The sequence below is a fragment of the Elgaria multicarinata genome, chromosome 11 (genome assembly GCF_023053635.1).
Source record: "Elgaria multicarinata webbii isolate HBS135686 ecotype San Diego chromosome 11, rElgMul1.1.pri, whole genome shotgun sequence".
Taxonomy (NCBI): Eukaryota; Metazoa; Chordata; class Lepidosauria; order Squamata; family Anguidae; genus Elgaria; species Elgaria multicarinata.
In genome coordinates this window covers 28,117,198-28,363,835 of record NC_086181.1, presented here as the reverse complement: position 1 = coordinate 28,363,835, position 246,638 = coordinate 28,117,198, and the positions used below count along the sequence as shown (strand labels likewise).

At 47.1% G+C, this 246,638-nt stretch overlaps 11 protein-coding genes and 1 gene segment (V, D, J or C); 9 read left to right on the top strand and 3 right to left on the bottom strand.

The window, feature by feature from the left end:
* The first annotated feature begins 16,587 nt into the window (after positions 1 to 16,587).
* CD19 (CD19 molecule) lies at positions 16,588 to 47,954 on the top strand. Its single transcript, XM_063136878.1, has 17 exons — positions 16,588 to 16,593; positions 17,392 to 17,731; positions 21,025 to 21,102; positions 22,982 to 23,278; positions 24,857 to 24,964; positions 26,477 to 26,525; positions 28,807 to 28,880; positions 30,305 to 30,421; positions 34,205 to 34,255; positions 35,830 to 35,889; positions 38,033 to 38,095; positions 38,192 to 38,260; positions 39,369 to 39,437; positions 40,054 to 40,122; positions 44,707 to 44,796; positions 45,918 to 45,998; positions 47,231 to 47,954. Exons 1-17 carry the CDS (start codon positions 16,588 to 16,590, stop codon positions 47,311 to 47,313), a joined length of 1,704 nt encoding a protein of 567 aa, XP_062992948.1. The 3' UTR covers positions 47,314 to 47,954.
* Positions 47,955 to 52,732: 4,778 nt separating this feature from the next.
* On the top strand, positions 52,733 to 66,392 carry LOC134406353 (natural cytotoxicity triggering receptor 3 ligand 1-like). The segment is given in 6 exon segments: positions 52,733 to 52,847; positions 57,061 to 57,384; positions 59,837 to 60,136; positions 63,129 to 63,233; positions 63,407 to 63,514; positions 64,063 to 66,392. Coding segments are annotated over 6 exon segments (1,179 nt in total).
* A 3,053-nt stretch (positions 66,393 to 69,445) lies between these two features.
* On the top strand, positions 69,446 to 79,801 carry NFATC2IP (nuclear factor of activated T cells 2 interacting protein). Of its 2 annotated transcripts, none has more exons than XM_063137310.1 (8): positions 69,446 to 69,533; positions 69,619 to 69,738; positions 71,079 to 71,218; positions 71,315 to 71,380; positions 73,726 to 73,906; positions 77,070 to 77,214; positions 79,159 to 79,265; positions 79,352 to 79,801. In XM_063137310.1, exons 1-8 carry the CDS (start codon positions 69,522 to 69,524, stop codon positions 79,508 to 79,510), a joined length of 930 nt encoding a protein of 309 aa, XP_062993380.1. In that variant the 5' UTR covers positions 69,446 to 69,521; the 3' UTR covers positions 79,511 to 79,801. The 2 variants fall into 2 exon arrangements, with proteins under 2 accessions (XP_062993380.1, XP_062993379.1); XM_063137309.1 differs by having other exon boundaries at positions 71,312 to 71,380.
* Positions 79,802 to 85,490: 5,689 nt separating this feature from the next.
* SPNS1 (SPNS lysolipid transporter 1, lysophospholipid) lies at positions 85,491 to 97,388 on the top strand. The gene is made up of 13 exons (XM_063137408.1): positions 85,491 to 85,545; positions 86,009 to 86,321; positions 86,527 to 86,592; positions 86,695 to 86,831; positions 87,421 to 87,572; positions 87,817 to 87,883; positions 88,081 to 88,223; positions 89,823 to 89,981; positions 90,650 to 90,839; positions 91,062 to 91,127; positions 92,902 to 93,000; positions 95,491 to 95,662; positions 97,076 to 97,388. Exons 2-13 carry the CDS (start codon positions 86,105 to 86,107, stop codon positions 97,168 to 97,170), a joined length of 1,563 nt encoding a protein of 520 aa, XP_062993478.1. The 5' UTR covers positions 85,491 to 85,545; positions 86,009 to 86,104; the 3' UTR covers positions 97,171 to 97,388.
* A 5,082-nt stretch (positions 97,389 to 102,470) lies between these two features.
* Positions 102,471 to 123,504, top strand: LOC134406185 (uncharacterized). Of its 2 annotated transcripts, XM_063137479.1 has the most exons (13): positions 102,471 to 102,584; positions 111,140 to 111,354; positions 112,250 to 112,277; positions 114,881 to 114,933; positions 116,737 to 116,779; positions 117,227 to 117,288; positions 117,642 to 117,668; positions 117,931 to 117,979; positions 119,469 to 119,527; positions 121,468 to 121,521; positions 122,328 to 122,381; positions 122,948 to 123,016; positions 123,191 to 123,504. In XM_063137479.1, the coding sequence occupies exons 2-12, from the start codon at positions 111,246 to 111,248 to the stop codon at positions 123,013 to 123,015; spliced, it is 606 nt and encodes a 201-aa protein (XP_062993549.1). In that variant the 5' UTR covers positions 102,471 to 102,584; positions 111,140 to 111,245; the 3' UTR covers position 123,016; positions 123,191 to 123,504. The 2 variants fall into 2 exon arrangements, 1 of the variants encoding a protein (XP_062993549.1); XR_010025967.1 differs by lacking the exons at positions 122,328 to 122,381; positions 123,191 to 123,504 and adding an exon at positions 122,189 to 122,327.
* Positions 123,505 to 127,207: 3,703 nt separating this feature from the next.
* On the top strand, positions 127,208 to 133,122 carry LOC134406500 (V-set domain-containing T-cell activation inhibitor 1-like). Of its 2 annotated transcripts, none has more exons than XM_063137953.1 (3): positions 127,208 to 127,335; positions 129,515 to 129,847; positions 131,193 to 132,614. In XM_063137953.1, the coding sequence occupies exons 1-3, from the start codon at positions 127,281 to 127,283 to the stop codon at positions 131,381 to 131,383; spliced, it is 579 nt and encodes a 192-aa protein (XP_062994023.1). In that variant the 5' UTR covers positions 127,208 to 127,280; the 3' UTR covers positions 131,384 to 132,614. The 2 variants fall into 2 exon arrangements, with proteins under 2 accessions (XP_062994023.1, XP_062994022.1); XM_063137952.1 differs by lacking the exon at positions 131,193 to 132,614 and adding an exon at positions 132,621 to 133,122 and having other exon boundaries at positions 127,214 to 127,335.
* Positions 133,123 to 133,980: 858 nt separating this feature from the next.
* Positions 133,981 to 141,685, top strand: LOC134406237 (ADP-ribosylhydrolase ARH1-like). Its single transcript, XM_063137561.1, has 8 exons — positions 133,981 to 134,153; positions 135,352 to 135,581; positions 137,375 to 137,473; positions 138,599 to 138,704; positions 138,825 to 138,904; positions 139,145 to 139,328; positions 140,975 to 141,189; positions 141,297 to 141,685. Exons 1-8 carry the CDS (start codon positions 134,143 to 134,145, stop codon positions 141,458 to 141,460), a joined length of 1,089 nt encoding a protein of 362 aa, XP_062993631.1. The 5' UTR covers positions 133,981 to 134,142; the 3' UTR covers positions 141,461 to 141,685.
* A 527-nt stretch (positions 141,686 to 142,212) lies between these two features.
* On the top strand, positions 142,213 to 153,881 carry LOC134406238 (ADP-ribosylhydrolase ARH1-like). Its single transcript, XM_063137563.1, has 8 exons — positions 142,213 to 142,330; positions 145,023 to 145,252; positions 146,659 to 146,757; positions 148,604 to 148,709; positions 148,822 to 148,901; positions 152,027 to 152,210; positions 153,318 to 153,532; positions 153,639 to 153,881. Exons 1-8 carry the CDS (start codon positions 142,320 to 142,322, stop codon positions 153,794 to 153,796), a joined length of 1,083 nt encoding a protein of 360 aa, XP_062993633.1. The 5' UTR covers positions 142,213 to 142,319; the 3' UTR covers positions 153,797 to 153,881.
* Positions 153,882 to 172,972: 19,091 nt separating this feature from the next.
* CABP5 (calcium binding protein 5) lies at positions 172,973 to 186,814 on the top strand. Its single transcript, XM_063137631.1, has 6 exons — positions 172,973 to 173,121; positions 174,443 to 174,473; positions 174,964 to 175,107; positions 176,876 to 176,985; positions 181,168 to 181,315; positions 186,665 to 186,814. Exons 1-6 carry the CDS (start codon positions 173,059 to 173,061, stop codon positions 186,688 to 186,690), a joined length of 522 nt encoding a protein of 173 aa, XP_062993701.1. The 5' UTR covers positions 172,973 to 173,058; the 3' UTR covers positions 186,691 to 186,814.
* Positions 186,815 to 189,750: 2,936 nt separating this feature from the next.
* Positions 189,751 to 199,317, bottom strand: PRODH2 (proline dehydrogenase 2). Its single transcript, XM_063137799.1, has 10 exons — positions 199,066 to 199,317; positions 197,192 to 197,385; positions 194,917 to 195,037; positions 194,126 to 194,209; positions 193,690 to 193,770; positions 192,339 to 192,485; positions 192,004 to 192,170; positions 191,239 to 191,349; positions 190,507 to 190,595; positions 189,751 to 189,988 (listed from the first exon to the last, which is right to left on the bottom strand). The coding sequence occupies exons 1-10, from the start codon at positions 199,315 to 199,317 to the stop codon at positions 189,819 to 189,821; spliced, it is 1,416 nt and encodes a 471-aa protein (XP_062993869.1). The 3' UTR covers positions 189,751 to 189,818.
* Positions 199,318 to 202,434: 3,117 nt separating this feature from the next.
* LOC134406916 (eukaryotic translation initiation factor 3 subunit C) lies at positions 202,435 to 226,699 on the bottom strand. The gene is made up of 21 exons (XM_063138575.1): positions 226,612 to 226,699; positions 225,217 to 225,361; positions 224,097 to 224,162; positions 223,650 to 223,839; positions 222,662 to 222,787; positions 222,111 to 222,165; positions 221,864 to 221,973; positions 221,520 to 221,647; positions 220,625 to 220,781; positions 220,326 to 220,429; positions 217,494 to 217,635; positions 217,211 to 217,336; positions 216,899 to 216,992; positions 215,219 to 215,406; positions 214,633 to 214,857; positions 206,928 to 207,291; positions 204,992 to 205,151; positions 204,353 to 204,418; positions 203,812 to 203,899; positions 203,348 to 203,510; positions 202,435 to 202,614 (listed from the first exon to the last, which is right to left on the bottom strand). The coding sequence occupies exons 2-21, from the start codon at positions 225,315 to 225,317 to the stop codon at positions 202,529 to 202,531; spliced, it is 2,739 nt and encodes a 912-aa protein (XP_062994645.1). The 5' UTR covers positions 225,318 to 225,361; positions 226,612 to 226,699; the 3' UTR covers positions 202,435 to 202,528.
* Positions 226,700 to 230,534: 3,835 nt separating this feature from the next.
* On the bottom strand, positions 230,535 to 245,690 carry CLN3 (CLN3 lysosomal/endosomal transmembrane protein, battenin). 2 transcript variants are annotated; one of them, XM_063137681.1, is made up of 16 exons: positions 245,610 to 245,690; positions 245,381 to 245,472; positions 245,208 to 245,292; positions 243,955 to 244,057; positions 241,302 to 241,355; positions 241,128 to 241,207; positions 238,233 to 238,318; positions 237,950 to 238,022; positions 236,985 to 237,128; positions 236,209 to 236,339; positions 235,862 to 235,911; positions 234,466 to 234,534; positions 234,274 to 234,329; positions 234,050 to 234,143; positions 232,828 to 232,968; positions 230,535 to 231,230 (listed from the first exon to the last, which is right to left on the bottom strand). In XM_063137681.1, the coding sequence occupies exons 2-16, from the start codon at positions 245,427 to 245,429 to the stop codon at positions 231,111 to 231,113; spliced, it is 1,335 nt and encodes a 444-aa protein (XP_062993751.1). In that variant the 5' UTR covers positions 245,430 to 245,472; positions 245,610 to 245,690; the 3' UTR covers positions 230,535 to 231,110. The 2 variants fall into 2 exon arrangements, with proteins under 2 accessions (XP_062993751.1, XP_062993752.1); XM_063137682.1 differs by lacking the exons at positions 245,381 to 245,472; positions 245,610 to 245,690 and adding an exon at positions 244,167 to 244,255 and having other exon boundaries at positions 245,208 to 245,288.
* Between the last annotated feature and the right edge of the window lie 948 nt (positions 245,691 to 246,638).

The window sequence follows — 246,638 nt, the reverse complement described above, 5'->3', positions numbered from 1 at the left end:
GTTTGGCGAGTTCCTCCGTTGTCCAGGCAGGAGGCAGGCAGGTGCTCGAATCCATTTGGTCTGTGGATGTAAAGAGGGAGAAGTCAGGGCAGATGGCAGGAGGAATGAGTGAGTCCTTCCCTCTTCCAAAGGCAGGCTGCTCCCTCCCTCTCAGGCCTTTGGACTCCAGACCTGCTTCCTCCTTCCACCAGCCCTTCCCCTGAGCTGTGGGTGTCACCTCACCTGAACCCGCTGATGCGGCCTTCTGGTCCTCCGCCAGGGCCTCCAGCCTCCGGAGCAGGGAGCTCGGGTCCAGGGCCTTCCTCTGCTTCAGAGGTTTCAGCCCCAGCGGATGGACTCTGGACTTCCAGCAGCAGGGCCACCAGAAGGGCCTTGGGGGTGCTGCAGGTGATGCACACCCCCTGGCGGACCTGCTCCCCTCTGCCTTGGCTGGCTGGACCTTGGCGGTCCCGAAGGCAGTGCGCAGCTTCCGCAGCCTAAAAGAGAGAAGGGGGAAAGTGAGAAATGGGGCATGCAGTTCCTTCTCACTCCATACAATGCAGTCAGCTGAGGCCACCGAAAATCTCCATGACTGACGTGTATTTGGTGGCACAAGCATCTTGGGGGAGAGAGTTTTTGATCATTTAGAATGATGGCCGTTTTGCATCTAGGGCTCTCTCTCTCCAAGGGGAAGTTCTTCCTCCCACTCAGCTTGACTCACAAAACACTAAACCAGAGCAGGATCTACACTACAGCTTTAAAACAGTTTATAATGGTTTTGACAACTGTTCAGGCCCAGGACACACTACATATACTGTCTTCAAAACATTATCAAATTGTTATGTCCTGCTTGGTGTAGGTTTCTAGTCCCATAACTAAACATTTATTCTTCCCAGCTCTTGTCCTGCAATTAATGCTGCTCATTCTGTTTCATGTGTTGTGTCTTTTGTTCATCTTTTGTCCTGTTTCCAGGCTGTTGATTCTTAGAAGTATGCCAGTATTTTTGCCCTTAGCAAGGCCCAGGGAGCAGTGGCCAATAGAGTTCTTGAGAGAAGCCATTCCTCGACGCGGGAACAGTGCAGGAGAAAACATTTCCACGTGTGGCCGGCAAATGGGCCTCTGTGGTTAATGCCAGCCTCCGAAAGGGCCTCTCCTGCAGACCGTATTCCCCATGCAGCTTCATTGTAAGACAAGTGGCCCAGACAGAGGGCAGAAGTCCAGGTATTTTGAACTTCAACTCCCAGAAGCCCCTGCCAGCACAGCTAATGGTCAAGAATGCTTTGAGTTGAAGTCCCAAATATCTGCAGTTCTTTTTTCCTACCCCTGCCTCAAATCCCTAATCCAAATCCTATGCGAGCTCATGTTCCTCAGAGGAATTGTGGGACATTGAAAGGGTGGATAGACTCAGCCGCCCACTGCTACCACCACAGCCAAGTTAGCCCACCAAGGCCCATGAATACAGGAGGGGAGCCATCAAAGGAACCCCCTCCTCAAGGCTGCACACGCCCTGTTCAAGCGGAATTGGTTTGAAAAGAACTGTTGGCTCAACTCTGTGCTCAACATGGAATCGATGCTTCCGAATGAAAATCCTGAGAGTAAAAGGTCTGTCCAAGATTCCATTCATCAGATGCTAATCCTATATCAGTATGAATGGGGTAACAATCAGGCCTCTTTCATTGGCCTAGAAGCAGATGCCACTTGCATGCAGGGTGGGTGGGGAGTATCTTTCTGATACTTGCCCCCTTTTGTGCCTCTGTTCCTGCCAGTGGGGAAGTTCCTTTACCATTTTTATTCATAAATGCATTCATAGATGCAGATCTTTGTTTTAAACAATGACACCCCCCCCCCACTCGGGGGGGGGGGGGCATATAAGAATGTAAGAAGAGCTGTGCGGGGCCAGAGAGACCAGATATTTGTGGGCAGAGAAACTGGGACAATTTCACCTAATTTCTCCAGGGGGAGGCGAAATTCTCCAACAATTTCTCACCGTTAAGCATTACCAAGAGTTGTAGAACAGCTTCATTCTTTTTTCCCTATTTTTGTTTTGTTTTGCTTTTTCTGCACTACTACTGCAAGTGGCAACAGCGTCAGTTGTGTTGGCTGCCTGGCCCCCATCATGCATCCTCCTCAAGACTCCACACACCTAACATTATTCTTACAGTGGCTTCCAGTTTTCTGCCTCATTCTCAGGACATTTTATAATTCATTTTGAATGTGTGTTGGTGTTGTCTTACTGCCTGTATTTTTCTTTCTTTTGCACATCTCAGCATTGCTCTGCAGTTCCCCAGGCTGCCTGCACTTCCTGATCTGAAAATGCCTTGTGGGAGAAATCAATTCATGATGCCTTCCCCAGGGCAGGAAGTGTGGGAAGCCAAGGAGGCTACAGGCTGTCAGAGAGGTGACTGTGAAATGAAAAACATGACATTCCCAAACACACACTCCTCGGCCATCTCATAAGTAAGGGAAGCACAAGAACTCTTAACCAAATCCATACGAATCGCACTGAAATGTCTTCTTGAATTTCCCCCCAAAAGCAATTTCCTTTCTATCAAATTGAACGGGAAGGGTTGAAACCTTCATGGGAGAAATGGTCTGCGCAGCACTAGGACCAGACCAGAGGCAAGCAGTCTATTCCTACAGTGGTCATGGGTCCCACAGCCCCCTCCCACTGCTCCTTCCCAGCTCCTGATATTGGGAGAAAGGAAAATACGGGCAGTGCCCTCAGCCACCTCAGAGTCAAAGACAACACCGACACACATTCAAAATGAATGATAACATGCCTTGAGAATGAGGCAGAAAAAAGGAAGCCCCTGTCAGAATGACGCTAGGTGGGCGGGGCATTGTGGAGGACGCAAAATGGGGCCAACTCAGGTGATGCTGTTGCCCCTTGCAGTAGCAGGGCGGAAACACAAAACAAACAAAAACACCGGGGGGGGGGGGGAAGGGAGAGAAAGAAGCTGTTCTACAATCCTTGCCAGTGGTGACACCTACTCAGAAATTGTTGGAGAATTCCCCACTGTCAGGAACAGAGACACAACAGGAAGACAGTATCAGAAAGATACCCACGCCCCCTGTTCCCCATGGCTTCTGCTTCTAGGTCCACGAAAGGGGCTTGCATTGTTTATGGTTGTATTTTTTGTGCTGTTCTGAAAATACCCCACCCCCAAAACACACACTTCCATGAAACTTTTTGCCTCCTGTGAAAGAGGCAGCTCTGTTTTTCCCCATTTTCGTGTGTGTGTGTGTGTGTGTGTGTGTGTGTGTAGGGGGGAGAATTTCGTTCCACGTTCATAGTGGGGGGGATTGTGCTTACATAAAAAATTGTGTGTGGCAGGGAGGTTTATTGTTTACTTGATGAGGATCTGTTGAAGAATGGGCAAAGTGTCTGCGTGTTCTTCTCTGAGCATGTGAAGAGTGTGCTTTTTATTTAAACAAAGAAAGCTTGCTAATCTTTCCCCTCATGCCGCATTTGTATAACTACTTCAGAAAGAATTTTCCATTATATTTTCTCTCTTTCATGAGGTTTCTAAGACTTTTTTTAAAAAAGTTTTATTTGAGGTTCATTATTCGCTGGAGCCAGACCCTGTCATACTTAGTGTATAACCATTGAAATCAATTTGACTAGTTATGACAAATCAGTGTGATGTAATGGTTAGAGTGTTGGACTGGGTCTCCGGAGATCTGGGTTCGAGTCTCCACTCAGCCAAGAAATGCACTGGGTGACTTTGGGCTTAAATTGACTGCAAGCTTAAACAGCGGGCAAGTAGTGTGCAAAAACCTGAGCAAACAGCTCTGTATGTGTTTGGGGAAGGAGGTTTCTGACATCTGGCCACCATCTTACTTAAAAACCTTTTCAAATAGCTTTTTGGTTTCAGTCTACAGTATGGAGGGGGCAGAGGTCCCTTGAGGGCATGCCCCCTGAGCCTTGCAGCTAGTTTCTGCCTCTTCCAAGCTCCTTGCCTGGGCTTTTTAGGGGGGTTAGGAGCACTCTTCGAATACCTGAAAGATTATCACACAGAAGAGGGCTAGGATCTCTTCTTAATCATCCCAGAGTGCAGGACACAGACTAATGGGCTCAATGTACAGGAAGCCAGATTCCAGCTGGTCATCAGGAAAAACGTCCTGACTGTTAGAGCAGTATGACAATGGAACCAGTTACCTAGGGAGGTCGTGGCCTCTCCCACCCTAGAGGCTTTCAAGAGGCAGCTGGACAGCTATCTCTCAGGGATGCTTTAGGGAGGATTCTTGCACTGAGCAGGGGGTTGGACTCGACAGCCTTATAGGCCCCTTCCAACTCTACTATTCTATGATTCTATGACCATGTAAGAAGCAATATCTATTGCTGCCTGGAAATAAAGATTTCTTTAACATGATTGGTTTTGAGTCAGTGACTGTCCAAAGTCACCCAGTGTGTTTCATATCTGAGTGGGGACTCGAACCCAGTCCAACACTCCAATCATTCCATCCTACTGGTTATTCATAAATAGAATCCCAGCACCATCCTGCATCAGCTGCAGGAGTTCTGAAACAGAGCCAAGGGAAGCCCCTTTACCTCAAACACAATCATCTATCTATCTATCTATCTATCTATCTATCTATCTATCTCTATAATCTTAATCTGGCCATGAAAGAAAAGTGAGAGACCCCCTAGGTTTCTGAACCATCACATTTAGTGTGAGAAGCAGAATATAAAACATATAAAAAATGTTACTCACATCTTTAAGCATTCAATGTTTCTTTAGACGCTGTCACTGTCCCTCCCACTAACTAACTCTAATAATATAAATAAATAAATAATAAATAAATATGAATGAATAAATAAATATGAATAAATATAATATTAAATATAATAATATAAATAAATAAATATAAGTAAATAAATATAAATAAATAAATATAAATAAACTAACTCTAACTAACTCTAATAATATAAATAAAATAAATAATAAATATATAAGTAATATAAATATAATAATATAAATAAAGAAATATGAATAAATATAATTTAAATAAATAAAAATAAATAAATAATGAAAATAACAACAAAACTCTCCACTGATCGATAACTTTCTCCAACTCTCTCTAACTCGCTAACTCTCTCTCTCTCTCTCTCTCTCCTCACAACCCACAAAGACTGTTTCCCCCAGAGGCCTCCTAAAGGCCTCCCAGCTGGGAGACGTGTCACAATGGAAGACATGCCATGGTTCCTTAGCAACCTTGCTCAGCCATGGGCCTTGGTCCTCTCAGTACTGGGTTTTTTTGAGTATGGCCTATGATTTCACAAGGGTGCCCCATATTTGGTCAGCCTCCTAAGCCAGGTCTGTTTTGTGGCCACCCAAGTCCTGTCCCTCTCTTCCAAGAAGATGGGTTGCCCTGCAGACTGCTGAATGCATGGGCTCTGAGGGAGCTTCACCAAGTGAAACCGTCCAACCAGCCAAGGAGCAGCCTAGCCTGGGTGCCTTCCTTGCACGGGAGATGGCCATGTGGCTGATGGCACTAACCTGACTATTATGGGATTAAATGTATAACTGCTTCCTTAGAGGTTTTACATTTAGGACCTCTTAATATTATTAGCTGCAACAAGACTCTGTCTTTGTACTCCTGCCTCCTAGTTTCTTTCAGTCCTTCCAAACTATCATCAAGCACTTTTGAAAAGCCGAAAATAAATATCACTATTCCGTTCCGTACGTAATCTTTCTTTAGTGAATTAACTTGCTTCATAGTTCATGTTGTCTCTAGGGCTGGTGCCCATGTCATGCTTATGAGATTACTTAAAACACTGCCTACATTCTTATCAACCTGCTCACATGTTATGATCAGCAAGAGAGGCCTTCTCCTTTGCCCACCTGGAAGAGGACTTAGTTGGGTGACCACATGTGAGAGGGCCATCTCTGCAGTGGCCCCACATCTCTGGAATGAGTTGCCATCTGCAGTGCTCCATGTTCCATCATCACAGGCTTTTAAGAAGTCTTTGGAAACTGATGCTTTTGCTCTAGCCTTTTGATTGTGGCTGCTGTATTATTATTATTATTATTATTATTATTATTATTATTATTATTATTATTATTACTGTTTCTTTTGTTGGTTCTTTTTGCTCTTTTTGTTGCCTTATTGTGGAATTTGGAGGATGTCAGTGAGCACGAGGCTGGCTTCAACGTACATTTCGAATCCTAACTCAGTAAATAACAGCTTCATAAATTCTCAAAGCCAACAAAGTGACATCTCACCGTGGTTCTCTGAGCTCCGTATCATGTGTTATAGTCCATGGTCCACAGGTAGCATCCAGAGATCAAAGTCCAAGAGCACAGGGCACAGAGTGGCTTTTTCTCTCTTCCTTGTTTTTCCTCTTCTGGTTGGAAAATGTGAGGACTGGGCCCTGGAGCCAATTTTATTGCTGTTCAAAGTCCTTTTCAACAACCAGAAGGGGAGCAACACCTCCTGAGTCAGCTCTCAGGCTCTCAGCAGGCAGCAGTGCCAAGGGGGAGGCCAACATGGCCCATCCGTCGGCCAGAGAAGGAGCACTTGAAACGGGCTCATTTCTCCTCCCTCCTTCCCGCTCTCTCTCCCAGCCAGAAAGGACACTGGCTGCAGCTGAGAGTTTCCCCCTGGGATGAAAGAAGGGAGGGGAGAGGATGCCCTGGACCCCTCCGTCGGCCCCGGCAACCTCAAGAGCACCATAAGGGAAATCGGCTGGGCTGAAACACTACTTCTGGGCCCACGTAGAGCTCCTCCCCTTGTTCTGGCCTTGAAGGAACTGATCTCCCTCCTCTTCCTTTTCCCTCCAGTCCCCTTCCCTTGTGGGTCGTTTTAGCTGGTAACCCTGAGGGCAGGGCCCGTCTCGCTTTTGCGGGGTGGTGGTGGCAGGAATCAAGCACCCAGGAGTTCACAATCCCCACCGCTCCCTCTCCCCCCAAGCAGTGTAGGCGCCAGCCGAACCTCTCTGGGGAGCTCATTCCACAGCCGGGGTGCCACAGCAGAGAAAGACCTCCTCCTAGTAGCCTCCTGCCTCACTTCCTGTGGCAGGGGATCACAGAGAAGGGCCCCTGTGGATGATCTTAAGGTCTGGGCAGGTACATATGGGAGGAGGCGTTCCTTCAAATAGCCTGGCCCCAAACCGTTTAGGGCTTTGAATGTTAGTACCAGCACTTTGAATCGGGCCCGGACCTGGACTGGCAGCCAATGAAGTTGTAAAAGGACTGGTGTAATGTGGTCTCACTGGCTAGTCCCTGTTAGAAGGCAGGCTGCCCTGTTTTGTACCAGCTGAAGTTTCCGGACCATTTTCAAAGGCAGCTCCACGTATAACACATTGCAGTAATCCAAACGAGAGGTTATCAGAGCATGGATAACTGTAGCTAGGCTATCTCTGTCCAGATAAGGGCGTAGTTGGTATATCAGCCTAAGCTGATAAAAGGTGCTCTTTGCCACTGAGTTCACCTGTGCCTCAAGTGACAGTTCTGGATCCAAGAGGAACCCCAAACTATGGACCCGATCCTTTACGGAGAGTGCAACCCTGTCCAGGACAGGGTAAACATCACCTCGCCGGATAGATGAACCACCCACCAGCAGTACCTCCGTCTGGCTGGATTGAGTCTCAGTTTGTTAGCCCTCATCCAGTCCATTACCGTGCCCAGGCACTGGTTTAGAACAGCCACTGCCTCACCTGGGTTTGATGAAAAGAAAAGGTAGAGCTGGGTATCATCCGCATATTAATGACACCTCAGTCCACATCTCCGGATAACTTCCCCCAGCGGCTTCATGTATATGTTAAACAGCATAGGGGATAAAATAGAGCCCTGTGGAACCCCATGGCTTAGGAGCCACGGCACCGAGCAATAATCCCCCAGCACCACCTTCTGGAATCGGCCATCCAAGTAGGAGTGGAACCACTGCAACGCAGTATCTCCAACTCCCAGCTCAGACAACCTATCCAGAAGGATACCATTGTTGACGGTATCGAAAGCCGCTGAGAGGTCCAGGAGAACCAACAGGGTCACACTCCCCCTGTCTCTCACCCGGCAGAGGTCATCCCACAGGGTGACCAAGGCAGTTTCCGTTCCAAAACCCGGCCTGAAACCCGATTGAAATGGATCTAGATCATCCCTTTTATTCAAGAGTGCCTGGAGTTGTCCTGCAACCACCCGCTCAAGCACCTTGCCCAGGAAGGGGATGTTCGCCACCAGCCTATAATTTTTAGCATCTTCCCGGTCCAGGTTTGCCTTTTTTAATCATCACTAGCATCATGGGGAAAGGAAGGCCAATTGTGCATATGTGTGTGTGTGTGTGTCTGTGTGCACGCGCACATGTATGCGTAAGTATGCTTTGCAATTTTCGGTCATGGATTCATATTCTGGCTATGAGTAGGTCGCTTAACTGTCCACTCCAATTCTCTGTGACAGTGGAAGGCCTGCAGAAGTTCCACCAACCCACCTTGCCAATCCAGCTCATGCCCACCCTAGCCTGGAGGCTACTGGTCGGTTGTGGAGGAGGTGTGGGAGATAAAAAGTGGATTCCACTGTGGAGGTGCTGCACACAGCTCAGCAGGCCCCTTTCTCCATGCAGAGTGCCATGGAGCTCTAGGTCCTTCTCTGCATGGAGAAAAGAAAAGTGGGCAGCTGGGGCCAGATGGTATCATGAGGGGAGGGGCTTCAGGGAGAGAGTGAATCTCGATTTTGGGTTGCCAAAGCATCTTGGCACCAGTACACATGCATGGCAATGGGTGCACATGTACACTAAGGCACCATTGAAGGATCTGGAATGACTGAGCATACATTGGAGATGCTTTTATTTTGTAAATTAATCTGTATCTTCAGCCAACAGAACCAACTCCGTCTAAGGCATGAAGGGCCAAACCATATGTGATGCTGTTAGTGTAAAACCGTGTGAATGATTTTTAAAAGTAAATTGCAGGGACCTAATCCAACTCAGGATACCAGCATGGGGGTGGGCTCCCCTGAACCATTTGTCTCCCCCCGAAGTCCCGATCTCCTCCTGCACCTGTTGTTTGCATTGGATGGGTGGGAGCTCTGCCATAGCCATTGGCTTCTTTGGGGAAATCCCACCATTCCTTGCAGTAATTGTTTAGCTTCAACTCATGCGGTGATTCATATCTGGGGCTGCCCCTCCTTTCCCCTCCATGTTACAAGCATTTCTCTCTCTTCACCCGTGACATCGTGGCGGCTACACGTCAATAACCAGTAGCATCTCCATGACTGCGTTTGGGTTTTGGACCCTCGCACTCGAAATGGTATTATTTCAAAAGGATGCAGCTAGAAATAGCTCACTCCTTTTAAATGAGTAAATACAGCATAAGATGTTCTCCAATTCCCCCACGCCTACAGATATGCTCCCTCCCCCAATTCCGCTTCCATTTTTCTGGCCCTTCACATTGCCCGACTCTTTAGTTTAGTTAGACGCCCTTTTTGGTTTAGCAGTCAGTAGCTTTCCCACAGTGATCTACGCCCCAAACGGCTTGCAATAAACATGAAGGTGTTGGGGTTCAGCCCCAGTGTAACAGCAGGCTGTATAGTTTACAGTCAGAATGGGATCCGAAGGGGTCCGGAAGGGTTTGGAGCCTAGTTCAGAAGGGCAACAGAGGACAGAGAGGGCAGAAGAGAAATGGCCTGTTTGGGGTAGGTTGCATGGATGGGATACGATTCCCTCTACATTCGATAGTTAGGTGAGGTTGCATCCCCATCCTGGCTCTGAAGGCAATGCCCAGGGTGGGAGCCTTTGCAGGGAACATTGTCATTAACGCCCACCTTTCATTGCCCACCACACACTGCCTGTAACTCTTCATGTTCAAGATTTCGGTTCCTCTGAGAAACACCTCCCGCATGGGCTTGGTTTGTTCACCAGGGGCTCTTCCACACGTTGTTCCCAGGGTGCTTCTATCCACCCCCAGTGCACCCCGAGAACGAGCATGTGACTTGCCTGGAGAATCCAGTGAAGGATGGATTCTTCTGGAATCCAGTGAAGGATTTGCAGTCAGAAAAGATATTTGAGGGAAGGGAAGACTGTATCACACATAGGGCTCATCTACACCAAGCAGGATGTTCCACTTTGAAAGTGGTATAGAAAAGCCAGGAGCCCCACTACTGCTTTATAACAGTATTGAAGTGTACTGACAACTGTTGGGGCCCATGACACATACCATATACCACTTTTATAGTGTTCCATCCTGCTTGGTGTAGATGTGTCATGGGCCCCAACAGTTGTCAGTGAACTTCAGTACCATTATAAAGCAGTAGTGTAGCTCCTGCAGTGCAGTTGAATACCTCTATAAAGTAATAGTGTGGCTCCTGCCTTTTATATACCGCTTTCATAGTGGAATACCCTGCTTGGTGTAGGTGAGCACACAGTATAGCAAAAGCTTCAACGTACAGCAAAAGCTACAGAAGTAGGAATGAGTGAAGTTAATTTCAGATACATTGAATGTCTCACTTATACTTTATTCCAGTGATTTTAACATTAAGATATTATGTCCCGCTTCACGTCCCGCTTCACGCCCTTGTCGTGACCTGCATTCTATCAACTACGAGGCTTTTTCTCAGTCTTTAGCCTCCTCTCTCCCTTCTGTCTACACAGCCGTCTCCTTGGACTCAGCCGTCTCCTCCTTTAACTCCTCCTTATCTTCAACTCTTGATAATCTTGCTCCATCTACAACTCGGATAGTTCGCCCCTCTCAACCCCAACCGTGGCTCACCTCTTTCCTCCGCTACCTTCGCTCTTGTTCCCGGGCAGCCGAACGCCTGTGGCGTAAGACCAAGGACTGGGCGGACTTTGTCCACTACAAATTTGTTCTCTCCTCCTTCTCTTCTGCCATTTCACTGGCCAAACAGCAGCATTACTCAACGTTGATCCAGTCAAATGCTAAGCACCCTCAGCGGCTCTTCGCGTCCTTCAATTCTCTTCTGAAGCCTAATCCGCCATCTCTCCCCGCCTCTCTGTCTGCCAACGACTTTGCCTCTTTCTTCAATGCTAAAATCCAAACTATACGCTCCCATTCTTATTCTCCTTGATCTAACCGCAGCCTTTGACACGGTTGATCACGATCTTCTCTTAGATTCCCTCCATGACCTTGGACTCTGTGGCTCTGTCTATAACTGGTTCGCCTCCTATCTAGAGGGTCGCTCTTTCACCGTGTCGGCTAACGGCAGCTCGTCCTCCTCTTTTCCCCTTTCAGTTGGGGTTCCGCAAGGCTCGGTGCTTGGCCCGTTGTTGTTCTCTCTATACATGCTGCCCTTGGGCAAGCTTATTCAATCTCACGGCCTCCAATATCACCTGTATGCCGATGATACACAATTATATCTTTCATCTCCGGAACTTTCTCCAGATGTTCACGATCGTATCTCAGCATGTCTTTCAGATATCTCAGCCTGGCTGCTTCATCGTCGTTTGAAACTTAACATGGCAAAGACTGAATTGCTTGTTTTTCCTCCTAAACCTTCTCCTCACCTCTCATTCTCTCTTACTGTCAACGATGTCACGCTTACTCCGGTCAAGGAAGCTCGTAGTCTTGGCTTCATATTTGACTCCTCGCTCTCCTTTACTCCTCACATCGAGGCTGTAGCTAAATCCTGTCGTTTCTTCCTATATAATATTGCCAGGATTCGACCATTTTTGTCTGTCTCTTCTGCCAAGACTCTCGTTCACGCACTGGTTATCTCTCGGCTGGACTACTGCAACCTTCTTCTCTCTGGCCTTCCTTCGTCTCACATCAGTCCGCTGGTCTCTGTCCACCACTCTGCCGCTAAGATCATCTTCCTGGCCCGCCGCTCTGACCATGTCACTCCACTTCTGAAATCTCTTCATTGGCTTCCAATTCACTCCAGAATCCAATATAAACTTCTCCTGCTGACCTTCAAGGCTCTTCACGGTCTAGCTCCTCCCTATCTCTCCTCTCTCATCTCACACTATCGCCCCGCTCGGGCTCTCCGCTCCTCTGATGCCATGCTTCTCGCCTGCCCAAGGACCTCCACTTCCCTTACTCGGCTTCGTCCTTTTTCTTCTGCTGCCCCTTACGCCTGGAACGCTCTTCCAGAACACTTGAGAACTACAAACTCAATCACTGCTTTTAAAACTCAGCTAAAAACTTTTCTTTTCCCTATAGCCTTCAAATATTGAGTTTGTTCTGACTCTATACTGTTAGCTTTACCCTACCCGGTGCCTGTTTACACTTCCCTGTGCCTGTTTGCATTCTCCTTCCCTCTTTATTGTTAACTACAACTTATTAGATTGTAAGCCTATGCGGCAGGGTCTTGCTATGTACTGTGTTATCTGTACAGCACCATGTACATTGATGGTGCTATATAAATAAATAAATAATAATAATAATAATAATAATAATAATAATAATAATAATTATGTAGAACAGGTTTGTCTTAATTGTGTGCTGTGAAATCAGACCTGTGACCAAGGGCATGTTTGGGTGGGCACGCCCCTTTTGGGGGGCTGGACAAGTTGGTGGGCACGCCCCCTTGGGGGCTGGACAAGTTGATGGGCACACCCCCATGGGGCAGCCATGTTCTCCTCGTTTTTGGTTTCCAAAATATGGTTACCCTACCTCAGAGTGGCTCATAAACCGGATTTGAAAACAATATTATATAGTTTAGAACAGTTATCAAAAAGTACAAACTTCAGGACTTGAACCAGAGAAATCAAGAGGGTGGGTGGAGAGGGAAATTTAATGTTCACGATGGCCTCATGAGAGAGGAAGTATGCTTTGCTCCCTAAACACACTTAAAAAAAAACCCTCAACAAAACAATAGCTAAAAGGAGGGAGGGAGATTCAAAGAGCCAAACATACCGGATAGAAGAGTTCAGCTTCTTTCTCCTCCCTGACCAGCTGTGCTTAACCCCACCTCCCACATGTGATTTGCCACAATCCGGTTTGAGTTGTGCCAGGTCATATGTTTGTTTGAGCCTCAGTTCCTGGCTCTTAGAGCTGTGCCCACGCAGCCATCCACGGCAACGGCAAAGCATTGTTTGCAAGAGCCACAAGCCCCCCCCCCCCCCCGGGACTTGGGGTGGTTCGTTTACAAAACAAGCAGGCCTGTAAAAACGAAACAGCCCTGCTGGGTCATAAACAGTGCTCTACCCAGTGCCGGTTCCCGGTTTTGGAGGCCCCTTGGGCAAGACATAATGGGGCCTGCCTTCTCACCACCATTGTCACCAGCTGTTGTTGTTCCACACCCTCTTTCTCACCATTGCTAGCACTTGGTTGATTGACAGGCAGGGAGTCAAGGAGCAGTAGGCCGCAGCTCCTCCACTCCTCCTTCTCATCACCACTGTTATCTGGGCCAGAGCGAGAGGTGGGGAAACAACCCAGTTGCAACGGTGGTGAGGAGCAATCCCAGGGGGCTCTGGTCAGTGGGACCCTGCTGGGGTGAGGGCCCTTGGCAAGGGCCCAACCCTTGATGCTGGCCCTCGCTCTAGCTGACCTTAGGGAATGGGGGAGAAATTTGTTCAGTTCACATTTTAATGTGGCGTTACTTAATTTTGCACTTTCGAACCACTGTGCAAACCGAAATTTCGTTATACTCCTTCAGAGTATACTCCTTCAGAATTTGGAATGGAATTCTCCTTTAAAAATAAAATAAAATATAGGTTAGGGTAAATAATGGTCCAAGTTGGATTACATTCAGAAGATTGCTCACAAAAAAATGTATATATTAGGGGGAAATGCATACAGAAATGCACATGGATTTTCACATGAACTTTGTTATTGAAAAAATCATAATCTCAAAGTTAGGGATGAATTGAACTTAACACTGGAAAAATGAGAAGTTGGGAGAAACCAAAACTGAGAGATTTGGCTAGCCCTATGCTAATTCCTGTTTTCTCAAATGGCTGAGGCAGGGCTGGCCTGGCAGGTGAGGCGGTTCCTCAGATTACCCTTTTGACTCTTTCCTCTGAGGTCCTAGGTTGTTCCCTTCTTCCTGAGCCAGGGACCCAGCAACAGCAGTGTTTGCATTGTGCTGGCCTAGTTGGCTACAGGGGCGTTACAAGACCCTGGCCCCAAATTTCTTTCTCAGGGCTCTTTATCTGAATGTCGATTGGTGCCAGTGCAAGGTAAATTTCTCAGCCTAACTGCAACGCAGGAGGCAACTTTCAAGTGGGATTACAGCTGGGAAGGGAAGGGTTAACTCTCCCCTTCCCATGTGTGCAACACCGCCCCCCCTCCACGCACCCAGTCCAAAAAATCTTCCTCTTTGGTAATTAAGCTAAGAAAAAAAAATCTTTTTCCATTGGTTTAGGATGATCTGCATCAGGGTGCAAATTAATTGAAGAAATTATTTTATTTGAGATTAGTTGGGTGAGAAATTAATTGTCTGGCTTTGCTGTCTGCGAAATTTAAATAAATCCTAGTAATTATTTCTAAATTACTAGGAAGAAGAGGGCCTTTTCAGTTGTGGCCCCCCAATTTTGGAACGATCTCGCTGACGAGGCTCACCTGGCGCCAACATTGTTATCTTTTCGGCGCCAGGTTAAGACCTTTCTCTTCTCCCAGGCATTTTTTAACATCATTTAACAACATATGCAGAGTTTGTTTTTAGCGGACTGCTGAATAGCTGTTTTTCTAAGGATACTGTGGTTTTTATGCTGTTTATGTTTTTAAACTTTGTATTTTTGTTTTTAACGTTTACTGTTTTTAACTTTTGTAAACTGCCCAGAGAGCTTCGGCTATGGGGCGGTATATAAATGAAATAAATAAATATAAATCAACACATGCAGATTTGTTTCCTATGGGCCTTTAAGTGCCTACCAATGCCCCTTGTTGGCTGGCTGGTTGGTTTATTTGCCTTCTCCCAGCATGTCACAGACAGCCACTGGAAAAGGCTTCTGTCCTGACCAATCAAATGGACAAAGAGGCAGTAGGCTAGACCAGGCCAGGCCAGGCCACATATCCCAGCATGCACTGCACATGTATGTCTTGCTCTACTTGCGTGACACATGCTGGTCCTGTTGCATTGCGTTCATTTGTGCAGCAGGCAGCACGTGGGAAGCAAGTAGTGGCCAAGTATTGGAGGAGAGAGCTGTGGGCTCCACGCGGCCTGCCTCAAACCCCCTAAGGTCCCCTGCGGCCCTCAGGTGCAGTAGAGAATACTTCCTTGCTGCCCAAGTGTTAAAGTTAGAGTCAACTGCCACCAGTCTGGTTGATGCTTGTATGTGAAGTGTGTGCGTATGCATGTGTGTGTGCGCGCCTTCTTACCCTTTCTGTCAGGCACTAAAATGTCTTGGGCCTGCCAAGTTAATATACAAGGCTGAATTAATATATAAATTGCAATGTTATCTGTTTTGCGTTATCTAGTTTCACCCTCTGGCATTAGGGCGGAGAACTTGCTATCCTTCCTGACTGCTGTTTATGGCTTCTTGCCACATCCTTCACAAACGTATTGTTGTTGGTTTTTCTGAAGAAAAGTTTTACACATATCTGTCAACAGATGAATAAAGAGAGATATTTGTAACACACCAATTTGCATACCAAAGATTGCTGTCCAAGGCAGCCCACACATCACACATTGCAGAAGTCTTTGGGGTAAGCGACCCGGTGCCCTCCAGAGTTTTAGGACAACAAATCCCATAAGCACCAACCAGCATGGCCAATGGATAGTGATATGGGTTTGAAGTCCAACACATCTGGAGTGTACCAGGTGCTGAATATTCATATATTACTCCACAATAGCTTGCCTTGCACTGTTTAAAATTCAGAAGTGGGCAGACTTCAGGCTTCTAGGGTCTACTTTGGAATGGCCCCAGAATCTTTTGCAACTGAGATGAGATTCAATGGCAGGCAAAACCAGTATGGAAAGAATTCTCTGAGGAGGAAATTACAAAAGAGCAAATGATAAATTCTGTTGTTCATCTGTGAATGGTGTTAATAAACATTTCTGAGGTAAGATGAATCTATTGTCTGTTCCTGAAGAGACCATCAACTGCCTGAGGGGCTATTTAAAGACCTCTGTGCCCTGAGGGGAAAACAGAAGAGGAAAGCCCAGGCAATGGAGCTCACACCAACAGCTCTGAGGAGGCCACCAACAGCCTGAGAGAACTTTGCTCTTCTATTTTTATTTTATTTTATTTTCGTCTTTTGTAACTTTTAGTTTTGTTCGGTTTGGTTTTAGTATTTTAAATTGTAAACCACCTTAAACAAATGCCTTGACAATAAGGTGTATATAAATGTAGTAAAGATATTAAGTTGAGAAATAAACCTCTGATGGCAAAAGTTCTGTTCTCGATTACTTTGTGCTCACACCATTTCCCCGCCCTCCCCTCTCTCCCTTGGGGCAGCTGCTCAGCCCTCAAGGGAGCATGATGGGAAATTAACGCTCCAGAGCTCCCTTTTCTGCTAAAACAGTGAGTGGTTTAATGTCTCTGTTTGGGGCTGCCCGGGCCTCGCTCTGCCCAGCTACCCAGGGGGTGAGCCACAGTGGGGCTGGCTGGAGGGAAGCAATGGTACCTGTGCATTATGTGCTTCTGCTGTGGCTGGGTTGGTGGACAGCAGCCACTGGTGCACAAGAGAAACCGCTGCAAGTTGTCAACGCCACAGGTGGGTGCTACAGGTGGGGGAGGGCGGCAGAAGGCAGGGGATGGAGATGGATTTCAGACATGCAGGTGAGGGGGGAGGCCTGGGTAGCCAGCAAGGGATAACAGTAAAGTGGCAACAAAGAGTGCTTCTGGGACCAGCGAGCAAGTGAGCGTACGGAGGGCATCATTCGTAACTGGAACGTTTCGGTGCTTGAATTTCCTTGTTTTCCTCTTCCCTCCCTGTACTTTGGTATCATGTCTTTTAGAATGTAAATCTGTGTGCTTTTTTAAATCTCTGGAATCAGCTAGAACGTTTTAGGTGATCCTCATCATTGTCAACATGATTCAGGCAGGCTGGAGATCAGATCTTCTACTGTTGAAGCCAAGATCAGTTGCAAGAGGCTGCGGTATTCTTTACAACCTTTATATACTGCTCCATATCGAAACAGATTCTGGAGCAGTGAATACCAAGAGTTAAACGACTACAAAGATAATAAGAATAAAGCACTATATTAAAAATAGTGGTGTTTTTTTTTTTAAAAAAAGGGAAAGTAGAAAAGGGAAACACAGGCAGATGGAGGAGGGTGTGAACTTACAGTTATAATTGATTTGGGCAGTGATGCTCTTGCTTTATGGCATGGGACACATGAACATGAAGAACCACTTATTCCTATTTGAATATTACCCACCAGGTCATCTTCAGAGTTCCTTCTCTGGGTGTCCCTGTCTTTAAATGTTCAGTGGGCAGCATCCACAGAGAAGGCCTTATTGATAGTGACACCCTCCTTCTGAAATGCCCTCCCCAGAGTCCTCCTGGTGCCTTTGTTGCTGTGTTTTAGATGCTAGGTTAAGAACCATCGACACGCCCGGACTTTTAATGAACAGTTGAATGTTGAGACAGATTGTTTTATCTCCTCACCTAGGCCAAAAGGGAAGGGGAATGAAATAAAATACTTGACATCTTTCTTTCAAATCCCAGAATCCCATGCAGTTTTCCTGCCCTGCACTTTCGATGCAGCACTAGTTTCAGATTATCTGGACCTGATTTGGCTCAGTCCATCTGGTGAGGAACTGCTGTCCATGTATGTGATGTATGGCAACTCAGAGGTACGTCTGGAGGCCATGTGGCGACTTATCTACAAACACTTCAGTCCAGTTGATACTTGGTTTTCCTGTAGCTGGAATGGCATCCCTGGAAGGAACCAGAAATTCAAGAACAGAATTGGTGGGTATTGTTATTCTTAAAAGTGCGAGGAAAAGCTGTAAAAAACCCCCAACCCTCTAGGGCAGCCTTCTCCTACACAGGGCCCATGATCCAAATGTTTTGAACTACAACTCCCATAAAGCTTGGCCATAGCAGTTGCAGCTGATGGAAGTTATAGCCTGAAGTATCTGGAGGGGCCTTGGTAGTGAAGGCTACTTTAGATATATTGGAGGAGAAATTCAGATGTATGTTGTCTTAAAGTTTAGAATTATAGATGCTGTCATATTGAAAGATTGTGTAAAAACAGTATGTAAAGTATTCAGTTTTGACAAATTAATAGTTAACAATGCTGCCTTCAAACGCTATCAAGATTTATGGCTTTTTATTTAAACCCTCTCAAAAATTTAAAACAGAATTTGACCGTTTAGTTTCGAACTTTTAGAATGTGAAGGATGAAGGGCTTATGGGGTTTATGGGGAACATTTATGGGGAGGGTCTCTAGCTCAGTGGTAGAGCAAATAGTTTGCATGCAGACGGTCCAGGGTTCAACCCTAGTTTGAAGGATGGGAAGCAGATGAGACCCTGGAGAGAGAAGCTGCCGATCAGAACAGAGGGACCAACTTCCTATATTCCTCTGTAAGGCTGACAAGGTAAAGGTACTGGGGGTGGGAACAGGGGCAGGGCAGGGATGGGAAGCCAACTCAGGGCTGGAGCATGCTGGGAGTTGTGAGCCATTTTTCTGTCTAAACAGGCATAGAATTGTGCCTTAAAAGAAATCATATGCAAAGGAAGAGGCTCATGGGGACAGGGTTGGGTTGGAATGACAATAAAGGCCAGGCTTTTCCATCAAGTGAATGCTGTCAGAAATTATATAGGCATCACTCCAGCATTGATGAGGTAAAACTCTTTCTCAACTATACTTCTATAGGCCAAAGGTTCCCACAGTTAACATTCCTCCATACCGAAACATTCTCTCTACATGAAAAAACTGACTATCAGGGAAAAGGCTATCCAGGTAGCTTTCCACCAAACATGATAGCCTACTATGAGCTAGGATGACTTTTGTTTTTAAATGGAGGAGCTGTCTATCATGTGAACCCCCACCCACCCACCTTCAGTGGTACAACCCAGAAAAAAAATGATACAGGTTGATCACCTCATCTCTGCCAGTTGTGATCTCTCTCTCTCTCTCTCTCTTTCCTTGCCACCAAATGAAGACCATAAAGAGCCTAAGCACCCTGCCAATGAGACAGAAGGTAAATGTGGGTAGGGATACAGCGTATAGCATAATATTGAGGGGAATCTTTATGTTACGCCCCTGCACCCCAATCCTCCAAGTGGTGAGAACTCCTGGGGTACAAGTGTAAGCTATGTTCAGCATGGCAGCTATTTTACAAATGCTCACACCCCCATCATAGCTGCCATTTTGTGAGAATAGGTTTTTGACTTCTTTTGAATGAGGTACTGGGGGCATATGGCATTTTTGTGATATCTGGTTTATTTCAGGTGTTCCCAACACTTTTGGGCCAGTGGGCAGATTTGGAATTTTGAGCGAGTGTCATGGGTGCTCTCAAAATGGCTGCCATAGTGGGGGGTTTGGGCATTCATAAAATGGCTGCCATGGTGAACATAGCCAGTCAAAAAAACCCCATCCATTTCCCAGAAGACAAACGGGTGAGGCTGAAAGAATCTTGTCCAAAAGCCTAAGTACAAGGCATAGGTGGGGCCTGAACTGCGTAACAACAAAACTACTATTTTAAACCCAAATAAAGATGGTGTTGGAGAGCAGTACTTCACTTTGCAACATGCCAGCCTCTCTTTAAAAGAAAAATTAAAACAAGTCTTAAAATAAATAAAACAGGATGGGCAGGGAGCTTGACTGGCTCCAAGGGAGATATTCACAGAAATATTGGTGCCTATGGGCACCATGTTGGAAACACCAGGTTTGTTTATAGACATATACAGGTTGAACAGGAAGCTCACAGCATCAGCACTCCAACAAATACTGCTCCCCCACCTGTTTTCCTGGGGAATCACTTGTGCCACAGATTCTTGAAGAGAGCAACTCAAGTGTCTATGTCTTTTCCAGACTCACTCCAAAACTGCAGCCTTGTCCTTGGGTTTCCTGTTTACACACAGACCTGGCTTGTTCCTCTATCCCTGGCTACTATTGGGAGGTGGAGAGGAGAAGGATGAATCATCTCCACCTACCATTTAAGTAAGGCTGGTGTCAGATGTGTCGGGTACAATTGCCATCATCCCCAGCCAGTGCGGCCAATGGGAGTTGTAGTCCAACACATCTGGAAAGCACCAGAGGTTAGAGAAAGCTGATCTATGTCTTCTTGGGCCTTCTCAGCTCCCATTAGACACATCACCTGAATATTAAAAGACTATCAGCTATCTTTCATCAGGTCTTAAGGGGCATTAACTCAAGATAATACACAGTTATAGCTCTACTCGCACAAATATAGAGTCAAGAGTTGGAAGGGACACCTGGAAACCTGCACAGTATTGACTCATACCCTCCTATAACCTCTATGCATCCCAGAATCCCTTGCTCCATTACAAGAGGTTGCATTCCAGAATCCTTTACTTCACTGCAGGAGGTTACAGATTGTACATCTGAGTTTGCTTTGGGCACCAGAGCTCAGACCACTGTGGCTGATGACCTGTGCAAAAGTCAGTACCTGGTACTCTCATCACCCATTGGCGCTGTACAGAACCCCCAAATGGTGTACGTAGGGTGACCCTATGTAAAGGAGCACAGGGCTCCTGTATCTTTAACAGTTGCATAGAAAAGGGAATTTCAGCAGGTGTCATTTGTATATATGGAGAACCTCCATATATATTCCCTCTTCATCATAACAGTTAAAGATGCAGGAGCTATACTAGTGCGACCAGATTTAAAAGAGGGCAGGGCACCCGCAGCTTTAACTGTTGTGATGAAGAGGGAATTTCCCCAGGTTCTCCATATATACAAATGATACCTGCTGAAATTCCATTTTCTATGCAACTGTTAAAGATACAGGAGCCCTGTCCTCCTTTTCATATGGTCACCCTAGTGTACGAGACTGGGAGAAGCAGTAGAACTGGAGGCTATGACACTTACTTACAAAGAAGGAAAGGAGCCACGTTGCCCCTTCAGGCAAGGTGGATTTTGAGCATTCTGTGACCAGAAGCAAAGTGGGTTGGTTTAGTGGCAGAAAGTACAGCATAAAAAAGAGGGTGTGGAGGAGAGAAATGGAGGGCAGGAGAGATTGCCTAGGCTGAAGAAAGAATGGGCCAGGCTTATCATCTCTGTCTGTTTACTTCAGGTAATGATGACCCTGAGGACATCGAAGACTACATGGAAAGTTCAAGTGGTAACAACAACTCCTCTTCTTCCTCGCCCTGTAAGTCCATGGCAGGGTTCGCTTCCCATGATTCACTGGGAAATGGGGGCGCTTAATCCTTCCACCACCTCAATAAGGGCTTGTTGCTCTTGGGGAGCGCTGAAAGTGAACTAGCTTTTCAGGGGAGAAACTTCTGAAGTTGTTAGATTTTTTTTTAAAGCTACTGGTAGTTTTATTGAGGATTGGAGGCGTTAAATGTGAGGGGGGGGCTTTGAATGGTATAGGAGTGTGGATTGGTAGAATAAAAACCAAGGGCCTGGATTAGTTTAGGACGTGGGAGAGAGTTCCTTTGGATGAGAGGGCAGGGAGGGCTGGCTGGGGATTGGTTATTGATTCATTACAGTCCCACCCAGTGGCACAGCTAGGGCTGCACCATGAAACCAAAGTCCAGGACCCTGCAGCTCAGCCCCCCTTCCCTCAAATGACCACCGGAGACTGGCAGGTGATGAGAGCATGAGGGCAGCAGAAACAAACTATTTTATTCTTGTGTTTTGATTTAAGTGAGTTTAAAATTCAAAGAGGCACACGCTCAGGATATTAGCTGCTGTTTTTTTTTTTAAAATCAAAACTGGCAAACAGTTTTGTTCTGGTTCTCACCTATCAGGAATATAGACGGTGGAGGCTGGTGGCTCCAATGTTAGTGGGGCTGTAAATCCGCTCCGGGATTCAGTCAGAACAAGCCACAACTCTTAGGAGATATCCAAGCACCTTGGATAGCTCCTTTAGAGTTGTGACTGGTTCTGACTGAAACCTGGAGTGGATTCCCCGTCCCACTGACACTGGAGCCGTCAGTCACCACTGAAAGCTTCATCCCACGTACCTGTTTCCCTCGGATTATCCCCTACAGCGCTAAGCTGTCGGCGTTGTTGTTGCTAAATCACACCCCGGGCGGCAGCTCTCCTAAGATCCTTTGCATGAAATGGGTTTAAGGGGGGAAATGTAAAAAATCAATGGATGACCCAATCAAATTCGAATTTGGTATGCTTAAAGCTCTCCTTAATATCTGTTACTGTGCCAATTTTGAAGTCTTTATCTTTAAAGCTTACACAGATGTAAGCATTTGTTTAATTCATATCAAATCCTGCTCCTGCGCCCCAGTGGCCGCTCGGAAAACACGCTTGGAAACTAGTAGCAAAATAGGGCAGGTCTTTTCCCTTTATAGCACAATTAAAGCAGGATGCGTGGGAGTACTTCACAGTCAAAACAGATTATAAGGTGGAAAACTTTAGAGTCCTTTGCATGCAATTCGCAGTGATTGTACAGTATAACGCTGGTGTGATAAAGCTCTGAATGTAGAAGCAGTTGCAAAGCATGAAATGACGCTGAGGCAGAGGCAAAATAAAATGTTAGCTATATGTTTCAGAACTGAAGTAATTCACATGGCCATCTCAAGCCTCCCCTGTTCCCCAGATAATTCCAGTCCAGGGTCTACAATTACCTAGCTGCACCACCAATCCCAATGTGAGAGAAGGGAGGCAGGAGGGAATGATTGATTGGATAAATAGTAATAGTAACCCCTTTTATATAAGTCAAGGTGTGTAAAGCAGACTGGAATGGATGTACGTATTTGGGGGTGTTGTTGTTGCGTAGCTATTGGCCAAAGTTTCACAAGCCATTCTGGGGGAGGGGTGTGGAATTATAGAAACTTTTTGACTGAGGTGTTGTTTTTTTTAAAAAAAAAACCAAGATGGAAAATAACTAGGTTGACACATACAATCTCAACATTGCTTCTTTGAAAACTTATCAGTAAGATTTTTGGCTTGTTGAAGTGTCTGTTAAAATCAGAATTTAAACCAGAATTTAACATTTTGCTTTCAGATTTCAAAATTTCAATCAATGTGTTTGTTCAGGCAAAACTGTGTTTTAGCTGTTACTGCAGGGTACCAAGAAAACGACTCTTACCTGGCTTGGAGTCAGGAATATTTAGATTGTGATGCTCCAATACCCAGCAACTGGACACGCGGGTCCCTGCTCTGGACTCAGGATGAGCCACAGCCCCAAAAGACAGTGCTGATGAATGTGACCATACGGCGCACCTTTCCGTACTGGCAGTACATGAGGCCCAATGTCACCTATTTGATCCTTCCATCAGTAACCTTCAAAGATGCTGGGAACTACACCTGTCGGTGGAAGAATCAGACGCAACTTGTTCAGCTGAAGGTGACATCAAAGCCAGGTATGGCGCAGTGTAAGGCAAGGGCAGTCAGAAGGTAGATCAGGGATCTACTGGTAGATCTTTTGGTGATTTGCAATAGACCAGTAAGCGTTTCCTACTCCCCATAGTTTAACAAAGCAAAATTGAAAGTAAAACAAAATTTGCCTTGGTTGACTGACTTACCTTTCGGTCCCCGTGTTTCTCACCAGTTAAAACAGGGATGGATAACTTCTAGCCCCCAGGGTCTACACACACACACACACACACACACACACACACACACACACTACTGCAATTGCTGTTGCCAAATTGCCGCCACATCTCAGTGGCATTTTGGCAGCGAGAAAAAAAGGTGCATTTTGTTTTTCTGGTTTACCTCCGAGTTTTTTAACCTCCATTTCATAAGTGCGTCAAGGGCTCCATCACACACGGTCCCTTTCATGTGGGTTTTCGCTTGTTTGCTCTTCCACTCCACCCCACCCCTTCTCCTTCCTCCTCCAGTTCATTGGTTGTGGTACTCTGGTGAGTGTGGGTTCTTTCCCCCCCTTGCTTTGGCTTTGTTATCTAGTGATTACTGATTTAAGGTTTCATCTGAACTCCATTTCTGCGAGCAATGAAGGGGGGATTGGAGGGTGTGTGTGTTGGTGCACTAAAAAGTTCATTCAACTGCCTAACAAGTCCCTACAACAATGTGCTGGAGAACCACCCCACCCTCCCCTTTTGTCAGCAAGACTTCATTAGCACACGCCCCCTCAACAAAGGAAAAAGCGAGAGGGAAAATAATCCAGACTTTCCCCACAGCAAAATAAAACGCAACAAGGGGGGGAAGGGGTGAAATGAGTGCAGATCAGGGACGACGTCATGTGAGTACCACACTGCAAATTCACATACCAGGCATGGTGAGTGTGCAATAAATCACTAGTGTGATGGAGCTCCATGGGAGCACTATTTTGCATTAAACAAGGTGTATGCCCCCTGGGCGCATTTTAGAATGAAAGTGCACCCTTTTTTTCTTCACCATCCACTGCTGAAATTCAGCATCAATTCAGCATCAATGTGGAGGCAGCAGGAGATGCAGAAAAGAACAGGGGGCCTCCTACAGCCTGTAGGCCATGTGTTGCCCTCCCCTGTGTTAAAAACTTTGACCAGGTTTTTGTGCAGCTCTCCTGGCCACTTCGAGAGTTTTGGGTTAGAACCCTCCTATTCTATAGTAGCTCTATAGTTACTCAGTGGTGTCTACCCCCATTTTTTTCCCATTGAGACCCACATGTTGCCAACATTGTCATCTTTCCAGTGCCAGTTTAAGATCTTGCTCTGGTCTCAGGCATTAGACATCGTACGAAAAGGTTTTTAAGATTTGGAATCTTAAAAACCTGGGATTTGTTGATTGTTAAGTGTGTGTGTGTGTGTGTGTGTGTGTGTGTGTGTGTGAGTGTGTGTATTTATGTTGTATGTAAATGTTTTCTAATATTACACTATAGTATTATGTCTGTAAGGTTTTTAAGCCTTGGCTATTGGGCAGTATAAAAATGTAACAAATAAAAATGCATTGATATATCTACCGTTAACACTTTCCCCCTCCTCTTCCCCACTTAAAAGCTTTTTGGCTACAATTTCAACACCGACATTGGATAATCTGGACTGTATCCCTGGGATATGTGATTACCTGCCTCAGCTTCCTTTTTTGTTTCCTGCGGCTCCAGCGTAGTGAGTATGGGAACGTAGACAAGTTGAATCACAGAAATTAATGATCACATTCTTCCTGTAACTCGTTCTCCTGGCCCATGTAGCCCAAACTGAATATTTCCAACATAAACTGTTACAATATAGTCTGCCCTTTAGGCAAAACGATGCCCTAATATTCACTTTATAGTGCCATATATCCTCTGCAGTTACTTATTGTAATCAACTTCTCAGCTGTTCTTTTTAATTAAATAATTTACAGTGCAATTCTATGCACGTCTATTTCAAAAGCGAGTCCTATTCCGTTCAGTGGCATTTACTCCCAGGCAAGTGTGTATAAGATTGTGGCCTTAGACTAGAGACTACAAGCTAAAGATTTCGCTGATTATTGTTTCAAATAGATGTGTGAAATCCAGCTCATCCCATTGCTTCTTTGGTCTTCCTGCCCCACTGTCCTGCAGTCCCCCAGCCTGTCCAAAACGTTGCTCATCTGTGTACTCTTTCCTTATCTATAACGTCTGTCTCTAGGTCAGGGGTCCAGAACCTCAGGCCTGAGGGCTAAATCCAGCCCTCTGGGGGTCCCCATAAGGTCAAAGCCTTTCCCCTGACCAACAGTAGTTTTGTCATTTCCCGGCTATTCAGCAATTTTTTCTCCATTGTAAAAGGTTGAAATGCCTCTCCTAAGGCTTGGTTACTGGCAGTGAGAGCTTTAAGCTGTTTTGGTTTTTTGTCCTTGCCCTCCTTTTACCTTTGACCCCACTGACCCCTAGAATGCACCCTCCAAGAGCTTCTCCGAAATGGAACCTGGCCTTCAGGCTGAACGAGGCCCTATATGATTCCCCCACCCCCTACTAGTCATATAACAGTCATATTGCACTGTTTTTCAACAGTCTCATATGAATAGCTTCCCATGAGCAGATAGAATGTTTATGATTATCCCATGACCACAGCAGATCAACCAATCGAGATAGGGTAGGAGAGAAGCTCTTATGTGACAACCCAAATGTTTAGCCCATTTTACATGATCCATGGGGAGTCTTTTTTTTAGCAATGCATATTGCAGGCACAGTGTGTGTGAGAGAGTGATCCATATCAGGTCATAATGGGTAAAGGGTTAAAAACCCTCTATACACACAGCAATGCCAGTGCCCCGATCCAAATTGGGGGCCAAGCACCTGCAATTTTTATTGCCAAAACCAGATCTGCTGAAATGAATGAGTCCTTTTTTGGCATTGAAAACTGCAGCTGTAGTTTTTGCCCAGTGCAAATTGCAGTGGGTTGTATGAGAATGGATGGACAGGGTGTACTTGTGACTGGATTGGGCTGGTGTATATTTGTGCGAATGTGGGGTGACCGTGCCCACTTTTGGCTCCAGCCACACCTACTACTAGCATGTGTCCCCCAACATTACCCACAAGGGATCGTGGCCCACTGGGTGTGTCTGTGTGCGAAAGGTTACCCACCCCTGATATAGACTAATGTGCATGGGAGAGGATGATTTATAATGAGCCTTCCCCATCTGCTTGTTTTGTTCAGCCATTCGCACTCGTAGGCAGCAGATGAAGCTGAAGGGCCCGGCCAAGAGGCAAGTATTTGCATGAGACAGCAGTAAGGCTTGTGGGCAGAACATGAGTAACTATCTCTAGAGGGGGAATCTGGGAAGTCAATTGCTGTCCCTACAACAGAGACATAGAGCATCTCTACAAGAGCAATTTATTGTCCGTTCATGATTGGCCACTCACGGAAGTTTGTGGGTCCTTTACACGATGCCTTCAACCTCCAGGACGTCTCCCATGCCTTCCTCCAGTAATCTCACTTTTTAAAAGATAAGAGGTATTGCACTATTTAAAATTATCATGGAATATCCCTGGGCTGTAAAGTCAGCATTGCGCTATAATATAGCCACTAAACGGAGCTGTTTTATTGAACTTTATGGAGCTTTTTCCTCAATCTAAAAGGTAGATAAATTTCTCCAAGAGCTTAGTTACTGGCAACAAGACCTTAAGCTAAAATATGTGGGTATTTCATCCCCAACCCTTTTCTTCTTGGTCCTGCCACTGGAATGTAATCTCTAAGAACTTCTCCAAAATGGAATTTGGGCTTTGGGCTGAAAGTGTTTCTGCCCCCCTGCCCTACAAGACAGGGCTGGAGAACAGGGAAGCTCTGGATAATCCCAGTTGAACAAGATGTTGAGTGTGAGAAGTACAAGGATCTCAAGGAACTGGAGGTAGGGAGTTTCTATCTGAGAGTATTGCACACTTGAGTCCCTATTGATATATCTTCTGGGCTTTGTACCCACCAGCAGACAAAGATCCCTCAGTTTTCCAAGTCCAAGTACCGCAGTTAAGTAATTTTAGACCCTAGACATAATAGTCTTATGCGCGCCCTCTTTAGATGGTAAAATGCATTATTTTATTCACTTCAACATGTGATAAGCCAGACCTCCTGGATTTGAGGGCCATCCTGCTGAGTGAGGCCATAGATATTTGCCCCAAAGTCTTACCCTGATGGCACCGTTGCCAAATCCAGCAGTCAGTGGCCTCAGCTAGACCTAGCGGTCTAGCTAGCACGACAGAGGGGTGAAGATCCCGTGATATTTTTATTGCGAGATCTCCCCCTCTGTTCACACATGCTGCGCGATGACCTCAGAGGGAGAGGCATCATGACTGCCATTTTTTTGAAGAGATAGGAGCACACGAGCACTCCTGCGCAAAAGGTAAGTCCTTTTTTAAATATATATATATATATATTTCCCCCTCCCCCACCCCCGATGGGTGCAGAGCTCCTGAGGAGGTCCTGGCTCCTTATGAGGAACCGTGAGGAGCCGGGACAAACTGCGACGCCCGGCCAGATTCCACGGTCTTAGACCGCGGAAAAACTGGGCCTAAAGTGTAGGCTGAGATCCCGGGGCAAAGGAGGGATCATCCCTCCCTGATCCCAGGATCCCCTGTGTGTCATGTGGACGCACAGAGACAATCCCGGGGCTCGCCCCAGGCTAAAGCCCTGTCTAGCTAAGGCCTTTGACACCAGTTAATTCACTGGGCTCTTCATGGGATGGGCAGACTTCCTGCCTTCCATGGGGTTCTCAACCGTTCCTAACTCATAGGCCCCCCAACAATCCTGCAACTAGAGTCCAGATGTCATGTCTAACCCTACTGCTCCTGTTTTGGGAGAAGGTGTTTCAGGTATTCAGAATCGGAAATAGAGGAGGTGGCGCCAGACACCAGCCAGCCTGTACCAGTGGGGGAGGAAGCTCTCACGGGTGATACCCCAGCAGGGAGTCAGCCCTCTCCAGAGCTTATCTCCTCAAGGCCAAATCCTATACACTCAGTGGGAAGTGAGCTTTCTTTCGGAGGAGAGCACCCCTACAAGCTAGCTGATGCTAGGGTCCACCGGAAGCTAAAATGCATGGAGCGGAAGGAAGGCGTGAGAAAGTCAGTCTGACTAGGATTGCGCCAGAACCTGCCTCCGCACCAGGCTCTCTGAAGTTACAAGCGTTTAGGAAAAGGCTTCCTGTTCTCCTTGGTTGGACAATTGTCTTGCTTAGTTTGCATAGTTTTGCCTAGGGAGAAATTTCCAAGAGATTCGACTCTCTTTAGGTAGAAGAGATGTTTGTTGCTTAATAAAAGCTTTGTGGATTACCTAGTAGGCCTCGTCATTTGCCTCCCATTGAAAGCAGGAGTTCTCTGAGAAACACGACACCAGAGTATCAGGAATCAGGTGTACAACCTGCGATGTTCACTTATTATTTGTTAGTCTATTTTAAATTTATGCTGTGCGTTTTAGCATCACAAGGGGTCTCAAGGCAGCTCGTATCAAATTCATGCCTTGGCATCTTTAACACCTTGTGGTTCTTGGATTTCCAGAAGGTACTTTCATGCTAAGCGGAACAAGGCACCGGTCTCCAATGGGATTCGCTTACTCCCAGCAAATGATGATGGTAAGTGAACGGTCAGGTTTTCCCCTTCTATTCCCCCACAACCCCAGCTTTGCCTAACATCTAGCCTGATAAAGAGTCCTGCAGAACTCAAAAGCTTGCTTACAATTCTGTGCATTTTGGTTGGTCCTAATAAAAGTATTCCCTGATCAGGGCTTTTGGATTTTTTCTTATAGACCAACACAGCTTGTTGTTTTTTGTCTTCATGTGAGAATAGGGATGGACAAATCTGCAAATGTTGGTTTCTCTTACCTTTTCCAATCTTAAGTTTGGTTCTCCTTAACTTTAAGAATACTGTCAGTTCTAAATTTGGTTCCTCCCAAACACTGAGAAGTTTTAAAACTTTAGAACTTTATTTTTGTGTACAATTCTCCTAATGGTTGTAGCATCTTTATCCACCATTTGGTCACAATCCTTTGTAAGCAATTTTCCTAATATAATGCCTTTTAATGTTATTTTCACTAATATACACATGCTTTATGTACTTTCCCCTAATATATGCATTTTTGTATACATTATTTTAATTGACTGGAGAACTCTATTGCAAAATTTGGAGAAGTGCAAATTAAAACAGATAACTATGTTTCGATTCATGAAAGTGCGAGGCAGCTGCAAAATAATAACTTCCTTATTATTTATTATTATTATTTATATAGCACCATCAATGTACATGGTGCTGTACAGAGTAAAACAGTAAATAGCAAGACCCTGCCGCATAGGCTTACAATCTAATAAAATCATAGTAAAACAATAAGGAGGGGAAGAGAATGCAAACAGGCACAGGGTAGGGTTTGATTCTTTGTGGTGCTGAAGATAAAATCTGATTAACATGGGGGCAGGGTGGGTGGGGGAACAAAAAGCCTTATGGCACCATTAAGAATAAATTTTTTCTTATAGCACAAACTTTTGTGCACTAGAGTCTCCATCTATGGTGCCTGTATGAAAAAGTTGGACAGGGCTCCTGTATCTTTAACAGTTGTATAGAAAAGGGAATTTCAGCAAGTGTCCTTTGTATGCATGCAGCACCTGATAAAATTCCCTCTTCATCACAACAGTTAAAGCTCCATTAGCCCTGCCTAGTATGACCAGATAAAAAAGCGGGCAAGGCTCCTACAGCTCTAACTGTTGTGATGAAGAGGGAATTTCACCAGGTGCTGCATGCATACAAAGGACACTTGCTGAAATTCCCTTTTCTATACAACTGTTAAAGATACAGGAGCTCTGTCCTCCTTTTTCATATATTTACCTTAATTCATCAGATGCTTCTGCAGCTTATAAACCTGTTGGTCTTAAAAGTACCACAGTACGCTATATTGTTTTCGTTGCAATTGGATTGACTAACACACAGCAACCCTTGTGGACGTTGTTACCAGGGGTGAGGGGAGAATGATATTTGATGGAGCTTCCATTTCTCCCCACCCCACAAGGCATGGAGCAAGTGGATGTCTTGTCCTACGAGAATGTGCTGCCAGACATGAGGCCCAGGAGTGGCGGGCAGTTACTTCAGAAAGAAAAGATCCTGCCCAATACCACCGATATGGAAGGTATGTTTGGATAGGAAGTGGGGAATGGGGAGAGTAGTTTGTATGCGGACTGTAACAGGGAAAGCAGCTGTGGCAGTGGAAGTTGTCCTGTTGCTTGAGGCGGGAGGATATGGGCCGTTGCTCCCCTCATTGCTCCCCCTGCACACCCACCCCGTCTCTCACTCTCAAGACTCCCTCAGAGCAAGACATCAGGCGGATGGGCTCTCCAGAGCATCATCCAGGCCCCCAAATGCCTCACTCTGAGGAGGCATTGTGGACGAAGTGGTCTCCGCCTGCACAAGTGGTCTCCAAGACCACCTCAGCCACAATGCCTCACTCTGAGGAAAGTCCACTCCTCAGAGTGGGGCATATGGGGCTCAGCTAGTTGTCTAGATTAGGGTGGCCCTATGAAAAGGAGGACAGGGCTCCGCTATCTTTAACAGTTGCATAGAAAAGGAAATTTCAGCAGGTGTCATTTGTATGCATGCAGCACCTGCTGAAATTCCCTCTTCATCACAACAGTTAAAGCTGCAGGAGCTATACTAGAGTGACCAGATTTAAAAGATGGCAGGGCACCTGCACCTTTAACTGTTGTGATGAAGAAGAAATTTCACCAGATTCTCCATATATACAAATGACACCTGCATTAATTCCCTTTTCAATACAACTGTTAAAGATACAGGAGCCCTGTCCTCCTTTTCATAGGGTCACCCTAGCCTAGATAGCCATGCCCATCACACAAAATAGCCAAGGCATTGTCTCCTTTGTGTAGGACGACTCTATGAAAAGGAGAACAGGGCTCCTGTATCTTTAACAGTTGTACTGAAAAGGGAATTTCACCAGGTGCTGCATGCATACAAATGGCACCTGCTTAAATTCCCTTTTCAGTACAGCTGTTAAAGATACAGGAGCCCTGTCCTCCTTTTCATATTCTCACTCTACCTTTGTGTGACAGACAAGTCTTGCCTGATTTCTTGCCCAGAGTGAGAGATTGGTTTGCGGCTGCCCACTTGAGAGCTGTTCACTCTCACTCTGAAGACCCCCTTAGAGCAAGGGATCAGGCAGGCGGCTGTCACAGGAAACACTGCTGGCTGCTCTCTCATTGCAGAAAAACCAGTGAGAGGGAAAGGCACCAATTGTGTCTTTTGTAAACCGCCCAGAGAGAATTTTGTAAACCGCCCAGAGAACTTCAGCTATTGGGCGGTATAGAAATGCAATAAATAAATAAATAAATAAATAAATAAATAAATAGTATCCAAAAACAGAAGAGAAAAATGTTCCCAAGTGCCAGGAAAAACTTTAATAAGCCCGATGCGTTTTGGAAATATATTTCCTTGCTCGGGGGCTACTTGTCTTTTTCCGTGTGGATCTTGCAAAATCTCGCTGATGCTTCCTCTGTTTCAAACTGCTTGCGAACAGAACGGAAAATGTGATGGCACTTTCAGACGTGAGGGCTTAAAGAGCATTGCCTCTAGCATGAGATCTGTTGACCTTGGGATGCCATTAAGTGGGTCGGAGTGGGAGACCCATCAGATGTGGTCCAATGGGACTCGATCCCCTGGGATGTTCTGACAAATGCTACTGAATTGAGCAGGGGCCCATGCAGTCCATTTGTAAGACATGTTCTAATGCTTTTGCAAACCTTGACTTATGAATTTCCTGTCACTGCAAGGGAAACGTTCAGACATAGTTACTGCAAATGCTGGTGGGGAAAAACGGTTGACGAAACAGTTACACCTGTGGTCGAGCTGCAAAATGAGCGTCTCTGAGATTAGGGCAGGATGCAGAACGTTTAGCACAGGAAATGTGTAAAGCTGTTTGGAGAGGAAGGTTAAAAAAAAAACAGCCACCACCTCATGTAAGGTGAAGCTTCCCAGGTTGAGAATCCTGTCTCTGCCATTGGTGCACCGAGGGCAGGGCCCGGAGGGTTTGCACTTGCTCAAGCACCCCTGGGGCCTTGTCACAATGTCAGCTCACGGCAAGTTGGAGCCGAGCCCCTGGGATCAGCGCACGGCCAGCCCCACATGCTGCACTACAGTTGTGCAAAAGTTCCAGGCCTTCATAACTTGCCACATCACAGCAGCTGTTTGTGGTTCTGCCACGCTTCACCCCCCACAACTGCGGTGCTGGATTGCCAATGCTCACATTTAGAGCACAGTTTTGCAGAAACAACCATGGCTTATGGGTGTTGCGGGGCGGAGGAGTTAAGGAACTTTGGTTGACTACACAACAAGCAGCAGATGATACCTGTTCCTGGACTGTTCCACTTCAGACTATGGCTGGAGGAAATCTCATGGTTGAATGCTTCCCCTTGGGGCGGATGGGCATAAATTCCTGCATGCGTAAAATGGAGGGGAGGGAGGTGACGTGGGAAGTCTTCTCCCTGTCCAAGTAGTTTTCTGGGTACAGGGAAGGTATTATTTTTCTTTTAATATGAAAGAGGATTTCATAATGCAATCCCTCCCACTTGCAATGTGCAGTGGTACAATTCTTTAATAATAATAATAATAATAATAATAATTAAAAAAAAAAAACCTGCCTCTCCCTCTGGATCGATAACAACAAAAATACCATAAAAATGCATTAAATGGATTAAAAATATATAAAACTGATAACAACAGACTTCTTAAAATTCATCTGGGTAGGCCTGCTGCCGGAAGAGCGTTGTACCCTCTCATCTGCCATTTAGGTAGGCCATATGTGGCCCTCAGTCAGATACCCTGTGCCTTGTCTCCAGCTGTCCAGTTGAGAGGTGCTGGAAACAACTGCTCCCAACACCAGGTGCTGTCTTCTAAGCCCTGTGGCAGCTGTGAATTGGTGCAGTGTCAATTATACAACGCAGCCGCTGATTTGCAGCCACTGTGGAGCTCTTCCTCGAAGCTGCACATTGGAAAAGTCAGGGACTTACCCTAAGTTTTCCTGAAGTGAGGTCACCATAGTCCTTCTGCCATGTGGTCTCACTCCGGCGTTGAGCCGGGGCGTTCCGGGGCTGACGGTGATCACTGATTGGTCTCCAGAAACCAGGCTGGGGACAGGTCCAACGCACTGAATGGCAATCAGGATTACATGCCACCACTCCACAGCAGTGAAACTGCAGGGATTAAAGGCAAAATGATGGCAACGCAGCACTGTGAAAGTAGCCCCCCCCATCAACTGGGCAGCAGAAGAGGAAGGAAGAGGCGAGATGGAATCTCAAAACAGAAGTTGCGGAGATTTAAACTTCCCCATCCCTGTACATTGAAACGGGGAGGAGATGAGTGCATGTGAGTGGGGGGGGGAGGGAAAGCTCTGTGCATAAGAAACAGTGTGTATGTGTGTGGGGGGGGAAGGTGGTGGGGGGGTAGAAGAGGAGAGGGAGGCCAGGCCCTTCCCACTGCTGTCATGCAGTCCCCAACCTGCCCCCCCCCCCATTGCAGTGCTTGGCCCTCAGGGGCAAAAAGATTGCCCACCCTTGGCGAAGGCCTATGTCGTAAATATTTATGGAGCCAACCAGAGAGGAAGGGTAAGGTGAGGGCCCGTCGCCTTGTTTGTTTGTTTATTTGTTTGTTTATTTGTTTGTTTTGTTTTCTCCCCCTACTGACTTATAATTTGGTTGTGTATTTTAAACTCTTTTTTTTTTTTACATTTCTTTTCCTATGTTTTAAAATGTATGTTTTAAACTTTGTAATACCGCCTTGAGGCCCAGTATTGGGCAAAAGGCGGGGTACAATTAAATATATTAATAATATAATAATAAATACTCTCAGGCCTTACGCACAATGGTCTCGCTCTCTTTTGTTTTCCCTTTCTCTCTCTGTCTACCAGATGAAGAAGAGTATGAATGCCCAGACAGTGAAACAGAGCTCAAGTCAGATGGTATATGGGGTGAGGCGGGGTGGGGGTGGGGAGGCAAGAAGTAAATTGTTGGGTGAACTTTTGGGCCCCAAGCCATACGTGTAGTATGACAGCCATCTACTGGGTGCCAACTGGGTGCTTGGTAAACCCTTTGCTGATTAAACCTCTTGAACTGGATCAATGTGGCAGGCGGTGGGGTGTGTGTGTGTGTGATATACTATGTCCCTGATGGGGTGGGGGGGCACACCATGTTGCAGTTACACTGCTTTAGAGGGACGGGGGAAAGGGCAAATGGATGGAAACCTCGGCCAAATGGAAGTGGACGGAGACCCACACCCTTCTGTGGGTTTGCGCACCCTGCAGCCCAGAATCCTTTGCTTCATTGCATGGAAATGGAGGTTCTACATCTACAGCTGCGTTGAGAGCCAAAAACAGAGCAAGAGTTCAGACCCATGTGGCTGATTGCCAGTATGTATATCACTACTTGATGCTGGCATCTATTTGCCTATAACACCCCCCACCCACCCAATGCTGCAGTGTATTGGGGAAATTGATTAGAGTAGGGTGACCATATTTGGGAAACCAAAAAAGAGGACACCTAGCGTGTGTGTCGGGAAACAGCTTTCTGAGTCCTGCAGAAAGTACGTTATTCCCGCGCCACCTTAAAGAACCCGATTGGAGTGGAGGAGGGGAAAGGATTTCATTCTGCACCACCACCATCCACTCCAATTGGGGCCTTTTCTATAATGTCCACGAATGACCCACTTTCCTCTTTAAGACCTCAATTGGAGCTCGGGGTGGGGGAATGATGTGCCTCAAGAAAGCATGTCATTCCCTCCTGCCATGCTAATGGCAGCCTTAAAGGGGAAGGTGTGTCATTCCAGGACATTATTGAAAATTATAGAAAATCCCCCCTGACACTATGGAAAGAACAAAAACCAGGACAAATCCGGGGAAATCCTGACAGTTGGTCACCCTAGATTAGAGCAGCAGTACTGAACCTCTTTCAGCCAGAGGGCCGGACTCAATTCCAGAGAAGCTCTTGGGGGGCCACATTCCAGGGGTGGGCGAGGCTGAAGGCTAAAGGGGTGGGACCAAAAGACCCCAAATACCAGCTTATTCTAGCTTAAAGCTCTTATTGCCAATAACAAAGCCTTAGGGAGACACGTTTCAACCTTTTAGGATTGGGGAAACTGCATGAAAGCCAGAAAGCCACCCAGTGATCAGTAGTCAGGGGGCGCGGGGGTGGAGCCGGTAGAAAAGGGTGGAGCTAAAAGTAGGGCATGGCTGTCATTTGACCCCCTGAGGTTCTTTACCGCTGGATTAGAAGGTATGAATGAAACTCACGTTCCAAAGAAAGAGAAGAGCCGCAGCCCTTTGGGCAAGGTGAATGCAGGGGACTGTAGTTGGGTTATTTCGGATGAGGGGTGGGTCGCAGGAAGCCCCCCACTGACAACCCTGCTGCTGATGCGCCACCGCCAAATGTCAGCATATTAGTGGGGGGTGGAGGAGACAAATGGGAGGGGGGGCTCAATGGGGAACAGGGCATATGGGGCTGCGGGAAGTTTAGTCACTCTGTTCTTGCTTTACTTTAGATGACGACAACTACGAGAACACTCAGGAAGAAGTGAAACAGGGAGATGTGGTTTTGAATGGTACAAACCTCTCTCTCTCGTACTGCCAGCTCATGAGATTGCTTCACCATTGGCTTCCTGCATTTTATTAGGAAATGGGGAATAGCCCACTCTAGCTGTCTCCTGGGCAACTGCAAAAAAGCATGCTACTCTCTCTGGGTGGGAAACCCTAATTTTTAGAAGGTTTTAAAAAAAGGGATTGTAGGGTTGTGTGTTTTGGGGTTGTTTTTTCTTTCTTTTTCTTTTTAAATGCTCAATGAATGGGAGACTGAATGAATAAATGAATCCTTGGTTCCAAAGGGTGGGAAAGTGGACTGATGAGCGTTCAGTCTTAGGAGTTGGATTAGGTTGAGACCTGGGGGAGCATTCAAGGCAAGTGTGGTGTAGTGGCTAAGGTGTTGGACTGGGAGTCGGGAGATCTGGGTTCTAGTCCCCACTCGGCCATGGAAACCCACTGGGTGATTTTGGGCTGGTCACAGACTCTCAGCCCAACCTACCTCACAGGGTTGTTGTTGTGAGGATAACATGGAGAAGAGGATTATGTATGCTGCCTTGGGTTCCTTGCAGGAAAAAAGGTGGGATATAAATGTAATAAATAAATAAATAAATAATAAGGCAGGCCCTACCATTAGACAGAGTGAGGCAACTGCTTCAAGCAGCAGATACTCGGAGGCAGTGGGGAGCAGCATTCCAGCAATTCCTCAGGAATACTCTGTCCGATTCGCTTTGTTGGAGGACAGAGCAATGTCCGCCAGACAGCCTCTCTGGCCCTCCTCCCACCCTCTAAACTTATCTGCTGCCTCAGATGTGGTGGAGGATGCTATCCAGTCACCAGTGTTGAAGATTCCATCTTCAGTCCAACCAGCTTCTGTATAAGGCCGTTGAGATGCCATCTTGTCCTTCACCTCAGGCAGCAAACTATCTTGGAATGACCTGTTGGGAGTAGGGAGATGTAGGGATGAGCTTGTTAGGCTTTAGCCCCATTGTGAAAGACAGGTGGAGAGAGAGGAGCCAAGGGAGTGATTGTGTGGGATATTTATAAAAGTTCCCGTTGTATCATGACGTAGAAGAGGCTCCAACGGGTAGGTTATTGTCCAGTTTTGGAAAGGCATTGCCAATAGCTGGCTGGCAGGCCATACATTAGAGCAGCCTTGCTGCTGGGAATGATGGGAGTTGTAGTCCAACACCTTTAAAAGGTACCAGGTTGGGAGAAGGCTGGTCTAAAGGCAACCTGCGTAGCCCATAATATTATAAGTAACTCGAATGATTTCCCCTTGGTAGTTCTCTCCCCTCAAAATACCACAGTTCCAAAAGTGTTATTCTCCCTTTAAAGATAGAAAACAAATATTGAGCATTAGTACGAGGCCCATAGCTGCAAAATGACAAAAGTTTGAACCCTGTCTTCTACCCATTAGACCTCATTTGTCAGAGCTTTCCCCAATCTGGTTCCCCACCAGATATGTTTGGACTTCAGTTCCATCATTTTCTGCTAGCAAGGCCAGTGGCTATCTTCTAGACTAATTTCCTCCAGCCTGGTACCCTCCAGGGGGGAATCCACACGTCGTACCGAGATCGCTTCTAAGCGATCCCAGTGCGGCGTGAAAGCGATCATGTAACTTGCCTTTGGAAGAGCCAACGAAGAGACGTCCTTCCTGCTGCCGCTGCCGCTGCTGCCACCCACAGACCTCCTCGCCGACCAGCGAGGAGAGCTCGGGGGAAGAAGGCGGGGTGGAGAGCTTCTTCCGCTCTCCACCCCGCCTTCTTCAGCCGAGCTCTCCTCGCCGGTCGGCGAGGAGGTCTGTGGGTGGTGGCGGCGGGAAGGATGTCTCTTCGTTGGCTCTTCCAAAGGCAAGTTACATGATGGCTTTCACGCCGCACTGGTCGCTTAGAAGCGATCTCGGTACGATGTGCGGATTCCCCCCAGGTCTGTAGGGCTACAAATGCCCCAGCCAGTGTAGCCTTCCAAGTGTGGTGGACCTCCATTCCCAAAATGTCCCTGGGGTCTTGGGAAGAAGCCCAGTTCCTCCTCAGACCTGCTGCCTGTTTAAGTGGAGATGCCAGCAATTGAATCTGGGACTTCCTGTGTGCAAACCCTTCTCCCCCTCATCCCCTCTCTTTCTTGCTGGACTTCATGAACTGACAGCCGCTGTTCTTCCTTCCACAGAAGCATCCCCTTATGAAAACAGCAAGGCGAAGACGAAGTCCGGCTCCCACAATTGGGACTCAGGTAATGGGAAGTGGAGGGGGCGCTATCCGTGAGGTGGGGCTGGCAGGTGTTATGAGAGCCTAACTTTCTTACCAACTGCTTTCTTGTGACCTACAGCGGACTCATTGTATGCTAACAATTCCCAGAAGGCCCTTAAGAATCAGGCCCAAGATCCACTTGACGAAGGTAGAATATCTGCGAGGTGTTGAGGCTGGTGCAGCCCATTGAAACAATAGATATCAAACGTCTGTTTATTTGTGTGCGCGCACGTGTGTGTTTGAAAAATATAGAAAATGTAGAAAATATAGTATTCTTTATTTCAAGTTACACTCTTTCACAAGCAAGAATGTTTTTGCAGTTCTCAATTTAATAGATACATTTACTTCCCCCCCCCACTTAATTTGAGAATTGGGAGACCTCTTCCTTTGAGAAAGAGTGTCATCTCACAACATGTCAGGATTAAAGGACACTGGAGCAATACCTTTGTCTTCTATCACTGATCACAGAGGAGGCCGTTTGCCTGTTCCCTGCAATTTTGCCTATGTTAAGGCATTTAAAAAGCCTCCATTGGGTTCCAATGGGGCCTTTTTCAAACCTAATTGCAGTGAAAGGGGGGCATTTGGGGGGCTGCTGGGGAGGGAAGGGCTGATCCTACTCTCCCCCTTCAAAAAATCATCCCCCCTTACTGCAATCATGCTTTAAAAAAACTGACTGTAGTGAGGGAGGCGCAATGTATAAGGGGCAAAGTATTAGTGTGTGGGTGGTGTGTGGGTGTGTGATTGGGGGGTCAGCAGTGGGATAGCCCCACCCACTTTGGCTCCACCCACTGTGGGTTCATGGCCTCCGACATGATTGTCCAGAACCAATTCAGCCCTTGGGCCAAAAAAAGTTTCTCCCTCCCCGGTGTAATGGGTGAGAGGAGACGCTTGGTGCTAATTTGTTGAATTTGGCCCAGAAACAGAGGAGGAAACATTGTTGCCATGGTAACATCTCTCCCAGCGACTCTGCACTGCTGCTGGCTGCAGATTAAAATCCTTGGTGGCCCTCACGCCAGCCCCGCCAGTCCCTGCTAGCAACTTTGCCTGTGGTAACCACGGTCCTGGTAATCGCAGCGAGTTGCCATGGGGATGCCATCCACTTCCCCCCTTCCATCCTGGTATGGCTGTTGCCCTGAGAAAATGCTCTCATCGGGGTTAGACGGGGTTGCCCATGACAACAACTCAAAGTACAGACACCACTCAAAGCCATTCAGTCCTTTCAGTGGGGGTCACGTCTCTCTGTCTCTCCTGAACAGATGGTGAGAACTATGAAAACGTAGAAGAGGAGCCGTGTTTGAGTCCTGGCGCAGCACGACTTATAGCAGGTACTGAACATGGGCTTTTCCAGAGAACCTTCTCTGTGCCCTGCAAATCCAGTGTATGATATTGCTCCACAGGAACTATGGGCGGTTAGGTGCTTATCAGTGCCAACAAGAGGTGCCTCTACACTTCAGACTTGAATTGGTTTAACAGTCATTTCCTCTCCTCTGCGGGGCTCTGGGGACTCGATCTCCGAAGGGAAGTAGAGCACTCAAAGCGAGAATTCTTAGCACCTTCAGCAAATGACGTCCTAAGAGTCTTTGCTATAAAACAGATTGTACTGTTGGTATGTCCACTGGAAGGTGGGAGAGAGCAGTTTCAGCAAAGATCAGGAGAGAGGTGTTGGTATGGTGGTGTTGACTGGAGGACTAATACTGCATACTTTGGCCTAGTTTGCATGCAACAACAGCCCATGGGTTGTTTGAACCATGGGTTGTTGGAGTCACGATCAAGGGAATGAGTGTGCTGACTCCCGCATGTTCGCCGCTTCCGTTTTGAACCAGTTTTAATCACCAACCTGGCTTAAACTGAAATACATGGAATACAACTATTGGGAGATGATACTTCTTTTGATGCAACTTAAAATGCCACTGGCCTTTGGTTTCTGTCTCTGCACCCCAGGTTTGCGCCTCCAGCTGTCTCTGGACCCACCTGTGGACAAGCAGGATGGGGGCAGTGAGGCCTCTACAGGTAAGCATTAAAAAAAGTTGCTTCTGTGAATTGCAGGAATCTCAAAGGTGATCCTGGTAGATCTTCCAGACTTGATTGATGTGTAGAGTTGCTATCTTTTTACTTTTGAAATTATCCCTCCTCACATCCTGCCCCTTCCCTTTTTCCTACCATCTATGTTTCCACCCACATCCCTTCTCCACCCAATCATTCTTCAGCAGGAGCAAACAGTTAAGTACAGTTGTTGAAGGGTGAAGATAGACGTATATCACTTCAGTGGCACGTCTGCTGCGGAAAGAGTCGGTGCATGTCCAATACCCATGCACCTTTCTTCAAAGGATAGGACTTGGGAGGTAGAGGACCTTGCTCTTCTAGCACTGGGGTGAGCAACCTGTGGCCTTCCGGACATTTCAGCCCACAACACTCATCCGCTTTAACCAGCAGAGGAGGGATGGGAATTGTAGGCCAAAGCATCTGGAGGACCGCACATTGCCCACCCCTGTTCCAGAGACCAGATTCGCACAGCACCAATTAGCTGGCCCTTGTGGCAGTCCTTTTGCCACTTCCCCTCCCATCTCTGAGCCGATTTTAGTGTGACCAGATGCAAATAAGGACATGCAAGCTACCCCCGATGGAATTCCCCCTTCTGTGCAACTATTAAAGGTGCAGGAGCCCTGTCCTCTTTTACACATAGCCCAGAAAAAGAGGAAACACATCACCCCAAAAGAAGACCCACATATACTCAAATTTTACATGTGCTAATTTGTATGTATAGATGCAAAATTAGAATTATTACTACAATTAACATAGAAATAAAATACATCTCTCCATTATGGGGATGGCTGTGTCCTGGGCTTTGTCTATAAGATTCCGCTTCACCTCCTGATCTCTCCACAAACTCCACAGCATCACCACTGTGAACCGGAATCAAAAGAGTAAAATGGCAGGAGTGAGCACAGGCTATCCTGCCTGGGAAAAATTGGAGCACTGTTGTCAGGTGGTGGGAATGGGGAGAAAATGGGGCTTACTTTGGAGTAGACCTGGATGGGAGTTTGCACTACTGGCTATGTAAGTAGGGGCATGCCGGCCACTCACCAATCTCTTATTTATTTATTTATTGCATTTTTATACCACCCAATAGCCGAAGCTCCCTGGGCAGTTCACAAAAATTAAAACCATTCAAAGTATAAAACAAACAGTATAAAAACATGATATAAAATACAATATAAAAGCACAACCAGGATAAAATCAGCAGCAGTGCAGAAATACAAATTAAAAACAGCAAAGTTAAAATTGAATTTAAAATGCTGAGAGAATAGAAAGGGTCTTCAACTGGCATTTGAAAGAATATAGCATAGCTGCCAGGCGAACCTCCTTAGGGAGCTCATTCCACAGCCTGGGTGCCACAGCAGAGAAGGCCCTCTTCCTGATAGCCAACTGCTTTACTTCCAGCTCTCCTGCCTTTGGCTGCCTTTCTGGCTGCCAGTCCGCTGTTCTAATGATCCGGATGCAACAGTGGCTCCACTTCCAGCGACATGAGTTGCTCCGCTCTGCTCTAGCCTGCATTTTTTTTTTTTTTTTTGGAAATCCACAGCTTTGCACACTCGCTGCTGTGCTTCTTAAACCCACGGCCCCGCATCTGCGCTGGGATCCACCCCTGATCCACCTACTTTTTGTAAACCGCGAACTGAAGCCACCACTGATGCACGGAAACAACAGTAGTGACATTGGAGCAATGGGAAAAGTCGCAGTAAATTGACACTTAGAAAAAGCGCAGTTTCACGGTGAAAGGCCTGATGTGGTTGCAAGTTGGCGGCTGCGTCGTATAGGACAACTGCGCAGCAATGATGGGGCATTTAGCATGTATAGGTAGGCCCCCGGTGACTTGTATGCCTCCTCAGTCTGCTGTCCAGGTTCTAATTGTTGATGGGCAATTTGAAAGCACCTACTTTCCCTATTTATGGGTTCTTTATCTTTAAACAAGACTTGGACTGGACAGTCCTTCCAGCAGAGGACACCTTTGTATTGAGGACGGTCCTCTATAAAGTAGGACACATGGCCACTCTGATCTGATGTAATGTTCAAACAAACAATGAGAAAGAAGGCTGTGGTGTTGTTTTTCAAAGAAAGTAAATGAAGCACTAAACAAACATTAGAATAGATGAATGTGTTGGGAATTTGGAAAAACAAATAAACAAAACATGCCGTCATCCTGAAGCACGTGGGAGGAATTTTTTGACCTGTTCCCTATACATTTATTTTATTTATTAAAGTTTTATCCCACCATTCCACTACAAATAATCCTCAAGCCAGCTAACAACAATAAAATCCAAGAAGAACAAAATTATAATTAAAACATAAAGCCAAATCAGATTTTAAAAATCCATAGGAAAGATACAAGCAGCACCCACCAGTTAAAACCTATTACAGCAACAAGCAGCATAAAAGCCAAACACCTGTCTGAATAAAAACATCTGTCTACACTGGAAGTCAGTGTGGTGTAGTGGCTAAAGTGTTGGACCGGGAGCCAGGAGATCTGGGTTCTAGTCCCCACTCGGCCATGGAAACCCACTGGGTGACTTTGGGCCAGTCACAGACTCTCTGGGCCAGTCACAGTCACAGGGTTATTGTTGTGAGGATAAAATGGAGAGGAAGAGGAGGATTATGAATGCTGCCTTGGGTTCCTTGGGAGAAAAAAGGGGGGATATAAATGTATTTTTTTTAAAAAAAGGGAGGGGAAGCAGAGCTCACATTGGTTCCTTTTTGAAGATGTAGCTATCTCCAGCCAAAGCACCCATAAACAAGGCCCAGTCTAATAAACAGCTCATGTGGTGAAACTGTTTCTGGATTATACCAGAAGGGGTTTGCAGGATTAAATACTGGCCATTAAAAAAAAACCTCACTGGCCATTTAAAAGCACAATCCTTGTCTGCCAAAGAGAAGGCTGGAAACTTACTCCTTGACATCAAGGAGTGTCTATACATCTTTAAAGCCCCGCGGTGGCTGCAAATCAGTGCTGCATCAGTTATATGATGCTGCCACCAATTCGCAGCCATCGCAGGACTTTTCCCTGAAGCTGTTCGTTAGAAAAGTCGGGCACTTAACCTTCTGCCATGTAACCTTGCTCTGGCATCGAGCCAGGGGAATTCCAGGGCAGATGGTGACCAGTGATGGGTCACCGGAAACTAGGCAGAGGGCAGGGCCGGCGAGCCAAATGGCAACCAGAAAGCGCAAGCTGCCTCCTGCAATTAAACTTACCTGCTGCCGTCCTGCAGCAGCGAAACTGTGGGGTTTAGTGGCAACGTGGTGGCAATGGAGCGCTGTGAAGGCAGGGCCAAAGTTTTCTATATGTCCTTATTTATATAGGTGAGCATTCAATCATGCAATCTCCCACCTGCAGTCAGAGGTGGAAAACACCAGTTTTCTGTTGTGTATGTAGGGCAGACTTAAGTCTTGCTCACAATAGATCAGAATGCTGATGATGCTCACTCTTATAAACAGTGCTGATGTTCCCTTGGGGTGGGGAGACTTGCTGCAGCTGTCCTCTGCTATCTCCTACAAGATCCAACTTCAATCTACTACAGTGAGGCATACTTTCTCAGCCTCCATCACTATTCTCCCCAGAGAAATGCATCCACAAAGCATGCAGCCTCCAGCTGGTCAGCAAACAATATTGTCCATTTTGTCTCCAGCCTGGAAATTGGGCACTGTTCTTCTGCCTTGAAATGAATCATAGAATCATAGAATAGCAGAGTTGGAAGGGGCCTACAAGGCCATCGAGTCCAACCCCCTTCTCAATGCAGGAATCCACCCTAAAGCATCCCTGACAGATGGTTGTCCAGCTGCCTCTTGAATGCCTCTAGTGTGGAAGAGCCCACAACCTCCCTAGGTAAATGATTCCATTGTCGTACTGCTCTAACAGTCAGGAAGTTTTTCCTGATGTCCAGCTGGAATCTGGCTCCGTTTAACTTGAGCCCGTTATTCCGTGTCCTGCACTCTGGGAGGATCGAGAAGAGATCCTGGCCCTCCTCTGTGTGACAACCTTTTAAGTATTTGAAGAGTGCTATCATGTCTCCCCTAAGTCTTCTCTTCTCCAGGCTAAACATGCCCAGTTCTTTCAGTCTCTCTTCATAGGGCTTTGTTTCCAGACCCCTGATCGTCCTGGTTGCCCTCCTCTGAACACGCTCCAGCTTGTCTTGAATTGTGGAGCCCAGAACTGGATGCAGTACTCTAGATGACGCCTAACCAGGGCTGAATAGAGAGGAACCAGTACCTCACGTGTTTTGGAAGCTATACTTCTATTAATGCAGCCCAAAATAGCATTTGCCTTTCTTGCAGCCATATCACACTGTTGGCTCATATTCAGCTTGTGATCTATAACAGTTCCAAGATCCTTCTTGTTTGTAGTATTGCTGAGCCAAGTATCAGAAAAAAGACAAACACATTCTGGGCTTCGGGAATTTTCAAAAAGCTGAAAGCAATCTGGGTATGTCATATATTGGAAAGTTGCAGATCGTTAAATCATAGACAGGACCTCCATGTAACTGGGACCCTACGCCATAGTGTACTTAGCATAAATGACTCCATGCCTGCTTTTCCCACCAGGCTCCCAGTCCTATGAAGAGATGAATGGGGCCTTGTGCCCCACAGCAAGTAAGTCTCTCCACCTGCAGCCCAACACAAGCAACGAAGAGGGTGAGTGTCAAAACACCTGGCTTCCCCCAGGAGGGAAATGGGATCTAGTGGTTTGAGAAAATAAATTCTGAGGCTCTCCAGACACGGCGCATTAGAATTGGGGGAGGATGTGCTGAAACTCTAGCTGGTTCAAAGAGCTGCAGCCAGATTGTTGACAGGGGCTGGTTACAGGGAGTATACAACTCCCGTTAAAACAGCTCCAGTCTGTTTCCAGGCACAATTCAAAGTGCTGGTTATGACTTATAAAGCCCTATATGGCTCGGGTCCAGGTTATCTGAAAGACTGTATTCTCCCTTATGAGCCTGCCCGTGCTTTGAGATCTTCTGAAGAAACCCTTCTTTCAGTCCCACCAACTTCACAGGCGCGCTTGGTGGGAACATGGGAGAAGGCCTTCACTGCTCCAGTGCTTTGGAACTCTCTTCCCAGGGAAGCTAGACTGGCTCCCTCCTTGATGGGCTTTCGGAAGCAGGCAAAAACTTGTTTGTTCCAGCAGGCCTTTGGAGAATAATCTGGTCCTCCATCTATGTTAAGGACTTGTAAAGTTTATGTTTTAATATTGTAAAAAAAATTGTACATTTCTTTTCCTAGGTTTAAAATATATAGGTTTTAAATTTTGTAAGGCCGCCTTGAAGCCCAGTATTGGGCAAAAGGCGGGATACTACTACTACTACTACTAATAATAATAATAATGATGATGATGATGATGATGTTTGCTGACAGACAAGTTTCCCAACCATGTTCTTTCAGAGATTCAAATAATTAATGCTTTTACCTGAGAATTACTGTTCCAAACATACGTGGCGAGCAGCAAAAAGGAAGGCGTTGTTTTCTAATGTCTAGTTTACCAGTTGGTTAAGGTGGCCACCATTTTTCTTGGCAGGGCTCCTTTGCCTTTAAAAGAGGCATGACAAGCAGAAATCCAGCAGATGAAGCATTTCCCACCACTACCCTTATATAAATAGCAGAGAAAGCTGCACCTGCTGAATTTCTTATTGTCGGGGTGGGGGGAGTTGTACAACTCTACAATTTTTTTCAGTTGCCAACTATCCCCAGTCCTGTAGGTCCTTTTCAAGGAATTGGGTTGGGATTTCAGTTCATCTCTGATCAGGTCTCCCTTGCAGATGCTGATTCTTATGAAAATATGGAAAGCCCCAACAGCTTCAGTTCACGGAAGGAATGCAGCTTGGATCCACATGGAAATGGTAAGGGGATGGGAGTGGAGAGTTGAAAGTATTGTGTACGTGGGAATTTTCTGGAGCCATTTGGGCCCATGCACTTTCAAGCCTGTAAGCCAGCCTTTCTCAACCTGGGGCGCTCCAGATGTGTTGGACTGCATCTCCCAGATGCAGTCCAACACATCTGGAGCACCCCAGGTTGAGAAAGGCTGCTGTAAGCTCCATCACACTGGGGGTTAACATGCTTCTACCGTCGCTTCTCTGCCCGTGCTTTCATTTCTCAGTTACTTCCTCTTCCAAAAAGAGGAAGTACCCAAGAAGCATGAGACCCATTGAGTCTGCTGTTCTAATGGCGCTGCTTCGGCAGGAGAGAGCAGCAATTCCGAGTTTAAAAAAAATCGGACTAAATGAGGGTTCTTTTTGTCGTGCGAGGAAGGCCAGAAGGGGTGGAAGGTGCGTATGCGGCAGATGACGTCATGTGAGGGACCTGAGCAAAGTCCGTGTGTGCCCAGTAACAAGCGTGCAATAAAACGCTCATCAGATGGAGCTCTAATAGTTCTTACTCTTACACACTCTCTGGAAGAAATCCAAAATCCATAGTCGGGCAATAGCTTTACAGGAAAGGCACCAATCTGGGAGGAAGGAAGCGGGCCACAAATTGACTGATTCAGATGGAACTTTGAGTTTGCTAATCATCTGGCACCAAGATAGGCATGGCCAGGCTACTGCAAAGGGCCCCCACCCCAGCAGAGGCCCATGGAGAAGCCCCCCCCCCAGAGTTCCTCCTCCTCTTCACCATTGCTTGTTCACCTGCCTCTTACTCTGGCACAGGCAATGGTGGTGGTGAGAAGGAGTAGTAGTAGACTTCACTGCATTCTTGTTCACTGGTTTGCTGCTTGTCAAGGAAGCCAGTGATAGCAACGATGAGAAATAGGTAGAGGAGCCATAGCGGCTGGTGACAATGGAGGTGAGAAAGTAAACTTGCTGAAGGAGTGGGGCCATAGAGGCAAGACGTCCCAAGGGCCCTCACAAACCTAGAGCCGATGCTCACCTACAGATCTAGAAACTTGGATTATTATCACTGAACTAAAGGCTGAAACTCTCAAGTTGCTGAATTCTGTGCCTAATACCAACTTCCACGTCTGCACAGAATCGCAATCTACGAGGGGTCTTGGTCATAATTAAGCGATGACCCTGGATTTTCCTAATGGCTCCTATTGTTACCTGCGTCCTCTTCTTTGTTTTCCCACCCCCCACAGGTCCTGCCTTTGGTTCCACACGGCAACATCTCTCCAGTCCTTTCGGAGCTGATCTTAGAGGGGGCCTGCTGTGTTCAGATTAGAACTAGCCAATGGATGGGGGCAGGAGCAGGAGCGTCACCCTTTGCAACTCCTTTCCTCTCTCAAGCCAAGGTGTTTCTACCCAGACTTTGGGACCAAGCACCTTGCTGCACAGAGGTTTTCAGCATCCTCGATCCCTAGGAGCGGATGGGGGGGGGGACGGGACTTCTAGAATGCTAGAAGAGGGGCCTGCAAGATCACACTCCTAGGTTGGGTTTCCAGCAGTAGGAACAGTAAGGAGTCCCATGCGCCTGAAGAGGAAGCAGAAAGGACACGGCTGGAGACAAGCAAATAGTTTTTTGAGAGTTGAAAATGGATTGAGAGATCATTTCCGGTGGTATAAATATCCATTTATTTTGTCCCGCAATCACCTCTGACCAAACACATTTTTGAAAAAGTACAAAATCCTGTTTACGTGTGCCTCTCTAGACAGACCATAATTAGAGCGCTGAGCCTGCTGTTCTCATTCATCCCTTTTGGCCAGATGTACAACCTTCCTTAGAGAATCAAGCTTATTTCCAGAAGTCAGCTCTGCGGAATGCCAATTAGCTGGCCCTTGTGACGGTTCGGAAGCGACCTTCCTGCACCACCAACTGGCTGTGCTGAGTTCCTGATTGGTTGCTTCCCCCCCCCCATCCGGTCCCTGCCCCCTCATCCTCACAAAAACATACTCCCCTCCTTGTCGCCTGGAGGCTGTTTATATGCTCTGGAAGCCCCAGGGTGGCTCCAAATCCATGCTGCGAAGGTTATATGACACAGCTGCCGATTCCGAGCCACCCGGGGGGAAAGAACTGAAGACCTGCAGCAGAAAGTCAGGGTCTTACCCTGACTTTTCCTGCCTGGACGAAGTCAGCACGACTCTTCCCTGTCTGTCCTTGCTTGGGCACTGTACAGGGGGGCGTTCCTGGGTGGAAGGCGGTCTCTCATTGGTCGCTGGAAGCCACAGAAGGGGGCCAGCCCAGCGAACCTAATGTCCGCCAGAAACCCCGCGCTGCCTGCCTTCGTGTAAATAAGTTGCCGCCATCCCATACCAGCGATACCGTGGGGTTTGGCAGCAGAGTGGCACCAGCCCTGCATCCTGGAAACAACCCCCTGGAGAGGTGTTCCAAGTGAAAACAAAACAAAACATTGGCTTTAAAAAGCTGTTGAATAAACATTTAGCCAAAATGGCTTGAAAAAGATGTGTTGTGGTATGTGTCTGGGGGTGGGGGTAAGGCCAAAGGCATGGCGGAATAATGGTGCAGAGAGAGAAGAAATGGGCAGGTGTGGGGAAGAAGAGTTTGCCCCATAGCAGGAAAAATTGCACCAGCTCCCGAGGGTAGGCACGTCTGTAAACATCCTACCAGAGACAAAAATAAACGAGTGTGTAGTGAGCAAACTCTTTCAAACCACCTTCAACTCTCTGTGTGGGGAACGGATTGTTTTGTCACGGTTTTCATTGTGCGGTGTGGTGTCTCTTTTTATATTTTTGTATGGAGAAGAGCTGCCAAGGGGGTGGTTTCCCCCCGCCCTCATTTTGTTCTTTCTCTTCCTGCAGTCTGCTGTCTCCCATATCCTGTAAAATAAACTATATTCAACATTGAACTCCAGTACCTTGGCCCTATCTGACTTCTGAGTTGATGTTTCCTGCTCTAAATAAGTTCCCAGTTTTCATGTGCACGTGGGTGAGAGGGTGAATCCTTCTAGTTCCATTTTGCCCTTAGACATGCATAAAAGCGGATTTTAATAAAATACATTTATTTATAGATGTATGAGTGAAACAGGGCCCCCAAAGCAAATTACAGTTAACATTTTAAAACAAAACAAACGCTTAAAAACAACTATTTCAGAACTTTAACACATCGCAAACTGCAAAACAAAGAGCAGAAGAAAATCTTAGAAACGGCACAGAGCTCATACAGTTAATATACGGGAAAGTTACAAACATTTTTTGCAGCTCTTACCACTGGGTGATTGCAGCCAGCCTCAAAACCACTGAGATTAAGGGAAAGGCCGCTGCTTCAAAGGCGTTTCAGTGTCTCTGTGCTGGCCAGCAAAACGAAGCCCCACACAGACCAGTTGTGGGCCTCAGGTTCACTGTTGAATTCATGCAAGCTCTCTGGGTCCCACCGAGTGCCACCATTTCAATTTCCTACAACCCTGTGGTGTGAGGCTATGTCGGGACATCCTGGTAAATTGAAAGTTGCTGCCACTACCACCAGTTTAGCACTCAGGCGGCTTCACTGCTGTAGGAGAGAGCTCACTAGAAGGCAATCTCCCAGGGGACCCTCAAACTTGAAGCCAGTAGTGGGCTTTTTTCTTTTTTAAATACGGTCCAGACCACTGCCCTCATTCTTCTATGGAATAGCGTTAGCATAAGGAAAGGATGTTCACATACACACAGAGAGAGGGGTGGTAGCTGGCCCAAGACATTTTACTGCCTGAGTTGAAGAACAAGATAGCCATTGGCCATGCTGGCTGGGGGTAATGGGAGTTGTAGTGTTAGGCACGAGACTAAAGGAGGCTGCTTTAGGAGAAACCCTACTGTACACATGTGTTTAGAGCCTTTTTTTCTATTTCTACAGCACTATCAATGTACACGGCACTTCATAAACTTGTTGTTGTTGTTGTTGTCATTTCTATATCACCCCATAGCCGAAGAATCTGGGCAGTTTACAAAAGATAAACAACAAAGGAAGAAGGGGAAATGAAGAGATAAATAAGCAAGGGAAGAATGCGCGTTTATTTCAATTATATGTGCTTCGGTTTTGTTACAATAAGTCACAGGACAGCAGCGGCCTCAATCACCATGGCTAATGACCAAGGATAATAGGAACTGTAGTCCAGCAACATGTGAACGACCACAGGTTCTCCACCCTTCCCCAGGTTCTGGAGGATTCTCCAGAAATAATACACCTGTTACCTGTGGCGCCCAAATGAGTCATCAAGCTTTTTCCTTTTTTTAAAACGGTTTTTCATGCTTTATGTGTGTATGTTCTGTGTATACACAGAAGTAGAATTTAGAATTTTAAATTTTGTATACTCGTTTTTATCTTAGTTTTAGAATTTCTGTAAACCGCCCAGAGAGCCCTGGCTATGGAGGCGGTGGTATATAAGTGTAATAAATAAATAAATAAATAAATAACCAAAGAACAAAGCCCAGATTCAAAGCCATTGTGTTTTTAGACTGTTGCTTGTTTTATTATGCTTTTCATGGTTTTAATTTCTGTGAACCGCCCAGAGAGCTTCGGTTATTGGGCGGTATAAAAATGTAATAAATAAATAAAAAATAAATAAATTGATATGCCACCCAGGAAACCCTCTTACAAATTAATGCACCTCATCTAGACTATGAGCTTTTCTACATGAAGCTCTTAACCCTCCACTTTACCAAGGCTTCTTCCGGATTCTGTATGAAATTAAGATCATTTCCTTTACATGTTCCCCCCCCCCCCAGGGATTTTCTCTGCCTTTATATCTGTCCCATTACACTACCGCTAGGTGACACTGTTGCATAGCAGAATTGCACAAATATATGCAAATACATGCCGTCATTAACAAAAAATACCTGACTTTCCTGGGGGGGGGGGGGGGGAGAAACAAGCACACAATAAATCCTCATGTAGAAATGCGCTGCTTGTCACAAATGGAGAACAGTAATTCATCCTACGCCTGCCTACAGAACTTTTTTTGGAGGGGTGTGTGCGCTTATCCATACATCCACCCCATCCAGGGTCCCATCTCCACTTTGAAAGAGAGGGTGAGAGGGAAGGTACAGGCACAAAAAGAGGATATGCTTCTTAGGATGAGGTGGTGCCTGCTGTGACATTTCAGCCTTCCCTCTACACTACTATTTTTAAAGCGCTTTAAAGCACTTTGAAAACGTTTCGCAAACTGTATATGCAGTGTGTCCTGGGCCCCAACAGTTGTCAAAACTGTTATAAAGCGCTTTAAAGCAGTAGTGTAGATCCTCCCCAACCCGGCATTGTCTGGAAATATTGGGCTACAATGTATGGCCTATAACTCCTATCATGCTCAGCATGGCCAGGCCACACTGGCTGAGGATGATAGGAGTTACATCCAACACACCTGGATGGCACCAAGTTGGAGAGGGCTGGCTTATATCTATAGCACTCTCAGTAGACATGATATTTTACAAAGAGCCCGTTCAGAGGACACCTTAAACCATGGCTTTAGCCACGGTGAATAAAGTCTTTTGTTTTATTCACCATGATTAAAGCCATGGTTTAAGGTGTTTTCTGAACGGAGCCCGGCTTTCTATCTTAACAGCGTGGTTAAAGCTATGGTTTAAGGTGTCTTCTGAACGGGGCCAATGTCTGAGAAGGTAGGGTCCCTGCCCCGAGAAGCTTACAATCTAAAATTTGACACAGCAGAGGAAAGCAGTGTGGGGGGGGGGGGGATTGGAAGCAGTAAGAGACAGGGAATCCATGCAGGTGGTTTTGTTCAGATTGCCACAGTTGCTTATGCATGGTTAACAGACTTGGGTATAGTGGGCACAGGAAACAGGGTTGTACCAAAGGTTTGGAGGAGGGATTGCAAGGAAGTAAAAGAAGCATATAAGGCAGCCAGTGAAGGAGGAAGGTGTAGACTATTATTATTATTATTTATTTATTTATTTATTTATATATTTATATAGCACCATCAATGTACACGGTGCTGTAGGGAGTAAAACAATAAAATAGCAAAACCCTGCCGCATAGGGCTTACATTACTACCCCATAGGCAGCCTAAAAATTCTGGAGGACTGCCAAAAAAACTGGGAGGGGTGATTCATTTGGTTTGCAGGCCTTTTAAAGCCAAAATTTTAAACTGGTGGTGTTTTTTTTAAATTATTTGTTTGTAAAAAAGCAAAAGCAAAAAACAATTAGAGCTTGGGTGTAGAGCATTTTGAGACAGCAGGAGACCTTCTGAAGTGGAACTAAAGGAGAGAAGGGCATGGGCAGGACATGTGGGGATATAAGAGCAGAGTGCAGCTTCCCCCAACCTGGTGAGCTCCAGATGTTTTAGAGTACAGCTCCCAGGATTCCAGACCATCGGCTGCTCAGGCAGGGGCTGATGGGAGTTATAGGTCCAAACATCTGACAGGCACCAATTTGGGGGAGGCTGGAACAGAGAGATATTGGAGGAGGGGAGGAAAGCGGCTATGGTAGATAAGCACATGGGAAGAGCTGAAGATAAGGACAAGGCTGTGGGTGACACACACACACACATACACACACACGTGTGTGTGGTTATGGTAAAATAACTGTGTGTGTGTTACATAACAAAACCAAAGAAAGCCTATTTCCCACCCCACCCCCAACAATTATTTTCTTAGGAGAGCAAAAATATAACGTTTTGTCAATGACTCACAAGCAAATTAAACGTTATAAAGATCCAACTTTGGGGGAGTCGTAGTTTCTTCAGCCCCACCCTTTTCTCCAGCAGCACGTGGGCAAGTGTGACGGGAAATGAAAACAAAACTGAAAAAGCTGCGCCAAAATGCCGAGCTATCTGGGTCGTCTCCCGTGTTTGCTACTCTCCGTGCAGGGTACATGTAAGTGGGCAACCCCCCACCCCTTTCCCCGGCCCGCAAATACCGTCGCCTCCCTGGTAACGGAGTGGATCGAGGGCGGCAGTAGATCCCGGGAGGAGAAGGAGCGGTCGTCTATAAAGAGTGGCCGTCGGCTGAGCAAGTCGAGGGGTGGGGAGGCAGGAAACCGCGCTGCAACGGTTAATGCCAAGGGAGTGCAGTTGTGCCATTTCGCTTTGAAGCCCGTGCGTGTCGGCCACGGACAGAGAAACGCATTGTAGACGGGGAAAGAAGCTTCTTCCAATACGGGGGAGGAGCAAGAGAAGGATTCCATGTTAGCTATAATAATTAGGAGAAGAATCGAAAGTAAAACAAGAAGGGATTGCGAGGATTCTTGCATTGAGCAGGGGGTTGGACTGGATGGCCTTTGAGGCCCCTTCCAACTCTGCTATTCTATGATTCCCCAGGAGGGTCTCCCAAACGGAGGATGGCCCTCAAAATGGCAAATGCGGTTCTGGGCTCCATCACACCTGCTTTTCTTATTTCATCCGCGGTTTCCCACTCCGTTTCCTTATTTATTACATTCATATACCGCCCCATAGCCGAAGCTCTCTGGGCGATTTACAAAAGTTGAAAACAATAAACATTAAAAACAGATATACAAAATTTTAAACCACCAAAAATATTTTTTAAAAAACAATAATCTCCATTTAAAACAACTATTCTCGGGTCAGTTAAAAACTCAGCATATGCGGTTAAATGCCTGGGAGAAGAGAAAAGTCTTGATCTGGTGCTGAAAAGGTAACAATGTTGGCACCAGGTGAGCCTTGTCGGGGAGATCATTCCATAATAAGTGAGTTCAGCAATGGGCACTTTCATGTCAGTGTGTTGTTGAGCTCTTTCAGCTCATGTATCTTTTCACCTGGAGCGCTTCTATGCCGGTGAAATCTCCTGGGAAAGGTTTACAGGCCTGGAGGAGCGAAGGTTTGTTTTGCTGGTTTCAAAGTGTGGGCAGATGAACAATAATTTTAACTCATTTCTTTCGTAAAGGTGGTCAGGTCCCCTCTTTTGCTCCAAGGTAACCAAAATGCTTACATCTGAGTAAGTTTGAAAGATAAAGAGATTAAAATTGGAACAATTTCAACTGCATTTACATCCAAGTCATACTAAAATCCCATGCATGCTTACCTTTGAGTAAACCCCATTGAACGGAGACAGATTTACTAAAATGGGGTTTACTCAAAGGTAAGCATGCATGGGATTTTAGTATGAATTGGATGTAAATGCAGTTGAAATCACTGGGATTTACTCTTGAGTAAAGGAACAGCAGATCTCTATTTCATAAACTTGGAAATGCACAGCTTCACATGATCAAAGTAAAGGAAAAGTAATCCTTTCCTTTGATCATGTGAATAATAACTACATAGCAGGATATTCTGCTATGAAAGCAGTATATAAAAGGCAGGAGCCACACTACTGCTTTACAGCGGTATTGAAGTGCACTGACAACTGTTGGGGCCCATAACACAACACTTTCATAGTGTTATATCCTGCTTGGTGTAGATGTGTCATGGGCCCCAACAGCTGTCAGTGCACTTCAGTACCACTATAAAGCAGTAGTGTGTCTCCTGCCTTTTATATACTGCTTTCATAGTGGAATATCCTGGTTTGTAGATATGAGCCCAGAGTCTAAAATACAAGCGCTGGGGGGGGGGGGGGGGAGAAGAGGAAAGATTTAGCATTGATGTCTGTTTCCGTTTAACAGTAGCGCAAAGGGGGAGACCAAGCACCATGAACACCAAGGGGGTGGGAGGAAATCATATTGATTCCCTCCCCACCCCAAAACTAGTAGCCCAGGAAAAGAAGCTTCTTTCAATGCCAAACCGTGGAGTGGAGTGAGCGAGTTTGAAACAAAAATAGTTTACTTGGGTGCTCTGCGGTCCCAGTCCAGCAATAATCGTTGATCCATCTTGCAAACCAATTAAGATATTTGATTGAGGGAGATAAGAGGATCTGAAGATTTAGAATGGTTAGAGTGGAAGACGCAAGAAAGGAAGTACAAATTGGGAATTTTTTTTAACAACTTTGGAAAAAATATATGGGGGAAATTGAGAATCCTTTAATGACGAATATTATAGAAATTTGGGCCAAATATAAAGGAAAATTAATGCCAAAGATCTCCCCCCCTAACTCCAGTAGTAATGGTGCAGAATTTCCCAGAGAACTTAAAGAAAGAGTTGGAAAAAGATTTAAGGGAAAGAGAAGTAAATCAATTAAATGACTGGATGGAAAAGATGGATAACAAAGAGAAAATAAAGGAGTTAGTAAGGGAGAGAGAAAAATCCTGGATGGAGGCATTACAGCTAGAACAACGGACAAAAAAATGGAAAAAGAAGAATTTAAAGTGCAGGGAGTGTATGGAGATTGAAAAGCTGATCATACAAAGGGAAGAGAAAGGTGGAAGGATAGTTAGTAAGGGTATAATGAATGCTTTATACAAGATATTGTTGGGAATGGGAAAGCAACATGAACATTATAAAATGACATGGGATCAAGATTTGGAAAGACAGTTGAGTAGTCAAGAGTGGGAAAAGATATGGAACCAATGTTTATTAAAGACTATGTCGGTAAGAATAAAAGAAAATTATTATAAATTGATATGGAGGTGGTATCTAACACCAGTAAGACTACATCAAATGGATAAAAAGTATTCTGTATATTGTTGGAGAGGATGTCAGGAAAAAGGCACATATTTCCATATGTGGTGGACTTGTGAAGCTATTCAGAGGTTTTGGCAAATAGTATTTAAAGAGATAAATGATTTAATGGGATGGAAGGTAAAGATTGTAAGCCTATGCGGCAGGGTCTTGCTATTTACTGTTTTACTCTGTACAGCACCATGTACACTGATGGTGCTATATAAATAAATAATAATAATAGATAGGGCCAAGGATAGCACTGTTATCAATATATGAAGGGGTTAAATGTAAACAAAATAGTAAAGAATTAATAAACAAGTTAACTGCAGCTAGATTAATAATTGCCAGGAATTGGAAGGAACAAAGGGATGATCAAATAGAAGAATGGTAGAAAGAAGTCTGGGATATAGCTATTAATGACAGACTCACGAATAGAATTAAAGTTAAGAGAGGGCTGCTGAAGCTAAATGACTTTGATGAGGTTTGGAGACCATTTGTTAAATTTGTATTAGGAAAAGGGAAAGGGAGTAAACCGTCGCAGGATACATTACAATTTTGGAAAGGAGAATAAGGGTCCCGGGTATGTATGTGTGTGCATGAGATAGTATTATATTATTTCAATAAGTTCTTTTTTAATTTCATTATTGTAGTATATTAAGTTGATGTAGTGTGATTATTGTATGTGTTATAAAATCCAAATAAAAAAATATTATTTAAAAAAATGCATTCATGCATGTAATGTCACATCTGTTTGGCCCTCCGTGCAAAGGAACACAGAATATTTGGTGATTGTTGTCTTTGCTTGGGCTAAAGTGGGGAACGAAGAAAGAGTACTCGAATTCTTTACTGAAGCAGCAGTACAGAGAGTACAAAAGTGAAGTACTGCTGAAGGGTAATGTGGAAATAAACAACTATTCCTTTTGTGTGCGTGTGCAAAAGCAGAGGCTTAACAGCACATCTGAATCACATTAAAAGAAGTTTTCAGACTCTCAGAATGTAGCTTGGTTTGACCAAGAAACTTTGAAAATCGCAGCTTGGTCTGGGTGTTACGCCTTCTTCATAGAACTACAGTTCCTAATAGAATTGATTTAAAACGGGTTTACGTCTGTAGATTTAGGGCTCATCTACACCAAGCAGAATATTCCACTATGAAAGTGGCATGAAAGCAGTATATAAAAGGCAGGAGCTACACTACTGCTTTATAGCAATATTGAAGTGCACTGCAGGATCTATACTACTGCTTTATAGTGGTACTGAAGTGCACTGTCAACTGTTGGGCCCACGACGCATCTACACCAAGCAGGATATAACACTATGAAAGTGGCATGAAAGCGGTATATGGTATGTGTCATGGGCCCCAACAATTGTCAGTGCACTTCAGTACCGCTATAAAGCAGTAGTGTGGCTCCTGCCTTTTATATACTGCTTTCATACCGCTTTCATGGTAGAATATCCTACTTGGTGTAGGTGAGCCCTTAATTAGATTCCCACCTTGTCTTTCCAGCTGTAACTCTCCTTGCTGTTTTTATTCTCTTCAGGGGCAGTTCTGAGGCTCACAGTGCCTTCATCCCCAATCCAGGCCAGGCCGGGCTCTGATGTGCAATTGCCTTGTTACATCGCTGGGCCCATAGTCATTGACGACCTGGCTGTGATATGGAAGGTGGGCGAACGAACCGTTGCTAAATACGAATATAGCTTTGAGGCCCAAAGGCCAGGGGCATTGATGACAGTTGGGCAGCTGCAAGCGGGCAACGCCACCCTCTTCCTCCCGAACGTACAGGACACAGATGCTGGTGTTTACACTTGTTTCGTTATCCTTATGCCTGACAACGCAGACAAGACAGTGGAACTTAAAGTGGAAGGTAAGGGAAGCAGAGGACACATTGGTGAGGCTTGTACTCTGCTATCTATAAGGCATTTGACCAAACACCGTTTTAAACTACATCATTCCAAGCGTGGGGAACTGTGGAACTACAGTTCCCATCACTTCTAACTGTTGGCCAGGGCTAATTGGATGAGTCCAGCAACATCTGACCACTGTTCCACCGCCCTGGTTTAAAGCACTTCGTGTTACCTCAACACCAAACAGACATTACAGGGCCTAGTTTTATTGACATATCTTCTGGATTAAAGACGTGTTTGTGTGTTTCTGTCTGTCTGTGTCTACGTCTGTCTGTACTCAGTGTGTGGGTAAAGAGGGCTAAACTTTATTCTGGCTTCTGCTTTACTTCACTAACCTTACTCCATTCCAGCCCAGCTGCGAAGCCAGAGGTGAGCAACTTACAGCCCCACCAGATGTTTCAGCCTACAGTCCCCATGGTGCCTCATCATTGTTTGTGCTGGCTAGGGCTCATGGGATCTGGAGGCCAAAATATCTGGAGGCTCAGAAGTTTCACATCCCTGGCCCAGAGCAACAGAAATGTGTGGAGGAGAGGGAGCGTTTGGGTTCCTCACTTGCATACTCCTTTCTGTGTCAGATACACTCACCACCACCACTTCATACCAGAACAGGGCAGACATATAAATAAAATAAGTCTGCTCCTGTCACCCATATCAATATGCCCATCCACCTGGGGCTTTTTTGTGGGTGTGCCTGCCATTTAAAAGCATTCCATTGGTTGGCCAATGGAAGGAGATGGTTTCCAGTGGTGTCCCTCTGCGTTTTGAATGCCCCCCCCCCACACACAGAGGCCTTCCTAGCAGCCACACTGACATCTTTTAGGCACAAGGCAAAAACTTCCTTGCATTTTTATTTTTAAAATGGTTCATTGTTGAAATCTTAAGCAGCTTTGCTGCTGTAGTCTTGTGGCTTTCATTTTGTCTGCTTTATTTTTTTAAAAAATTAAGCTTTAATTTTTTTATTTAATTAAGTAATTAATGAAATAATACATTTATTTCCTGCCTTTTACAAAGAAACCAAGGAGGCTTACATGGTCCTCCTCTCCATTTTTTCCTCACAACAGCCCTATGAGGTAGGTTAGTCTGAGAGTCAGTGACTGGCCCAAAGTCACACAGTGACCATCATGGCTGAGTGAGGACTAGAACCCAGATCTCCCAAGTGCCAGTCCAACACTAATCACTACACCATGCTGGCTCCAAAGTTGTTAGCTGCACTGGTTACACAAAGGCCCAGCTCACATCACAGCAATTCCTGGGTTGGGGAATGGGGCGGTAATGGCAGCAATTGCCTGCACTTATCATTTCCACTTTCAAACAATGGTAATCAACAACCCAGGAATACCCCATTTCCAGATTGTTACTGTGACAGCTGAACCTGGAACTCTGGGTTGTTTAGGGGTTACACAACGTGGAGTTTAACCCAATAATGGCTATGCTATGTTCAGAAGCCACCTTAAACCATGGCTTTAACCATGGCGGTTAAGCCAGAAAGCCAGGCCATGTTCAGAAGGCACCTTAAACCATGGCAAAAAGCCTTATTCATAATAAAAGCCTTATTATGTTCAGTCAGTCAGGAAATGGCGCCTTGTTTTTCCTGTGGTGAGAAATAGCTCCTCAGGAGTAGCTTTGCTTTCATGTTTCACTGTTAAATGTTATAGCAAAAATGTACCTCCAGTAGCAGAGGCAGTAAGCCTATGTATACCGGGGAACATGGGTGGGAGGGTGCTGTTGCACTCATGTCCTACTTGTGGGTTCCTGGTCCACAGCTGGTTGGCCACTGTGTGAACAGAATCCGGGCTCCTCTTATGCTCATACAGCCCTGAGTGGTGCCTGAGGGGAGATTCTAGAGCTGAAGCTTCTTTTTAATCTACTGCGATTCTTGGCATTATGTACGACTTTGAATTGAACACTTCTTTCTTTGGTTGTGCTATATTTTTATACACCGTACATTGTCTTGAGCACTCAAGGTAATACTGGTTGACCTTCTCCAAACCTAACAATTGGGTTAAATAGGTGGGTGTGCTAACCCTGACATTGAGTTAAATGGGGAGCGGGGTTGCCAAAGGCCAAGCTTATGGCTGAGGTGAGGTTTGCTCTGACAAATACCCAGCACATGCTTTTAACCATGACTCTGCTTTTGTGATGGTGGGCTGAGAGTGTACCTGAATTGCGGAAGATGACAAAGGAAGTGACTCCTTCTCCTTTCATAGGCTTTGAGGAAGAGGCGTGGAGTATCTGGCAGGGATTTGGGGAGACAACGGAAAGAGCCCCCCTCTTCCAAGCAGAATTGTAGGTGCTCTGTTGACTTGGGCACATTGGGAGGCCTTTGATACTGGAAGATGGTTTTAGTTGCCTCAGCAGAGGATAAGAGAGGATCTTCTCCTAATTCTTCTCTCTCTCTCTCTTTGCATCCAGCTCCTCCAAGCTTAACACTCAGTCCTACAAAACTCCTGTTAGCCAAGCCGGGTGCTGTGACATGTAAAGTATCAGATTTTTACCCTGGCAACATCACAGTGACATGGTTTCGAGATGGCAAGATGGTGAAAGGCCCCGAATCTCCCCATGCCCTCTTCAGCCCTGGCAGCCTGTTCAGTGCAGAGAGTGTTCTGGAACTTACACCACAAATCACTGATGACGGTGCCAACATCTCCTGCCGTGTCAGTCACAAAGCGATCGAAGGCCTGCTTGAAGACAGCTTTGAGCTGCAGGTGCAAGGTGAGTGAGACCCAGGGGTCCTGGTGCTCTCCCCACCCCCATCTCCTCCATCACAGCCTCCTATCTTATTTGACCACAACCCCTTCTCTTCCCCCAAAACTCAGTAGTTCTGCCCCGATACTCCTTGGCTCTCACCTGCTGTTCTCCAATGTAGCCTTCGCCAACCTGGTTCCTCCAGATATGTGGCCATGCAGGCTGAGGAATTATTTATTTATTTTATTTTATTTTATTTGTTATATTTATATACCGCCCCATAGCCGAAGCTCTCTGGGCAGTTTACAAACGTTAAAAACAGTAAACCTTAAAAGTATACAAAATTTAAAACATAAGAACAACAGTATAAAAACACTTCCCTTCGTCGAAGTGGTCACTGAAAGAGCTGCCAAATAAAATGGCTCCAGGACTGTTACCTCCTCTCCCAAACTTGGGAATATTGCAGCACTATACCACCACAGAAAACACGATGGCAGTTCTTGCCTCTTCTCCTCCTCTCACCGATCCCCAGAGAACAACTGCTGAAATTGCTGCTGCCGTTGCTTTTATTGTGTGCCCCCCCCCCCAACACTATCGTGCATAATTAGCCACAGTGGGTTGTTGTGTCTGCCACGACACAGGCTCTGAACACCAGACCTGGCCGAGGCTACTCCCTGCTCAAGCCAAGCACCACCGCTTGATACGCCTGAGGCAAGTGAATAAAACCCACCTTCCTCCGAACTATGTGGAGAAAGGGGTTTAAATGGAGAAGGATTTTAATATATAAAATAAAACACTCTTGAGTTATATGTGCTGAGGTGAATGATTGTCAGAGTGGGTGTTAAATGAGTAAACTTCAGATGATAAATGCCAAACAGACACGTGGGATTTTTGTGGTAGTTTAAAAACAAAACAATCAAAATTTATTTTCAAAAGTACACAAGCTTTGTTTCAAATAAACCATTTAAAAACCTTTTTGAAAGCTTTCATACAATCCTTTCACTCATTCACATACGCGCTTTCCTTTTTCTCACACAATCATGCTTGAACTTTCTTTATTATCAGTATTGATTAATATACATCAACTACGTGCACACCACACTCCAAAGACACCACTCTCTACACTGACCCTCAAATTTCCCAGAACTTAAGTACCCTCAACACAGAGAGCACTGAAGACTCTAAGAGTACCTAACAAGTCCCCCACAATCCCCTCAGTCCTTCCCTTATATATCACTCCTCCCCCCTCCCAAGACATTCTAACTCCGCCCACTCAGCCCAACATTCTACAAACCACAGACTTACAAACTGCAGACATACATTTGGGAACTGACTTGTGGGGTGTAACGCCACAGGGTCATCCAAGTCCAGATTGCTTCCCTTAGTGTGGCTTATTTGGGGGCAACAAGCCACCGTGACAACCCAAGGCAAGGTGATCCTCTAGGTTTTAAGTGTTGCTGGTGTCCCGCTTCCATTCCATTCAAGACTATACATATGGACAGCCATAAGTGCGCATTTGCACACCTCCAAAAATGCACAGAGTGGGGAGGGGGAGGCATGATGGGTTCTCCCGTGAAAGACACTGGAACACCGGCTGGAAGTCCGAGGGGCAAGAGCGGGAAGAACAAACCACAGTGAGCCCATTCGTCTGTAAGGTACACCATGGGTTGTTCCGCAAGTTGGGTTGCCATGTCATGTGAACTCACCTAGGGTCTTTTCCCTATGAGATAGGCTCTGGTCTGCACTGTCACAGGGCTCTGGGGTGCAGGGTGAGTCTTGCTCCTAAGCACTGTGGCCAGTTGGTCTCAGAAGGTGGTGTGGGAGACTTCTGCTCTGTCTTGTGGCTTTTGCCCCATCATTGCTATTTTATTATTGATTGTGTTTGTATAGCTGAAGCTCTCTAGGCGGTTCACATGATGGGGCTTTGTGTATTTATTCATTTGTTATACCCTGCCTTTCTACCAAAAAATGGAATGGCATTTATGTTAAATGCTATAACACATTTAATGTACTGTGTAGTTTTGTCCTCAGACCAGGATTCTCCAGACATTGGAGCGCTGCTTATCTCGTGCCCAATTCCTTTCGCATTTTCAATTGCAGCTCGCTTTGCACGAACAGGAAAATTGCGCAAATCAAGCAGCGATCAAACGTGATATTTGCGCAACTTCCCCCCTGTTCGATTTGTGAAAATTTCCTAAGTTTCTTCAAATTTCCTACCTAAGACTAATGCAGGGCTGATTCATTCTAGAGGGGAATTTTGCACAAATTTAGGAAATTTGCACAAATCAAATGCGAGCACATGTTCGAAAATATACAAACGTTTTCGACGATCACGTGCTCGCGTTCAAAGTTGCAAACAGGGCATCCTCGCAGGTTTTGCCAGCTAAAACGAAATTCTCATTTTTTCCCTACTTTAGGTAGGTTGCTTTCCTGCTCTCTGTATAACATCTCCCCCTAGTGGCTGTCACCAAATTTGCAGGGAGCCTGCCTGAGCTTTGCACATCCCACTGCAATGCAGTATTCAGGACCTCATATTTCCTTCCTCTCCTCGCAGCTCGCCCGACCCTTCAGGTGCTCACTGCGCACCCAGAGAAGACATTTGGGGTAGCCAAGTGCCTAGTGTGGGGGTTTAACCCCAAAGACATTCACGTTCAGTGGCTGCGAAATGGGGTGCCACTGCTGAAGGTAGAGTCTCGCCCGCAGCGCATGCCTAACGGGACCTTCTCCACCGAGAGTGTGGTCTTTGCAGAGGAGAGTGATGCTGAAGTCAGCTATGTCTGCCGGGTCCAACACGAAGCATTGGACGCCCCGTTGGAACAGACACTCCTCTGGCAGCCCAAAGGTGAGGGTGATGGGATTAGCTGCCCCACACCCTGGAACTCCCAGAGTGCAGGGAAGGAACCAACCACGCAGTCACCTCGGCCCACAGCTGCATCCCTGAACCCCCAGAGGGCAGGGGGGGAAACAAGCACCCATTCACCTCGGTCCACGTCTCCAACTGACTTGTGTTCTGCTCCAGGGCGCTCGGAGTTACTCCCCACTTGGGATCGGGCTTGGCTGGGAGTTATTGGATTCTTTTTGGGCCTTTTCATAGGAGCTGCTGTAGTAAAAATCTACTACACAGGTGAGTCTACCTTTTGGAAGGGCTGTGGACTAGTGGTGGTGGTAGTGGTGTGGGCAGGAGAACAGAAGTGCCAGTGAGAAAGCAAGGGTGAAGTCATGGAGGAGGAGGCTACGGATAGCAGGGGTGGGAGCGGGGGCACCGGACTCATTTTCTCTCTCTCTCCCCCTCTGCAGTCAAGCATAAAAGGCCTCCAGGAACAAAATGTGAGGAACATCCCCTTAACGAGGATGGTGAGGAGAAGGCACAGAACATGTCAAAGCCCAAGACGAAACAGACCGATGGTAAAGCAAGACATTACCTGGGGGGGTGGGGGGGTTGCTGTCTAAATGCTCGGAAACCCTGGGGGTGGGTGCACAGTGGAACAGCGTCGATTACACGACGCAGCTGCAATCATGCATCCAGACCGGGGCTTTCCGCCAAGGCTGCGGAGAAAAAAAGTCAGGGACCTCCCCCCAGCTTTTTTCTCTGAAGCAAAGTGAGGACGCGCAAGATGACGTCAAGGTGGCCCCTAAGCCTCGCTCCAGAGTCACAGCGGAGGTGTGGCCAGGCGGTGTCTGGTGGAAGGCGACCTGTGATTGGTCATCTTCCACCAGGAAGGGCCCCCCCGGCTCCAGTCCCTGGATGGCCACAAGAAACCATGACGCCCCCTCTAGAAAGGGAAACCACAGGGTTTCCGGGGGACGTGCTGCCAACCCAGCCCCGTGAAGTCACCCCCCAAGTTTGCTGTGAATATACTGATGATGAGAGGGCTGGAAGGATAAGGCAAAGTACAAACAAACAACTAATTATTCTCTTTCTCCCTTTGTAATCAAGCCTTATCTGCTTCCAGGAACAGCAAGTGAGGAATTTCCCCTTAATGAGGGTAATGAGGAGAAGGCACAAGACACGTCAAAGCCCAAGACGGAAGGGACAGAGGATAGAGCAAGACATTACCAAGACCGCTGTGAGGTTACTAATGAAGAATGGGGGCAGGATAAGTCAAAGGACAAGCCAAACAAATCTAACGACTCTTATTCTCCAGGAACGAAAAGGGAGCAAGTCTCCGCTAAAAAGCAGTATGAGGACCTGGCTAGGTCAAAGGCCGAGACAGATCATCCTTCTGTTTCAAAGCTATAGTAGTTAGCTTTCATATTGCATCAAAGCTCCGGAGAGCTTTGGCTGCCTCTCTTCCGCCTTGGAGGTAGAAATCTGAGGCATCCTAGGTTCCTCAGATGCTCTGAATGGGTTAGGGTTAGGGCTTATCCTTTTTACCTTTTTATAATTTTAACTCTTGTTGTTCACCACTCTAGGATCTGTTTAAATGTGGAGTGGTATGTAAATGTTATAAATAAATTAAAAACTATCAACGTTTTTATTACTTTAAATTTTCAAACATTACATCAAATAACAAGTCCTAATTATCAAATAACTTTGATACAGGACATTATTACAAATGACTATCTTATACAAGTTTCTTTTCTGTTCATTTCGGTACATTAAAATAAATAAATCACGCTGCTTTGCCGTGGCTATCTGCATTCGCTTTCTTTCATGGATGTCATTGACGGCATTTACACGGCCGGCTGCCTGGTTTGAAATTGAGCACATGGAGCAGGAAGACTTCAATTGACTTTACTGAGACGCTGGGAGACGGTGCAATTTCCCAGATATTCCCGTATTGTCTCTGGGTTTTTTAAATCTGCAAAAACCCCGGATATTTTGTATACTTCTTAATGTATTACTTCTTAATTTTGTATTACTTCTTAATTTCCCAGATATTCCCATATTGTCTCTGGGCTTTTTAAACCTGCAAACCCCCCGGATATTTTGTATACTTCTTAATGTATTACTTCTTAATTTTGTATTACTTCTTAATTTCCCAGATATTCCCATATTGTCTCTGGGTTTTTTAAACCTGCAAACCCCCCGGATATTTTGTATACTTCTTAATGTTTACTATTTTTAATTGTTGTAAACCACCCAGAGAGCTTCAGCTATGGGGCGGTATATAAATGTAATAAATAAATAAATTATTCCAGTGGGGATCCTGGGGTCCCCATCCGGGGTCCTGGATGCTGACAACGTTGTGAAATGAACCCACAAACTTCTGCTAGTGGCCAATTGTGAGTGTAGTATAAATTGCTCGTTTAAGCTCTTCAACTGTTTCTCATCATCTCTCCATGCAGTTCAGGGATCTGTCCACAAACTTGCAAATGACCCTGGTGGTCTTTTTCCATCGCTACCATTCGTATGAGGAATGAAGGCTTGCCGAGTAATGAAGAGTATTATTGATTTTTATTGCTGAGAACTTTTGTACAGGCTGTTCTATTTCTATTTGCTGTTTTATTTAGTGTTTTATTTGTGTATGCTGGAAGGTGCTTACATTTTTTTCTGTATTCCTACCATTTGGCTCTGTTTTATATTTGATGCTGTATATTAAATATTAGCACACCATTCTGAAAATTTTGCATAACTTTTAAGAGGGGATATACAGTAAACGGAGTTAGAGTGAGCCTTGGTCACATACTTCTCCTGTAAATGCAGTTCATTTAGCTGTGGATCAAGCAGTAATCCGCTTCCTAAGTGGGGCACCCATATTTCCTAGTGGGCCTTCAAAGAAAAAGCTAAAAAACAACCATTTCCTTACAACCAACAAAAATGTCTAGAACTCTCTCACCGATCTGCAGATTTTGCTAGATGAACTTTCCCTTTGTGTGTTAAGGGAAAGATGGGTCAAAAGCACAATTACAGTGATCTCATGAGAACATCAGGTGTCTTACCTATGTAGCCTGCTACTGTATCTGGAGGCTCTTAACGAGCTGACATTCCAGTCTCGCCATCCAATTAGTAAGTGCACCTGGGTGAAGGGGATGCCAAAGAAATGCCAAGTAAGGCCTTGTTTATCACAACAATGTAGACTAATGCTATAGATTCTTATGATGAGAAGATCTGCTTTGTTGTTCAGCTTATGCAATTAATCACTTGCTTAACTTGGCAGCAATGCCAAGTTCAGTTATGCTATAATTGTTCTTGTGCCCAAGGGGTGGGGGTGGGGGTGGGGGGTCCAGATTTTGCCAAAGGGTCTTTTGTACAGGAAGCTTTTGCAGTCTAGTCCACTTTTTTTGGAATATGCCTAAAGGTGCTGAAATATGCCAATAAATTAGCCTCCTTGTAAGCAAACCTGAGAGTCTGACTACTTTGTCTCCTTGGCGACCCTGAAAGAACCTGAAGCTCACGGCCGGAGCTGGAAGGACGGATACACTGCCTCAGCTGCAAAGGGGAGTGGGGCAGATCTCTGACTGCCCCTTTGGGGGTCAGAGTTCTGCCTCCAGCCTTGGAGGGGGGATCTAAACAATCCTGTTCTCCCAAGGACCATAGGATTCCCCTCTCCGTTGCAGAAAAACCATAGAAATTTATGAATTGCGCAAAGGCCTTGGAGGGCGGAGGAGTTGGAAAGGAAGTAAAGGAGCTGACAAGGCAGTCAGCAAGGGAGAAAGGCTAAGGGTTTTTTTTTGAGGGAGCAAGAGACCTTGGGCAGCAAAGAACAGAAGCACGTGGACAAAATCATCCCTTCCTTTTATGGCAGGTTATCTCCCACATTGTGTTTGCATCCAAACAGGAAAAGAAAGTAAAATTGAGCAAGAAAACGCAGCAAAATGCCGAGCTCTTTTAGACGTATCTTGCGTTTGCTGCTCTTCTTGCAGTCTACGTGTAAGTCATCCCCGCAAGCTCCCTCTGCCCTGAGCTTCCCCGTAATGGTGTATCAGCCCATCGGGCTCCACTCACTAGCTGGATGAAGGTGGGCTGTGGTTGCTGTTGGGGCAGGGTGGGGTGTCTAGGAAAGATGTCTTGTGAGTCAGGTGACTGGGGAAAATGCACTGCTGGAACAGGGGGCAATCTTGCAGCGGTGTGGCGTGTCATTAGCTGTTAGCTCTCATCGCTTCAAGGCTGCAAACAATGCATATATATTGGGGTGGGGGAAACCGTCCAGTGGTCAATTTCTAAAAGAGACATACCATTAGAGGTGTGCATGAACTCTCCGCTCTTATTTGTGGGCAGAGAAATTGTAAGGAGAGGGCACAATTTCTCCAGGGTGAGGAGAAATTCTCAACAGTTTCTCAAAGGCAGAGCTTACCCTTGGCAGGGGTTGTAGCACAGCTTCTTCCTTTTTTCCCCTAAGAGTTTTTGGCAGGGATGGTGGTGGTTATGCCGCCATTACATATGACAACAGCATCAATTGTGTTGCATGCGGGTCCCGATTTTGTATGCTCCTGAGGGCTTTCTAAATGCACGGAAAGCCCTGGGGTGGGTGCGTGCTGCTGCTGCTGCATTGATTATACGACGTAGCAGTCACTGCGCACCTGCCTCGGGGCTTTCTGGCAAAGATGAGGAGGAAAAAAAGTCGGGGACTTAGCCCCACTTTCGCCCCCCCCCCCCCCCGAGCGAGTATCCACCATCTAGCCTCACTCCAGAGTCGTAGCAGAGACACGACCAGGTGGATGGTGAACCCGGGCAGGGGTCAGGCTGGTGAGACTAATGGCTGCCGGAACCTCCCTACATCTTAACTACTTGCCACCACCCCACTCCAGCAATACCGGAGGGTCTGGCACCAGCACCATGAAGGCAGCTGCCAGGATGCAGGTGTGAGGGGAACACTTTTGTGTCTAACCCCTGGGAAGTGTTGGAGCTGGTGGTGTACCAAAATCTGTCCTCCAATGTCCGGTTAGCAGGATGGGGAGGCAAGGTCAGACAGGCAGGGTCTGTCGGGACCTGGACCAATCACCATGGCAGGTATGGGCAGGAACACAATAAAGAAGAACTGCCTACTTATTTAAAGGCATTGTCTGATTCTGCAGCCGTGGGTCTCTATGGTGTGTGGAGGCCACTTCACCAGAGGGGTTCCCTTTGAGTCTGAGGTGTCTGGTAAAGCTAAAGCTTCTGGTTTGGAAGGTCCCAATGTATGGCTCACAGGATGAAGCCCCTACCCGTCTGAGTCCTCCCTTGAGCCAGAGCGGGAGGGGGGAGGGATTGAGGCTGGAAAAGGCCCATCTGCATTCAAATTAAAACTAGTTTTCAGACTCTCTGAACCAGCTTGGTTTGACCGAGGAACCTTGGGAACTGTAGCTTGGTCACTGCGCTAAGCCCTAGTTGGAGGGGTCCTAATAGATTAACTACTTTGAAATGGAATTAAGTCTGTGGTGTAGACCTGCCCTAATTAGATTCCCACCTCATCTTTCTAGCTGTAACTCTCCTTGCTATTTTTATCCTCTTCAGGGGCAATTCTGAGGCTCACAGGGCCTTCATCCCCAATCCAGGCCAGGCCGGGCTCTGATGTGCAATTGCCTTGTTACATCGCTGGGCCCATAGTCATTGACGACCTGGCTGTGATATGGAAGGTGGGCGAACGAACCGTTACTAAATACGAATATAGCTTTGAGGCCCAGTTATTCCAGATCAATAACTGGTGTGCTGGACTAGATGAACTCTTGGTCTGATCCAGCATGGCTCTTATATTCTTAAATCAATTGGCATATCTTCCAGTGAGAACTGGGATTCTATCCTGTATCTATTTACCTAGAAGTAAGCCCCATTGAACTCAATAGTTATTCATGTCTACTCAAAACTTACTTTTGAACAGACCCGGACAGGATTGCACTGCCTAGTTCCTGCCCCCTTTTAAAAACACGCCACTATGGAAGATGTATTAAGAAATACTTGGTAGAGAAGAGATGGATCCTTTTTAATATATAAAATATTGCACTTGTTGCCGCATTTTCATTAAAACTGAAATTTCGCGGTCAAGGATAGAAGTTCTTAATAAAAGTATTATTTCCCTTTACCTCTGAATATTTTTGACGTTTTTATGTGTATATATATATAGAGAGAGAGAGAGAGAGAGAGAGAATAATGTTATCTAATATTTATCTGAAGTTGGAATGTTTATGGTATCCCCCCCCCAAGTGAAAGTTATATAAAATGCTCTGGGGGAGAAAGAGTGAAATGAACAAACAATCCCGCCCCAGACAAACAAGCTCAGCGTCCTCTCCCCGGATTTCCCTTCCCACCTTAAAAACAAACAGCGTCAAAAACTGATGAGCGTCTCACGGGGAGAAAACTACAACTCCCAGGATTCCTAGCGCGTAGCAAGGGGCGAGGCGGCATAATCGTTCCCAGGTCTCTGAACTTTTCTTTAGCAGGGGGAGAGACCGAGAGGAAGGAGGAAAGAGGCGCTGAGGATGGCGTCCAATCGGATCTCAGGGGGCGGAGCAAGCTGAACATCGAAACCAATGAGAAGAGCCTCTTGCTACCATGGCGGAGACGGTAAATAAGCGAGCGAGCGGGCGGGCGAGAAACCTGGTCTTGGGCGGGAGGCTGACGGCGCTCCTCTGCTTCTTTCCCCACTCAGGTGGATTCCTGCCCCAGCAGCGACTCGGAGCCGGAGGGGACCTCCAAGAAGCCCCTCCGGAAGCGGCGCCGCCTCTTCACGGACACCGCCGTCCCCGCCGTCCCGGTGTACTCGGCGAAGGTGCGCGCTGGGCAGGGATCGCGCCCTCCACGGGGTGCCCCATGGGAGCCCCCCCAAATATCCCCCGCTCCTTCGTTTTACCAGTCGCGTTATGCTTGTTTTTTTGTTCTGCTTTTGTATTGCATATTTTTTTACGTTTGAGTGATATTTATTTTTCTTTATGTTGTTGTGCTGATTCTGAGATTTTATGTATATCCCGCCGTCTTCATTTTGCAAGGGACCCAAGGCGGAGTACATGAGCCTCCTCTCCCTTTGCAACCTCACAGCAACCTTGTGAGGCAGGTTAGGCGGGGAGAGAGGTCTCATCTACACCAGGCAGGTTATTGCACGATGAAAGTGGTTTGAAAGCAGTATCTAAAAGGCAGGAGCCACACGACTGCTTTATAGAGGTATTGAAGTGCACTGACAGCTGTTGGGGCCCATTGACACAGACCATATACCGCTTTCATACCACTATGTCCTGCTTGCTGTGGCTCCTGCCTTTCATATACTGCTTTCATACCACTTTCATAGTGCAAATTCCTGCTTGGTGTAGATGAGCCCTCAGTGACTTGCCTAAAATCACCCAGTCTGCTTCATGGCTGAGTGGAGATTTGAACCCAGGTCCGCCCAGTCCCAACAATTTAATTGCTACGCCACAGTGTGTCTCTGTATTGATTTTGGATTTTCTCCCCATATGTTAATTACGGATTTCTGTATTTGTGTGTGTAAATCATTTTAAGATTATTTTTTGTTGTGGGAAGTGATGCGCAAATGTTAACAATAATAATGAGTATTAATGCAAACTCTTTCTTCCCGTATAATGGTCACTTTTTTCACCTCTTTGCTCTTCCAAGCTAGTTTCCTCCCCACTCTGGTGTTTTCCTTTTACCACAGGAATAACACAGGAGTCTTGGGTCCTGCACCCATTCCTTCTGTTTCTTTAGTAGGATTGGGATGATCACTCCTCTCACCTGGCCTGCTTCCGTTACATGGCTAAGAGAAGGTGAACCGAGGACTCCTGGGTCTAAGTTCACTCCAAGTATTCACTTAGGCACAATTCTATACATGTTTAGACAGGAAGTCCTACAACTCCTGACACACACACACACATGCAACATTGTTGGCCAACCTAAATTGGGAGAGAGAGAGAGAGAGCTAAGACCACAGGAAACAGAATTGAGATTCCAAAAAGCTCAGCTGGAACACTGGGTGAAGGCTAATAAGATGAAATACAGGTGATAATTATAAAGTCTTGCATTTTGGGGACAGAATATCAAAGGAATTAGTATAGGATGAGGTAGTTTTGCAGATGTACATCTTGAGTTCTCTTCTCCTGCTTCTTTGCCTCCAATCCACAGGTTCAGAATAGTCTCCAGCTTTTCCCTGACTCTCTGAAACTGCCGGTACAAATCCCTGAGCTGTCCCCCAAATCCCAGGATCTTGGTGCATCAGATGAGGAGGAAGAGGCTCCTTCAAAACACGTGGAGCAAGAAATAAGGTCTGGTTTCCCCGCCCCCCCTTCCTCCCTCCCTGCACCTGGCTGGTCTGGAATCTCCAACTAAAACCATTCCTCTGTTTGTTCTCCTTCTAGTAGATGTCAAGATCTCTCACCTTCGCCTCCGCCTCCACCACGGCCAAGGAAACGGCGCCGTGCAGCCCAGTAAGACTCTGGGATCCTCTGGAGGGGAGGGGGGTTACATGGGTTGTTTCAGGGGAGGGGGACAACCGTATACCTCATTTGTTGGGGACTGTTATGCCTAGTAATTCCAATAAAGCACAGTTGGGCAACGCTGTCTTAATTTCATGTGGCCCTCGACATGCAGCCATTTCAGGCTTCTGGCAAGAGGAATCTGTCCATTCTCTGGTAGCCTGCTGCATGGGAAGAAAATAGGAGAGAGAAAAGGGGTGACCCTCTCTAGCTCTGCCCATCACTAACTTTGCTGGCTCACCATTGACATTCGCCCCCCAACAGATTACTTACAAAGGAATGAAACAGAAGAAACATCCACCCCTGCAATAAAGGCCATATCAGCCTTAGCTGACATACATCTTACCCTGCATTGGCACCACCTGGGAACTGGTGTAAACCCTGGGATAATGTCATTCTTTTTCCAAGTCCCAGTTTCATGTTTTAGCTGTTTTACATTGGGTGGGGGTGGGGGGGTTTCAGACGATCAGCTGGGGAAAAAACACAGCTTGGTTGTTTCTCTGGGTCATGCGGCCAGGCTTACCCTAATCACTTGTGCTGCACTGCATGTCGTCTGAGCCTGCGGTGTGGCGGTAGTGACTTTTCACCCACTCCACAACCTCTTCTGCAAGCCACGGGTTGTAGGGTAGGTGAGAAGTGACTAGAGCCATGCCACACACTGGGTTTGGACAATGCAGCAATTCATGATGCGTGGAATTAGGGTAATCCCAGTTGTTTGATGGGCACACATGCCTTGTTTCCCTCGTTGATCGTCCAAACCCAGTCCTTGTTTTGAAATTTTGCATCTTAAAGATTTTATGTTATGCTTCTATTATGTTATGTTTTGGGCTTGTAATTTTTGTGAACCACTCAGAGAGCTTTTGCTTTTGAGCGGTATAGAAATGAAATAAAAGAAATGAAATGGATATCATCTTACACTGGTCTGAAGAGGGCCATATTTTCCCCTGCTTCACTGGCATGTGATGAAATGTGCATGTAGAAGGGATTCCTGTGATACTGAAGATTGATGTTATTGTTATGTATGTGTATTGTTTATATATGTGCAGTTATGGGAAAAAATCAAGAAAAAAAGAAGGGATTCCTGGGAATTGGGCATCGTTACCTTTTACCTTTGGCCAGGCTACTGCAAGCCACTCATTGTGCATTTAGCTTGTACCAGTGTTGTGTTTTCATACTCTGCAATAAATTGGGCTCTTGGGTTTCCTGGGAGGAAAGAAGGGACTGGGTTTTTTTGTAGTGGAGGATGGCTTGGATAGCCAGAACAACAGGGTCTCTAAAGTCAAGCAGAATAATGATTTAACTTTACAAAACAATAAAATGATTTTAACATATGCCTGTTATTGCAGTGTAAGATAGGGTTAATAGTATGCTTTGGGGTGAGCGGAAGGGAGCAGGCCTTGTGTGTGTGTGAGGATTTTAAGATTATATAAAGGGAGATCAGATAGTTAATCAGAATGGATAAAGCTTAGGTACTGAAGAAGAAACATCTAGTTAGTGGGGTTTTATTATAGGATTTCAGAAGGGGTAGAGTAGGTAGGGAATTTAGAACCAAGCATGGTTTAATATTAATAACATATCTCTCTTTGTATTTTAAATCTTTATTTGTTACTTTAAAATACGAACTCCCATGTGTTGGCTAAATTATTACGCTGCCATTATTAAATCTGTTTCCTCATTATGTCTTCTGTAGTGTGTTGAGGGAACAGATAAGGTGTATTGGATGTCTCTGGAACCCAGAGAGTGAGAGAAAGGATGTCAGTGGGGTCAATTGATCCATGTGAAAGCAGGCGTTCCTGAGGGGTTTGCTTCTCCATATCTGAGGTAGAAACTGGAGAAGGGTGGAACCTGGACAGGAACGTCACAACCATCTTTTGTGTGTGTGTGTGTACAGTCTCAACAGTGTGTAGATGTTCTTGCGACAACCTTGTCTGTTCGCTTAGCCTCGTTCATATTTAACAAGTGGGATACTGAGGCAGAAAATGACTCAGCTGAGTACGTCCCCATAGAGAATCCATGATGGATGTGTTTTGGATCTGATCTGTCAGGGGCCCAGTCTTCTCCCACCTGAGGCCCTCTAGATGTGTTGGACTACAACTCCCATTTCCCCCCGACAGCGTAGCCAATAGCTGTTGTGGAGGGCACTTGGTCAGGGAAGTCTGCTCTAGTCTTTGGCCAATGCTATTCCGAGCTATTTTCAGCCAAGGGTTGAGTGATTAATAATCTCCTCCCCACTCTCCCCAGATGGTGTGTTTAGGATTTTGGTTTCTTACTCGGGTATCTCCTTACTTTCTCCTCAGCATCTTTGACCAGCAGCTCAGGAACCTGACCTCCACGCTCTCTGCTGCCAAGAAGAGCTTGCAGGATGAGGGGTCAGGAGATGACGTGATTGTGATCGATGCACCGGAGCCCTCCGAGTCACCGGAGTTGGTGCTGAAGATCCGATGTCGGGCTGACCTCTACCGAGTCTCAATTCGGATGGTACGATAGTTCGGAGTCCGCTCCCTTGCCCTGAGAAGCCTGCCTTGGCTGCTCTTCCTCTGCTTTTGTAGCCACTACTCAGTCCTGCCTCTTCCTTTCTTCTCAGTCTTCCACTCCATTCCCTGCCTTCCCCTCCCGCCACATCATACATTTTGGGCCTCCATCCCGACATCCTTGCTGGAGACCAGTTTGTCCTCGTCCTCCTGCTTTGACCCTTTCCTGCTAAATGTTTGCCAAACAGCCACTGTCTTTACCCACAGCTCCACGTAAAACTCCGAATGTTTTTTTTGAGCACCCTGCTTTTCTACTTGATGATAGGCCTCCATGGCGGCTGTTAATGAGTGAAAGATAAGATGTAATAACGGATTTTATTTATTTATTTATTTACAATGTTTATATCCTGCTCCCCATTGAAAATTTCGGAGCGGTGTACAAGATAAAATAAAAACAGAATAAAACACTTTAAAATGGATTTTAAAAGAAGCAAAATGTACAGTGAACCGTGGCTGGTCATTAAGGAAAGGCTTCCTGGAATAATGACGTTTTCAGGAAGCGCCAAAAGGAATACAAAGTTGGCGCCTGCCTGGCCTCCAGAGGCAGGGAATTCCATTGGAGGGGGGCTACCACACAGAAAGCTCTTCCCCTGGTGGACTCCAGTCGGAGGATGGCTCTATGTGGAACCACCAGGAGCAGGCCCTCGGATGACCTCAGTGACCGGGCAGGTTGGTAGGGGAGAAGGCGCTCTCTCAGGTATCCTGGTCCCAAGTTGTTTAGGGCTTTGTACACAAATACAAGAACCTTAATTTTGTTGTAAAGGCAGTGGTGTTCTTGAGATGTGCGGGAAGGACTGTGATGTTACATGTCTGTACATACTGAGTTTATGGTTATAGCTGTGTATTCTTGTTATGGTTTGGTAGGTATCTCTAGGGTGAGAATGGTGGATTTGCAGGTCTGAGCTGATTGGCTGAGAGAAGGAGGGAGTGAAGTGTGTGTGTGCTGTGTAGTCTGGGTGCTGTGCCTGTGGGAGACAGGTAGGGATGAGTTGAGATAGGATAGGGATGGGAGGAGATTGGGTTTAGATCAGAGTTAAGGATTCAGTGGTGATTGTGCAAGGATTGTTCGAGAGAGTATTATGTCTGAGAAAGTTTATATTATGTATGAGAACTTATATTCATAGAGCCATTTAACTTATAATAATAAATAGTAATTCATAAAAATATTATTATTTCTTACCCACCTCTCCCTCTGGATCGAGGCGGGGAACATCATCAAATATAAAATTACTATAAAATACATAAAACTAATTAAAAACATATAAGACTAACATATTATTACAATAACAACCAGACATCTTAAAATATATCCTGCTTTTCTACTTGATGATGGGCCTCCATGGCGGCTGTTAATAATGAAAGGTAAGATTTAATAACAGATTTTATTTATTTATTTACAATATTTTTAATACTGCTCCCCATTGAAAATTTTGGAGCGGTATACAAGATAAAATAAAATAAAAACAGAATAAAACACTTTAAAATAGATTTTAAAAGAAGCAAAATGTACAGTGAACCGACTGAGTAGGCCTGCCGGAAGAGATCACTCTTTAAAGCTTTTTTGAACTCAGAAAGAAAGACTGTTGGCGAATCTCTTCCGGCAGGCCATCCCACACTCTGGGAGCAGCAGAAGAGAAGGTCTTCTGGGTAACAGTTGTTAATCTAGTTTTTGCTGGCTGAAGTAAATTCTTCCCAGAGGACCGGAGTGTGCGGGGCAGATTGTTCGGGAGAAGGCGATCCCGCAGGTAACAACCCAAGCCATGTAGGGCTCTAAAGGTAATAACCAACACTTTGTACTTCACCCGGAAACTAATCAGCAGCCAGTGAAGTGATTTTAAAAATGGTGTAATATGGCCGTTACAATAAAGTTTTCTTTGTTTATAAAATCCTCTGCCTTCTGCTCTTGGCTACATAAGAGAGAGGTAATAAAGAGTAAAATCTGTGTGTCGTCACAGAGAGCAGACTGAGTAAGGGTTGGGCCTGAGTCTTAAAGGTTCTGGTGGCAGTGAAACCAAGTGTGTGTGGGAGAAGCTGGTTTCTGCTGCGGTTGAGAAAGGCCTTAGGGCTTTCTCTGCTGTGGCACCCCGGTTGTGGAATGAGCTCCCCAAAGAGGTCCGCCTGGCGCCTACACTGTACTCCTTTCGTCGCCAGCTGAAGACCTTTTTATTCACTCAGTATTTTAACACTTAATTTTAACTTAAATTTAAATTTTACTGTTTTAACTCTGTATTTTAATCTCACATCAATTTTGCTGTGTGGTTTTATCCTGGTTGTGCTTTTTATACTGTATTTTGTATTTGTGCTTTTAACTTGTTGGTTGTTTTAATTTTTGTGAACCGCCCAGAGAGCTTCGGCTATTGGGCGGTATAAAAATGTAATAAATAAATAAATAAAAATAAAAAATTAGAGCAGCCTTCCTCAACCTGGGGCGCTCCAGATGTGTTGGACTGCAACTCCCAGAATGCCCCAACCAGCTGGCTGGGGCATTCTGGGAGATGCAGTCCAACACATCTGGAGCGCCCCAGGTTGAGGAAGGCTGGGCTAGATGGACCAAGGGTCTGACTCAGGAAAAGGCAGCTTCGTATGTAAAATAGCACACGAGCCTTTGAGTTTGAGGGTGTTTTGTTTAAGGCGGGTGGATTTGACATTCTCAAAAATGGAGAACCAGGCAGTATGTGTGTGATTCTGTGCCCCTGTGTGTAACAATAACAACAATAATAATATAATATATTTCTTACCCACCTCTCCCTCTGGAACAAGGCGGGGAACAACATAGAATACAAAAGTATTCTAAAATACTTAAAACATATTTAAACGAATACATTATTAAAATAACAGCCAGCCATCTTAAAATTCCACTGGGCAGGCCTGCTGGAAGAGATCAGTCTTTATAGCTTTTTTATATAGAGAAAGGAATTCTCACTGGGAAGAGGTGGGAACACCACAGAAACCATTAATGGAACTGTTTGCTCCCCCCCTCCCCGACCTTGGAGATTGCTGCTAAACTAAATAAACGCCGAGGCAAATATTTTTTCTGGGCTGCGGGGGAAATGGGGATTGTCTGGCATATGATGTTTCTCTAACACAGCTCTTAACATCTCACCCCATAGACTGACCCCCTTCAGCGAGTGGCCGAACACATGGGCCAAACCCTGAAGGTTCACCCCAACCGAATACTTCTCCTGCTCCGGGATCGAGAACTCGCAGCCGACGCCACTCCTGCTGGGCTGGGCTTGGGTGTGGCTGATATCATTGGTGAGTAGTTGAAGGGCCTTGCTTCTGCCGAATTGCTCTCTGTGACGTTGCATGTACCTACGTTATGAATTGTGGTTATAAATAGGTGTTCCTGTTATAGCTCTGTGTTTTATGGCGAGTAGATCTGGAGTGAGAGTGGGATGAGGAACAGGAAGAATGGTGTATTAGCATATAGGTGTTGATTGACTGAGTGAGTGAAGTGTGTGTGATATATTAGCTGGGTACTGGGCCTGTGTGAGACAGATAGGGTTTGTTAGGGAATAGATTAGAGAGAGACAAGGTATGTGGAGAGTTAAATTAAAGAGAGTCTAGAGAGAGACTAAGGGCATGTCTACACCTAAGGGTGTAGAGCAGCCTTCCTCAACCTGGGGTGCTCCAGATGTGTTGGACTGCATCTCCCAGAATGCCCCAGCCAGCTCTGCTGGGGCATTTTGGGAGTTGTAGTCCAACACATCTGGAGCGCCCCAGGTTGAGGAAGGCTGGTGTAGAGGAAGGGAAGAGGGAGGATTGTGGACTTACCTGCTTCCGCGATCCTCCCCCAGCGTCTTGACGTCCACGTGACATCCCGGAAGGAAAGAGGGACATCGCAGCCATCATTTTTTTTTCTTCAGAAGGAGAAAGAGCGCAAAAGTGAGTTAAAAACAAAACAAAAAGCTGAACCCTCTCCCCACCCCCAATGGGCCCGGACTGCCCCTGCGCAGCTCCGTGCCCATTTTAAGAGCCCCGCTACTTGTGTGGAGGAAGGGACAACCTGGGAGCAGCGGCCACATGGCCTGCAGTCCTTGGGATGGTCCCGGGACCATGGAAAAACCAGTTTTCCACGCTCCCAGGAAAGTCCCGGGTTGCCCCTGGGATCCCCTGTGCATCATTTGGATGCACAAGGAGGATCCAGGGATGACCCCGGGATATGGGGCTGGTGTATTATTATTATTATTATTAGTAGTAGTAGTAGTAGTCGTAGTAGTATCCCGCCTTTTGCCCAATACTGTTTACAAAGTTTAAAACATACATTGAAAAAAACAACGTTTAAAATACACAACAAAATTATAAGTCATTAACATAGATTGAGGGCCAGATTATTCTCCAAAGGCCTGCCGGAACAATCAAGTTTTAGCCTGCTTTTGAAACCCCATCAAGGAGGGAGGCAGTCTAGCTTCCCTGGGAAGAGAGTTCCAAAACACTGGAGCAGCCACCGAGAAGGCCCTCTTCCATGTCCCATGGTGTAGACATGCCCTAAGAGTTATGTGTATGAGAGGATATACATAGAAGCTTTAAAAGATACTGATTTACTGTTGAACATCTTAATGTTAACATTAGTAAAGATTTCTTTCTGTTCTAAAATCCTACATGTTCTGCTCTTGGCTACACAAGGGTTAAAGTAATAAAGGAAACAGTACAGATTGTAGAATAGAGCTAGTGTGTCCTCACAGTTCAGGGACAAAATAATAAGGATTGGAGGACCTGAGCCTAAGGGTGCTGGTGGCAGGGTTACTGGGGTGGTGTTGCCTGCTGGGGGAAAGGCCTTATTGAAAAGGAATTCTCACTGATAATAGGCAGGAACACCACAGCCCCTCAAGCCATATTGTGGGATGACTGCCATTCTGTCCTCACCATTGGTGTGCTAATGTCCAGTTATCCCTCCCTGTAGCCATCTGACTCCTATTCTCCTTCCCCCACCTCATTCCTAAATCCGATTCTTCGACTGCGCGAGTCAGTGTGTGGCCTAGTGGGTAGCGAGCAGCCTTCCCCTCCAGAAGAGTTGTACTACAGCACCCATAATCCCCAGCAATCACGGCCATGCTGGCTGGGGATGTAGTCCAACACATTTAGAGTTCCGGGGAAGGCTGAGTTGTGTGTCTGGGAGGGCCCAGGTTTGAATCTCCATGCAGTTCACTGGACGACAATCTCAGGATATGTCATGTTGGCCTGGTGGCTGTCTTCCAGATTGTATTGTGGAGGCAACTAGCAGAGAGAGCGCTGATGTGGGAAACCTGCGGCTTCGAGTACAAGGGAAGGACAAAAGCTCTGAGATGGAGATCATGGTTCAGAAGGTAAGGGGGGGATTGTGGTTCAAGTGAAGGAGTGCCTGGCATGGTTGAGGGAGTATTGAGGCTGTCATCCTCTTTCTTTCCTGCAGGGGGAGCCATTGCAAGCACTTATGAACCGCTACCGCCAAGCCCAGGGGCTTGGCAGACGCAAACTTGTCTTCCATTTTGACGGACAGCGTTTGATGGAAACCTGGACCCCTGAGGCATTAGGGATGGAGTCCGGTGACGTCATCGAAGTGTGGAGTTAGAAGCCCTTCCACCTCTTCAAGGAGGCCATGTTGCTATGGGGTTTCCTCTGCGGCCCCAGCTCTGAGAGACTTAACCCTGCCCTACATTTAACCTTCACGGTGCTGAATGGGGCGAAGGCCAGCAGCCTAACTTCTCTTAAAACAAGCCTAGGATGTTCTCAGCACTTTTCCTACCTCCTTCTCTATCTCTTCCAGGACAAAGAGGAGAAATTATAGTCCTTTTTCACATCCCCACTTCATTTTTCCTCTCCACCCTTGATGTTTGGACTTACTTAATAAAGTTTAACTTTATTACTGGTCCCATTCTGTACTGGGGAACAGGCTGGAGAGAAACTGACATTCTGATTAACAAACTAGATAAAAGTGGGCTAGATGGAACAACTATTAGGTGGATCCACAGTTGGCTACAGAATCGGACTCAAAGAGTACTTATCAATGGAACCTTCTCAAACTGGGGAGAGGCAACGAGTGGGGTGCCGCAGGGCTCAGTCCTGGGCCCAGTGCTCTTCAACATTTTTATTAATGATTTGGACGAGGAGGTGCAGGGAACGCTGATCAAATTTGCAGATGACACAAAATTGGGTGGGATAGCTAATACCCTGGAAGACAGAAACAAACTTCAAAGTGATCTTGATAGGCTGGAGTGCTGGGCTGAAAACAACAGAATGAAATTTAATAGGGATAAATGCCAAGTTCTACATTTAGGGAATAGAAACCAAATGCACAGTTACAAGATGGGGGACACTTGGCTCAGCAATACTACAAACGAGAAAGATCTTGGAATTGTTGTAGATCACAAGCTGAATATGAGCCAACAGTGCGATATGGCTTCAAGAAAGGCAAATGCTATTTTGGGCTGCATTAATAGAAGTACAGCTTCCAAATCACGTGAGGTACTGTTTCCTCTCTATTCGGCCCTGGTTAGGCCTCATCTAGAGTATTGCGTCCAGTTCTGGGCTCCACAATTCAAGAAGGACGCAGACAAGCTGGAGCGTGTTCAGAAGAGGGCAACCAGGATGATCAGAGGTCTAGAAACAAAGCCCTATGAAGAGAGACTGAAAGAACTGGGCATGTTTAGCCTGGAGAAGAGAAGATTGAGGGGAGACATGATAGCACTCTTCAAATACTTAAAAGGTTGTTACACAGAGGAGGGCCAGGATCTCTTCTCGATCCTCCCAGAGTGCAGGACACGGAATAACGGGCTCAAGTTAAAGGAAGCCAGATTCCGGCTGGACATCAGGAAAAACTTCCTGACTGTTAGAGCAGTGCGACGGTGGAATCAGCTACCTAGGGAGGCTGTGGGCTCTCCCACACTAGAGGCATTCAAGAGGCAGCTGGACAACCATCTGTCAGGGATGCTTTAGGGTGGATTCCTGCATTGAGCAGGGGGTTGGACTCGATGGCCTTGTAGGCCCCTTCCAACTCTGCTATTCTATGATTCACTTGAGGAATAATGAGTGAGCTGCTGAAGGATCAGCGTGCACTGAATAATTCTGCTTTTTTAAAATCAATATTTTTATTCATTTATTTTTAACAAAACCCTACAGTCTCTTTATTCTGTTTTTTTTTTTCATTCCCTTTATGGGAAGTGACCTCAACACAGTGGGAACTGGATACTAATCTGAAACCTAACTAGAATATCATAGACCTCTGGTTTATGCCAGGTTCCTTTGTACATCTGGCCTCTATCCATGCTGTATCTCATGCTCAAGAGCCCTCTGGACAAGGCAGAACATGATCACCCCTGCCCCCCAATAAAATAGTTGGCTTAAAGAAAACCAAATTGGAATAGATGAGAACATGAGAAGTGCCATGCTGGGTTAGACAGAGGTTCCATCTAGTCCAGTTCTCTGTTCGCACAGTGGCCGACCAACTGATGACCAGGGACCAACAAAGGATGTGGTGCAACAGCACCCTCCTACCCATGTTCCACAGCAATTAGTGCATACAGGCTTACTGCCTTGGATACTGGAGGTAGCACATAACCATCAGGGCTAGTAGCCGTTAATAGCCTTCTCCTCCAGGAATTTATCCAACCCCCCCTTTTAAAGCCATCCAAATTGGCGCCCATCACTACATCTTGTAGTGAATTCCATAATTTAACTATGTGCTGTGTGAAGAAGTACTTCCTTTTATTTGTCCTGGATCTCCCACCAATTTGCTTCATGGGGTGGCTCTGGATTCTAGTATTTTGAGAGAGGGAGAAAAATGTCTCCCTATCCAAATCCTCCACCCCACGCATGATTTGTACACCTCTATCATGTCTCCCCTTAGCCTCCTTTTTTCCAAGCTAAACAATCCCACCTGTTGTAACCTTCCCTCATAGGGGAGATGCTCTATCCCCTTAATCATTTTAGTTGCCCTTTTCTGCATTTTTCCAGCTCTTTAATATCCTTTTTTAGGTGCGGTGACCAGAACTGTACACAGTATTCTAAATGTGGTCGCACCATAGATTTGTATAAAGGCAGTATGATATTGGCAGTTCTTTTCTCTATTCTTTTTCTTATAATGCTTAACATGGAGTTTGCCTTCTTTACAGATAGTATCTTCTGACTTTACAGCCCACTTGCCTAATGAAAAATGTCACATTCCAAAATCTAGGGCCTTTGAGCTTGAAAGCTGAGCCTCTCTTAGCCTCCCTCAGTACTATTTCCATGTTTGTTTATCCCTCCGTGTCTCCTTTTATTTATTTACTTGATAGACTTGTTTCCTCCTTTTTGTCTCGAGTCCAGAGTGGCACACATTTATAAAATGCAATGGCTACATTGAAAACTGTGTACTTCAAATAAAACCAGCCCCTGCAGAAGCCTGCAGTTTTTCCTTCACCTGCCTCCCTCCTCCTGGATTCTTTCATATAGGCCAATTCGATGGTGGGGAAAGGAACGGGCCAGCACAAGCAGGCAGCCGGTGTTGATTTTGGCCTGCACTCCCACATCATGTGCTCTCTTGTTCCTCAGCTTAAGCACAAAGTCCTTCACGCAATAGTATGCAGAACCTGCAGCCCACTTATGTGGGCCTTTGCCTCATTGAGCTGCGTTGGATCTAATTCTGAATAAATATAACGTTGTGATCTTACGGCTAAAAGGGGCCATGGATTCCTACGCTCTGAGATCCTCCTCTCCCCTCGGATTTTTGAATTCATACACAGTATTCAATTCCTGTGCCCGTAAAGAACACACAGGAGAGTTTTGGTAGACTCTTCTTTTCCTATAGTGGGAGAAATTCTGCTGAAATTCTACTCCAGCATGTTAGTGAGGTTAGGAACGTCTGTGGCGTTACACCCCACAAGTCAATTCCAAATGTATGTCTGCAGTTTGTAAGTCGGTGGTTTGTAGAATGTTGGCCTGAGTGGGCGGAGTTAGAATGTCTTGGGAGGGGGGAGGAGTGATATATAAGGGAATGACTGAGGGGATTGAGAGTTCTTTCCAGGGAGACTTGTTAGGGACTCTTAGAGTCTGTAGTGCTCTCTGTATTTATGGTACTTAAGTTCTGGGAAATTTGAGAGTCAGTGTAGAGAGTGGTGTCTTTAGAGTGTGGTGTGCACGTAATGGAAGTATATTAATCAATACTGATAATAAAGTTCAAGAGTGATTGTGTGAGAAAAAGGAAAGCACGAATGTGAGAGTGACAGGATTGTATGGAAGGTTTCAAAAAGGTTTTTAAATGTAGTTAATTGAAACAAAGCTTATGAACTTTTAAAAATAAATTTTGATTGTTTGTTTTAAAACTACCACAAAAATCCCACGTGTCTGTTTGGCGTTTATCATCTGAAGTTTACACATTCAGCACCCACTCTGACAATCATTCACCTAAGCAGATATAACTCACAGCGCATTATTATATATATTAAAATCCTTCTCCATTTTAAACCCCTTTCTCCACATAGTTTGGAGGAAGGTGGGCTTTATCCCTTGCCTCAGGCGTATCAAGTGGTGCTTGGCTTGAGCAGGGAGTAGCCTCGGCCGGGTCTGGTGTTCAGAGCCTGTGTCGCCCCATAAGAAGTGGTGGCAGACGTGAGGTCTGGTGTTCAGAGCCTGTGTCGTGGCAACGTCCCCTGTACATTTTAGGCTGAGCAGCTGGAAAGGTGCAGCTTTTGGGATGAGGTGAGGATACTAAATTGTAGGGTGCGATGGAGCAGCTATAGTCTTTAACTTTCCTGTTTCACAAACAAGTTAAACACTACCTAAAAATAAAGAAAGAACTTTGTACCTAACTCAGCTCCAACTGACAGTTGCCTTGGGGCTGAAGGGCTCACCCATTGTCAAGTGACTAAGGGCCACTTAGAGGCTGCACCCTTGCCTCCCAGGAATACCATAGCAATGGAGGGACCAGCCTGGCCTCATCCATTGGCTAGAGAATGAGAGCGCCCCCAGTCCTTGCTTTTTCCTGCCCTCCCCATTCTTTTTGATTCATGCCTCTTAGAGTGTGAGCCTGTGGGCAGGTGCTGTCCTATCTTTCAATATTTGTACATCACTTAGAACATTAAGAACTTTACAAGTGTTTATTCATAATTGATGGAGATAATCTCGACTAGTTCATAAGAACATAAGAAGTGCCATGCTGGATCTGTTCATACCGTGGCCAACCAGCTGTCAACCAGAAACCCACAAGCAGGACACGAGTGCCAACAGTACCCTCCCGCCCATGCTCCCAGCTACTGGTGTACATAGGCTTACTACCTCAGATACTGGAGGTAGCGCATAACCATCAGGGCTTGTAGCCATTGATAGCCATCTCCTCCAGGAATTCATCCAACCCCCTTTTAAAGCCCTCCAAATTGATGGCTGTCACTACATCTTGTGGTAGTGAATTCCATAGTTTAACTATGCGCTGTGTGAAGAAGCACATCCTTTTATTTGTCCTGAATCTTCCACCAATCAGCTTCATGGGATGGCCCCATTGGGTTCTAGTATTATGAGACGGAGAAAAATGTCTCCCTATCCACTTTCTCCATGCCAGCTCAGCACTCCCCCACCCACTTTTTTTTTTACATATTTATCTTGATTGGAACAACTTTTAACCCTATATTGCAAAGTTTGAAATATTTTCAACAGGTTCTGTGATTTGAAGAACTGCTGGAGACTTTATCTCAAGGATAGGCAACTTGTAGGCCATGTAGTAAGACATGTAGGGTGACCATATGAAAAGGAGGACAGGGTTCCTGTATCTTTAACAGTTGTATTGAAAAGGGAAGTTCAGCAGGTGTCTTTTGTATATATGGAGAACCTAGTGAAAGTTCCAGTTAAAGCTGCAGGTGCCCTGCCCTCTTTTCAATCTGGTCACTCTAGTATAGCTCCTGCAGCTTTAACTGTTGTGATGAAGATGAAATTTCACCAGGTTCTCCATATATACAAATGACACCTGCTGAAATTCCCTTTTCTATGCAACTGTTAAAGATACAGGAGCCCTGTCCTCCTTTTCATATGGTCACCCTAAGTCATGCCAGAAATTGGTTTTAGTTGCTAAGGGGGAAGAGGATGACTGTAGTGATTATGGGGTTAAATGTGTAGCTTTGAGATGTGACGGACGGCGGACTAGTTGCCCTGGTAATAGCGGGGTGGTAGTTTGATTAGCACTGGTAGTTGGAACTGGACGCCGGGTGTACAGGTGGTTGTGGCCCGGCTCGAGGAAAAGGAGCACAGTCGGCAATGCGCTGGTAACCATGACAACGAAAAAGATGTCGAAGAGCCCATTGTGGGTTACCCGAAATCTGATGGAACGGCGCGAGGGCAAGAGGAGGAACCTAGCTGCTCACCTTGGCAACCCATCAAGATTGATTTTCTCTGTGTGTGTGTGTGTGTGTGTGTCCTCTGATGAAAGGGGAGTTCCCATTGGCCACTCTGTTGGCCCAGAGAGGCGTGGGGCGGAAGAGAACGCGCTGTGGATTGGTCGGGCCGGTCGCTATGGCAGCCAAGGCCGCCGCTCGGGCGGAAAAGGCGGGGAAGAAGGAGCAAAGGAATCATGTGATAGACAAGGGCTTTAAAACCCCTCCACGCAGCTCACGTGATCTTCCCAGGCTGCTCCGCAGAGGCCGGGTATGTTTGCTGAGTGATGGGTTGTGACCTGGGGGTGGCCGGGGGCTGCTAGTGGCCACGGGGAGGGGAAGCCCCGTTGGCTTCCCGTGGGTGGGCCCGGGCCTGGATTCGTTCCTCTGGGCGATAGGTTGCAATTAGCGCGGCGGTCGGTGGGGGTGGGGGGAGATTTGGGAGCTGCAGGGTAATTGCAGCCTTCGGGTGGGGGTCAGCCGCCAGCTTTTCCTTGTTGCTGTTGGGCGGGAGGCTGTGGGGAAACCGGGCCTCTTCTCCCTCCTCGTGGGATGCTTGGGGCGCAAGTCATCCTGGGCTTTGTTTACAGGCGGGGCGGGGCGGGGTGGGGTGGCGAGAGCCCGTTCCTGAGGGCGGGGTGTATTTGGGCCCTCCCCGTTCCCGCCTGTCCTACCCTCACCGGGCTCCTCGGCCAGGTATCCGCCTTAAGGATTCTCCTCCCCCTCCTCCACAGGGCTTAGAAGGTGCTGAACCCACCCCGCTCCGCCCGCCCGCCCGCCCTTTGACTCTCCTTGGTGATCCTGCCAGTGGGCCCTCCTGGTCCCCGGCCATGGCATCCCAGTGGCAACCCTACGTTGATACGGCCCCCATCCTGGCCCAGGCGGATGACACCGAAGAAGAGGAAAAGGGGGGTCTTCAGGCGGGCGACAAAGGGGAAGAAGAGGTACAGGCCCTCACGGGGATTTCCTCTAAACATGCTGTTCTCATTGTGGGGGTCCTTTTCCTTATCAACCTGCTGAACTACATGGACCGCTTCACTGTGGCTGGTAAGAAGGGGTGGGGTGGGGTGGGGTGGTAGCTGGAATTCTGGGTTTTTCATCCCAGCTGTGCGAGGTGGGGTGGAGATGTAGCATTTATAGCAAGGAAGAATTATTCCTCTCCCTTCCAATCATCCCTAGCTTTGATTACACTCCTATGGCCTTGATCTCATCTCCTCAATAGTAACTCTGTGATCCTCTTGCCCTGTATCAGGCGTTCTTCCTGACATTGAGAATTATTTTGAAATTGATGACAGCAAATCTGGACTCCTACAGACAGGTGAGGAACAGGGAGATTGGGCTTGATCAGTTCTTACTGGAGTGGGGGTGGGTAGACTGTAGCCATTGGGAATGATTGGTTAACACTTTTCTCTCTTGGCAGTTTTTATTAGCAGTTACATGGTATTGGCACCAATTTTCGGTTACCTAGGGGATCGCTATAATCGCAAATACCTGATGTGCGTCGGGATCTTCTTCTGGTCTTTTGTGACTCTGGCGAGCAGCTACATCCCCAAGAAGGTATTTTTGATGTGGATGATTGGTTGGTTCTAGATAGCTGAGAAGATTCTGTGGGGAAGTTGTCCCATGGACATTGGGAGAACTTTGAGTTTGGATAAGTCTATCTTCCACTCCCCCAACCCAAAGTCATGGCGGAGGGAGGTCTGGCACTGCTACCTTCTGAGGCAGTGAATATTCCCGACTTGGCTTTGAGAGGAAAGCCTTCCTCTCTTTTCCGATGAGTTCCTAGGAAGATGTCTGCTCCATTTAGCCAAGCCTTTCAAATAAGTTCAGAAAAGCGAATAACCAAAACCTTGTGTAAATTTGCCTGGAGGAGATTCGGACTTGTCACAGGCAACCAGAAAAGTGGCTATTTATAAAGGACATCTGAACACTGCCCAAACCTATTTAACCCATGGCTCCCATCCAAGGAATCCTAGGAACTGTAATTCGGAGAAGAGGTTTAGGAGTATTTAATAAAGAATTCCTGAAACGTGCACATGACTGTAACTCCCTAGGTTCTATAGTGGGATGTTTCAGGCTTGTTAGCATAGATGTATCCTGAGCTGTGCCTTCTCCATTTATTGTTTGTCCGTTCCCTCCACTGTAGTGGTTCTCGTTGCTGCTGCTGACGCGAGGCCTAGTGGGTGTTGGAGAGGCTAGCTACTCCACCATTGCCCCCACCATCATCGCCGATCTGTTCCTGGGTCAACGGCGTTCCCGCATGCTTAGCATCTTCTATTTCGCCATCCCTGTAGGCAGGTACGAATGCGACGTCCTCTGTGTGGTGAGGGGTGGGTGGGTGTGCTCTGCGGCTGCTGGATTTTGGCTGGCGGTGCTTGTTTAGTGTTAATCGTGATGGAACTATGGAAGCCAAATATAGGTATTCATAATGTGTAGAATCAATGGTGCCAGGGATCAACGCTAAGCAAGGGTTAAATTGCTCTGGAAGAGGTTGGAGAGTCTGCTGGGTTGTGGGTTTGATTGCTGTCTTTTTCCTCTCCAGTGGATTGGGCTACATTGTGGGGTCACAGGTGAAAGTCCTGGCTGGCGACTGGCACTGGGCTCTGCGAGTAAGTAGGGTAGAGGTACAGTTGCATTGGTCAATGTCTGTTCCCTTTTCTTTCTTTTACTTCTCTTTGAGAATCCTCTTTTCACCCCATGTTCATGCACTGCATGCCCTCCACCCACCCACCCACATATATTGTTGTGTTCCTCTTGTTCAGGATGCCTCGCAGTGAAATCTCCTCTTCCTTATTCTCCCCTATAGGTGACTCCGGGCCTGGGGTTGCTGGTTTTGTTGCTGCTGATAACTGTGGTGCGTGAGCCTCCTCGGGGGGCCTTGGAGACATGCTCTGATACCCCGCTGCAAAATACTTCATGGGCAGCTGACCTGCGGGCCCTGAGCCGCAAGTGAGTAACAAATATGGTTCGAGTGTTGGACTGGGACTCGGGAGATCTGTGTTCTAGTCCCCACTTGGCCATGAAGCTCATTGGGTGAGTTTGGGCCATTCACTGATTCTCAGTCTAACCTGCCTCATAGGGTTGTCATACTTTGCATTGATCCAAAATCAATGGAACTAGGGTTTGATTATTCCCAATCAGTGTAGATATTCTTCGTGAGTGATAGCTAAAGCAGCCTTGTGCTTAACAACTTGCTGGGTTGCCATACGTGACCAAGAATTCCATGCAGGCGAGGGAGAGGCTGGGGAGAGATTCTGCCTCTCTGACAGTTCATTTGGTTTCTGAGCTACCTGTGGAGAAAAGAAAACTTCATGGAAAAAGAACAAACAGCATGGAAATGCTGGCAGAGGCAGCATGGAGCACTGTGTGTCTCCTCCACCAGTCCACCTGGGGTGTGTGTATGTGTGTGTTTATAAGCCAAGAGGTGAGAAGCGTGTGTTTCCAGGTGGGCAGCGGAGGATGTGTGGAATTTCTTCTGGGGGCAGGGGCCTTCAATGTGAGATTGTCAGGCACCCACCCAGAGTGCTTTATGTCAGTGTGTGTTCCAGGGAACCTTGGGAATCTTTACGGAAAAGCTCAGTCACGGAGAACAAGCATCCTTGAAGGATAGCTTGACCACTGTTTTCATGTCACAGCAAGGGGGGCTGTTACATGTGTTCTAGGCTATGCTCTGAGATCACATGATGTCGAAAAGGCCTGGCCCAAACCCTACTGTGCCATGGAGCATATTCCAGAATCTGCTGCAGCACCAGAGAGGCAACAAGTCCATGCAGAAACTGTTCCTTGAAGGCAGAAAGTTCTGGAAAGTGGTGCTCCGGGCCTTGGGTCGTGAAGAACAACCTTCTTGAACTGTCCTCTGTAGGAGAAAGTGACACTCTGTGCACTGTGTTTCATGAACAGCTCCCAGGATAGCCCTTTGGTGTCGGTTTTACCTCTAGCCCATTGAGTTGGGGAGCAGACAGCCCTACAGTGTGGAGAGGCAGAGCCAGGGCTGCTCGTCTTCAGGTCCTGTTGGGGCATGGCTGGTCTTTCCTTGCTTCTTGCGCCACTCCTGCGGCAGGCAGGCCACGCACGGCCTAAGATGCCTTGTCCCGGGAGAGCTGTGTGATTCTACAGCAGCCTTCCCTAGTGCGCAGCCCTCCAGGTGTTTTGGATACAGCTGCTAGGATTTCTGACAATTGACTACGCTGGCTGAGGCTGATGGGAGTTGAAGTTCACAACTTCTGCAGGGTGCAATTTTGGGGAAGGCTGTTTGAAGTGCTGGCTCATCCTTGGGCATATGCAGTTTGGTCCCTCTGTGTTTTGAGGTCCTGCAGCTCCATTTTAGAGCATTACGTGTGAGGTGATAGGAAAGTTCTATCTGGGGCAGGAAATCAGTGATGGCTCAGATGACAACTGTGTTGCCCCCACTTGATGTTGGGATCAACACCTGCCTGCATCAACCAGCCCTAAGATGACATGCTTTGAATGGGGGAAAGGGTTTGGCTTCAGGAATCCTTGGAGCTATAACATATGCTTTCTCTCTCTCTCTCGCTTCTTGACTGGCAGCCGCAGTTTTGTGCTCTCATCACTAGGCTTCACAGCTGTGGCCTTCGTAACAGGTTGCTTGGCTCTGTGGGCCCCTGTGTTCCTGTACCGCTCACGCCTGGCCAACGGAAGCGTGCAGCCGTGTCCCCTAAGGAAAGTTTGCCATGATGACTATGACAGGTGAGCTAGCTGTGGGGGTGGGTGGGATCTTAGATTGTGGCCTTCAGCCCTGCTCTCTCTTGGGAAACGTCTGGCTCCGTATCCTCCCCTGTGAGCTGTTATAGCCAAGAGGTTGAGCTACCAATTGGGAAGGAGCCCAAGCTTGAATCTTGAGCTCGCCTGAAACCCACTCAGTGTCCCTAGGCGTGCCGTTGTGCCTCAGCCTCCCATCTCCAGCATGTGGACAGTAGTATCGGATTCCTGTACAGGGCTCTTGTAAGCCAGAACCTTTTTCAGCCTGGTGGCTGAATGCCTTCTATAAGAAGCTCTCAAGGGTTGCATCTCAGCTGTGGGTGGGGCCGTACAAAAAAGGGGCGGGGACAAAAATTACCAGAAATGCCAGCGTATTGTATCCTAAAGCTTTTACTGCCAACGATTAAGCATGTCTGCCTTTTGGAACGGGGGAGAAACTGCACAGAAACCAGGGAACCACTAAACGATCAGTGGCCGTGGAAAAGGGGGCGGGGCCAGGGGAAGAGGGCGGGGCCTTCTGGGTAGCCTTGGAGGGCCAGATCTGGCCCCTGGGCCTGAGTTTCTGCACCCCTGGTTGTAAGGTTCCATTTGCGAATGGCCTCGAACGTTTCCTGGCAGGCCAAATCCATATCAATGCTGTGTGTTCCCATCTGCAGCCTCGTCTTCGGGATCATCACTTGCGTGACTGGCGTGCTGGGCGTCACTGCTGGGGTGGAGATTTCCCGGCGCTGGCAGCGCACCAACCCCCGCGCTGACCCCCTGGTGTGCGCAATTGGTCTGCTGGTCTCTGCCCCCTTCCTGTACCTGGCGTTGGTGTGCGCTCAGCAGAGCATCGCAGCCACTTACGTGAGTTCGCCTCCCCCCCCACCTTCCTTTCACCGGTGACTTGGGTGCCAGCCTTGGGTGCTGCCGGCTTTCCTGTAGCTGCTCCTAACAGTGGCGCCTTCTTCTGTCCCAGACGTAATGTGCGCTTTTAAACTGCCTTGGAATCTTTCAATGAAAAAGCAGCAAAGATGTGTTTTAGGATTAAGCAAAGTGTTTTTCTTCCTTTCTCCTCTCCTCTTGTAGGTATTTATTTTCATTGGTGAGACCTTCCTCTCCCTCAACTGGGCCATCGTAGCTGACATCCTTCTGGTGAGAATGCGGGGAAAGGGGGGGACCGTGCAAAATTTGCATAACTTGTTACAAGGGCTGAATTATACCGTTCTCTGCCCTTCTTCCCACGTATTGGGAATTGGAAAGAATGGGCTTGGCTGGGACAGCGCCTGAGTAGCAGCTGCTTCATGTCTAATGGCTTTAATGGACACACATCTGCAGGTCTTCGTCAAAAATGTTAAAGACCAGCAGAATTCTGCTGAGAACTTGCTAGATAGCCTTGGCAAACAGTGATCCCTCCACCTCCGTTGCCTTCTCTCCCCACCCCCACATCTAATTTATTTATTTATTTATTAAATTTATATACCGCCCCATAGCCGAAGCTCTCTGGGTGGTTTACAAAAGTTAAAAACAGTGGACATTAAAAAAAAAAGGATACAAAATTTAAAACCATCAAAAATATATAAAAACAACAGTATAAACCAGTATCCATTTAAAAACAACAGTTCTGGGGTTTGTTAAAAAACAAACAAACTTAGCGTTGTTAAATGCTGTTCAATGCCTGGGAGAAGAGAAAAGTCTTGACCTGGCGCTGAAAAGATGACAATGTTGGCGTCAGGCGAGCCTCATCGGGGAGATCATGCCATAATTCGGAGGCCACCACTGAAAGGCCCTCTCCCTTGTCATCCTCTGAGCTTCCCTCGGAGGAGGACCTTAGATGTTGAGCGCAGTGTACGGGTAGGTTCATGTCGGGAGAGGCGTTCCGTCAGGTGGAGGGAATGAATGAAACAGTGATACTGGCCTACCTCACAGGGGGTTGGAAGGATTACCGGGAGCATGTACGAAGCGCTCTGGGCTACATTAAAAATCTTCATGTTGGTCTGTTATGCCAAAACCAACAACGCAGCCTGGTTTAGTTTCCTGAGCAATCTTACACACTGAGAGTGAGAAGGAAAGAGGGAGAGGATCTCCCTACAGGGAGAGGGTCGGATTGTTTTGCAGGAGATCAGTAAGGATTTCCGACTCCCAGTAGTATAACAATAGCATGTAAAATGTCTGCCTTGTTCGAATTGCTGATCTTTCGACCTGTGTATTCCTCGCCTGAAAAATATGAGGATTGATTGACTGATTGTGTTTGACCAGCTCTCTGTGTGGCTCTGCTGGACCAGTTCTGTGCGTAGGATATCTCAGCATGTTGCGCATTGGGGTAGAGTCGGTCATTGGCTTTGCCCCCAATGCATCCTTAGGCATCTGTCTCTGCCCCAAAGAAGCTCCTAGCCGCTCAGTCACCGCAGTAGACAGACATCACGGGGCATTTGTCTTCCCATCACCCCAGCCTCAAGACCCGGTCACGTACGCTGGGGCTGCCTGGTGGCGCAGCTCAGGAGTAGTGCTGTAGGGGCCAATATTTCTTTTGGCCCACACCTCTCTTGTGCTGGTGCATTACCTTGAGTTATGCTGCCATAGCGGGCCTTCCATCATATCCCATCATCCATCAACCAGTGTATCTCAAGTATGCGAGCGCATGCTTTTATTTGATTTATTGATGTGCTGCTTTCCCACGGTAGACTGCCTCAACTTTTGCGGGCTAGAACCCCCGTCATCTAATGTATGAAGTTTAATCCTCAGTTGACTGTGTGTGTGAATATAGGCCATGTGGGTATAGACAGAAAAGGTGGGTCATGTGAAAGAGGCCCAGCAATGCAAGGGAAAGGGGACTGTTGTGGCCTTACGTTAACATGTGAAGCAGCCTTAAGACCTGGGCCCTCTCCAGCAGAAGGGTGCCAGTAAATCCACTTTTTCCTTTCTACAGTACGTCGTCATCCCCACGCGCCGTTCTACCGCCGAAGCGTTCCAGATCCTGCTGTCCCATCTCCTGGGTGATGCTGGCAGCCCTTACCTCATTGGCCTGGTAAGCGCTTGGGTCAGGCTTGGGGTGCTGGGAAGATGCTCTCGCTCAGCTTCCCTAAAGCCCATGTTCCCCTCTCTTCCGCCCCTCAAGCGGCTCTCCTTCCCCCGGCCACCCACCTCTGGCGCTCTTCCCGAACCTTTGGAACGATCCTTGTGCATCTCATAGAACCATAGAATAGTAGAGTGGGAAGCCATCACATCCAACCCCCTGCCCAATGCAGGAATCCACCTTAAAGCATCCCTGACAGTTGGTTGTCCAGCTGCCTCTTGAAATAGTGTGGGAGAACCCACTACCTGCCTAGGTAACTGGTTCCATTGTCATATTGCTCTAACAGTCAGGAAGTTTTTCCTGATGTCCAGCCGGAACCTGGCTTCCTGTAACTTGAGCCCATGATTCCGTGTCCTGCACTCTGGGAGGATCGAGAAGAGATCCTGGCCCTCCTCTGTGTGACAACCTTCCAAGTACTTGAAGAGTGCTATCATGTCTCCCCTCAAGCCGTCGCATCTCTTGGCTAGTCAGAGCTGCAAGAGGCCACAAGGCTCTCCCTCTGCAATTGCTAGTTCAGGCTGCCAGGAAACAATCCATTGCAGCCCTTGTGCCATACGAACTTCCCAGGCGCTGGTGAGGCTCTGCTTCAGGGGTTGTTCTCTTGAGAACGGGGCTTGGTTTTCAGCAGGAGCGGAGCCTCTTCCATTGTGGCTATGGAGCGGTGGGTTATTTCCCCCTAGATTCCTTCTGTGTTCATTGCAGATCTGTGTTTGGAAGCGCCTAGCAAACATTTTTATCCCCCCGGGCTTTCAAGAATTAATTTTTATATATGTTGCTCTGAAGTGGTGTGTTTAAATTTTTAGTTTGTATGGTGTAGTTGTGATTTTGAAAAAGATTAAATTGTTCTTAATCTCTGATTTAGCTTGGGAGCAGTTCAACGCTTAATAGCAAGAGGCTTTCATTGCCAGGTGGGAGATATTGGCCCCGTTCAGAAGACACCTTAAACCACGGCTTTAACCACGGTGGTTAAGCCAGAAAACCAGGCTGTGTCCAGAAGACACTTTAAACCATAGTTTTTACCACGGTGAATAAGGCAACCTTCTTCACCATGATTAAAGCCATGGTTTAAGGTGTCTTCTGAATGGGGCCATTGTGCCGTCCCACCTTTGGGGTGGGGGGAGAAATACTTCTCTCACTTGGGTGCTCCATTTGACAGCTGAAACATACAAGGAAATTGACAAAGCAAGGCTACACATACAGGGCAGGCGAGAGTGTGCTGTTGCACACTTGCGAAGGTATGAAGGGGGGAAATCATTTAAAAAGTACGACCCTATTTGCACACTCCAGAAGCACTGGGGGAAAAGGTGGCAAATGAAAAGGGAGGAGGCTGGAATGAGGAGAACGAGGTAGGGCAAGCCCAATCGTCTTTTGGGCCTACTGTGGGTTGTTTTGTAAACAAACAACTCACGGTGGCCTATTTGTAGGGTGGCTTAGCGGGTTGTGTGAACCCAGCCACTGTTTGTGGGTGACTTGTCTGGTGAAGAGGTGTTCACGTTGTTCTGGAGGGAGTTGCACTCCTCCTAAGTGATCGGGACCGTCATTTGCGAGGGGCTCTCGGATCCATCATGGTCACTAGAGGCACAAGTGACCTTGGTGGCTCGGGGCGCTTCTTGCCAGCTGAGGATGATATACCATCGACAAGTCTGCCTGTACAGAGAGGTCCTTGCAACAGCGATTCACACTCTGGTAACCTCTCCGTTTGGATTATTGCCATGCGGTATTCGTGGGGCTGCTTTTGAAAGTGGTCTTGAAGCTTTAGTTAATCCAGAATAGGGTGACTAGACTGTGAGCTGGGGCTGGCCGTTACTTTGCCACCTGCACCAGGTGTTAGTTTTCACCTTTAAAGCCCTCCAGGCTTGGGGCCAGGATACTTGAAAGTGTGTTTCCTCTCCTCTCTGGCTTCTTGGACCCGAAGGTCATGGTCTGGGGTCCTCCTCCAAGTGCCCCTGTGAGGCAGGTGGCTACAAGAGAGGGGGTTTTCAGTGGTGGCTCCCCAACTGTGTGATGTCCTCCCCAGAAAGGCTCTCATAGCACCTATTTTATGGGCTTTTTCGTCCCAGATGAAGACCTCCTTATTTCCCCCGGTATTTCAAGAATTGATTCCAGTGCTTTTCGATCTTAGTACTTTTTTCTGCTGTTAATTTTTCTTTTTACTTTGCTTTTTGTGCTGTACTGTGTTTACCCTTTGCTGCTGGTTTTATTATTTGATCTTTTTTTTTAGCATTATATGTTGTTTTGTATCTTACATTTTCAATCTACCTGCAAACCGCCCAGAGAATAGTTATTGGAGGTTTATAAACATAAGAAATAAATATGCAATCAGACAAGCAAGTACCAGGTATTTCCAATTCCAATGGGTTTCCTCTGGGCCCTGCTTCTACGTTTCCCCTTCTGGGCGTTACGTGGGCGTTTGCATGGCCTCCTGTTTTATCTCTGCCCCAGATCAGTGACGGAATCCAAGGGGATCGCTCCCCGTCAGCCCTGTCACACTTCCGAAGCCTCGAATACGCACTCATGGTCTGCGCTTTTGTGGGAGTGATTGGCGGCGGCTTCTTCCTAGCCACGGCGTGCTTCATCCAGGCCGACCGTAAACGCACGGAGCTCTACGCACAAGGTAAAGCCTCTTTCCCTCCACCAGCTGCGCAGAGTCAAGAAGTTACGGTCCAAGAAATCTGGCTTAGAGGTGTTGCACCGAAAGTGCACCCCAAGAGCAAAAACGGCGGCCCTGGCTTGTGGGCTTTTGGTAGTGGCTCTGTACACCACAGGGAAGCCATTCAGCTACTGTGGGATGGTGGAACTTCCCCAGAAGAGGAGAACGGGGACCTGTTGCGATAGGATGGTCGTAGTTGCATTTAGGAGCAGAAAAAAGGGGTGGCGGTTTGACAAAGAGACAACGAGATGAGGTGAATCTCAAGCCAGGTGCCCAGGGAATACGAATAAATTGCCTGACACACTTTGTCAGGGGTGACCATTGCTATCCAGCGCCCTTTGGAAGCATCTTTCCGATTGAGAACACCTCACAGTTGTTTCCTCCGGTCAAAAGTTTCTGGTCAATTTAATCACATGAGTAATCTCTCGGCAGTTGTTTAAGGTTCACCTCTGCTCTTGTGCTTTCACGGGCCTTAGCTAGACCTAAGGATTATCCCAGGCAAATGGAGGGTCGTCCCTGCCTGCTTCCGGGATCCGCTGTGTGTCATTTGGATGCACAGGGATGATCCTGGGACAATCCCGGGACATAGGCCTGGCCTAGCTATGGCCACAGCTGCTTGGGAGCAGCCCTTACAGCGCTTTCCAGGTAACTGACGGCACGTGTCCTGTTTGAGACTGCCAGGTCTGTGTCTGTGTATATAAAAGAGTGTACGTGGCTGAGGTCAGGGGAGGACAACCAAAGAAGCAGGGCTCTGCAGCCTCACAGCTCTGGCCAGGGAGAAGCCCGTCTGGAAGAGGAGTCAGGAGATCACTTGAATCCCCTTTCCCTGACCTAGAGGCCAACACAGGCTGATTTCAGACAAGACATTTCTCAACAGTGGTTTTAGAACTCCATGGTGGAGTTTTTTGGAAAACGCTCCATGCAGAATATCCACTCTGTGCAGAGGAGACTTCCTGCACAACCGTTGTGTTGCGTGTTGTGTGGAGGGCTCCGTGGACTTTTCCCTTGCGTCGAGTTGACTTTTCCCACTGGCTACAGAGTTCCCTGTCTAGAGTGGCGAAAAGAGGGAGTGCCACTCTAGGAGAGCTGCCGGGAGTATTGTTGTTGTTTGCAGCAATGGCTGATGGGATACCATCGGGAGGAGAACAGGGCAGACAAACTGTTAATCAAACATCACAATGGATTTTACTCGACTCCACACGAGCCTACAGTCACACAGTGGTGGAGTTGGAACATGTTGTGTGGGGAGTGCCTCCTAAAAACTCAACTGTTGAGTGGAGCTTTCACACTGCGTTGACTAACTTGTCTGAACTGAGTCACAGTCTTCTGACACCACCAGTACCCCTGAACTCTGACACATGCCTTTTCTCCCTCCAGGGCAGCTCGTGGAATCCTCCGAAGGCGAAGATCGCATTGTGGTTCCTCAGCGCGGCCGATCGACAAAAGTCCCGGTCTCCAGCGTCCTGATTTGAATCCTGCTGCCCACCCTACTCTTCTAATCTGGGAAACGAAGATGGACTTTGGGGCTCTGTGCTCAGCTGCTATAGGGAGATCAGGACTCTTTGAACGGACCTTGGGCGGGCAGGGGGGGTCTTGTGGACAGCAGGGAAACTCACATTTTGGTTGTACTTGGGATTTTTATAAAGCATTAACTTTATTCAGACTCATGTGGCATTTTTCTGATGAATGGGATGAGACAGCAAAAGCCTTCCTTGTCACTGACCCCTACTTTGCGTGGTTTTATCTTACTTCATTATTTTTTGAAAAATCACGAAGCGCAAGATGGTGTACGTTTGGTTCCCAGAGAGTCTCCTGTCCAGGCGCTGACTCGATCTGGACCCGCTTAACTTCAGGAAAGTTGCTGCCTTATGTGCTGTCAGGCCAGGTGAGGTCTGGGGAAATCCTTGGTTTGTAGAGTCAGGGGGAAATGTTGCGGTTTATTGGCTTGTGAGTGTCAAAAGAACGGGATAAGAAAAAGAAACTAGAATGCTGCAAGAAATGGCTGTCAATCAGCTATTAATAAATGTTAGGCAAGATGTTGGAACAAGGTTTTCGGCCATTAAGAAAACTGCGTCCAGTTCTGGGCTCCACAATTCAAGAAGGACGCAGACAAGCTGGAGCGTGTTCAGAAGAGGGCAACGAGGATGATCAGAGGTCTAGAAACAAAGCCCTATGAAGAGAGACTGAAAGAACTGGGCATGTTTAGCCTGGAGAAGAGAAGATTGAGGGGAGACATGATAGCACTCTTCAAATACTTAAAAGGTTGTCACACAGAGGAGGGCCAGGATCTCTTCTCGATCCTCCCAGAGTGCAGGACACGGAATAACGGGCTCAAGTTAAAGGAAGCCAGATTCCGGCTGGACATCAGGAAAAACTTCCTGACTGTTAGAGCAGTGCGACAGTGGAATCAGCTACCTAGGGAGGTTGTGGGCTCTCCCACACTAGAGGCATTCAAGAATCAGCTGGACAACCATCTGTCAGGGATGCTTTAGGGTGGATTCCTGCATTGAGCAGGGGGTTGGACTCGATGGCCTTGTAGGCCCCTTCCAACTCTGCTATTCTATGATTCTATGATTCTATGAGTCTTACAGACCAAGTTTAGGACAGAGTTGAAGTTATGAAGAACGCCTCCCCCACCCCCACAAATCCCAGTTCCCTTGTGGTCTAAAAGGCTCCCTTTTGCTCTCTTAAAATAGAGTTGTCTACCTCTGAAGTAATGAGAGCTTGCCTAGCCAAATTATTTATTTATTTATTCATTACATTTCTATACCGCCCAATAGCCGGAGCTCTCTATAGCCAATGTTTGCGTATAGCAGAAAAGAGTTTTTTTGGAGGTCAGCAGAGAGGCTTCTTGCTTCCGGCTTTGACACGGGCATGTAAGCTGCTTGTTAGGTCTTCTTCACTGCCACTGGCTGTTGGAACCGTTGTGGCTGAAGAGTAGCACTGTGAGACAAGGGCCAGAGTTTGGGCGAGGGCTGGCTGCTTTTGCTTCCTATGGCCCATTGGCATCACTTGCTTCCTATGGCCCATTGATTGGAGGCCACGCAGGTGTGAACTCTGCCTGACTGACTGCAAGGTTGGAATGGATATTGGGTGACCCTGCAGGCATCTGGCACGAAGTTTGACTCGCTTGCTTGATTTGTCAGCTGGAATTGGCATGAAGTTTTTAGCTTATGGTGCAGAAGAATCTGAAACTTAGATGGCTTCCGTAGTAACGTTCTGTAGGAATGGACATCTTTGTTGCGACAGACTAAACATCTTCCGGCGCCTTAAAGATTAATGAGTTGTCTCAATTAGCTTAAGCTTCTGTAGGCCAGGGCCCATTCTGTCAAATGCAGAATGGATTTTTGTATATATCTATTTGAAATCAAGTGTCCATATGTATGTCAGAGGGTGGCTGCTGTTGCAAATTATTGCCATGCTTGGCTTCATACCCTCAGAAATGTTACTGACTCAATATCAGGTTTCCCCAACTTGGTGCTTTCCAGATGTTTTGAATTTCAGTTCCCATAAGCCCTGGACAGCATGGCCAATTCACAGGAACTCTGGGAGTTATTATTATTATTATTTATTTATATAGCACCATCAATGTACATGGTGCTGTACAGAGTAAAACAATAAATAGCAGGACCCTGCCGCATAGGCTTACATTCTAATAAAGTCATAATCAAACAATAAGGAGGGGAAGAGAATGCACCAAACAGGCAGTATAAAAGTCAGAACAAAATCAAGTTTTAAAAGCTTTAGGAAAAAGAAAAGTTTTTGGATGGCACCATGGAAAAACTACTCTACTGTTTGTATTTGATTTGGCTCCACATTTTATCCCCTCAATGTATTGTGTGTATGTGCGTGCAAGAAAGATTATTTATTTATTTGATGTTTCTCACATCATATATAAGAATATGTTAGTGTAAGGCATATTACTTGAGATCTACCAGACCGATTTTGCTCATTTTTGTTTTAAACTGAAGCTTGAGCAGTGTAGACTTGCAGAAAATGTTGAAACGTCAAAGAAGTTCAAAGCTTGAGCTTTGGGAAGAGAGAGGGATGAGGCAAAGGGGAGGTTAATGCATATACCCCACACTGAAGATGCCTCTTTATGCATCTGAAGAAGTGGGTTGTGGACCCTGAATGTGTATGTTGCAAGAAATTAGTCCGTTTTTGAGGAGCCTTCCTTCAATTAGATGTGTTTCTTTCTCTAGGGTTTTACAAGGGGGCGGATCTTACCCCATAGGACAGAGGACTAGATGTGGTGACCTTTGGGTTCCTTCTGTCTCCACACTCTTTATATTCTTAAGTGCAAAGCCTCAGTACTGGGTGCAGAGTTCATCCTCTTGAGAGCCTCTTTTTCGCTTGTTTCGTCTGTAAAGCAAGTTTCTAGTCCTTCTGATGGCAAAGATGAGCTTGGAAAACATACAGGACAGTACTTGCTGAAACCTTGGTAGAGTTTCTGGCGGCTGGGTTTGTTGGACTTTGGTCCTCTATGTAGCCTGCTTGTCCCTCCCCCTGCATTTCAGACACAGAAGTGCACGCTAACCAAGCCAACGCACGCTACTGTGTGCTAAGCCAGTCCAGTCCAAACCCATGTCTTGCTTTAACGTGGTTTGTTTGGTAATCTCCCCCTTTTAGCACTGAGCTCCTCTTTTGGTTTTGAGAGAGAGAGAGAGAGAGAGGGAGACCCCGTGGCTGCTCACCTAAGCTTGGGAACCAGAGTTGGCTTAAGAGCTGAGGTGTAAAGGATGCCCATGCCTGCCTGCTGTTCCCCGATAAATGAACTGTGATCTTTGTATCTTGCTGGTTTGAACGAGGCAAAGAAGGGAAGTGCGTGGAGGAGGAGGAGGAGGGGGTGTGAATTGCTCTTGCTGTAAGGGAATGGAGGAACCCCCCTCGGGCTTGTTGCAGAAGTGGGGCGACACAGTCAGAGCTCTGATCTTCAGGTCAGCCTCTTATGTCTCTTGGCAGAGGGACGAGGCAAGAAGTGGGGCAAGAAGCAAAGTGTGACTTTCGTTGCTCAGCACCTCAGAGGAACGAGGGCGGCATGTCAGTCTCTCACTCGCAGGATTTGTTTGAGATAATCAGCAGAAGTGGTTCCTGCGCTTTTCCTGGACTGTACCATTTTTTGTGTGGAGAGCAGGGGTGTGTTGCGTGTTTGAAAACCTCCATGCACTCAGCAAAAACAGCGGGTCGAGAAGAAGACTGGGCCAACTTTTGCCGAGAGCCAAAAAGATGTATGGAGTGAATGTGGGTTCACATATGAAGGAGCACATGGGGTGGTGGTGGGGTCAGGGAAGCAATCAGGTAAGGTGGAGATGGGTTTCTCTTCCTCCTTCCACATGATCCTTTTCATTTAAAGCAGCCTTCTCCAATCTGGTACCCTCAAGATGTGTTGGACTGCAATCCCCAACATTCCCAGCCAGCATGGCCAATGGTGTTGCAGTCCTATACATCTGAAGGGCACCTGGTTGGAAAGGCTGATGTAAATCAGGAGTGGGCATAAAGTAGAACTCCAGATGTTTGGGACTTCTTCTCCCAGCCTTCCTAACCATTGGCCATGCTGGCAGGAGCTTCTGGGAGCTGAAGTCCAAAACATCTAGACATCTGCCTTCTGTCCCCCCCTGATTTAAAGAATAAATCCATCCCATCCCATCTAGTATTCGCGAACAGAGCAGACGCATGAATACAATGCGTGGGGCTTCCCTGTTGCATCTACTTCAGCCCTGATAATGCTGTTTTGCCTGGACAGTCTCCCATCCATATGAAAATCTCTGTCTCTGTGAATTCTTCTTCTCCACACGTGCGAGAGGCTGCCCTGGGTATTGAGCACTTCCCCCCCAACAAGCTCAGCTTCACCGTTGCTTCCCTTGGAAATATACAACTTCTCTTCCAAGCAGAGCAACTACAGTCTCTTTTTCAGCCCCCCCACCCCACCCCACCCCACCCCTAAGCTGCTATTACTCAACTCGGTGAATCATCCACTGCTACCGCTCTGCATTGGAGTCCTTCAAATTGCCTGAAAACCTGCCATTCAAATCGGCCCCCAGGACCCCTGTTGCAGCACACGCACTGAATTGTAAGAAAACATGACTGGCACCGAGTCTACACCAGCTGGGAAGATGTGGAGGGTAGAGGGAGGGTTAAAAGGAGCCGCTCAGAGGATGCATCGCACAGTAGCCATGGACCTAACGGAAGTCCCCTGAGCTACCCGCTAAAGAACAGCGCCGTAGACTTTCCCCTTTGGGTTCATGCTGCCTTTGGCTCTCAAAGTCACCAGCTTTGCAGATAAGGACTTAAAAGTTACTAATACACATTATTGGCTTGTGTGCCCTTTTATAAGTACCCTCGGTTAAGACATTCTGGAAAGGGGTGAAATTCATGCCTGGAAGTGCTCGATACGGGTCATAGGTGGTCATTTACAAGCAAACGAGTGAGTGATCCGGTGTGTCATGCCAGGGAACCCTTGAGCATGGAATGATTCCCTTGGCAAGCATGCAGCCCTCTGAGTTACACCTGACACTTTGAAAAGTTCAGGAGCCCCCTGGAATTGGGAGGAGGAGGATGACGACTTTGGCGCAGGGTTTCGTTGTGCCCTCGGGAGCCATGAAAGGTCTAAAGAGGGCTTGGAGGGTCCCCATTGATGCCTGGGAGTTTGTTTCCTTGAGCTGCTGAATAGCAGCGATCTCGTTGGCACTTGTACCTTCTCTCTCTCTCTCTCTCTCCTCTTCCCACCCCCCGTCATGTTTTAGTGCACCTGCCCTTCAACTTCCTGCTGGCGGCTGTGGCGCTTCCTTCCTTCCTTCCTGCCCAAGTGATTCAACGGCAGCGTTGTCTCTTGCCACAGCAGAGAAGACCTCATCCAGGCGTGGTACCAGGAAGAGCTTGCACAGATGTGAGTTGGGGAAAGGGCAAGGGGGGTGGCAGTTGCGACGGGCAGGGGAGCGTTTAGGGACTGAGCCGGGTTCCGGCAGGGCCGCTGCCCATGCTGTCAGGTTGTTGATCCTGTAGAAGCCGTGTCAACCCCGTAGTCAGGACTTAACAGGGTGGATTGGGACCAAGAGATGAGAAAATGGGAATGGTGGCACAATTGGCCGAGCCAAGGGGGAAGGATGGGGCAAGTGGAGAAGACTTGGGCATAAGCAATGTTTCTTTGTTTTTCTATATTGTGCAAAGTGCTTCCTTGCCTCCCCCCCCCCAATCAGCTTTGCATGCCTCCCCCACCCTCTGGCCTGGCACAGTCTCCCTTTTCTTGTCTTCCCATCTCTTGATCTCTCATTTATCCATTTTTAAAAAATTGACTTTGGGTAGAAGACTACGGGGTGCAAGGACAGTGGTTTGCATTACGGGAATAGGATGGATCAAAACGGAACAGAGCGGTGATCTGTCCATACAAAGATCCCCTCGAATTGGACCCTGTGGGTGGGTGGGGTGGACACCCCTGACTCCTCCCCCCCCCTCATTTTACATGTTTGCCCCCAATTCCTTCCAACAAGCTCCCGGAGTGGTGTCCGTTTCCGCCCTGCAACGGAACCCTGTGGTTTGTGGTCGCCTTGGCCTATTGCCACAGCTCCAGTCAAGTGGAATAAAAGTGGGGTGGTGTCCGGGCCTGGTGGGCCCCGTCCTTTTCTCTGCCCCCTCCTGGTTACTGAATCGTTCTGGGTGGCGAAGGGATGTTTCGGCACCCTTCCCCTTCCCCTCCCCCCCACGAGCGACGCTGTGCAGCCTGGCTTGCAGCTGCAAAGTTGCAGCTGCACATTCCCTCCCACGGCACCCACAACATAGAGCAAGGCTTCTGTTTGCAGGCACCCAAATCCGGCTGTGGGTCGCTATCACTGTTGTGAGTCACCCTTGCTCCTGCGTCTGTTCCCACACTCCTTTGCAGCGGGGAAGGAGGGAGCATAGAACCTCCACCCCTCCCAGAGAACTGAGGAGTTCTGGCACTCCATTTGTAAAATAAAGAGTTTTTCTCTCTATGTGCAATGGAATAGAATCAGAGAACAGTAGAGTTGGAAGGGGCCTCTAAGGCCAGCGAGTCCAACCCCGTGCTCGATGCAGGAATCCACCTTAAAGTATACCTGACAGGTGGCTGTCCAGCTGCCTCTTGAATGCCTCTAGTGTAGGAGAGCCCAAGACCTCTTTAGGTGATTGGTTCCATTGTTGTACTGCTCTAACAGTCAGGAAGTTTTTCCTGATGTCCTGCCGGAATACGGCTTCCTGTAACTTGAGCCCATTATTCGGTGTCTTGCACTCTGGGAGGATTGAGAAGAGATCCTGGCCCTCCTCTGTGTGACAGCCTTTCAAGTCCTTGAAGAGTGCTATCCTGTCTCCCCTCAGTCTTCTCTCCAGATTAAACCTGCTCAGTTCTTTCAGTCTCTCTTCATAGGGCTTTGTTTCCAGACCCCTGATCATCCTTGTTGCCCTCCTCTGAACCCCTTCCATACAAGATCTTTCCTCAACCTGGTGCTCTCCAAATGGACTACAGCTCCCAGCATCCGTCAGCCAGCATGGCCAATGATCAGGAACGCTGGGAATTGCGATCCAAAACTTCCCGAGGACTTCAGGGTTGGGGAAGACTAGAATACCATCTCTGGCACAACATTTGGGAGCCTGTGCTCCGTGAAGTGTTCATCAAAACTCCCAAGTGTGGTGATCCCTTCATTGGTAGAAAGGGTCCCAGCTCAGGGATGGAGCACGTGCTATGTGTGGGGAAGGTCCCAGGTTCAATTACCGGCATCTCCAGTAAAAAAGATCCTGGAGCAGGTCAAGCAAAGAGACCTCAGCATGACCCACACTGGATGGGAATCACAGGGGTCGTATTCCAACACCTCTGAAGGGCACCAAGTGGCGAAATGCTTGAATGGACTATCCTGGGCAAGAAGGGCCAATAAACCTGGCCAGAAGTAGGCCTAATTGAACGAGGACAGTTTTCATAGGTTAAGCCAGCATCCAAGTAGGACAGGGAAGACCGGGAACTTCTGATTGATCTCCATGTGATTTGCTGTAGATCAGCAAGGATTTCCAGCTCCCAACAGTCTGACGACTACAAAAACAAAAAAAAGCCCTCCCCCTCCCTGCCTCTCCTAAATTAGGCTGCTAAAATCAAGGGAGCTGGAGTTGGATCAGGTAGAGAGAAATGGGAGTAGATTTCAAAATAACAACAACAACAAGAACAACAACAACAATAATAATAATAATAATAATAATAATAGATCCACACCAACATCCAGAAAGCAGTCATACTTAAAACATGCTCAATTGTCAGGAAATTCTTAAATCTGTAAAAGACAGCATGACTTGGCAAAGGCCATCGTGTTCGTCTAGAAAAACCTCCATAAGCGAAAAAGAGATAATAATTTTATTTATTTATTACCCGCCTTTCTCTCTGGATTGAGGCGGGGAACAACATTGAAGACAAAAAAACCCACTATAAAATATGTAAAACTGATCAAAAACATATTCAACTGATACATTGTTAAAGTAACAGTCAGACATCTTAAAATTAGTGGAATGCTTTTATTAGGCCAATCAGAAGATCACACAAAAACGTGCAAGCTTTGGGAAACTCTTCGAGAGTAGGGGTGTGTGTGTGTACAAGCTCCACTCATGGTCCTAAAATCAAATTCCTGGGCCGCTGAGCTTGTGCTCAGAGGTACCATTTTCCTCATTTCTGAATCTGCCTTCCTTAGATGCCATTTTGCCCCTGGATCTAGTTGGCGGCCCTTGATGCTCTAGTAGAGAACAAAGCCGTTCCCTCCAGCCCTGAAATGTAATGGTATCTGCCCTGAGTATCTCCTTGCTCTTCTTCCTGGGGGGAATCCACACGTCGTACTGAGGCCGCTTCCATGCGGCCCCAGTGCTCCCCGAAAACGATCGTTTAGCTTGCCTGTAAAAGACGAGGAAGAGGCGTCCTTGCCGGCGCCGCCACCCACCTCCCTCCGCCTTCTTCTGCCGAGCTCTCCTCGCCAACCGGCGAGGAGGGAGGTGGGTGGCGGCGGCGGCAAGGACGCCTCTTCCTCGTCTCTTTTACAGGCAAGCTACACAATCGTTTTCGGGGTGCACTGGGGCCGCATGGAAGCCGCCTCAGTACGACGTGTGGATTCCCCCCTGGTCTTCCTGGGTTCATAATCGGTAGCCCTTGCAAATTAAGCACAGACGTTCCTAGTCCTCAGCAAACTTCAATTAGCCTTTCTACCTCGATGCACCTCTGTGGGTTAACAGTAATCGTTCATTTACGTCCTTCCTTCCTTCTGGAGAGCTCAAGACGGTGGACATGAAACTCCCGGGCAATCTCCCACCCAGTCACTGGTCAGGCCCAAACCTGCTTAGCTTTAACAAGGATGCTTTCATACCATACCTTAGTACCTGAAAGTAAGTGTGTGTGTGTGTGTGTGGTGAAGAAGACGCTCTGTCTCATTCAGCAAGCATCTCTGGCTGTTCCCCAACATGCTGGCTTTTGTGGGCAAGTGTCACGCCATCGCTCGAATCCAGAGTTGTGTGCACTTTCTCACTACTGCGAATGGGCCTCCGCTTAAAATGGGCCGAGGACTGGGCCCGAGAGTCCCGTTGCACCTCCCTTGGGGGCCCTTTCCTGTCTAAATTTACCCTGCCTCCTCGAATCACCAACCCCAACGACGCCTGCCGTTTTCTTGCTGCCTGGGGCTACGGAGGTTCTTTTGCGCAAGAGGGTGCATCTTTCTGCCGCATGCGGATTGGGTCAAATGGACGTTAGGCTGTCTCGGTAGGAGTGTCGCTCTTCGTTTTGCAATGGCCGCCCTTGGTTTTGCAATGGCCGCCCTTCTTGCGCCTTGTTACATGGCTGCTGGAGGCGTTGCAGAGAGTGTGGGCCCTGGAAGAGGGCTTCTCCGCTCCACCCTCCTGCAATGCTAATCTGCTCCCCTATAGATGTGCAGCAGCTGCAAAGCAGTGTGGCGTATGCTCAAAGGCTCGCTCTCCAGTTACGCAGAGCAGTGGTGAGGCCTACAGGCCTGTGTGAACAGGGCATTTGCCCTTGAATGCTTTCCTGGGGCCAGCCCAACCATAGAGGCAAATTAAGCAACCGGGGAGCCCAAGATCCCAGGCGTGCATGACTAAAAAATGCCTTGGAGAGAGGACTTTTGCCTGCACTTTGCACACTCTTTCTTTTTTGAAAAATGAATGCTTAGGGGTGTCATGGGTATTCTGACTCCGGAGTTAGTATTCAGTTTAGGTCGGCTAAGGTGGAGCGCAAGCCGCGTTACGGAAATGACAGCTGAAAATTGAAATAAATGATGTCGACTTGATTTGGCCAAGATTATATGCTGTTTTGATACTACTCAAAATGCGATACATTCCCAAATCTCACAGGGGGGGCAAAGCCTTGATTAGGACCAATCAAAATGTCGCAAGGCAAAGGGTCCCGGCTTTGGTTCCTGGGATCTCCAGGTAGAGCTAGGAATGACCTCTGCCTAGAATGCTGCAGAGGTGCTGCCAAACGGTGTCTGCAGTATGGGCTAGATCAGCCTTCCTCAACCTGGGGCGCTCCAGAGGTGTTGGACTGCATCTCCCAGAATGCCCCAGCCAGCTGGCTGGGGCATTCTGGGAGTTGTAGTCCAACACCTCTGGAGCGCCCCAGGTTGAGGAAGGCTGGGCTAGATGGACCAAGGGTCTGACTCAGGAAAAGGCAGCTTCGTATGTAAAATAGCACATGAGCCTTTGAGTTTGAGGGTGTTTTGTTTAAGGCGGGTGGATTTGACATTCTCAAAAATGGAGAACCAGGCAGTATGTGTGTGATTCTGTGCCCCTGTGTGTAACAATAACAATAATAATATAATATATTTCTTACCCACCTCTCCCTCTGGATCAAGGTGGGGAACAACATAGAATACGAAAGTATTCTAAAATACATAAAACTGATTAAAACATATTAAAACAACAGCCAGCCATCATAAAATTCCACTGGGCAGGCCTGCTGGAAGAGATCAGTCTTCATAGCTTTTTTATATAGAGAAAGACTATTGAGTTGGCAGATCTCTCCCGGGAGGCCGTTCCACAGTCTGGGAGCGGCAGAAGAGAAGGTCCACTGGGTAACAGTTGTCAATCTAGTTTTTGCTGGCTGAAGTAAATTCTTCCCAGAGGACCTGAGTGTGTGGGGCGGATTGTACGGAAGAAGGCGATCCCACAGGTAACCTGGACCCAAACCATGTGGGGCCTTTAAAGGTAATAACCAGCACTTGCATAGCACCTAGGAGAATCTAATTCGGCTAAGTAATGGTGGAGTTTGGCGGTGCTGCCAGACCTGCCATTTATGGAGGCGCAGGTGGCCGCCAGAGAGCAAGGCGTGCCTTTTGCCAACTTTTGCAGCCGTTCCTGGACAGGGATAGCCCTGGCTGCAGTGATCCCTGTACTAACAACCTCAAGATTGGGCTATTGCAAGGCAAATTGCATGGGGGCTGCCTGTGAGGCCCAGAAGATACAGCTACTGCAAAATGCCATGGTTCAGCTGCTGAGAAGGACACCCTTCCGGGAGCATGTTAACACCAGTTAGGGAGGAGTTGCATTGGCTCCCAATACGTTTCTGCGCCATGTTTGAGATGCTTGTGCTGACATCTAAAGTCCTACGTGGCTTAGGGCCTGGATACGTGATGGAATGCCTTCTCTCTTAGGTACCTGCCCGGATATTAAGATTAAGTGGGGTGTGACCTCTTGATGGTGCTACATTTGCCTGGAGTCTGATATGCAGCACCCCAAGAGAGGGCATTTTCGATACAGACACATACACCCACACCTTTGTATACGGCTGGCTCTAAGCCTTACAAGTTTTTAGCTCCAACTGAAGACCTGTTTATTCACCCTGGCTCTGGATTGAACATGTTTTGCTGCATCGTGCAAACGTTTTAGCTGTGTTACCATTCTCTCCTGTTCGGTTGGTTTCTTTGGTTGATGTTGTGTGGTTTTGTGTGTTTTTTCTTGGTTGTACTCTGCTTTATTTTACCGTGAAAAGCAGGCAATACATTTCGTAAATAATAAGCAGTGCCGGCAAGTCTGTGAGCAATGCAGACTTTGAGGCGGGGGTGGGCAATTTGTGGCCCTACAGATGTTTTGACCTACGGCTTCTATCAGCCCTTGTCAGCATAGCCAGTGGTGAGGGATGGGGGCAGTTGTAGTCCAAAACCAGTTCTCCATCCTTGCTTAAGGCTTTTACACCAAGACAGCTTCTCTCTCTCTCCTCCCCCACTTTTGCCTAACATCCATCCCAATGAAGAATTATGGAGAATTCTAAACCTTGTTCACTATTTTGTGATATTTTGATTGGTCCTAATGAAGGTATTGCCCCTTTAACGAACTTTGTTCGTTAAAAGTTATTATGGGCCAAAATGGCCGCCTTTGCTTTTAGAATACGATAAGACACAAGTAGAATTGGGATTAGCAAAAAACAAAAAAACAAAACAAAAAACACCTTGTGCTTCCCAGAAGCCTTTGCAATATGCAGGGGCTTCATTGGCCGATAAGCAGGAATCCTTGGCAGAAGGGCGGCTGTAGAAAACTGAAGGATTCCCTGAAGCTAAACAGTTTGGAAACTCCGTGCCTGTGTGATCTGCTTTATTTTATTTTTTTGCAAGAACCTTGTAGTTCACCAAATTAGTGGCTGATGGGGCCGAGCGAATTGCTTCCTGCACCCCTTGAGCTATATGCTGAGATCGCCTCCGTAGACAAGTACAAATCCACATCTGAATTACTATGGAACAGGGATTCTCACAGTCTAACTTTGGGATTGTTGCCATTCAAACCTTGGCTAATCTACTTCAAATCATCTACAAGTTGATCCTAGTGGCCTACCTTCTGCCCATCTCTGTTCTGAAGCATTGACCAAAAGGATGGGATCTCAGATGCTTCCTCCCCCCCCACATCTTACAAGTGGAGAACTTATTTTTTTGTCAAGGTCCACATTTCCTGGGTGGGAAAATCTGATGAGAACAGCAGGCCAGAGGTGGCTGGCTGGGTGTGTACCCCACCTCTCTGTGTACCACCCAGGGCCGGATTAAGGCCACCTGTTGCCCTAAGCACAGCCCAATAACGGTGCCCCCTTGGCTCTTCCATTGCTTAGCCGGCAAGACAGTAAGACTCCATAAGTGCTGAAGGTGAAATAAGACATTAAAAACCCAGTTTTCTTCAAGGACCTCCCCCACGCCAGAACACACAACTATATTAAATATAAACTTTTTAAATTATATTTAACACTAAATAGCAGCAAGCAACATAAGCCAATTACTTACTTACAACTAGGGCAACAGAAAAAATACATTTTTCATCACTGTTTTATGCATTTTTAAACAATAAAACTCTCATAAGGGGAAAAATGCAAATGCAAAAATTTATTGGAAACCATTTGTAATCTGGAATTCCTTAAAATTAGATGGCTACAGCTATGGTACCGGTACTCTGTGTGGTGCCCCACTTCCCTTGGTGCCCTGAGCACGTGTTTATATTGCTTAAAGGTTAATCCAGGGCGCTCTCTCTCTCTCACAGGCCTCTCTCTCCTTCATTCCTACCACCCCTTCTCTCCTCTCTCTCTCCTTCCCTCCCCCTCTCCCCCTTTTCCTTCCCACACACCAAGGGAATCTACACGTCATTGTGAGGGCGCTTGCATGCGCCCCCAGTGTGCCCTCACAACGACTGTGTAGACGGAGAAAGAAGAGGCGGAGGAGGAGGCGGCTGGGGAACCGGCTGCGTCCTTGCTGCCTCCTGCTGCCGGTGTAAGAGCCACCCAGGTCGGAGAGCTCGGCGGAAGCAGAAGCCGAGCTCTCCAACCCGGGTGGCTCTTACACCGGCAGCAGGAGGCGGCAAGGATGCGGCCGGTTCCCCAGCCGCCACCTCCTCCGCCTCTTCCTCCGTCTCTTCTTTCTCCGTCTACACAGTCTTTGTGAGGGCGCACTGGGGGCGCATGCAAGCGCCCTCATAACGACGTGTAGATTCCCTGGCAAGGAAGGGAATTCCCCAAGGATTCCCTTCCTTGCCAGCTAAGCAAGAGATTGCTCTGGCCAGACGCCTAAACCCATCACTTGAAGGTGGTTGCTCCATCTTCCCTGTCTCATCTATTTCCATCTTTTCTTCCCTGCCTTGTGCTTCTCTCCCTCTGGACTCCCCCCCCACCCCAGCATGAAATTAGGTTGAGAATGCAGTAGCTTTCGCATCCCGGGTTCCCCATCCCTGCTCTGCTTGCTAAGCTCCCCCAGAGGGGTCACTGGAGTGCTGATCTCCCCCCTTAGTAATTTCACATAATTCTAGGCATCCCAGCATCCATCAGGCCAAAATAAGAGAGCCTAAACTGTATCCCCCCTTCTCTCTCTCTCTCTTACTCCTGCTTGTTTTCCTTGAACTTGTGCTGGGAGGGACATTTTGGGTTTTATTTGTTGCATCGTTTTTATCCGTTTTAACACCCCGATCACAAAACGTGGCTCTTTCCCGCAGGGCTGTTGACGTATCCCACCGCTAGCCTGCTCGATGCTGTGTTTCATCCCGGAGTCTGCACCTGCCCCCAATCCGCGGTTCCTTTCCTGTCCTCCTTCCGGGTGGCATGGATGCCTTCCACACGGGTGACATCTACTGGATTTTGGCGCTGACAGTCCCTGTTCTGGTGGTTCTGCTTGTGCTCTGCATTGATTGCCGAGACGACGAATTAGACAGTTAGGTCTCCCCATCCTGCCCTTTCTCCTCCTCAAGCCAGGGGCTTTGCTAGGCTGGGCTGCCCTGGATCAATTCCACAGGGGCTTGGATCTATTTCACAGAGCCCCGAATGTCCACTGGTGCTCCAAGTGGGTTTTCCCCCCTTTCTTTCTCTGCTTAACTACTGTGTGGTGATTTTCAAGGGGGCGTTTGCAGCTGTGGAAGGAAGAACTGCCCCCTCCCCTTCTCACATGCTGCGAGACACTCTCCCCTCCCCAACCAAATCCACCGCCCTGTATGGCAATTGCGCTCAGAAAATGGCTTTTATTGGGGCCAATGGGAAGTGTTTTTCTTTCTCCCAATCCATAAACCACCCAGAGAGCTCAGGCTGTTAAGTGGTATAGATAAGTAACTAATAAAAGAAAAAGAAAGAAAGAAAGAGTGGGGGATTTCCAGGGGGAGTGCAGTTGTAGAGACCAGCTACAATGTGGTGTAATGGCTAAAGTGTTGGACTGGGAGTTGGGAGATCCGGGTTCTAGTCCCTACTTGGCCATGGAAACCCACCGGGTGACTTTGGGCCAGTCACAGACTCTCAGCCCAACCTACCTCACTGGGTTGTTGTTGTGAGGATAACATGGAGAGGAGGATGATTTTGTATCCTTCCCTTTCCCAAGGAGCCAACAGCTCCCGATTCCTCCACTCATCGACATTCCCATCTCTGTGGACCTACAACAGGGTGGGTGGGGAATGTGCGCCCCTCCTGCTTCCATTTTCTCTGACAATTGGCCATACCGGCTGAGGGTGATGGGAGTCGGAGTCCAACTCCTAGCTGGAGGGTCAGAGTTTCCCCACCCCTGTCCTATAGGGCGCCTCTTAACTAATAATAATAATAATAATCTCTTTCTCTCTCAACAGCGCCACCTGTTGATGATTACCAGTACAAGTGAGTAATTACCAGTACAAGTGTCCGCTCTTGGGTGGAGGGGTGAGAAATCTGAGCTTGGGCAGGTCTGGGAAGGCAGAGCCATGATCTATGGGCCAGATGTGGCGTACGTGTGTCTGTGTGAGCAGAACAGAAGAGTGCTATCCAGACAGCGGATCGCTGCATCTTCATGTGGGGCAGCTGCAGGAATAGGGTTGCCAACTTCTGAATTAAAAAAAAGGAAAGCAAAAAGATTTGTTATCCCAGGCAAAATGCTTGTGAGCATAGGCAGAGTGTCTTTGTGCAGGGAACCAGGATCTGCCTATATATCGCAAGTGACGTCTGCATGCGTGCACACAGGCAGACACTAGTTCCTTCCACCAAGAAAGACATTCTGCTTAGAGGCATTTTGCCCAGGTGACCAGATATATTTTTCTTATGAATTGCAGCCGTGTTTTGCCCTTTTCTATTGGGACAAAGTAACCTGTGTGTGTGTGTGTGTTTAGGAAGAGCATGTTATACATGCATGAGAGGGAAAAGAATATGTTACTTTGTTGCAATAGAAAAGGGCTGAACATAATTGCAATTAATGTTCTTCCAAAGATATTCAGCTTAAACATAGACACAGTGTCTCGCTGAGGTAACTTTTAATGTTTTTTTTTTAAAGTATATAGTTCCCAAGGTCACAAAACACAGATGGCTCACGAAGGCCACATTTTGATACACTGATAGATGAATCAGTAGTGTTAATATGGTAGTATTAACATTTATTTTTTATTTATTACATTTATATCCCGCCTATTTTCCTCCAAGGAACCCAAGGTGACGTACATAATCCTCCTCTCCATGTTATCCTCCTAACAACAACCCTGCGAGGTAGGCTGGGCTGAGAGTCTGTGACTGGCCCGAAGCCCTTTCAAACAATAGAAGTTCTCATCTCTCCTAGCACTGACACTGTAACGTATAGGGGTCTGTTGCTGTGGGTTAGGTTGGCAGGGGTGGGAAGAAAGCAGATCTCCAGTTGTTTTGGACTTCAACTCCCAGAAGCCCCTGCCAGCATGGCCAGTGGTCAGAAATGCTGGGAGTGGAAGTCCAAACAGCTGGAAATTACTCTCTGTCTGTCTCTAAGGTAGAGTTAGGTTGGAAAGGAACTGCGAAGGAGGGACATAGCCAGTGTGGTGTAGTGGTCCGAGTGTTGGACTGGGAATCGGGAGATCCCGGTTCTAGTCCCCACTTGGCCATGGAAGCTCACTGGGTGACTTTGGGCCAGTCACAGAGCCCAGCCTACCTCGCAGGGTGGTTGTTGTAAGGATAAAAATGGAGAGGATGATGGTTATGTACTCCACCTTGGGGTCCTTGAAGGGGAAAAAGGCAGGATATAAATGCAAGGAATAAATAAATGTGCTTTGAATGCACAAGGTTCAATCCTTGGCATCTCCAATTAAGGCTAAGAAAGACTCTAGTTTAAAAGCCTAGAAAGGTGCTGCCAGCTGATATAAAATAGAGGTGCAGAACCTCATGCCAGTGCCCCTCTGGGGCTCCCATGCTGACCACGCCCCTTCCCCCTGTCCCACCCCCTTTCCACAAGCCAGCCAATCAGGGCTTCACCAGCTTTTGTGCATCTCCCCCCCCCCCACTGCCATTCTAAATGGCTGGCATTCCTCTCCTAAGGCACAGCTACTGGCAGTAAGAGGTTTAAGCCAGAATATGCTGGTATTTGGGGTGTTTTGGCCCCACTCGCTTTGCCATCAGCTCCATCCAACACTGGAATACGACCTCCAAGAGGCTTCTCTGAAATTGAATTCAGCCCTCAGGATGAAAGGCTCAATGCCCCCCCTCGCCCTATATAAAGCCTCTTCTGATGTCCCACCCCAAGTTCTGAAGAGGGAGGGGGTTGGGATGGCAGTTTTTGTTGGTGCAGATTGCCAGAAGGGAGCTGTTGTTGTTGTTGTTGTTGTTGTTGTTGTTGTTATTATTATTATTATTATTACTATTTACATTTGTATACCGCCCCATAGCTGAGGCTCTCTGGGCGGTTTACATAAGATAAATTATTATTCATCCTCTTTTTATTATGAATATCAACAAAACAGAACAGAAAATTTATTATTATTATTATTATTATTATTATTATTATTTATTTATATAGCACCATCAATGTACATGGTGCTGTACAGAGTAAAACAGTAAATAGCAAGGCCCTGCCGCATAGGCTTACAATCTAATACATTGTGTAAAGAAAGAAAGAAAGAAACATTACATATATAGGAATATCGTCATTTTTCATCATGTGTACCGTTCATTCAACAACAACAAAGAGGAAGAGTTATACAAAGGTTATACAAAGAAAAGCAGACCAGATATCCACTTGCAAGTTGCATCTATGTAACACCCATTCAAAAGTTGATAGTGTTATTAGATGGATCTTCAGGGGCTTTCTGACAGCCGAAAAACTTGTACTATCACGTTGGAAAGATAAATGCTCACCTCCCATGATGCAATGGACTGAGAACCTAATAACACTATTAACTTTTAGAAGGGAGCAATTATTACATCTGACGGGCAGGACTGTTGTGCTCCCTGGGAAATGGGCTGTGATGGATTTCTTCTTCTTCTTTCCCCAGGCCTTCATCGAGTGCCCATTCCCAGACATTCAGGGTGCTGAGACGTCCTCCCTGTTAGTAGCTGTCCCGTCTGTCCCATTTTGAAATTGAGCTTTCAAAGGAATGCTGATGTTTTCGTTTTGTACTTATTCGCCTATCTGCTTTCTTTTTCTACCACCGCTGAAATCTCTCCAAAGTTGATGTAGCCAAGGGATGGCCCATCCCATCCCATGGCTACAGCAGCAGCCCGGCACCCATCATCCACAGTCCAGCATTACTTTGACCCGTGCGCATGCACACACCCCAAAACACTGATAATCTTCTAAGGTGCCAGCATAGGGTGCCCCACCCATGATGAAAACTCAACCCACGCTCCCCCCTGTCTTCCACACCCCCAATTGTGATCTGTTCCCAAGAAGCTGAATCCAGCAGCCCCGCCGCCCCACCTGCACCCCTGCATCAGAGTGGTACACACCCCTCCCTCTATTTACACCTGTCCAACAGCATCTACCATCGGAAATATTCTAAATATTCTAAAAAACAAACAAGCAACTAAGCCCTATGTTTGGATCTAGACTTAAGTTAGTTGCACTTAGTTGCTCCTGAGTTCATTGGGACCAGTTGGTCATGACTGAAGTCCCACTGATTTCATTGGGTACCAAGTACTACTAATTTAGTGGGGATCCAAGCTGTGGGGTTAGAAGAAGCAGCGGCCCTTGGCCTGCACTCCGTTCAGATCTCTGGTAAGTGTGATCTGCCCCTTCCCTGGTAGCACACTGTGGGGCGGGGGAGGAAAGAGAGGGGGCAAGGAAAAGGGGGAGGGAGAGGGATGGCAGAGAGCTAGGGAGGGGAAAAGGGGTGAGGGAAGGGAGAGAGAGGGAAAGGGGTGGCAGAGAGAGGAAAAGGGGTGGGGAGAGAGGGAGAGGAAAAGGGGTGAAGGAGATAGGGAGAGGGATGGCAGAGAGTTAGGGGGAAGGGGAAGGGGTGGGGCAGAGGGGGAGAGGAAAAGGGGTGAGGGAAGGGAGAGAGAGAGAGAGGGAAAGGTGTGGCAGAGAGAGAAGAAAAGGGGTGGGGGGAGAGGGAGAAGAAAAGGGGTGGGGAGGGAGAGGGATGGCAGAGAGTTAGGGGGAAGGGGTAGGGCAGAGGGGGGAGAGGAAAAGGGGTGAGGGAAGGGAGAGAGAGGGAAAGGGGTGGCAGAGAGAGAAGAAAAGGGGTGGGGGAGAGGGAGAGGGGGAGAGGGATGGCAGAGAGTTAGGGGGAAGGGGTGGGGCAGAGGGGGGAGAGGAAAAGGGGTGAGGGAAGGGAGAGAGAGGGAAAGGGGTGGCAGAGAGGGGGAGAGGGATGGCAGAGAGTTAGGGGGAAGGGGTGGGGCAGAGGGGGGAGAGGAAAAGGGGTGAGGGAAGGGAGAGAGAGAGGGAAAGGGGTGGCAGAGAGAGAAGTAAAGGGGGAGGGGAGAGGAAAAGGGGTGAGGGGGAGAGAGAGTGAAGGAGGGAGGAAAAGGGTGACACTCTTGGCTCTGGCCTTGCTCACTGACTTGTGGCCCTTGACAGATTACCCATAAGGGAACGCAGCCTTCAACAGAAGAACGGTTGCCCACCTCTGCCCTAAACCTGGTTTCGGCTTAATCCCCAGCTCTCCTCCGTGAAGAAAGTCATTGGCATCAGGGCCCTCGGCTTCCAACTGGTGCCTTTACAACTTAAAGCTGGCTGAGCCAGCCGTTTCTTCTTTCGCCATGTCCAGCTGTCTCTTGCTGCGGGTTCTCTTGGGCTGGCGGGGGCGGGGGGGGAATGTTGTGTGAGCAGGAACTTGGCCTCCTGCCCAGTTCCACCAGTGATGGGATCTTGTGTTCTCCCCCACCCCTTCCTTTGACCTTATAGCTCCACCTTGGTCTGCCATCCAGTCCCAGCCAGACTTGCGGAGGTGAGCAATCCCTGAACGTTTGTGGAGCAACTCTCCCTGCCACGCTCCCTGTATGAGTGTGCGAGTGTGTTTCTGTGAGTTAGCGAAACGTGCTTTCGAGCTACTGCGAGGTTTCCGCTCAAACCCAGAGGGAACGGGGGAGCCGGGCATCATCACCATCACCACCATCATCATCCCTGCTAGTCAAGAAGTCGTGGCGCTTCAACCCTGTGAGCCCTGGTTCTGCTACAGCTCTGACCGTGCGATTGAAGCAAAGCAAAACCAGCCCGGACAAAATAGAAGTAGATTGTAGGGCTGTGAGGTGGAGCGTGGCAGCTGCTTCAGGCAGCAGATTCTGGGAGGCGGTGAGGCTGTTGGCTGTGCTGGCTGGGAATTGTGGGGGTCTAGAGCTCCTTGAGCACTTTCACACGAGCGTTAACTCCCTTTCCTCCCATTGACTCACTGCAGATGCCCCCCATACAGTCTTGCTGGTCAATCAGCATCTTACATCAAAGTCGAAGGTGATAATGGTGAGTTGTGAAATGACGGGGGGCAAAGATTTAGGGTGCTGGGTGGGGGCGGGCTTCCTGGGAAATGGTCCCTGCCAGGGCTGCTGAGATTCGAAAGTGCCATGTGTTGGAATAAGTGGGCCTTGGCAGATCTGGTTCTATGAAACAGAATATGGGTGGAGGGCAAAAGGCACAAGTTTGGGAAGGTGAAGGCCAGTCTGCCCCAGCCTGCTGGCAGGGAACTATGGGAGTTGTAGTCCAGCACATCTGGAGGACACCAGGTTGGGGAAGGCTGCTGTAGACATTTGGTGGGCTTAATCAGTGACCTCTTTTTCTTTTCTCTCTCTTTCTTTTTGGCTGTATCCTCTTCTCAGAAAGCGTTCCCAGCTATGAAAATGAAGGTGAGTGGCAATAGGAATCATGGGTCTGCCTGCCCCATTTTTCTGGAATATGTGGCGTGGCTCGCTTGCTTGAGACGTCTGGGACTATAGGCTCGGCAGGCACCTGTTCTGCCTTGCAGTTGACTCCAGCCATGACACACCATGGGCTGAATTCTGTGGAGCTGCCTTAAGGCTGGGGTTTAAGGTGACGACTTGGGCTTCCAAATTGTGCCATTCTAAGGGGTGTGCATGACGGCTCTTCTCTTGGTCTCTCTGCTTCCAGAACAGGCCTGCGTCACTGACGAAGATGAGAATTATTTCCCTGGATACATGTAAGTCTTGGGGTTTAGGGAACATGCTTATTCAGGTCAGTATAATTCAGCCTTCCCTAATCTTCAGGATTTTTATGTGATGCCAGTTTGTAGCTGATTCCCTCAAAATCATGCAGCATCGCTGCTGAGAGGCAGGAACAATAAATTCAGAGGGCAGGAGGGCACGCCGGCTATCCAGCTGGAAAAAACGCAGCACCAGCAGACTTTTGGTTTGCCAGGACTGCTCCCTGCCTTGCATTCCTGCACTTACTTTAGTCTTGGATCTTCACCCAGCAATGCCTACTGGCTTAACCCGAACCAAGGCCAGCACTGGCAGACAGGAGAGCCAACGTGGTGACCTCGGGGGCAACTAAAAAAGTTGTGGTGAAATGACACTGTGAAAAAGCGCCGTTTCAGGGGTAAAAGCCTGGTGTGGCTGTGGGTTGGTGGGCGCATCATATAAACAACGCAGCGCCACTGCACAGTCTCAACAGGGTAAATAGACCATATAGACACCCCCTTATGTCTCCAGATGCTGCTGGACTACAGTTCCCATCATCCAGGACCATGGGCCAGGCTGGCTGGGGAAGATGGGAGTTGTAGGCATGCAACATCTACTCCCATCATCCCCAATCACCCTGTTCCATGGCCATGGCTGATGGGAGTTGTAGTACAGCAACGTCCAGGTGCTGAAGCAGTGGATCATAGCCGCGAAAGAGCATAGCAGCTTGTTCGTAAAGTACAGGGGTGTAGGTAAGTGAGTGCCCCTTCGGATGTTTATGGACCACAATGCCCAGCATTCAGGACTGTTTGGCCATGGTAGCTGGCGATGATGGGAGTTGTAGTCAAAACCATCTGGGGACTGCCCCTGGTGAATTAGGTACTTTGCATCCATGTCATCCATCCCATCACCTCCAGCTAGCATGGGAGTTGTGGTCCCAGATATATGGAGGGCAACAGGTTGGGGGAGGGCGGATCTATGAAGTTCCAGGATCAGACCTACATTTTCATATATCCATTTTTTAATTCTTTTTTTGCCAATGAGCTCAAGGCAATTGACCATCTAAAAGTCATGGCTTACAATTAAGTAAACATGATACAAGAGGAAAAAGGTACAAGCAAGGAAGAGGACAAAAACCCCCAGTTCAGGTACCATTGGATGCTGATGTTGGCAGTCCTGGGAGGACAGGAGCCCAATGGCATTTGGTCCGAGCCTGGTTGAGGCTAACAGTGTCGATCTTTGAACCTGGGGAGGTGCTGCCAGGCAAAATCAATGATTTGGGGTAGCCATGACCCCCTGGTTCTGCCTTGGTATAAAGCAGTCTTCCTCAACCTGGGGTGCTCCAGATGTGTTGGACTACAACTCCCAGAATGCCCCAGCCAGCTCTGCTGGCTGGGGCATTCTTGGAGATGCAGTCCAATACATCTGGAGCACCCCAGGTTGAGGAAGGCTAGTATAAAGCAACTGCTTAGCTCTCGAATCTAAATGGATCTCCCTTCTTCCCCACAGCGAGGTGCTGCCTGACATCCCACTTACAGATCAGAGGAACGAGGACCATGCTTCCTCAGGTGAGTTGGCAGCAGGGATGTCTCCCTCCACCCTGGCATGGAGGGACTTGGGCTAACCGGCTTCTAGTGGAGGCTGCTGGGTCCGATGTGACTAGGGAGGCGACTCCCCTCCAGGCTTCAGTCAGAAATCTAAAGGGACTATCCAAGGTGCAAAGCTGACTGGTCTGACTGAAACTCGGGGGTGGATTCACCGCCCCGCTGACATTGCAGCCGCCAACTTCTCTCTGTCCTCTAAAAACTTCTAACCTAAACGAGAAAATAAATTGGGATACAATTGGAGAGGGGCAAGGGCTTTTTAAGCATCTGCTTGACTCTTTACTTCTCCCCCACACCGTTTCCAAACTTTATAGTGGGATTTCTACACCCCTTGTCTACACGGGTCCAATACCGTTCCTGTTTTCCTCCATGTCCGAACTTCCTAATTAAAAAGAAGGCGGCCCCAGTCAGGATGTTCTAAAACAGGAGCTGCCAATCCCTGCACCGGGGCGGGCTTGTGTAGCGCAAAAAGAAGAAAGGCAGCTCTGTCTCTAGAGTAGTCTTCTCCTGCAACTCCCATGGCTTGTGGCCAGGAATTTTGGGAATTGTAATTCAAACCATCTGGAAGCTACCAGGTTGGGGAACGCTGCCCTAGAAATACTGGGGGTGTCATCAGACAAGTTTTTTATTGAACGCTCGCTACTGCCCATTTTTGGATGTTCGTATGACCACAACGTCCGTCTCCCGCTCCTTCTGCTCATTTTTCCATCACAAAATAGACCCCTTTTAATCCATCTTTTTTTTAAAAAAAAAACACCCGGAATGTGCTGCTATTTCCTGTCGCATGCAGGAAAAGTGGCACAATAAAAACAGCCCCTGAATGGGCCATGCGGTTGTTGCTGCTGCTGCTTTCTCTCCCCACGTAAAGAGATGGTCGCTATTATGGGACAGCAGCAGGAGGCCAGAGCGACAGTAAGGAAATGTGAAAGTCCACCTGTCTGATGATGCTCTGGAAGGCCACGGTAAGCCCAGAGCATCTGTTCATGAAATCTTTGCATGAGTCAGTGCAGTGGGCTATTCCCCCACTCCACCATTTCCTTCCAAAAGCTCAGGACAGTTTACATTATTCTCTTCCCCCTCTGCCAACTATGCACTTTTATTTTCACAACAAGCCTGTGAGGTAGGTACAGCTGTGAGATGGTGAGTAGCCCAAAATCACACCAGTGAACTTCATGACTGAGTGGAGAGTTGAACCTGGAGCTCCTCAGACCTGGTTGGCTGGGGAGGGATGCGGTATTTAGTCCTAGCACATAGTTGGCTGATGAAGATGGAGTTTATAGTCCACCACATCTGGAGGGTGTCAGGGGAAAGCTACTGTAACCCATGTGCCACTCTTCAATTGTTTCCATTAATGAGGTAGGCCTATATCCGTGATGATGAATTTGATGAATACAGTGACACTGTATCTGTGATGATGAATATGAGGAATACAGTGACTGTATATGTGATGATGAATTTGATGAATACAGTGACACTATCTGTGATTATGAATATGACAAATACAGTGACACTATCTGTGATGATGAATATGATGAATACAGTGACACTGTATCTGTGATGATGAATATGAGGAATACAGTGACTGTATCTGTGATGATGAATTTGATGAATACAGTGACACTATCTGTGATTATGAATATGACAAATACAGTGACACTATCTGTGATGATGAATATGATGAATACAGTGACACTGTATCTGTGATGATGAATATGAGGAATACAGTGACTGTATCTGTGATGATGAATTTGATGAATACAGTGACACAAGGGATGGGTAGATCTTATTCTTCTCACAACATGAAAAATCAGCCTTTTCTAAAATGTCTCTGCTTCAATCCAGGTGCACCTTTGCATCCTCATCACCCCACCCACCCACCCAAATACCTGATTTTTCTCTTGCAGATTCCATAGTGGACCAGTATGAAAATATGCCAGAGTGTCAGCGGCATTCACTCGGTGAGTGGAGGAAGTGGAAGAATGGGGTGCTGGGCGTGGCTAGCAGATCGGTCACCAGATGCTGAGGTTGCATCTAAAAGGAAGCCTTTTAGCCACAGCAGACGGTCGACTAGAACTCTGCCATTTCAGATTGTGGTTAGGAGAACACATTCTTGAGTGCTCTCCTATGTGTGTAGTTTTTCATGGGCTATAGGATAACTTGCATAAATCCTGCAAACGACCGGTTTTTCTTTAGGCATGAAGACACCGAGTTGGGCTCTAAAGAGCTGCAGGCAGAGCTTAATGGGAGCACTGGGAAGGCTGGGTCGAGAAGCATCCTGGCTGGATGGGGATTTTGAAATTGGGATTCGTTGGTCAAGTGACCTATTCTATCCTCTACACCAGGTTTCCCCGACCTGGGTCCCTCCAGATGTGTTGGACTACAACTGCCATCAGCCCAGTCACCGTGGCCAACGGTCAGGGATGATGGGAGCTAGGAACCTAGGAAGCAGCCTTTTTCTGAGTCAGACCTATGGTTCATCTAGCCCAGTATTGTCCACACTGACTGGCAGCAGCTCTCCAGGGTTCTTTCCCGGCCCTACCTGGAGAAGCCAGGGATCGAACCTGGGACCTTCTGCATGCCAAGCAAGTTCTCTATCACACTGACCTACGGTCCCTTCCATCATAGGCCAAAACATCTGGAAAGACCCAGCTTGGGGAAGGCTGCTCTGCGCTATGCTGACTTGACTTTGATGGGGGAAGAGGCACTGATGTTGCACCTCCCAGCCTTAAATGTGACTCTCCTGCTTTTCCTCTCCTTGCCACAGGTGAATATGTCAATGTACTAGAACCAGAGGCGACCATCTTAGATCCTTGTTTTGGTGAGTGAGGAAAGCCTGCACCAGGAGTTGGGGAGGAAATTCTTCCCTTCAGCAGAACAATCCTTGCCCTTCAGTTCCTAATTAACTACTTGTCTAGCTAATTGCCTGAAGGATCGGAGGGGATGTCTATACGTTGTCTTTGTCCTGGGGTGGCTCTGAATCTGCACTGCATCGGTTATATGACGCAGCTGTCAATTCGGAGCCACCCTGGGGCAAAGAGCCAAAGATGTGGAGCAGAACAGTTGAGGACTTGCCTCTACTTTCCCTGCCTGAGCGAGTTCAGTGTGGCTCTTCCTCATCTATTCTCACACGGGTGCTGCTCTGGGTGGGGGTGGAAGCATTCCATTGGTCATCGGAAGCCAGAGAGGGAGGGGGTGAGCCTAATGGCCACCGGAAAGCCTCTGCTGCCTCCCTCCATCTGGATAACTTGCCATCAACCCGCACCAGCGAAACCATGGGGTTTGGCAGCGGAGTGGCACTAACTCAGCGCTGTGAAGACAGCCCCTGAGTGGGGGGTCTAGTGTCCCCCTTCCCATAACCTTACACTGTGTTCCCTCTTCCCACAGTAGGCACCAGTGATCAAGAAAGTGAAGATGACACTCCAGACTATGAGAATGTCTGTCCTGGGCTTTGAGGTACCTAGACTCTTGTGAAAGGGATTGAGGAGGGCTTAACCTGTGTCAGAGAACAACCCTGGAACATGTGTGAATACCAGTCATTTCCTGTGTCAGATTGTTTAGGAAGGGGGTGAGTGCCTCTGAGCATGTGTAGGGTCTTAACTATCATATCTTTTCCCCCTCTTCCCTTAGACTGGAAGGTTCATTTCAAGGCGGCATTCCTCGGTGGCTCCAGGCATGGTCTTTCAGGATGGATCTTCACTGACTTTGTTGGCCTGAGGACATATTCACACACACACACCCAGTCACCCTAAATCTCCCCATAACTTATTGCCCTCCTTTGCACTTTGGCTGACGCATCCTGAGAATTCCCCACGATCCTTGGCATCAAGATTCAGAAGCTCAGCAGTCCGAGTGGATCTGGCCTCCTGTCTCCCCAAAGCAATCTGGGTCCTTTGGCTAAATTTTCTGATTGTCTTGGGCTAAATAAAGAACCAGGAATCCCATCATCATTGTGCTTGGGGGGGTGGGGGGTGGAGGGCAGGGTATGGAATTGGTGCAGGGCCAGGAGGCTTGGCTCAGCGAAGGCTGGTGAGAGAATAGCAGGGTCACGTGAATGGCTAAGTCTTGGCAATGGTTCTGAACACTGCAACGGAATGGACCCAAGACTTGGTTTCTGCTGAAGCTGAATTGAACATTCGTGCTCCCCACTTCCCCAAGCAATGTGTGGGGGGGGGGTCAGGGGGGACTGGGCAGTGCTACCTGGGGTTTGAGAAGTCTGGAGGCATGTGGTGCATTTTGTAATACTTGCTATATTTACAAATGTGCAAATGGAGCGTAAGTGGAAATGAACAGCAGACGCCCTACAAGGTGGCTCCCTTGTGTCAGATATCAAGTTGCCTATTTGTTCATTTAGCCCAGAAGCCCAGGATTTTCTACTCTTGACTGGCAAGCAGGTGTTCCTGTATCCTGCTCTTGGGCTGAATTCCTCCCCATCAAATTGCTACTGGCCCCTTCTGGCGGGGCATTGAACCTGGGATCTTCCACATGCAAACCATGTGCTCTACCTCTGCAGAGAGAGACCTTTCCCCCTCTGCTGCCTTCAGCTAACTTTGGGCTTGCTCTTGTCCAGTCTGCAACCTGGGGCTTGTCTCTACTCTCTGTATACCCTGTTGTGGCTGCACAGTTGTGTCTCGTTTATATGACGCAGCCGCCAACTCGCAGCCCCATCGAGGTTTTCCCTGCGAAACTGCTTTTTGTGGCGTCCGTTTACTGCCACTTCTTACATTGCTCCAATGTCGCCATGGTTTTTTGTTGTCTGTCAGTGGTGGCTTCACGTTGGATTAAGAGTGGATGTAGTTGGGGCAGATCACGATGGAGGGTAGGTACGGGAATGCAGGGCAGGGGGAGCGCTTGGCAAGGCTAGAAATGACCACCAGGGCAATGTTAAAAGTCTGGGGAATGAAAGCAGGGCCAATAATAATGATGATGATGATGATGATAATAATAATAATAATAATAGCCAGTGTGGTGTAGTGGCTAAAGTGTTGGACTGGGAGTCAGGAGATCCGGGTTCTAGTCCCCACCCAGCCATGGAAACCCACTGGGTGACTTTGGGCCAGTCACAGGCTCTCAGCCCAGCCTACCTCACAGGGTTGTTCTTGTGAGGATAAAATGGAGAAGAGGAGGAAGAGGATTATGTACACCACCTTGGGTTCCTTAGAGGAAAAAAGGCGGGATATAAATGTATAATAATAATAATAATTTCTTACCCACCTCTCCCTCTGGATTGAGGCGGGGAACAACATTAAATACAATATAATACATAAAATTAGTTAAAAGAGCATACAAAACCAATATGCTATTAAAATAACAATCACAGCATCTTAAAATTCATCTGGGTAGGTGTGCCGGAAGAGACTAGTCTTTATGGCTGTCTTAAAATCAGACAGCGTATTAAGCCAACGAATCTCCTCTAGCAGGCCATTCCACAGCCTGGGAGGGGCAGAAGAAAAGGTTATGATGAATATTGCATAAATTCAATGAACTGTAGCAGTGCAGAGGCCCTGCTATAGGCATGCAAAGTTGCAGAGAGTTGCCAGAAAGCAAAAGGTTTTAACGGGTATTGGCCCCCCAATATTTGCTGCCCCTTTCACTGACAACAGTGCTGTGTGTTTTTTCCTGGTTGGATCACGTGTGCTCACTCTTCCCATATAACGCCATCACCATGCCATTTTGCAGCAGCAACGCTGCAGGGTTTTTTGGGAATCAGTAAGCGAAGTAGCATCATATAGACAAGGCCCAGGTGTCCCCTTCCCACATTCCCCAGGAGAGAGGTATCGCCTTTCCAAATCTCTGATGGATATTACTGCCTATCTATTTGCTTCCATCAGTTGGGCCTTCTGGGCTATTTAATTCCCAATCTGCCTAACCAAACAGCTAGCTAGGGGAAGAATTCCTAACTCAAATGTGCCTGCAAAAATGTGGGTCCATGTTCTGATTTGAATGGGAGAGTCACCACTATCACATTCCCACTCCTCTAGTGCAGGAGTTCAACTTTTCTAACATACTTCTGTCTCCCTCCGCTGTCACTGCTTCAGCTACTGCTGATATACTATTTAGTTCCCCCGGTTCTTAAAATTCATCTGACTAGGGCAGTATTCCCAACACTATCTGCTTCTGTTCATACTAGCCAACATAGAGGCTTTCACCAGAAACATTAATGTCCTCTTGTTGGACTTCAAAGCAGGTGTACGTTGATCGTACAATACAGCATCAGGTGGCCTCTTAACGCATCACTGAAAAAGAGGATCGAAGAGGGTACAAATTTGCATGCGATGTACATATGGCAATTTATAGAGAGCGTGAAATTTAGAAATATAATTGAAATGGGAATACAGTCGCTGGTGCTGTCAAGGTAGGAATGGGGTAGACGTCCATGGCCCCCCTCCCCTCAGCAGAATAATCAGAAGGGCCCCAAAATGCAGTGGTGTTGGCTGTGGGCAAGGTTCCTGTGCCCAGAGGCAGGCCACTGGCCCCACTGGGGCAAGGGCAGAGGGGCTTCAAAATGCCCCCAGATAGGAAGCTGCTAGGTAAAGCTGATGGAACTTTCCCATTTCCAGGATGTTCAGGCAGCCTCAGCCACATTGCGAAAGAGCAGTGCTACGGCCTCTTTCTTTTATAATTTGCAATCCCTCTCCCTAAGCAACGTGATTGGAGGGGGACAGGGACTGTGGCTATTGGTTAGCCACAGATGTCAATCCCCAAACTACCCCTCCCTCACCCCTCAGCGTCTTCCTAATATGGAAGTGTTCAGTTACCCATCCATCAACATGAAATGAGCCCTCACGTCGCCTAAAAAAAATCCTTCGGATACCTACAGATCCATTCAGGGCTCCGAATGGGGTTTCCGACGGTTTTGAAACCGCCCCCCAACCACACCACAATTTCGGAGGTCCATCGGAGCCCTGGATTTTCAGTGTGGAGTGCACACCCTACCAAGGCCAGTGCTGGTCTTCATTTTGCAAATGAATATAAGAGGCCTGCCTGTCTTCCTGCTTGCCCGTCTCCATGTGCCTCCATGCAGTCCAGCGGGAGCCCTTCCAGTTAGGAAGGGTTGGGAGATGCTAGTGGATGCAAGACATGACTTGGGCCACCACAGCTCTTAAAGCTCCATCCGACAAGCATTTTATTGCCTGCTCGTTACTGGGCCCGCACGGATTCCTCGGAGGTAGCTCACATAACGTCGTCTGCCTCTCGCACGCCTTCTGCCCCTTCTGGTTTTCCTTGTGCTGCAAGAAAAACCAGAAAAACGCCGAAATATTTTTTAAACCAAAGTTGCTGCTCTCTCCTGCTGTGTGTGGGAGAAGCAGCGTGTTCACAATGAGGGACTGAACGGCCCTCATGCACCTGTTTGAAAACAGGAAGTAACTGAGTGTCCACGCAGAAGTAGCGTTAGCCAGCGTTTCTTCCAAAGTGTGATGGAGCTTTTAATCTCTTCTTCCACCTGTTTTGCAAGCGTACGCCAACACAGAACAACCAAGGGATAATGGGTGGAGGTACCAGAATTTAAACCGAGATAGAGAGGGGCGAGATCACTGGGATGGTGCCAGACAGGCGCAAACAGCCCATTATCTTGGGATGCCAGAGAGTACTGAGGTGTCCCTACTATTGGCCGTCTCTGCAGATAACATACACAGACACGTACACCATTTCCCCTGGGCTGCAGTCAGCTGTCCTATAAGGCACATCCACAAACCGCTCCGGACAAGCAGTAGCAGAGATGGGCTTCTGGTCGCTGGTCCTGCTCGCTGGGTTCTGCTTCCTTGGGAAAGCCAGTGAGTTGCCCATTGGGGGAAATGGGGAGAGAAGTCTTATCCATATTAGTGTTTCATTGCTCAATGTGCCACTTCTTCTGCAGTGCTCAATTCAGAGACTTTTGAATAAACCACCAATATGTTGATGTAACCAACGATAGGAGATGGACGTTAAGTGTGTTCATCATGTAAGCTTCTTTAGAGGTATTTTTTTTCAGGGGTGTAGAGCCTGTAACCCTCCATTTGTGGCTGAAAGACAACTTCCATGAGCCCCAGCCAGTGTGATGGGAGCTGTAGCCCACAAGCAGGATGATGAAAATGTAGGTGTGAACCAGTTCTAAGAGGGAAGGGACAAGAGGATGTGCTGGGAAGGTAGAACTCCTGGGTTCTTTGTAGGGATGTTGGAAGAATCCATTTGGGTGTGTGTGGAATATGATGGGTTTCCATTAGTTAGCTCAGGCCCCTGGACTTCAGTACCTTTTCCACTAACTGTACTTTGCAAATCGTACAAGGTACAGTCACAATTTGCACAAATTACACAAATTCCAGCTGCTATTTGTGTAAATCTCTATTTGTGCAAATTGCACACAGAAAATATGGGAAAAGTCCCTGGAGTTCAGGCAACCTGGAAAATGCAAGCCAAGTTGGGCAGGCAGCAGAAGTCTGCTGAGCCCTAAAAGGACTGGATTTCCAAGTTCTTTCACTGAGATCATAATTACCATGGATTTCAGCCTTTCATTTATGACCATAAAATAGGTAGATGATTTTAAAGGAGGATTAGACAAATTCATGGAGGATAAGGCTGTTAATGGCTATTAGTAATAATGGCTATATGGGACTTCCAGGTTTCAGAGACAGTGTGAGTCTCAATATCAGTTGTTTTGAGATAATAATAAGGGAAAGCAGAGAAGGTTGAGGAATTCGTTACTGGCATTTCAGTGTGAACCTAATGAATTTACACTTCCTGAGCCTGAACATGAACTGGAATGCAAATAGATCTCAAAATCCATACTTTTCTGAAGTTTACAAAATAAATAAAGTGCTGTTGGTAATGCAGGAAACAAATTAAAAATGTACATTTGGTTAAAAAAAAAGTGCACAGAAATGTTTTATTCAATGGAAAAATTGCCCCCCAAATGCATAGACTTTGAAAAATGTGCACAAAAAGTACACATTTTAAATTGCAATCTGGTGCAGAAAAAGAATGGAATGAAATTAGTCATGGGGGGGGATCTACACTACTGCTTTTAAAGCACTTTGAAAATGTTTCGAAACCTGTATATGCAGTGTGTCCTGGGCCCCAACAGTTGTCAAAACTTAAAGCGCTTTAAAGCGCTTTAAAGCAGTAGTGTAGATCCCCCCATGGACAAAGAAGAACCTGAGAGAAATTGAACTTAATGGATTCTCCCATCCCGTGCCTCTTAGTGTGTCTTATGCCTGCTCGAGACTTGAGATCTGTTGGAGGAGCCCTTCTCCGCATCCCACCAACGCAACACATACGCTATAATGGGACAAGGGAGAGGGCTTTCTCTGTTGTGGCACCCAGACTGTGGAATGCCCTCCCCTTGGAGGCCCGACTGGCGCCAACGCTGATTTTATTCCGGCACCCCGTGAAAACATGGCTTTTTAACAAAGCCTTTGATGGTTAAATTCACTAAGATGGCACATTCTTTTAACTGTTTTAACTGCTTTTACTGCTTTTAAATTATATATTATTTTAACTTGGTTCATGGTTTAATTTGTTTTTAACTGCATATTTATTGTTTTATACTGTATGCTTTTATCTGTACACCACTCTGAGATCTTAATGATATAGGGCAGGATACAAATGTTTTAAATAAATAAATAAATAAATAAAATTCCTAACGATAGTGGCTACATAACCACAGTTTATACACGCTCACTAACCATTTGCGGCAAAATGGTTAGCGGCCTAACCATGGCTTAGCGTGTCATCTGAACAGGCCCATTAATTCATTTATTACAGGTCTATAACTCCCAACAGCCGAAGCTTTCTGGGCAGTTTACAAAAATTAAAACCTTTAAAATGCATTATAAAAACCATTAACATGCAAACACACAGAGACACACATATATCTAAAACAATCAAGAATAAGAAAAGATGCTAGTCCAGGCAGATATCTGAACCAACCTAGCAGCACTCGTCTCATGCCTCTGGTTTTGTTTTTTGCTCGGCCAGCTGGGAAGCTGAAAGTGAAGGCAGACCCCACCCTGGTGAAAGCTGCGGTTGGGGACGATGTCCTGCTGGAATGTGTTTTTTCTTTCGACGGGGCTCCTATGGACCTCAGCCATCTCATGATCCAGTGGTTCCGCCAGGGCAAACAGCTGGCAGAATTTGACAATGTGGTGACTGTGTCCAGGCACGGCGTCAACATGAGCCAAGAAGAGGTGGCGAAGGGAAACGCATCCCTACTTCTCTCTCGGGTTGGAGTCGAAAATGCTGGCAACTACAGGTGCTACATCACATACTCGTCAGAAGTTCACATCAGGGAAGTAACTCTGCAAGTTGTCGGTAAGAGAGGTGGCAGTCTTGGCATGGGGGTGAAAGTATTGGATCCAGGAGTTTTCCCTGATATAATGAAGTGGTCCCTGCTGAGTTCTCTCCAATAACTTCTCTCCAAGAAGTGCAGGCTTCATCTCTTCTGAACACCCAGGACTTGCATCAGGATGAGGCAGCCTTGGACAACTCCCAGCCATGATAGAACCCACCACTGACATCTTTGCCCCAGGGCCTCCAATCAGTAGCAGTGTCTGGCAAGCTGCCATTTTAAGTCAGGGTCATTGTGGGAAATTTAAAATGGCGGCTCCCAGCCCACCACAGGGGGCAGCCATTTTAATTTCCCACAAGATCCTGGAGTGACACTGTCAGGGACTTAGTATCACTCTAGGTCATTGTGGGAAATTAAAATGGCTGCCCCCAGTGGGGTGTGTGTGTCATTTTAATTGGCCACCTGGTCCCAAATTGATTCTAGGTCAGGGCACTGTGGGAAATTGAAATGGCCATCCATCACCCAGTGCTGACAAAGGAAAGGGCTCCCCAGAGGGCATTTGACTGAGGACTCCCTTAAACCTGAAGGGCGCCCTATGAATGCCTAGTGTTCAAAATGCTAGAAGTGAACTTTGAACTTGCACAGAGCCAGAGGGGGGTTGTGGAAGCTTGGCCCCCTCTGTGATATTCACATGGTCTCCCTGAATGATCAGCTTTTATTTAATAATAAAAAGGATTTTTAAAAAAGAGAATAAGCCTATATTTGTGGAGATATCTATCTATCTATCTATCTATCTATCTATCTATCTATCTATCTATCTGGAAGAAAAGTATAGCTGTACTTATATATAATTATTTAGACCAGTGGTGTCAAAAACAAAAATAGCTGTAATGATAGCTAACCTACGATTGAAGAAGGCACTCTAAGAAGAGGATAAGTAAAAGCATGGAAGTAGAATTCTACTCAATTGCTCACCACAAAATAACAGTTAAGGGTGCAATACTATTGGATTTTTCGTTGATCCTTGTAAGCCTCAGAATTCAGAGGCTTATGAATATCTACAGTGCAATGTACCTCCAGCTCTGCATTTCAGCTAGAAGGCATTTTTGCCTGTCTAGCGGAGACCAACGAAGTCCCATTCATTTCAGTAGATCTACTTTAAGTAGGAGTAACTTTGGATGTAACTTTATTGTTCTACATCCAGGACAGCCATTAACTCTGTAAAATGTACTTTTCTAAATGAAAATAATTCTTTGAAATAAAAAAGCAGGATGGTTTCAAACTATGTTAACTGGATGACAGCTCATTTAGGGATTGGGACATTCAACCTTGGTCCCAGCCCAAGACATCTCCCTTTCCTTCTCCTAGGGCCAAGACTTCAAAAACATTTTTCTGCGTGTGTCAGACTCCAATTCCTGCCTTCATCTGTCTCTCCCCTGCTCCCTCTCACCACTGTTTGTGTTCTGCCTGAAGCAGTTTGCTTCACCCTGTTACGTGGCAGGGCCCGCACTGCACAGCCCCGCAGAAGCAAGGTAGCAGAATATTGTCTAAGTTTGTAGGCAATAAACTCAGACAGGATATGTCAAAGATACCGTGTTGATATCAGAGCCTGCAAGTTCCTGTGGAACTTGCGAGCTCACTTAGAACTTTTCAGCTCTGATCTGGCTAAATTTGTAGGGCTGAAATGCTCTACACTCCTACTTGGGAGTAAGACCCACTGAACATGGAGGGGCTTCATTTATTTATTTCATTCATAAAGGGCCTAATGGTTATAAGTGTGGTAGAAAAAACGTTCTCACAAACGCCCCCCCTTACAAACACTGAAAGAACATGTGTGTGGGGTTGTTGTATTCTTTGCAAGGCCGGCTCTGCTCTCTGCCAGCCACTGCAACCACTCCCTGAGCTGCCACTGCAGAAACTCTTACCTGCTGTGCGCAGATTCAGACAGCGTGGGAAAGATGTACATGTGTAGAGCTCCACGTGAAGAGAAGGCTGATCATAGGTGAACAGGCAGATGGCAATTCAGAAGGCCATATCAAATGCACAGTATTGAAAATGGCTTATAATCATGCTGGTTTGTGTGTGAGTGTGTGCAAGTGTGTGTATGTTGCAGCCTTCCTCAACCTGTGCCCTGTATTAGACTACAACTCCCATCGTTACCAGACAGCATGGCCACTGATGGAAGTTGTAGTCCAACACATCTGCGGCTGTCTTCATGGCACTGAATTCCCCCTAAAACTTGCGGCTTGGCTCCTGTGGGGTGGCATTGGATAATACCCACACCAAGAAGGGAGCAAGGGTTTCCAGAGGTCATTTGGGTACTGGAGCTGCCCCCTTACCTTCTTCCTGCTTCTGGCAACCAATTGCCATATGCCATCCTCCCAGAATGCCTCCTGGATTGGCCACAGAGCGAGTTCAGATGGCAGAAGAACCAGGGTGACCTTGCTCCCACCGAAAAAGTCGAGGTAAGTCCCCAACTTCTTTACCGCGCAGCTTTGCAGAAAAGTTCAGCAGTGCCTGCGAATCTGTGGCTGTGTTATATAACTGACGCAGCGCCCATTTGCAAGCAATGCGGGGCTTTGAGTGTGTATAGACAGCCCCCTGGAGTCACCAGGTTGGGGAAAGCTGGTGTATTGTCTGGTCTATTGAATGCATGTTTGGACAAGTGCAGACCATGGGAGCAGGTATCTCCCAAGACGCTCTCAGTTTTAAATACATACACTTTTAGCCCTGGTGTTTGTGTGTTTGTGTGTGCAATGCCAATGCTAAGGGACACTTCTCTTTCAATTCCTGCAGACCCCTCTCAGAAATCTGAAGAAGATCTGGAAGATTCGTTTTCATCTTCACTGTGCCTTGGCCGTTCGGAGGTCATGGGCAAGCTGGCTGAGATCACGAAGGCTTTGGAACAAGTGGAGGCAAAGCTGCAGGAGTTCATGAGCAGCAAGACTGCAGCAGGATGTAGTTCGGATGCTGTGCCCCTTGAACCCTCATGCTAATTGCATTTCTGCACACTACCACACGTTTTAAGTTGGCCTCAGCCCTACTTTGCTGAAAGTTCTGAGTCTGAGGACCAGCCAACGAACTCTGGCGATTGTAGTTCTGTGACATGGTTAGGTTAGCTAACAAATCATTCTTGCAATTCTACAATTCCCAAGATTCTTTTGGAAGGGTGTGGGGCGTGTGTGTGTTATTTCCATTAAACCAGCTTCAAAGTTGCCTAAATGAACAGTGTAAAAAAATTAAATGCAAAATACTGGCTGTACAATTAAACGGAATTTGATAGTCATGTAAAATGCAAGTTACATGTGTGCCCGTTCTTTTTTTTAGGAGTTTATCAAACATATAACACTATTCCCCCCTTCTGAAGAGGTCTTCATTTTGTGTGTTGTTTATGGTTTCCCGGTGGCAATGTTGTAAACATCTTCCTTCCTTCCTTCCTTTCTTTTTAACGCGAGGCCCCTTGTAATGTGAGGCCCTAAACTGTAGCTTGTTTAGCTTGTGTGTAAATCCGGCCCTGCTTGCACTGAATGGCAATGGAGAGGGGATTGAAGCTGCAGCAGTCTCCGGAATTGAGGACATCTGGGCCCTGGGGAGCTGGAATCTGGTGGGGCCAAGAGGGAGAACTGAATTGAGAGGCAGGTGACTGCCTGGGTCACAGCTCCCATCACCCCAAGCATTGGCTCTGCTGGGTGGGGCTGATGGGGCTTGTAGTCAAAATATCTGGAGCAGGGAGGCCTACCCCTGCTTGAACATCTGCTCTTCTTATAGGTAGGCTAGTTATGACTAAACTCCAGGGATGGGGGAGCCTGTTGCTGAACTCTATCTCCCATTATCCCTGTCAGGCAGCATGGCCAATTTCATGGAACATGGGAGTTGTAGTCCAACAACCTCTGGAGAACCACAGATTTCTCACCTCTGTTATATTCAGTGGCAAGGAGCACTCTACCTATGGTCAGAGGCACTATTTTTTTTTATCTCACTGGCCTCAAGGCTGAAATACTACCATTGGCTGTGGGAACCCATTTTGGTTGAATAAGTTATGCCCTGGGGAAAACACCTTGCGCTCTAACTAAAGGCACGTCTCTCCTCGGGACAGGTCAGGCATGCTGAAATATCTAGGCTGGAGTTCAGCACTTTCACTTCAAGAGCTTCCCTTTGGACTCTGGCTGGGGTACGACCAGGGTGTCAGTTGGCTTTGAAAGCACGGAGGCATTGGCCGGAGGCGTGCTGGACAAGGAAGGACAGGTCTGTTGCTAGGAGCTGGCTGGAAGGGACAGCTAGAAGGCACGAAACCACCACTACTATCTCAGCTGCCATCATGGAGGTTTTGTAAGCAGTTGATCGCTTCCCTGCACACTTTGCAAAATAACGACTTCTTATTTGGGGAGGAGCTGTAGCTCGGTGGTGGAGCCCACGCTTTGCATGCAGAAGGTCCCAGCTTCAATCACCTGCATCTCTTGGTAGGGCAGGAAAAATTACTGCCAGAAATCCTGAAGAGGTGCTGCCAGTCAGAATTAACAAAGTTTGGCTAGATCAGCCTTCCTCAACCTGGGGCGCTCCAGATGTCTTGGACTGCATCTCCCAGAATGCCCCAGCCTGGCTGGGGCATTCTGGGAGTTGTAGTCCAACACATCTGGAGCGCCCCAGGTTGAGGAAGGCTGGGCTAGATGGACCAATGGTCTGACTCAGTATAAGGCAGCTTCCTATGTTTCTATGACTTTGGTTGTTGTTATCATTTTCCCCTTAATTTTTGACACCCCCTCCATGCCTCATCTCTGCTCGATGGTGCAGCAAGGTAATTTTAGACCCCGGACTTAATGATCTTATGGGATCCCCCACTAAATGGCCATATGTATTGCTTCAGTTGTGAAGCCATGAACTAACATTTCTCTTTCCCTTCTCCAGCTGCCATCCCATGCTTTGTAACTATGTGACAGCAGTAATACTGTTTGCCAACCCTGATAAAAACAAATATTCTGAACATGTGCAATTTTGTATTGTAAACTTACTTAATTCATAGAAACATGAGAAGGAGAAGGCTATCAATGGCTACTGGGTTGCCAGATTCGGATTTTGTTGGCACACAATTCTGATATCTTTGTACCCTCTCTCTGTGTGTTACTTTTTAATTTTATTTAAAATTATTTTTAGGCCACCGTTAAGAGTATTGAACCCTCTCAAAGTGGCATGCAAAATCAAAAAATCAAAATCAAAAGTAAAATACTGACCCAGTTCAGACAACACTCTAAGCCACAGTGGTTAAGCATGTTGAGCTAAACATTATGGCTTAGAATGTCATGTGAACCATGACTTAGTGTGTCCTGTGAACCATTCCTAACCATGGCAGCTACATAATCACAGTTTAAACACACTTCCTAACCATTTGCTGCAAAAGGGTTAGCAGCCTAAACATGGCTTAGTGTGTCATCTGAACTGGCCAACACAGATAAAAACTGCAGTCCTCAGATTAGGGCTGCAGTATACGTCACCTTGTATGTCCTCCTTAGTTTGCACATTCCCACTGCAGGCCCCATGCCCCTTCCAAGGAAGCTTATCGTGCGGCGATGGTGCTCTCTGGTGCTGGAGATGCCCTTGGCTATCGCAACCAGCACTGGGAATTCTGCACCTCAGGGCCTCAGATCCACCAGGAGCTCCAGGAACTGGGAGGCCTTGGCAAAATTTGTGCAGCCCTTCCTGACTGGCCAGTCAGCGATGACACCGTGCTACACCTGGCCACAGCCGAGGCCCTGGCAACCGGTGAGTAACAGGAAAGGCTTGGCAGGCCTATAGCCATGCTTGACAGGTAAATGTCCCTAGGCAAATGTTTCTCTCTTATGACACTTTACTACAACTGGGGTTACAGAGCCCCAGTTTTGAGGGGGCCCTTGACAAAGAGGTCTCTACTGGGGCCCCTCCTATGTCACTCAGCCGTCCAGCGGGATTATCTGGTGGTCGCAGCAATAGCAGCTCCTTAGTCAGCACCATTCGGCAAGTTGCCATCTTAACTTCCCATAATGCCTCACATACTGTAGGGGGCATGGTGAGTAATTTAAAATGGCAGCTCCGCCGATCCAGCTAACTGGCACCGATTAGACGACCTGGAGCAGGTGTCAACAGTGGGCCACGTTGAGTCTATTCTGCCATCTCATTTATTATTATTATTATTATTATTATTATTATTATTATTATTATTATTATTTATATAGCACCATCAATGTACATGGTGCTGTACAGAGTAAAACAATAAATAGCAAGACCCTGCCGCATAGGCTTACATTCTAATAAAATCATAATAAAACAATAAGGAGGGGAAGAGAATGCACCAAACAGGCAGTATAAAAGTCAGAACAAAATCAAGTTTTAAAAGCTTTAGGAAAAAGAAAAGTTTTTAGCTGAGCTTTAAAAGCTGCGATTGAACTAGTAGTTCTCAAATGTTCTGGAAGAGCATTCCAGGCGTAAGGGGCAGCCGAAGAAAATGGACGAAGCCGAGCAAGGGAAGTAGAGACCCTTGGGCAGGTGAGAAACACGGCATCAGAGGAGCGAAGAGCACGAGTGGGGCAATAGTGTGAGATGAGAGAGGAAAGATAGGAAAGATATACTTCTTTCTGGAAGTATAAATCGTGGCATAAAAATACAGCCCTGTGTGTATTGTGTGATCCTTGGACTAAGTTAGTTTGCACCTACAGAGCTAGACAGTGAAAAGCTTTGTAAGTCAACAGGAGAAGTTTATATTGGATTTTGAAGTGAATTGGAAGCCAATGAAGAGATTTCAGAAGTGGAGTAACATGGTCAGAGCGGCAAGCCAAGAAGATGATCTTAGCAGCAGAGTGGTGAACAGAAACCAACGGACTGATGTGATCTGTTGCATTGGTAGGCTCAGTCTGATGCTCACCACAAGAAATGATAGTACTGCTTCTACTTAATGGAGTGGTGTTGGCGATGACCTGCCTGGACAGGGAAGTCTGGCTTTTATTTCATTTTTAATTGCCAGAAGCGGGAGCTCAAGCTCTGGAGAGGCTGAGCACAAAAAAACCCCAGGCAATGTGTTGGATGACAACTATCAACCCCCAGCCAGCATGCCTTTGTCCCTCATTACTTCCTAGAGGGGAAAGAGGAAGTAAACAAAGACCATATGGCCCATTCAGGGGTCGTTTTTATCGCACTGCTTTTCCTGCACTCAGCAGGAGATCACGGAACATTCCATTTTTTAAAAAAAAAAAAGCCGGAGTAAAAGGGGTCTATTTTGCAACAGAGAAACGAACGGGAGGTGGACGTCATCGTCTAAAGGACGCGTGCACATCTGTAAGTGGGCAGTAGCGAGTATGGGATAAAATGCTCGTCTGATGAACCTCTAACAATCCAGACAGTGGCCTGACTGCTAGGAGGAAACAGCATTTCACTGATAAGCAACGACTATGCAATCTGCTCAAGAGGAGGACAGTGCCGGGAAACGCCTTTTGCAGTCTTAAAGCAGGGTTAAAGGATGGGGCGGAGCAGACTTTAAAAGACAAAACAACATTTTAATTTGTCTTCCCACCAACTCCTCACAGGGAAGGATGGTGAGCTGCTGTTCCAGGAGATGGCCAGGCGCTATGTTGAAGCCATGAAAGACATGAAGGGGAGAAAGCCCGGGCCCTCGAGCATTCTGGGTAAGCAAAGGTCCCTTGTGGGTTACAGCAATCCAGTTCTGGGGAGCCTGAGGCTTGGCTCGACTCAAGAAAGTAACATTTTGGAGGTCAGCAATGTTTTTAAAAAGTTATAGAGAAGAGATAGAAATGAGTCTTTTCTACTGCCAGAGCAGTTAAAATCTTTATGATTTGGGATTCGGGAAGGGATCCATTCCCACCCATCCCCACTAGGAAGGTTTTTGTTTTGAGTCCCTCCTTCAAGTTTTCTTTTCTGTCGATCTCTTCATCCCTCATTTAATCCAAGTGAATGTGGCATGGCTACTCCTTCTCTTCTCAGCATGGAGTAGGAATAATGGTTGACCCCTGCATGTTTAGATTTTGCCCCTGTGGTATGTCATAATAGGGCATCACACATGTTATCTTGGTAATATTAACCCTGTAAAGTAGGGCCAGTATTATATCTTCACATTTTGGATAGCAAGGTTATGTGCACACGTGCATGTATGCATTTATTTATTTATTTATTTATTTTCCTTTAAAGCATTAAGGGCACAATCCTATACATGTTTAGAGAGAAAAAGTCCTACAACTCCCAGCATTCCTCAGCCAGCTATATTGGCTGGGGGATGCTGGGAATTGCAGGACATTCTTTGTTCTAAACATGCATAGGGTTGCATTTTTAGTGTCTTAAAGGAACAGGAAAGTGGTACTTGGAATCATCAGAGTACCTTAATAATCATCTCCTGTATGGACCTGTCCTAGCACCGTGGTCCACTTCTGAGCATGCCCCCCCACCCCCAGTCAGATGTATGAGGAGTGGGTACAAGTAACAGGGCCTTTTCTGCTGTGGCACTAAAATTTTGGAACAGCTTTCCAAGATAGGACAACCAAGGGCCATTGCTGCTTGCCTTGTGTTGAGTAGCAATGATGATTTTATTATTTCAACAGTCCTTTTTAGACTGTTGAACAGGGAATTCTGAGTGGGTGTCGTGGCAGATGACATTAGCATCTCTGCTAATAAAAAATAATAATCCTGGTGTTGTGTTCCTGTGAGTCCCAGCTGCACCACACCACTGGCTGAAGATCCCATGTAGCTTGGCTACTCTTGGATGTCTCAATACGTCCCTCTTTTTCTCCCACTTGCAGGAACATCTCAGTTGTGTCCCGGGGAGCCAGGTGGATATCGCATTCCCTTCAACCCCAGTGGAACAGGCTGTGGGGCAGCCATGAGGTCCATGTGCATTGGGCTTAGGTAATGTGGTGTGCAGTGTGGGCCAAGAAAGGGCAAAGCAGGGGTGGCCGAAAGGGCTGAAGGTCAAGTTACTCCAGATCAAGTTACTCCATCTTGATCCCAGGGCCAACTTCTCTTCAGGTATCCTCGACCTTCGGATCTCAAGACCTTAGTCCAAGTCAGCGTAGAAAGTGGAAGGATGACGCATCACCACCCAATAGGTAAAGGGGGAACACGGGGCACCCTGCAGACAGAGTCATCCTGGTTCAAATGGAACTACACTAAAAAACACAACAACAACATTTGCAGAGCAATGATTGTGCGTCAGGGACAAAAAAAGGTACATTTGTGTTGAACAGCCTAGTCTACATTGCAGGGTTGCTGTGTGAGCATATAAAGGGATAGCCCCCAGCCCTGAAGGATGCTGATTTTCTCTTCTCCCCACCCATTCTTAATTGTAGGGTATCTTGGGGCCCTGGCTTCTGCCCTCTTCACCTCTTACGCAGCGCAGGGCCTCCCCCTTGAGTGCTGGGGCTCAGGATTGCTCAAGACCCTCCCCCTTGCCTTGGAGTACGTTCAGGGTGGTGTGGTGGAGAGTGACTCCAATTCGGAGGCCTGGGCCTATTTCCAAGAGAAATGGGAACGGTAAGTACTTTGGGCTGGAGAAAGGGGATTCGGGGGAGCAGAGATGGTAGAATAAGAATATTAGGAGATTATAGTTCTAAGGCTATAAGTTTGGTTCTTTCAGACTCTTCCTTACTGGTTTCCAAAGCATATTCTTCACCAAGAAGTCTAGAAACCTGCTGATTACGATAAATAGCTGAGGTTCTCAGCCAGATTCTGTGGGGAATTGTGAACTATATAGTGTTGTGGTTAGAGTTTCAGACCAAGGACTCTTGAGCCCAGTCTATATGGAAATGGCTTCAGAAGTGTTTTCTAGTTATATCTGGTTTTTCATGAAATCGTTTTGGTCCATCAGCAGCACACAAAGCAAAAAAAGTGGAGTATGCACTACCTAAAACCCCACTTTCATAGGTAAATAGCACTTGAAAGCACCATAGTTTAGGGTTGGGTAGGCGAGTCCAGCAAGTAGAAGTGAACGTCATCAACAGCATAGGTGCTTCTCAGCAAATGAAAGAGGCTGGCCCTGTTCAGAAGACACCTTAGACCATGGCTTTAACCATGGTGAATAAAGGAAAAGGCCTTATTCACCATGGTTAAAACCATGGTTTAAGGTGTCTTCTGAACATGGCCTGGCTTTCTGGCTTAACCACTGTGGTTAAAGCCATGGTTTAAGGTGTCTTCTGAATGGGCCCGCTAGCTCCCCAACCCTTTCAATACTCCCCTGCTCAGGGAAGTTTAATGGAAGAGATTAATTACATCCCATACTTTACCTCACACCTCTCTTCTCTTCCCTGCATGAGTTACTACCCCAGTAATACTCAATTATGTCAATTGCACTAATGCACAATTGTGTGATTACAGGACTGTGAATTAGCACTATTGAAGCCCGGCTCTTTGCTTGAATTACTACCCCAGTACAACTCAAGGAGAACAATTGCACTAATGAGATATTTCACTATTGCAATGCACAGAAATGAACAGGAGCGAGCAATGAAACAGTGCTACTGTGTAATAATGCTAAGTAGGAAAAGAGGCCTGTGTATAAGTTGGCTCCTGCCAATGTGTGTGTCTGGGGGGGGGGGGGGGAGGAATGGGGGAAGGGGCAACATGGTGAGGTCAATTTATTTATTTATTTCATTTTTATCCAACTCTTCAAGTTGCTCAAGGCAGTATACGTGGTCTGCCCCCATTTTACTATCCACAACAACCCTGTAAGGGCTAAGGGGGGATTTGAACCGTGGTTCAATTCCGCCACACTGGCTTTCAATGAAGACTTCATTCATTGATTCATTACAATATGATAAAATGTTATTTAAAACCTTCAACATGCAAAAATTTAAAAGAGTTTGAAACAGTTAAAATAATTAACAATAAAACTATCAGGACTCGTTTAAAACAACAACAACACCCTAACATTAAAAAACTCCATCATATGTTGATGAGTGCCTGGGAGTAGAGGAAAATCTTAAACTGCCGTCAAAAACGTTACAGTGTTGATGCCTGATCTGGAGCATTCCCCAATTGGGGCTACCACCAAAGAGGGTCTTTCCTTCATTGCCATCCTCTGAACCTACCTCAGATGTTCATTAAACTTCCACCCAGGACTTTCCAGGTTTTCAGCTCAGGTCTCTTTCTCTTTCTTCTACCCACCCATGTCCTGCATTTAGGTACCTCTCGGAGCGGGGCGTCGCTGATGGCCAAGGCCCTGCGCAGTTTCCTCCAGACTATAATCCAACTGAGCGTGATGCCATCTATAAAACCTTCAGCCTGGAAGGGTGGGCTGGGCAGAGCGGTCACGACGCCCCCATGATTGCCTACGATGCTCTGCTGGGTGCAGGGGACAGCTGGGAGGAGCTGTGTGGGCGTGCCATGTTCCATGGGGGTAAGTCAGGAGGCAAATGTTTCATCCCCCCCCCCCGTAAAGTGCTCCACCCCAGAGCTGGCTGCATCTGACTTGTTTCCTGTGTGTGTCTTCCGCCTCCCCCACAGGGGACAGTGACTCTACAGGGGTGATTGCCGCGTGCTGCTGGGGCCTGACTCACGGATTCAGAGGAGTCCCGGAAGGAAACCACATGGAGCTTGAGTACCGGGGTAGGATGGTGTCTGCTGCTGATGCACTCTATCGTCTTGCTTGGGGACAGATGTCTGTTTGAGAGAACTTTACCTTAAATAGCATCCAGTGGTGCAGCTAGGTAATTGTAGTCCCTAGACTTAATGGTTTTATGGGGACCCCATTTTCACAGCCTCCTTGTGTATTACTTCAGTTGTAAACCACACAACTAACATTTCTCTCCCCCATGCCATCCCCATTCCGTGAGAACTCTGACAGCGTTCTGGTTTTTCCCTCCACCCCAAACTCAGAACAGCTGTAAGCTTTGTAAATTTTAGCAGAACTACAAATGTTGCTAATAAAAAATGTCACAAAACCAGTGTTTAATTTCTTTTTAAAGAAAACAAGGTCAAAGCCTACTAGCAAGTCAGGCCTAAAATGTTTTGGATCACAGCTCCCATCACCCAGCAGGATTGGCCCTGCTGGGTGGGGCTGATGGGAGTTGTAGTCTCAAATATCTGAAACAAGGCACTGAGTTGCACTGACTGCCCCTGCTTCAACCTTCTTTCATGCCAGGTGTATAGGTGGGCTGGCTGTGGCTATAGTAAGTGGTGAGAGAAGCACACTTTATTTTTTACCACTGGGCTGAATCCTGGTGTTGGGGAGGGGATGGACAGCTTGCACCCTGTTAGAAAGGCACACATCTCTTCAACCCCCCCCCCCCATTTCACAGAGAGTTATCAGACATCCTGAAATATTCCAGGACGGGGTTCAGTTAAAGGTCTTTCACTTTAAGAGCCCCGCACTGGACTTTGGCTGGGGTACAACCAGGGGGCGTCACTTGGCTTCGAAAGCGCTGAGGCAGCGCTGGGAGGAGCGGCGGACAAGGACCGACGACGAGTCTATATTGCAAGGGGCTGCCTGGAAGAGACGAAACCTCCACTACTACCCGAACCACCGCCATGGAAGCCTTGTAAGCAGCTGATCGCTCCCCCCTTCCTGGAAAATGATCATCACCATCATCATCATAATCCAGCCCCTCCCATTTTAATCTCCCCACCCCCACGCCTCAACTCTGCCTGCTTTTTGCAATGCGATTCCTCGTGCAATTGGGAGGGTGGAGGGAAGAAAGGCAGCGCCATAATAAACCTAATATCCGCGCCACCGAAAGCACGCTAGAACTATAATCTCGCCTGTGAACTGAATCGCGGTCCCTCGCCCCCGCCCACCCTTTATTTGAAGGCGACAGCTGGTTGATCAAGCTTGTCGCTGAGAGTTCTTGCTACCGTAACGGACGTAATACATTGGCATCTCGGGTTAAGTTTGCCAGCTTAGAAAAACAAGCAAGTAAAACAGCCTCCCCTGGTCTTGTACCGTCAACAGAAGGGTTATCTGGAATCAAGCAGTTGGACATGTTCACGGGGATCAGCTTCATCATCCTCTTATGCAACCTTCGCCAACCTCCAGATGTCCTCCAAATGTTTTGGACCACAGCTCCCATCACTCAGCCCGGCCATTGGCCATGCTGGCTGGGGCTGATGGGAGTTGTAGAACAAAAAACTGCAGATCAGCTTGCATCCTTACTGCCTTTGATGCCAGTATCAGAGGCAGTAAGCTATATACACCAGTTGCTGAGGAACATGGGTAGCCTATGTAAGCCTATGCGGCAGGGTCTTGCTATTTATTGTTTTACTCTGTACAGCACCATGTACATTGATGGTGCTATATAAATAAATAATTAATAATAATAATAATAATAATAATAATAATAATAATAAAGGAGGGTGCTGTTGCGCGGTGTCCTCCTTGTGGGTCCCTGGTCGGCAGCTGGTTGGCCACTGTGTGGACAGAGTGCTGGACATGGTGCCTCTTATGTTCTTATGCTGTTAAAGGCAAAGGCGCGATCCCAGGGAGATAGTGAAAGAGACCGGCAATCCAGGGTTAGAGACAAGTAGGAGCGATGGAGAGAAAGGCAGGGCCTGTGTTTTTAACAGGAGTACAACAGGCAGAAATTCAAAAGGTGCAGCTTTCTCTTACACAGAGATGGCAGTGATGGAGGAAAGTGTTGCCTATTGAATTTCATGCATTTGTAAAAGGCACAAGGGACCTCACCTTGTGGGTGTGGGTGTGTGATGAGGGGTGGAGAGAAAGGATTATAGTCATCATTGGTAGAGCTGAGAATTATCCTGGGGGGAAAATGTAAAGCATTGGCATTGGTGGTACCCTGATTTTGTGACATGTCAGTCCCACTTTGGCTATAGCGTATGTGTGCTTACTTGGAAGTAAATCCCACTCAGTTCAATGTGCACAATGGGTGTGCACACAGGACTGCGAGGCAAATCACATTACTTCCCAAAGTATATCTTAAATCAAGGGTGAGGGACCTGTGGCCTTCCAGAAGTTGGACTACAACTTCACTAACCATTGACCATTGTGGCTGCGGATGATGGGAGCTGGGATTCCAGCATCCAGAAGGCCACATGTTTTCCATCCTACCTTAGATATTCTTGAACCGCTAATTATCCTAGAAAAATTACATGATATGTCCCTTGCATTTCATGGTCTTTCAGCCCCATGATTTTACCATTTCCCCTCCCTGTATCCACTCTGTGCTTAAAAATGTGTGCTGCAATAAATTGGGTAGTCTTTAAGGTGCTACAAGCCTCCTTTGTGTGTGTGTGTGCATGCACACACTGCAGCAGACTAATGATCTTTCCTCAGAAAGTGCCAATATTGTATATGTGTTCATACTGTAGAAATAGGGTGGTTCGTGTCCATGGCACTTATTAACTGGTCAGGACTTTTGCAGTGAAGGAAAAGCAAGAGCATTGATGCTTAGCTCCCCTGCCATGCGCTGTATAAGCAGTATAAATTAGGGATGTGCTCCGCTTCTAATCGGACCGGCGAATTAGAAGCGGAGCGGGGTGCTTCGCCTCCCCTTAAGGCGGAGGCGAAGAGGATTGGGGGGCCGGCGGAGCATGGCGAAGAGGATCGAGGTGAAGGCGGATCCTTCGCCTCGATCCGGAGCTCCGCTGGAAAGGTAAGTGGGGTTTACCGGGCCCTGCCGCTGTCGCTGTCGCCCATGCGGCGACAGCGGCAGGGCCCGGTAACCCCCCCCTCCTCTCCCTTACTTGCCTCCGTCCACGGTCCCTTGGCTTCTTCAATTGAGCCCGCGGTTCAACCAGGAAGTCTGGGCCGCACTTGCTGCCCAGACTTCCTGGTGGAATCGCGGGCTCAATTGAAGACGGCGACGGACCGCGGACGGAGGCAGGTAAGGCCCCCCTCCCCGTTGGTCCCTTACCGGGCTCTGCCGCCGTCGCCGCATGGGCGGCGATGGCGGCAGGGCCCGGTAACCCCCCTATGGGGGGGGGGAACTGAGCTCCGAGCGGAGCGGAGTGGGCATAGGCGGAGTGGGGGCGGGGCGGAGCGGCCAGATCCGAAAATGGCGGATCTGGAAGTGAAGCGGAGTGGGGGGTCCGTGCACACCCCTAGTATAAATAATTCTATTGCCATATAAGCAAATGTATCAGTTGATGCTGGTTGCTGAATTCAGATATTGTTGCCATAAAATTGACATTTTTGAGTGAGTGTGTGTATGTGTTGTTGTTGTGTTTTAAAAAACATAGACTTGTATATCCCTCTCAGTTTGCACATTCCCACTGTAGGCCCCAACCCCCCACTAAGGAAGCCTATTGTGCGGCGATGGTGCTCTCGGGTGCAGGTGACGCCCTTGGCTATCGCAACCAGCGCTGGGAATACTGTACCTCAGGACCTCAGATCCACCAGGAGCTCCAGGAACTGGGAGGCCTTGGCAAGGTTCGTGCAGTCCTCCCTGACTGGCCAGTCAGTGATGACACCGTGTTGCATCTGGCTACAGCTGAGGCCTTGGCAACTGGTGAGTAGCAAAAAAGGCTGGTCAGGCCTATAGGTTTGCTTCACAGGCTCTCCTTTCCTGGCTCTCCCCTGAGGCAGGGCGAATCTCCTGCTCAGGCAGCGGATCGGGAGGGATGATGGACCATGCTCCCCATGCTGCGAGGGCTGTTGTGTGCCCTGCCATCCTGTCAGTCAACCTTCCCTTATCCATGCCCTCCAGATGATTGGACTACAACTCCCATCATCCCAAGAGGGCTGAGGAAACAATGGGAGCTGTAGTCCAACCAATCTGAAGGGGGGCAGATTGGGGAGGGTTGCTGTAAGGCCTGCTTGCTGAGGCAAGGATGTGGTTTCCCAACAACTGCACCTAGCAGTCTGACTGCTAGGAAATAGTAATTTAGCGATAATAATAGCATTTGCTAATCTAGATGGATTATTAACAATGGCTGTGCTAGGGTGACCATATGAAAAGGAGGACAGGGCTCCTGTATCTTTAACAGTTGTATAGAAAAGGGGATTTCAGCAGGTGTCATTTGTCTATATGGAGAACTTGGTGAAATTCCCTCTTCATCACAGCAGTTAAAGCTGCAGGAGCAATATTAGAGTGACCAAATTTAAAAGAGGGCAGGGCACCTGCAGCTTTAACTGTTCTGACGAAGAGGGAATTTCACCAGGTTCCCCATATAGACAAATGACACCTGCTGAAATTCCCCTTTTCTATACAACTGTTAAAGATACAGGAGCCCTGTCCTCCTTTTCATGTGGTCACCCTAGGCTCCCCTCCAGTCTCCTGAAAGACCTTGAGGGGTGTTAGGGCAGTTGCAATAGGTCCCTTCCACTTTGATTATTCCTCAGTCTCGCTAAAATAGGCGGGCCATGAGCCCTTCCAGTAACAGGCAAAAATGTAAACTGAAAGCAAATATGTTCTTTATGTATTTCTTGACTGGTTCAAAATGATGCAACTTAAGGTCAGGGTTCTGTGGGTGATTTTTAAGTGTACGTAAATTATATTTATGCAAATATGTGCAGAATTGTTTGCAAAGTGGGAGATGAGCAGTGATCCTAGCATGGGAAAGAAGCACTAGTGGGTCTGTTAAGGCTGGTCTGATCATGAGGCACAGATGAAAGACCCACTTAGATGGCAAATCTGGGAGGGGGGGGCAATATTGGGATGGTAAATTCTGGACACATTATGTCCAAAACATGGCTCTTCCTGGGCCCTAATTGGGAATATGTGCTTTTGGAGGGGAAAGTGTCTTTAAGATGGCGTTGGGCACCTGGATTTTGTGCAGGCTTTCTGAGGCAATCAAAGGTCTGAGGTAGCCAGGAGTGGGAGGAACATGGTAGTAAAAGGCTTTTTGAGAGGGCAGGGCAAATTTTTTTAAAAGGAAACAATGTTTTTATTTCTGTTCCATGTACTCCTCACAGGCAAGAATGGGGAGCCACTCTTCCAGGAACTGGCCAGCCGCTATGTTGAAGCCATGAAAGACATGGAGGGGAGGAAACCTGGACCCACAAGCATTCTGGGTAATGTACCTCAGAGGACCTTTCTGCATGTTACAGCAATCCAGTTCTGTGAGAATGTAACTCTTTGGGGCTCAACTATGTTTTCAAAGTTATAAAGTAGAGACCAAAATGTGGGGTTCAGTAGCCCAGATGTACAATTTTGCAAGGGATACATTCCTACATGCATACTAGGAGTTTTTTTAAAAATTGTTTTCTTCTTTTATTTTCATCCTTTCCTCTCTCTCAATGCAAGGAAATATGGAATGGCTGCTACTTTGCTTGTTGGCATGGAGTAGAAACAAATGGTGATCTCCCTGGATGGTGGAGTTGTCCCCTGTGTCCCAACCCCTCTTCTGTGGTCTTATTACTAATAAAATTTAGCATTTTAATAGTGCTTTTGTAAAGAGTTGAAAGCACCTGTAGCCACTACACTCACACCCGCTTTACACTGACGGCCAAATTATAAGCAATACTCAGATCCATATGGTTCACTTTCAGGATAGAATAATATAATGCATTCTACCTGCGATTTCCTTTCAAGACAGTTTGAACACTTCAATGGGTTCAAAATCTGGCAGCAGGATTTTGACTGGAGACAGCAGCCTGGATCATCTCACTCCAATTTGTTGTTGTCTGTGGTGAGCCCAGAAATGAATCAGTAACCAATTGGCTAAATCGTTATCTTTATTTATTTGTTGCATTTATAACCACTCCATAGCTGAAGCTCTCTGGGCGGTTTACAAAAGTTAAAAACAGTAAACATTAAAAACAAATATACAAAAGTTAAAAACATAAGAAGCATAAAAACAACAGTAAAGCTGTGAATAGTTCCTTAAGATAAACCTTAAGAATCTCCTCCCATATGAACCTGCCTGGGCACTGTGGTCCACCTCTGAGTACCACCTACCCACAGATGTATGATGAAAAGGTACAACAACAGGGCCTCTTCTGTTGTGGCACCAAAAATGTAGAACATCTTCCTGATGGAGGTGTACCCAGACCCACTGCTGCTTGCCTTCTGGTGGACTGCACTGATGGCTTTATTCCTGGGGATGTGGAACCTGTGGCCTTTCAGATATTGCTAGACTACAACAGCCAGCATCCCTAGTGATGCTGGCTAAGGAAGATGGACGTTCTGGAGGGCCACATGCTCCCCCCCGTTATATTTCAACAGACTTTAAAAGATGTGCACTGAAACAAGATCAGTGGTGTGGTTTTTTACTTTCCTGGGAAGATGTGGCTTCTCCCTTGTAAGGGTTTTTAAAGCAGAGGCTCAGTGGCCACCTATAGCGATGCCGCTTTTGTCGTATTGCAGTATCCTTTATTTTTGTTGTGTTGTAACCAGTGTAACAATACAATTTAGTTCAGTTCGCTTATCAGAGATGCTGTAACAATTTATTTCCTGTATCAGCAGGGGTTGGACTAAGGACCTTTGAAAATAACTCGTGTTGCTTTCAGTTTCATTTGAATTGATGTTGAATTGTGGTTTTTGATTTATTGTGATTTTTATTGATTTTGATAGACGCTTCAACAGCCTTGTAAAAGCTTAGAGAATTTTTAAAAATCAATAATACTGTGTCCCCAGGGGGAAAGCAAGCTGGGTATTTATTGGGGAAATCACTGGAGAGGAAAAGAAAAGGGAAAAGAATTATCTTTGGGTGAAAGCCAATTTTTAGCAGAAAAAAAATACTGAAGCTGAATTTTCTTCCTGCCCACGTGAGTTTTCTGTCTTAGTTTGCAGCCTCTGGCAGCTTCATTTTGTAAAAGAAATAAAACTTCAGGGACAAACAAGATGCAGCTGAAGTTCTACAGCTGTAGTTTGGCCCTTGGGCAACTCAACATCTCTTTTCCCCCCTGCCACCTGCAGGAACATCTCAGTTGCGTCCCGGGGAGCCAGGTGGATATCGCATTCCCTTCAACCCCAGTGCAACAGGCTGTGGGGCAGCCATGAGGTCCATGTGCATTGGGCTTAGGTAACGTGGTGTGCAATGTGGGTCAAGAAAGGGCAAAGCAGGGGTGGCCAAAAGGGCTGAAGGCCCAGATCAAGTTACTCCATCTTGATCCCAGGGCCAATCTCTTTCCCAGGTATCCTCGTCCCTCGGAACTCAACGCCTTGGTCCAAGTCAGCATAGAAAGTGGAAGGATGACGCATCACCACCCAACAGGTAAAGGGGAAATTGGGGCAGTAGCCCCACTATGGGACATTTTCCAAGGCTGGAGGGATGATGTTGAGATGATATGTATGTGTTTCCAGGGGTCTGTCTATACACAAGGAAAACCCTGGTGTGTGTGTGTGACGGCGCTGTATTGATTAAACGATGCAGCAGCCACTGCGCAACCACCCTGGGGTTTTCCCATGAAGCTGGGAAGAAAAAACGTCGGGGACTTTCTGTGTCGTTACCCCACAATTGATTATATTGTATATGTCTGGTAAGTAGAGAATGTTAGAAATGAGTGGGCGTGGTTTATGATGTAATAGGTAAGGTGGGGAAAGAGGAGTATATAAGGAGAGTGTTGGGAGTTTGTGAGACAGTGTGTTTTAGGGTTTGTCTTCTTGTGGTTTTTATTTGTTAAGGAAGAAGAGTTTAGATTCTAGGGACTTAGGATTGGTGTAAAGAGAGAGAGGTGATTAGTTTGTGGAGAATTTATTATTATTATTATTATTATTATTATTTATTTATATAGCACCATCGATGTACATGGTGCTGTACAGATAACACAGTAAATAGCAAGACCCTGCCGCATAGGCTTACAATCTAATAAAGTTGTAGTAAACAATAAGAAGGGAAAGAGAATGCAAACAGGCACAGGGAAGTGTAAACAGGCACCGGGAAGGGTGAAGCTAACAGTATAGAGTCAGAACAAACTCAAAGTTTAAAAGCTATAGGGAAAAGAAAAGTTTTTAGCTGTGTTTTAAAAGCTGTGATTGAGTTGGTAGTTCTCAGGTGTTCTGGAAGAGCATTCCAGGCATGAGGGGCAGCAGAGGAAAATGGACGAAGCCGAGCAAGGGAAGTAGAGACCCTTGGGCAGGCAAGAAGCATGGCATCAGAGGAGCGAAGAGCACGAGCGGGGCAATAGTGTGAGATGATTTAGATTAGTCAGGATTGAAAGTATTATATTTTTATTTATATTAAAGCTTTTAAATAACAATAAACGTATTATTATTATTTTGTTAGCTACCAAATACCACGTGTCGGCTTGGCATTATTTACCTGCCTTGCAGTTGTTAAACAGCCACCCCAGATTAAACCCCCAGTATACTGTAGTTAGAGCAGATCCTGTATTAAACCTGTTTCCCTCATAGCTAGGGGTAGGGTTTTAATTAACCCTCCCTCAGGTTTTCAAGTGGTGGTGCTTGGCCTGAGAAGGGTTATGTGGGCCTAGTGTAAGGGTTTGTTACGTCGCACTTCCCCTGAGTTTGTTCTCCGGAACGGGGCAAGAACGCTGCTTCCGCCATCAATCCTTGCTCCCGAGTTATGGTGGAGGCATGGCCGGGCAAATGGTGATCCCTGATTGGTTGCTGTCTGCCTGGGAAGAGGGCGGGTCCAGTCACTGGAAACCCCGCAGTTTTGCTGCAGTGTCGGCATTAGCTGCCACCACCCCGGAGCAGCAAATCACGGGGTTTTGCTTATTGTGGTGGCAGCATGCTGCCGTATAAGACATCCCCCAGGACAGGAAAAATTTCTCTGTGTGTTTGTTGTAGTCACCACTGATGGCCTTTGGTTTAGCGTCTGCCCATGTAGCAGAATCAGATAGAAAAATCCAGAGACAGTAGAATGGACTGTACCACTTCATGCTACAGGTGGTGGATCCTACTTTTGAATGCTCCCTTGTGTTAAAAACGCCCTGCAATTAAAAAACTAGTACAGCAGGCAAAAGATCTAGGCTAGAACCTTTCTCCCTGGTGCGTTAGTTTTTTCTATGGGGGGGCAATTTCTTTCATAGGGCAGCATTCGGAAGTGGCATCTGCCTGCCTGCATTCTGCAGCAGACGTAGATTGAGCAGGTCTGAAGGCACGTGTGTCATTTCAACCGTGGGCATCAGGGGTTTTTTTTACTTGTAATTCGGCTCCCCTGTTTACATAGATACATACTCACAAGTCGAATGTGAACTCAGCCACAGGCCTTGACCCGCTCCCTGCCATTGCTTGGGCTTTTAAAAATTAAAGTAGCATAACGTATGTATGTTTACATGTATGTGCATTTCTAATGTATATTCCTCACCTTGTGTAACTATTGGCGAACATTACTAAAACTGTTGCCAAACTGATTTGGGAACTGGGGAAAGGTAGGGTTGGTATGCTGGCAATGTCACAGAGGCTGTGCCAGAAGTGAGGAACCTCAGGCCCGAGAGCCAAAGGTGGCCATTCCAGATTTCGAATCACACCCCTTTCCCCAACCAACAACTACTGAACGTTTTGGGCAGTTTCTTTCCCTGTTCCGAGAGGTTAAAATAACTCTCCTAAGGCTTAGATACTGGCAGGATGATCTTTAGGGGCACGATCCTATTGGGATGCCTGTCACCTCTGACGTCAGAGCTAACGGGCATCCTATGCAGAGCGCGGACCTTCCATGCTTCACCCGCTCTGCAGTTTTGCTAGACGGGCTCCCCACCCCCATCTAGCTGGGGCTCTGTGTTGCGGAAAGGAAGGAAGGAGGCTGGGGAGGCCAAAGGACCCTTCATAAGCTGGCCTCCCCAGTCCCTCCTCTTTGCATTGGCTGCAAGGGGGAGGCAGAGGGGATCTCGGATTCCTGTGTCCGAGGTCGGAGCACTGTCTCTGACCTCAGATCCAGGAATCCAAACTATCCTATGCCCTCGCCAACCCCCAGACACTGCCTAGGGGCCACAGGACTGCTCTCTCTAGGTATAATACATTTGTATCTTTTTGTACTTTTGATAACACCCCCTTTGCCTTCAGTCCTGCCCACCACTGGCTGTAGCCCCCCGAGAGGTTCTCTAAACCTGAATCCAGCCCCTGGAGCTGAAAGAGTTTCCCTGTTCCTGTATTGTGCAGTAGGCACCTCCACAGCCAGCTTCCTCCTGGTTCACATTGAACGACATTTAAAACAGAAAAAATCCTCATGGATCCATTTTCCTCCAGAGCTTTTCCCAGGGACGAAAAAGGTACACATGAGAGACAGTAATTTTCAAACAGCTTCCGTTCAGATCCATAACACCTCTTGGTTCCTGGGAAGCCGGTTTATAGTTCAACCTAATCTACTTTGCAGGGTTGCTGTGAGGATATAATGGGATAAACCTAGAAGGTTGCTGATCCCCCCTTCTGTTGTAGGGTATCTGGGAGCACTGGCTTCTGCCCTCTTCACAGCATACGCCGTGCAGGGCCTCCCCCTTGAGCGCTGGGGCTCAGGATTGCTCAAGACCCTCCCCCTTGCCTTGGAGTACGTTCGGGATGCTGGTGCTGATAGTGACTCCAATTTGGAGGCCTGGGCCTATTTCCAAAAGAAATGGGAGTGGTAAGTACTTTGGGTCGGAGAAAAGGGACTTGTGGGAGTAGAGAGAGCAGAATAAAAACACTAGATTATAGTTCTAAGTCTGTAAGTATGGCCTTTTCTAGATATTTTTCTTCTTTACTGATTTCCAGTGCATTTTCTTCACCAAAAGGTATAGAAACTTGCTGATTAAAATAAATAGCCGAGGTGCCCAGCATGAGTCTATGGAGAATTGTGTATCTCCCTGCTTAGCCATTAACCTCTCTGGGTGACTTTGAGTTAGCCGCTCTTTCTTTCTGAGCTTAACCTACTCACAGAAGTGTTCTGAAGATAAAATGGTATGTGTTGTGTAATAATGTATTCTGTCCTGAGCATCGTGAGGAAAAGGTTTACATTTCCTTGCCAAAAGTTATATTCTAATAATTTATATTATTCTAACAATATGTTAGAATAATTCAAATCCCCTTTGCTCCATAGGTTATATATACTCCCACTTTTATGAAAACAATAAAATTAGAAGGATTTTTAACAAACAGGGTTTAAAGGGTTAGACTTTGGCTAGTTAACAACTCAAAGTGAGTACCTTAAAACAGAACTTAAGATGCAGTTTGTTCATTTAAATCAAAACTGCAAAACTCAAAATTGAACTCAGAAAAAACAAATTGCTCAGCTGGGTAGCAGAAAAAATCTTTTATCTCAGCTCTGATGAAGTATATCAGGTAAATCTGAACTGTAAAATAAGATTAAAGGTTTTTAGGAAAGTTGCGTCATGGTGAAGAAATAGTACATTTCCTCATCATGATGTACTAAATGTACCATTTGTTCAGTACATCTTTATCTTGCCTTCCAAGGACTTCAGGGCTATATATATGATCCTCCACCCCCTCCATTTTGTCTTCACAACAATCCTGTAAGGTAGATCAGGACAAGAGAGCATAATTGGCCCAAGGTCACCCAGTGAGCTTCCTGGCTGACGGGGCATGTAAACCTGGCTTAAGCACATTCTAATCTGACACTATAACCAGTATGCAACACTGCCTGTCAATGAGGTCTTGAAGACTTTCTAGGTTTTTCAATTCAGGTCTCATTCTTTCTCTGTCTCCTCCTCTGCCCCTCATGTTCTGCATTTAGGTACCTCTCAGAGCGGGGCGTCGCTGACGGCCAAGGCCCTGCGCAGTTTCCTCCAGACTATAATCCATCTGAGCGTGATGGCATCTACAAAACCTTCAGCCTGGATGGATGGGCCGGGCGGAGCGGTCACGACGCCCCCATGATTGCCTACGATGCTCTGCTGGGTGCAGGGGACAGCTGGGAGGAGCTGTGTGGGCGTGCCGTGTTCCATGGGGGTAAGTCAGGAGGCAAATGTTTCATCCCCCCCCCCGTAAAGTGCTCCACCCCAGAGCTGGCTGCATCTGACTTGTTTCCTGTGTGTGTCTTCCGCCTCCCCCACAGGGGACAGTGACTCTACAGGGGTGATTGCCGCGTGCTGCTGGGGCCTGACTCACGGATTCAGAGGAGTCCCGGAAGGAAACCACATGGAGCTTGAGTACCGGGGTAGGATGGTGTCTGCTGCTGATGCACTCTATCATCTTGCTTGGGGTCAGAGCTAGAACCCCAGACTTGCATCTCAGACATCTAGGGGGCAGGGGATGATTTGTAACAGTGCCAAAACTGCTCTTTGCAGAATAAACTGGAGCTATGTTTGCGATCTCGCCTTTCTCTCATGGGTTGCAGGAAGGAAATCCCAGGTGCTAGATTTTAAAGACCTTCTAGGGAGACATCTCCTGTTTCCTAGGAGGCCTTTCCCCTAATTCCAAAGGTGTGGAGGAATGTTGTGATTAATGAATGGTGTGTGAAATGTACTCTGCACATGCCCAGAGGCACGCTCTCTTTTTATTATTGCTTCACATAATTCCATGGCTTAGCTCTGTCATTGGGGCCCAAAAATAGTTTCTGGGACTAAATCCCCCAACCATTTTATAGAACCCTTTCAGTCGTAGCTCTCACCTGCTGCAATCCCATATGGCCAAATCCCATTCCTCTCCCAAAGAACCCAGGAGTTCTGGACACACAAAGAAGCCCAGCCAAGATGTTTAATTTGGCACCAAGGCAGTGTTTTAGGGTAACCAAGCTGGGATATGGGGAATGGAGGCAGAGAGAGAGAGAGAGAGAAAGGTACTTGTAACAACCCCTGGGCTGGGATGGCAAATTCATGCAGAAATACGAAGAGCTACCCGTCCAAATGTTTGATTAGAAGGCATGTCTGGCCCCGGAGGGTGATGGGATTGCCTCTTATGTTAGGTTGTCATGATTCTTTTCAATAGGGGATTGTGGGAAAGTTTCAAACACCAGAGGGTTCTGGGAACAGCCCCTGTCAGGTCAATGTGAATGCAGGTCTGCAGCAACAGGGCGTGGTGGGATTGGCCACAGCTGCCGCATAGGATGATGGGAAACTAACTGCTGTGTTAGGGAGTAGTGGGGTTGGGCACAATCCTCTAGCAGCAACAACTGGTGGTAGAACATTGTGTAAGAAAAGAATGCTGAGGTTGTCAGGGTGAAATTGGCATTGGGTCAAAATGAGAAGGCCTCTACGGGAGCAAAGCATGATGTGGGGGGAGGTTGCAGGCGCAGCAATGTGCATCGTCGATGGAAGAGCATGATGAGAAGTTTGTAATGAAACTGGAGCATGCTGGGATTGTCCAAAGCCATTCAGGCCTGAGTCCCTGGTGGCAGACCATGATTCTGTTTGTCCCCATAGAATGACGGGAGGGCAGCAGGTACGTCAGCATGTCCTTAAGCAGCAGAGCACGGTGGGAAGCGTTTGGCAAGATGCCAGAGATGTTAGGAAATCCACAGCCAGGCTGACGAGAATTATTAGAAGTGGAGCATGATGGGGAGGCATCAGTAGCATCGCTCTTAGTGGTAGCAAGACTGCTGTCTTAACAGAGTGCTCAAGGTCTCACTGGAGTCTGCGCGAGGTACAAGAGGTTGTTGGAAGTGGCACCTAGGACCCCACGAGAACTGATGTGGGTACTATAGACACCCCCCGGCAGGTCGTTCAGTACCCCTGTGCTCTGGTGGGAAAGAGGGGAAAAAAGAAAAGCTGTATCAGAGAAGGTCAAAGGCTGTAATTCCACAAATCTCTCCTTCCGTCATCCCAGCCCCCGCCATCTCTTACTTATAAAGCAGCCCCTTCATCCTATCATTTAAGTCCTTCAGCTTAAGAACATAAAGAGCCTTAATGTCCATCTAGCCTAGTATTCTGTTTCCAACAGGGGCCAGACACATGTTCATAAGCAGAAACTCTCAAGCGCAGGGTATGAAGACAACACCCGCCACCCTGTTATATATATATCCCCAGTATCTGGTGTTCAGAGGTGCATTACTAATAATTGATGCTCTAATCCAGGGTTGGTGGAAACCGTGGCCCTTCAGAAGTTATTGAACCCTGGCTCCCATTTGCCCCAGCCGGCTTGGCCAATGGCAAGGGGTGATGGGTGGCGTAGTCCAACCATACCTGCAGGGCCACAGGCTCCCCACCCGTGCTGTCATTTAGTGGCAATGGATGCGCTAAGTGGTGTGTGTGGAGGCGGAGATTAGTTTCTAAAATAGAATTCACGTGCTCCAAATGTATAAGAGCATGAGAAGAGCCGTGCTGGATCAGACCAAGGATCCCTCTCCAAAACCAAAACACTGGCAGTGAGTAAGGATATGCACTTGTGTGCAACGGATGCCCCGGGGAGCACAAAGCACAAAGGAAGGATGCGGCAGTCTCTGCTGTCAGCCAGGCGCCCAAGTGCCACCGGGAGGTTGCACTCCCTGCCTCCCAGAAAGAGCATGACGGCAAGAGGAGGGTATCATAGAACCACAGAACACTAGAGTTGGAGGGGGCCTATGAGGCCACCGAGTCCAACCCCCTGTTCAATGCAGGAATCCCCCTTAAAGCATCCCTGTACTGCTCTAACAGTCAGGACGTTTTTCCTAATATCCAGCCGGAATCTGGCTTCCTGTTACCTGAGCCCATTAGTCCATGTCCTGCACTCTGGGAGGATCGAGAAGCAGGGCCAGCATCAAGAGTAGGCATGTTTAGGCCCCTGCCAAAGGGCCCATGTGCCAGCAGTGGGCCGACTGGTAACACTTGGACCTGCTCTTCCTCTTCACTATTGCACTACTGCTTGTGCGCCCTCCTCTTGCTGTGGCCCAGGCAATGGTGGTATTATGAAGGAGGAACAGTAGATGCTGCTACCTATGTGCTCACTGGCTCCCTGCCTGGCAGGCAAGCCAGTGGCAGCAGTGATGAGGACGAAGAGTGGCTACAGCTGGAGGCAATGCTGCTCAGAACATAGACTCATGGAGGGAGTGGGCCCGAGCGAAGGTGTCTTGCAAAAGGGACTTCTGAAATTTGGAGCTGGCACTGTAGAGGAGGAAGCTTTGCTTCCCAGCTTCCTGCCAGAAAGAGCCCTCGGCTCCTCCCAACTGTCCGTTGTTCTGGGTTTGCAGAGCAGAAAGGACGTCCATGCTGGCCTCTGCCACCAGTCAGGAGAATAAGGGCTGCTGGGTCAGTGGCAGGCAACCTTTCTAGCCCCCATAGAATCATAGAATCATAGAATAGCAGAGTTGGAAGGGGCCTACAAGGCCATCGAGTCCAACCCCCTGCTCAATGCAGGAATCCACCCTAAAGCATCCCTGGCAGATGGTTATCCAGCTGCCTCTTGAAGGCCTCTAGTGTGGGAGAGCCCACAGCCTCCCTAGGTAACTGATTCCAACTAAATAGAAATGCCTGCTCACAATTTCTAGCATTGGTTTGTATCCAATCTATTTAGAGTAGACCTTTTGAAATGAATGGAACCGAGGCAGGATCTGCACTACTGCTTTAAAATAGTTTATAACAGCAGTGACAGCTGTTGGGGCCCAGGACACACTCCCTATACAGAGTTCAAACCGTTTTCAAAGTGTCATATCCTGTTTGGTGTAGATCTGGCCCTAGTTAGTGATAACTTAGTTACGTCCCATTCATTCCCTACCATTCCTTTCCGCTCCCCTTTCTATGTCTTGCCTTTTTTGGAGAGGCTGAGGGGTTTTCCACACACCATTTTGTTTTTTGTTTTGTGGAGAAATCCACAGAGGAATCAAATAAGTTCAGATTTTTATGAATCTGAACGGTGGATTCCTCAGCAGACCAGTTTTTCCCCATTTTGTGCAAATTTAGCAATAAAATGTCCATTTCCTTCCAGAGGTTAAGTATGAAAATGCACATTTGGAGGAGATTTGCACATTTTTGCAAATGCAAATTTTCAAAAATGTGAATTTGTGCGAATTTGGAAACTAAAAAAAATCCGATTCCATTAATGGGCAGATGACTGAAAGAAAGGCGCCTGACAATCCACAGACTGATTTTGCACAATTCATGTGTCTGTATTTTTTTTTAATTGATGGGAGATAATTTGGGGGAAACAGCATTTGCCCAAACAGCAGGATCAATGTATAATTAAAATAAATAAATGGAAAGCACACATGTGTTATACAAACACACACACACACACATAATGCAAGAAGACCCACCCTTACGTGGTCTGCATAGATCCGAACACTAACATGGCAGATAGACTGTGGAAAACAAACTTCCACAGAGGCCACCAATAGGGTGACTGTATGGAAAGGAGGACCGGGTTCCTGCATCTTTAACAATTGTATAGAACAGGGGATTTCAGCAGGCGTCATTTGTATGCCCGCAGCCCCCGGTGAAATGCTCTCTTCATCACAACAGTTAAAGCTGCAGGAGTCCTGCCCTCTTTTTTATCTGGCCAAGAGAGCAGGGCTCCAGCAGCTTTAACTGTTGTGATGAAAAGGGCATTTCACCAGGTGTTACATGCATACAAATGCCACCTGCTGAAATCCCCTTGTCCATGCACCTGTTAAAGATACAGGATCCCTGTCCTCCTTTCCATAGGGTCACCCTAGCCCACCAAATCAGTAGCTTATATGTAATACCTGCCCCATAAGGAGTTGGGATGTGAGTTGTGTAAAGGGATCACAGCATGGGGAGAGAGGAAAGTGGAAGGAAAGTTGGAAAAACTACTGTGGGTGCTGGGGGGGGGGGGGGAAAGAGAGGAGAAAAAGGCTGGAGGTGAAAAGCCGGCGGCAGCAACATAAGACTGAAGGAGCGCAGCTGTGAAGGAAATTCGGGGAAGGCAGCCGTGTGGTGAAGAAGAGAAAGAGGCAGACCTCATGGCCAGAGTGGAAGAGTGAACCGCCACAACAGAAGTCAGCAACAGCAGACTGAAGGAACTGGGAGAAGCGACTGCTGCTGCTCTCACAATAGTAACACTGCTTTGTAATGAGTTAGCTTTGTGGTTCAAAGTTGGAGTTGTTCACATTTGTTTCATAGAGTTCTATTTCCTATTTCACTCCTACTGTTATTTATTTTATTTATTTATTTATTTATTTATTTATTTATTTATTACATTTCTATACCGCCCAATAGCCGGAGCTCTCTGGGCGGTTCACAAAAATTAAGAAAAAATAATTTTTAAAAAAATAAATACCAGAAATCCAAAAGCTAAGGAAATACTGTTAAATATTTAGTTATCTAGTTCTTTATTATTATTTTTTAACTGTATATTTCAACAGAACAGACCATAAAAAGGGGAAATAAAGAAAAATAAATATATATGGATTCATATATGGATGTCTGGTCTGCTCTTATTGAAGTTTATGGCTAATCCACTTTTTCTAGAATGCTGTAGCCAACTGAAATTGATACTTTTAATGCATGTAGTTATACCACATATATACATAAATATTTAGTGGTTTGTCTCTGGAGTGATTGCAGTCTGCACCTCCTCATCCTAATTATAGAAACCTAAGACATTACATATATCCGTGACTGTGCTCGGTGCCGCCCCCCACACTTTCCCTACACTAGGGGTCAGGGCCAGCCCTACCATGAGGCAGAGCAAGGCAGTGGCCTCAGGCAGCAAAGTATTTATTATTTACCACATGTTATTGCATTTATAGTGACATGGAGGGAGAGAATTTTGGATACTATGCACCTTTGGGGCACCATGTGGTGCTCTGCCTCAGGCAGCAAAATGTCTTGGGACAACCCAGCCAGGGGTGGGTAAACAGAATCTGGAGGGTGTGGAGCAGAAGCACCCACATACCCAGCGCTCCACAGGCCAATGGAGGTATATCAGAAGAATGATCCTCCCAGCTTTGCTGCTCGTGAGTCTTCTCTTGTTGGAGAAGGCCACACACACCAAAGCTTCTCTACCTGCCCCGTACCTTTTCCCATCGGAGAGGGGACATGGGGCAGGTGATACTGCTCAGTCCACCTTCACAAAATGCTTTCCATGGAGTCAGGTCCATTTAACCCAACATTGACCTCTCTGATAAGTAGTGGCTCTGCAACACCTCAAAGCAGAGGCCTTTCCATCACTCAGTATGTTACATTCTTTTATCTGGAGATGCCAGAGGATTGTACCTAAGCCTCACTGAAGCAAAATAAAAATACACGACAAAACGAGACCTCGAAAATGTGCAGCTTCGCAGCGAAAACAACATGATTGTGAATTGGCAGCTGCTTCATATAAACAAAGATGCGCAACTTCGCAGCCACGATGGCGCATATACAGTGTGTAGTCGAGCCCCTGGGCAGAGGTGGAGCTAAACTAGGAGCACAGGGGGGCGGCACCCCTTGTCTGCCCCCCTCCACTTGTGGCAGAGAGATGCCCCTTCCCACCCGACCCCATATTCCAGTGAGCCTGCTCCGCCACCGAGCCGTAGCCCCTTCCCACAAGTGATCACAATTCAGCAACCGTACCATAAGGATTCTCCTGTCAATGAGCCGACATAAATTGTTCCGACTCCCGCCGGCTATGATATAGTCAAGGCCAAGGAAGTGGCAGGAGTAAATCTGGGGAGGGAGAAAGAAGAGAATAGTGGAGTTGCATGGGAACCACAAATGGGAAAATCAGACCCTTCTCATCCCTTACTACCAGGAAGGACCAGCCTTCCACAGACACTATGCAATTAAAACCACAGTGAGTATCTAGTGGAGTTCAAATAAGCGAGCCAAAAGCACAGGGAAGGGGACAGATGGAGAATCCAAAGGCTACTGAAATAGCACCCCAAAGTAGTATTGGTTCCAGGAAAAGGATATCCAAGAGTATTAGTAGGAGAAGGTAGGAAAGAAAAGGGACTCCTCTATGCATCCAGGCTCGGTGCTGCCATAGAGGCAACTCAGGCGGCTGCCTAGGGCGCCAAGCAAACGAGGGCGCCGAACAGGGTACCCGGAAGCTGCTCTCCTAGAGCGGCTTCCGGGTGTGCTGTTCCAAAGCTGCCGCCTCAGCCTCCGCCCAACCCCAGCGTCCTGGCTCCTTCGAAGCCAGGATGCTGGGGTTGGAGGCGGAGGGAGCAGGGGCAGCCGGGCGAGGGGCGGACTCGGCAGCCCCTCAGCAGCAGCGCGGGAGCAGCGGCTCCTCACGTCCCGGAGGCGGCGGTGGCTGTGAGGGGGTCGGTGGGCCGGCCCGCGTCGTCGTCCCCACCCTGCGTTGTCGTCTTCGTCGCGCCTCGCCTTGCCCCGGGCCTGGCTCTTGCCCGCAACGCGCTCTGGCTCCGCGACCCAAGCGCGCCGCTTCAAAGCCTCTGCCCTGCCCCCCAACCCCAGCGTCCTGGCTTCAAAGCCGGGAGCGGGAGGGAGTGGGCGGGCGAGCGGGCGGGGGGGAGCAGTGAGCGAGCGAGCAGGGGGGCGGCTTCAGAACGCGCCTGCCTAGGGCGCAATATAGTCTGGCGCCGGCCCTGTATGCATCTGGTACATTTCATGGTTGTATCTCTCTGTGCAAGGAGGTCCAAGAATGTAGGGAAGGGTTAGTTAAAGCAGGAGCTGGGACTTGAGAGAAGTGAGGTCAGAAAGGAGTCTTTAACCTGCGAGTGACCCCGGAAGTCATCTGGGATCTCCATGATCTTGGCAGTAGTATCAGCATCCCAGATCTGGATTGGGGGGAAAGAAGAATTTATATTGCTGTATTGCATTGTTACTGTATTTATTGGGTTGCATTGAAATTTAGGGCATACCTACTAAAATAATTCCACCTTAATTTAGTCATGACTAACTTAAGTCCCATTGGATTCAAAGGGCCCTCTCTAATCCATTGTGTGGTTCCCCCCACCCACCCCAAAATATGCACGTCTATATCTGCACAGTCTTTTTAAAAGCGTATTTTAACAACGCCTCAAAGCAGCCATCTTTCCCATCACAACACCCTGCAAAATTGCTCTTCCAGTGTAAGCCACAAGTGGAATTGCAATTGACCTCCACAGGCTACTGGGTAGGGTGACCCTATGGAAAGGAGGACAGGGCTCCTGTATCTTTAACAGTTGTATTGAAAAAGGAATTTCAGCAGGTGTCATTGTTAAGCGTGCAGCACCTGGTGCAATTCCCTCTTCATCACCACAGTTAAAGCTGCAGGAGCCCTGCCCTCTTGACCAGATATATGAGAGGGCAGGGCTCCTGCAGCTTTAACTGTGGTGATGAAGAGGGAATTGCACCAGGTGCTGTATGCATAACAGTGACACCTGCTGAAATCCTCTTTTCTATACAAATGTTAAAGATACAGGAGCCCGGTCCTCCTTTTCATATGGTCACCCTACTACTGGGTGTATTCACAGCCCCTCTTTCCCCCATTTGCCAGAAGCCCCCCGCCCCAGCCCCCCATCTGGCTTGGAGCCTCTTTCCCCAGCTCTCACCTGCAAGGTGTTATTCCGCCTCCAGGAGCCTGTCAAAATCTGTGTCCCAGTTTTGTCTATCGAGACGGAGTCCCCACAGACGTGGGGCCCAGAGATGCGCCTGTGAGACGGGTAGAGCAAGGGTTGGGGAGGAGGTGAGAACGAGAAAGGGGCAAGGAGACAGCGGGAGAATGATGAAGGTGGCAGATAGCAAAGAGCAGGAGAGAAGGTATGAGAGAAAAGTGGGGGGAGAAGAGGACAAGCAAAAGGGGATGCAGGGGGAGGATGGGGCAGGCATACCGTTGGGAATATGGTGCTTGCATGCTCCAGAACTGGGGGGACAGAAGCCAGAGAAGAGAGGTTAGATGGGGCTTCACCCTCCAATACCCACCTGATAAAATTTCCCCTCGCTTAACCCACATGGAAGGGCGGAGGCCATTTGCTTTTGAACTTCCCCTCCTCAGGGGGCTGTGTCTGCTAAGGAACCCCTGGATGTTGCAAAGGGTTCTGGGATGCATTCTAGAATGCATACTCAGTTCACGCAGGGTGCTGGCTAGGCCTGCTAGGATTTGGCATTGCCCCCCCGCCCTACCCTGAAGGACTTGAGAGCGCATCCTAGAATGCTGCCCCAGCTCCAGGAGAGAGCGTGGCACTATCTGAGGCGCACTCTTCAGCTGGAAGGGAGTGGGTGCACAGACGGAGCATTCTCCCATGGTGCCTCTGGGTGTCACACACAAAGTGAGAACGGTAAGACGTCTAGACCGGAGACGGGCAGGAAGTAGTCCCACAGATGTTTTGGATTTTGATTCCCAGAAGCCCCTGCCAGCATGGCCACTGGTCAGGAATGCTGGGAGATGAGGTCCCAAACACCTGGAGAGCTATTTCCTGCCCACCCCTGTTCGAGGCCACTTGCTGGTGTTTGGGGCCTTAGCAAGTGTCTCCCTGCCGCTCTGTACATTCCCATCGCCTATCCCTGGTCCCAGAACAACTCAGCCCCGCCAACACTGCTCTTGGAGCCCCAGCCAAGCTTTCACCTCAGCCCTTCTCCCCGCAATGCAGATGCTCCCCCCGTCACCTGCACTGTGTCGTCCCATCCTCCAGAGACAAACCGATCATCGCTTTCGGGGAAGAAGGTCAGCGCGTAAACCCGGGACATGTGCCCATCCATCGTATTTGGGGAATCACTGGAGGAAGAAGGGTTTTTTTTTATGCTTAGGGGACCAAAATCCAGCCATAACACTCTCTAATAAATCCAGGGCACGATGCTTACTATTCCTGCCACCACACACACACACACACACACACACACAGAGCTGCCCAATGTCCTGCTCTGGCCGGCCTACCTTGGCTGAAAATTGCGCAGCTTATCCCAGGTCTGAGCATCATACATGTAAATCCCGGGCCCTCCTCCCCCTGTGACGAACTTGGAGCCGGAGTGGTTGAAGCAGGAGATCATCGTTTGGCGGTCCTCCATGATGGTGCGCACGCATGTGTGGGTAGATACATGCCACAGCTTGATCTTCCCGCCAGAATCTATGGGTGGGAAAAAGGCTGGCGCTTTATTATAATGCGCAGGGTAGACTGAAAACCGTTGTTGCTGTTGCTATTAACAGTTTATTAGATTTTTTTTTAAAAAAAAAAATCCAGTAAAATGCAAACAGTAACCCCCTGCTCCCTCTTGCTCCCATTCCCTCCCCTTTGGGTTTTTCCAGTGGGAGAGGCTTTGCTATGTGCGGCCTTGTCCATTAAGAGAAGCCCCATGTGCAGTGAAACAGGTTCTTGGCCAACGCACTGTGCTGGCTATGGACCAAATGACATCAGAAGGCAGGCATGGCCACACCTCCTTGATGTCATTCAGTCCCTGGAGGGCTGTGCGGACTCTCATTCTGTATGCGCCAGTTTGTGTTCCTTTTTGTTCTCCTCATTTGGGTAAGACTCTTTGAAGAGACTGCATTATCTGTTTTGGGATTGATGTTTATTGGAAGTTTCCTTCCCCCACTCCTGCCAACAAAAGTGAAAAAAGAATTTAAATATTTCCCCTTTACTAATTCTTGTTCATAAAAGACCAGAATTGGAATCCATCCTAAAACAGTTCTTGCTGTATCCTTGGCTGAAATATATGGTGAACTGGCAGACAGGCAGAGCAATCCTACAGTCGGTGGTGGGGAGATTTGAAGGCAGATGAATTGCCTTGTCTAAAGCCCTCCTGGGTTCAGGCCAGCAGGGTGGGAGGGAAAGAGGAGCAGCGCTTTCCTCCTTTCCTTCCTGTTCCAGGTCTTGAAAAAACTTATTCAAATGATTTCCCTCCCATTGTATGGAGATCATATCTGGGGACTGGAAGGGGTTTGGATCTTGCAGATCCAAAGTCTGTCCAGAGCCTCTCATGACACACCTCCGGATTGGCCCTCTCTTTGATTCTACCAACACTGGAGCTCTAACAAGGGTGTCAGAGGTTTTGACAGGGGGTGGGAGGGAGTATCCCAGGTCGAATCTTCCCCTCTGAAAGTGGAGCTCTCTTTCCATCTGAGAGGTGGTGATCAAATCCATCCTATGGTCCCAGGGATGCTAGGGTGGCCACGTTGAAGGACATGGACTAATGGGCTCAAGTTACAGGAAGCCACATTCTGGCTGGACATCAGGAAAAACTTCCTGAATGTTAGAGCAGTATGACAATGGAACCAGTTACCTAGGGAGGTTGTGGGCTCTCCTACACTAGAGGCATTCAAGAGGCAGCTGGACAGCCATCTGTCAGGGGATGCTTTAAGATGGATTCCTGCATTGAGCAGCGGGTTGGACTTGATGGCCTTATAGGCCCCTTCCAACTCTACTATTCTATGAGTCTATGATATCCCCTTTGGTGAGTTCCATGATTGTTTTAGGGCACAGTTGTTTAGGGTATCTAGACATTTCACCTTTCTGCCATGACCGTATACCCAAAGTATATGAGGGTAATTGAAATCACCCATTCCTACCACAGTGGTTCTCTACATTTTAATTTCCATTACTGCCCACTCTATGTATGTTCTCCTTTATAATCAAGCCCAACCCTGACGACATTGCCTTAAAATGTATCAACAAGACCTAAGATTCATGTTTCAAATTTTAAACCAGATATTTGGAATTTCAAAAATATGCCCAAATTTTGTTTCCACTCCAGATTAAAGGAGTGAGTTGTGGGTCGAAGGTTGTTAAAGGAGACACAAGGTGGAAAAGAGAGCTTGGGTAACCTGTCAGGCTCCCAGAAGGGCCGAGAGCAAGGTCCGTCCATGGAAAGACATCACTCACAGGTAGCAAGCAAGACGTCTCCGTTGTGGGCAGGTCCACGGGGCATGAAGCGCAGGGAGGTGATTGGTAGACCCATGTTTGTAGTCTCACTGTCGGCAAGAACATGATGAAGCGATCCATCGTTGACAGAATAGACCTTGAGCAGAGAAGAGAAGAGAAGAGGGTGGCAGGGGGAGCAGCAAAATGGGCAACCAGGGCTATGTGTCAACTTTGCCATGAGCAAGACCAAAACACAGAAATGTCAGTGGCACGTGAACCCAGAGAAATTCCCACGGGAAATGCCATGAAACACCAACAGAAGCCTTCAGGTTGCCCAGAAGAGAGCTTCGGCTATTGCACCTCCTCTTTCTCATTATTGCTTGCTTGCTTGCTTGCCAGGTAAAAAGATGGCGAGCAAGTAGGCCGGGCTCCTCCTCCTTACTGCCACCATTGACTGGGCCAGACAGAGAGGCGAGTGAGCGAGCAGGTTGCCATGGCGAAAACTGGAGCAGGCAGAGACCATCGGAGCCTGCTTCAGTTGGACACCCCCCCCACACAGGGCTGTCATCCTCACCCTGTGGAAGAGAAGAAGGAGCTGTTGATCTGCCCCTCCATTGGGAGATGAGAGGACAGAGCAGGGCCTTCCCACCAGCCTGAACAGTCTCCTTAATTTCTTTGTATTTTCTCCCTCTTCCCTCCCCATCCCCTTTTCCTTGTGTGCCGTGTCTTTTTTAGAATGTAAGCATGAGGGCAGGGACTGTCTTCTTTACTGATCAATTGTAAGCTGCTCCAAGAGCCTTTTTGGCTGAGATGTGGGATAAAAATACTCTAAATAAATAAATAAATAATAAATAAGAGGAGGAGCAAGTCCAGGGGACTCTCATCAGTGGGCCTCTGTTGGGGTGTGGGCCCTTGGCGAGTGCCTGGCCATGCCTACCCTGGACACCGGCCCTAAACCCAAGGAAATGAATATCGGGTAGGGTGACCAACTGTCAGGATTTCCCCGGATTTGTCCTGGTTTTTGTTCTTTCCATGGTGTCAGGGGGGATTTTCTATAATTTTCAATAATGTCCTGGAATGACACACCTTCCCCTTTAAGGCTGCCATTAGCATGGCAGGAGGGAGTGACATGCTTTCTTGAGGCACGTCATTCCCCCACCCCGAGCTCCAATTGAGGTCTTAAAGGGGAAAGTGGGTCATTCGTGGACATTATAGAAAAGGCCCCAATTGGAGTGGATGGTGGTGGTGCAGAATGAAATCCTTTCCCCTCCTCCACTCCAATCGGGTTCTTTAAGGTGGCGGGGGAATAGCGTACTTTCTGCAGGACTCAGAAAGCTGCTTCCCCACACACACACTAGGTGTCCTCTTTTTTGGTTTCCCAAATATGGTCACCCTAATATCGGGTACTATTTAGAAATCCTTAGTCCCAGCGAACCCCTTCCTTGTATCTGTGGGGCATTTCTTGACATCGGTTGTGCAGTGGTTGGGTCTCAAGCCATACAGTGTGGCCAGAGCAGGCATGGTGTGTTTTTTGTGGGATGGAGAAGGTCACTGACCTTAATGCTGCCATTGCGCAATCCTGCCGCCACCCTCGTCCCATCATTATTGAACTGGCAGCAAAGAAGTTGATCTCCACAATCTCTGTCGGGAAGGGAGAAGATCAAAATGTTTTTATTTATTTAGTCAGTCATTAATTTAATCATTTCGAGGCAGCTTTTTTCTTTTTTTACCCGTAGGCCTTCAAAGCAGCTAACGAAGTCGTAAAACGTGAAGTTATGAAGCCTGCAATAAAGCAAAGATAAAACACACAGACACCACAACGATGCAGCCGAAATTGGGAGGCGGAGGGTCTGTCAGATGAACAAATAAAGCAGAGGCTGTGGACGCAGAACTCAAATCATGGGCGGAAAAGTCCTAAAAAAATCTTGCAGTTTTGACAGCCTGCCTAAAAGGTTCCCGTGTGGGAGTCATAGGCATCTTTGGGGAAGCAAATTCCACAAGCACTGCTAAGAAGGGTGCCCTACGTCACCACCAGTCACTCCTGGCTCCAGGTTTTAGAGAGAGCCCTAAGGCAGGACACCCTCAATGGCCGCCCTACTTCAGTGAGTCTGTCCTCTCACCACCATTGTGAACAGCTGCTATTGATAAGAGCCAGGGAGAGATTTCATCTTGCCTAAGAATGTAATGTGCCAAGGGTTAAAGACGGCTTCTCTGCCAAAGGGTGGCTACAGGTGGCTACAGGCCAGATTTGCATTCCTTAATGGTGGACATCATGTGCTAGCAGACTAAGAGGAAAACTTTCAACCAATGGAGCATCCAATGTAACCTATGACTCGTTGAGATTGTGCACCTTAACTTGAGAATTGAACGTAACTTAACTTGCTAATCCAGAACTGACCAATAGAAGGGTTAGAAAGAGACTAACACCCTCTTGTAGTCAGGGCCTATATGTACTGTGAGATTCCTTTGTTCTTGGTGCCTCCATTTTGTTTATTTATTATTAAATTTATTTATTAATTAAATTTATATACCGCCCCATAGCCGAAGCTCTCTGAGCAGAGAGCACCCCCATACTGCAGTATCGGAAGTAAATGGATTAAGAGCATTCTCCAGCCTCATGTGTTTGATGGGCTACTAACGCACCGGGGTAGCGAGCCTTTAACCCCTGCTTGAGGGACAACACTATTACTTCACATCCACTTTCCCATCGTTTGCTTGCCTGACAAGCAAGCAGCATGGTATCTACTCCTCCTCCTTCTCAATGCAGTTGGGCTGCATTAATAGAAGTATAGCTTCCAAATCACGTGAGGTACTGGTTCCTCTCTATTCGGCCCTGGTTAGGCCTCATCTAGAGTATTGTGTTCAGTTCTGGGCTCCACAATTCAAGAAGGACGCAGACAAGCTGGAGCATGTTCAGAAGAGGGCAACCAGGACGATCAGGGGTCTGGAAACAAAGCCCTATGAAGAGAGACTGAAAGAACTGGGCATGTTTAGCCTGGAGAAGAGAAAATTGAGGGGAGACATGATAGCACTCTTCAAATACTTAAAAGGTTGTCACACAGAGGAGGGCCAGGATCTCTTCTCGATCCTCCCAGAGTGCAGGACACGGAATAACGGGCTCAAGTTAAAGGAAGCCAGATTCCGGCTGGACATCAGGAAAAACTTCCTAACTGTTAGAGCAGTGCGACGGTGGAATCAGTTACCTAGGGAGGTTGTGGGTTCTCCCACACTAGAGGCATTCAAGAGGCAACTGGACAACCATCTGTCAGGGATGCTTTAGGGTGGATTCCTGCATTGAGCAGGGGGTTGGACTCGATGGCCTTGTAGGCCCCTTCCAACTCTGCTATTCTATGATTCTATGAATCCCGATGCCAAGGAGAGAGCGCAGGGTTTCTGGGTGGCCATCTGGGGACCAGAGCTGCCTCCACTCTCTTCCTGGTGGAAGGCGACCAATCACAGGTCACCTTCCACCAGGCACTGCCTGGCCATGCCTCCGCTGTGACTCCGGAGTGAAGCGAGGGGCTGTTTTGGTGTTGTCTTGTGCGTCCTTGCCTCGCTCTGGAGAAAAACGTTGGGGTAAATCCCCAACTTCTTTTCTCCACAGCTTTGGCGGAAAGCCACGCCACTGCGCACCCACCCCAGGGCTTTCCGTGTTTAGGCAGCCCCCAGGGCACAGAAAAATCCTTAGCATTTCAACAGGGAACAATATATATAGTTGTTGGGAAACTTCATTTTCCCTACTACTGTGAGAATTGCGGCTAAGGTGAAAGGAAACAGGGAATCCAGAAGGGGGTGGCAGACGAAGTCAGCATGCCTGCTAATAAATATATGCTGGGGCTGTATCTCTGTGAGCCCAGCTCTACTATGCCACTACACCAGCCTTTCCTCGGACTGTGGCAGACACAAAGCAAGGCATCTGTTGAAGGCCTTAGGAGGCAGGTAGGTTCCTATGGGGAAAGGCAGTGCCCTTGACTCCAAATGTAGGGCTTTGAAGGTAACAACCAGCCCTTTGAACAGTGCACAGGAACTCACTGGGAGCCCGAAATACACAGGTGGGTCTTGGTGCCTTTTGTGGGGAAAGAGGAGCACGTCGCCACATCCTTTGCCCCGTCCCCCTGGTTACCTACATCGTGTGGAGCAGCCGAAGGTCGCCGGAGATGGAGGGGCTGGCCGTAAGGTTCTCTTGGGGGAGGCCGCTTGTACCTGCCACTACCGACAGGCGAGTCCGGCGTCCAGACTGCATGGCCCGGGGGTGCGGGTCTTTAAGGGCGGCAAGAGAGGAGGTTAGAAAGTGTGAGTTGTTCTTTTGTTTTTGCTTTTAACATTCTGACCTTCTGAGCCCCTCCCCAATTATTCTGGCCAGGGAGGGATGAAATTTCGGAACACACATGCTTTGCATGTAGAAGGCCCCAGGGTTCAGTCCTCAGGATCTCCAGTTCAAAGCTTAAGTGGCAGAGGTGATTTGAAAAGATCTTTCTGAATCCGGGGAAGCTGTGGTTTCTGCAATACTGCAGGGGTGTTCAACCTCTTTCATCTCAAGGGCCGAATTCAGAGAAGTTCTCAGGGGCTACATTCCAGCAGTGGGCAGAGCCAAGTGTAGGGTGACCATATGAAAAGGAGGACAGGGCTCCTGTATCTTTAACAGTTGTATTGAAAAGGAAATTTCAGCAGGTGTCATTTGTATATATGGGGAACCTGGGGAAATTTCCTCTTCATCACCACAGTGAAAGCTGCAGGTGCCCTGCCCTCTTTTAAATCTGGTCACTCTAGTATAGCTCCTGCACCTTTAACTGTTGTGATGAAGAGGGAATTTCACCAGGTTCTCCATATATACAAATGACACCTGCTGAAATTCCCTTTTCTATGCAACTGTTTAAGATACAGGAACCCTGTCCTCCTTTTCATATGGTCACCCTAGCCAAGTGCAAAAGGGGTGGGGTCAAAATATAAAAACAACCCCCTCTGGCATATTTTAGCTTAAACCTCTTACTCCAAATCACTAAGCCTTAGGAAATGCATTTCAACCTTTTAAAATGGGGGGGGGGGTTTGCACAAAAGCCGGGAAACTACTAATTGATTGGTGGATGGGAGAAAGGAGAGGGGTCTTCTAGGAAACCCCTCCCCTCTCCGCCCCCTGTGATACCAGGTCCAATCCCCGCCAGCATCTCCACTGAAAAAAATGACCAGGGAGAAGGTGATGGGAACAACCTTTCTCTGACTAAAATTATGGAGAGCTGCTGCTGGTCTGAGTACACAATACTGGTATAAGTGGCCAAATAATTTATCTTGGAATATGGCCGCTTCCGGTATCCCTAACTTTGGCTGCTCCCCTACATGGTGGTTGTTTCTTGTCCAGCTCCCTCCCATTGCTTTCCCCAGTCATGCAGATCCTTAATCCTCCCCACACAGTTATGCAAATTACCTCCCGCCCCACCAACCCCATGCCCCATATTCCCTGAGCCCCTCATCCCTGCACCAGCCTCTCTCTCTCTCTCTCTCTCTCTCTCTCTCTCTCTCTTTCTTCCTCTCTCTCTGGTTCTGTACCAGCTCCTAGCAACCAATGAGGGAAAAGGAAGAACCCACCTGGTTACCATGGCAGCTGTGCAAGGAGGCCGAAGGTTCTCAAAGAGAACAGGGCCCCACCTGAAGCCTCCACATCCTGCCTTCTCCTTCCCCCTCTGCCCCCCTGTGATACATACACCAGAGCAGCCAGAGACCTCAGAGAGAACGTGTCCAACGTCGTTCCAACCCCCAACCACTGGTTTCTTTCCCCCACAGCTTCTTCCAAGGGCCGAATTCGATTTCAGAGAAACTCTTGGGGGGCCATATTCCAGTAGTGGGTGATGTCCGGTGTGTGTGTGTGTGTGTGTGTGTGTGTGTGTGTGTGTGTGTGTCTTACTGGCAATAATGAAGCTTTAGAAAGAGGCATTTCAACGTTTTAGGATGGGGCAGTGGGTGGGAGCAGGGGAACCATCCAACGATTGGCGGTTTGGTAGGGATGAAAGGGAAGAGGCCAGTGGAAGAGGAGTATCCATCTGGGAAACCCAGAGGGCTGGATCCATTCCATAATTTCTACAGGAATGCTGCTCAGGGCCTTTGGTTTAGATTAGGCCTAGCCAGCTCCCAAGTTCTCAGGGGCCAGAGCTTCATGGTTACATCTGCAGATTGGGGCCAAAACTAGTGTCAGGTTTGACAGGGCCCAATCTGGGCTGGCCCTACCATTAGGCAGAGTGAAGTGGTTGCCTCAGGCGGCAGGCGACTCTTGGAAGCAAGCACGCTGAACTCTGTGGCCTGCCCTCTGGCCCCTAGGTCCGCTTGCCCCCTTCAGGTGTGGCGCTGGACACTGCCCCATTGCCAGTATTGAAGAACGATTCAGCTGCTAATCCAGTCAGCTTGTGTACATGGAATGGAGGGGGCACTATCTTGTACTTCACCTCAGGCAGCAAAATGTCTTGGGGCGGCCCTGGGGCCAATTCACCTCCTGCCCAAGTGGGCTCCACAATGATGATTTACTTTACCAGGCAAGCACAGCAGCAGCAGCAGCAAGTGTAAACTGCCCAGAGAGCCTTGGCTGTTGGGCAATATAAATATGTAATAAATAATAAATAAATGAACCAGTTGACGTGGCGAGGGCTGCTGCTGGTACCTTTGAGGAACAATCAAAATGGCAGATGCCAGCCACAGGAAGTATCCAAGTGTCCTACTTTGCAGTAGACAGTCCTCTATTTGAAGACCTGTCCAATACAAGCCCAGCGTGAAGATACAAGAACCGTAGGGAAGGAGAACAAAGGCCTTGAAGATGCCCATCGACAGTTAGCAGCTGGACAGCAGACTGAGCGGCACACAGGGGTCACTTGGTCATAGCCTTCCCCACTAAGGTCGGATGTATTGCATTTCTAGTTAAATTATAGTAATTGTGTCTAAATTTGCATTTATACATATATGTCTGGATCCAGCTTTTTAGCATAGGAAACAGGGTGGCCCTTTTTGCATTGCCAAAAAAGACGCAGATTTACATGAAATGTGCATCTTCTCATTTATGGGTTGGAACCAGACTTAGTCATACTCAGAGCAGACCAAGTGCAACAAGCAGGGATCATGTTAGTTGTGACCCCCATAAGCCCCCTTGAAATCAATGGGGCTGCTCAAAGCATGACGAAATATGGATAAATGAGCAGAAGCGCATTTAAAATAAATCTGCGTCTTTTTTGGCAATGCAAAATAGGGCCACCCTGTTTTTCCCACTATAAATACACTGAAATCTACTCATTGCCACTAGATGTCTCAGGACTTGCAGGAGCATTAGAAAGTTCTGGATCCAATCCACCACACCACACCCCTCTCCCTTCCAACCCACTAAACATCACCCACCCCCTTCCCCCCTGTGCTTTTTATACTGTATTTTGTATTTGTGCTTTTAACCTGCTGGTTGTTTTATTATGGTTTTAATTTTTGTGAACCGCCCAGAGAGCTTTGGCTATTGGGTAGTATAAAAATGTAATAAATAAATAAATAAATTCCCAGACATGCAGGTACACCAGAACTCGGTACCTTCATCTACCCATCTCATCCTCTTATCCCCGATCGTGCCCTCTGGACCCTGCAGCCGCCTCCACCCGTGCTGAGAATCCAGCACTCACCCTGTGGCAGATGTTAATCTGGGGAGGGATGTAGGGATTTATTTAGCAGATGTCACAGCCTGGAAGAGAACAAAATGGCTTGGATGGAGGAGGGGGGGATCAGAAATGAAGGGAGAGATAATCCCCTTTCCCCTTCTATAAATCACCCTCAGGATAAGAGCCATCTCTTCTTCTACTAAAGGGGACAGTCAAGAGGAACACTGTGGCAGGGTACCCCGCTGGGACACGCATCACGGCGCGCCATGCAGAACGCCCTGGGACCGGCTTGCATCTTCTTGCGCAAGGGCATCGCTGAGAAACAGGGGGTATGATATGTCCCGGGGCTGGCGGGGAGGGAATCGCTGTACGGGGCAGTAGGGCAAGTAGTCTGGAATGCCAAAGCAGAGGATGGGCTTCCATTTTCTCTTCAAAGGGGGAACTCATCCAAAGCAAGCCTTGACAGGATGCAGGTAACCAGGATTCCAACTTTGGCTCTAGGAAGACGATTTGTCATCCAGGATGCTGCAGAACATTCGGGGGTGGGCGTCCAGGCTTCCAGAGGAGGAAAATCATGGGACAGAGTAAGAGGCAAGGAAAGGACCAGAACTCCTGGGCGGGGGGGGGGGGGTTCTTCAGATAAAAAATCAAGAGGGTTAGACGGAAGGTGGTGTGAAAGTGTGATTGCTGCTCACACAGCACGCTCCAATTCTCACTTTTGCTTCTGGCAAACAGTAAAATAATATTAATAATAATTTCCAAAACCTACCTAAACCCTTTGGCCAGAGGCGACAGCAGAACGAGAGAAATATAGGGGTGCCCCACGGGAAACGACGTCTCTCTCGCAACTATTGGCTGTCTCTCTAGCCCAAGATACCACCCAAGTGGGCCTAAACGCTGGCAAAGTACATAAGAGAAGGGTCCCCCACCCTTTGGGTCTCTATCATGGGCCGTTTGGGGAAAGTTGGCTCCCCGAAACTTCCTTCTAAATCCCTCCCCAAAGCATGCATCATCCATCTCAGACTGTCCTGGATTTAATAGCTGGCAGCAAGTTATCTCCGTTATCCTCAGGACTCATCAATCGTACTTGTTTGGATGGACTCGCCCACTCCTGAACTTGCTTGATGTTTTGAGAAAGGGTTTCTCTGGAGTCTGTGGACTGTAAAGCGAAATGCTCTCAGCCTATTTGTTCCCACACCGTGGTGGTTACCTGTTTGCTCCTGTCCAGGCTCTGCGACATGGGGGTCATGTCACTGAATTCCAGGGACCACAGAGGGTCTCCCCGTCTCCTCCATCTCCCTGTCATCACTGGCTCTGTCATTCTGGGCAGAGTTCCAACTCATCGTTGGATCCCGTTTGCCCTTCTCTGCGCCTCTAAATATTGATCCGTCAACAACTAGAGCATCGCTGCGTGGTGACCGTTCAATGCAATGATTTTGTCCGGCTTTGGGAAAGAGAAGAGTTTGTTTCAGAGTCTGGGTGGTGGGTTGGCTGGACAGAAGGTTAGGAATTACAGCTTCTGGCTTCTTGATTTCTCCGGCTCAGGGGAAAGCAGTGGTTTCCGTGGGTCGAGGTTGTGGGCCAGAGGACTTCTGAGTTTCTTCCTTACGTGCATGCATTGCAATGAATGTCATTACACCTCTTTTACAGGAACGAGAACTGGGCGCAGATGAAATTGAAGGTATGTGTTGGTAATTTGGAGTGGTGGTTTTTCATACTGTTTTTCTGGGGAATTCTGAGGTTTGTCAGAAGCCCGTAAGGGGTTCCTCCATAGAAAAGTCAGTAACGGACAAGCTTCCCATAAAGACCATTTCGATTGCACCTACCAATGTTCAACAGCCTTCTGTAACCTGATGTATTGAACTGCAACTCCCAGCAAAACTGGCTGGGGATGATAGAGATTGCAGTTTAACACATCTGGAAGACACTAGGTTGGGGAAAGCTGCCTTCAAACATATGCAGAAATCCTCTGCAATGCACAGAGGTTCCCGAGAGGATGTCCAAGTGTCCCTCAGTAGGCCGGTGGACGTAAAAAAGTATTCTCCGAGGTAGGATCCTTAAAACTGCTGACGCAGAGGTTTGAAACAATGAGACAGAAACAAAGGAGGACTGGCGCTAAGCTGTAATACATTGTGTCATTACATGCCATTATCGTTGCTTTGCCAAACCAGAGCTCCGCGAGGCCTTTGATGAGTTTGACAAGGACAAAGATGGTTATATCAGCTGCAAAGATTTGGGCAACCTCATGAGGACGATGGGCTACATGCCCACGGAGATGGAGCTCATAGAACTGTCGCAGCAGATCAACATGAATCGTAAGTGGCCACGGTGTGAGGACAGGGGATGGGTGGGAGAGTACCTAGCTCAAGGGTGGGGAAGCTCAGCCCCAGCCAGCATGGTCCATGGTCAGAGATGATGGGAGTTGTAATCCAACAACATCTGGAGGGCCACCTAGATAAAGCATGGGGCAAGAATCTTGGTTCCCTGGTTCCTCTCAGGGAGTTGAATCGAGCATAAAGCTTCTGGCACCAGTCTGGTGTAGTGGTTAGCGTGTTAGACTGGGACTCGGGTTCTAGTCCCCACTTGGCCATGAAGCTAACTGGGTGACTTAGGGCTGGTCACTGACTCTCAGCCTAAACTACCTCACAGGGTAGTTGTTGCAAGGATAAAATGGAGAGGAGGAGGATTATGTATGCTGCCTTGGGTTCCTTAGTGGAAAGGGGGATATAAATATAACAAATAAAATAATAAATAAGTCTGCCCCTTACTTGTTTGCCATAGTGGGCAGTGATAGGTATCCGTAAGGAAGTTGTCACTATTGTGTAGCTGTTTTCCTTATTGGCCTCACACCAGACACTGTTTCTCAAGAACAAACTAGATGTGATATTTCCGTTCATTTCCTCCCTTTCATTTAATGGGCACGTTTTATTAAAATGCAAAAAGCAGCCATGATTGGTGTGTGTGTGTGTGTGTGTGTGTGTGTGTGCAGATAATTATTGGGATTGCAGCAAGGGGAAGGGGGAAGGGGGAAGGAGGGGAGAAGTTTAACCCTTTCCTCCCCTATTGCGATTCTGGCAATAAAATCTCTTCCAAAGCATTTTGGTAGGAAAGCTCCCCTTGACGCTAATGGGAGTGGTTTTTGTTAGGACCACAGTATAGGAAGGAATGGTGATCCTGATTATTTATTTATTTATTTTATGCTGTGATCTTGATTATTTATTTCATTCCATTCCATTTCTAGACTGCCCAATAGCCGAAGCACTCTGGGCAGTTCACAATGATCAATTCATGCCCTCTCCCGATCCCACCCCGGCTGCTCTGCATTTTTTTTAAAAAAAAGTGTGGGTTTCATGCAAAGATGCATTGAATGCCACAACTGGTTTGCTCCTCACCTTACCCTATCTCACTGGGGAGTTGAGGGGATAAAAGTGGGTGGCTGTTTGTATGTTTCTCCTGAGTTCCTTGGAAGAAGGACGAGAGAGATTTAAAATGTACAAGATTTTTTTAAAAATGTATGTATTACATACACATACCCCTCCTTTGTTCCATTGGATTCAAGGCAGCATAAATTGGGGGAGGGGGAACCCTAGGCAATTTCCTAACCAGACCCAGACCTGTGTAGCTTCAGCAAGGTGCCATGACCTGCCGCCCCGCTCTGTGCCCCCTTTCCTGCCCAAGGTGACCTTGAGACAAATGTAAGTACTGACCTAGGCACCGAAAGGGGAAGGCAAGGTATCTGGCAATCTTGCTGGAATATATATAATTTTAAAAGACTATCCTAAGCTTTGGAATGTCCTGTGAAGGTAAGCGTGCCTTGGTGTCCACATTGCTCCCTTTCAGCACCAGACTCAGGCTTTTCTATTCCTCCAGGCTGATATTGTATTTTATGCCATGTTGGTTCATTAGTTTTATGCTTTTGCTTTTAACTTTATGATCGTGATGCTGCTGCTTTAAATAGTACAACTCCTAGAGATGTTTCTTTTATGAGGCATGATTTTTAAATATTAATATTAATATTAATATTATTATTAATAATAATATATAATATACTCTGAGCAATTAACTCCACTCCCCTAACTGCAGTCGGGGGCCGTGTGGATTTCGAGGACTTTGTGGAGATGATGACGCCGAAGCTGTTGGCAGAGACGGCGGGCATGATTGGACTTCAGGAGATGAGGGATGCCTTCAAGGAGGTAAGGTGGGATGGGACCTTGGGGTCCTACCTTCCAGCTTTGTTTTTTTTTTTGCTATATATGCCCCCTTCCCTGCCCCCTCTCCCCATCTCTCATTGCCCCATCTCTCCAACCAGAAGACACAGCTGAGGGCAGGAGTTAGTAATCCTCACGGCAGGGCCAGCTCCGGGTTTAAGGAGGCCTTGTGCAGAGCCCTCTCTGGTGGGCCCCCTCTTACGTCAAAAGGTTGCCCCCACCCCACCTCAGGCTTACTGGGCAGCGGTGGAAGCCGCAGCACTGCTGGGTGGGTGAGTGACTGGGAGCTGCCATTTTGATTTCCCACAGTGCTCTGGAGACGCACCACATAGTTTCACTGGAGGGCATTATGGGAAATTAAAATAGAGGCTTGCAGAGCCAGCCACTCAGCAGGGAGGGGCCCGGGCAGGTTTCGGTGCTGGTGAGCCCTGCTGGAGCCACAGCAGCAGCCCTGGTGCTGAGGCTAGGCCTACCTCATGCTGCCCAGGCCTTCTCTTCCAACTCTGCTTGACGCTTAAGAAGAACATGACAGGGAGGGAATCTACACGTCGTACTGAAGGCGCTTGCGTGCGCCTCCAGTCCGCCCCCAAAACGATTGTGTAGATTCTGCCCATTAGAGATGGAGGAAGAGGCGGCGGAGGAGGAGGCTGGGGAATCCATCCGCGTCCTTGCCGCCGCCGCCGCCGCCCACCTACCTCCCCGCCGGCCTCCTGCTGCCAGCGAAAGAGCCAGCTGGGTCGGAGAGCTTCTTCCGCTCTCCGCCCCGCAAAGGTTCATCTAGTCCAACGTCGTGTTTACTGCAGTGGCTCACCAGAGGCCATAAGCGGAGTATGAAGGCAATAGGCCTCAAGTGCTGGTGTTGCTCAGCCCCTGGTATTCGGTGGCATACCACTGCTGAACACAGATGTCCCATAAAGTGATCATGACTCATTTCATTTACTTCATTTTTATACTGCCCAGTAGCCAAAGCTCTCTGGGCGGTTTACAAATATTAAAAAACCTAAAAAAACAACAATATTGTACATAATATAAAAACTGTTTACATACAAACTGTAAACAGACAGTAATCCAGGGCCTGAATGAAAAACTTTATCATATGCTACCAAATGCCCGAGAGCAGAGAAAGGCCTGGTGTTGAAAAGATAACAATGTTGGCACCAGGTGGGGCTTGCTGGGGAGATTGTTTCATAATCGGGGGCCACCACCGAGAAAGCCCTCTCCTTACTAAAAGCCTTTGGTAGGCCTGTCTGCCATGAATTTGTCCACTCCAGCCTTCCCCAACATGGTGCTTTTTAATGTGTTGAACTACAACTCCCACAAACCTTAGTAGCATGGCCATCTACAGGGTACCAGGTTGGGGAATGCTGGTCTAGTCCCCTTTGAGGGTCATATAAGCCAATGGCCATAAACATGCAGCAGTGAACTCCAGATGTTAAATTTATGTTGTTTGAAGATGCTTTTTATTAAATATCAATCTCCTGCCAGTTGCATTGAACAACTTCACTTTTTAGAATAAAGAGAAAGGGAGGAAAACTTCTCTCTCTCCACTTTATTCACAACATGCATAATTGTATAAACCCAATCTCTATTCTTTTATCACTAAAAAGCTACAAATATTGTAGCTTTTACTCCCAGTGAAGGCGCTCCTGTCTACCCTGTTCACTATGGTTTTCATTTTCGGCATGTTTTCCAGGTTGTTGAGATGGGGTTACCAGAACTGTGCACAGTATTCCAAATGTGGCCACACAATAGATCTGTAAAGGCATTACAATAGTGGTAATTTTATTTTAGATCCCTTTCTTCATCATCCTTAGCATGGAATTCACCTAAGGAAACTAAAAATCTGGGTATACAGTGCCACATACTCACTTCTAGTACAACACATACACACGCTCCTCTGTTTCATTCCACAGAAGCTAGAAATTCAGGATCTCATGTCTGTTAACTTGTCATTCTATGTTCCTTACTCTTCTAAGGACCTTTTGATTGCTGGCTTCTAGTGAGAAATGACTCTCGCTCTTTTTGAGCAACATACTCTCAGTGGGGCTCTTCAAACCCCACGTCACATCTAGATATGCCAAAACCAAACCAAAAAAAGACCATGCCCATGAGAATGTACAATGCACTTTCCCATTCCACGGTGCTCTGTAATTAGCGTTGCAGTGAATTAACAGTGTGTTGTCTCCTGAAAGGCAATCCAGCCTTCCTGCTCCCCTCTCTTTTCTTGCCCTGGCAGAAACCCTGCTGCAGGCCTGTGTTAAGATCCCTGCAAGGGGAGCTGTGTAGAACTGTAGTAAATAAACCTGTTATGTGATCAATGCCTAGATGTGGCTTGAATTTTAAGAACTTAAGAACATAAGTGCCTTTTTCCTGACATCCTCTCCAACAATTTACAGAGTACTTTTTTATCCATTTGATGTAATCTTACTGGTGTTAGATACCACATATTTCCATATGTGGTGGACTTGTGAAGTTATTAAGAGGTTTTGGCAAATAGTATTTAAAGAGATAAATGATATAATGGGATGGAAGGTAAAGATAGGGCCAAGGATAGCACTGTTATCAATATATGAAGGGGTTAAATGTACACAAACTAGTAAAGAATTAATAAACAATTTATTAACTGCAGCTAGATTAAAAATTGCCAGGAATTGGAAGGAACAAAGGGATTATCAAATAGAAGAATGGTAGAAAGAAGTCTGGGATATAGCTATTAATGACAGACTCACGAGCAGTATGCTCGTTAAGGTAGGATTGCTGAAGCGAAATGACTTTGATGAGGTTTGGAGTCCATTTGTTAAATTTGTATTAGAAAAAGGGAAAGGGAGTAAACCATCGCAGGATACATTACAATTTTGGAAAGGAGATAAGGGTCCCGGGGGGTGGGGTGCACGTGATAGTATTATATTATTTCAATAAGTTCTTTTTAAAATTTCATTATTGTGATATATTAAGTTGATGTAGTGTGATTATTGTAAGCGTTATAAAATTCAAATAAAAATATTATTATTAAAAAAAAGAACATAAGTGCCATGCTGGATCAGGGCAAAGCACTCTGTTCACACAGTGGCCAACCAGCTGTCGACCAGGGACCCAAAAGCAGGACATGGTGCAAGAGCACCCTCCCGCCCATGTTCCCCAGCAACTGGTGCACACAGGCTTACTGCCTCAAATAGTGGAGATAGCACACAATCATCAGGGCTAATAGCCTTCTCCTCCAGGAATTTATCCAACCCCCCTTTTAAAGCCATCCAAATCGGTGGCCATCACTACATCTCGTGGTAGTGAATTCCATAATTTAACTATGCGCTGGGTGAAGAAGTCCTTCCTTTTATTTGTCTTGAATCTCCCACCAGTCAGCTTCACGGGATGACCCCGTGTTCTAGTATTTTGAGAGAGGGAGAAAAATATCTCCCTATCCACATTCTCCACACCATGCATACTTTGCAGTTAAGTTTCAACAGACAACACCTGTATAAGCACAGCTAGCTTCAAAACACCTTAAATTGGGGGATTCTGGATCACTATTTCTAAGCAGCACCTCCAATTTCATATATTTATGAAATCTGTATTCTTGTAAATTGCTCTGGAGACTCCTTTTGGCAACAAGGGAGAGGGCCTTCTCAGTGGTTGCCCCCCGACTGTGGAATGATCTTCCCGATGAGGCTCGCCTGGCGCCAACGTTGTTATCTTTTCGGCGCCAGGTCAAGACTTTTCTCTTCTCCCAGGCATTTTAACAGCATTTAAAAACGTTAAGTTTGTTTTTAATGGACCCCAGAATTGTTGTTTTTAAATGGATACTGTTGTTTTTATACTGTTTTTATGTTTTTAAAATTTTTGTATACTTTTAATGTTTACTATTTTTAATTGTTGTAAACCGCCCAGAGAGCTTCGGCTGTGGGGCGGTATATAAATGTAATTAAATAAATAAAATAAATAAATAAATAAATTTTGCTGATGGCCCTTCTTCACCAAAGATTCTTTCTCCTGGGAGGTGGTCACAGCCTGTCTGTGTGCTTTGACAGGGAAGAATTGGCTCTTTGTCCTGACCAATGTCAGTGTCCGCTGCTACTGTTGGCCTTGGTTCTCATCTAATACACCCTCTTACTCTTGCTCAGAATAAGGACCCTTGGCACTCTTCCTAACTATCCTGGCCCTTTGTTCCAGTTTGACACAAATGGGGACGGTGAGATCACTCTGGATGAGTTGTATCACGCCATGCAACGGCTGATGGGTGAACGCCTGACTTCCCGGGAGATTGCAGACGTGGTGAAGGAAGCCGACGTCAACGGAGACGGGACTGTGGATTTTGAAGGTGAGATGTGATTGGGGAATATAGGATTGATGGCTAAAGATTATAGGCTTAGGGGGATATAGGGTGAGAGGTTAAGGCATTAAATATCTAGGGAGATGGGATTTGGGAGCACAGAGCGAAAAGATATAAGCTTTAATGGGTTTGGATAATAGGGTTAGAGAGTTATTAGATTGCTCTAGTTACATGGAGATTGTAGCTCAGGGCTAGAAGGATGTTTTCCCCTCTACCCACAAAGATCGTTGAGGTTTTAAATGGTAAGGTAATACCGTAAGGATGGGAGATAATTTTATTTGGTTCACATTTCAGTAAGGACTTCCTAACTTCATACTTCCCAAATAAATTTAAGACAATAAGTAGAGCCCTGCTGGATCAGACCAAGGGGCCATCTAGTCCAGCACTCTGTTCGCACAGTGGCCAACTCGCTGTCAACCAGGGACCCACAAGCAGGAGATTGTGCAACAGCACCCTCCCACCCATGTTCCCCAGCAACTAGTGTATGTAGGCTTTTACTACCTTTTATAGTGGAGATAGCCATCAGGAGTAGTAGCCATTCATAGCTTTCTTCTCCAGGAATTTATCCCACCCCCCTTTTAAACCCATCCAAATTGGTGGCCATCACTACATCTTGTGGTAGCGCAAACCAGAACACAGTTATTGTTTGGTATTTGCACTTTTCAGAATTTTTCAATCCAGTTTTCCAAATTAAAAATGCATACAAATATGTATATATTAGAGGGAAATGTGTGAAATAATGTATTTATTAGTGGGAAATAGCATACAAAAGAGCATTCTGTAAAGGAAAAGTGCTTGCAAAAGAAGTGTACAAAAATGTACACATTAGAGGAAATGCGCACAAAAACGCATTTTTGCGTAGACTTAAAAAACAAGTCGCAAACTGATGCAGAAACGGAATGAAACAAACTTAAGATGGGAATAATTAGAACCTGGGAGAAGCTGAAACTGACAGATTTGTCCAGCTCTAGAAATACAAGAGTAAATGTTTTCCTTTAAATGAGGGGTGCATAACCTTTTCAGCCCCAAAGGCTGCATTTGGTGGCTGCTGGAGTGGCACATGAACATGCATATACACGCATGTACATTTGGTGGCTGCTGGAGTGGCACATAAATATACACAACCCACATACAAGATACAATTCATCCTCTCTCTCACACCCATACCCACACACCCACACCCCACTCATTCACTCACTCAAGGCCATCTGCTGCCTAAATGCTTTTCAGAGGCCTGGCACATCAGATAAGAACAACACTCCTTCCCAAAGCCTCAATTCTCAAACCATCTAGGAAACCTAGCCCTTCTCCCTCCACTAATGCACTCCCTTGCTGAAGGATCCTGACGTCCCACACTCTGTTACCTGGATCTTTTCCAGGAAAAAAAAGACGCTCTAGAAACAGGCTCTATGGCCGCTGCCTTAGACTCTGTTTTTAGGCTATCCCAAGACACGGGGCAGGTGCCTTCAAGCACAGCTTCCTAAGATACTCCAGGGATGCTCTAGGAATGAGGCTTATATGGCCAAAACCACAGAACCCATTTCTAGAACGTTTCCCTTTTCTCCCCCTTTCTCTCCTGGGGCTGCCAGATACCATTTACGGGGTCACCTGTGGCCACACGTTACTTTCAAATTTAGATTTTCCTTTAACTTTGAAGAGCTGAGCATGATCCAATATTCCACAATGAAAATAGGGACATAGTTGTGACACCCCCAGTTCTGAAAACAAGGATCGCTGTGTTCTTCTGTGGTTACATATTGGTAAAGGCCCTACATACTCCGCTGGGTGTATACTGCATTAGTAAAGGAGCTACGTATTCTGCTAGGGGCATGCTGTGTTGATTTATTCTGCAAGGGTTTATTGACCCCTGATTTAAAAGCCTAGATGTTTGCTGCTAAAGAGAGAAAAATTAGAGTAGCCACTTTACACATCACCAAATAACAGGAAATAGAGGATGTCAATTTACATATGTACATTTATATTATTTATTTATTTATTACATTTCTATACCGCCCAATAGCCGGAGCTCTCTGGGCGGTTCACAAAAATTAAAACCATTCAAAGTATAAAACAACAGTATAAAACCATAATATAAAATACAATATAAAAGCTCAACCAGATAAAAACAGCAGCAATGCAAAATTTATATACATAGGTGCAAATAGTTAGGGTGCATAGCTATAATTTAAATGGAAACACAATATATCTCACCATAATGGAGAAGATTAATTAGTTGACCTGTGAGCCTGCTCAGTCTGCTGCCCACATACGAAGTGTGGATGGGCAACTTTGAGGTAGAATTCCAAAAGAATAGCTGTGATGCAGAGATAAAAGGGCTGGATCCTGTTTTACATTCGTTCAGCTGGGCAGGTGGACAAAGATGTCTATGCCCCCTTTTCCCCATGGCTGCCCTTCCAGCTAGGGTGAGGCACTCATGAACTGCAAAAGAGAGAGAAAGTGCATGACCGAAAAAAGAGGACAAGAAAGGATGGCAATTTGCATAAAATGTGCTTATGTTAATTTATATGTATAGATGCAAATTTATAAATCATTTAAAATGAAATATAGTCCATCTCATCAGCGTGGGAAAGACTTATGTGCCTACTTGGTTAGTCTGCTGTCCAGGTGTTAAGTGGTGATGGGCAACAGTTGCTATTAAAAGTCAGTTCTATACGTGTTTACTCAGAAGTAAGTTTCCATATTTGGAAGAGGCTGAGTGGGGTGAGGGGTAGCTTTGATATTGACAACTGTGGCTAACCAAAATGTTTACATTTGTGTAATTTTTAAAGATAAAGAGATGAAACTTGGTACGGTGATAGCTCTTAAGGAGGGCTTTAGCCATGCCAAGTTTAAATCAGATCCATTCATGCCTTGATCTTAAGGAATTTTTTTTTCCTCCAACCATTCTCCTGATACTCCACCAATGCGAAATTCCACCTGTTTGCATTTGTGGAGGATCTGTTTTCCTTTCCTTTGATAATGCAAGACCTCATTCAAAGCATACACACACACAACAAAAGCGAGAGGACAGCAATATAAGGAGGCTTAAGCACGCATTAAATCCACTTGGGGAAAATAATCCAGACTTTCCCCACACCAAAATAATACGCAAAATGGAGGAAAAGAGGCGAGATGGGTGCAGGACAGGGATGACGTCATGTGAGTCCCACACTGTAATACGTGGTGAGAGTGTGTTAAACCGCTGGTGTGACGGCGCTTGCTATCTTCGAACTGCACTGGGACTGGAAAACCATTAAAATAGAGGATGGTCTTCTGTAAAAGAGGACGTCTGGCCCTGGGGATACTGCTGAGTGGGATGAGCTGCTGTTAAGGAGGGAGGGGGAGCCCTGAAAGCTGAGCAGAGGCACCTTCTTCTAGCAGAACCTTTCTGCCCACGGAAGGCAGATCTTGGATGCAACCCAAAACTACTGTGGCGCATCCTTTTACTCCAATATCACGCCCCTTGTTTTCAGAAGATTAGGGTCACGTATCACATCCCTGCTGGTACCAGAATTAGGCAGTGGAGTCCCAGTTCTGCTTTGCTGGATTCCAGTGGGGAAAGAAGCAGCCCTGGTGCTGAACTCGGCCACCCACCTCCGTTTCTCGTGGATGATGGCGCTAGGTCACCAAGCGACAAAAACTGCAGGAAGGAGATGGTGTTTGTCCAGTGATACGTTAGCTGAAGCAGATAAGCCATAGCTGCCTCTCTGGCTGCTTCCACATTGCTTTGGGTACCCTGTAAAAGAGGGCAGGGCTCCTTCAGCTTTAACTGTTATGACGAAGAGGGAATTTCACCAAGTTTTGCATGCATACAAATGACACCTGCCGAAATTCCCCTTTCTATGCAACTGTTACAGATCCCAGTCCTCTTTTCCATATAGTCACCCGAGCTATCCATACATCTGATGTAGTACATTTCTTTCCTAGGAAAATTCCTAATCCGGGCCTGTATGTCTGTGGCAATTCCACCACAAATGTATCGCACAGCCATGGCATTTGGCGTGGCACATCGTTTGGCATCAAGAGAAGCTGTGTGTGTGTTTTTCTCTTTCAAGCACATTTCTACTCCTGCAGGCCTCAGGAACACACCTTAAAAGTCAAGAAATACTTTTGTAAGCCGCCGTGAGAGCCTTTTTTGGCTGAATGGCGGCATAAAAATCCTTAAATAAATAAATAAATAAAATAAAAGTCAACCCTCGCCACTTTTGTCCTCACAACAACCTGGGAGGGAGGGGAGGTTAGGGTAAGAGATAGTCCCAGTTCACTTAGGAAGTTTCATCGTTGAGTGGAGATCTGAAACTCAGGGGGAGTCTACACCAGCCGTTTATTGCAGGATTGTATCAGAGTCGTCACTTACAGGGCACATGACGTTCACCTGCTCCTGCGGTGATCTCGCCTCCACCTCTCATCCCAGAATATCCCTGACTGCTTTTGTCACGGTTTTTCCAGCTCTCTCGCTTCCGTTCCAAAGAATGTGTGCGGTGTGGCCTCCCCTTACAAGATCGTTGCTGTTCGCTGCGGGTTCCAGGCTCAGCAAACAGTCAATCAGTTGTGAAGGCCGTGCCCATGAGTATCAGCATGTTTTACCACCAACTGGTTTTTTTTTTTTTAATACAAACATATCTCTGCGCAGGAGCGCATATTGGATGGAGTTCCTATTCCCCCCCCTTGTGTTGCTGCACGTCTGCGGTCGTATGCATCCCTCACGAGTCATTTCTAAAAAACCCAACCTGTGCCCCATAGCCATCTCCCTAGCCCTACCCACTTGTACTGGGGAAGGGCTGTAACAGGCCACACGTGCTCCCGGAATGGCACTCCTGTATTTGAGGGGGAAACTAGTCACGTGTGCCCCGTGAGTGGTGATCACGGAAGAGGGAAACATTCAGAAGCATCCCTCTTCCGTAGCAAAAGGGCTGCAGGTGAAGATTAGCCCTCAGTCTTCCTAGCAGTGGTAATGGGTTTTACTTTACTAATGGCCATAATCCTGCCTCCCTTTAGATAGTACTTCCTTATAAAATACGTTAACATAGGAAACTGCCTTATACCAAGTCACACCGTGGGTCCATTTAACCCAGTATTGTTGACACTGACTGTCAGCAGCTCTCCAGGGTTTCAGGCAGGAATTTTTCTTGAACTTGTGCATGCAAAGTGTGTGCTCAACCACTGAGTTATGCCCGCCCTCAGCCCTGTTCAGCCTGCCCTCCTGAGTTTAGGGTCTCTCCTACTCATTCAGCTGACTGGTCTTCAGCCCCAAAGTCCTACCCTGAGGGCACCCCTCCTCCCCAGTCCTAATCCAACCATGCTGACTTATTTTTTTTTGCCATGTTTGCCTTGCAGAATTTGTGAGGATGATGTCACGCTGATGGAGTCACCCACCCCTCTCTGCTTTCAACGACCAAGTACACAGGCAGCGCTTAAAAAAAAAATGTATGGAATTCAACATGAAATCCCGGTCAGAACTGGGAGGCGAAGTCAAACCTCCCTTTACGAAAGGGACTGAGTAGGGCAGGGAGTGGGTGGGCATGGGGAGTGTGTGTGTGGGTTTTTCTCTTAGACCACCTCCCTAATGGGAGGGCAAGTATCCCACTTCATGTGGCCAGGCAACACTTTTCATCCCATCTGTTCCCTGAGCAGCTGCCTGAGTTTTGTCGATGCTTGTCAAACCTACCCAAGGAATCCGACCCTGCCTATTCCCCCTCAGCAATAACATACAATAAAGGCAATAATGTACAATAACGGTACAGCATTCCCTCTCAGGATCTGTGTGGTGATTTTCTCTCGTGGCACAACCATGGCAGCAGCCTGCCAACACGGCTGCAGAGATCAGAAAAACCGTTTTGACGGCTCGTGTCTGACTCTGCCCAAAAGCAGCTTAGCCGCTTTATAATCGCCGCTCTGAAGGTTGACATATGGGCTGGAATAAACGGATTAAAAGGGAATAAACGGGGCTCCCGTGAGGGAAGGGCAGTGAAACCTTTTCAGAAGCCGGCCCGGGAACCAGAACACCTGGGGTTGACGGCCTACTTTCAGCAGACTGTTGTGGGGTGGAGGAAACTGGGAGAGAGGCTTCCTGGCTTCTTGGCTCACCCAGCCCATTCGAAGGATTACAGCTCTCGGCCTTGTTGGTATCCACCTCATGACCCATGGCAGATTACAAGTCATGGGGTTTGAAGCAGCTGCTACAGTTCCACCTCTCCATCATGCTAATCGCTGTCGGGAGAGAAGCGGGCAGGGCAGTAAGGCCAGGCCAAGGTCATTCCGGGCCACACAGGTTCAATTTGGTTCCTGAGTGGCTATTCATCTGTAGTTCGGACATGAGCCCAATCTGGACCAGTGCCTGGATTATGGGGGAGTTGTGGGGAAAAGGGGGGGGAGCTCATAATGAAATCCATCAGGCCTATCCCCCTGCCAAATTGTGCCTCCTTTCATAGCCTCCCCCCAAAACAACAGTAGCTAAGGAGGTAGACACAAAAGGTAAAAGGGCAGCTTCCTCTATCGTTCTAACACTGCTGAAGACCCCCAGATTCTCTCCTCACAGACAGAACCAATAGCTCCTGGTTTCTATTATGGCGTACTGGGTAGCACTGCGTTAAAATCCCATTTGCCCTGTCTAGCACCTTTGGCCATTTGTAGCAGGACGGCTGGCTTTAATCCAGTTATTCCTGCCTTAGCTTCCTAATATGCAAAATTCGTTAAGCCCATTATATAAAGACTCCCCTCCCCGTCCTCCCACCCCCATAGCCCTGTCTGTAGCTCTCCTTCACAAGTGGGCAGCTGCAAACCCTAGTTGGGAGGCAGCCGAAAGGACACACACACACACACACACACACACGGACAGACAGACAGACGGACACAAGACATCAAAGCAATTGCGTCACTTTATAAGCTGGCCTGGAAAAGTGGCAGCTGAAAGAAGGTTTTAGCAACCACTCTGTCAGATTGGCAGGGCAAAAAAGGCAGACATCCAGCCGTTCACCGTTTGCAGTACTTGGGGGGCTAGCCCCACAGAAGAGATGAAAAGGGGTCCACTTCCATTAAAAAAAGCTTTATATTTTGATGAAACTTACCCCAACCCTCCGAAACTGATACAATGAATTCATACAGTGGGCTCTCAAACTTTATAGAAAGAGTTCAATTTCAATAAATGGATGTTACCAAAATAGGCCAATTTTTTTCTTCAACTCCTCCTGTGTTGCGGGTTACCTCTTTACGGCAACATCATTTAAAGAAAATCAAACAAGAAAAAAAAAGGGGTGGGTGGGTGAACTCACAGTACTAGGATCTTTGTGTGTGTGGGAATATATAGATTTCCAGTTATGGAACGGGCATTTTTGAGACAATGGGGACGTCCTCCCCCTTTGTGGACTGGGTGCAGCTCCACTGAAGCAAGGAAAGCATAAGCCTATATCACAAATATTCAAATCCCACAATGCTTTGGGATTGGGGACATGGCCATTTTATACGCTGGGAAACATGTAGACAGAAAAGCAGAATTGGCGTCTGTTCTGCATGGGCAAAAACTCCACTCCCTGAATTTCAGAGTTTGGCATCCTGATGAATAACTAACACTATCTAGAAAGGAACCACTTCAGGATCACCTGAAAATATATCACACCATCATGTTGAAAACCAGCAATATCGCAATGGATAAAAGAGACCCCCGCAAAACATACCTCAGGTTGCAGCAAAGATAAATCTAGGGGCTCTCTATATGCCCTGCATATCCCACGGTGGCTGCGCAGTGGCGCTGCCTTGTTGATACAATGCAGCCACCAACCCGCAGCCACCATGGGCCTTTTCCCCCAAACTGTGCTTTTAAAAAGTCACTGCCTTACCACGACTTTTTCTTTTACTCCGAGGTCACCACCATCTTTCCTCCCGCCATCCGTGGTGACCTCGCTTTGGGTTGAGGCTAGGGATGTTCTGGGGCGTATCGAGACCACAGGGAAGGCTGGAACAGTCTTGATGAGCCAAATGGCCGCCAGAAAGCTTGCGCTCCCTGCTGCCATGGAGATTTAACATTCTCACCCCACAGCTGCGATGCCATGGGGTTTTTGAGGGAACAAGCAGCCAAAGCAGTGTTGTGAAGACCCCCGCCCCCCCCACCCCAGTTAAATGGCTATTTCTGTTATCCATTATTTCTGTTATCCACTAACTCAAAGAATCCCACCCCTGATTCTTTTCTGATTTTCTGGGCCTTAACGCCTCGAGCCCCACCCCTTAACAACTAGGCCCCATGTTGGGGCCTGCCTTTGTATAATTTTTTTATTGTTGTCTTTTTAGAGCTGGCAGCCTCGAGACATCCTTAAGACCATAAGACTCAGGCTATGGGATGCTGGACCCCGGCAACTCCAGGGGGTGATCTTTTCAAAGATCATGTGGGAAGTGACATGGCAGCACTGGGGTGCGTTTGGGGGTGGGGGTGTTGTATCGCGGTGTCCAGTTTCTGCGAGTCCAGGAAAAAAGGAGTTGGGATATTTTGAGGTCATCCTCAAGGCTTCCTCAGGATCCGTCTCCGCAGCTCCGAGCGTAGCAGGTCTCGCTCCTTCCGGATGCCAAGTAGGACGCTCTGGTTCTCGTGAGCGCGACGGATCAGGTAGGGGATCACCTCTTCCACAGAGCCATAGGGGATGGATTTGTAGATGGCATAACCTGCCTGGCCTAGGTTTGGGGAGGAATAAAGAGGGAAAGAGAGAGAGGAAGTCAGCATATCGCAGGAAGAAGGAAGAAAGTGGTAGAGGGAAGTGATGTAGTTGAGCCAGAGCTCACAGGGATGCAATGCTGGGACTCTTTTATTAGCAGGGATGCTGACATCATTTGCACCCCCACTCCCAGAATTCCCTGTTCCCTCTGAGTTTAGCTGCAATCCTCACAGTAGCTTGGGGGGGGGGAGAATTATTTCCCCCAGTAACAATATATTGTTCCCTGTTGTAATGATACATCTTTTGGGGTGCCTGGTACGGAATGGGCAGTTAAGGCCCATTAGCTTTACAAAAGACCTGCTCCTAGTGGGGATAAAACTGCTTGAACTGGTTTGTTGATCAGGATCAGCACAGGTGCCTGGATTGTTGGATTTTCCTTGGGGGTGTGGCTATGGAAGCTGTCATGAATGAGCTTCAAAATTCACCACTACACCATTGGTGGAGAGAAGGGCAGGATCAACCTGGACTAACACTCACCCAGCGCCAAGGACACCTGGTCACACATGCCCAGCAGCTGCCCGAAACAGACGGGTCCAGTACCTTTGTCGACGCTCATCTCTGCCATCCTTAAAACAGATAAAACAATCACATTCCATATGGGTACAGCACAGCAGTAAAAGGCATAAGCTGCGAGCCAGAAAACATGGGTTAAAATTTCAGCTCAGCCATGAACTCGCTGTGGCTGAATTTAGGCAAGTCAGCTGCTCCTATATCTCAACTTCATTTCCTCCCATTGCCCATGTGGAGCTAATAATAATAGTGTCATGATGAGTGCTTGCAATTCAAATTTACTGCTATCCTATTGGACGTCACAAAAGGCAGTGATGCCTGCCTGTAGCATTTGTGGGGGGAGGGAAGTGAGGGGCTCTCTCACAAGTGAAAGGTTGCAGGTTTCCCAAGGCCATCACCTTTTCTCTCCCTCTTGGCTTTCAGAGTCACCTCTGATGTCCTGTCTGGCAGAGCATTTAAGGAGGAGGTGGACAGGCTCACAGAACTGCAGGACATTTTAGTAGGTGCTTGGAAAGAAAGGCACACCTCACAACCAGGGGAGGTTTATGGCTCCGATGTCAGTGGGACGGTGAATCCGCTCCGGGTTTCAGTCAGAACCAGTGAGTACTCTATCCAAGGTGCTTTGGTAGTACCTTTAGAGTTCTCACTGGTTCCAGCCCACTGACCAGCCACCCACTGCCCACAACCCACACCTCATACCTTTGCACGGCATGCATCACAGAGGCTTCGTTGTGTGTGGCCACTATCAGCTCAAACCTTCCCTTGGATTGGGACACTCGGTCGAAGCAGAAATCCAAACACCGGCGGTAACTGTATCCCATGAAAAAGGGAATGGGCATCAGCACAGAGGGAGACCCCCAACAGGGGGGGTTTAAAAATGGGGCCCAGCAACAAAATGTTGCAGTATGGAATGCTTCTGTTCAGGGTTCCAGTCGTTGCAAGTTTTTTCTCCATTTGGTTTCCTCCCCACCCACCAAGGGTACAGAGGTCACACTTGTGCCTAACCCCAACTACATTACATGTTGATTTCTTCACTGATGTCTATGGACAGCTCTTTGTTCTATCCCTGGAGAGGTATTAATATGGCTTCTTGGTGTGAACCAGGAAATAACCTATACAGACAATGAGAGGGTTCTGTCTACCCTTTTTAAATATCTTGGTCTGTTCCTCCCTCCCCTTCTTGTCCAACCACTCCATTCCATTACCCCTCCTATTCAGTTGCCAGGGTCCCCACCCCTCTGTCAACATCCCATGCCATGAGTTATCTTAAGATTTTTTTATATCTGCAAAGCTCAGGGTTACCCCGGGTCTGCTGATACCTCTTTTGTGCATGGGTGGTACAGTTTCAGCTACGTAAGCACAAGCACAAGAATACATGAATAGGCATAAAAAGGATTGGGCTTCTCACACCTCATGTTCAAGCTCTGCAGACTCAAGGAACAGATCTGTGAGAAAACTCTTCACCTTTCATTGGTAGCTTCCCAGTTGGGTTGGACGGGATCAGGGTACCCTTTTTCCCTTGCTAGCTTCCGTTCCTTCTCCAGATAAGCCCCCCTGACCAGTTTCACTCCAAAACATACACCCAAGCGGTCTGTGAGGGCCACATCCTGATTCATCCGCTCCAGAGTGTCCTGGAGATAGACAAAACTGGTCAAAGGCAAAATGGCTGCTACAGAACAGCAAAGCACAAAGGAGTCCTCCAATACCACTGAGTTGGCAAGGTTAGAGTGGACCTTTTTCTTACTTCCAGGAAGTGTGGTGGACAGAAGGAGAAGGGCTATTTTGGGAAGGAGACCCACCTTGAGATATGCCTGATATGTGTTCCAGATCCACGGGTGTTGATTGTTCCAGGCAGCCATCATTGCCACAGTGACTAGTGTCAGGGCAGGGTTAACATAGGTGTATTCTGCATCCACCAGAACGCGGACCTCTTTTTCCACCGCATACTGCAGAGGGAGCGGAAAGGAGACAAGAATAAGGAAGACATTTGCTGGGTGATCCAACTTTCTGACACTTGAAAACTTGAAGGAACATACTCTGTTCCATCCAGTCCTTCAAAGAATCACTGGGCCTGTTCAGCTAACACCTTAAACCACGGCTTTAACCACAGTGAATAAGGCTTTTTGCCTTATTCACCGTGGTTAAAGCTGTGGTTTAAGGTGTCTTCTGAACAGGGCCACTGAGATTTTAGACTCAAGCAAACAACGATAGTCTTAAAACTTCCTTTCCATAACCCAAGGATGAAAGCTCGTAGAAGTGGTAGAGAAAGCATGCATTTGTGTGTAACTTTTCCCCAGCCACGTCCTGAAGATGTTGCCTCTTTAGCCTGTAACCTTAGTGATGTGGAGAACTACAAAGGACACTGAATCAATGGATATTTTCAAGCTGAGACCCAGAGTGTCTCTAAATTAAGGGAAATCACATTGTTTACCCAGGGCATCTTGACATGCAGGAATTACTCAGCGAAACTTTCAACTGCATGAATGTTCTCACTGCTAATTGCTGCAGGAACAAACCTCTGACCTACTTTACACCTATTGGCAATTCCTGGGTTGTTTAATACAGGAATTGCTGCCATCTAGTGGAAGTGAGCGAGTCACTTCTGCCTTCAATTAACAACCCCTGATTTGTTGTTGGGTTAATTCTGGGTTGTTTAACTCCTAAACAACCCAGAGTTTCCGGGTTCAGATGTCATAGCAACAATAACAATTGTTATTCCTGGGTAGTTCATGGAAAGTGGAATGACAAGCACGCAGGAGGCAGTGTGCTGGCTCGCTGCTGCTCTGGTGACAATCCATGGATCCATGGCTTCAACAACCCATGGGCTGTCATTATTGGTGAACCAGGTCAATGTCAAAGGCACAGCAGCTGGGTGGATTTAAAAATTGGCAACCCTAGCTATTTGTGCACCACACAAATCTATAGTTAACAAAGCAGGATATATAACGTGGAACATAAATTAACAGCACAATCCTATGCATGTCTACTCAAAGGTAAATTTCCCTGAGCTCAACGAGACTTACTCCTAAGTAAGGGTGTGTAGGATTTCAGCCTAAATGTGCATTCTTCTTCCCAGACTAGGTTATTTATTCATGTCATGGCCCAACCCAATTGAAGCCTCAGATGTGAAACCAGCATTATTCCTTGTACCTGTGCTACAGAATTGAGCCGTCTCAATGATTTTTGAAAATGTTGGTTCTCTTCTTTGGTCAGGCAGCGAAAATTCAGGTCCTGGTGGTGGTGGTCATGGAAAAGAATAAATATTTTAAAAAATACTATAGGGAACAAATTAAATTGATCGGATCAAGACTGAGATGTGAAGGCCCAGGAAAAATGAGGGGAGGTGGGAGGAATAAGATATTTTTTTGTACTTGGTTGGGAATCGTAATGGGGGGGGGGAAGAAATATTTTTAAAAGCCCCTTTTTCATGGAGTTTTTTGTCCTCGGACAAAAAACGGTAGGCGGGGGGGGGGGGGAGGTTTCCCTGAATGCTAGTTTTGTCCCATTCCATCTCCACTCCCAGCCTTGACATCTTTATTCGAGAAGCACAAGGAAACATGACCCCAGAGGTGAAATCAAGCCTCACCTCTCCTTTCATGACAGTCACCAGTCTCTCTATGCTCAGGTCAGACATTCCCTCCTGCTCTTGCAAACGCAGGGTAATAGTCTTCTGTAAAGAGAGAACAAAAGGAAATCCTCAATGAGACCTGAATAACTCCCCACTGCACAACTCCCCAGAATGGGGCCAGAAGTGGACCTGAGCTACACCAGGAGAATGAGGTGATTGAATGTTAAATGGGCTATACCATTTTTGCATCACAGGTGGGTATGACTGTATTCATGTTCTCAACATAAAAAAGCCTCCCTTCAAGTAGAAACATAGCATAGCAGGAAATTGTGCGTGCTAGAACCCTGAAATGCTAGATTTTACTTGCAGGGAGTTAAAAAAAATAACAACAAAGTTTCACATTACATTCTACCGTCATTCTGTTGAATGTGCCCATCAGGTCTTACTTTTAGTGGGTTTTTTCCTCTCCATCACCACCTCCATTCTAATCAGAGCCACATATACTCTGCGACAATAATATTGATGTTCTGCACCAGATTAACAAAGATTCTGCAGTTCTGCAACCTGTACATTATCCAACCCAGTATCAATCAAATACACAAGAAATGAGACCTTCCAGAAGAATAAGAGACCTCCTTTTGTAGAGTCTTTATAATCCAAAAAACCAAAAGTTTTTAAGGGGAAATAACAGCAAAGCCTACAGGTGCATAAATTGGTCGTGGAATAACAATATACCTCCCCCACTCCAAACTATACCCATCAGTTCAAAGGAAGGAGCCATAGTCCCCGTAGCATTCCACAATACTCACACAGAGCTCAGCGGCCATCAGTGCTGTCACCTTCAGTTGCATCATGGGATTGGTGGCTTCTCCCACTGACAGATCCAGGCAGGCAAGCATGGAGAGGGCATTCTCGTCATACCACCCCTCCCTGGTCAGGACAGATAAGAATCCTCAGTATAGTCTCCATCTTCTAGGAGGAACACCCTCCAATTCTCTTAAGGCCTCCAAGCAAAGGGTGACCATACGAAAAGGAGGACTGGGCTCCTGTATCTTTAACAGTTGCATAGAAAAGGGAATTTCAGCAGGTGACATTTGTATGCATGCAGCACCTGGTGAAATCCCCTCTTTATCAGATACAAAAGAGGGCAGGGCTCCTGCAGCTTTAACTGTTGTGATGTAGAGGGAATTTGCATGCATACAAATGACACCTGCTGAAATTCCCTTTTCTATGCAACTGTTCAAGAGAGAGAAGCCCTCTCCTCCTTTTCATATGGTCACCCTATCCAAGCACCAATGTCTTGTCTTGCACTCTGCTCACCATCGTCAATGTGTCTGTTTTCCTTAAGGCCACGGTGGGCAATTATGTAGCCCTCTAGGTATGGTCTACAAGTCCCATGATCCCTCAGCATTGGCTATGGTGGCTAGGGAGGATAGAAGTTCTAGGCAAGGGGACTGTCAAGGCTCACTTTTTCTCAGGTGTAATCTGTCAGGGTGTGTATGTGTCACAAGCCAGCAGAGGGGGAAGGGGCTAGAGCCAAATGTGGATGTGGCCAAGCCCTTCCTTCCTTCCTTCCTTCCTTCCTTCCTTCCTTCCTTCCTTCCTTTCTCTGCCCTGCTACCTTTCCTCTCTTTCCCCCTTTCTTTTCTGCCACCTCTTTTGCTCCCTCCCCCCCCCCCACTTCCATCACTCCATCCATTTCCCCACCACCCACCTTTCCCCCTCTCTGGTTCCCCACCACCACCTGCATAAAATCGGGCTGAGGGCCGCAGGTTGCCCACCCCTGCGTTACACTTTTATTAACAGTTTCCCAAAGAGAAGAAGGTACACCCCAAAGTTCAGCATTAAAAACAACCCTGAGATTTTCCAAGTTGTGCTCTGTGTGTGTTCCTTTCAGTGACTTTCTCGCAGCTCACTGGTTAAAGGGAAACTTCTCCAAATATATATTTCTGGAATTTTTGAAGGCTAGCTATAGGCCAGTCAAATCTGTCACACAGAAGAGCAGAAGGAGCAATGAGTTCCAGAAGTTTCTCTACCCTCCCTTTCCACCCTTTGAGGCCTACCTGCCTGCCTTTCATAATAGTCATTTGTCCCAGATCTCTAGAGGGCCGAATTGTAACACCTGGAGGGCCGGATGTGGCCCACAGGACCCGAGGTTCCCCGCTCCTGCACTAGGGTAGGATGAACGGTTGGATTTGCCACAGCTTATGGTCATGGCAGCTAACTTACATGGCGTTAAATCAAACATTCAGGACAGACCTGAGTGGCTCCTGATCATGAAACATAAGCAGAAGCTCCAGAAGCAGATAGGTTACCATAGTTGCTGGAGGCCCTTATTCCCTCACACCCATATGTTTGTCTTTGAGGTAGTATCGGGCTGGCCAATGCTGAAAGAATACATTTCTGCCCCCTGCCCTGCCCTGAGTTCCCTCCTCAGTCCTTTTTCCTTGTGTTTCATGTCTTTTTTGGATTGTAAGCAGGGCCCATCTTGTTTAATTGATTATATGTAAACCACTCTGGGAGTCCTTTTGGCTGGGAAGTGGCATAAAAATACTGCAGATAAATACTGCAGAAGCAGGATGCTGGAGTCTTCTTATGTTTGTTTAACAGCTTTTGCAGTTTTGAATTGTTACTTGCATATATCTATCTCCACTTGAACTGCAGCAAGACTTCAAATCTTGACACATTTAATGTGGCTGGAATGTGCTGTCTGAAAGTGTGAGAAACTACCCCTGACACCACATATCCGGATTGCTACTTCCTGAAACCAAAACCCCTGGGTGTGAAGAGAGTTTTGTGCATGTTACTGGGAAACACCAGAAGAGGACCACCATGTGCATTGCTTCCCCCCACTGCCACCCCAGATAGGACAATTGTGTGCGCTGTCCCATCGGAAACACATGTACCTTCAGCGTCAGGCACACACCCACACCCCACCAAAAGTGCAAGCTAGCGAATTCTTTGAGAAAGGAAGCATGACTCATTCAGGTTCATTGGTAAAATGTAAAGCCGCATCGGTAGGAGGTGAGGCTTGACTTCCGTTGTCCTGATGCAGCTGCCCCTTTCCGCTCACCCAATACTCACCCTTCCCTTGCCTGCCCCACGTCTTCCTCTATAGGAACTGCAAGGAGGGGGCGGACCCCCAAACCCTGGAGCCTTTGCAGCGTGTCCTTGATCTCTTTGGGGGTCTCGCCTGCCACAAACTGTCCGTACAGTGTAAGACGGAGCACGGAACCCCACAGTCGGCGGCCCAGAACCCGTCGGGAGATGGAAAGGAACTGGAGGGACAGAGGGAAATACAGAGAAATGCAGGGCATGGGGACAAATCCCCCAAAGATCACCATGATCGACCATTTCAGAAAATGCACATGGTACAGCGGCTGTCTCATGTCAGTAGGGTGGTAAATCCACACCAGTTTTTAATCAGAACCGGTCAGAACTCTAAAGGGGCTATAATAGGTGCTTCACCTTGATGGCTCTAATGTCAGTGGGCCAATGAAACCGCTCCAGGCTTCAGTCAGAACTTGGATAGCTTCTTTAAAGTTCTGACTGTAGCCTGGGGCGGATTCACCGGCCCCGCTGACTTTAGAGCCATGAGCCTCCACTGGGAGAGAGTCTTGTGGCATGTTAAGGCTCATAGATTGACGGTGGCCTCAGGTTTGAGGGGCTACAGACCACTTTTTGACAGCTGAGGGGACACTTCTGGCATCTGATGCAGTGGGTTCTACTCCACTAAAGCTTGTGCCACCATGATAGACATCTATTCAGGGCTGGCATCCAGGGTAGGCATGGTTGGGGCATCTGTTGAAGACCCACACCCCAGCAGGGTCCCACTGAAAAGAGCTCCCCAAACGTGTCCTCACCATGGCAACCTGCTTGTTCACCCACCTCCCAGTCTAGTCCAGACAATGGTGGTGGTGAGAAGGAGGAGGAGCAGATGCCACGGCCTGTTTGCTCACTGTCTCTCTGCCTGTCACACGATGATGAGGAAGACGATGAGAAGCAATAGTAGCTGAAGCCAATGAAGGTTAGAAGGTAGACCCACTGAGGGGACCCTTTGAGGGTATCTCACTCAAGGGCCTTTCAAAACCTGGAGGTGGCACTGCACCCATTAGTCTTGAAGGTGCCACAAGACTCTGTTGTTGTTTTTTACACAAGGTTAGTTTACCCTCACACAGCTTGGTCCAAAGTCCCTTGTCCCTACCATCAAAGATGGACTTTGGGGCAGACGATGAAGGCTTCATGCAGAAGAACAAGCAGGGGAACAAAGCCCTATGTCTTTGTCTAAGTCTGGAAACTTTGTCTAAGTCTGGAAACAAAGCCCTATGAGGAGAGACTGAAAGAACTGGGCATGTTTAGCCTGGAGAAAAGAAGGCTGAGGGGAGACATGGTAGCTCTCTTCAATTACTTGAAAGGTTGTCACACAGAGAAGGGCCAGGATTAGGGTACAGGATATGGAATAATGGGCTGAAGTTACAGGAAGCCAGATTCCAGCTGGACATCAAAAAAAGCTTCCTGACTGTTAGAGCAGTACGGCAACGGAACCAATTACCTAGGGAGGTTGTGGGCTCTCCCACACTAGAGGCATTCAAGAGGCAGCTGGACAACCATCTGTCAGGGATGCTTTAAGGTGGATTTCTGGATTGAGCAGGGGGTTGGATTTGATGGTGTAATAGGCCCCCTTCCAACTCTACTATTCTATGATTCCAGGAGAACCCCAAATGCTCCTTGCCACATTTTAAAGTACAAGGAGTAATGCACACTGCTATCTAAAGAACTTTTCTGCCCCACTAGAAGACCATTAACCCTAGAGTTTAAAGCGACCTAAATGTACCACTGCTCTCCCACTATCCCGTCCCAGCAGAGCACGATGGGGCACCCCTTAGTCTACAGAGGTTGATTGAGGTGGAACGGGTTGGGAGGCTGAGGGTCAGGATTCAAAGGGCTCCTTGTCTTACCACGGGTGCTTTCTGAACCAGCCACGGAGAGGAGCAGAGCATGAACACCAGCAGTCCCCGAGTGATTTCCCAGTTGCTCTTGAGGCGGAAAACCTTCCCGTCATCCAAGCTCAGCGATGGATGCGGAGGTGCGGGGTTCCTTGCAGCAGCTTGGGGGGCCGGCTTGAGAGGTGAGGATTTCAGGGCGGCAGCCTGGGCCCCCCAGAGGGCTGCCACCCGGCGGCGCAACAGCTGAGCCCCGCAGTTCAGCATGCCGCCAGCTCTGTCTGAAGGTCACGCAGCACCACGTCTGAGAACACAGCATCTGGTGCATGTCCTGCAAGTTTGGGGGCAAGCAAGAAACATGGGGCGGGAGAAGAGGAAAGATTGTGCCCTAGGACAACAAGTTGCTGCCTCAGCAAGTTGTGGGGTTTTGGAAAAACTGCTCAGTAGAGTAGAAAACTTGCTGAAGAGGAGAAGTCACTTATTAACATCAGGGCTTTTGGCTCCTCTACCTTATTGCTTTATCCCACCAGATTCCATTTCAGACACACTGGGTTCTCTTGGTTTCCACTGGTTCTTTCTGCAATGTCTTGGTCCCCCCTGCCCACATTTAATTCTCTGTAGGAGTGTTTTGGTTCTCATACGCTCTGACTTCCCTCGGTTTCCACCGGTTCTCTTGCAGGCTCTTGATTCCCACGCACTCTGGGTTCTCTATAGCAGAGGTGTGCATAAGAACATAAGAGCCCTGCTGGATCAGACCAAGGGTCCATCTAGTCCAACATTTTGTTCACACAGTGGTCGGCCAACTGCTCATGGGAAAACCACAATCAGGACATGAGTGTGGCAGCACCCTCCTGCCCATGTTCCCCAAAACTGGTGCCATCAGGACTAGTAGCTGTTGATAGCCTTCTCCTCTGTGAATTTGTCTACCTCCCCATTTTAAAGCCATCCTAATTGGTGGCCATCACTATATCTCGTGGTAGCGAATCTCAGTTTATCTATGCACTGTGTGAAGATGTATTTCCTTTTATGGAACTTATGGGGCCCCAGATGTTTTGACATAAGACTTCCATGAGCCCTAGTAGACCAAACATCTGGAGGGCCACAAATTATCACCCTAACTCTATAGGTTGGTTCGTTTTGTAATACATAACCAGGATTAATCTCATTTTGCCAACTGTTCATTCATTTGCTCATTCATTCGTCTACCATGACATCTTGCTGGCTTCCAATCAGAAATAAAACTAAAACTATTAATTAGTTACTTTTACATCTCAAAATGTGCTTCCAGACAGAGGGCTCTTCACACCACCAATCTAAAATCCTTGTGCAGCGATTCCATCTTTCCTTCCTTAATGGTTTTTCTGGGTTTTTTTTTTTTAATGGAAAAAAATCCCAACAGATGTAATGGTGGGAAAACATGGAGGGTTGTGTCTGGAACGCCCCCTCCCCATAAAATCCCAAGTTAAAGGCAAGGCAATTGGTGCCATCAAAATACCTTCGGGATGCATGCAATGTCTTCAAGGAGGCTTAAAATCAAAAGTAAAACCAAAGCTATAAATGTATACTGACATTGGCGTATTTGAGGAAAGATGGCACTGCTGAGCTCCAGCAAACTAGGGCCAAATTAATGATTTCGCAAAGTTAGCTATTAGAGGAGGGGAAAATATCAGTTGCTGGATGTCTGTTTTTCAGAGATTAAACATGAACATGCGAAAACATCTGTCAATCATGATTTTGCGTACATAGTTCCATGTGCTGCAGGGCACTTAGGCCTAATCTACACCAACTAGGATACTGCACTATGAAAGTGGTATATAAAAGGCAGGAGCCACACTACTGCTTTATAGCGGTATTGAAGTGCACTGACAACTGTTGGGGCCATTGAGACACACCACATACCGCTTTCATAGTGCTATATCCTGCTTGGTGTAGATTAGGCCTTAGTAACATACACACCCTATTCTGAGGCGGGGAAGAGGCATAGGCCACAGCTAGACCTAAGGTTTATCCTGGGATCATCCAGGGCTCGCCCCTGCCTGAGCACTGGATCCCCTGTGTGTCACCTAGATGAACAGGTTTGACCCCTGGATGATCCAGGGATAAACCTTAGGTCTAGCTATGGCCATAGTTATCTGTTTAAGCAGAACAGAACCCCCAAACCTTCAACAGATAGTGCTGTATGAAGCAGCGACTCCCCAGCCAAGCCACAAATATGGATGGTTGCGTCTCAGTATTCTAGCCAGCCTTCCGCAACCTACGGGTTCCTTAGAGCAACCTTCCGCAAAGCCATTGGCCATGCTAGCTGGGAATTGTGGGAGTTGCCATCCAATACATCTGTAGAATGCCAGGTTGGAGAAGGTTGCTCTAAGTAACTCCATTTGCTTGTTTGAATGGATGATACACCTTTCAGGTTGATTGTCACTGTTGTCAGAGGTGGGCAGAAAGTAGATCTCCAGATTTTTGGACTTCATCTCCCAGCATTCCTGATCAATGGCCATGTTGGCAGGGGCTTCTGGGAGTTGAAGTGCAAAACATCTGGAAATTTACCTTCTGCCCACCCATGGTGTCTGTATAGCTCTTTCCACTCAAGGTTGACCTTTTAGAGGTGTGTGTGTGTGTCTACTCTTCCAGATACCCACCACTTAAATTTCTGACCTTTTGCAGCTTCACCCTGGAAGGTGTCTGACGGCTACCATGTTTTGTATAGTTTGTTTTAAAAACACAAGCAGGACGTAGCTGGGAAATTGTCCAAAAATGTCAGATTTGGGCGTTCCCCTAAGGTAGACAAGTGTGACTCAGGAGGTCTCCTTCAGGAATTTATTAACTTTGTTCAAGACTGGGTTGCCAGCCAAGGGGGACGCTAGGAATGGGCAGAAGACCAAATTGCCACATGGCAAAGAATACAATGAGGGAAACCAGCTCATTGAAAGAGTGGAGGTTTAAGACAAGACTGAGCAGCTTTTTCGATAGTGAACGAAGCTTTTTGAAGGGATTTTTTTTTAGCTCATACCCTTTAAGAGGAAAGAAATGCTTTGCCTTCAGGAGTCAAACCAAGTGCTGTCACTCTCTCCTTTAGTAAAGCCCCATTTCTTTACTTCCCTATTTCTTGAGAATGTCTCCTCTAATAAACTCTCGCATCCTTCTGGAAGATGTACCTCCATTGGGGAGGCTCCTTGTCCCCGCATGCCCCCTTCCCAAGGGGCTTTGCTCAGGAGCCACGACGCCCAGGTGTTCCCTGCATCCACCCCCTCCGTCCGTCCTAGCAAAAGGTGATGGTTGGCCATGCGAAAGGCCCTTGAGAAACTCAACCAGCTAACACATTCCCCAGATACACGCGCTTCGGCACTCTCTCCTTGAGCCCCCAAAGACACCACGGCCCCTCTCTTTTCAAACAAATTCTTTATTTGGGGTGTTCAAAACGTGAGAATTGGAATAGAATTTCTCCCTACGAGAAAGCTCCACGCCGGCAGCTCGAGGATCAGTAGTTGCTTTGCCGCTCCTGCTGCCGATAGCCCCCACGCCGCATGTAGCCCCCTTCGTTCTTACGGTAGCCGTCTTTCTGGTCTGTAGGACGAGAGAGAGAGAGAGAGAGAAGGTGATCAAGAACCAGGCAGTGGCCCAAGGGCAGCCCGCAAAACACACCAGAAATGGGCTTGTTAAGGAACTTAAGGGGAAGTGGGAAGGGGATAAGGCAACCAATGCAGGTGGACCATCGAGTGAACACCCCTGGGTCCTCCTCACCAGAACAGGCTGCATTTTTGCAGTGAATTCTGCATATTTTGGCTTTGCAGAAAACTGCAGGGTGGGGACTGCCATCTGATTTGGGATGGAGAGAGAAACGGAGGGTTTGAACCTTTGCAACGGGGGTGGGGTGGGAGGAAGGAGAGAAGGTTTCATTCCCCAACAACTGGAAGCACCATCCCATGAATGAAAACTGCTCAAAACATTTTTTTAGATTTCACTCCACCACCACGAAGCCTGGCTTTATTTCTTTTCCTTCTTTAAAATGGAAGCACAAACGTATGGACATGCCACGGAAGCAGTAGCCACATCTGTTTCTCTACCACAGGGAGTGTGGAATGTGGTGCCTTCGGTTGTGATTGGACTCCAACTCCTATCAAGCCCGTATGTCCACGGGTCGGGGATGGTGGGAGTTGTAGTCCATCATCACCGTGCAGGGCCGTGGGTCCCCCGTTCTTGCGCTACAATATACTAAGTGGCTAATGGAATGGAAAAGCGAGGAAGGGGCCGGAAGGGGCTGTTGCCATCAGAGGCAGCGTCTGGAATGGCCACTTACCCCGGAAGTAGCCCCCATAGTTGCCTTGCTTCTGGTCGAAGACCCTCTCGTTGTTCTCCACGAGGCTGCCCAGCTTCTCCGCCAGCTGCAGCGCCAGGTTCTGTTGGGAGGTGGGTTCTGTCCGATGCATCACGACCGTCTGGGTCGGCTGGTCCAGGGAGGCCTGGGGAGGCGAGGTTTGGAACGCTCAGACAGACCCAGCAAGGGAGATTTCGACACACGCACTTCAAACCGGCCTCCTATTCTTCTCAGAACCTTCCATCCAACCGAGAGCTCCTCGGCCATTCCACGGACCTTTCCCCCCTCCTTGCTGAGGCTGCTCCAGAAGCCAGCCATTCACGCTGCCCGCTTCCAGCCTCCAAGCAGATTTGTGCAGCAGCAGCAGCAGCAACCCTTTTCTCTCGGCCTGCCCCCGACCCCACATCTGGCACCACGGCCAGCCCGACGGCAAAAGGGCCCCTCACCATGAGCTCTTCGTTGATGATCATCTTGCTAATGATGCTGTGCACCGTAGGGAGGTCCAGCTCAAACATGTCGGACAGGATCTCCATGCTAGGAAGAGACAGACAGGTTTGGGGAGGGAAGAGGTTCGGCCGTTGAGTTGTGGTGTAGCAGCGGCAGCCTGCCAGGCAGGGAATCCACTAGGGCAGCTGTGCCCCATCTGCCATGCCGGCTGGGGATTAAGGGAGTGGCTGTTCCACACACCTGGGGGGCACCAGGCCGGGGAAAGGCTGTACTGGGGTGGGTGGGTGCTGGCCCGAAAAAGGCTCTTGGGATTAAGGCTAGATAAAAACCATACAAAGCACAAGGAATTTGCTTAATGAAATGTTCTGGAGTTGGATGGCTGCAGAGGAGCTGCTGAACACCCCCCCGCCCATCCCTATCCCGTCAGCCACACTGACACCACATCTGTCAAGGGGTTCATACTCTGGGCAAGGGGCCACCACGCTGAATGAGGCGCCAGGGTCGGAGACCGGCCTGCCCACTCCAATCCCCACGCAGTACCTGATGGAGTCATAGACGCTGCTGTAGGTGAAGAGATAGGTCCGGAGAGACTCCTCTTGGATCTTCCTGTTGGGGAGGAGGTGTGAGTTAGGAACGGGGTCCCCTCTAAAGCAGGGGGTGGGCAGAATGGAGATCTCCAGATGTTTGGGGCTTCAGCTCCCAGCATTCCTGACAACTGGCCATGCTGGCAGGGGCTTCTGGGAGTTGAAGGCCAAAACACTTGGGAGATCTAAAGGGCCTGAACTCCTTTTGCCCCCAGACGTCCTCCAAGCTCCTCAATGCCCCACACGGACAAGGCAGACTCTGCTGGCACAGTCAATCCCTTCTGCGCCCTCCTCTCCACTTGAGGAATGGGGCTGGAGTCCTTCCTACGCAGCTTGCGTGGAAGGCAGTGACTGCCATGCTGAAGGCCCCAGGTTCAATCCCTGACAACTCTAGCTCAGAGGGGGCAATGCTGAACTAGAGGGAGCAAACGTCTGGTTCAGGAGCAGGCACCTCCCCATGTTAACAGGCAGTTCCCAAGTTTCCCTTCTCTGGACCGGCACCTCTGCGTGTCCAGCTCTGTGCTTAAGGAATAGGGTTAGAAAGGCTCCCACTGACCCCGCCGAACGCTCCCCCCCCCCCCCCCGGGCAACTGACCGGACGAGCATGCCGCGCACTTTGTCGGCCTCAGGGAACAGGTCCCAGACCTTCCCGTTCATTTTCTCATTGACGATGAAACGGTGGCACGTCTTCCAGTCACCCATCTTCATGGCCTTGGACGCTGCTACCACGTGCTCCCTCATAGATTCCGGGGGGCCTGAAGCAAGAGGGGGAGGGGAATGAGAGAGGGGGCTGTCAGACGGGGAAAGGGATTGTTAAGTCTTGGTGGGTTGTGTGGGAAAAGGGTCTGATTAGCCAGGATGACAGGGCCACAGCCCCCGAGCGCCCTCATGCATGTGTCCAAAATGAGTTCAGGATCCTCAAGATTTCAGCTGTTCTATAGTATAAAAAAGAAAAACCACGTTGCTAGCCCCAAGCATAAAGAAGAGTTTGAAAGTGTACAGATTAGGGTTGCCACCTTTAGTAGATGAATTGTATGAATTTTAGTTGGTTTATGCAGATTCAAGCAATTTGCATGAGAACACAATAATTCCGGAGAGAAATAAAGCATGCTTTTCATAGATGATTTGTCACATCAGGCATCATCTTAGGAATATTTCCTCTCTTCTCAAATAGGAAGAAATACCTCTTTGGAAGAGGAGCTTGACAGCTGCATTTTTTACTGGTACTCATTAAAAATAATAAATATATGAGATTCCTTTTGCTTAGGACAGACTTTCCTGACCTGGTGCCCACCAGATGTGTTGGGACTGCAAATCCCAGCATTCCCCAGCCAAGATCCCCCTTCCAACACATCTGGAAGGCACCAGGTGGGGGAAGGCCGGCTTAGGAAGTGGGACTTCCCTGCCCTCCACAGCAGCTACTTGCTCCTCCCACACAACTTGCAGAATTACGCTTATGAGCAAACTGGCTTAACTTCTGTAATATGAACCCTTACAGAACTTGAGTGCTTCTGGACACAGAAATGCACAGAGCACTGAAGATGGCTGACAGAGACAAGCTGCCCTGCCTACAGGGTAAAGAGTGTTGGATCCTGGATTTGATCTGGTTTTACTTTTACTACTGTTTCATAAGTGCCTGGAGGCATGAAGTAATATGAAGAAACCAGAAACAGTGTGTTTGCTAAATGCCAAGGCTACAGCTGGATAATTATTGAATAACTGGCTGAAGATGGTTTCAATTAGTTAATTAAGTGACTCCATGATTGTACAGTTTTGCTCTATATAAATGCCTGTGCATTCTCCCACTCCTTCTTCCACTCCATCTGTAATGCTGTGTAAACTATGAACGACTGTGAGTATGTATGATGCTGTAACTAAGTTATTCAACTGCCAGTAAAAGGCTTTGTTTTAACTAAGCAAAGTATCCTGAGCCTTTTTGTGTCTTTGCTGTCCTACACTGAGAGCCGCTGCTAATTTCTGCTTATCTCTAGCATAGAGAGTTTAACTTCCAACAGACTTCCAACAAAGAGGGCTTCGGAAATCAAGACGGTCCTTATCCTAGTGGCTCATATAATGAAGGAGGTCGGCCTGGTCAGGTCACGGCGGCAGCCTGGGTGTAGACCAGTCTGCACAACCTGGTGCCCTCCAGATGTGTCAGACCACAACTCTCACCTGGCTGGGGATTATGGGAGTTGCAGTCCAACACATCTGGAGGCCACCAGGCTGGCCTAGAGACACCGGCCAGAATGGCACTTCCATGGCGAAAACGGGCCATGAGAGGCAGTGTGGTGCAGCGGCTAGAGTGCTGGACTGGGAGTCAGGAGATCCGGGTTCTAGTCCCCACTCGGCCGTGGAAGCTCACTGGGTGCCTTTGGGCCAGTCACAGACCCTCAGCCCAACCCTACCCCACAGGGTTGTTGTTGTGGGGATAAAAGTGGAAAGGAGGAGGATCACGCATGCCGCTTTGGGTTTTGGGCGGGATATAAATGCAATAATTGGATGGACGAATGAACTATTCCAGGGCTGCTCACCCAGGAGAGGCTGGCGCTCGCCCACCCGCAGCTGGTGGTGGAACTGCTTGCTGATCATGCGCCGGCGGGCGTCGAATTCGTGGGCGGCCATGTAGGGGATCTCGAGCAGCATGGCCGAAACCAGGTAGACGCACTCCAGGAGCTCCAGGTTGATGTGCATGTGGAAGGGGACCTGCCGGCGCTTCTCGATCTTCTCCTGCTCCTGGTTGCGCTCCTGCATGCTGCGCATCAGCAGGCCCTGGCCCAGCAGCTCCTTGGCTCGGCCGCTCGACTGGATGTCCAGCAGCGCGTTGTGGGCGTCCTTGATCATGCCCTGGCGGAAGGCGCAGATGCCCAGCTGCACCATCGTCCGGTTGTAAAGGATCTAGGAGGGAAGAGCGGGTTGGGAACTATTTCGCTATTATTTATTGGAAGCGTTTGTATCCCGCCCGATTTCACTAGGATCTCAGGGCGGCGTCCAGACAAAAGCATGCAACATAGGACAATTAAAGATACACAGCTAAAAACAAATTAAACCATGAATCAAGTTAAAACCAGTATATAATTTAAGAGCAGTAAAAACAATTAAAACAATGTGCAAGCCAGGTGAATTTAACCATTAAAGGCTTTGTTAAAAAGCCATGTTGTTACTTGGCGCCGGAATAAAGTCAGCGTTGGCGCCAGTCGGGCCTCCAAGGGGAAGGCATTCCACAGTCGGGGTGCCACAACAGAGAAGGCCCTCTCCCATGTCCCACCCTAGCGTATGTGTTGCGTTGGTGCCTTCTGCATCCCCAGAGGCGTTGGGGCGCTGCCAAGTAAATCACACCCAGCTCCAAGTATCTGCTTCCAGCATTCCTTCCTTTCTAATACATGTGGGACGGACACAGCATTGTACGCGCCCCTTCCGGCAAGGGCTTCATTAACCTTGCCCAGAATCCCATGCTTTCCCCTTTCTCTTGTTCCCGTCCATCCCGGCTTGTAACACCTGCCGTTTTTCGTTCTCCGGGGTAGCAACTGTGCACAGAGGCGGATGCGTTACGGAGCGGGTCCAGGATGAAGTGTGATATTTGGCGCGTGGACATTAGGACGGGAAGTCTCATCAACCACACACGGGATGGCTGTGACTAACCCCACCCACCGGCCATGGCGCAGCGGTACGCTGCAGGCGCCCATTGTGAGAGTCCAAAAAAGTAGGCGTGTGTGTTAATTGTTATCGATGAACCAGTTTGCATCACTAGCAGAAGTTCCATAAAACTCAAGGGTCTTACTTGCCCATTGAAGACCAGGCCACCCCAAAAACAGTTTGCGTGACAAGAAGGAACACTAAATTATGGCTCTGGAAAATTCATTTCCCCCCGACCTACTGGGAGGGTTTGCAGCTAAGCTCAGAGGGAACAGGGAAGCCTGAGAGGGGAGGCAGATGACGCCAACGTTTCGGCCAATAAAAAGGACCTAGCCTTGTGTCCCTGCAAGCCCTGGCTCCACTACGCCACTGCCCACTGGAGATGTACGTGGCCCACAGGGAGGAGAAATAGCGCAGAACAGCAAGAGGGCGCTCTTCCATTCCAAATCCTACACTGTCACCCATATAGACAACCTACAGTTTCTTGGAACTCGATGGCGGTTCGGGGGCGGAGCTTGGCAGCCTGAGCGATGGCGGGTTTCTTCTGAGGCTCTGAACGGCGCTTGCCGGAAAAGGCAATTATCTCTCTTTTAATGGGCATGAATCTTTGAGCAACTGACAGAAAATGATTATAAAACCAACAGGAGCCGGGAAAGTGGAGAGATTTGGAGAAGGGAGGTGAGATGAACTATGATTAATGCAATGTCTGTCTAAACGGCAACTCTATGAAAAGTGAAAGTAAACGCTGACTGACGCAGTTTAAAAAGAAGGAATTTATGTTTGCTGGACATTGATCTGTGATATAACCTCTCATCTTTATCTCACATGGGAACGATTGGAATGCTGGCTTTCTAAGGTTAAAGTGGTTGACTGGATTTATTGGCGTGGCGAGAAGGGGGGTGAAGGGGTGAAAAAAGCTGCATTTGGCATTCGGTGAGGGAGATGTGGGATGTGAGAGACTTTGAGTGATTAAATCTGATCCCCTCTAGTGAATGCTGTTGTGAACTGGATTTTTCCCCCCTCCTCGTGAAGAAGGAGCTGTGAGTGCTATATAATAGAGAAGCCAGCATAAGTTGCTAAGGAAGAGAGTTGGACTCTAAGATTTATGCCCTACCCAGAAGGGACCCATGCCCAACGTTAAAAAAAAGATCAAAAGTTGGGAAAAGCTTAATAAACAAAAAAAGAAACCTTCAAATCATAATTTGGCTTACCTCTCCTTCCTGGGAAGTACAGCCCCTGGAGTTGAACAGGAAGAGGAAGATATAGACCCAGTCTCTTTGGATACAATACCAAATAAAGAAGGAAACATGGCAGAAGGGGGGAAAGAAAGTGGTAGTAACCCTCCCTCTTTAATGGAAATCAAGGCTATTATAGCAGAAAATAACATGATTATTTTTAAAAAAATGGATCAGCAAATGAGTGAATTCAGAAAACAAATGCGTACTATTATGGATAAAACGATGGAAAATTCGGATAAGATCAAAAAGATAGAGGCTAAAGTGGATCTGGACCAGAAGAAACAAGAGGCTTTCGAAAAATCAACTAATATACAATTTAAAGAATGGGAATTGCGTTTGATCGCCTTGGAAGATCAATCTCGTAGATCTTCGCTTCGAATAAAGCAGCTGAAGGAGACGCAAGGAGAAGATCTTAGAGAAATTATCGTGAACTGGTTCAAGGAGCTGACGCCTGACATTCCAATAGATGGATCGGATCTGGACCGAGTCCACCGTGTGGGGGGGAAAAACTACAAAGGGACTAGAGACATATTGGTGAAATTTGGCAACTATTACAAAAAAGAGCAAATTATGAAAGAATTGAGATCTAAGGTTCAGATACAGTGTAAAGGCAAACCAGTGCAAATTTACAATGATCTTTCTCAACGCACATTAAATTGGAGACGTAGTCTTAAACCAATAACGGAAACATTAATGAAGAATAAAATTCCTTATGCATGGGGTTACCCGGTTTTCTTAAGATTTACATATGGGAGGAGGGAATACAGAGTAACCTCATTGGATCAAGGTAAAGATTTGCTGAAGAGGCTGGGTCTGGATGGGGAAGCAGATGGGGCTGGAGTGGGTGGGGGAGGGAATGAGGCTGGGACATCTGGAGAGTAAGAGAATTGTTAATTATGTTGGAGATAATTGCAAATAAAAATGCTAATATAGAGACCTGCCGGCCAGGCACAGCACTGCCTCCCCCCTCCCCCTTTAAAGTAGATGGCTGGAGTATTAGACTCACGGGGATATGGGGGGGGGATTAGAGTGGGGGGGTGGGGAGGGGGGGAAGGTAGGGGAGGAGGGATCGGGGTAGGAGGGTGTGGGTTTTATGTATGGAGTTTGTGTTTTTATGTAAGCAAGTTTGAATTGCTGAGCACAAGGGATCGGAAGAGATTTCAAAAGGGTGATTATGGATAAAAAGATAAAGGTATCAACACTCAATGTTAAAGGTTTAGGGGCAGTCGTGAAAAGGAAGAGAATAGAACAAATGCTAAATAAAGAGGGATCAGATATTATAATGATCCAAGAGACACACCAAGGCTCCGAGAATTCGAATATGATAAAATTAAAGTGGTTAGCCTATTATGAAAAATCATTAGGGACATCAAAAAAAAATGGAGTGGCCACTTTGATTTCAAAAAAAAGTGGGTTTATATTAGAAGAGGTAAAAAAGGATGATAAGGGTAGATATCTTATGTTAAAAGGTAAAATTGAGGGAAAGGTTTATACTTTGATTAATGTTTATGCCCCAAATGAGAGGCATAGAGAATTTTTTATAAAGCTGTTCAAAGAAATAGAAGAATTTAAGGAGGGGTGTGCATTATTAGCTGGGGATTTTAATATGGTTATGGATAATAAAAGGGACAGGTCAAATCCCACTAATGCTGAAAAGAGGAACAATATGACTATATTGAATAAATTAGTAAAAGAAAATGATTATTTAGATTCGTGGCGCTTACTTTACGGGAATAGGCCTGGATTTTCATACTTTTCCCCAGTTCATCATACATACTCCAGGATAGATTATATATTTGTTTCAAAAGACTTTGCAACGAGGATTTGTAAAATGGAAATGGGGGTAATAAAAGTAACCGATCATGCCTTGTTAAGTTTAGAATTTACAGTTAAGAAAGATTATAAAGAGGCATATAGATGGAAGTTGAACACAAAGATATTGAAATACAATAAAATAGTAGATAAAATTCGGAAGGAACTGTCGGAGGCATGGGAAATTAATGAAAAAGGAGGAACAGCTGGGTCAGTCATTTGGGACACCATGAAGGCTGTAGCAAGAGGAATCTGTATTAGAGAAACATGTAGTTTAAAAAGACAACAACGTGCAGAACAGGAAAAGTTAGAGATAGAAATTAAAAACTTGGAGGAAAGATATTGGCGAAGTAAAGATAAATATAAATTAGTGGAAATACAAGCTAAGAAGAAACAATTAGAAAACTTAAATATAGAAGAGATTCAAAAGAATTTAATGTATATGAAAAGGGAATATTTTGAAAACAGTGACAAGAACTCGAGGTTGCTTGCCAAGCTCACACAAAAAGAAAAAGGGAGGAATGGGATAGAAACGTTGAAAGATAGTCGAGGGAATTATTGTCATGCAATGAAAGCTAAAATAAAAATTTTTCAGGAATTTTATCAGGAATTGTACAAGGGTAAAGAAATTCAACAAGAAAAGGTGGAGGAGTATATTGGAAGGTTTATAAAGAAGGAAATAAAATCAGAATATAAGGAGTTAATGGAGTCAGTAATAACTCAAAGAGAAGTTGAAGAAGTTATTGATAAGTTAAAAGTGGGTAAATCACCAGGAGCAGATGGTTTGGGTCCAGAATATTATAAGGTCTTCAAAGATTGTTTAGTTCCAAAATTAATGGAACTTTATAATAGGATATTATCAGGAGAGAAGATACCTGAATCATGGGAACATTCAGTGATAATTCTGATCCCAAAACCAGATAAAGATTTGACTAATCCTGATTCTTATAGACCTATTTCTTTAATAAATCAGGATGCTAAAATTTTTACATCTATTATGGCCAAACGATTAAATAAATTTTTGGCAGAATATATAGGAGCAGATCAATGTGGGTTTGTGGTAGGAAGACATATGCATAATTTAGTGGGTAGAGTTTTAAATGTAATAAATGTAATAAAAAAAGCAAATATTAAGGCAGGTATTATGGCATTAGATATTTTTAAAGCTTTTGATTGTGTGAGCTGGCAGGCACTAAAGAGTATTATAGATAAATTGGGATTTGGAAATAAATTTAAAAATGTAATAGAACAGTTATATTCCCAAAATACGGCGGTAGTGGTGGTAAATGACGGACTTACTGAAAAGATACGACTAGCCAGAGGAACAAGACAAGGATGTCCGCTCTCGCCGGTCCTTTTTGTAATGGTTATGGAAGTTTTGGCGAAGGCACTAAGGGAGGATAAAGAATTAGAAGGAATTGGAGAGGTAAGGGAGATAAAGCTAAACATGTTTGCGGATGATACTTTATTGACCATTAAGAATCCATTAAGAAAATTAGAAAGAATTAAATATCAGTTGAGGGAATTTGAGGAAATTACAGGGTTAAAAATAAATTGGTCTAAATCAGAGATGATGTTGTTTAACTATACTAAGAAGGAAGAAAAGGATTGGGAATTTAAGGGGATGGAATTGAAAGTTAAAAATGAGATTAAATACTTGGGAATTAAAATTACAAAAAATCTAGAGAATTTAGAAAGGGAAAATTTAACGAGGTTAAAGAAGGAGGTATTAGAGAAATTGGAGAAATATAAGAGATTAAATTTATCTTGGTTTGGGAGAATAGCTTTGATAAAAATGAAGATACTAGCTAAAATTAATTTCGTATTTAGGATGCTACCTATAAAAATATCAGAAACCGAGATAAAAAGTTGGCAAAATATTATTAATAAATATTGTAATGGAGAAAAGAGAGCAAGAGTGAATAAAAATAATTGGTACCTAAGCCAAAAAAAGGGGGGAATGGGTCTCCCAAACATAAAATTATACTACGTAGCAAATAGATTAAGACATGTTGTAGAAGCAATTATGGGAGTAGGAGATTTATACTGGATGGAAGAAAAAATCATAAGTAAGGTAGAGATGAATCTGGAGAATGTTTTTTTTAAAGATGGAGGAAGAAAATGGGTTGGAAGTATAGATAATCCACTCCTGAGGACTCAATGGGAAATTTGGAGCAAATTTAAAGGGAAGCTGCTTCCGAGCAACTCTCCCTTAGCACCGATAATAATGTTAAAGAATTTCCCAGAGGATCTAAAGGGTAGATTATGTAAAATATTAAAAGAGAAAAATAAAATAAAATTAAAGGATTGGGTAAGAGATATTAAAACAAGAGAAGATATGGAAAATTTGTTAAAGGAGAAGAAGCTATCTTGGCTAGAATATGGTCAATTAGAACAATGGAATAAAAAGTGGATTAAAGATAATAGAATGTGCAGAAAGATGACGAGGTTTGAAGAATTAGTAGTAAGTAAGGAGAAAGGAAAAGGAGGTAGTATAGTTTCAAAAGGATTAATGAGTGAAATATATAAAATATTGTTAGAGAAGGAGTTTAGAGAGAATACAGAGAAAGTGATTTGGGAATCAGATTTGAAGATACAAATAGGGCGACAGAGCTGGGAGGGACTATGGAAACAAAGAGTGTTGAGAAGTTTATCAGTAAGAATAAAGGAGAATTATTTTAAAATTTTATGGAGGTGGTACCTAACCCCGGTTAGATTGAACAAGATAAGTGATCAACATTCAGCAAATTGTTGGAGAGGATGTGGGGAAAAAGGAACGTATTTACATATGTGGTGGCAATGCAAATATGTACAAAGATTATGGAAGATGGTGTTCTCAGAAATTGAAGAAATAGTGGGAATGAAAATAGAACAAACACCAAAAATAGCATTGCTGTCACTATTTGAAGATATAAAGTGTGGAAAAGTAACTATAGAGCTGATATCGAGTTTGTTGGTTGCAGCACGATTGATGATAGCTAGGAACTGGAAGATCCAAGGGGAATATTCTATTGAGGAGTGGTATAAAGTAGTATGGGATATAGCCATTAATGATAAACTGACATGTAATATTAAGTGGAGAAAAGGCGTAACTAAAATAAATGAGTTCGAAGGAATTTGGAAACAGTTCCTAGTGTTCGTGTTTACTAAGGGAAATGGGAAACCACCATCAGAAGAAACGATTAGATTTTGGACTCAAGAATGATCCCGAGGTGGGGGGTGCACTTTTATGTTAAGAATGAAAATGTTGTAGTGTGATAAGGCATATGTAATAGTTTTTGATATTTGTACTCAACAATTATTCAATATGTATGAAGCAGATATTTGATGTATTTCTTTTTCTTATTGTGTTTGTTTCAATTATATTTTGGAAATGTTCATTTACGTTTATATAGTGTTGAAAATGAATAAAAATTATTAAAAAAAAAAAAAAAAAAAAAAAAAAAAAGGAACTCGATGGCGGTTCTGAGGCATTGGCACGCTGCTCTAGAGGACTGGCTTTATTATCACCCAAGTACCCCCGGCCCCTCCCACTCCAGTTTTGCTCTCTAACCTGCACGGGTGGATCTGCGTGCTGAATGTTGTCCTGCAGGTGGCTCATAAGCATCAGGTCACGGGCCTGGTACCAGCGGTCGTGCAAGGCGTGGTGGTAAATGTGGCAGAGGATGGCACAGGTACGGATCCGGTCCGTCCGGTCCTTGGCGTAGATGAACTTGCAGAGGCGTTCCATCAGCACCGCCGAGTCCTCAGCTTCATTCTCGGCCTGGTCTTGTTCCGACTGCGGGCCAGAGGGTAACACAATGTATAGAGCCAGGAGATGGCTCCTACATACCAATATCTCACCCTAGTGTAGGAGCTGTGGTGTGTTAGCAACTTCCCAAGATGGATCAATGCATGGTATAAGGGAGCTTCCTGCGTATTAGAGAGTTTGGGCAGCCTTACCCAATCTGGCACCCTCCACATGTTTTGAACTTCAGCTCCCATCAGCCCCAGGCTGCATGGCTGACAGTCAAGGATTCTAGGAGTTGTTGTCCAAAACACAAGGACGCACCAGGAGGAAGATGGAGGAGGAAGATTTAGGGCATGACAAATGCTCTCTTATCTCAGGCATTCTGCCACCACAAAGGCATCTTAACTACCTTGCTGTCTCCTGCTGGGCCCTGCTGCCGCTGGTGAGCCTTGTAGTCAAACTTGTAGTAGGTGTGGAGGATGCAGCGCAGGTAGATGCGGCAGATTTCATCCATGGTACCCTTGTCCTGCAGGTAGGTCTGCACCCGGTCTATGATCTTGCAGACTCGGCCCTCATCCTTCAGGTGGTCCACATATTCTGGGGGGGAAAGTAACTTTTATTTATTTCCACTATTCCTCTACCACCTCTCTGAGATTACCCAAGGTAGTTGACAGAGGGAGATTAACTTGCATAACACAATTACTGAGGTCGAAACACAGCAGGGAAGGGGCTCAGACAAACCCTTTATGCAGTGAAAGGACACGTGAGAGAAGTTCTCCAGCTGTCAAGTTACGGGCCCATTTCCTGCCCTGCTGCTTTGTGTGGTGGGCAGGCTCCCTGCCGTCCGCTGTGTGAAGGGGCTCTATGCATGCACTTAGGGTGTGCCATATATCCGTACAGCCCTTTCACACATCAGCAGATAGTGAGGGGGGCAGATCTGCCACGTGCAGACTGCAGAGAGGAGCGATGTCTGCAATCTCTCCCTCCCCACCGCCCCCAGTATTCCCCAGACTCTAGGTAAGTGTACTCCCAACTTGTCTAAATTAAACTTGGAGGTTAAGAATTACGCACACTCAAAAGAAGCCACCTCCACCCATCGCATGAGGCAGCGCTCTGGGCTTGCATCCGACTGGCCAGGTGACTAATGCACAAGGCAAACCTCCTCGGAGAGCAATTCTCTTGCGCCAGGAACAAACTGAATGTTCCAAGCACACTCAAAACGAGGAGCCGAAGCAAAAATCACCCAGACCCGCCTGGGTGGAACGAGGCAAGGGCCAGAGCAGTGACTTGCCCAGAGATGCAACAGCTAGCCTCCTCTGCAGTGGGTACTTTGGGCTCATGGGAGCCTTGAGTTCTGTCTTTGCAGCACACAAACAGCTCTCTCATGGCACAGGGTTTGGGATTTTGCCGGAGCACAGAATAGGAAAAACAAAGCCTAGCCCTGTGCCAGCAGGAAGGACCAGAAGTTGATTGCTCTCTCTCCCGCTTGCAGCAATGGCTTCATCACATTCCACCTTGACGGCCTCTACGCTCATCTCCAGGGGGAAAAAAAAGGGGGGATTTGGACAACAGTATATAACATATACCTAAACAAAGGCAAAGATGCTATTTGGGCTCACGTTGCTTTCGGGAGGGAACGACAGCAAAGACCCTACATTAGTACCATGGCTGCCGAGGCGATGTAAAAGGTGTGCCAAAGACAAATACGGAAAAGATTATGCCCAGCCCAACACAGTTCAGAAGAGCAGCAAGGATCTGGGCCTGCTGCTATTTAGTTAAACACAGCTGCCGGAGGAGGAGGTGTCTCTTCTGGGGGAAACAGAGTGGAGTTAGCAGGATACTTAAAAAGCCGATTCCTGGAGCTTTAAGCACTGTAGAGGCTATGCCAGCCTTCTCCCAAAACTGGTCTCCTCCAGATGTGTTGGCTTACAACCCCATCATCCCCAGCTGGATTACAACCCCATCATCCCCAACACATCTAGAGGAGACCAGTTTGGAGGAAGGCGATTGCTACCTGCAGCTTTAAGCCCTGTCCTAACTTCCTCCATTGCCTGTCCCCCCTTTCCACGACACGCACACGCTCACTTACCTTGGGAGTGGGGGTCCGTGTTCTGCATGATCTTGGTGAACTCCTCGTCCATCCGCTCCACCAGGGTCAGAATGCAGCCACGGACACGGAAGGGCTGGCCGTGGAAAGACACAAATGGATGAACGGAGTCAAGGCCACTAGGAAGACCCACAGACACGGCCCTCACTTCCTGTCTTTCTGATCCACCGGTTGACACCAGCATCTTGCCCGCTCCCACCTTGGGAGATCTCAAAGTGGCCCTGCTGACTCTGTGGGGGCTGGATGCCCCGAAGATGGGGAGGAGCTGCAGATACCTGCCGCAGGAACGCTCACCTGTTCATTGTTCGCCAGGTTTTCAGAGTCCTCCGCAATGTTCTCACCAATGAAGATGTTGGGTTGTGCAAAGAGGATGTCCAGAAGCTCATCGATGGAGGAGAGGCATTTCTGCCACATCTCCGGCTGTCCGTGAGGGGAGAGAAGGAGCAAACAGGAAATGGCTGAGGACCTTGGCATTATGGGAAGGTGGCAGCTAACATCCAACACTGGGAAGGGGTAGAGCTGTGCGTTGGATGCTGGAGCACCATCCCTCCACCCGCCTCCCCTTCTCGCTCCATACCTTCATGTACGTAGCCAGATTGGGGTTGTAGTCGTACAAAGACGCAACGATGTTGAACTTGATTTTGACGTCAATAGCAATGCCCAGGTTGTTCTCCGCAGAGATTCCAACCAGAAGCTGCAGAAGATCGATCTGGGCTGCCCTGTGGGGAGGAGAACCGGGGTGATGGCGAGAAAAGGGCACGGAAAAGAGGTTTTCAGGGTGGAAGTGTGCTGGGAGATGCCTTCTCCACCTCAGCTGCTGTTAGGCCCTCTGAAGAGTTTCTGGGGATGGACTCAGAGGAGGAGGAAGCAGAACCGGTGCAGACAGAGGCTAGTGTCACGGCTGCTGAACTGGGGCCAGCTGGGAGTGGGGCCAAGTCAGAGAATGAAGTGGAGGCAGAGTCAAGTAACTGTGCCGGTAATTAAACCAGCAGGGAGTTTGGCCAATTCAGAAGACACAGAGGGAGAAGCAACAAACTTACCTGCACAGTTCTTTAGGCATAGGGCGGAAAAGGAAGCCCGGCGCAGGTCTTTGCATATTTATGCTAGACGCCAACTCAATAGGGAACACCTGTAGCTGCCAGGGAGGGGTATTTAGAGAGCTGGGAAGCAACAGGAACTTTGCCAGAGATTAACTGAGCATCCTGGCGAAAGCTCTTGGTTTCTGTTTCGGATCTTGGTGACCTTGTATCCTGGTTGAACTTCGGACTGGCTTGGAATTTGTGACCTGCTCATATCCCTGGACTTCTGTTTTCTTGGACTCTCTCTACCTCTCGTAAGCCTTTGACTCTGGGAATGGAACTGGACTCTGCCTCATGTTTAAACGTCTTGTACTCTGACATTAAAGGGTTAACTGTGTTTCATAGCACAGCTGAAGACAAACTCCACGGTTTGTTTGCTGAGTTTGTGGCCGAATTCTTGGGGCTTGTCTGGGCACGCTGCCCACATCTGTATCTCTGTCTAATTAGCTGGTCTATCGGCTGCCTTATGCTAAAGTCTCCTAACCCTGGTAGAAACCTTCCTCCATTTTCAGCTCCCTCGGATTTAACCAGCAGCGGAAACATTTGCAACACCATGCCAGAGACTGGGGGAAGGTGCCTGACAGGAGTTTGCGAGGAAGGAGCTGCACCGGCTGGACCCTGACCCTGTGTTTGTTCCTGTCCCTGATGTAAAAAAGGGGAGAAGCAAATTCTCAGGATGCTGAACTTTTTATTTGTAGGTTGAAGAGCCCAATGCGTTTTGGCCTGTACTTTTTCAAGGCCTTCTTCAGGGGGCTGTAAACATTTAAAATACGTACAGTAAAAAGTGGAAGGGATAAAAAGTACTAAAAATATACTCCGATTGTAAAATTAACTTGACATATTGCCACAGGGGCCACTCCCCTTTTTTTCATCTGATTTGGGTGCTTTTCGCCTTGTGTTTTTGTCCCTGTCCACCAGGTACTTAAGGCATTTAGCGTCGCACTTTGAATCGTGCAGGAGGCTATGCACATCTGGTGGCTTCTTTAAAACACGTGGTCTCTACTTCACATCTGTATACGCTGTGGCAAAAGTAGGTTTAGCTCAAAGTCTGAAGGATCTTCCACAGCATCTGGGCTCACCAAGGGCTCATCTACACCAAGCAGGATATTGCACTATGAAAGCGGTATCTAAAAGGCAGGAGCCACACGACTGCTTTATAGCGGTATTGAAGTGCACTGACAACTGTGGGGGCCCATTGACACATACCATATACCGCTTTCATACCGCTATATCCTGCTTGGTGTGGCTCCTGCCTTTTATATACTGCTTTCATACCACTTCCATAGTGCTACATCCTGGTTGGTGTAGATGAGCCCCAAGTGTTGGTGGAAGAGAAAAGATGGCGTTGTGATGCAGTGTGAAGAGCTTCGCAGACACTGTTAACTAATGAACTGGGCAGACAAATAGTCTGACCTGGTAGAAGGCAGCTTCCTACGTTGCACCTGGCTGAAGCTAAGCGGGTACCGCCTGGGCACCCAGCGATGCCATGCTGAGTGCCAGAGAAACGAAACGGCATGCAGATGCTTTCATTGAATCCCGCCTGTTCTTCCTGCAGACCTACTAAGGCTCTTCCCATGGCCACACACACTCCTGCTCCTGGTGCCTGAGTGCTGGTGACACCCACAGCATCCTAGGGAGGGCAGGACCCGTCCTTCAGGTCAGAGGCAAACCGCAGAAAGCACCGGCAAAAGTGGTTTATGGAAGCTCTCCAACTTTGCAAAGGTGTTTTGAGAACAGGGGGGGAGCTACACTACTGCCTTTAAAGCGCTTTAAAGCACTTTGAAAATGTTTTGAAACCTGTATATGCAGTGTGTCCTGGGCCTAAACAGTTGTCAAAACTGTTATAAAGCGCTTTAAAAGCACTTTAAAAGCAGTAGTGTAGATCCCCCTCCCCCAGGGCTGCTCCTCATCCCTGCCACCTAGTGGTCACTTCTCAATTCAAGCACAGAAAGTGGTTTTCTTTTCTTTTCGAAAGAACGCTCGCAAAGTGGGAAAGAAACTTTCTTGGCAAGAAAGAAGAGCCGCATTCAGGCATCGCACTGAACTCCAGTGACGAGAACGAGCTGAAGAAAGCCTTCAGTTCGTGCACCGCCCCGTCCCTCTCTTCCTCTGGCACGGCTGAGAGACATTCGGTAAATTTAGCTTCCAGTTTCAATTAATTGTTGTCCAAACCCCAAATTGTGTTTTAATGTTAACTCTGGTTCAATTTAAGCAAGCCAGATTCATAACCGCTGCTTTGAAGTTAATTTGTTTCAAACAAACTCTGGATGGGATTGGGGGGCTACGGTTGCATACATAACCCATCCCCGCCCCACCGAATCCACCCTCACCGATCAGTGCCTTTCTTTCCACGGGCCTGCAGGATCTCATTGAGTTTCTTCACGACTACCACGTGGTTGATCTCTGTGCCTTTGGCAAACATCTTGGGCTTTTCCTGCGGGAGGAGAAAGGGAAGACGGGCTCAAGCTCTGACTGAGGAACGGGGAGAAGCAAGGAGGCGGCGACCGTCCTCCCACCCATCCCACCGTCCTCCCACCCATTCCACCGTCCTCCCACCCACCCCACCCATTCCACCGTCCTCCCACCCGCCCCACTCTTCCTTTGCAGAGGGCAAAGAGCAGTGCCTCACCTTGACCAGCTGGACTCCCCCCTTGACCTTCACCCAATCGCTCCCCTCGTTGTCATCCTCCTCGTCTTCCTCTCTCCGGTGTTTGCGGTCCTGCTTTTTCTTTGCCTTCTCTTCCCGCTTCTTCTCCATCATCCTTTTATCCTCCTCGGTGCCAGCTCTGGTTGTAGAGGGGTAAAGAGATTTCCACGATTCTGAGATTCGGAAGTCCTGAGCTGCCTGGACCGCCCAAGCCCAGGAACAGCCCCTTGCCTCAATTACAGATCAAGCTAGGCTTAAAAAACAAACTTGAACCAGATTTATGCAGACATTAAATACAAACTGCCTGACGTGGAGATGTATCAATCTACTCCAGTTAACTAAGCTCCTCTTGATGGCCGCCTACGGATATTAGCTTCCTATCGTGGAATAAATGCTCAAGGACCCAGATAACACCCTCAAACAAAGCTAGAACTGAGATGCCACCTTGATCTGCTTGCACATCTCAGTTTCACAAGTCGCACCCTTTGCGCCTGAGATTCCACATACCCATGAATGCCCAGGCCCCAAAAGTGACCTTTCAGTTTTTAAAAAACAGGCCGCTGACACAGCATTGCGGCCACCTGTTATGACGTGGGCGCAGATGCTGCTCTCTAAAGCAACGAGGGGCCAAACAGCTGGGTAGAGGCCCTTGATAACTCGACTCCAGGAATGGAGCTCAGGAACACAGCACAGATCAAAAGATTTTCACTTCCAGGTCCCAAACTAGGAATTCCAGATCCTGATCAAATGTCAATTTGGAACTGATTGTCCTTCTAGACTGAGACTTGGGGAGCATTACTCGAAAGGGTGACAGGAAGCGTTGGAGTAAGGAGATGCGCACGCCTCCCGCTCTGTCCAGAAGAGGCTGCCCCCTTACTTCTTAAGAAACTTTGAGGCCAAAGAGGGGTATTTGCTCTCATCTTCATCTGACTCCGAGTCGGATTCTGAATCCGACGAACCCCAGTCTTCATCATCATCTGAATCTTCCTCATCCTCATCTTCATCCTGCCAGGGAAGAGGGAGGAGAAAAACTGTGCACCAGCAAACCATGTTGCAGGTGGCTTGGGGTGAGCGGGCAGCTGTGCAGGATGCCCTGGCCGCGAGCGAGGACGGGGCACCAAGGGTGTCTTGGCGGTGGGAGGGTACAGGGCCTTATCAGCAGCACTAAAGCCCACTGGCGTTTGGCACCGGCCTTGGGGCTCCTTCCTGGAGCTGTCTTACCTCTATCTTTTTGAGGTATTTGCCACGTCCCTCGGCTGCCCCCTCTTTCTTCTTCAGGAAGGCTGCCGCACTCATCCCCTCGTCATCATCGTCACCCGAAGAGGAGGAACCTGGAAGGCAGGAATCAGGGTGGGGCGTGAGACTTCTCATTGAAAGGAGAGATGTCATACAGCACATCACTCAAAAGAGAGAACGGCTATTGACCCCCACCCCCCTGGTCTGCTGCTGCTGCTGCATCCTCACTTACCCTCCGAATCATCGCTTTTCTTGTCGTCATCTTCATCAGCCGACTGCTCAGGGTTCTGGGAGAGAGCAAAGGTGGTGGACACAAAGGAGTCATGATGCCCGTAAGGTGCTACTTCTTGTCACTTATTATTATCCATAAGAGCTTGTTGTTCCATCAAAAGCTGGTGCTTACAAACTCACCCTTCTGGTCTAGCCTGGCATCCACAATTCATCCTAAACCAAGGCCAAGCAGTCTCCAGATGGGAATTGTAATCCCACACATCTGGAGGGCACCAGATTGGGGAAGGCTGCTCTATGCCTTAATAAGATGGGACAAAGCCTCTAATCCAGGGGCGGGTTGTTTTAGACTTCCAACTCCCAGCATTTCTGACCACTGGTCATACCAGTACTGGCTTCTGGGAGTTGAAGTCCAAAACAACCTGAGATCTACCTCCTGCCCACCTTTGTACTAACCCATCTCCACTACCTTAGGATTATGTTCTTCCAAACACATAGAAGATATTCCTCAGCTGCCAGCCCAGAATCACCTCCACCCTGTGGGTGTGTTGGTACCTGGCGGTAGCCCGTGATCTGGGCCTCGTAATCACGGTTGTACTTCCGGATCTTCTGGCGGAGGGTGCTCAGTGCTTTGGCGTTGTTCTTGTTCATCTTTTTCTTGCCTTCCTTGTCCTCCCATAGCTAAGTAAGAAAAGGCGTGAAGGAAGGAAGGTGTGATTACAGGTGATGCCCACAAGTCAGCCTCGCTTCTTTCCTCAAAACCTGCAGTGTGAAGCTATACCGGACAGCTGTTTCATTCCTTTAGGATCTGTTATCAGGGCTGGGCAACCTGGTTCCCTCCGGATGTTCCGGACTACAACCATCTATCAGCCTCAGTCAGCATGGCTGGTGGTCAAGAATGATGGGAGTAAGTCTAAAACATCTGGATGGTACCCAACTGCCTACCTGTCGCTTAAAAAAGGAGAGTGTCAGACTAAAATCAGGGAGATTTCCCACTCAGTCATGATGCATGGCCATCTTTTGGCCTAACCTACCTCACAAGGTCATTGTGAGGATAAAAAATAGGGTGGGGAAAAGACTATGTGTTCTGCCCCTTCTTCCTTGGAAGAAGGGCGGAATAAAAACGTAATAAAGGCCATCTTGCCCACCCTTCCCCTTCATGCCTTCTTGCTCCCCATATAAGATGTTTCGATTGTTATTTTGATGTTTTATTGGTTTTATATGCTTTTGATTAATTTTATGTATTTGGTTTATATTGTATTGTTGTATTAATGTTGTTCCCCGCCTCGATCCAAAGGGAGAGGTGGGTAAGAAATAAATAAAATATTTTATTTATTTATTTATTTATTTAAGACATCTCTGTTTCCGCCCTGTAAGGTTTTCAAGGTGGCTTGCAAAGCAGAACAAACCAATTTGCAATGAAATACACAGACTGAAAAACAAGCTCCCACTAGAAAGGAACAAACAAATGTCACCACAAAAAACCCCAGAAGCGATGTTCAAATAGCGACGGAGATGACTGCGATTGTCCCTGTTCTGATACCTCATTGAGGTAATCCTCCAGGTCCGCCAGGATGCGGATATAGAAGCGGGGGACTCCTTCCTTGTCGACGATACTCTTGGCTTTCCCGTAAGCCTTGCCCAGCAATTCAAATTCCTCCAGGCATTTGGTGACATCCCGGATCTTCATGGCATTCCGGATCGTTTTGATCAAGTTGGTCAGCTCCTCAAATCTAGAGCAAGGGAAAAAGAAGAGGAGTGAATCAACCTAGGGGGGAGGGGATGGGGAACACATCCGGGCCACCTAAAAACAAAGTCAAGGGCTGCTATGTGCTTGGAGGCTAAAGTGGCGCCGATCCCAAAGGAAAGGGGCCACCGACACGCTGCTTAACGGGAGTGGACATGTTCCAAACTTCCAGAAATAGGGTCTTGGCCCACTCTTCCAGAAACCAGAGGGGCCTCTTCCTCCCATGACCCAACCAAGCATCACCTCTTGTCCTTTGCACTGCGCACAATTCTCTTGGTATCTTCCTCATCTTCACTCAACAGCAGAGGCCTGCAAGAAAGGGGAGAGAAACAGGCTATGGATTCCTGCACTCAATTATTAGAACAAGGGAAACACATGGCCCAGGGGATGCATACAGCCCCACCCCAGCCTCAAAGGCAGGCCCCGCCATTGCTGAGTTTGCCTGAAAGCAGCAGCAAAGCAATCGGCAGTCAAACGTGACAGTCGCCTAAAAAGGCCAAATTTTGCTTTAAAGCCTTGTAAGGCTAAATTTGGCCTTTTAAAACGAGCGTTGTGGTTTCTCGCAAAAATTGGCTAACTGTGGTTTGCTCTGCTGCTGTTTTCAGCAGCGCATAGAATAGCAGTGGGGCTGCAGCATGCAAACCAGGTGCTCTGCCACTGATCTCCAGCCTCTCCTCGGGGAAGTGCAAGAGGAAGGGGAACCAGTACAGCAGAGTTAGGGTGATTCAGGACAATCTTTGCGGAAGAAGCAGAACTTAAAGGAGGAGAGTGAAAAGTGTCTTGCTGACAGAGAGGGGGAGGTCATTTAGAGCATTAAGAGAGGCCAGGCATGGTGTGGAGACAGTGGACTAAATTGGGGAGAAAGGGTGGCAACGGGACCCTCACTCCCCGTTTCTGACTTTTAAATCTGCAAGGCCACAATATGCTCCCCCTGCTCCATACACACCATCTCTCTTACTACCCAATGCTTGCCACTTGCTAGGAGTCTTTCAGCCAGGGATGGGGAACCTCTTGCAGCCCAAGGGGCCGAATTCAGTTTTGGAGAAGCTCTCGGGGGCCACATTCCAGGGATAGGTGGTGATGAAGGCAAAAGGGGAGGGATCCAAATGACAAAAACTGCCAGAATATTTTAGTTGAAAGCTCTCACTGCCAATAACTAAGCCTTAGAAGAGGCATTTTAGCCTTTTAGAATGGGAAGGGGAAATAATGCACAAAAGCCACCAGACAACTGATGGCTGAGGAGGGGAAGGGGCGTGGCCATCTGGGGAACCGCAGAGGGTTGGATTTGGCCCCTAGGCCTGGGGTCCTGCCCCTGCTTCACTCTCTCCCCACCAAATCCTCCCCCACTTCCCATGATACTTACTGTTTCCCAAAGTTGCCTCCAGCAGGCTTGGCTACCAGCTCATCCCCAGAGAGTGACGATTCCGACTCGCTGTCCGAGCCAGTGGTGAAGAAACGTGACATGGCGGCGGCGGCTCTGGATCGTCAATCGCCTGCCGCTCCTGAACCTGGATGATGAGAGGCAAAAACCCAAAGATCCAGTGAGCCCACCTGAGAGCCCTTCCACCTACAGAAGACAGATCTTGGAGCCAAGCTGACATTTCTATCAGACCCTCCTGCTCCAAGGATCTCTGGGCGGCTTACGAAGCTGCCTTCTCCCCCACCCCACCCCACCTTTCAAAATCCTCACAACAAAGTGAAGTTTGGCTGAGAAATAGTGACAGGCCAAGTGACTTTCATGGTTAAATGGCGATTTGATTCCAAATTTCCCCAGCACTTATTACATCACACTTTTAATTACATCACACTTTCCCAATACATAGGACCCTCTACTTCTTATACCCCACAAAGAATATGTTACTGAAATAGCCACGTATAACTTCCCTGTCTAACCCCACTTCCTTTCCCTTCCTCTGTTGTATGCTTTTTGGGGCAGTCACCTGTCATATACTCCTTATGTAAAAATAAATTAAGTACCAGGCATGCTGTTGATGAGATTATTTTTTAGGAGAGTGCCAGTTTGACTACATAAAGACTTACATTCAGAGAACGAGCTTTGTGTTAGGATACATCAGGGTGGACAATGTGTGGCCTTCCAGATTATGTTGGACTGCAAATTCCATCATCCCTCACCATTGGCTATGATGACTGGGGCTGATGGAAGATGCAGTACAAAAAAAATCGACTGGAGGGCCATGCGCTCCCCACCCCTAGGTCTACATGATAGTAATTAGCACAATATATTTATTATTATTATTTATTACATTTATATACCGCCCCATAGCCCAAGCTGTCTGGGCAGTTTAAAAAGATTTAAAAGTTGAACATTAAAAATTGAAACACAAAATTTAAAAGCAGACAACAGACAAAGACAACATATATATTTAAAACAACTGTGAACTCTCAGCCAGGCCTAAATATAGATCTGGGTTCATTTAAAAAAACTCAGTACATGTTGTTAAATGCCTGGGAGAAAAGAAAAGTCTTTACTTGGCACCGAAAAGATAACAATGTTTTGTTGTTGTTGTTTTAAAAAAAATCCCATTATTTATTTATTTTTAAGTTTACAAGCCACAGACAAGACACCCTTCCTACTAGACTCCCCAGAAAGCAGCCGGCCTCTCCCTTTACTACCCCCCATATTCCTATTTTCTCTCTCCCCCCCTCATATATTCCCCTCTGCCCCCTCCCTCCCCCCTAACCTTTGACCTCCCGCCCCCTCCTCTGCCCCGCCATCGCACCCCTCACACGCGCTCACCCGGGACGGGCCTTAGATTGAAAAGAGGCTTCGACTTCACGCTACCACCACCACGCACGCGCAAAGCCTTCCGGCGTCGCGTCCTAAACCGTGTAAGAAGAGGAGAGTCATTCTCTTTCTCACACACACACCGGTCGCAGTTCCGATTACGACTTCCGGTTTACAATGGCGATTTCTGATGCAACGGTGCGGTGGGATTGCTAAGTGCTAGAGCGGCGCCACGCTTGAGTCCCTATGGGAGAATTTTTACCGGATTTTGTGTGTGTGGCCACTCTACTTTTTTCTAATATCTATGGTCCCGAACAAAGTGACCTCATGACGTGTTTTTTTTTTAAAAAAAACTTGGTGAAGGGGTTGATGGGCGTTGTAGTCTAAAAGGAGCCGCAGACTATTTTAAGCAGCACACGCCCAGCCGCGGTGACGTCAATGCCGCAACGAGGCGCAATCGGTCTTATTGGTCTCCATGACAAGGCTTCGCAACTGTGGCTTTGTACCGTATTTTCTGGATAATAACGGCCTATGTCTTCGAAATATCTATATCAGCCTCCTCAAACTGGTGTCTTGCAGACAGTTTGGACTACAACCCCCCTCAGCTCCAGCCAATGTGGATAATGGCCAGGAATGATGAGAGCAGCAGTCATAGAATCATAGAATAGCAGAGTTGGAAGGGGCCTACAAGGCCATCGAGTCCAACCCCCTGCTCAATGCAGGAATCCACCCTAAAGTATCCCTGACAGATGGTTGTCCAGCTGCCTCCTGAATGCCTCTAGTGTGGGAGAGCCCACAACCTCCCTAGGTAAATGATTCCATTATCGTACTGCTCTAACAGTCAGGAAGTTTTTCCTGATGTCCAGCTGGAATCTGCCTTCCTTTAACTTGAGCCTGTTATTCCGTGTCCTGCACTCTGGGAGGATCGAGAAGAGATCCTGGCCCTCCTCTGTGTGACAACCTTTTAAGTATTTGAAGAGTGCTATCATGTCTCCCCTCAATCTTCTCTTCTCCAGGCTAAACATGCCCAGTTCTTTCAGCCTCTCCTCATAGGGCTTTGTTTCCAGACCCCTGATCATCCTGGTTGCCCTCCTCTGAACACGCTCCAGCTTATCTGCGTCCTTCTTGAATTGTGGAGCCCAGAACTGGACGCAATACTCTAGATGAGGCCTCACCAGGGCCGAATAGAGAGGAACCAGTACCTCACGTGATTTGGAAGCTATACTTCTATTAATGCAGCCCAAAATAGCATTTGCCTTTCTTGCAGCCATATCACACTGTTGGCTCATATTCAGCTTGCAATCTACAGCAATTCCAAGATCCTTCTTGTTTGTAGTATTGCTGAGCCAAGTGTCCCCCATCTTGTAACTGTGCCTTTGGTTTCTATTTCCTAAATGTAGAACTTGGCATTTATCCCTATTAAGTATCATCCTGTTGTTTTCAGCCCAGCACTCCAGCCTATCAAGATCACTTTGAAGTTTGTTTCTGTCTTCCAGGGTATTAGCTATCCCACCCAATTTTGTGTCATCAGCAAATTTGATCAGCGTTCCCTGCACCTCCTCGTCCAAATCATTAATAAAAATGTTGAAGAGCACTGGGCCCAGGACTGAGCCCTGCAGCACCCCACTCGTTGCCTCTCCCCAGCTTGAGAAGGTTCCATTGATAAGTACTCTTTGAGTCCGATTCTGTAGCCAACTGTGAATCCACCTAATAGTTGTTCCATCTAGCCCATTTTTAGCTAGTTTGTTAATCAGAATATCATGGGGCACTTTGTCAAAAATCTTTGCAGGGCATCATGTTGGGGAAGGCTGATCTATACCATATATTCACTGATATCCGCACCTCCAAAGTTGTGTTCTCAGTTACAAGTTATTGCTTACCTCATGACTAAGGAAAACCTTTATTCCAGGGGTAGTTGGACTCCAACTCTCATCAGCCCCTGCCAAGTATGGCCAATGGTCAGGAATGATGGGAGTGTAGTCCAAAACATGTGGAGGGCTACAAGTTCCTCACCCCTGGTTCCATGTACCCCAATTAAAAATGAATTACTACATCATACACTTATTAAATAACCAAGAATAGCACATATCTGTCTCTTGTCCTGTTTGATATTCCCACAGCTGTGGAACTTTTTTCCACTGGAAACTCAACAAAGCCTGAGAACATTAAAAGCTCATACTTATGGTGGGGTTTGGAGATGAGGGTTGGGTTGCTAGCATTTGTTCCTTCTAACAGACTTTATGGCTGGGGAAGCATCTATCACAGGGCTGTTCCCCAAAGGGCCTTTACACTGCAGAGGCCAGGTGAACACTGCGACATCACTGGCCCTTTCACTAGGCCCGTTGCATAAACCCTTCTCAGGCCAAGCACCACCACTTGAAAACCTGTTTTTTGTTTGTTTATTCGTTCAGTCGTTTCTGACTCTTCATGACTTCATGGACCAGCCCACGCCAGAGCTTTCTGTCGGCCGTTGCCACCCCCAGCTCCCCCAAGGTCAAGTCTGTCACCTCCAGAATATCATCCATCCATCTTGCCCTTGGTCGGCCCCTCTTCCTTTTGCCTTCCACTTTCCCTAGCATCAGCCTCTTCTCCAGGTATCCTGTCTTCTCATTAGGTGGCCAAAGTACTTCAGTTTTGCCTTTAATACCATTCCCTCAAGTGAGCAGTCTGGCTTTATTTCCTGGAGTATGGACTGGTTTGATCTTCTTGCAGTCCAAGGCACTCTCAGAATTTTCCTCCAACACCACAGTTCAAAAGCATCTATCTTCCTTCGCTCAGCTTTCCTTATGGTCCAGCTCTCGCAGCCATAGGTTACTACGGGGAATACCATTGCTTTAACTATGTTGCATAAACCCTTCTCAGGCCAAGCGCCACCACTTGAAAACCTGAGGGAGGGTTAAATTAAACCTTTCCCCTAGCTATGAGAGAAACAAGTTTAATTCAGGATCTCTATGAATATACTGTGGGCATAATCTGGTGTGGGTGTTTAATAACTATAAGGCAGGTAAATAATGCTAAGCTGACATATATTTGGTAGCTAACAAAATAGTAATAAGTTTATTGTTATTTAAAAGCTTAAAAAATGTAATACTTTCAATCCTGCCTACTCTAAACTCTCCACACACCAACCACCTCACTCTCTTCACACCAATCTTAAGTCCCTAGAATCCAAACTCCTCAATAAACTCGCTCCTCTCCCAAACTCACATCCCTCACAAACTCCCAACACTCTCCTTATATACTCCTTCCCCCTCCCCATTACATCATAAACCACACCCACTCAGTTCTAACATTCTCTACTTACCAGACATACTAAGTCAGACATATACAAAATAATCAATTGTGTGGGAAACGCCACAAACACAACTTTGGAGACATGTCCTAAAAGTCTTTAGAGCAACTGTATCCCCATAACAACTCCTCACAAGAGCTTACAAGAGGTTGTTTTATTATGGTTTTAATTTTTGTGAACCGCCCAGAGAGCTTCGGCTATTGGGCGGTATAAAAATGTAATAAATAAATAAATAAATACTTGGAAGTTTCCTCAACAATTTTGTCTATTTATCTTAGTGTTCCTTCAAAAATTCCAAGGCATCATAAACAGCCCTTCCCTTTTTTCCTCACAACAGCCTGTGAGGGAGGTTAGGCTGAGAAAGTGACTAGGCAACACTACCCTGTAAGCTTTGCAGCTGAGCTCCTCCTTTTCATCACCACAGTTGTCTGAGCCTGAGCAAGAGGCAGGTGAATAAGGAGAAGCAGGTCCAGGAAGCTCGTGTCAGAAGGCCCTGCTATTGGACTGTGGGCCCTCAGCAAATGCCCAACCAACCCAACCCTCGATATCAGCCCAGCAACAACCCCACCCACCCGCCCAAACTTACCAGCCTGTACCATATTTAGCTTCTCTCACACAGGAAAATAATTTAATGAGACCAGCATCCTTTCAAAGACTGGTTTATTGATTGCGTCTGAGACAGAAATTGATCACTGTGCAAAACTATTACCCATCGCTCTCTCTGGTCTGGAGTCGTGTCTCGCCCTAATCACCTTCTTTCCCTCCTATTCATGGTCACCTATGAATAGTACTTAGTATCTGCACTCTCCATCTCTTCAATATCTTCTGATTATGTGTATACTAGGTATTCCCCAGCTTTGCAGCTTGCATGTGCAAATTAAAACATGTCCTCTCCAAGAATTGAGTTAACATGATTTTCTAACCAGTGGCGATTTTGCATGTTAGGATTAAGCCCCCACACGACTCCTGTGCAATATATATATATACTCCTACCAAGGCTCAGTAAAAATAAAATGGTCCCCCAAATCAAGTAGTCAGGAAAATTAATAGTAAACGTTGAACCTCCCAAAACCTAGGGGGCTCGTACTCATTTCACAGCCAGAACAGGGCATATACTAGAAGTCCATTTTCTTCCCCTCCTTAGAGCTGGGTGCGGTACCGCTCAGGAGCAAAGATGTGGTATGCCAAGGCATCTATTGGTTCTTCTCGGAAGTAGGCCTCAGGGGAGGCGGCAGAAATAGTTGTGGACAGGGATGGCAATGACACCCGAAAGAGAGATGCCCAATGTATCAGCTACACAAGCAACTCCCATGGCAAACTCCCGCTCCTCCGGCTTGCTCTGCATTTGATGGGGGAGAAGAGAGAAAGTATTAAACCAGGGATGGCGAACCTCCAGGACAGGTGGAGGCCCTGAGGCTTCTCAATCCAGCCACAAGCTTCTTTTGCTATTTCCAATCACTGGTCAGAGACAAGAGGTTATTTAAAAGCAATTCACTTTTAAATATCCCACAAAGAATCCAGCTGTTGTAAAGATTTTGAACTGTGCATTTTGCAGGCAGGCAGAGCTGCTGCACAGAACTGAGGTGTACATTTTGCAGGCAGGCAACCTGCTTACTTGTGTGTAGACATGCAGAGGCTCGGTATTTGAGATGCTTTTTAAAACTGCTGCTGAGTAATTCAGTCCTGCTTACTTCTGGGTAGATATGCAGAAGCCTTGTCCCACTTACTTCTGAGTAGGTGTAAAAAGGTAATAAGCACATTTTGCCCCCAAGACTTTCCCCATTTTGCACTTTGATTCTCGGGCTGAAAACGTTTCTCCACTCTGTATTAAACAGTACTTCTCTGTTATGACATGGGATGCAGGCTCCTGATACCTCCTCATTTCAACAAGTCTCATGAGACTCACAAGCAGGGCATGATAGCAATAGTACCAGCACCTGGTACTAAGCACACACTTTTGAACACGGAGGTCCAATTTCTAGTCACCAACAGCATCTCTTTTGACCTTCCCAGGCAATGTGAGAAATTCTCCCCCCCTCCCCCGGCACCACTTCCCTAAAACTCTTTTGCAACACACAAAAGGCTTTTGGGTAAGGGTGGAAAAACAATGGCTAGCCTACTGGCACGGCCAATAGGGATGTTAAGAGTTGAAGTCCAACAACATCTGGAGGACCACAAGGGCTCCACCGCTGCTGTCAGGGATAAGGTGGCCAGATGCAAAAGAGGACAGGGCTCCTGCATCTTTAATGGTTATGTCCAAGAGGAAAGTTCAGCAGGTTTATCCTGCAGGACAAGTGACAACTTCTGAAATTCCCACTTCAACGCAACGTGTAAGCATCTGGCCACCAACGGCAGCCTTCCCCAACCTGCTGCCCTCCAGATGTGTTGGCTGCAACTCCCATAATTCCCAGCCAGCATGGCCAGGCTGAACTATGGGGTGGGGGGGGGGAGTAATTTTTTTTGTTTCATTTAATTCTCACCAGTAAAAAGGACCCACTGACTTTCTTGCTGAGAACGCCCGCCCCCCCCGCCCCCAAATCGTACCGTTGGGGCCAAATTCTTTTCCTTTCGGCACCAGAAAGCATAAGAACACTGTATCAGAAGAGCCCTGCTGGATCAGGCCGAGGCTCCATCTAGTCCAGCATTCTGTTCACACAGTGGCCAAGCAGCTGCCCACAGGAAACCCACAAGCAGAACATGAGTGTAACAGCACCCCGCCACCCATATTCCCCAGCAACTGGTGTATACAGGCTTACTGCCTCTGAGACTGGAGGTAGCCCCCCTTTTAAAAACCATCCAAATTGGTGGCCATCACTACGACTGGTGCCCTTTTCTACCCACCCAAGCATTTGACTGAAGTCCTGCCCCATATCCCAGATGTTCCGTTAATATACTTCCCATACTGCCACTTCCCGGCTTTCTCTTCACAGGCTCACCTCTGCACTGACACAGTGGAAGGTGTTCACGTAGCCAGCTCCTCCCAGCAACCCCTCGTAGAGTATCAGGGCGAAAACAATATAGATGGAGGGTAAAAACACGTAGGTCACAGCAATTGAGAGGAACACCATGTTCACGCACTAGTGAGAGAGGGGAAGAAAGTTAGCGCGACACAGCAATAGCAAGGGAAGTCAAATGGTAAATAAGGTTGCTCTGGTGGAATAAGTGGGACCAAAAAAACGGTACAAGGGTGTGAGACCTTGAAAAAGAACTTGGGAGACTCACATTAGCTACTTTTTAACCAACCTTTTCTTCTGTGTCTTTAAAAGCGATGTGATCCAAAGACATTAGCAAGTGATACTGCGTAACTACCATGACCGCATAGTTTACAATGCATTAAATGTCCGGTCATCATTATGGGCCCGTTCAGAAGACACCCTAAACCATAGCTTTAACCATGGTATTTAAGCCAGAAAGCCAGGCCATGTTCAGAAGTCACCTTAAACCATGTTTTTAACCACGGTGAAAAAGTCTTTTTTGCTTTATTCACGATGGTTAAAGCTATGGTTTAAGGTGTCTTCTGAACACAGCCTGGCTTTCTGGCTTAACCACCGTGGTTAAAGCTATGAGGCCCAAACCAACTTTCCGTGAGGAATTATTTACTACCGTATTTCTTCGATTCTAAGACGCAGGTTTTTTTCCATATAAACATCTCTAAAAACGGGGTGCGTCTTAGAATCGCGGGTGCGTTGATTATTTCTTAGAATTAAAGCTTTTTTTCTGTTGGTGGTACTGAAATTAGTGTGCATCTTACAATCGAAGAAATACGGTATTTAGAAACTGTGGCATCTATGCCACATAGCCCCGCCCCACCCAACAGTGCATGCATCATTTCAGGATGCCGGGGGGGGGGGGGGCAGGTGTCTATATGTACAGCACATAAATCCATAGAAGGGAGGCCAACGCGCATACAGCTATAGGCATGAACATCACTGGGGAGGGGAGGTTACATCACATGTGCAACATCAATAGGCAGGGCTACACAGCATGGCGTCAGGATGGGCTCAGGCTCAGATGATCATGTTGGTGGGTTTTTCATACCCAAATAGAGTTTGGGATATTAGCATAATGGGAATGGAGGGAGGAACGTGCCCAGAGGGCAGAGAGGAAAAATTCTATAGGCATGAACATCACTGGGGCGGGGGGGGGGGGGATGTTTACCTGCAGCAGGGCAAGGATCCATATGTGCCGAAACCGAATGCAGCTGGCGGAGGAACGAGAGACAAAGACCCCTGCCTGGTAAAGCATCTGGTACCTGCAGAAGATAGAGAAATCCAGGCGTCTTTGGGCTGCCAGCCCATTTCTCAAATTTGGGAATCCAGGCGTCTTTGGGCTGCCAGCCCAAATTTGGGAATCTTGTTACCACCCCACTGCCCTACACTCACCAGCGATATTGTTGGGGGTGAGAGAAAGGTGCGTTGCGGAAGTACAGCAGCTCAAACTGGGGAAGGAGAATGCAGAAAAGGAGAGAGAAGGAGAGAGAGAGCGAGAAAAAGAAAGGGGTTAAGGAGGGGTGAGGGTTTACAGGAGCGAACTCCACCTCTCGATAAAGCAATCTCCGCACCCTTCACACTCACCAGCCCCTGGTTGATGAAGTATTCTGCAAAATACACTATAGCCAAAGGGATGAGGTATTTCAAGAGACCCTGAAGGAGAGAAGGGACAAGTTAGCACTTTGTGTGAGGGCTGCAGGCTTGTGTAAAACGATGAGGCAATTAAATAAGAGACCTATATGTTCACCTTAAGCAATACTGCTTTCACAAGCAACACTCTTCACACCTGTTCAACCACCTTATACAAGAGGTGCTAGTTTTGACCTTTAAATCCCCCACCTACCTGGCAGCTTGACTATCTTGGGGAGTATCTCTCCCCTAGGATGGCCAATGGCACCTTTCACAGTTGGACAGAAAAGGAAATTTCAGCAAATGTAGCTTCTTTATTCCTCCAGGCTTGGGGGGGATTAACTGAAAGTCTGTCCTTCTGATTACAGTTTGCTCTGAATTTATTTTAAACCGTTTTCAATTGGTTTGAAACATTTTTAGCTGTGGAAATACTTGTGAATCGGCTTAGGAACATTTTGTTTTCCGTGGTGGTAAATAAATACGACAGCAGCCTTTCCTAAACGGGTGTTCTCCAAATGTTTGGGAGTACAACACCATCACCCCTGATGATTGGGCATGCTGGCTGGGGCTGATAGGAGTTGTAGTATAAAACATCTGCAGTGCACCAGGTTGAAGAAAGCTGTACTACAGAGAGAGAAAGAGACTTCTAATAGAAGGCTCACAAGGACTTAATTTTGAAACCTGTTTCCTAATGCAAGTACACAGCTCTGGAACTTAAGTAATAATAAAGAAGAGCGTGCCTCTGAGCAGGTGCAGAATACCTTCACTATTGAGTTATGTATGGGATTAGTGGGAAGAGATTCCAGGTGAGAAGGCAAAGAATCTAGAGAGGGTTGAGAGGGTGCACCTTTTCTTCTTAGAAAAAATGCGGAGTGAGAAACATTCTCAACAGAGCCAAGCCTTAGAATTTATTTCCGCTCAGTGTGTTTCATAATGCTAATTTTTTTTCTTCAAGAGTAATCTGCAGTTACTCAAGAAATATTAAGGCCACTGTTAACATAGAAAAGTGGCATACAGAACGATTTTAAAAGTTTTAAAATTTTAAATGCAAGTCTCATAAAAAGGAACTATAACCAGAGGCAGTAAGCCTATATACACCAGTTGCTGGGGAACATGGGTGGGAGGGTATGCACCATGTCCTGCTTGAGGGTCCCTGTTCGACAGCTGGTTGGCCATTAGTGAACAGGATGCTGGACTACATGGACCCAGGACTCTTCTTATGTTCTTATGATACTATGTAATATGGACACTTTTAAACTCACACACCCTAAATAAATAAATAAACATATCCTGTGTGTGGTCTCCATGCGCACGCATACACACACACATGTAATTTGAGCATGATTCTTACCTTGACCACCTGCCCCTTCTCGAGCAAGCTAAGCTGAGTTTTTTGTGTGTCTGGAAATAAAAGAAAGTGATTGGCATGAGACAGGATTGTACAAAAATGTGCACCGTCTTGCAACTTGAGCAGTGCTATAGAAATTACAGAAGGAATGATTATATTTGTGTGTAACTCTTCAGCCCTTGGCATGAGCAGAATGCATCATGGGTAAAGATGTGGTGAGTATATTTCTTCTCAGGGACAGAACTCGTAAGGAAAACAAGGTGCACTGTGGGTAAATACTTGTCCTGTTCCCTTTGATGCGACTGGGGTGCTGTAGAAAGGCTCACCCCTTCCGCCTAGGGATCACTTACTGCTTTGGAGTGTAGCTTTATGCCCTAAGAGTGGCTGTTCTGTCAAAGAAGGGTTACGCAGAGATGTCTGTGGAAGAGCCCCCCAGCCACAGCGGGGGGCCTCGGGGGGTGGAGCCAACAGGAAGCAATAGCTATGGAGAAGGGAGAAATGGAGTTGGTCAAGGAGCCCAGGTGGGTTGTGGGATAATATAAACTTTTACTGCTGCAGGCACATATCTTATATTAGATAGATACCAGAGGTGAATGAAAACAAAATGGAATAACATGAATTCTGGATTCATTGAGATAAGGAATAGAAGGGCTGTTATGGAGCAGAGAAGATGGATTAAAGTCCGTCTTCGTTCCCCCAAGGGAGCAGGCTTTCTGGCCAACTGGTTTCTTGGGTCACTTTATGCTCCCTAGCAACAAGGGATGTACAGATTTTGTTAAAGCTGGCTTGTCTGTGTTTCACAGATGGTCAGGCATCTTCCATTCCATTGTCCGCTCCTTGATTAAATTGGATTTTTTTACCTAGAATTTCCTTCGCTTGCACTGATTCAAATTAGCGCGCTTGCACACTAGCAAAAATCCACTCCAGCCCCCAGTGACAAACTGGTCTTCAAGTCTGAGGAGACTGTGTGACTTGGAAAAAACTGGTTTGCTGCGGAATCTGAATTCATTGGAATCCGTTGTTGATTTCTTCAACATCCCTACTAGCAGCCTTTCTCTCTAGCAGCCGCCCCTCCCTCTCTTAGTACCACCAGGCTCCTCCCACAGGCCCTGCCTATAGATCTCACCTGGCCAGCATGATGACAGGAACAATAGTCATGAGGAGGAGGGTGTGCTGAGGGCTGAAACCAACCAGTGTCAGCCCAAGGTAGGAAAGAGCCCCTATCAGGCCAGCCCCTCCTGTTCCAGAGGACCAGGCCGACACCACGGCACTAGTAGGGAGAGAGAGAAAAAGGGAACATGAGTTTCAGTGCCTCTCTAACTCTTGATGCCAACTCCAGAACTGCCTCACCAATTTATGCCACTTATGCGTCAAAACCTCTAATACAGATGTACAAATAAGTTAAATACTGGCGCAGCTGTCACACACTGGCACGTGTGTGTTTGTTTACATGTCTATCGCAAAAATAAAATCTCTCTCTTCTTTTGTAAAGTTGCACGACAGCTCTGCGGATTGGGGAGGGTGTACGTTGGTGACAACACAGCTGCTAGCCAATTGGCCCTTTCTACAGCTCGCTTTTCCCACAATCACACTGCTGAGGCTGGAAAAGTGTGGAATCTTATTTTTCAGAATGAACTAAGGCAGTGAGGCCGCTTACAAACTGGGCCCAGTGCCCTACAAAATATTATGTTGGTCTTCCTCCGTAAAAGCCATTACCTAAACAACAAATGCTGAGGGAAATTAAGGGGATTTTTCTCCCCCACTAGTATGCACAAGGGTGTGCAATAAGTCTCTAAAGCAGGGGGGCACAACCCTTTTGCCCTTGACAGCCGGATGTTAGACGTGGGGCCATGTACACCTCTCTTCTCAGACACAAACACACACACTTCCTCTTCCCCCTCTCAGGCATTCTCTCCTTGCCTGCTAAGACCTCTACGGGCTGCACTGCAAGGGGCTGAGGGCCTCGTGAGGCCTGGGTTGTGCACCCTTGCTCTAAAGCAACAGATGTGGCCCATTAAGCAAATGGCCAGCCCCACCCCACTCCACCAATCTTGATCCCCAGCTCTGCAATCCCTCTTCCCTGTTCTTTACCTGTTAAAGAAAGACGTGAGTGCCAAGAATGTTATTTCACCCAAGCCAGATGAAATACTGGCAAACACGACACCTACAGCAACGAGAAGGGGAAAAAGCTCCGTCATCCAAGTGTAAATATGTGCTCAGGTCGCCCGATTCCACCTGAGACAGAAATACCATGTTTTATAAACTGCGTGCAAGGGAGAGCTTTGGTGGGCACAGCATCTTCCCTCAGAAGGAAGAAGCTACACCTGCCAGAACTGTCTGTTTCCCAACAATCCCCCACAAAGATGGCTCTAACCTGCAATACTCTGGGCTGTGCTTGTTGAGAAGGCCACCAGCAAGAAACTGCTCCAGGCTGTGATGACACAGATAGCGACACGCAAGCTAGGAATCGAGAGGGAAAAGACAAAATGGGCCACTGGATGGAGTTGGAACAAAAACGTGTAGTTACAGCGAAGAAAAGCACCACTAGACGGAAAAGGAACGGGAGGTAAGGCTCTGGTGCTGCTGAAAACAGTTAAAATCTTTAATGGTTCTTTTTTGTAAAAGGGCTCGATGTTTCGGATTTAACAAAATGCTTCCTCAGGAGCTGACACTACATACAGGCTGCTAAAAAACAACCTGTTCTCATATGTTAAAAAAATCTTGAGTTTTTCTTTCTTCTAGGCATTCTGTTGACGAACTGCATTTTGCCAGAGAGTTCTTACTCATAATGTAGGGTGACCATATGGGAAAGGAGGACAGGGCTCCTGTATCTTTAACAGTTGTATTGAAAAGGAAATTTCAGCAGGTGTCATTTGTATATATGAAGAAACTGGTGAAATTCCCTCTTCATCACAACAGTTAAAGCTGCAGGTGCCCTGCCCTCTTTTGAATCTGGTCACTCTAGTATAGCTCCTGCAGCTTTAACTGTTGTGATGAAGAGGAAATTTCACCAGTTTCTCCATATATACAAATGACACCTGCTGAAATTCCCTTTTCAATCCAACTGTTAAAGATGCAGGAGCCCTGTCCTCCTTTTCATATGGTCACCCTACGTAATGACAAGTCTAGGTTCTTCCTCGTAATGACGAGTATATTGGAACAAGCCCTAAAGCCTCTTGCCCACAGGCCTCATACAAAAACAACTTCCTCACGGCAACAAAGTGCTCCCTCATTCCTCACAGGAGCTGCCTGTCTCTTAAAATCCAGTTCACCCAGTCACAGAGGTAAGGAATAATTAGAGTAAGTTCAATACTGAGATATGAAGGGTCTTCATTCCTTTACACGCTATTTCCCTCTGCCAAGGGCAGACGAGAGAGCTGCCAATACTAAATGAGAGGGAAATCTAGAATTTAAGTGGAGCTGTGATTGCGCGGCAGTATGTCGTCGTCCCCCCCCCCCCCGAAAACAAAGATATTGGCAAAGAAAAGGCTTTATGTTTTTTCTAACTCGGGTCTGATTTCTTGTAAAAAAAAAAAGAAGTGATTTAGAATTAAAAAAAGGAATGTCTTGAAAATGAAAATACAGTCCATATCCAAGGAAGTTTGAGAATGACAACGAAGAAGAGGGTCTTCTTGGCGGTGGGGAAAGTCTTAACCTGTTGCCGAAAAGCTGAAAATGTTGGCACCAGGCGGACCTCACTGGGGAGCGCATTCCACAATTGAGCATTTAATTTTTAAAAACCTTATTTATTTATTTCATTTCTATACTGCCTAATAGCTGAAGCTCTCTGGGAAGTTCACAAAAATTTAAACCACAAGGTGCAGCAACAAATATAAAATATGGAAGCTTAAAACCTCGGAATACAACCCAGAATAAAACTGAGCAGTAATGCAGATTTAAAATACAGATTTAAAACAGTAAAGCTAAAAGACTAGGACGCTAAAATACTGGGAAAATAAAAAGGGCTTCACCTGGCGCCGAAAGGAGTACAATGTAGGTGCCAGGTGAACCTCTCTAGGGAGCTCATTCCACAGATGGGGTGCCATAGCAGAAAAGGATCTCTTCCTGGTAACCACCTGCCTCACTTCCTTTGGCAGAGGCTCATGGAGAAGGACCCCTGAAGATGATCTTAGGGTCCAGGCAGGTACATATGGGAGGAAGCGATCCCATATGTACCTGCCCGGACAAAACTATAAGCTGTTGTGATGTGCACTCCTATCAGTAATCAATGGGTCTCTTGACATTTTCCAATTCTGAGCATAACGAAGGTGTGCTGCTATTATCATATATAAAATCAATGCACAGTGTTTTCCTTTCCCCTCCCAAACCCTTTTTCCTTTCATGTCATGTCTTTTTAGTTGGTAAACCTGAAGGGCAGGGGCTGTTTTATTTGTATATATCTGTAAGTTGTTCTGGGAACCTTTCTGGCTGAACCGCAGAGCAGAAATGCTACAAATATTATTATTTCAGATTTTTTAACGTACGTTAACAGGAAGATGACTGGCTCATAGGGTAATTTAACTTGTTGCATTCTCTGTGGATGATACATTTTCATTCCTTTTGTGTGTATGTGTGTGTGTCTGAAGTCACAAATCCACCACAAATTTAAATAAGAGATCCTGGCCTCATCTACACCAAGCAGGATATTGCACTGTGAAAGGGGTATATAAAAGGCAGGAGCTGCACCAAGCAGCATATAGCAGTATGAAAGTGGTATACAGTATGTGTCAATGGGCCCCAACAGTTGTCAGTGCACTTCAATACCGCTATAAAGCAGTAGTGTGGCTCCTACCTTTTATATACCGCTTTCATATTACTTTCATAGTGCAATCCGTACAATCCGCCCCGCACACTCAGGTCCTCTGGGAAGAATCTACTTCAGTCTGCCAAAATTAGGCTGACAAGTATTACCCAGAGGACCTTCTCTTCTGCTGCTCCCAGACTGTGGAATGGCCTGCCAGAGGAGACTCATCAACTTAACAGTCTTTTAGCATTTAAGAAAGCTATAAAGACTGATCTCTTCTGGCAGGCCTATCCAGTGGAATTTTAGGTTGTTTTAATTATCTATACTATGTTTTTAATTTAGTTTTATGTATTTTATGATTATTGTTGTTCTCCACCTCAATCCAAACGGAGAGGCAGGTAAGAATTTTTTAAAAATTATCCTCCTCCCCCTCCTCGGTGTAGATGAGGCCCCGTCTCTTTCTTATATTTCCAGGGAATTCGTTCTCTACCCATGCAATGATTCCTGTAAACTCTGCCAACTCACCCATACGGGAACAAGTGGATACAAAAAGGGGAGCTGAGTTTGATGAGGAGGGTGGGCAGAATGTCCGCCAAGAGCACAGCCTGAAGGGGGCATCAAAGAGATGACAGTGAGCAGCAGCTGGGCTCAAACTCTCAAAATCCACCCACCCACCCATTTTCTCCCCCATACACTTACCCCAGTAGAGACAGCGTTGCAATCATAGCGAGAAGCATTGGCACTGTGAGGAGTCTGTGGGAGGAATTGGGCACAGGAAACCAAAGATTAGAGCTGGGGGATCACAAGGCCTCTGGTCTCTCACCACGTGTTTCTTCCTCATTCCAGAGTCTCATTGTGTGAAAGTGCAACTAGTTCAATTGCACCTTCCAGTGGATTTATGGTAAAAAAAGGTGACCATATGGAAAGGAGGGCAGGGCTTGTGTATCTTTTAACAGTTGTATAGAGAAGGGAATTTCAGCAGGTGTCATTGTTATGTATGCAGCACCTGGTGAAAGTCCCTCTTCATCACAACAGTTAACACTGCAGGAGCCCTGCCCTCTTTTGTATCTGGTCACTCTAGTATAGCTCCTGCAGCTTTAATTGTTGTGTTGAAGAGGGAATTTCAGCAGGTGCTGCATGCATACAAATGACATCTGCTGAAATTCCCTTTTCTATACAACTGTTAAAGGCCTAATCTACACCAAGCAGGATATTGCAGTATGAAAGTGGTGTATAAAATGAAGGAGCCACACTACTGCTTTATAGTGGTACTGAAGTGCACTGACAACTATTGGGGTCCATTGAGACATACCATATACCGCTTTCATAGTGTTATATCCTGCTTGGTGTAGGCGTGTCATGGCCCCCAACAGTTGTCAGTGCGCTTCAGTACCACTATAAAACAGTAGTGTAGATCCTGCAGTGCACTTCAATGACACTATAAAGCAGTAGTGTGGCTCCTGGCTTTTATATACCGTTTTCATAGTGGAATATCCTGCTTAGTGTAGATGAGTCCATGGTCAGTCTGAAACTTAAGATTCAAAAAGTGATTAAAATTGTGCCTAAGCTGACCATTATAGGACTTTGGACATTATGCATTGCATTTTTATTCCTACCAGGGAACTCACGGCCATGTACCTGGTTCTTGCCTCCATTTATTTAAACATGTTTTATCTGCCCTTCATCCTTATGGATAGCAGAGCAGTATACAAGCATAATTAAATGAATACTTAATACAATCAAATCACTAAAACCACATCATCATCCAAAATGCAAAGGAGAAAGCAAATGTACTACGGTAGACATAACCAACCAATTAACATGAGACAGTGTGGTACAGTGGCTAAAGTGTTGGACTGAGAGTTGGGAGATCTGGGTTCTAGTCCCCACTTGGCCATGGAAATCCACAACCAAGAACATCATCTATTTGCGGTGCTTGGAGAGGCCTTTTTGAGATGACACCAAAACGCTTGCCATGTTTAATTTATTTCATTTATTCATTACATTTCTATACTGCCCAATAGCCGAAACTCTCTAAGCAGTTCACAACCATTCAAAGCATAAAATACAACATGACAAAACACAATGTAAAAATTTAATGTTTAAAACTACAGTATAAAAATAATAACCAAATAGAAGCTAGCAGCTGTGCAAAGATCTCAAATACAGTACAAGATCTAAAACGGAAACTGAAAAACTGTTGGTGCCAATCATCCCTCCGAGAAGGCATTCTCTCTAGTTGACATAGAATATACCTGAAGAGCCTCCCCAGATAACCCAAAGTCATGGGCAGGCTGGAATAGAGGTGCGCTACTGCAGATATTTATCTCCACAACAACCCTATGGGGTAGGTCAGGCTGAGGGGGATGGTGCTTATGTTTGCTGGCAGTGTTCGCTAGATCAATGCCTTCTTTACTATGCACGTCATCTTAGCAGTCCTGCACTTTTCCACTTATGAGGGCACTTGAGCGATTTACAGAGCTCTCACATCCAGGCAGTCGACCCCCTCCCTAGTGACAGCAAACTGCTCATGCCATTTCTAGTCTCCCATGGCCCTCGGCTGGCTCTTCCTGGACTACAGCAGGGGTCCCATCACACTCCTCGCAGCACAAAATCATAGAGTTGGAAGGAGGACCTTCTAGATCCCCTCGTCCACCCTTTGCTCAATGGAGGAAATCCAGAGCTGGCGCATCCCCAATAGGTGGCGCTCCAGCAGTGGAGGCTGGTGGCTCCATTGTCAGAGTGGCAGTGAATCCGGTCCAAATTTCAGTCCTAACCAGTGCAAATTCTAAAGATCTATTCAAGGTGCGAACGGAGAGGACGCACCACCCCACTGACATCAGAATCACCAGCCTCCACTGCTAGACAGCCTCAGGGAAAGAGTTCAGCAAGGGAGAGCCCACCTACCCAAGTAACTGATTACATTGTCAAATTGCTCTTACCATGAAGAGGGTTCCCCTAATGTTCAACCGAAATCTACTCTCTACTCATAAGTACAGCATACTGCAAGCTAGAGTACAACTCCCATCATCCCCAGCCAGCATGGTCCCAACACAAATGGAGGGCACTAGGTTGGGAAAGGCTGATATAATAGGCTGGGCTCAGTGGACCTGTTAAATCTCCATAGATCTCAGGCGCTACAAATCTTTGGCCCTGGCATTCTTTCATGTACTTCCTGGATCTTACACACAGTTATTTTCCTCCACTCTTTATTTTCTACACGCCCCCTTCTTCTTCTTCTTCTTTTTTTTTTTTGCTGTTTTTGGCACTTCCTCCTGATCCAAACTGTTTCCTGCCCTGTTTTGCATATAGACACAAACAAACTCTCTCTCTCTTTCCTTTGCATACTCACCGGACTAGTTCCGTTGCCTGTTGGCACCTTCTCTTGGCTCAGAATGTCATGGGCAGCACTCAGCATGACCACGTAAGCAAAGTTGTTGCAGAGTCCCAGCAACCTGCGAAGTGAAAACAGGCTAGTCAGGGTGGCAGAGTTGGGGGAGACATCACAGGCATGCAAGCCAAGGAAGTGAGGGTTGTAACCATTGCTCCACATTTTGCACTCACATCCCATCTTCCTTCCACGATGGAGCTCAAAGGGCCACGCATAGGCTTCTTAACTCCCAAGTGGTCTCCCATCCACACCCTGACCAAAACTAGACCTGCTTAACTTCAGCAAGGCTATTGCCTCATATGCCTTTAGACCACAGCTGTGTCCAGAATGCCATTTTCACACCCTAGGATCCAGGCAAGGAGTGTGTGTGAGGTTGTTCAAGCAGGGCTGCAGAGGAGCAGCACCAGAGAGATTCAAGGTGTGGGAAGAGAATGCATATAAATGTGGAGGTTGCAATACAGAAAAGCTAAGAAAATGAAGTGGGAATCTAACAGTATGCATGAAGCATAATGTGCAAGAACTGATGTACCAAGGATGCTTCCAGAGGGAGCTTTTTATCATGCCATCGCCCTGCATCATTCATGGAAATTTACAGGAGGTCTAGACCCAGAGTGGGCAGAAGATCGATTTCCAGATGTTTTGGACTTCAACTCCCACAAGGCCCTGCCAGCACAGCCAACGGGCAGGAATGCTGGAAGTTGACACCCAAAACACCTGAAGATCTACTTTCTGCGCACCCCTGATCTAGGTGACATTGCATTCAGCTCAGAACCCTCCCGTATTTCCCCGCTGCCTATTCCGTCTTTTCTCATACTGCAGATAAGCCGTTAAGGACGGAAAAGACGGAATAGCTGCACAAGGTCTTCTGACTGCTAGTGCTCGGAGCCCTCTGTCTGGAAACACTCCCCAAAGCATACAAAATAGGGAAACAAGAGAAGAGCCCAGTGGTCACAGTGAAGGGAAGAACACGACAGAAAGAACATACCGTATTTCTTCGATTGTAAGACGCCATCGATTGTAAGACGCCCACTAATTTCAGTACCACCAACAGAAAAACACACCCGCGATTCTAAGACGCATCCCATTTTTAGAGATGTTTATATGGGGGGGGGGGGAAGTGTGTCTTAGAATCGAAGAAATAGGGTATTGTATCAATAGATGACCTGCTTTTGTGCACGCAGCATAGTGGGAATAAAGCAAAACAGGGACCTCACCAGAACCCGACATTGTTCCTCCAGTGGTTGTACGCATCTGAGGGCGTCTCCGGCTGCGGAAAGTGGGTCACGTCTTCATCTTCCCCTGTTTTTGGAGAGGGGGGAGGGAGAGACAGGTAACGTCAGGAAAGAGAAGGTGTAGGGGAGAGAACTGGAGATGGGAGTAGACTCACCTTCGGAATCACCTGGGATGTTTCGCCATCCACCCCCGATAGGCCCCATGGCAGGCAGGAGAGGATGTAGCACCGGGGTGGGGAAGGACTACCTATATAAAAATGAATGGAAGAGGAATAATTGAAAAATAAATCCCAGAAGATCTACAGCTTCTCTCGCTCCCTCCGTTCATGCCCACTGTTCTCTCTTTCCAAAACGTCTGCCCTGTGCCTTTAAGAAATCACTTACACCATCACCGCCCCTCGATGCGAATTGAGGAACCACACAGTTTCCTCCTGAAACTGGAGCCCTGCGAAGGGAGATTCCTGCTTGACCCCGATTGGATGCCGTTTCCTGCTCCCAGTGCCCTCACTTGTGCACCTCTCTAACCATTCCCCCGTCCCAGCCCGGGAAGGAAAGGCAGAGAGGAAGATCAAAACCACACGTTGAGCAGAGGCTGGCCAAGAAGTGGCTACTGTGCTACTAGGTTTGCCCTTAAACATGGCTTCTTTACAGAAACATTTATTGATACATATTTTAGGATGACCATATGAAAAGGAGGACCGGGCTCCTGTATCTTTAACAGTTGCATAGAAAAGGGAATTTCAGCAGGTGTCATTTGTATACGTGCAGCACCTGGTGAAATCCCCTCTTTATCACAACAGTTAAAGCTGCAGGAGCTATACTAGAGTGACCATTTTAAAAGAGGGCAGGGCACCTGCAGCTTTAACTGTTGTGATGAGGAAATTTCACCAGGTTCTCCATATATACAAACGACACCTGCAGAAATTCCCTTTTCAATACAACTGTTAAAGATACAGGAGCCCTGTCCTCCTTTTCATATGGTCACCCTAACATATTTAGACTCATTAAAGAAAAAGAAAAAGTAGTTATCTGGTCGTTTCAACTGAAAGCTCCATCACACCTTGGAAGAAACTCCGGCTAACTCCGGCTACTGTCGCTTCTCTGTGGATACTCAGTTACTGATTTTAAACAGGAAGTAAACAAGGTGCACAAGCGCCATTCACTCTGCTTCTCCCACACACAGCAGGAGAGAGCAGCAACTTCGGTTTAAAAAATATTTTGGGTTTTTTCTTTTTTTTCTTGCGGAGCAAGGAAGACCAGAATGGGCAGAGGGCGTGCGAGAGGCAGATGTCATGTGCGCTACTTCTGAGGAATCCGTGGGTGCCCAGTAACGAGCGTGCAGTAAAATGCTAGTTGGATGGAGCTTTGAAAGCTCCATCACACCGGGGGGTAACATTAGGGTGACCATATGAA

Coding starts and splice junctions, on each gene's coding strand:
- CD19 (XM_063136878.1), top strand. Junction 24,965..26,476: donor TTTCCTGCGGCTCCAGCGTA/GTGAGTATGGGA, acceptor TGTTTTGTTCAG/CCATTCGCACTCGTAGGCAG. Junction 39,438..40,053: donor CGCAGCACGACTTATAGCAG/GTACTGAACATG, acceptor TCTGCACCCCAG/GTTTGCGCCTCCAGCTGTCT.
- NFATC2IP (XM_063137309.1), top strand. Junction 69,739..71,078: donor TCCCGGTGTACTCGGCGAAG/GTGCGCGCTGGG, acceptor TCCAATCCACAG/GTTCAGAATAGTCTCCAGCT. Junction 71,219..71,311: donor CACGTGGAGCAAGAAATAAG/GTCTGGTTTCCC, acceptor TTCTCCTTCTAG/TAGATGTCAAGATCTCTCAC.
- SPNS1 (XM_063137408.1), top strand. CDS start 86,105: ATGGCATCCCAGTGGCAACCCTACGTTGATACGGCCCCCATCCTGGCC. Junction 86,593..86,694: donor ATCTGGACTCCTACAGACAG/GTGAGGAACAGG, acceptor CTCTCTTGGCAG/TTTTTATTAGCAGTTACATG. Junction 89,982..90,649: donor TGCCATGATGACTATGACAG/GTGAGCTAGCTG, acceptor TCCCATCTGCAG/CCTCGTCTTCGGGATCATCA.
- LOC134406185 (XM_063137479.1), top strand. CDS start 111,246: ATGGATGCCTTCCACACGGGTGACATCTACTGGATTTTGGCGCTGACA. Junction 116,780..117,226: donor TCCCAGCCAGACTTGCGGAG/GTGAGCAATCCC, acceptor GACTCACTGCAG/ATGCCCCCCATACAGTCTTG. Junction 119,528..121,467: donor CGAGGACCATGCTTCCTCAG/GTGAGTTGGCAG, acceptor TTTCTCTTGCAG/ATTCCATAGTGGACCAGTAT.
- LOC134406500 (XM_063137952.1), top strand. CDS start 127,281: ATGGGCTTCTGGTCGCTGGTCCTGCTCGCTGGGTTCTGCTTCCTTGGG. Junction 127,336..129,514: donor CTGCTTCCTTGGGAAAGCCA/GTGAGTTGCCCA, acceptor TTGCTCGGCCAG/CTGGGAAGCTGAAAGTGAAG. Junction 129,848..132,620: donor AGTAACTCTGCAAGTTGTCG/GTAAGAGAGGTG, acceptor CAATTCCTGCAG/ACCCCTCTCAGAAATCTGAA.
- LOC134406237 (XM_063137561.1), top strand. Junction 135,582..137,374: donor AGCCGAGGCCCTGGCAACCG/GTGAGTAACAGG, acceptor AACTCCTCACAG/GGAAGGATGGTGAGCTGCTG. Junction 138,905..139,144: donor GACGCATCACCACCCAATAG/GTAAAGGGGGAA, acceptor TCTTAATTGTAG/GGTATCTTGGGGCCCTGGCT.
- LOC134406238 (XM_063137563.1), top strand. Junction 145,253..146,658: donor AGCTGAGGCCTTGGCAACTG/GTGAGTAGCAAA, acceptor TACTCCTCACAG/GCAAGAATGGGGAGCCACTC. Junction 148,902..152,026: donor GACGCATCACCACCCAACAG/GTAAAGGGGAAA, acceptor CTTCTGTTGTAG/GGTATCTGGGAGCACTGGCT.
- CABP5 (XM_063137631.1), top strand. CDS start 173,059: ATGCAGAACGCCCTGGGACCGGCTTGCATCTTCTTGCGCAAGGGCATC. Junction 173,122..174,442: donor GCATCGCTGAGAAACAGGGG/GTATGATATGTC, acceptor CCTCTTTTACAG/GAACGAGAACTGGGCGCAGA. Junction 181,316..186,664: donor CGGGACTGTGGATTTTGAAG/GTGAGATGTGAT, acceptor TTTGCCTTGCAG/AATTTGTGAGGATGATGTCA.
- PRODH2 (XM_063137799.1), bottom strand. CDS start 199,317: ATGCTGAACTGCGGGGCTCAGCTGTTGCGCCGCCGGGTGGCAGCCCTC. Junction 195,038..197,191: donor GTGGGGCAGGCAAGGGAAGG/GTGAGTATTGGG, acceptor TGTCCTGACCAG/GGAGGGGTGGTATGACGAGA. Junction 189,989..190,506: donor CCAGGTGTCCTTGGCGCTGG/GTGAGTGTTAGT, acceptor CCCCAAACCTAG/GCCAGGCAGGTTATGCCATC.
- LOC134406916 (XM_063138575.1), bottom strand. CDS start 225,317: ATGTCACGTTTCTTCACCACTGGCTCGGACAGCGAGTCGGAATCGTCA. Junction 214,858..215,218: donor GCCCAGCAGGAGACAGCAAG/GTAGTTAAGATG, acceptor TCTGGCCCGCAG/TCGGAACAAGACCAGGCCGA. Junction 205,152..206,927: donor CGAGCGCCAGCCTCTCCTGG/GTGAGCAGCCCT, acceptor CTCTTGCTTCAG/GCCCCCCGGAATCTATGAGG.
- CLN3 (XM_063137681.1), bottom strand. CDS start 245,429: ATGGGGCCTATCGGGGGTGGATGGCGAAACATCCCAGGTGATTCCGAA. Junction 241,356..243,954: donor CAGGCAACGGAACTAGTCCG/GTGAGTATGCAA, acceptor TTCCTCCCACAG/ACTCCTCACAGTGCCAATGC. Junction 231,231..232,827: donor TCCACTGTGTCAGTGCAGAG/GTGAGCCTGTGA, acceptor CATCAAATGCAG/AGCAAGCCGGAGGAGCGGGA.